This window comes from Lasiosphaeria miniovina (genome assembly GCF_030549165.1).
Source record: "Lasiosphaeria miniovina strain SMH2392-1A chromosome Unknown B0T26scaffold_8, whole genome shotgun sequence".
Classification (NCBI taxonomy): domain Eukaryota; kingdom Fungi; phylum Ascomycota; class Sordariomycetes; order Sordariales; family Lasiosphaeriaceae; genus Lasiosphaeria; species Lasiosphaeria miniovina.
Genome location: NW_026848227.1, coordinates 3,978,345 through 4,222,760, shown reverse-complemented (window position 1 = coordinate 4,222,760; position 244,416 = coordinate 3,978,345). Strand labels below are relative to the sequence as shown.

The window sequence follows — 244,416 nt, the reverse complement described above, 5'->3', positions numbered from 1 at the left end:
AAAACCTAAACCCTAACCCTAACCCTAACCCTAACCCTAACCCTAACCCTAACCCTAACCCTAACCCTAACCCTAACCCTAACCCTAACCCTAACCCTACATTTCTATCTTCAAATCCACCATCACACTAACCACCACCACCACCCTCACCCTCACCTTCACACTCACACTCACCCTCAACACCACCACCACCACCAACCCTCACCCTCACAACCACCCTCTCCCTCACCACAACCACTACCCCTCACCTTCACCCTCACCCTCACACCCACCCTCTCCCTCACCCTCACCACAACCACTACCCCTCACCTTCACAACCACCCTCACACCCACCCTCACACCCACCCTCACACCCACCCTCACCACAACCACCACCCCTCACCTTCACACTCACCCTCACCACTACCCCTAACCCTCACCACCACTTTCACAACCACCCTCACCACCACCTCTCACCCTCACAACCACCCTCACCACCACCCCTAACCCTCAAAACCACCCTCACACTCACCACCACCACCACCCCTCCCCACAACCCTCACCCTCAACACCACCCTCACCACCACCACCAACCCTCACAACCACCCTCACCTTCACCTTCACCCTCACCCTCACACCCACCCTCACCACTACCACCACCACCAACCCTCACCCTCACCACTACCCCTCACCTTCACAACCACCCTCACCACAACCCTCACCACCACCCTCACAACCACCCTCACAACCACCCTTACCACTACCCCTAACCCTCACCACCACCTTCACAACCACCCTCACCATAACCTTTAACCCTCACAACCACCCTCACAACCACCCTCATAACCACCACCACCCCTTACCCTCACCACCACCCTCACCACCACCCAACCCTCACCCTCACCACTACCCCTAACCCTCCCAACCACCTAACCCTCACAACCACCTTAACACCACCCTCAACACCACCCCCATCCTCACCACCACCCCTCACCCTCACAACTACCCTCACCACCACCCCTCACCCTCACCTTCACAACCACCCTCACCACCACCCCTCACAACTACCCCCACCACCACCCTCACCCTCACCACTACCCCTAACCCTCACAACCACCTTAACACCACCCTCAACACCACCCTTACCACCATCCTCACCACCACCCCTCACCCTCACAACTACCTCCACCACCACCCCTCACCCTCACCCTCACAACCACCCTCACCACCACCCCCTCACAACTACCCCCACTACCACCCTCACCCTCACCCTCACCACTACCCCTAACCCTCACAACCACCTTAACACCACCCTTACCACCATCCTCACCAATACCCCTCACCCTCACAACTACCCCCACCATCACCCCTCACCCTCACAACCACCCTCACCACCACCCCTCACAACTACCCCCACTACCACCCCTCACCCTCACCCTCACAACCACCCTCACCACCACCTCTCACAACTACCCCTCACCCTCACCCTCACAACCACCCTCACCACCACCCCTCACAACTACCCCCACTACCACCCCTCACCCTCACCCTCACAACCACCCTCACCACCACCTCTCACAACTACCCCTCACCCTCACCCTCACAACCACCCTCACTACCACCCCTCACAACTACCCCCACCACCACCCTCACCCTCACCCTCACAACCACCCTCACCACCACCTCTCACAACTACCCCTCACCCTCACCCTCACAACCACCCTCACCACCACCCCTCACAACTACCCCCACCACCACCCTCACCCTCACAACCACCCTCACCACCACCTCTCACAACTACCCCTCACCCTCACCCTCACAACCACCCTCACCACCACCCCTCACAACTACCCCCACCACCACCCTCACCCTCACCCTCACAACTACCTTCACCACCACCCTCACCACCACCTTTAACCATCCCACTACCCCTAACCCCCTTTTTCATAACCCTATTAATTTCCCTCAATCCTTTCCCATTCTTCCATTCTCTTCACCCTTCACCTAATCTTTCATTCCTTCACCATTCTTTTTTTCATATCTAACCCCCAACTACTTAATCTCCTTTTCATTCTCTTTCTCACTTTTTTTTTTTTTTTTTCTTCTCCTTTTCATTACTCTTTTCTTTTTTTTCAACTTTTTTATTTCCCTTCTCATCATCTCCTCACCCTCTTTTTCTTTCCTCTCCAACCATATTCTCTCAATTTCTTTTCTTTCACCTTTTTTACTATTTTTCAACTCTCTTTCACTTCTCTTTCCCTCTACCCATCCAACCATTTTCCAACCTTTTTTTTTTTTTTAAATACCTTTTTCAACTCAAATTTCATACCCTTCACATAATCCCTTATCTTTTCACTCTTTTTTTTCACCCCTAACTCTTAACTACTTAACCTCCTTTTCATTCTTTCTTATTTTTCTTTTTTCTTCTTTTCTTCTTATTTTTTTTCTTCCTTTTTATTTTTTTCTCCTTTTTATTTTTTTCTCCTTTTTATTTTTTTCTCCTTTTTATTTTTTTCTCCTTTTTATTTTTTTCTCCTTTTTATTTTTTTCTCCTTTTTATTTTTTTCTCCTTTTTATTTTTTTCTCCTTTTTATTTTTTTCTCCTTTTTATTTTTTTCTCCTTTTTATTTTTTTCTCCTTTTTATTTTTTTCTCCTTTTTATTTTTTTCTCCTTTTTATTTTTTTCTCCTTTTTATTTTTTTCTCCTTTTTATTTTTTTCTCCTTTTTCTTTTTAACCATTTTATTTCCCCAAACTTTTTTTATTTTCTCTTCACACTATTTCTCCAAATTTCTCTCATTTCCCTTTTCACTATTTCCCTAACACCCTTTCATTTCCCTTTTCTTCTCACCATTTTTAATTTTCCCTTCATTTTCCTTCTTTCCATTTCTCAACCTACTTTTCTTTTCTTCAATCCATTTCAATTTTCTTTTCTTAACCCCAATTTTCAACATTTCTCTTTCAACCCACATCACTACCCTTTTCATTAAATCCTTCTTTCCTTTCTTTCTAACTCATTTTTTCTTCTTAAATCTTTTCTATCTCTCTTCCATCTCTAACACTATTTCTTCTCTCTTCTTTCTTACTTCACCTTCACCTCCCTCCCTTTCTCCACCTTTACCTCTCCCTCACCTTCCCTCTCCACCTCCCTCTCCATCTTCCTCTCACCCTCTCTCTCCACCTTCCTCTCACCCTTTCTCTCACCCTCTCTCTTCACCTCTCTCCTTATCTCCCTTTCTATCTCCCTTTCAACCTCTTATCTATCTCTCTCTTAACTCATTAATTCTCTTTATCTCTTTTTTCTTTCTCTCCTTTTTTCTCTTTTCCTAACTTTCTTTTAAATCCTTTTCTTTTCTTAACTTATTTTTTCTCTTCATTTTCTTTTTCAATATCTTCATTCTTTTTTTTCTTTTTTTTTCTTCTTTTTACATCTTCTTTTATTCTTCTCTTTATCTCCTTTCCATCTCCCCTTCATTCTCCTTCATCTTCTCTTCTTCTTCTTCACCTTCTTCTTCTCATCCATTTTTTTTCACTTCTTAAACTCTTCTCTTCAATTTCTTCTCCTCTTTAATTTCTCTTTCACTTCTTCTCTCTTTCAATTCTTCTTTCACCTTCCAAATACTTTCTCTTCATCTTCTTCTCTCTCTTAATCTCTCTTTCACCTCTCAAATACTTTCTCTTCAACTTCTTCCAACACTTTTCAAACACTTTCTTTTTATCTTCTTCTTCTCTTTAATCCCTCTTTCATCTTAAACTCTTCCTCTTCTCTTTCTCTCCCTTAATCCCTCTTTACTTCAACTCTTCCTCTTCTCTTTCTCTCCTTTAATCCCTCTTTACTTCAACTCTTCCTCTTCTCTTTAATCCTCTTCTCCTCAAACTCTTTCTTTTTTACTCTTTTTCCCTTTAATCCTTCTTTTACCTCAAACTCTTTCTCTTCAACTTCTTCTCTTAAATTATTCAACCCTCCAACCCACTCCTTCCCATCTCCTTTTTACCTCTTTCATCATCTTCCTTTACCTTTTATTCTCTTCACCCTTTATTTATCTTTCATTCCTTAACCCATTCTTTTTTTATATTTAACCCTTAACTACTTAACTTTTTTCATTCTTTTTCTTATTTTTCTTTTTTCTCCCTTTTATTTCTCTTTTCTTCTTTTTATTCCTTTAACCTTTTTCCATTTCCTTTCTCACCATTTCCTCACCCCCTTTTCATTTCCCTTCCAACCATATTCCCTTCATTCCCTCTCATTTACCTTTTCTTCTCACCATTTTCTCACTCTCTTTCACTTCTCTTTTTCTCTAACCATTTCCCAATCTTCTTTTCTTTCCTTAAATCCCTTTCAATTTTCTTTTCTCAACTCCATTTTTATACCCTTCACATAATCCTTTATCCTTTAACCTATTTTTTTCACCTTAACTCTCAACTACTTTATCTCCTTTTCATTCTCTTTTATTTTTTTTTCTTCTCTCCTTTTCATTTTTCTTTTTTCCTTTTATTTCCCTTTTCACTATTTATTTTTCTTATTTTCCTTTTAACCATTTCTCTAAACCCCTTTTAATTTCCCTTTTCTTCTCACTATTTCTAATTTTTTCCTTATTTTTTTTCTTCTTCCCATTTCTCAACCTACTTTTCCTTTCTCAAATTCTTTTAATTTTTTTTTCCAAACCCCATTTTTCAACACTTCTCTTTCAACCTATATCACTACCCTTTTCATTAAACCCTTTTTTTTTCTTTTCTTTTTACACTTCCTTTTATTTTTCCTTTTTTCTTCTTCTTTATTTTCTCTTCCCTTCTTCATTTTCTCCCTCTCTTTAACCTTCTTTCACTTCTTAATTTTTTTTCTTCAACTTCTTCTCTTCTATAATCTCTTTTTCACCTTTAACTCTTTCTTAACTTTCTATTTTTTTTTTTTTTCACCTTTAAATACTCTCTCTTCATCTCTCTCTCCTCCTTAATCTCTCTTTCACTTCTCAAATAATTTCTCTTTAACTTTTTCCTTAACATCTCTCAAACACTCTCTTTTCACCTTCTTCTCTTCTTTAATTTCTCTTCACCTCAAACCCTTCTTCTTCTCTTTCTTCTCTTTATTCCATCTTCATCTTAAACTCTCACTCTTCTCTTTCTCCCCTTCAATCCCTCTTTAACCTTAAACTCTTTCTCTTTAACTTCTTCTCCCTTTTAATTCTTCTTTCACCTTCTCAATACTTTCTCTTCATTTTCCTCTCTCTTTTAATCTTTCTTTTACCTCTCAAATACTTTCTCTTCAACTTCTTCTCTTCCACTTCCCTCACCACCCTCATCCCCATCCTCACCACCACTCTCACCACCACCCTCACCACCACCCTCACCACCACCCTCACCACCACCACCCTCACCCTCACCCTTACCCTCACCCTCACCACCACCCCTAACTCTCACCACCCTCACCCTCACCACCACCCCTAACCTCACCACTACTCTCACCTTCACCCTCATCACTACCTTAACCACCATCCTTACCCTCACCACCTCTTTCACAACCACCACCACCACCCCTAACCCTCACCACCCTCACCCTCACTACCACCCTCACTACCACCACCTTCACCCACCCTCACCCTCACCCTCACCCCCACCCCTAACCTCACCACCCCTTACCCTCACCCTCATCTTCACCCTCACCCTCCTCACTACCTCTCACCCTCACCACCACCTCTCACCCTCACCTTCTTAACCTCTATCTCAATCTCTTAAACAACTTCCCAAACAAACCCCTCTCCATTTCTCACTCAACCTCCCTCTCAACCCCCCTCTCCATCTCCTCTCAACCTCCCTCTCTACCCTCTTCTCTATCTCCCATTCAACCCCCCTCTCAACTTAACCCACTTCCCAAACCACCTCTAACTACCCCCAACAACTCCCTACCAACTCCTATCTTCAACTTCAACCTAATTCCTTTCATCTTCGTTCTTTCCCCTTCTTTAATCTCTCTATCCCTAACTTCATCTTTCCAACTCCTTTTATTCTTTTTCTCTTCCCTTTACCTTTTCTCAATTTCTTCAACCTATCCTTCAAATTCTTTTCATTATTATCCATTTTTCCAATTTTCATTTTCTTTTATTTTCATTCTCTTTTCTTTTTCTTTTATTCCCTTCTTCTTTCATTTTTTCCTTTTATTTAATTTCTTTTTAACCCTCCTTTACTTAACTTCCCACTAATTCCCCTTATCCTTTTTTATCTATTCTTTCATAACTTTTTCAAACCTCTTTTTATCTTTCCTTCATCTCTTTTTTATCTTCCTCTCTCTCCTTTTCTCTCTCCTTCTCAATTTCTTTTCATTATTTTCTTTTTCTCCAACTTCTTTTTTTCCTTTATTTTCTTTTCATTACTTCTTTTCTTTTTCTCCTTTTCATATCCTTTTTATTCTTCTATTTAATTTTCTTTTTATCTTCTCTTCTCTTTATTTTTCACTTTCTACTTCTCTTTAATCTTTCTTTTTTCTAACTTCCTTCTCCTTAACTTCTTCTCTCCTTTAATCCCTTTTTCACCTCAAACTCTTCCTCTTCTTCCTCTCTCTTTTAATCTCTCTTTACTTCAAACTCTTCTTTCCTTAATCTCTCTTTCATCTCAAACTCTTCTTCTTTCCATCTCCCCTTTAATCCCTCTTCACCTCAAACTTTTCCTCTTCTCCCCTTCAATCCCTCTTCACCTCAAACTTTTCCTCTTCTCCCCTTCAATCCCTCTTTCACCTCAAACTCTTTCTCTTTAACTTCTCTCACCTCATTCAACTCTCGAACCCAACCCTTTTTATCTTCTCTTTACCTCCTTTACACTTACCTTTCTTATCATAACCCTCATTTCTCTTTCTAACTCACCCTCACCACCACTCCTCACCCTCATAACCACCCTCACCCTCACAACCAACCGCATCCTCACTTCACCACCACCACCCTTCACCCTCACCCCCACCACCACCTTTACCACTACCCTTACCACCACCCTCACCACCACCCCTCACCCTCATCTTCACCTTCACCACCACCACCACCCCTCACCCACACCCTCACCCTCACCCTCACCATCACCCTCATAACTACCCTCACCCTCACAACTACTCCTAACTCTCACAACTACTTTCACTACCACTTTTACTACCACTCTCACCCTCACTCTCACAACTACCCTCACTCTCACTTGCACCTCTAACCACCACCTTCATCTCTTCTACTATTACCTCCTACCTCCCTCTACCTTCAACTTCAACCCAACTCTAAACTTCACTTTCATTACCTCCATCTATTTATAAATTCTTTTTTCTCACTCTCTTTCAATATTTTCAATTTTCTTTTATATTCCCTCTTTACCTCTTTATAATTTTTCTAATTTCTTCAACTTAATACTTCATTTTCTTCTTTTATTATCTATTTTTCTAATTTTCATTTTCTGCTACCTTTCATTCTCTTTTCTTCTTCCCTTCTTCCACTATTTTCTCCTTCCATTTATCTTCTTTTAAACTTTATCTTCAACTTCCTTTTAATTCCTTCCATTTATTTTTCATCTCTCCTTTTCTTCTTTTTTCATCTCTCTTTTTATCTTCTCTCTAACCCTATCTTTATCTTCCTTCATTTCCTTTTCTCTCTATTTCCAACTTTCTTTTCATTATATATTTTGCAACCTCTTTTTATTTCTTTCATTTTCTCTTTTATCTTTTATTTTTATTTTTCATTTTTTTTTACATTTTTCATTCTTCTTTTCATTCTCCCTTTCATACTCTCTTCTCTTTCTTCTTAATTTAATTCCTTCATTCACTTCCTAAACTCTTTCTCTTCAACTTCTTCTCTTTAATCTCTCTTTTTCAAACCCTTTCTCTTTAACTTCTTCTCTCTTTAAATCTTCTTTCACCTTTATAATTTCTCTTCATCTTCCTCTCCCCTTTAATCTTTCTTTCATCTCTCAAATACTCTCTCTTTAACTTCTTCTCTTTCACTTCTCAAACACTTTCTCTTTAACTTTTTCCCTAACACCTCTTAAACACTCTCTCTTCAACTTCTCCAATAACTCTCAAACACTTTCTCTTCAACTTCTTCTCTCACCTTATTTAACACTCTAACCCACCTCTTTTTATCTTCTCTTAACCTCCTTTTTCATTATCTTCCTTAACCTTTCTTATGTTTACTTTTACCATCTTAACTCTTTTCTATTTCCTCTTCACTCCTTTTTCACTCTATCTCTCTTTTCAACTCCCAATCAACCCTTCTCTTTCTTATCTTAACCCTCATCTCTCTTTCAACCTCACCACCACCCCTCACCCTCACCCTCACCCTCACTCTCACCACCACCCTTACCACTACCCTCACTACCACCCCTCACCCCCACCACCACCACCTTCACCACCACCACCCTCACCACCACCCTCACCTTCATAACCACCCTCACAACTACCCTCACCACTATCTCTCACCTTCACCCACTCTTACTCTCATCACCACCACCATCACCCTCACCTTCACCACTACCTCTAACCCTCATCTTCACCCACTCTCACTCTCACCTCTCACCACCACCCCTCACCCTCACCACCACCACCCTCACCACTACCTCTTACCCTCACCACCACCCTCACCCTCATCATCACCTTCACCCTCACTCTCACCCTCACCACCACCCTCACCCTCAACACCACCACCCCTCACTCTCACCACCACCCCTCACCCTAAACCCCACCCACCACTACCCCTAACCCTTACCACCACCACCTTTACCAACACCCCCACCCTCACAACCACTCTCATAACCACTCTCTCCACTACCCGTCACACTCACCTTCACCCACCCTCACCCTAACCCCCACCCCCAACCCTCACCCCCCCTTACCCTCACCCTTACCACCAACCTAAACTCTCACCACCTCTCACCCTCACCCTCTCAACCCTCATCTCAAATCTCTCTCTCAACTTCCCTCTCAACCCCTCTCTCTATCCCCCTCTCAACCTTCCAAACAACTCTCCCTCTATCCCCCTTTCTATCTTCCTCTCAATCCTCTATTCAACCCCCCTCTCAACCCTCCAAATCACCCTCTCTCAACTCCCAACCCACCTCCTAAACCACCCCCAAATACCCTAACCACTCCCTACCTTTAACTTCAATCTAATTCTTTTCATCTTCTTTTCTCTCTTTTTCTCTACTTCTTTATACTTTATAATTCTTAATCCCTTTTTATATCTAACTCCTCAACTACTTATCTCCTTTTTTCATTCTCTTTCTCTTTTCATTTTTTTTTTCTCTTTCTTCATACATTTTTTATTCTCTCTTTATACCTAACTTTATCTTTTTTAACTTTTTTCGTTCTTATTTCCAATTCTGCCACCTTTTTTTCTTCTTTTACTTTCATTTTACTTTTTTATAAACCTCTTTCCACTTTTTTTAACTTTCTCTTTCACTTCTTTTTATTTTCTTTTCGAATTCTCTCTTATCCTTTCTCAACCTTACTCTCTTCACCTCTACCTTTTCATACATCTTTTTATTCTTTTCGTTTCCTTCTATTCTTCCTCCTCCCTTTTAATCTCTTTTTATATTTCCTTCTTAATTCATTTTTCATTTTTTCCCATTTCTTTAACTTCTCTTTCAATTTTGTTTTCTTTTTTTTAATTTTCTTTTTTTATTTCTTTCATCTCTTCTTTCTTTCATCTCCTCTTTTCTTTATTTTTTTCTTCTTTTATTTAATTTCTCTTTAACTCTCCGTACTTAACTTCTTTTTAACTCTCCTTTACGTAACTCCTTTTCCATTCCCTCTTTTACTTTTTTCAATAATTTCTTCCACTTTCCTTTCTTTTTCTTCAACAACCTCTTCTTTATTATTTTTCTCCACCTTTTTTAACTCTTTTTCATCTTCTTTTTAACTTTCTTCATTCTTTTCTTAAAACTCTTTTCAAACTCTCATATCTTTCTTTATCTTTTTTCTCTTCTTTTATCTCTTCAACTTCTTTAACCTAACTCTAATTTCCTTTTTCTTTTTATTTCCTTCAACAATTATTTTATAACCTTGTTTTATTTTCTTTTTTCATCTCAATTATCATATTATTCATTTATTTAACTAAATTCTTATTTCTTCATAATGCAATTTAATTGCTTTTTTTTCTCTCTTTTTTTCATTTTTCTTATTCACTTTTCTTTTCTTCATCCTTTGCCCTTTTACCTTCTTTTCATCTTACTTATAACTCTTTTACTTTTTTTCATTTTCAATTACTCTCTTTTCTACTCTTATACTTCTAAACATTCTTTTTCTTTTTCTTCTCAATCTTTTCACTTTCTTCTCACTTTTTTATAACTATTTTTCTTTCCTTTTAACTTCATCTTTTGTACTCTTTTCATTACTCTTTTTTACCTCTTTTCATTCTCTTTTTTTTCTTCCAAATTTCTCTTTGTTTCTAATATTCTTTTTTTCCTTCCTAAAACCTTCTTATCTTTTTTATTATAACTCTTTCTATTTCATTAAATTTCTTTAAACCCTTTCTTTATTTCTTACTTTCTAATAACCCTCTTACCTCTTTAAATTTCTAACCCGTTTCACTTTCACCTCTATTTTAAATCTTTTTATTTCAATCTCTTCTGAATTTCACTTATATCTTTACCTCATTCTTCTCTCTTTCTTCCACTCTCTCCCTCTCTCTACCTCTTTACCTCCTCTTTACTGGTCATAATATTCTTTAAATCTTTTATTATTCCCTTTTTCTCTTTTCCTTAACTACTTGACTCCTTTCCTATTCTCTTTCTTATTCTATTTCTTTTTTGTTCTTTCCCTTTCTCTTTTCTTATTTTCATTTTCCTTAACTCCTTTTCATTCCCTAACCACTCTTTTCTTTCAAATCTCCTCTTATTTCTCTTTTCGTAATTCTATTTTTCAAAAAAATATTCATTTTTTTTTCCCATCTCCTTTCTTTTCTTCTCCTACTCTTTTTTTAACTTCTTTTGCGAACTTTTCTTAAATTTCTTAACCTTTTTCTACTCTGTCTTTTAATCTCTTCTTATCTTTCTTGAACCCCTTTCCCTTGTTTTTAATTTCTTTTCATTTTCTATCGTTTCTTATTTCTTTATGCCTTTCTATCATTTTACATCCTTTCTTTTTTCAATTTCGTATAACCCTCATCCGCTTCCATTATGCCCTATATATGCCCCTTAATCTCACCCTTGCTTGGCACATTTCGTTACTCTCTACTCCTCCCCACCGCACCTTACGACCCATCTACCTAATTATCTCATCTCTTTCCTTATCCTCGGCCTGTCTTATCCCGCTCTGTTGTAATCTCTCTCGGAAAAAAACCATCGCTTCCTTCCCGTTTGCTTCCCAATCGACACTACTGTCTCAATCAATACTCCGCTGTATTGACATTGCCCGCCCTTCACCCTTTGAAACCCCCCGGTCTCTCCCTTCTTCTCGCACCACTCACATATCTCTTGCGGCAATCCGTAATCAAAACAACACAAATACTTCTCCCACCATATTCTCTGCTTCACCTTTTCACCATCTCTCGAACCCCCTCTGCATTTCTCTCCCTGCATGCTTCCAACACGTGACTACCATAAACCACTTTCTCCTTCCCCATTGCTCGGCACCACGGGCAACCCGTCGCCCATTGCACCAACATCTCTCTTAAATGCTCGACCTCCGATGCCTCTTCTGCCTGCCGCTTCCTCTTGTCCCAACCCTGCCTGCGCGTCTTTGTCCGTCCATGGTATATCTCCATATCTAACCCTGTCATTGCTCTCCCCTGATCTTACTCGCTTTGTACTCTGCTCCCCCCTTGTGGATCTGCTACCTCCCCTTTCGCCGCCTCTTCCGCCGCCTCTTCCGCCGCCTCTTCCGCTTCTTCCGCCTCTTTCTCTTCTTCCGCCTCTTCCTCTTCTTCCGCCCCTTTGCTCCTTCTGCCTCTTCCGTCTCTTCTTTCTCTTCTGTCTCTTCTCTCTCTTCCGCCTCTTCCACCTCTTCTGCCTCTTCTGCCTCTTCTGCCTCTTCCGCCTCTTCTGCTACTATTTCTATTATACCCTCCGCCTCTCCCTCGCCCGTTACCCAACGTGTTTCCCGTGCTTGACACCGGTAACACGCCTCCTCCCCGTCTTCGCAACCTGCCCGCTCTTTCCGCCCCTCTATCTCTCCGTCCAATACCCCCCGGACGCAACTCTGCGTTTCCATAAACTCGCACAAACCCTTCTCTACCCGCTTACCCTCTGTCTGCTCTGCCGTCTCCTTTAACGCTTTGCCACCTCTCCCCTGCTGGCTGCACCCCTCGCAAAATGATTGCCTCGCTTGCCATCTCGCCCTGCCCGCCCGCTCTCCTGCGCATAATCCCGTAACCGCCGCACCAACCCCACGTGTATCACCACTCGGATCGTCGGCGCATCCACCCCCAACCCCAACGCATTGATTGTCACAAATACCTGCTGCTGTCCCTATCGTAACTGCCGTGCAATCCCCTTCTTCTCGTCCTGGCTGCCGACTCCGCGGTGGTAACAAAACCCCCTAACGTTTTCGCATACTGGACTGGCTTCTTTACTGTATTACAATATACGATAATTTTCTCCCGCGTCCCGTACCACCTCTTCTCCGCCACCAATCTTGCTAATACCTCTTCCTCTTCCTCTTCCGTGGAACCAATGTGCCCCGTCTCTGGCAACCCAACCTACTGACTGAATACCTGCTCGTCCGCCGGCCGTAATGTTGCCGTCAAATATACCAATTGCGTCTCCGCCTTGACTAACCCATGCAACCCCAACATCCGGGACCGCCAACTGCCCCCGACCCCCGAATCTAATACGACGTGGCACTCGTCTACCACGATCCGGTCCAACCGTCCCATCGCCCGTTGCCGGTTGACGCCATCGCCCGTTGCCGGTTGACGAAATGCCCAAAACTCTCTCCCACCGCCGACCCCGGCGTTACTAACACGACCAATGCCCACTCGTGTGGCCGCCCGCTGTTCCACTCCACGGCCGAACCAAACATGCAAATCCTATGCCACTCCTGGCTAATCCGCCGGAACCCTAACCGCCTTGCTTCCGTACTGAATAACGACTCGCTGACTGACCGCCCATAAATCCCCTCTCCTATGCGTACCCCGTGTCCGCTCTACCCGTGGAATGGGTCTCCTACATCTCTCGCTCCGTCCTTCTCCTCCCGCCATCCGTCGTATCCGCATTATGGACAATATCCATAATTGACTTATCTTTCATGCACCGCCGGTAAATTAACTTTACCGCATGCCTCTATACCATGATTCATAATTTTTCTCCAATATAACTCAATCCCACCCGCCCAATCTCTCTTCCTACCCGGTCCGTACCAAATCGCTCTACCTACCATAAATGATGATGCTGCTGGCTCATTTGTTATATATCTTTGCCACTTGTCTCTTCCCTGCTCCTTTCTTGCCCCTCTCTTCCCTATCTTCGCCCGTTGTCTCTTCCCTGCTCCTTTCTTGCCCCTCCCGTCGCCATTCTCTTCTCTCTCCTGCCCGGCTCGTACGGTACCCTCGACCCCGGGGTGACCGTTCCCGTATTCTCCTCCTTTTCCCAACCGTACCTTGCGGTCGCCCTGCATCTGTTGGCTTCCTCTTCACCGCCGTGGGGAACGCCCATGCGCTTTCTTTCTGCGGCTCCCATACATACGGGCTGCCCCAATCCGCCGAACCTCGGCTTGCGCCCCTGACCACTACCCTCCAAAACGGAACCGCCAACGACACGTAATACGCCACCAACTCGCCCACCTCCCGCGGTAAATACCGGTGGATCACCTTTCCCTTTGCGCTCATCCCCATCGTCTTGTTGTACATTGTCACGAATACCATCAACCCGTCCTCGACAAATAACCCACGCGTATCCCCGTCCGCCCCGTTCTTATACTGGACCGTAACTAACTCGGTCCCCCGCGCCGGCTGCCCGCCGCTCATGTGCATTAATACCAACAATTGTGCCCGAAACGACTTCATCGCCTCGCTCGCCGTCGACCCTTTTACTACCTCGCCCTCGTCGTCCGTCTCCAACAACAACATTTCCCGCCGTAACTGCCCCCTTGCCGTGTGCAACAACCCGTGTATCATCATCCGCAACGACGACATGCTGATCTGCACATGCCCGTACAACAACTCGTCCCCGTGCTAATCCACCACGCCGTCTGCGTTTGTGTTTGCCCGGATCGCTTTGCCGTATGTCCGCAACCGCAATATCGAATCCATTGGCGACGGCCGGCCATTATATGCTATGATGGTCATGAAACGCTGCACCATCCCCTGGACGCGGTCAAATGGCTCCGCGCCTTACGTCTCGCCTCTTGCTCGCTCTCACCGCTCGCCCGGATCCTGTTCTGGATTTCCTCCTCACGCCCCCGCTTGGCCGTATATAATACCAACATACGGGCCACCGTCACGATTGCCGATAACGTGGGCGTATATATCGACGCGCTCTTCCAACCGTGCCCGACGTGGATCCCCAACACGGCCAACCCGCTATATCATGCGTTCTGATACTCGTTGTTGCCCACATCATGGTCTAATAATGAAATAAAAAAATGCTAATACGCAACGCTCTAACTGTTGCGTATCGTCTTCGTCTTCTTCTTTGTCGCCGTTGCCGTTGCTATCTTCCTCTAACTGTATATGCGCTATTGTCGCTATATACGCGACTTCTTGCAATTGCGTGAACTTGTCTGCTTGGCGTTGCGTTAAATGGTATGCCGGTCGTTTGTTGCGGATCCCCCCTTCCTGGCTGGCGTCTGTGGAACCTGTATTACCATTTTGTCCCCGCGCGTCTATCGCTTCGCCCTCCTCTCCCTCCTCTTCTTCTCTCCCTCGGCCTCTACCTCGGCCTCTCTTTCCTCGGCCACTGCTAAATGCTGCGTCCGCCACACGTACGCCATTATCGATTTCCATGACTCGCTATACCCCTCCATCGTTTGGCCTTTCTGGCCCGAATTGAACGGTTTCTCGTTCGACTGCTCTCCGGCTTCTCGCCTCTCGATGTAATTCACCGTGGCCGACCCGACCATCTCGGCCCGCGATGCTTTTTGGGCCCGCCAAATTACCCTCTCGATGGCCAATAATACCCTGGCCAACGCTTTTTCTCGGGTTGCTTCGTCCCTACCTGCTTCTTCCTGGGTTTCCTCGTCCCCGCCTGCTTCGCCGCCTGCTTCGTCCCCGCCCCCCTCTACACCCCCCTTTTATCATCACCTGCGTTTTGTCCACCGTCTGCGTCTGGCCGCCGCGTCGTTCCCGTTAACCACTCGCGATCAAACCATCGTAAATGCCGGGGCCAACCCGTCCGCCGGATCCAACCCGTCCGCCGGATCCAACCCGTCCGCCGGATCCACATATTGGCTGACAACCTGGGCTGGTCGTGGGTCAATGCCGCCGCTTTCTTGTCCCCTTCCTCTATTGCCTTGGCCAACTCTTCGAACTGCGTCATAATTACCTTGTACTCCGTGGTGCCAACTCGGCTGCTTCCCCTGCCGACCCCGCCCTCCGTATCGGCCGCTGGCACAACCTCAAACAACCGCTGCAATGCCCCTGTTTGCCCGAACCGCTGGCAATACACGCTGTCTACCCACACCTCGCCCATGCCGCCTACTGCTCTCGCCCCGGCTTTCCCGCCCTGCCCCCGCGGGTTGACCCATCCATGCTCGTCTCGGCAATGCTTCTGAATATCTTGCTTGGTTTGCCGGATGTGCCCCCATCGCGTGCACTTCTTGCCATCGCTCCAAACGGGCAACGGCCTAATCGATGGCACAATTCCAGTCGGGAACTGGATCCCATGGACGCCGGCTGCCAACGTGCCACCCTTCTCTAACTTGCCCGCCTCCTCGCGACGCGTTGGCGCACTTTCTTGACTATACGGCGGTATTGCGAATGGACGTGATACGCCATCGATCCTGCCGTTACCGCACTATGATGCTCGCGGCAAATCGCCAAACAGTAATCGGGGGAAAGTATAAACAAGTTATTAAACAACTCCATAATTCCGTTTAAATGCTGAATAACCTGAATTGGTGGGTACGTAGTCGGTTGGTTGGTCGGTTGGTATTGAATTGATTTTCTATTCTGCTTCTGCCTTCCTTTCTTCAAATCTTACCTTTTATTTCCCCGGGGGTGGTTGGTTTTTTTTTCCTTCATTTTCCCCTTCTTTGCTTTTTTGTTCCCCTTCCCTGTATTTTTTTCGAATGGTCAACCACTTGACCCGTGCATTACTGTCGCTGAACCTCCTCGTGCATAACCAACCATATGTCTACGGGCCTTGTCACCTTAAATCAGCTATGTAGTGATAATGAGATTGACAATAGATCTAACGGTGCCCTAAATTACTCGAAATTTTCATATACTATCTGTGACGGCGCCAGCTCACAGCACCCACTACCGCTGCGCTAGAACCCCAAAAGGATGCCAGAATTGCAAGTTGTCGACTTGCAACCTGTAGTGGGTTATAGTGTGCTACGGCCGTTGCGCGCCGTGACACTATCTCTTCTAACCTAATATGATTTTCATTAGAGATAGGAAAGATAACTATTACTTATAGTGGGCGAGGCTTTGCCCGTGGGTAATCCAAGCCTTCGCGGTATTGGCGCTGATGATTCTATCTAAACAACCGGGCACTGGTGCAGGAGCCCTTACAATAGCGTACTCATCTGTCACTGTAGAGACTTCTCCCACGATGGATGTCCACGATTCAGCCCGCGGTACGGCATCGACAGCCGGAAGAGGTTGAAAGACAAGGAACATCCGTACCCCGCTCTTGCTTACTTGTTGCATCGAGCCGTTGCTATCTGGGTATGGCAGCGCGGTATGCTGCTCGAAGAAACGGTATGCCAGTATCTGTGTCAATCGTTCGACCGTCGCAAAAGAACTGCCTTTCTCGTTGAGAGTACTAGAAGCCACGTGGTAGAGTGTCCGGAACGATAGTTTATCTATATGTGTCCGTTTAAACCCGATCTCGGTCTTCTCCCACGTCCAAACGAAAAAGGTATGCATTTTTTTGAAGTAGGACTTATTGCCCTTGATCATGCCGACGTCCCTACCGATTTTCCTGGCCTCTTGTTGTAGCCCCTGCAAACAGAAAGAACGGCCACTAACCGGCGTTGGGGGTTGCTTTTCTTTCTGGCCAAGCAACTTGAGGAACGCCACTTGGCGATAGTTCTGGAGTATGAGGTGGACGCATTTCTCGAGAACAAATTCGGAAATCTCTCTTGGCGTCTGTTTGTCGATGATCTCGAGAAGCTCGTCAAGGAATGACCGGGTTTCCTGGTACTCGACGACAGGCAGATATCTTGTGACAACTTGGAAGCCCGGGAGAGTCACACTATCGATGTACTCCTTGGAGATCTTGAAATCTCTCCAATCGACTATGCCGTGGTGGAAGAACCCGAAGCCAAACCGGTCCATTGTTTCTCGTAATCCGAAGCCGGGCTTCCTAGTCTCAAGGTTGGAACGGCGAAGCGGGTTATTGAGCATCCAGGCTTCACTTGGCGAGAGATGCGAGATGAAGTGTCGTAGACCAAGGATAAGCAGCCCATGCAGTCTTGCAACCTCCAATGGTGTGGCCTGGTTGGGACTATACAGAGCTCTGATGGTGTCGACCACTATGAGATGCTTCTGGATGTTACCCTGCAAGAAGTTCCTGAACTCGTTGGTCCTATAGATGTGGAAAGCATCAGAGGGGAATGTGATGTTATTCACGTCAGCTTGCGCTTGCCCTGAGGAGATAACCCTGGTAGATAGTCCGGAGTTCTGGATTCGCGTCTCCTGGGAAAATTCGCCAAGAAATTTTGCCCAGCATTCGTCTTCTTCCCAAATGACGTGCGCGAGACCGAGGGTCACCCGGAACTCAGTACGCCATCCAAAGTTCTCGGTTCTGGTATGCTTCAGAACTTCCTTGATACGCTTTCTGGATCGGATGTCTGCGCTCTTTGCCTCTGACCGGTTGTTATTTGTCCTTTGGAGAATGTTGATGCTGTTGTGGTCGGCCTCACTATAGCCCAGGTTGGCGATGCCGGGGTGGGAGAAGGGGTAGATCTTCTTTGCGTCCATTCGCTCCTTGAGCGGGCTATACGACTGTAAGTATATCAGCCCGTCGTTGGTGTGGGGGTGGTTGCGCTTGGGCTCGGCCGTAAGTGTTACGGTATCTCTGAGGAGGCCGATGGGGTATTCGGTCACAGTGGCCCTCGGTATGTGGGGTGGCTGAAACGCCGCATCACGAGGCCCTCTAGCCACTGTTATTGCCTGGTCGTCTTCCCCGGCGTCAGAGTCGCTTCCGCTTTCCGACCGACGGCTGCTGGCTCTGCGAGATTCCCTGAGCTGCCCATCTAGTACAAATTTCATTGTGTTGTACACACAGCAGCGTTTGGCGAGCAGCGTCGCGCCTTGCGGATAATTCCCATCGGGGACTGACATGACCTCTGCTGCGACGTCAATGTACTGCCGATTCTGGTTCTCGACAGACAAAACCTCTTTGAAGTGTTCAGCCTGTTCGAATGCAAAGTCTTCGATACATTCCGAGAGGACCCTCTGCCGCTGCGTTTCGAGTTTCAGACCCTTGGCATTGTAAAGAAAGAACATGCCGGTGAACTGGAGGAGGGTGGACTCCCGAGACGCGTGGACGTTGTCGAGTTCCTGCACCATGTGGTTCCAGACCATGGTATCTTTCGATGGGTTAATGGTAATGCCAATCGGACTCCCATGCGCGCCACCGCCCTTGCCGGACTTCTCCAGTTTGGCCCTGGAAGCGTTCTGCGCCGCGATGAAGTTTGGGGGAATATGCTGGGAAGTTTGGGAAACTGCATCACTGGAAAACCTTGCTGACTGTGCCCTATATGAGAGTTGTTCGAGGGCCGGGTGTAGGAGATGGTCATAGAACGTCGCATACATTTTGTCGCTGAGGAAGATTGAACACTCGGGTTCGTACATTGCTGGGAAGAACGCGAAGATTGGGTGAGACCGGGTACCGGTAGTGGCGAACAAGATGTGGGGGATCTTATGAATGGGGACCTTAGTCATCTTCCCTCGACCTCTAATTCGTATTGGAGGTGAATGGAACTTTGCAAGAGTGAGGCAGGCTGTGCAATGATTGGAAGACTGATTGATGCGCGGAAGGAGTTCAGGTCCGAGAAGATGGCGATAGAGCTATCAACGTCCTTGAGCGAGTATTGCAGCGGTGGCTTGCAGGGCGCATCCTTGTGAAGGCATATCTCCTCGCCCTCTTGTAGTGGTCCGGAGAAGAGGGTCTGGAGGCGGCCTGGGCTGGGGAAGGCTAGACGATCCCTATTTAGCCAAAGGCCTGGGATATCTTCGCCGGTGCGATGGATTCCTAGTTGAAGATCCATCTCGGCAGCGCTCATGGGATGGCTCCTGCCTTCGATATCATAGGTGTACCGTAGCCCCCGGTGGCGCCTACATGATCCAAAGTGTTTTGCCTCATCACGAGCGTGGGCCAGAGCCGGACACGGGATTATGCCGACATGAAGTGCGTAAATGATGCGGCGGGCGAGCCGGTGCCGGCCATCCCGGGCGCCTTGAATCCACTCCAGTACGGAGGCAGCTGGTGGAAGCCGTGGTTGCCATCTAACGGGGCCGTTGTTATCATCAAGCCACTCAGAGACATGATCCGGGAATTCCTGCTGTTCGTCATCTGGTGGCTCAGATCTCTGCCGAAGGGAATGGCTGCTCTGCTCAGAATCGCTCGCCGGGCTGCTCTGCTCAGAATCGCTCGCCAGGCTGCTCTGCTCAGGATTGCTCGCCGGGTTGCTCTGCTCAGGATCAAAATGGTTGCCAAAGCCATTGAAATGCTCATTAGGATTCAGGTCCCCGTTCTCGTTGCCGGCCGTGGTGGCCCCGCGATGGCTCTCCCTTGTTCTCTGCTTCTTCGATGCCGGCTCAGGATTGGTAGGTGGAGGGCGCCTTTCCCGGGACCTGGATGGATGCAAAGATAAGTAAGTATATATGTGTTAATAGTTGTATTTTCGGAGAGTAATACCTAGTTACAAGTCCTCGTTGGCTTGCGCCCGGGGATGGGTGCCGAGTTGCACGAGTGCGGCCGGCGGGGTTGTATGTCCGGCCGGGGATGATATCCCCGGTCCCACCAGTGATTGAGGTGGTTAAGGTATCCGCCAAGAGCTCGGAGAAGGCAGGAGTGTCTTCACGTTGTATCGTATTGCGTAGTACGGTGGTTGGAGCGAGGGCGCCGGCTGGCTGTGTTGCGCGGGCGCGGCCGGCGGTTGCGCGGGCGCGGCCAGCAGGGCTATGTGTCCGGCCGGGGATGATATCCCCGATCCCACCAGTGATCGAGGTGGTTAAGGTATCCGCCAAGAGCTCGGAGAAGGCAGGAGTGTCTTCACGTTGTGTCGTATTGCGTAGTACGGTGGTTGGAGCGAGGGTGCCGGCCGGCTGTGTTGCGCGGGCGCGGCCGGCGGTTGCGCGGGCGCGGCTGGCGGTTGCGCGGGCACGGCCGGCAGGGCTATGTGTCCGGCCGGGGATGATATCCCCGATCACACTAGTGATCGAGGTGGTCGAGGTATTCGCCAAGAGCTCGGAGAAGGTAGGAGTGTCTTCACGTTGTATTGTATTGCGTGGTACGGTGGCTAGAGCGAGGGCGCCGGCCGGCTGTGCTATACGGGTGTAGCCAGCGAGGCCGTGTGGCCGACTAGGGATAACAACCTCAATTCTGCTGGTCCTCGAGGTTGTTGAGGTTACTAATGTGGGTTGGGGGAGTCTAGGAGGCTGTGGACGTTGTCTTCGTTCACGAGGCATGGTAGCGTATGTTCGATCTAGGTCGTATTGATTTGCTGAGGTGAAAGCTTCTGCACAAGTATCTGGCCGCTGATATTTGGGAATCTTGTAGTACTGCATAAGAGAATGATTGATATTATGATACTGGGGAGTGTAAACCTAATATAAACCCGAAGGTACAACAGCCGTACATACAGTAGTGAAATGGAATACAACCCGCGAGATACAGTGATATCCGTAGCTCCCTTACAAATTATCCTGGCATCATATGATGCTCAGATCAGGAAGTCTTGTAAACGCTTTTGTGGCAGTGTCACGGCACGGCGGTAGGCGCTGAGGCCCTACGGGTGCGTGACCATGCTATAACCCACTATAGAATTGCAGCCTGACGGCTTGTAATTCTGGCATCCTTTTGGAAGGTGTGGTGCAGCGGTAGTGGGTTGCTAAACGCCGTCACAGGTAGTAAGGTTAACCCTACGGAAAGTCTCCTAGTACTGCCACGGATGCGAAGGGCGAGACGTTCCATTTCCCCGACTCCGTGGATGGAATAACAGTAATCCTAGTCTCACATGATGCTCAGATTCCCTGCCTTGGAAGATCTCCTAGCGCTGCCACGGAGGCGAAGGGCGAGACCTCGCATTTCCTTAGCCCCGGGATGGAATGGCTGTAAATCCAGTCTCATGATGCTCAGATTCCCTGTCTTGGAAGATCTCCTAGCGCTGCCACGGGCGCGAAGGGCGAGACCTCGCATTTCTCCAGGATGGAATGCTGTAAACCCAGTCTCATGATGCTCAGATTCCCTGTCTTGGAAGATCTCCTAGCGCTGCCACGGGCGCGAAGGGCGAGACCTCGCATTTCTCCAGGATGGAATGCTGTAAACCCAGTCTCATGATGCTCAGATTCCCTGTCTTGGAAGATCTCCTAGCGCTGCCACGGGCGCGAAGGGCAATACCTCGCATTTCTCCAGGATGGAATGGCTGTAAACCCAGTCTCATGATGCTCAGATTCCCTGTCTTGGAAGATCTCCTAGCGCTGCCACGGGCGCGAAGGGCAATACCTCGCATTTCTCCAGGATGGAATGGCTGTAAACCCAGTCTCATGATGCTCAGATTCCCTGTCTTGGAAGATCTCCTAGCGCTGCCACGGGCGCGAAGGGCGAGACCTCGCATTTCCTTAGCCCCGAGATGGAATGGCTGTAAACCCAGTCTCATGATGCTCAGATTCCCTGTCTTGGAAGATCTCCTAGCGCTGCCACGGGCGCGAAGGGCGAGACCTCGCATTTCTCCAGGATGGAATGGCTGTAAACCCAGTCTCATGATGCTCGGATTCCCTGCCTTGGAAGATCTCCTACCTGTCACGGCATGGCCCGTGCATGACGTGCACGTGGCCCACAACCACCTATTTCCCCGCGTCCTGCGCGGTCTCTGCCATAGCTTCCTTCTTCATCTTTAGATTCTACGAATTCAGCAATGATTACTGCAGCCCTGTCTCCTTACGTTGACTGAGCCGTGATACTAGCGCTGCCACGGACGCGAAGGGCGAGACCTCGCATTTCCTTGGCTCCGGGATGGAATGGCTGTAAACCCAGTCTCATGACGCTCAGATTCCCTGCCTTGGAAGGCCTCTACTCTGGGCTGCGTTTGTGGCGTTAAGGTCCATTCAGCCCCTCCTAGCGCCGCCACGATACGAATGCGAGACCTCGTATTTCCTTGGCTCCCGGATGGAATGACGTAAACCCAGTCTTACATGGTGCTCAGATTTCCTGGCCTTGGAAGGTCTCCCAGCGCCGCCACGGATGCGAAGGGCGAGACCTGTCACGGCACAGCACAGGTGGGTTCATTGACGCTGGCCGTGTGATGTCACCATTCCCAAAAGCCCAATTAGGCTTAGCGTGTGGGTCACACGCAAACTTCGCCCACAAACCTTTTGGCACCGGTCGCAATTCTCGTGATCCTTCTTTCTTTTTCTTCCCTAGCTTAGTTTTACACTAATTGTGAGGGCCTGGTCCTCCAGGCCTCCCAGACGCTCTGACTAATCAGACGCCAGTTGGGTGGATCCACCCGACCAGCCAGAGCCCCACCTTGAGACGTCCTGGAAGAATCTCGCGAGGGGAGGCTTTTGAGCTTCTTTTCCCTTTTCCCTTTAGTTTAGAATCTTCGTCTATAGCGCCCAATAGAGGAGTTCTGCCCTCATTCCAAGCCGGCCGTGACACTAATTAAATATGGCATATTAATGGCATTTGTCCGTTAAATCCTATTACCCGTGACAAGAACTCGCATTTCGGCTCCATAGATAGAATAAGCGCTAAGGCAACGCTCATATCTCTGCGACTCAAATCTCCCGGCTAGGATTCTCCACTCTCATCCGCGTCTGTGGCGTTAAAGTCATTTCCCAGCCCCCGGCCCCGCTACGGATACGAAGGGCGAGACGTTGCATTTCCCGACTCCGCAGATGGAATGACCGCACTCCCAGTCTCACATGATGCTCAGATCCCCGGCCTTGCAAGGTCCCCGGCCTTGGAAGGTCCCCGGTCTTGGAGGGTCCCCGGCCTTGGAAGGCCTCTACTCTAGGCTGCGTTTATGGCGTTAAGGTTTGTTCAGCCCCTCCTAGCGCCGCCACGATGCAAAGGCGAGACCTCGGATTTCTGCCACTCCCGATGGAATGGCTCCCAGTCTCATGATGCTTCAAATGAATAATTACCCCAGTAATATCCTCTCGGCACCCTCCGGGTGGTCTCTAATCTGAATCAGAGAAGAGGTTTCCCTCCTCAGCTCCGCCCCCATTATCAGCCTCCGATCCATCCTCGTCTTGTAATTCGGTGACCCTTGGATTAGGGTTCGTATTAGCTCCATTCGTCACCAACTCCCATACACCCTTGGAATGGAACGTTGACATCTCCCCCGCGTTTAGAAGTGCGAGGCCCAAAGTTGGCGGCAGGTCCCCCTGTTCAAGGATAGGCTCTACCAAGTTGCCTAGTGCCTCAGAGCAGAGGTCGGAGATACCAGGAAACTCCTGCTTCATCCTTGTAATGATTGTGGAAAGCCCTTGCTCTTCTTCTTTTGCTGCTGCTACGGTACGTACCCGACGGAAGCGTACAAGCAGGCTGCTCCGAGGTACGAATGCCAACACTCCTTCTCCAAAATGCCGAACCAAGGTGAGAAGGGGTTTGTAGCGAGAGGCAGTGATGGTGAATTTCTTATTGGTAATGCCCAATTGGTGTGCAACGAACGAGGTTAGTTGTGACTGGCGCGTGCTGCCCCGTTTACCCATGAGGTTCTTGTCGATGAGGAATTTCTGGAAGATATCAGAACAGCGAAGGACTCTGAGCTCGTCTAACCGGTTCGCGTCCTGTAAGTTAATGGATTCCCAAATTCGGACCAGCTCAAGGTGGGCCTTGAGGTGTCGCAAGTCTGTGCACTTTGGACCTCCAGCCTCTTCTACTTTTATGTCGCTCCATAATGTTACAAACCGGAATAATGTCGTACAACCCAGCTCCCGGAGCTTGGAAGTAATGGTTGTCGATATCGTCAATGCGGTTTTGTGCTCCTTGCGCCTCATGTAGTACTCTTTGTACAGTGACCGGCAGTGGTTCCACCCATTCTGGCCAAATATATGGCTGAGTAGTTTGAGGACTGCTAAAATCTCGTCTTCTCGGTCGGCCATCTCGGGCTGCTCCAGAACCTTATCGCTAACGGTCTGGACGGCAGAGCAGGGCCGATAGCACTTCTGGTGGATGATAAGGGGATCCTGGGCTTGAAGATTCTCGACAAGCTGGCTAAGTGTGGACACCTCGGCTTTCTTCTGCCGTTTGGCTTTCGGCTTGATACTGGATATAGCAGTTCTCTTGCGACCGCTGCTTGTACCAAGTTCTTCCTCGTTATTATCATCACTATCGTTAGTGTTGATGTCGTCCTCTGATGCTGCGATGCTGCCGTGTGGAGATGCTGCGATGCTGCCGTGTCGAGATGCTGCGACGCTGCCGTGTCGAGATGCTGCGACGCTGCCTTGTCGAGATGCTGCGACGCTGCCGTGTCGAGATGCTGCGACGCTGCCTTGTCGAGATGCTGCGACGCTGCCGTGTTGAGATGCTGCGACGCTGCCGTGTCGAGATGCTGCGACGCTGCCGTGTCGAGATGCTGCGACGCTGCCGTGTCGAGATGCTGCGACGCTGTCGTGTCGAGATGCTGCGACGCTGTCGTGTTGAGAGGGTTCGTTATGCTGGGTACCGTCCCCACGATCGTCGTACTGGGTACCGTCCTGGGATCCTGGAAAGAACCTGTTATTTTGTGATAGCTAGAAACTAATTTAAAATATACATACCGTTATGAGATTCCCCAATTCCTGATTTCCGCGCGCTTCGTAGGAATATATCAATTTCGCGGAGTGCGGTGGAACGATGTTCGGGCTGTAGCGATTTGTAAACGTGGACAAAAAGACGCTTCAACTCTGAGTTGAACTGTTTGAGAGTATATTGGGGTATTTCGCCTCCACCACTCGTTTGCGTCGTTTGGGTTGCTGGATCCATAGTAGGAGTGGTGGTAATGATGGGTAGGATTATGGTTATGGAATAAAATAAAGAAGAGGAAAAGAATCCGCTTGGTAGTTTATGGCGTCGCTCTGAAATGGTAAGGAATGCGCCAAAATATTTAGTGGCTTCAGTGGCTTTAGTGGCTTCCGTCACTACTGCTTGGCCTTGGTTGTCTTAGAAATAACCCCGCCTTTCTTGGTTCTCTCGATGAAAATTGTCGATTTGACCAAGGAGAAAACCCATTTTCCAAACTCCTTTTCGCTCAGAAGTAACCCCGCACCGTTAAAGAACGCGGCGCGGCGACTGTCCTATTCGCGCGGGAAGCCAGGACCGGGAAGCCAGGACCGGGAAGCCAGGACCTGGAAGGGCAGCATCCCCAACACGGGCCCCCGACCCGCATAAAACGCGTTTACGAGAGGGGCGGGCTTGGCGCTGGTTTGCGAGTCTATCGTGACTACGTAGTGCCCTGTGCCTCCGCGCCTCGCTGTCGACGCAAGCGCTCGCTCCATGACCCATGTAGGAGAGCCGCCGCCGACAAGCAACTGGATGCGCATGGTAGGATTAGCCGGCAGTCTGGATCTCAGAGTCTAGGCTAGCCGACGCTGGTGAAGCTGACAGATACGTTTGTCAAGGTGCCGCTGTTGCTGGATCCCCAGTATTTGGAGTGCCAAGACGGCACTTTGGGGAATGGCAGCCTCCGCCACAAGCACTGGGCACCAGCTGCGGCTGCCATTAAAATACGAATTTCTAGCCCACGTCGACCTCTCTCTCCTTGGCCTCGTAGAACTTGTCGACATCCTCCACAACCTTGCGACCGGCAAACTTGGCCATGAGGTCTCGTTCTTCAAGCGCAGGCGCGTCGAATACCAATGCGGCAGGGCGCCCAACAGGGGCAGGGCGTTGGCCATGGTGGGCAGCAGGAGCTGGCCCGAGGTGCCCGAGAGGACTTGGCGCACGATGGCGTCGGCGACGGTCTGGGGCTCGAGCGCCGGCATCAGCCACGGGCTGTCGTTCTGGTAGCCCGTGAACAGCGGCGTGCGCGTGTAGCCCTAGTTGACGACCACGGTGCGCACGCGCGGCGCGCCGTACCGCGTCTTGAGCTCGGCCGCGAGCCCCTCGTAGAAGCTCTGCGACGCAGCGACCGACGCAGCGACCGACGCTACGGTGACCACCATGCCGTAGTCCGCCTTAATTAGTGAGGGCAAAATTCGCGCACGATCTAGTAGTACGTGAACGTGTTGACGTCAAAGGTGAAGCGGATGTCGCGCTCGCTCGTGTCAAGCAGCGTTCGCCCCTGCACCACCCCGGCGTTATTGATGACGGTCGGCGCGCACACCTCGGCGCGAATCGACTACGCTACGGCCGCGATGGTCTTGGGCGACGTGATGTCGTACTTATAGTAGTGGACCGTAGGTCCTACTTAGTGCATATGTCATGAGTACTTATATATACATTATTATTGTAGAAGGACGTAGATTTGGAATAACGTTGTGGTAATGTTCTGGCATTTTGTAAGGCGATAGGGGTAACGGGGTCTCGGGAAAAACACATCACACCGATATGCAGATGCTTTCTCGTAACTGCAATAACAATAACTACATACGTACAGCTAAAATTTAGACTGCAGAATAAGAGCATTCAGGGCTTTCTAATTTAAAGGAGTACGTTCAATTTAATAAACTCATAGAGTTATAAATGAACATTAAAATCGGGTGTGTTCCTTATAATAGGAGCAATAACGTCAAAGACCACATCAACAAATTTAATTACATATAACACAACAAGCATCGCATACGCGTAGATGTCATTTTGGATTAATATAGAAGCTTTGTAGGCCCATTTAAATTTGTAGAGTGTATATCAACCGACCAAGAATTCGTCAAGATCTAGAGATATAGTATGACCACGCTTTTCCTTCCCACTGGCCGACGTATTTGTCGCCGTGGAAAGCCTACCTTGGGTTTGAAGGCCCCCGAAAGATGCGTTATAATCTTCAGAAAAAGACCTATCTTATGATCATTTTTTCATCTTGTGGTTATTCAATTCTGATTTTTGAGAGCTGAAGGGAATACTTTATGTCAGCTTTCTTAATTCTTCAAGTTTCAAAAATTGATGTTATGTATTTCCAGACCAAGTGGCTTGAAAATTTGAAACAAGGTAAGTCCTACGCCCTGTAAGCCGTCTGTAAAGTTTGAATGCATTCTGATCATAATGGCGTCGTTGATGGTGATGCCGGCGTATCCCAAATGCCGGCCCGAACTCCGGGTGTACTGTTACGATCCTGGTTCAGGGTGCATGAGGCGCCCTGCTTCCTCCTTGTGATTGGGTGACGTGGTGGAGACGGACAGACCCCACCCCGTGTAGGTGCGGCCAACCAGGGAGCGCTCTGCCTGATTAGCTGCCAAGACCAGCAGAGCGGACGGAGCGGGCGCTCTGTGGGGCCCCTGCGCTCTGCGAGCAGAGCGCCCTGGACCCACGGAGCGCAGACACCAAGGACTCTGATTGGTCCGCCTTAGATAGATATATACGACGACCGTAGCCACGGTCTTAGATAGTTCTTGCTTGGTTCTTCAAGCAAGCAATACACATTCACTGCACTCATACACTTTGAGTGGCATTCCGATTTGACTGTATTACCCGTGCGATAGGAGCTTGCCCTTTGTTCTATCTTCATAATTACCAACCCAGCATTCTGTGGAGCCCGTGCTCCCTTACAGACAGACGACCCTGACAGTCGAGTGGTTTGTAATATGTACCTCCGAGCAACTTGCTGGCTAAGATGCTTCGGGCCTAAGCTAATCACAATACCGACGCCAACCACTGGTCTACGCCTTTAGAGACTTCAACGTTCAGACCTTTTTCTCGATTTACTTTCAATCTACCATATAGCCTTCCTACATCCACGTAAGAAGCGAAATAAAGTACCATTCGAAAGCCCTGAAATACGGCTTTCCAACGATACTACCCGCGCTGTTTCTAGTCAAAGATTAGCCACGATGCAGGGCAAAGTGTACCGCCTTCTTATAGTACCTGTTACGATCCTGCTCAAGAGTGCAGGAGGTGCCGCGAGTCTGCTGCAGATTGGCTGGAGCGATCAGGGGAGCGGGGCTCCCCCCAGGGTTGGTGCGGCCAATCAGGAAGCGCTCTGGTCGCTCTGTCGCCCTGACAGAGCGCACAGTGTTACGATCCTGGCTCGTGCAGGAGGCGCCCCGGGACTGGGTGCGGATTGGCGGGTGCCGAGAAGTGGGGTGACCCCACTTCGCAGCCCCGCGGCCAATCCGGGCGGTGCTCAGTCCGCCTGCGCCGCCAAGACAGAAAAGAGCCACTGAGCAGGATGCGGCCAATCGGGAGGGCGCTCAGTTACCACTGCGAGCTCAGTCGGCCTTGGCAGGCTGAGCGTGCTGTGGAGCACTGAGCACTGCGGACGTAGCCAATTGGGGGGATGCTCAGTTAGCATCGAGAGCTCAGTTGGCCTTGGCAGACTGAGCACATAGACCAAGCACTAGCGTAGGGGCGCTGCACTACTTCCTTCTTTGATTATAGAGAAAATGCGTTCCGATTACGTTCTGTGACGGCTCGTATGGGGAGTCAAAGATTAAATGCAGTAACGAATGTGGATTTAAAGCCAAGGAAGGAAAGAGGAAGCTATCGCACGTAGGGCGCAGGGAAATGGGTGGTGGTACGAGCCGAAGGCTGAGCACGTGGGTTACGCACAGAGCACACTCAAAAAACAATGCAGCCAATAGAATCAATCCTGTTAAATGAGCCCCAGTGGCGACCGTGACACGGTGGGTCCTGAAAAATTCGGTATAATAACGCGTACGCGCCGCCTTTTAAAAACAATAACCCTCTCCAACTCCATCACAACTCTTTTTTGATCGCGATCGTATTCGTATACTCGCGTATAAACCTACGCACTTCAACTCAATGAGTATCATTTAATCAGGACGAGAAAATACGTGAAGATAAGTACTTTTAACTTACATATCTTTCTTTACCCAAGTCGTGGATCTCAGCATCTCTTGAAGCCGAGATCGTGGTGGTGCGAGCGCTGCAGCATTTCAGCATCTCTTGAGGCCGAGATCATGGTGGTGCGAGCGCTGCAGCATTTCAGCATCTTGTGAAGCCGAGATTGTGGTGGCGCGAGCACTGCAGCATTTCAGCATCTTGAGGCCGAGATTGTGGTGGCGCGAGCGCTGCAGCATTTCAGCATCTCGAGGCCGAGATTGTGGTGGCGCGAGCACTGCAGCATTTCAGCATCTTGAGGCCGAGATTGTGGTGGCGCGAGCGCTGCAGCATTTCAGCATCTCGAGGCCGAGATTGTGGTGGCGCGAGCGCTGCAGCATTTCAGCATCTTGTGAAGCCGAGATCATGGTGGCGCGGGCGCTGAAGCATTTCAGCATCTCTTGAGGCCGAGATTGTGGTAGCGCGAGCGCTGCAGCATTTCAGCATCTCTTGAAGCCGAGATCGTGGTGGCGCGAGCGCTGCAGCATTTCAGCATCTTGTGAAGCTGAGATCGTGGTGGCCCAAGCGCTTGATCATTTCAGCATCTTGTGAAGCTGAGATCGTGGTGGCCCAAGCGCTTGATCATTTCAGCATCTTGTGAAGCTGAGATCGTGGTGGCCCGAGCGCTTGATCATTTCAGCATCTTGTGAAGCCGAGATCGTGGTGGCCCGAGCGCTTGAGCATTTTAGCATCTTGTGAAGCTGAGATCGTGGTGGCCCGAGCGCTTGAGCATTTCAGCATCTTGTGAAGCTGAGATCGTGGTGGCCCGAGCGCTTGAGCATTTCAGCATCTTGAGGCCGAGATTGTGGTGGCGCGAGCGCTGCAGCATTTCAGCATCTCGAGGCCGAGATTGTGGTGGCGCGAGCACTGCAGCATTTCAGCATCTTGAGGCCGAGATTGTGGTGGCGCGAGCGCTGCAGCATTTCAGCATCTCTTGAGGCCGAGATCGTGGTTCTGCTGCGAGCGCTGCAGCATTTCAGCATCTTGTGAAGCTGAGATTGTGGTAGCGCAAGCGCTGCAGCATTTCAGCATCTCTTGAGGCCGAGATCGTGGTTCTGCTGCGAGCGCTGCAGCATTTCAGCATCTTGTGAAGCCGAGATTGTGGTAGCGCAAGCGCTGCAGCATTTCAGCATCTCTTGAGGCCGAGATCGTGGTTCTGCTGCGAGCGCTGCAGCATTTCAGCATCTTCTGAAGCCGAGATCGTAGTAGCCTGAGCGCTTGAGCATTTCAGCATCTTGTAAAGCCGAGATTGTAATAGTCTGAACGTTCAAAGATCTTAATAAAAGGATATATCTTATACGCGATTATATATGGGATTTTTAAATTTAATATTTATAAATTTTAATAAAAAGTGTCATATATATAGGATCCATTTAATATTATAATTTTTTCCTTCGAAAATCTTTAAACCTAACCCTAAAGCACCAATATACTTCACCATTCTTTTTTCATATCCAACCCCCAACTACTTAATCTCCTTTTCATTCTCTCTCTTATTTTTCTTCTTTTTTCCCCTTTTTATTTCTCTCTTTTCTCACCATTTCTTCATCCTCTTTTTATTTCTCTTCCAACCATACTCCCTTAATTCCCTCTCATTTATCTTTTTTCTCACCATTTTCTCACTTTCTTTCACTTCTCTTTTCCTCTAACCATTCCCCAATTTTCTTTTCTTCCTTAAATCCCTTTCAATTTTTATTTCTAAACTCCATTTTTAACCTCTTCTATAATCCTTTATCTTTTAACCCATTTTTTTCATCCTAACTCTCAACTACTTATCTTCCTTTTCATTTTTTTTATTTTTCTTTTTCTTCTCTTTTTTTTATTTTTCTTTTCTTCATTCAATATTTTCTTTCCTTTTTATTTCCATTTTCTCCTTTTTATTTCCATTTTCCCTTTTTCATTTCCCTAAACTTCTTTTTTTTCTCCTTCAACTATTTCCCTAAATCTCCCTTCTTTCCCTTCTAACCATTTCCCTACCCCCTTTTCATTTCCCTTTTCTTCTCATTATTTTTAATTTTCCCTTTCTTTCTATTTTCTTCCTCCCATTTCTCAATCTACTTTTCTTAAATCCATTTTAATTTTCTTTTCTTAACCCCATATTTCATCATTTCTCTTTCAACCTACATCAAATCCTTCTTTCTTTTTTTTCTAACTCATTTTTTCTTACATCTTTTCCATCTCCCTACCATCTTTAACACTATTTCTTCTCTCTTCTTTCTTACTCCACCTTCACCTCCCTCCCTCTCTCCACCTCCACCTTTCCCTCACCTTCCCTCTCAACCTCCTTATCTCTCTCTCAATCCCTTCTTTAACCTTTTATTTCATATCCCTCTTAACTCATTAATTCCCTTCCTCTCTTTTTCATCTCTCCTTTTATTTCTTTTTCATTTCTCTTTTATATCTTCTTATCTCCTTTTTCATTCTCCTCTCTCTCCTTTTTTCTTTTTCTAACTTTCTTTTAAATTCTTTTCTTTTTTTAACTCATTTTTTCTCTTCATTTTCTCTTTCAATCTTCATCCTTTTTTTTTCCTTTTTTTTCTTTTTACTTCCTCTTCTATTCTTCTCTTCATCTCCTTTCTATCTTCCTTTCATTTTCCTTTTATCTTCTCTTCTTCTTCCTTTCTTCTTCTCTTCAATCTTTTTTTCACTTCCTAAAATCTTCTCTTCAACTTCTTCTCTTCATTAATTTCTCTTTAACTTCCTCTTTCTATTTATTCTTATTTCACCTAAATACTTTCTCTTCTTCTCTCTTAATCTCTCTTTCACCTCTCAAATACTTTCTCTTCAACTTCTTCTAACACTTCTCAAACACTTTCTCTTTACCTTCTTCTCCTCTTTAATCCCTCTTTCACCTTAAACTCTTCCTCTTCTCTTTCTCTCCTTTAATCTCACTTTACTTCAAACTCTTCCTCTTCTCCTTCTTCTCTTTAATCTCTCTTCACCTTAAACTTTTTTTTTTTCCTTTCAATCTCTTTTTCATCCTAAACTCTTTCTCTTCAACTTCTTCTCCTAAATTATTCAACTCTCCAATCCACCTCTTTTTATCTTCCTTTTACCTCCTCTTTCACCATCTTCTTAACATTTCTTATCTTTACTTTAACCATCTTAACTCTTTTCAATTTTCTCTTCATCTTTTTTTTAATCCATTCCCCTTTTTAACTTCTTCCCAATCAACCCTTATCTCTCTTATCTTAATTCTCATCTCTCTTTTAAACCCACCCTCACCACCACCCCTCACCCTCACCATCATCCTCATCCCCCACCACCACCTTCACCACCACCCTCACCACCACCACCTTCACCACCACCCTCACCACCACCTTCACAACCACCCTCACCCTCACACTCACTACCACCCCTAACCCTCACCTTCACCCCCACCCTCACCACTCTCTACCACCACCTCTCACCCTCACCACCACCACCACCTTTACCACCACCCCTCACCACCCTCAATCTCACCTTCACAACCACCCTCACTCTCAACACCACCCCAAACCATCCCTCACTACCCCTTACCACTCTCTCTCTTCAACTTCAACTAAACTCCAAACTTCACTTTAATTACCTCCATCTATTTATAAATTCTTTTTTCTCACTCTCTTCCAATTTTTTCCATCCTTTTTCCATTTCCTCTTTACCTCTTTTATTTTTTTCAATTTCTTCAACTTATCCTTCATTTTTTTTTCATTATCCATTTTCTCATTTTTATTTTCTCTTACCTTTTACTTTTATTTTCTTTTTTCTTCTTTCATTTTCTACTTCTTCCATTTATCTTCTTTTAACCTTCTTTTTTTTACCTTACTTTCAATTCCCTTTATTCCTTTTTCATATCTTTTATATCTCTTTTTCATTTCACTTTTTATCTCTTCTTTATTCTTTTTTTATCTTCTTTCCTCTTCTTTCTCTTTTTCCAACTTTCTTTTTATTATATATTTTTTCTCAACTCTTTTTATTCTTTTCATTTTCTCTTTTATTTTTATTTTTATTTTTATTTTTATTTTTATTTTTATTTTTATTTTTATTTTTATTTTTATTTTTATTTTTTCTTCCTTTTATATCCCCTTTTATTTTCCTTTTTTTCTCCTTCTTTATCTTCTCTTCCCCTTCTTCATTTTCTCTTTCCCTTTAATCCTTCTTTCACTTCTTAAATTTCTTTCTTCAACTTCTTTTCCTATATAATCTCTTTTTACTTTAAACTCTTTCTTCTTAACTTCCTATTTTCTTTTATTTTTTTCACCTTCTAAATACTTTCTCTTCTTCTCTCTCTCCTTTTTAATCTCTCTTTCACTTCTCAAATATTTTCTCTTTAACTTTTTCCTCAATCTCTCTCAAACACTCTCTTTTCACCTTCTTCTCTTCTTTAATTTCTCTCCACCTCAAACTCTTCCTCTTCTCCTTCTTCTCTTTATTCCTTCTTCATCTTAAACTCTTACTCTTCTCTTCCTCCCCTTTAATCTCTCATTAACTTCTCTCTTTCATTTCTTCTTTCACCTTCTCAATATTTTCTCTTCATTTTCCTCTCTTCTTTAATCTCTCTTTCACCTCTCAAATACTTTCTCTTCAACTTCTTCTCTTCCACTTCCCTCACTACCCTTATCTCCATCCTCACCACCACCACCCTCACCCTCATCACCACCACCCTCACCCTCACCACTACCCTCATCACCACCCTCACCCTCATCCTCACCACCAACCCTAACCCTCACCACCCCTTACCCCCACCCTCACCTTCACCCTCACCCTCCCCACTACCTCTCACCCTCACCACCACCTCTCACCCTCACCCTCTCAACCTCTATTTCAATCTCCTAAACAACTTCCCAAACAAACCCCTCTCCATTTCTCACTCAACCTCCCTCTCAACCCCCCTCTTTATCTCCTCTCAACCTTCCTCTCTACCTTCCTCTCTATCTCCCATTCAACCCCCCTCTCAACTTAACCCACTTCCCAAACCACCTCTAACTACCCCCAACAACTCTCCACCAACCCCTTTCTTCAACTTCAACCTAATTCTTTTCATCTTCTTTTTTTACCCTTCTTTAATCTCTCCTTATCCTTAACTTCATCTTTTCCCACTCCTTTTATTCTTTTTCTCTTCCCCTTACCTTTTCTCAATTCCTTCAACCTATCTTTTAATTTCATTTTTTTATTATCCATTATTCCAAATTTCATTTTCTTTTATTTTAATTCTCTTTTCTTTTTCTTTCATTTCCTTCTTCTTTCATTTCTCCTTTTTATTTAATTTCTTTTTAACCCTCATTTACTTAACTTCCTACCAATTCCTCTTACTTTTTTTTATCTATTCTTTCATCTTCTTTTTCAAATTTCTTTTCATCTCTTCATCTCTTTTTTATCTCCCCCTCTTTCTTTTTCTCTCTTCTCAATTTCTTTTCATTATCTTCCTTTTCCCTAACTTCTTTTTTTCCTTTATTTTCTTTTTTATTACTTCTTTTCTTTTCTCCTTTTTATATCCTTTTTATTCTTCTATTCATCCTTCTTTTTATCTTCTCTTCTCTTTCTTTTTCACTTTCTTCTTCTCTTTTATCTTTTTTTTTTCTAACCTCTTTCTCCTTAACTTCTTCTCTCCTTTAATCCCTTTTTACCTCAAACCCTTCCTCTTCTAATTTCTCTTTACTTCAAACTCTTCCTCTTCTCTTTCTTCTTTCCTTTAATCTCTCTTTCATCTCAAACTCTTCTTCTTTTCCTTCTCCCCTTTAATCCCTCTTCACCTCAAACTCTTCCTCTTCTCTTTCTTCTCCCCTTCAATCCCTCTTTCACCTCAAACTCTTTCTCTTTAACTTCTTCTCTCACCTTATTCAACTCTCCAACCCAACCCTTTTTATCTTCTCTTTATCTCCTTTACACTTATCTTTCTTATCATAACCCTCATCTCTCTTTCAAACTCACCCTCACCACCACTCCTCACTCTCATAACCACCCTCACCCTCACAACCACCCTCACCCTCACAACCACCCTCACCCTCACCTTCACCACCACCACCCTTCACCCTCAACCCCACCACCACCCTTACCACTACCCTTACCACCAACCTCACCCTCTCCACCACCCCTCACCCTCATCTTCACCTTCACCACCACCGCCCCTCACCCACATCCTCACCCTCACCATCACCCCTCACCCTACCCTCACAACTACTCCTAACTCTCACAACTACTTTCACTACTGCTTTTACTACCACTCTCACCCTCACTCTCACAACTACCCTCACTACCACCCTCACCCTCACTCTCACTTGCACCTCTAACCACCACCTCCACCTCTCTCACTATTATCTTCTACCTCCCTCTAACTTCAACTTCAACCCAACTCTAAAATTCCTTTAATTACCTCCATCTATTTATAAATTCTTTTTTCTCACTTTCTTTCAATATTTTCAATTTTTTCATATTCCCTCTTTACCTCTTTTCAATTTTTCTAATTTCTTCAACTTAATACTTCATTTTTTTCTTTTATTATCTATTTTTCTAATTTTCATTTTCTGCTACCTTTCTTGCTCTTTTCTTCTTTCCTTCTTCTAATATTTTCTCCTATTTATCTTCTTTTAAATCTTACCTTCTTTAACTGCCTTTTAATTCCTTCTATTTCTTTTTCATCTCTCTTTTTATCTTTTTTTCATCTCTCTTTTTATCTTTTCTCTAACTCTTTTTTAATCTTCCTTCATTTTCTTTTCTCTCTTTTTCCAACTTTCTTTCATTATATATTTTTTCCAAACTCTTTTTATTTCTTTCATTTTCTCTCTTATCTTTCATTTTTATTTTTTATTCTTTTTTTTTATATTTTTCATCCTTCTTTTTATCTTCTCCTTCACACTCTCTTTTCTTTCTTCTCAATTTAAATCCTTCGTTCACTTCTTTAACTTGTTCTCTTCAACTTCTTCTCTTTAATCCCTCCTTTCAAACCTATTCTCTTTAACTTCTTCTTACTTTTAATTCTTGCACCTTTATACTTTCTCTTCATCTTCCTCTCCCCTTTAATCTCTCTTTCACCTCTCAAATACTATCTCTTTAACCTCTTCTCTTTCACTTCTCTTTCACTTTCTCTTTAACTTTTTCCCTACACTCTTAAACACTCTTTCTTGAACTTCTTCTCCAATAACTCTCAAACACTTTCTCTTCAACTTCTTCTCCCACCTTATTTAACACTCTAACCCACCCCTTTTTATCTTCTCTTTACCTCCTTTTTCATCATCTTCCTTAACCTTTCTTATCTTTACTTTCACCATCTTAACTCTTTTCAATTTCCGCTTCACTCCTTTTTCACTCTATCCCTCTTTTTAACTCCCAATTATCCCTTCCCTTTCTTATCCCAACCCCTCTCTCTTTCAACCTCACCACCACCCTCACTACGACCCACCACCACCACCTTCACCACCACCCTCATAACTACCCTCACCACTATCTCTCACCTTCACCCCCACTCTTACTCTCATCACCACCACAATCACCCTCACCGTCACCACTACCTCTAACCCTCACCTTCACCCACTCTCACTCTCACCTCTCACCACCACCTCTCACCCTCACCCCCACCCTCACCCTCACCATCACCTTCACCCTCACTCTCACCCTCACCACCACCCTCACTCTCAACACCACCACCCCTCACTCTCACCACCACCCCTCACCCTAACCCCCACCCGCCACTACCCCTAACCCTTACCACCACCACCTTTACCAACACCCCCAACCTCAAAACCACTCTCACAACCACTCTCACCACTATCCGTCACACTCACCTTCACCCACCCTCACCCTAACCCCCACCCCCAACCCTCACCCCTCTCAACCTTCCAAACAACTCTCTCTCCATCCCCCTTTCTATCTTCCTCTCAATCCTCTATTCAACCCCCTTCTCAACCCTCTAAATCACCCTCTCTCAACTCCCAACCCACCTCCCAAACCACCCCTAACTACCTTAACCACTCCCTACCTTTAACTTCAATCTAATTCTTTTCATCTTCTTTTCTCTCTTTTTCTCTACTTCTTTATACTTTATAATTCTTAATCCCTTTTATCTCCAACTCCTCAACTACTTATCTCTTTTTTTCATTCTCTTTCTCTTTTTAATTTTCTTTTTCTCTTTCTTCATCTATTTTTCATTCTCTTTTACTCTTTTTTATTTTTTTTATTTCTTTTTACTATTTCTCTTCCTTCTTCCATCTCATTCTACTTAATTATTTTCTTCTTACTCTTCTTTCATTTCTTTTTATTTTTTTCTTTACTCTTTTTAATTTCTCTTTATATCTAACTTTATCTTTTCTAACTTTTTTTCGTTCTTTTTTCTAATTCTCCCACCTTCTTTTTTTCTTCTTTTACTTTCATTTTACTTTTTTATAAACCTCTTTCTACTTTTATTTAACTTTCTCTTTCACTTCTTTTTATTTTCTTTTCACATTCTCCCTTATCCTTTCTCAACCTTACTCTCTTCACCTCTATCTTTTTATACATCTTTTCATTCTTTTCTTTTCTTCCTTTTTCTTCTTTTCTTCCTCCTCACTTTTAATCTCTTTTTATATTTCCTTAATTCATTTTTTAGTTTTTCCTATTTCTTTAACTTCTCTTTTAATTTTGTTTTCTTTTTTTAATTTTCATTTATTTCTTTCATATCTTCTTTCTTTTATCTCTTCTTTTCTTTATTTTTTCTTTTTTTCTTTAATTTCTCTTGAACTCTCTGTTACTTAACTTCTTTTTAACTGTCCTTTTCTTAACTCCTTTTCCATTCCCTCTTTTACTTTTTTCAATAATTTCTTCAACTTTCTTTTCTTTTTCTTTAAAAACCTCCTCTTCATCATTCTTTTGTATCTTTTTTAACTCTTTTTTATCTTCTTTTTAACTTTCTTCATCCTTTTCTTAAAACTCTTTTCAAACTCTCATATCTTTCTTTATCTTTTTTAATCTTCTTTTATCTTTTCAACTTCTTTAACCTAACTCTAATTTTCTTTTTCTTTTTATTTCCTTCAACAATTATTTTATAACCTTGTTGTATTTTCCTTTTTTATCTCAATTATCATATTATTCATTTACTTACCTCACTCCTTATTTCTTCATAATTAACTTTAATTGCCTTTTTTTTTCTCTCTTTTTTTTATTCTTCTTATTCAACTTTTCTTTTCTTCATCATCCTTTTACCCTTTTACCCCCTTTTCATCTTACTTATAACTCTTTTTACTTTTTTTTCATTTTCAATTACTTCCTTATCTTTTCTACCCTTATACTTCTAAACCTTCCTTTTCTTTTTCTACTTAATCTTTTCACCTTCTTCTCACTTTTTTTATAACTTTTTTCTTTGTTTTTAACTTCATCTTTTGTACTCTTTTCATTACTCTTTTTTATCTCTTTTTTATCTCTTTTTTTCTTCTAAATTTCTCTTTGTTTCTAATCTTCTTTTTTTCCTTCCTAAAACCTTTTTATCTTTTTTATCATAACTCTTTTTATTTTCATTGAATTTCTTTAAACCCTTTCTTTATTTCTTACTCTCTAATAACCCTTTTACCCCTTTAAATTTCTAACCCGTTCTACTTTCACCTCTATTTTAAATCTTTTTTTTTCAATCTCTTCTGAATTTCCTTTACGTCTTCACCTCATTCTTCTCTCTTCCATTCTCTCCTTTTCTCTACCTCTTTACCTCCTCTTCACTCTTCATAATATTCTTTAAATCTTTTATTATTCTCTTTTTCTCTTTTCTTTAACTACTTAACTCCTTTCCTATTCTCTTTCTTATTTTATTCCTTTTTTGTTTTTTCCCTTTCTCTTGTTTTCATTTCCCTTAAATCCTTTTCATTTTCTAACCACTTTTTTTTTTCAAATCTCCTTTTATTTCTCTTTTCGTAATTTTATTTTTTAAAAAAATATCCATCTTTTTTATCTCATCTTATTTTTCTTCTCTCTTTATTCTTTGTTTTTCATTAATTTCTAATTTTCTTTTTCTCCTTTTTTAAACCACTTTTTCCCTTTTCTTCATCTTCTTTTTAATCCCTTTCAACTTCCATTCTAACTCTTTCTCTAACTTTTCATGTTCTATATAACCTTTCATTTCTTTTTAATCCCTTCTCAATTATTTTTATTAACTATTTATTAATTTCTTTTTCTCTTTTTCTTCTTTATAATTTTTTCATTTTCCTTTTTTTCTTTTTGATTTTATATTTAATATCTTTATTCTTTCTTCTTCTAAATCTCTATAACCTTTACCTAATTTCTTCTTCTAATAACCCTTTAACCTTTTCGAACCTTACCTCTCTTCTACTCTTCTCTCAAACCCTAATCTTTCTTTTTCACCCCCAACTTCTTTCTTAAATTTTCCTTCAACCTTTTCCTCAATTTTTCTTTTCTCTTTTCATTTCCTTTTCTGATTTCTTTTTATTCATTTTGTAATTTTTTTAATGATCTTTCTTATTTTCATTACCTCTCTATCTCTTCAAACTTTCTTCTAATTCCTTATACTTACTCATTCATTTCTCTTTTTTTATTTTTTATAACTTTTTGAATTATCTTTCTTATTTTTTTTCTCTTTCACTCCTTGGGTCTTCTTTTTAATTCTTCATTTCAATTTTTTTCTTTTTTTCTTTTTTATACTTTTCATAACTTCTTTCTCAACTGTCCTTAATCCTATTTTTAATTGTCTCATTTTCACTTCCCCCCTTTTAAATTTCTATTCTGTTTTTCTCCCTTTTTTATAATTTTCATTTTTATTTTCATTTCTCTTTCCCTTTTTCTTATCTTCAACTTTTCCCTTGTTTTTAATTTCTTTTCATTTTCTATCCTTTCTTACCTCTTTATGCCTTTCTATCATCTTATATCTTTTCTCTTTTCAATTTCTTATAAACCTCATCCGCTTCATTATGCCCTATATATGCCCCTTAATCCCACCCTTGCTTGGCACATTTCGTTACTCTCTACCCCTCCCCACCGCACCTTATGACCTATCCACCTAATTATCTCATCTCTTTCCTTATCCTCTGCCCGTCTTTTCCCGCTCTGTTGTAATCTCTCTCGGAAAAAAACCATCGCTTCTTTCCCGTTTGCTTCCCAATCAACACTACTGTCTCAATCAATACTCCGCTGTATTGACATTGCCCGCCCTTCACCCTTTGAAACCCCCCGGTCTCTCCCTTCTTCTCGTACCACTCACATATCTCTTGCGGCAATCCGTAATCAAAACAACACAAATACTTCTCCCACCGTATTCTCTGCCTAACCTTTTCACCATCTCTCGAACCCCCTCTGCATTTCTCTCCCTGCATGCTTCCAACACGTGGCTACCATAAACCACTTTCTCCTTCCCCATTGCTCGGCACCACGGGCAACCCGTCGCCCATTGCACCAACATCTCTCTTAAATGCTCGACCTCCGATGCCTCTTCTGCCTGCCGCTTCCTCTTGTCCCAACCCTGCCTGCGCGTCTTTGTCCGTCCATGGTATATCTCCATATCTACCCCTGTCATTGCTCTCCCCTGATCTTACTCGCTTTGTACTCTGCTCCCCCCTTGTGGATCTGCTACCTCCCCTTTCGCCGCCTCTTCCGCCGCCTCTTCCGCCGCCTCTTCCGCTTCTTCCGCCTCTTTCTCTTCTTTCGCCTCTTCCTCTTCTTCCGCCCCTTTGCTCCTTCTGCCTCTTCCGTCTCTTCTTTCTCTTCTGTCTCTTCTCTCTCTTCCGCCTCTTTCACCTCTTCTGCCTCTTCTGCCTCTTCTGCCTCTTCTGCCTCTTCTGCTACTATTTCTATTATACCCTCCGCCTCTCCCTCGCCCGTTACCCAACGTGTTTCCCGTGCTTGACACCGGTAACACGCCTCCTCCCCGTCTTCGCAACCTGCCCGCTCTTTCCGCCCCTCTATCTCTCGGTCCAATACCCCCCGGACGCAACTCTGCGTTTCCATAAACTCCCACAAACCCTTCTCTACCCGCTTACCCTCTGTCTGCTCTGCCGTCTCCTTTAACGCTTTGCCACCTCTCCCCTGCTGGCTGCACCCCTCGCAATATGATTGCCTCGCTTGCCTTGCCATCTCGCCCTGCCCGCCCGCTCTCCTGCGCATAATCCCGTAACCGCCGCACCAACCCCACGTGTATCACTACTCGGATCGTCGGCGCATCCACCCCCAACCCCAACGCGTTGGTTACCACAAATACCTGCTGCTGTCCCTCTCATAACTGCTGTACAATCCCCTTCTTCTCGTCCTGGCTGCCGACTCCGCGGTGGTAACACAACCCCCTCAACCTTTTCGCATACCGGACCGTCTTCTTCACCGTATCACAATATACGATAATCTTCTCCCGCGTCCCGTACCGCCTCTTCTTCTCCGCCACCAACCTTGCTAATACCTCTTCCTCTTCATCCTCCACCGCCTTGAACCGTTGTCTTTGGTACTGTACGTTCTTCCGCGTTGTCGCGGCTCGGAACCAATGTACCCCGTCTCTGGCAACCCAACCAACTGACCGAATACCTGCTGTCCGCCGGCCGTAATGTTGCCGTCAAATATACCAATTGCGTCTTGGCCTTAACTAACTCACGCAACCCCAATATGCGGGGCCGCCAACCGCCCCCGGCCCCCGAATCTAATACGACGTGGCACTCGTCTACCACGATCCGGTCCAACCGTCCCATCGCTCGTTGCTGGTTGACGAAATGCCCATAACTCTCTCCCACCGCCGACTCCGGCGTTACTAACACGACCAATACCCACTCGTGTGGCCGCCCGCTGTTCCACTCCACGTACTCGATCCCCAACTCGTCGCAACGGTCCTTGATGTCGCCCCTCAACGATACCAACGGTACTATCACCACTGTCAAACCGCTTGAACAACCCGCCGGCAATATGGACAACATGCTCTTGCTGCCTCCTGTACCCATCACCACCACCACCGGACTCTCTTGTCGCATGATCGCCCGCAATGCCCCTTCTTGTACGCCCCTGAATCTCGCCCCTTTCCCCAACATCTTCTCCAACTGCCCCTGAATGTCCACCTGCCTCATTGCCCTCCATCGCTTGTCCTCTTCCTCTGTCGCCTGCCCGCCTGTCTCCCGTATCTGCCGCCTCCTCCCGCCTCCCTCTCTTATGGCCGAATCGAACATGCAAAACCTATGCCACTCCTGGCTAACCCGCCGGAACCCTAACCGCCTTGCTTCCGTACTAAACAACGACTCGCTGATTGACCGCCCATAAATCCCCTCTCCTATGCGTGCCCCGTGCCCGCTCTGCCCGTGGAATGCGTCTCCTACATCTCCCGCGCCGTCTTTCTCCTCCCCGCCATCCGTCGCCCCGCCATCTGCCGTGTCTGCGTTGTTGACAATATCCATAATCGACTTATCTTTGATGAACCGCCGGTAAATCGCCTTTACCGCATGCCTCCATACCATGATTCCTAATTTTTCTCCAATATAACTCAATCCCACCCGTGCAATCTCTCTTCCTACCCGGTCCGTACCCCATCGCTCTGCCTGCCATAAATGATGATGCTGCTGGCTCATTTGCTGTATATCGTCGCCCGTTGTCTCTTCCCTGCTCCTTTCTTGCCCCTCTCGTCGCCATTCTCGCCCCTCTCGTCGCCATTCTCGCCCCTCTCGTCGCCATTCTCGCCCCTCTCGTCGCCATTCTCGCCCCTCTCGTCGCCATTCTCGCTCCTCTCCTGCCCGGCTCGTACAATACCCTCGGCCCCGGGTTGACCGCTCCCCTATTCTCCTCCTTTTCCCAACCGTACCTTGCGGTCGCCCTGCATCTGTTCGCTTCCTCTTCACCGCCATCGGGAACGCCCATGCGCTTTCTTTCTGCGGCTCCCATATGTACGGGCTGCCCCAATCCGACGACCCGCGGCTTGCGCCCCTGACCACTACCCTCCAAAACGGAACCGCCAACCACACGTAATACGCCACCAACTCGCCCACCTCCCGCGGTAAATACCGGTGGATCACCTTCGCCTTTGCGCTCATCCCCATCGTCTTGTTGTACATCGTCACGAATACCATCAACCCGTCCTCGACAAACAACCCACGCGTGTCCCCGTCCGCCCCGTTCTTATACTGGACCGTAACTAACTCGGTCCCCCGCGCCGGCTGCCCGCCGCTCATGTGCATCAATACCAACAACTGTGCCCGGAATGACTTCATCGCCTCGCCGTATTCTTGCACCCGGTCCATCTTCCACCGGATGCCCATCCCCGACCCTGTCCGTTCCGCTTCTCCCCCCCGTCGCTCGCCTTCCTCCCGTCGCTCGCCTTCCTCCCGTCGCTCGCCTTCCTCCCGTCGCTCGCCTTCCTCCCGTCGCTCGCTGTCATCGATAAACTGGCCGCGTAACCGCTCCTCGCTCGCCACCCGCTTGGCCAACCACACCTTGCCGTCAATTCCGCCGAATGCCGCCGCGTTCCGCGCGTCCTCTATAAAACTCCAACCCGCCCTCGTCTCGGCCGCGTTGTCCACTAACCGGTCCCATTCGATTATCGGTATCGCCGTCGACTCTTTTACCACCTCGCCCTCGTCGTCCGTCTCCAACAACAACACTTCCCGCCGTAACTGTGCCCTTGCCGTGTGCAACAACCCGTGTATCATCATCCGCAACGACGACATGCTGATCTGCACATGCCCGTATAACAACTCGTCCCCGTGCCAATCCACCACGCCGTCTGCGTTTGTGTTTGCCCGGATCGCTTTGCCGTACGCCCGCAACCGCAATATCGAATCCATTGGCGACGGCCGGCCATTATATGCTATGATGGTCATGAAACGCTGCACCATCCCCTGGACGCGGTCAAAATGGCTCCGCGCCTTGCGCCTCGCCTCTTGCTCGCTCTCGCCGCTCGCCCGGATCCTGTTCTGGATTTCCTCCTCACGCCCCCGCTTGGCCGTATATAATACCAACATACGGGCCACCGTCACGATTGCCGACAACGTGGGCGTATATATCAACGCGCTCTTCCAACCGTGCCCAACGTGGATCCCCAACACGGCCAACCCGCTGTATAATGCGTTCTGGTACTCGTTGTCGCCCACATCATGGTCTAATAATGAAATGAAAAATGCTAATACGCAACGCTCCAACTGTTGCGTATCGTCGCCGTCTTCGTCTTCTTCTTCGTCGCCGTCGCCGTTGCTGTCTTCCTCTAACCGCATATGCGCCATTGTCACTATATACGCGGCTTCTTGCAATTGCGTGAACTTGTCTGCTTGGCGTTGCGTTAAATGGTATGCCGGTCGTTTGTTGCGGATTCCCCCCTCTTGGCTGGCGTCTGTGGAACCTGTATTATCATTTTGTTCCCGCGCGTCTATCGCTTCGCCCTCCCCTCCCTCGGCCTCGCCCTCCTCTCCCTCGGCCTCTCCCTCCTCTCCCTCCTCTCCCTCCTCTCCCTCGTCTCCCTCGTCTCCCTCGTCTCCCTCGTCTCCCTCGTCTCCCTCGTCTCCCTCCTCTCCCTCCTCCCCCTCCTCTCCCTCCTCTCCCTCCTCTCCCTCGGCCTCTCCTTCCTCGGCCACTGCTAAATGCTGCGTCCGCCACACGTACGCCATTATCGATTTCCACGACTCGCTATACCGCTCCATCGTTTGGCCTTTCTGGCCCGAATTGAACGGCTTCTCGTTCGACTGCCCTCCGGCTTCCCGCCTCTCGATGTAATTCACTGCGGCCGACCCGACCACCTCGGCCCGCGATGCTTTTTGTGCCCGCCAAATTACCCTCTCGATGGCCAATAATACCCTGGCCAACGCTTTTTCTCGGGTTGCTTCGTCCCTACCTGCTTCTCCCTGGGTTTCCCCCTCCCCGCCTGCTTCGTCGCCTGCTTCGTCGCCTGCTTCGTCGCCTACTTCATCGCCTGCTTCGTCCCCGCCCCCCTCTACACCCCCCCTTTTGTCGCCGTCTGCGTTTTGTCCACCGTCTGGGTCTGGCCGCCGCGTCGTTCCTGCCAACCACTCGCGATCGAACCCTCGTAAATGCCGGGGCCAACCCGTCCGCCGGATCCACATATTGGCTGACAACCTGGGCTGGTCGTGGATCAATGCTGCCGCTTTCTTGTCCCCTTCCTCTATTGCCTTGGCCAACTCTTCAAACTGCGTCATAATCACCTTATACCCCGTGGTGCCGACTGGGCCGCTTCCCCTGCCGACCCCGCCCTCCGTATCGGCCGCCGGCACAACCTCGAACAAACGCTGCAATGCTCCTGTTTGCCCGAACCGCTGGCAATACACGCCGTCTACCCACACCTCGCCCATGCCGCCTGCTGCTCTCGCCCCGGCTTTCCCGCCCTGCCCCCGCGGGTTGACCCATCCATGCTCGTCTCGGCAATGCTTCTGAATATCTTGCTTGGTCCGCCGGATGTGTCCGCACCGCATGCACTTCTTGCCATCGCTCCAAACGGGCAACGGCCTAATCGCTGGCACAACTCCGGCCGGGAACTGGATCCCATGGACGTCGGCCGCCAACGTGCCACCCTTCTCTAACTCGCCCGCCTCCTCGACGATGCGTTGGCGCACTTTCTTGGCTATATGGCGGTGTTGCGAATGGACGTGATACGCGATCGATCCTGCCGTTACCGCACTACGATGTTCGCGGCAAATCGCCAAACGGTAATCGGGGGAATGTATAAACAAGTTATTAAACAACTCCATAATTCCGTTTAAATGCCGAATAACCTGAATTGGTGGGTACGTGGTCGGTTGGTTGGTATTGAATTGATTTTCTATTTTCCTTTTACCTTCCTTTCTTGAAATCTCACCTTTTATTTCGCCGGGGGGTGGTTGGTTGTTTTGGGGGGTTTTTTTCCCTTCATTTCCCCTTTCTTTGCTTTTTTTCCCGCTTCCCTGTATGTTTTCAAATGGTCAACTACTTGGCTCGTGCATTACTGTCGCTGAACCTACTCGTGCATAACCAACCATATGTCTACGGGGCCAATGAACCATGTGTTTAACATCGCGGCCTTGGGTTCGACCGGTCTACCTACGCGCAGCGGGTTTTAACCATTATCTCCCTTCCTGACAACTCAAACTAATTGACAGCCGGATGCTCGAGCAGTTGGACTTGACTTGGTCCGTGCACCTCGAATCAACCGACCAATCAGCGGCGGCCCATCAAGCAGTTCGACTCGAACTGCTTGGGGCACCGAGTTCGACTCGGATCGACTTCTTGTCGGCCGCTTGGCCCGTGCGTCACCGTCGCCAGAAACACACCTTCTGACCTTGAATCGTCGATGCACGACCAACCGTATGTCTACGGGGAAAATGGACGGTGGATTTGATATTGCCGCACTCGTTTTGGTCAATCTACGTGCGCGCAGCGACTTTTGCCCATCGTTTTCCCTATCAAAAAGTCGAACTGATTGACGGGCTCAATCCTCCACCAGTTCGACCAATCAGCGGCGGCCCATCAAGCAGTTCGACTCGAACTGCTTGGGGCACCAAGTTTGACTGGGGTCGACTTCTTATCAGCCGCTTGGCCCGTGTATCACCATCACCAAAAACACACCTTCTGACCTTTGAATCGTCGATGCACAACCAACCGTACGTCTACGGGGCAAATGGACAGCAGATTCGATATTGCCACACTCGATTTGGTCAATCTACGTGCGCGTAGCCACTTTTGCTCATCGTTTTCCCTATCAAAAAGTCGAACTGATTGACGGGCTCAATCCTCACCCAATTCGACCAATCAGCGGTGGCCCATCAAGCAGTTCGACTCGAACTGCTTGGGGCACCGAGTCCGACTCGGGTCAGCTTCTTGTCGGCCGCTTGGCCCGTGCATCACTATCACCAAAAACACACCTTCTGACCTTTGAATCGTCGATGCACAACCAACCGTACGTCTACGGGGCAAATGGACGGCGGATTCGATATTGCCGCACTCGATTTAGTCAATCTACATGCACGCAGCCACTTTTGCCCATCGTTTTCCCTATCAAAAAGTCGAACTGATTGACGGGCTCAATCCTCCACCAGTTCGACCAATCAGCGGCGGCCCATCAAGCAGTTCGACTCGAACTGGTTGGGGTACCGAGTTCGACTCGGATTGACTCCTTGTCGGCCGCTTAGCCCGTGCGTCACCGTCGTCAAAAACACACCTTCTGACCTTGAATCGTCAATGCACAACCAACCATACGTCTACGGGGCAAATGGACGGCGGATTCGATATTGCCGCACTCGATTTGGTCAATCTACGTGCGCGCAGCCACTTTTGCCTATCGTTTTCCCTTTCAAAAAGTCGAACTGATTGACGGGCTCAATCCTCCACCAGTTTGACCAATCAGCGACGGCCCATGAAGCAGTTCGACTCGAACTGCTTGGGGCACCAAGTTCGACTCGGATCGACTTCTTGTCGGCCGCTTGGCCCGTGCGTCACCGTCGCCCAAAAACACACCTTCTGACCTAAATCGTCAATGCACGACCAACCATACATCTACGGGGCAAATGGACGGCGGATTCGAGATCGGCATGCTTGGTTTAGTCATTCTACGTGCGTGCAGCGGATTTTGCCCGTCGTTTTTCCGGTGAAAAAGTCGAACTGGTTGACCAGCAAATCTTGAACCAGTTCGACTCAAATTCGTCCGTGCACGGGTTTGGGGCGACCAATCAGCGGGCGCGCATCAAGCAGTTCGACTCGAACTGGGTGTGGCATAACAGCCAGAGAAGGCAGGTACGCCTGATCAAGGTGGTCACAATAGATTGACAATAGAGAGATAGAAGAGATTGACAATAGGTTTTGAAGAGAGAAGAGAGAAGAAGAAGGAAGAGAAGCCACCATGGCCACCGCCACCAGAAGGCAGAGTAAATTGCTTCTATTCTTCCGTTCCAGTCTTTCCACAAAAGACTCTCTCGTATACCTCCTTATGTGGCAATTACATGACGAATTCCAGTGGCGAAGATTACGCATCGTAGGTTCCAGCACCTTCTAGGCCATTCCATCTGACACAAACTCGCCTCCGTCACATCATATGTGACGTCAAGAGAATTGAACCTGTTGATCTTGCCTTCTTAAAGAAAACTACGTGAGTCATCTGATATCAATGGAAAACGATAGAATTTCTATAGTTTCTATAAAGCAACCCATCCTCCCGGACCCTTCTGGTGTCAAGCTAGGAAAAAGAAATAAAGAGGATGAAGTAGAGATAGCTAAAAGGTACTGTACTAAACATCTTGTGAAAAGCCAATTGTAAAGACTTGTCCAGATGAACAGCCGATAGACATCATCCGCCCGTGGACGGCAGAACAAACCGGGCGGTATTCTGGTGATAGCCATATTACATTCCGGCCATTACAATTAATCCAAGTTTGGTCGTGCCCCCAACTATATCTATTACTCGCTAGATTATCTTCCGAGAGAGCGAATGACCGAAATAAGTCGCTGTGGCATTCTAGCGTTCGCAGGCATTGCCCTGAGGCTGGATCCCAGATCTTGATGGTATGGTCGCCTGAACCCGATGCGAGCTGCTGGCCATCTGGTGAGAAGGCAACTGAATTAACCCAGTTGCTGTGGCCTCCTAGCGTTTGCAGGCATTGCCCTGAGGCGGGATCCCAGATCTTGATGGTTCGGTCGCGTGAACCCGATGCGAGCTGCTGGCCATCTGGTGAGAAGGCAACTGAATTAACCCAGTCGCTGTGGCCTCCTAGCGTTTGCAGGCATTGCCCTGAGGCGGGATCCCAGATCTTGATGGTTCGGTATGAACCCGATGCGAGCTGCTGGCCATCTGGTGAGAAGGCAACTGACCGAACCCAGTCCCTGTGGCCTTCTAGCGTTTGCAGGCATTGCCCTGAGGCGGGATCCCAGATCTTGATGGTTTTGTCGTGTGAACCCGATGCGAGCTGCTGGCCATCTGGTGAGAAGGCAACTGAATTAACCCAGTCCCTGTGGCCTTCTAGCGTTTGCAGGCATTGCCCTGAGGCGGGATCCCAGATCTTGATGGTATTGTCGTGTGAACCCGATGCGAGCTGCCGGCTATCTGGTGAGAAGGCAACTGACTGAACTGAATTTCTGTGGCCTTCTAGCGTTTGCAGGCATTGCCCTGAGGCGGGATCCCAGATCTTGATGGTTTTGTATGAACCCGATGCGAGCTGCTGGCCATCTGGTGAGAAGGCAACTGAATTAACCCAGTCCCTGTGGCCTTCTAGCGTTTGCAGGCATTGCCCTGAGGCGGGATCCCAGATCTTGATGGTATTGTCGTGTGAACCCGATGCAAGCTGCCGGCTATCTGGTGAGAAGGCAACTGACTGAACTGAATTTCTGTGGCCTTCTAGCGTTTGCAGGCATTGCCCTGAGGCGGGATCCCAGATCTTGATGGTTTTGTATGAACCCGATGCGAGCTGCTGGCCATCTGGTGAGAAGGCAACTGACTGAACTGAATTTCTGTGGCCTTCTAGCGTTTGCAGGCATTGCCCTGAGGCGGGATCCCAGATCTTGATGGTTTTGTCGTGTGAACCCGATGCGAGCTGCCGGCTATCTGGTGAGAAGGCAACTGACTGAACCCAGTCCCTGTGGCCTTCTAGCGTTTGCAGGCATTGCCCTGAGGCGGGATCCCAGATCTTGATGGTTCGGTATGAACCCGATGCGAGCTGCTGGCCATCTGGTGAGAAGGCAACTGAATAAACCCAGTCGCTGTGACCTTCTAGCGTTTGCAGGCATTGCCCTGAGGCGGGATCCCAGATCTTGATGGTTTTGTCGTCTGAACCCGATGCGAGCTGCTGGCCATCTGGTGAGAAGGCAACTGACTGAACTGAATTTCTGTGGCCTTCTAGCGTTTGCAGGCATGCATTCCAGTCCGCTTCTACTATTGGCTTCGTACTGACCCAGCTAGGTTCTACCGCCTTAAATTTCTTTTTCACTAGACTGGAAGCTGGTGCAAATATGAGGGCTGATATGTACGCTTGGAGAGGAGCTTGCTCGATTATCCATCTGTTGGAGAGAGCGAACCGATGTGCATCTCGAACAAAAGCCGTTAGCTGCCTCTGATCAGCATGTTCCTGCATCTCTATTAGTATAGTTCTCTGACGGTAGTAAGTTATACATACGAGTAGGAGCTTAAGCTGTCTTATGGCAATGACACCCTCCGACATAGCTTGGAGTAAGCTAAGAGCTTCGAGCCAGTAAAGGTACTTCTGCTCAAGGAAGGTCTGGATTGCATCCAGTATGTCGTTTTGCGGCACATCCTTATCGGAAATTGAGTTGTAGAAATGGTCAACCCAGAAAACGCACGAGTACCGTACTGTAGCCAGTGGGTCTGGAGATGGCGTTTGAACCCCGTCGATTAGAAACCCCGGTTCCTTCAAGCCGTATATATCGCGCTTCAAGACCGCAGACATCGCATTGAGCGATCGTGAGAAGATGATTTGGTTGACATGTTCTATCCCATGAGGGAAGACCCAGTTGAATGCCTTTCGAGATGCCTCCTTATTAGGCCTGCCGAGTAGAAAATCCTGGGCAGATTGGTGGACAAAATAGATGATCCCTTCTCGAAGGGTCAAGAATGAACCGCAGAGCCTGATAATCGTTTTTAACGGCTCTAAATCATCTACAACGTAGTCTGGTATTTCGTTCAGGATAGACTCCAGATCATCAGAACCGTCGTCCGGCATCTCGATGAGAGTAGAGTCCAGAACATCCGAACTGTCAACCGGCATCTCGGTAAAAGCAGTGAGTTCCTGAAGGCTGATGGGACGGCGAACAATCGTGATGATGGCCAGAATCTGTTTGCAGAGGTCTGCATCTTGGGAGGAACGAATTTGTTCTATCATCCGCGCATAGAGAGCATCCAAACTCGAGGGAAATGAGCGTAATTTTGTCAAGGTATGCCACTTCTTAACCTTCGGGTCGGCAAGTTCTTGGCAGACCAACGCCACCCAGAGGAATGTACCGTTCGCATGAGAAGAAAGATGTGCATGCACAAGCCTTTTTGTTTTCTTGTCGTAGTGTTTCTTATCCGATAGGTCTCGGACTTTGTAGCGGATATATGCGCTGACGGCAGTATTAAGGGACTCGGCGTTCAGCTCGAGGCTGAGCTTGTAATTTTGAGCGACGCCAACTAATTGCTCCTCAATATGAGGTAAGTTGCGACTAGAGACAACCCATTTGACGCGGGAAGATGATATCTGGGTGACTAGTTTGAGAAGTTCCGGCAAGCCAGTGGCGCACTCGTCAAGTGCGTCAATGACTAGGTAAGTTTGCTTCAAGTTCGGGTCTTGTAACAGCTGCCGGAAAACCTTCGATAAAACTACCCATGCCATTGCGTCGTCAGAAGCGTATGTATTCTCTGGCAAATGTAAGAGGAACCGGGGTTGCCGCCGAGCAAGGAGGTAAATCAGCCCTCGTAGCACGGCAACTGCGCTATTGATGCGCAAGTCGGTAGCTTGACAGAAGAAATATGCCAAGTTGCCACCGTTAGTAGTGATGGGTTGCTCTAGCTCGTTGATGATGCCACAGAGCAACATGGTCTTGCCTTTGCCAGGGTCGCCCTTGATCCAGAGCAGGCGGGACTCTGGAGAGTCGCGCCATCGGTTAAAGTCGGAATTGTCGAAGACCCAGCGGTAAGCGTCAACCAGCAGGCCACCTTTTTCTAACTCAATGCGCTCCTTCTCGTCACGCGGGTCCCGCGGGTCTGTGGGCCATAACTTTGCCAAGCAGAGGTAATCCTCATTGATCTTGTCTCGTAGCCGCTTCAGTGCCTTCTGCAATCCTTCGCCGTAGATAACCGGTATGTGTACGTCAAAGATGCCGAATAAAGCGTACACCTTATCTTCCTCATACTTTGTGTCTCGCTTGTCCATCCACGCCATTCGTTCAGGGACACTGAAATCAGACAGAGGGCTTCCCTGGAGAGCTTTCAGAGGGATCCCAGTTATGGCGTGTAGTTCTTCTTCTAATGACTTCTTGTCTCCCAGGCGCTCGCGCTCCTTAGAGTAGAACTCAATGATGGTTGGAGCAATAAGCTCTTGCAGTGTCCATCCACGGGTGAACCATCTGCATTTCTGAAAAGCCAGTTCCAAGCTACCGTTACTGTTGGCACTATGCTCTTTGGCTGGGACGTCCGCGAGATAGACATAGCATTTGGCTGCTTCACGGTACCAGCGAAACATGGAGTTGAGAGCGTGCTCAAGCTCGACTTTGTCGGACTTGTTGATGCAGCACGTGTCAACCCAAAAGTATTTGAGCCCATCGAGCCAAGCTTGATCTCCGCAGAACTGCATCTTAGCATAGCCTGCTTTTTTCTTGGCTGTACCGTCCGCCATGTCTTCGAAGGAGACCTCCTCGTCGCCCCATGTGTGTGAAAGGATCGCGTAACGGGGGATCTCGGGGATCGCGTCATTCGGAATCGGGTTCGTTAAGTGGAGCTCGCCGGTATCGCCTCTTTCCAGGAGCCGCATCTTGCAAGGTTATCGGTTTCGGCTCGCAGCATGTATTTGTACGGTGCTCAAAGGATACGCAAACGGAAGGCTTCAAGGTCGTGGATCTATAGGTACAACGCATCAGTAGCTCAGCTTTATTCATCCTAAAGGCAAGAAATACCACCTACCATTGGCAGCCAAGGCGCGCAGTATACATCACAGTGGTCCCGATCGTACTTTGGCCCGTGATGTGATTGTTGTGGCCGACGTTGGGCTCGACGCGTTTCGCTGTCACTGCCTGTCAGAATCCCCAACCCCGCATGTCAGGCATTTTGGTGGCGTTTGCGCCTGACGGCTGGCGCCAACTGCGCGTGTCAAAGCATCGTGATTGGTATCTGTTTTGCTGGTGGGCTTAGCCACCTCCCTCCTCAAGATGAATGACAATGTGAAAAATGCCCTTTGAGGGCGATTGAGAAAAAGGAGACACGAAGGCAAACTGTACTTGGCAATGGGAAATACTAAGTTTGCAAGTAGCTGATGGATTAGCCACGTACCTGTCTGCGTCGTTGTACTGTGGAGAAGGTCAGGTAATCACCGCCCAGCGGTACTTTGAGGTACTTGCTTGGCGGAATGTCAGCTTGCAAAAGCGGGGAAGTGTTGGCTGTACTGGCATCACGATGTACCTGAATGTCTCCGAAGTATATGCGGTCCGTGCCCAAACACCTCAAAGAGTGTAAGACTGGACGCCGATTTCGATCCAAGCTGTATAAATATAGGTTTCTCTTTGTAAAGAAAGAGCACCCCAAAGGACATGCATAAATCAACACGGACGCCCACCACCTGTCGCCAACTGGCCAGACTACTGCCAGTTGGTATGAGCCACTCGGCCACACCCCCTGGGCGCTCTACACTCACAAAGCACCCTAACCGTAATTCCCCTTTGCAGTGAAGTACACTGCAATGAAAATGGGAGGAAGCTCGACACACATTTTCAGACAGGGGGTTCACTGCAATGAAATCTTTACGAGTACACTGCAATGAACTTTTCGGGGTGATGCACGAAAAGTGTAAATAGCTTCATTACGTGGAGCGCTACATCTAGACGTGGCGACCCAACAAAGAAATCGCCCCACAACGAAATTGGCCCACGCCATGCCCACACCCACTCCACGGGCGCAAATTATCCATTTCTACACAAAATAACTAGCAAAAAAATACTCAATCCTCTTCTTCGGCCTGTCTATATTGTTCGAGCCCACGGGCGATTATTTCCCGGGCTTCTTCGACTGCATGTGGCTGGCTTTCTGCCCGAGCCGTTTTTTTCCGCTTTGGGGGTATTTGACTAGCTTTTTGTGCCTTGGCGATGTCCTCTATACGTGCAAATCGCTCATTTCCATCTTCATATACCCTCTTACGCGTGCGAGGCTTTGAAGCCTCTAATTCGGTTGTGAGATGCGTAATTTGTGCCTTCAAAGACGCGATCTCTGTATTCTTCAGATCCAGGGACCTCCCGACCTTAGTAAACAAGGCCCGCACACGCCGCTGAGCCGGACTGAGGGCATTCCGAATACTGTCCTGGTACTTCTTGATGTCCTGACTGCCGTGCGGTGTTTTGAAGAGCCTGTCATCGTCGTTCGGGGCCGTCGGCGGCGGTGTTGAAGGCCGGGCCGGGAGTGCCTCATTGTCCTTGACCGCCTCAGGGTCATCAAGTAAACAAGCCGGGTTGAAGGGCCAAATCCCGGTTTTACTGAAGCCCGACATGATGTTACGGGCACTCATGCCTTTACCCGAGGCATCTCTGTAGCAGTAAAGGAACCGAACCTTGTTGACAGGAGCTGACGATGTGAAGCTCGCGAGGGCCTTGGTATTTTCCCTAAAATAGGTCTTTAAAGGTGAAAAGACCGAGCGATCGAGAGGCTGAGACTTGTGCAATGTATGAGAAGGTAAATAGACGAACTGGACCTTATTTTGGAAGGCCGCTAACATGAATTTTTCGTTCATATGGCTCGAATGTTCGTCAAGGATCAGTATACGCCATTCGCCCGGCCTTTGGGGCTTTGTTTGGATCAGGTAGACCTCTTTGAGCCATTTCAGCGCAATACTGGCGTTGCTCCAGCCTGTAATTGAGTAATCGTACTTCCATTCCCGGAATTCCTTCGTCAGGTTGAAGTTATCAGGAAAGTGTTGTCCTTGAAGACTGGCCCCGGTAAATATGATCACGGGCTTCAAACGAACGCCCTCAGCAGTGCCGCATTCGATAACTGAAACCCAGGTTGTTGCATCAGAGCTTTTCACGTAGGTTCGGTTCGTCAGGGAGCTTCCTATGACCTTTCCGGCCCGGGTCTCGAGCTCCTGCATGCCGTGCTCATCCATGTTAGCGATGTTGGCCGGGATGACCTTTTTATCCTTGATTTGGAAGGCCAGGCGCTTGAAGAAAGCTTCATAAGCTTCACGAGTAAATCCGTAGACTCGAGAGGATTCCAACAAGGTTGAATTCTTCATCTTTACCGCCGGGTTGCGGCGTAGGAAGCGGTCCACATATCGCTCCCCAATGGTCTTTTTCGTGCCGGCCTCATTGAGTATAGCTTGAGCGAATCTCTGCACCTGACGACGGCTAGGAGCCCTGCCTGCAGCCTCCTCATTGAGGCACCAGTCGGCTAGGAAGCTTTCCTGCGCATTGGAGAGGTTTCTTTCGGCTTGTTTACTTTGTGCTCGATTTTCTGCCCCGTGGATGCGTTTGCAGAGGGTAGAAGGAGGGATCCCGAAGTCATGCGCGGCCTGCTTCTGCGATGCGCCCTGTTCAACTGCAAGTATTGCAGATTGAATTAACTGCTCTCGACGGTTCGACATGATGTATTTTGAAGCTATTCAAGCCTGAATTGATGAAGTTGTGTTGTGTTGAAGTTGAAGGGCGGGAAATTAGATGACAGGGGCAGAGATTTCGTTGTGGGGCGATTTCTTTGTTGGGTCGCCACGTCTAGCACGTGATATAGCGAGGTCTAGACTAGGGATTTCCAACCTCAGGGAAATCCGCCGCGCCAACCTAGCCTTAGAAAAATCATTCGGTATTACCGCTTCAAATGGTAGCAGCGACGCAAGAAAGAGTGATCCTACCACACCACAACTTACTCACGCAATTTGAGGCAGTAGTTTCCTATACAACCTCAACTTTTCGCGAGCCCGCAGCACCGCGCGCGTGCAAGTGGCCTGTCAAGCATCTCCCGGTCAGAGGCCTAGCGAAACATCGCATAGCCTTCGATCACCCCCGCTACAGCACAAACCTGCACGCCCGGACTTGGATTGATTCAATCTGTTGGAACAACGCGCATTCCAGCCACATAGAGGTGGGTGTAGCAACGCATTCCAGCGCTGCCGTCAGATCAATCAGATCAAATATAGGGTGCCCATCTGATCTGAAAGGGAATTCGGGCCCGAAATCTGATTGATTGACTGTTTAGTTGATATGTCTGGTAGTGTCTGATATCAGGACCCCTGCTGACCGCCGTGAGGCTATTCCAGCCACCGAAATAGCATCGCGACCCCGATTCTTGGTGTTCTGGGCTTACCACATCCCAACGGCTGCTATTCTTCCTGCAGCTGCTGCAGCTGCTGCTGGCCGCGGCTTTCGTCTTCATACAACCAGTTCTTCAGCAGCTGACAATACTCAATAGCCTCGCTGCTCAGGCTGTGCCTCTGAGACGTCACGGTCAGCTTCGCGATGCTGAATGCTCTCTCACAATCATCGGCCATAGCTGGGATGGCTAGTAGGTCCAACGCAAGGCAGCTAAGACGAGGGTAGGTAGCCTGGTGGTCCCTCCACCACTGAATCGGATCTTCCGTGTTCTCTCGAGGCGTCCTGAAGTAGACCTCAAGCTCCGAAGCCGTCTGAGAGAGCTGGGGACACCTCTGGGCAATCCACTGCCTTGCCTCTTCCAATTCGACCTTCCGTTTCTTCGGAGGGCCCTGTCCAACTGGTTCCGGCTCTGCAGAGGGCGAGCGGCTCCCCTGCTCGTTGGCTTCAGGGTAGTAGGCCTCGAGGTCAGCCTTGAGAGCCCTTTTAGCATCGCTAATCCAGATAACCTGCTCTGGAGCGGTCCAGACGTTCTCGAGCCACCCAAGCCCGAGCCCGGGATGTAGAATGACGGCTGATGTAAATAAGGATGACTCTCCAATCGATGTATAGTAGTGGTTGAGCTTTAGCCATGCGTTGTTGATCCCACTTCGAAGGAAGGACCGTTGCTGGGCTCCAAGGCTATCGAAGTTGCCTGCTGCCCGAGCAGCAGCAAGATTAGTATAAACCAGCCTCGTGTGGCCCGGGAGGGCTTCTTCGTTAAAGCGGGAAGTAAACCCAGGTTCGATGGCTGCTCTGTTACGTTGCAAAGGCCGGCTGCGGGTTGGTGCCGAACCGGTTCTTTGCTACTGCCGGATTGAGAGATTCATCAATATATAGCTGCTTCCACCGCAAGCTTATCAAGGACGTATTCCATGCCCGTGAGGACCTCGTGAAGCTGACCCTGGCCTTGGGTATCATCGTGAGCCTGTAGAAGGGCGTCAGGATCTCCTGAACCTCTGCAAGGAGCCGCCAGTCCTCTAAGGAAAGACGATCTTCAGCAGAGACCTTGTTAGTTGCGGTCCGGTCGAGGTCGAGGTCCGTTAGGTAGTTCTCGATAGTATTCCGTAATAGACATGCCCTCTCAATCATCAGGAAGGTCGAATTCCACCTCGTAGCATTATTCTGCTTCAGCTCCAGCTCTTTGGTTGTTGCTTCGGCCAGCAAGAAGCTCCCTTGGATCGACCGGTCATCCCGTTCGGTCTTCCTGAAAGCCTCGCTTCGTTGGGGAGACGCTCGGATGAATCTGACGATGTTGTGGAGCTTTCCAATGGGTCCCCTAGTGCGCCAGTGGGTGGCATCTAGCTCGTCTACTTCTAGGGCCTCGAGGGTTTCAGCCTGTTGTTCGAATTCATCTGCCCGATCGCCAAAGAGGAAGGCATTAGCTGCTAGGTTGAGGATGTGACCGAAGCAGCGCATTCTTCGACTCCGAATAGCATCGCGATCCCAATGGGGGAACAACCGGCTGTAGAGGGATTGTAAACAGGTATCGTTGTTCGTGGCGTTATCACAGATCGCTACACCCAACCGCTCTCCAAAGCCCCAATCTTGGATGACCCCAATCAACGTCTCAGCGAGATTCAGGCCGGCATGGGTTCCTGACTGCTGCTTGAAGGCAATCATCCGCTTCGCAGGCTGATAGGTCCGTCAAGGTAGTGGACGATGATGGCGATGAAGGCTAGTCGATTTGGAGACGTCCAGAGATCGAAGCTGAAGTGTATAGCCGTCCTAGCATTCAGGATCGCCTTCCGGACCACCTGTTTGCGTGCTAGGAAGAGAGCCTCGATCTCGTTCCTAATTGCAGTCCGACCAAATGGCACTTGCTGTTGCAAAGCTGGGTTGAATTGAACGAGCAGGTCTTGTAGATAGGGGTCCTCGAATATCGCGAAGGGAAGGCTCGAGTTAATGACGAAGTAGGCACACAGCTCCTTCAGCCGGTCAATCCTTGTTCGAGGAATAGCAAGGGCAGAGGCAGGCCTTCGCCGGGCGGCTGTTGATTGCATCTTGAGGACGTTGGGGCCCTGCTGTTGCTGCTGTTCTGACTGTTCCGGATCGACGATGGAGTGTTTCTTGAAGAGATGTTCGATGGAGGAAGATGTAGATGAAGCAACGAAGAACTGAGGCTGGCCCCGGGCGTCACAAGTCCCACAGCACCACACGGTTTGCTTCAGTCGGTTATCTGGCTCGAGCTCGGTCATGAAGAAGCCGTAATCTGCTATCCAGCTGCGTCTGCCGCGGGATTTCTGGGTGTGGATGACTCCGGTCGGGATGAAACGTCGATTCTTCCAGGAAATCTTGACTAGATCAGAGACAGAGGCATCGTCAGCAGGAATCGTACTTGACGCTGCAGCAAATTGCTTGGAGATGGAAGGAGGCCGGGCCTGTATAGCCGCGAAGGCAGAGATGGGAGCAGATGACATAAGGAGGGTCGGAGAGTCGGAATAGCTTCGTTCGGGCAGTCAGGATGCTTGGAATAGCATCGTCTGGGCAGTCAGGATGTTTGGAACAGCTTCCGTCGGGTCCGGAAGAACAGAATTTGCTGACCCTGGCTTGGTTCAGCAGGCCAGGGATGACCGGTCAGGGGTCCTGAACCCCGGTCCAAAACACCAACGGCGCCGGAAAAACGTCTAAATCCGGGCTCTGAACAGCCTTAGATATCTGTTATATCTGTCAAATAAGCCCGGCCGATATCTGATTTGTTTGATCTGACAGTTCCAAAAATCCCGATTGTTTGTTTGAATTGATTGGTAAATTGATCTGATAATCTGGTCTGACGGCAGCGCTGCTGGAAAAGCTGGAATTTGTGACTTTTTCGGTGGAAAGTAGATCCAAAGCTGGCGCCACAGGCAAAGCCACACTGGAAGTGGGCTGAGAACCGGTTGGAAAAGTCTGTACAGGGTTAGAAATGAGCCTCAACATTGACTTTATATGTAATTCGTACCAACCAAGAATGCTTGAAGCATAACGACGATGTGGGATACTTTCCAAGCCAGCCGTGACTTCAGCATTGCCGCCGTTTTGGCGATTCTGCACCCTCGGCTCAGGCTCAACCACCAACCAAGCCAGCAAGGCACTCAACTTGGCCTACGCGAAGTTATACACCCCGGTGGCCCTCGATTTGCGCGCCGGTTGGCCAATTGCCTTCTCAATGGCGCAGACACTCGGTTCAAGGACCTCTTTCGCATGAATAAGCCTACTTTCCATGCCCTCGTACGATGGCTGCGGACCAACGAAGGACTCAAAGGCAGCCGGTATCAACTGGCTGAGCAGAAGGTTATGGTGGTCCTATATATCCTGGCACACGCAGCCACACAGCGAAACGTGGCCCATTTCTTCCAAATTACCCAAAGCTCCGTGGCGAGGACGATAGATACAGTCTTGCCAATGCTGGTGTCTTTACATAAACACGTTGTACGCCTTCCAGAGGACGATTGGCTTGATCCGACGGTCGAGCTGAACCCGAAGTTGAACGCCTTCAACGGTTGTATCGGTGCTATCGACGGCACTCACATTGCCGCCCACATTCCTACTCGTGATCAAGCCCGCTGGCGTGATAGAAAGGGAGGAGTCTCTCAGAACGTATTTGCCGCAGTCAGAAGCGATTATTCGTTCAGTTACGTACTCGCTGGTGCCGAAGGCTCGATTAACGACGCGATGTTGTGTGCCCAGGCCTTTGGAAGGAGGTTTCGTGTACCAGAGAACCGGTTTTATGTGGCAGACGCTGGCTTCGGGGCTCGCCAAGGCATCGTAATTCCTTTTCCGAATATTAGATACCACCTACAAGACTGGAGAGATGCTCAAAACCCGCCAGAGACACAGAAAGAGCTCTATAACTTAAGGCACGCCCGTATCCGAGTCGTCGTCGAGCAGGCTTTCGGTATCATAAAGAGGATGTGGAGAATTATTCGGAACGCCCCAATCGAGTACAGCTTTGAGAAGCAAGTATTTATCGTATACGCTGTGACTGCGTTACATAACTTCCTTCTTCAGTATAATCACGAGGACGTACTTGGACCAGAACAGCGGCAATTGATATCGCTTGCGGCAGCCAGAGCTGGGCGGACGGTCGGAACGCGGCATCCAGATTGGGTTCGCCATACCGCTGCAGACGCAATGTGGGCTCAGTATAGTAGATACCGTCAATCAAGAGGATAGAAATGGTGATATTTAACGGCCAAAACCTTGGTGTTGAGGGGTTATAAGGTGGGGCGAAAGGGTGGCTTTAGCCGAGGTTGGATTTTGGATTTCTATGGTAATTGGCTGGCGAAGCTGAATATTGAATACAATCTTGACTCCCATCAAATCCACCACTTCAACTTCATACTTTCCACTCGTCAACCATCTCTCTCTTTGACTCTGGATTCAACGCGTTCCACACTATTACGGCCAGAGGGTTGTTTTGAAGGTATTTCCGGCAATTTATCCTCTCCTGACGGCTGAGATCCTGCGAAAACAGAGCCTCCAAGCTTACAATAGCCTCGGTGAGATCGGTGGCGCCTTGGGTCCTCGGAGCGGCCATAATCGAGGCCGCTTTACAAAGAGTGCTATACAAGGCTGTATCAGAAGCATCAGGAGTCTTGCTTTGCTGGGAGGCTTGCGAAACGGCAATTGTATCCTCAGAGACCGACAAACCGCTAGTACGGCGGTGGTTGGAGTCAGGGTCAGTATCACGACGGTGTTGCTGTGCCGGTGTCAACTTCCTTGCAGGCGTAACTGGTAGTATTCGTAATGCTTTTGCTCTGCCAGCCTCTTCGCTACCGCTAGGTTCAGCCTCATCGTTCTCGGACTCTTCGCCGTCATCGAGAATCTGGTCAAAGGACTGGGAAGGTATATCTTCAGCTTCCATTATATGGTTGCCTGTCGCTTTTTCCCGCCAAAAGACTGCTGAGTAGACCTCTGGATCCCCCAGAGGTGTGTGCTGAAGCCAGGTATGGTTCCTGGTGGGAGTGTTATGCCGTAAGAAGAAAGCCTCCCATACTGACTCGGCCGCTTCGGGTAGTTGGCTTTCCTCGTTGAAAGAGACCCCAGAATACTCCAACAGAGCCTTCCATACGCGATATCGAGAGCGCTCGGTATTGTATTTCGTCGAGATAACAGCAGGGGTCCATGGATACTGCGGCCAGGCCTCTTTGCAGCGAGTACAGACGTCCTGCCAGACTTGCGCGTAATCCTTCTTCTTGCTGCTATTGAACAGGCCCTCGGACTTGCACTCTTGGAACCAGAGCATCAATTGCTCCGTCATATGCGGCTTGAATACCACCTTCTTCAGCTGCAATGCCCTTCTTGATGAGCTTGACTGGTCGTCGGTTGTATCGGTTAAATCAACCAACTGCTTGCCGCGCCGCTTATTGGTAGACTCCTTCTTCGGGGCCGGGCGCTTTCGTGATGCACCGGCATTAGGGGGCGCCGTGGACGCAAGGGGGGACTCGCTGGACGACTCTGCCGCCAAAATACTATTGGAAGCCGTCGACCGTCGGCCTGGGTCGTCGACTATGGCTACTATAGTGCCTGGGCTTGGAAACCGCAGCGGCGACTCTGCTGGCAAGTCGGAAAGGCGGGGCTCTGGAAGGGGGTTGTCAAGCCAGTCGCTGGCCGACTCAGGGGCTTCGGGGGCTCCCGGTGCGCCAGTAAGATCAATCACTGGCTCGAGGTCCAATTGGCTGTCGCTCGAAGATGCCATTGTACGTCGTTTTGGCTGCAAAAAAGGACTTCTCGGGCATCGCACTCGGACATGGCCAGGATCAACTTCAGTGGCCAAAGGCGGTGAGAATACCGCTCTGACCGCCTTACTGTTACGGTATAGTGTGGCTGACTGGCACTAATGCACTACTTCTTGGTAGATCCACTTTGACGAAGCCACTGGAAGTCCTTTTTTCGAAGAGTTGGCAACTTGCCGAGTTTGAGAAGATCAGGCCCTTAACGAGACCGGGTAGCGTGCGCAGCCAAATGCGATAAGAAATTGATAAGATCACTAACAATTTACTAACATCTTTTTGCTTGTGCCCCACCAAATCTCGTTAAGGTGGCCAACTCGCTTATCATGGCTAACTCGCATATTATGAACGTTACATAATAATACGTTACATAGGGAAATGGGAATTAATTTGGATACGGTATGCTGGGTCCCAGAATGAGGTCTTGAAGGCGATCCAAAATTAAGGATAAAGGCCTAAATCCGGGATCACAATCCTTCAACTTCTCTGGGTAGAGGCGGGGTTTGTATCTGTTGCCGACGGCCGCCTAATAGCTAAACGATGATAGAATAGCTTAATTTATGAGCTTTGATGTACGCAACCACCGTTTTTTTCGTCGCACCTACCTGGGCATATTGGCAGCTGTTGACAGTTGAGATACTCAGAGCCTATTTTAGGCCGGTAAAATCGCGAAATACCATTTGGCCCCCCATATGCCTACCATGCAACCCGGCAGCCCGGGTCAACGGCGTTGAAGCCGTCAAAACCTTCAAAAGCCCTGAAAACGCGTTTACCGTGGTGTTTCCATTTTGACGATTTCTTCGTTGTTGAGTCAGCCTCGAAATAAAGGCAACTTGCAAATGGTAACTTTGAGGCCCGGATTTGTACGTAAATTAGCCAAATGTCATGGCATGCGCCCAGCTACCCGAGCAATGCGTTGAATCCTGATTTGTTGACATAGTGATGTAATTCCTTGGTGTTGAGTCTAGCAATCTAGTCTAATGACAACCTAGTTTGTTGATATGGTGATGTATTCCTTGGATTTGAGCCCGTCAATCTAGCAACTTAGTTACCGAAGAAGTCCGCCTTACTAGGAAAAGGGTCATCTTCATCCCCGGAATCGAAGAAGGCGTCTTCTTCGTGGTCTTTTTTTTCTTCCCTTTCTTTCTCTGTTGCGTTGTTGCCTTTCTCTTTGGCCCTGCGCTGACGACGATGCAGTCCGAGTCAATCTCCATGTCTTCTTCATCCTGTTCATCCTGTTCATTCTGTTCGTCCCGCTCTTCTAGGCTCGGCCCGGCTACCTCGAACATATGCATACAAAGGCCTGCAAAGGCCACCTGGCCGCTACAGACCTTAAAACACCAAGTGCGCGCAAAAAGCCCGGCATGTGAAGGCGCAAGTAGTGTCATTTTTACTTTACCGAGCTTCCTTAGTGCCCGGTAGGGCGTTGGGTGGCTGCCATGCAATACGGCATTTTACCATATAAAAAGCGGTCCCTGCGTTGCCAACTGCCAATATGCCCAGGTAAGTGCGACGAAAAAAGTGGTGGGTGCGTACATCAAAGCTCTAATTTATAGGCATGTGCAAAGTGACTGAAGCAGCTGAAAAAACAATACAATTTTAGGATGTGAGACTAGATGTTCAGAGGACCTCTGGGTCTTGGAAGGAAGATTGTATTGAGTGAAGATATCACAGCAGTAGTGGTAGTCGCAACAGGAAGCTGCTTCACCTCGTCTCCTTGTTCCGTCGTTCGGATTTCCGTAGTTCCGTGGATCATCATTTCTTATCTTATGGCTCCGTGGTTATGCACGGTTTACCGTTCGGTGGTTCCGTGGTTGCGCACGGTTGTCCTCTTACACGAGATGCTAGATAGGTTTTCGCTTTGCAAATATTTTCAATCTATTATCGCAAGCGTATAGCGGATTGTCCAACAATATCTTGGGATTTCTGAAGAACACGGGGCAAATATCGCTCTATTACAATTGTTTAACTCTAATGGCAACACCTCTTCTTTTGACACGCTATCTATAGCAAGGGGCCAAACTTGCCTTTTTAGAGACAGTTCGGACGTTAAAGTTATAAACTTTTGTTTTGCATCTATGATATACCTCTTATAAGTCTATTTGGTTATATATTTTTATTATCTCATCGATATCGTCAGGCTTTGTAATTAAACGCTTTTCATTAAGAACCGTACTAGCAGCCAGCTGTTGCCTACTTTCTCGTAACTCATCCAGTGCTACACTTAGAGTATTTGTGAACTGCCTCATAATCTCGTTCTGTTGATGGGAATTCCGTAAATAACTAGCGTTTTGTTGTTGTAAGAGCGTTATGAAATAGTCTTGCTCTGTTTCGTGTCTTTTTTGATCAATTATATAGCGACGCAGCTCTTCGTTCTCTCGTTATAATTTATTGATCTGTTCTTCAGGAGTCGGTGTTCTATAAGGTTTCCAAGCCGGTGTAGGTCGAGCACTACTCAGAAGAAATTTTCGCTTTGCTAAAGGTGAAGGTGGCTCAAGATTGCCACCTCTATTTGATAATGAAGTGAGTGTCCTGCTTTGACTAATGATTTCCTAAGACTAGGAAGGAGAAAATTCGCTTTTACTTTTCCACTATATCAGTTCAGATGATAGTCTGCTAAGATTGATAGCCGTAAGGATCATATCAATGCATTAGCAAGGTGATCTATTTGGTTAATCTAGTCACTGTGAAGTGTTGTAGAGTGGCTGCTGGTGGTGATTAAAATATGAAGATAGAAGATCTGCTTTATCTGTAGTTCCTTAATTAGGGTTCGAAAATCAAGTTGCTTAAGCGAAGGAAAGGTTCGCCTTAGTTGAACGACTATAACAGGGTAAGTTAACTATATATAAGGTTAGTACGGACAAGAGGGCTTGGCTAAATTCATTCATCTAGGCTCCCCCCTCCGCCAGCGCACTACGAGACCATATTCCGGGTTGCCGTCACAGCGCGAGGCGGGGTGAAGGAAGAAAACAGGTTCCACCCCGACGGGTACAAGATCCGCGAGGTCGGGCTGGCGCGGCTGGTCGGGAAGGGGGAGAGCGAGATGGATGAGATTGAGCAGAGCGTGAGAGCGAGTAGGGGGATGTGTCCAGTTGCAACTTGATAGTCTGGTGGGATTGTTCTAGATGGATTTCCAGGCCGGGAAGGCAGTCACTGACCTTGACGTAGACAGCTGCTGTCGGCTGGCTGAGCCTGAACCCGAACGGCAGGGACCTCAAGCACCTGGCCCCGTACGACCGCCTAATGTCCTGAAGCAGCGCGCCGTCATTCCGGGCACCATCCACCTCAGGCTCTTCAAGGACCTGCGAGTAGCGCTTCATCTTGACGCACATGTTGAAATACTCCTTCAGCCGGCTGTCGTCGGGTTTCGTGTCTACCGTGATGTTGAACGCCGTCTCGGTCTCCTCCTCGGCGACAAAACGTGCCGGCCGGGCCGTCCAGCCCACGAGCCAAGACTCCGTATGCCGCACATGCGCCCCGGACAGCGCGTGCACATGCGAACCTCGGGGGGGTGCTTGCGCTCTGCCCCGGCGTCGCGGTCCTGCTTTGGCCTTGGCACTGCAGCTTCTCGGAGAATGCGTTGAGCGAGCCGGGCCGCGCTTCTCTGAAGTCGGCATACAGCTCTTTGCCGCAGCTCTGGAGCACTCGTCAGCCTCGCTTTTTGTATCACTAATTGGGTGTTAGGTAGGCAATCATCGACGTCGACTTACGCACACCCACTTGATCCGTCCAACGAACCTCAGAAGCCTCGGATAGAAAGACAAGGGGGCGTCGACCCGTGAGGCTTGATTAGGATCAGCACCGGCGTTGCTTGAGGGTTCCGTCGGAATTTCAGGCGAATCTTCCAGAAACCATGTCCTCCCACTCGCGCGTCAGTCTTTCGTCACTCGCGCCTTCCAGCTCCGTGCTTGCAACCAAGGGCTGTTTACCCGGCACGGCTTCGAGAGCCCTGCCAGGAAAATAGTCCTCGACGAGCTCGCCATGGCTGGAGAAGGCATAGGTTCCTAAGTAGATGTCGTTGTCCGAGTCCGAGTCCGATCGAAAGGCATGATTGCGCCAATTAGTCAAATAATTACGGATACACGATATTTTTTTGCTCCACCGCTCAAGTTGTCGTCAATGGCTGTCGACAGAGACACTGGAGCCACCCAAAAAATTCACTAGTGTGGGGGAATTGAGACATGGGGGAGTCGAAGCGTTATGAATATGCGCCAAGGCCCGGGGAAGGCTGTGCAAGGCGCTAGCTGCCTCGAGCCTAGACCCTGGGGAGAAGGTTGAGTAGCTAACAGCGGCGTATAAAGTTCTATTGCATTGAAGCATGCTGCAAGGCTTTTCCATATAGGTAACCTTATATGTGCCGCAGTCTGGACTGCTGTTTTTGGCGGGCGCGTGGCCTCAAATTTCAGCAGTCAAGGCCGCCTCAATAAGTACATATATAATTATCGGGCGGGCACATAGGACCCGCACAGTACTGAACTCCTAGCACACACGCAAGCGGCACACCTCTAATCCTCAGCGAGTTGGCGGGAAGCCGAACTTATGGCGACTTATACTTACGGCGATGAAGACTACGAGCCTAGCTTAAAAGCTACCATGCCTACACGCTCTATCATTTTTTATTATGAACAGCTTTTCGGTGCTCGCTAATTCTAACTATTGCATCCAAGTCACGGAGGAGCGTATGTTTCCGCAAAGCCACATCACCTCAGACCAGCCTTAAAGTTCTCATCGCAAGAATATCTACCGCAAGCCCACTAGAAACTAATCTACCCCTCTATACAGTCCGCCAACAGAGACCCAGCCTACCGCTTCGCCCCGCTCCTGCCAGCTCAAAAACCTACAGCAGCTACGCTGCCGAGAGGAGGAGGGGGGGATGGCAGAGAGAGGTTTGGTGGTAGGCCTGGGGTCTACTCGCCGGGCATTTTCACTGCTTACGTGTCTTGTGTCTTGGTGTTCTAGTGTGGGCGCTGGTCATCGGAAAGGTCGACGCCGGAGACCTTGACGACGGCCTGCCACGCGGCTTCCTGGTTGGCGCGATCGTGAAAGTGTGGGTGGCGCATCGCCTCGATTGGGCCGGTAAGCTTCTTGGGCGCCGAGGCGAAGAATTGCCCTGAGACGTCGGTTCCGAACTCCGATGCCTGGAGGTACCGACGGGCGGCGGTCTCAGGAGTCATCGTCATGCCGGGGATGATCTTCAGCAGCGGAATCATCACCCACTTCACGGCCAGGCCAGCGTTACGCGGCGCCTTGGTGTCGGGCGCGCTGCCGGGCGCCACGGCGTATACGGCCATGCCGGAGGGTAGCCGGCGTGCCAGTGCCGCGACCCACCAAGTGATGATGAGCTTCGCATCGGCATACGCCCGGTTGGGCACGTACTTCACGTTCGGCCCGTTGCGCAACAGGGCTTCAACAGCGGCGGTTCGGTCACCCTGGTGGTGTTTGGCCGCGAAGTCCGCCACGTCTGTCAAGCTGAACAGGGCCATGTCCCCTCGGGCAGGTTCCGCGCCGGAGATAACAATCCGCGCGTTGGGACTCAGCAGGTTGGCTCGGAGCAACCCGACAGTCAGTTGATGATGGCCGATTAGCGGGGCCTGGGATAGCTCGACGCCGGCCGTAGTGAGCACGCGCTTGTTCCCTGGGAGCAACCCTGCATTGAGCAGTAGGAAATCGATAGGCCGACCTCGCTTGACGAGCTCGGCGAGGGCGGACTGAACACTGGACGGCTTGTCTAGATCTAGCTCCAGCGGCGTGAAGACCTGCCTCCCGGACCTCGCCGCGAGCTGAGCGGCCGTTTCCTGGACCCGAGTCAGGCTGCGCCCGGTGACGATGATCTCGCGCCAGCCGTCTCCGGCAAGAGCGCGGGCTGCCGCATGACCGAGCCCTGAGGTGGCGCCGGTGACGAGCCCGATCGAATGTTCCATGTGTATTCTTCTAGCGATGCCTTGCTGGTAATACTGGAAGTAGTGGACGTCTGCTGCTAGGTGGTTGCTGCCGTAAATGTTTCTAGCTTGTGTCAAGAAAAGGCTACGCTCTCCAAAGAGTAGCAGCCTGGCCGTTTATATAGAGCGAGCAAAATTGGGCTACGGTGGACGCCGCCGTACCGTGCGCACAGATGCGGCTGCTTGGCTTTTGAACACGGCACGCACGGGTTAGATATTGGTGCGAACTCGTCCGAGCTCTGACGAATATCTGTATGAGTAGACGAAGCGACACTCGCCTCGATGCCGAAAAAAGGGCGAGGCGCACAAGCCCTTGAGCCCCACTTTCGTGCGAGCTCGGCCGAACTGATGCGCTCCGAGCTCGTGCGAGCCCGTAACGACACCCCATCCCTACCCCTAGGCGCGCCTTCTTCTCAGACCCTCGCAGCCGCCAAGCCGGTACAGTCAAACGACATCACCATGCCTGACAGCGTTTACCCGAAACCAATGCGCTTGGGCACGCGAAGCTGTGCCGAGTGCCGGAGGCGGAAAGTCCGATGCGTCTTTCCGGTCGCACATCCGCCATGCCAGCAGTGTGGCTTGCGCGGCATCCCGTGCACTGCTCAGCAGCCAGCAAGGCAGGATATCGGGTCGTTGGGGGGCCTGTCGTCCCTGGGAGAAGAGCGGTTGAAGCAACGGCTCGCCGATATTGAAATCAGCGTGCGCGACATCTGGGCTAGCCTGAGTCTGACGGGCGCTTCTCCGTCGCTCACGGGGCTGTTTCCAGGGGCTCCATCCACGACGCCTAGCGTGGAAGACCATGTTGGTGTCGAGCTGGAGTCGATGCTCGACGTCGAGAACGCGACCCACGCTACCATGCCCGACGAGTCCGACATGGCGGATAACGGCTTTAGCTTCCGAGACGCGCCGCTGCTCGCCCTGGTCAAGGCGGCCAGCATGACGGAAGAACTGCAGTTTTCTTCCTCCGAGCCGTCGACCAACGGCAACAAGGCCAGTGACGCTGTCTATCTGCCCGAATTTCCGATGCTGCAGGACGACGATCTATTGACGGTCCTTGCGGCGACGGTGCAATACTGGCCCATTTGGCCACCCTGGCAGTATGGCACCCTGCCTCCGGCCATGCGCACTCTCCAGACCGGCGGGGTCGAATTTGCCGCTCGGTTTCTGTCTCACATGGTGAAGTCCAGCAGCCCTTGCATCGCGGCCAAGGCATTGCTCTGGCTGTCACTGTGTATTCAACAGGCGCCAAAGACGCTGCAGCTGTCACGGTGTGAATTATCACGGGAAGCTCTTCTCGCCTCGTACATGCAAACAGCCGACAGCCTGCTGACGTCGGCCGGCACGGGCGAGACGCTACACGGGATCGAGGCCCGGCTCATCCAGCAGAAGCTCTACATGGACATGGGCTGGCCGCGCCAGGCCTGGCTTAGCGTCCGCCGCGCCGCCGATGGGGCGCTGCTCCTGCGTCTCCATCGCACTCCAAACCAAAAAGGAGGAGGAGGAGGAGGAGGAGGAGGCCGCGAGGCAGCCATCTGGACCGAGATCTGGCATCTCGAGACTAGCTTCGCGCTGATCCTAGGCCTGCCGAGCACCATCTCCACCCCCACCCCCAGCCCCGGCCCGCCGCCGCAGCGCGACCACGACGACGGCAGCAGCGGCTGCGAAAGCCCGCTCCGCACGCTCCAGCACAGAATGTGCAACCTCGCCGCGTCCGTCGTGGCCAGGAACCAGAGCCCGCAGCCGAGCTACCTCGCTACCGTGCAAATCGCCCACGAACTCGACGGGTGCCGGGCCCTCATGTCCGACAGCTGGTGGCACGAGCCGCCGCCGCCGGACCAGCCGTTTGCGCAGCTGTACGCCCAACAGGCGACAAAGGTGCAGTACTTTCTCATCGCCAAGCTGCTGCACCTGCCTTTTATGCTCAGCGCCGACCCCAGGTACGAGTTCAGCCGCGCATCGGCCGTCGCCGCGTCGCGGGGCCTGATAGCTGCCTATCTCGGCCTGAGGAGCTGCGCCACGGGCCTGTTTGTCGTGTGCGAGTCGCTCGAGTTTCAGGCCTTTAGCGCCGGCATCACGCTACTGATTCGCCTGCTGTCGCCTGCGTCCGGGGGAAGGCCAGGCGACGATGACAACAGCGGCGAGGACTGGCCGCTCATTGAGGCGCTGACCATGAGCCTGCGGCGCACGGCGAGCCTGATGCGGTGCAACGTCGCCAGCCAGGCCGCCGACGTGCTGGGCCTCCTCACGCAGGCGGCGCGTGGCGCCTACGCCGGCCCGGACAGGTACGACGTCGTCCTGCCGTACTTTGGCAAGATCACCATTGCCCTGTCGCGGGGCCGGAAGACGGCCGATCTGGAAGGATGGGACGAGTGCTGCCAGCAGCAGCAGCAGCAGCAGCCAGCGCCTTCTCCCTTTGGCACGGTCGAGTTTAGCGCGAACCCCTTCGACCTCGTCCACTTTTCTGGAAGCCTGGAGGGAGAGCTCGGCGGCGATTGGTCGTCCATGGCCGACGTCGACATCGGCTTTAACTGGACGCAAACCTTTACCTTTGACAACAACAACAACAACAACCTATTATAATGTCCCATATTTGTGTAACCCTAGACCTCGGGGGAAGAAAAGTGCATATATTAGTTTACGCAGCCAACAAAAAGTAGGGTACCAGTACATGCGGACAGTGACGGCATTAATCAAAAGGCCCTCCCTGCCTTCCACCTCTAGCCAAACGGCCAGTAGCTCGCGTCGGCGTCCTACGACTGTACAATCAAGCTCTGGGACGCCACCACAGGCGGTTGTCTACAAACAATACAAGTTATGGTTGCTGGTTGAGGTTGCCTGTTACTTGAGGAACTATATAGGGACTTGCTTTTACAGTCATACAGTCACAACGGAGCAACTCTCCACTGCCAATTCATTAGAATGATTAGTAATCTGACCCGTGGCCTACTCAGTGAACAGACTCGGGGCTCGGAGACTTTATGGCTTATAAAGCAGAGGGCACTCTTTTGTTCCCGAGGACCAGTTTCGGGAACCACGACTCAAGACCAAATATGGGTCACCCGATCAGTCACCTAGATGACCCAAGGTTACTTCGCTCGCAAAACCGGCCTTCTGAGAAGGTAGAATGTCCCAGAGTCACTATCGGCGTCCAAACCAAGGCCTTGCAACTACCCTCGAGATTTCACCGGTTTTAACTCTTCCCACGACCTTCTAGACAACACATAGCTATTTGAAGGACTTAAATAACAGAGCCCGCGATACCCATTTTGCCTTCCACTCTATCGTACCTAGCTACTCCCCCAACTCCATGATCAGGCGCCTACGTCTACGCGGCTCGCCATCACCGGTTGGATCGCAAGCGATCCCAATTCTCGTCCACTAACCGAAAAGTTAGTTCGCTATACTACCTCGTGAATTATTCCCAAGAAGGCGAAAAAGCCTAGATCGCATTCCACCATATTACTCTCTATGCAATAGCCTAGGAGGACGTTAAAGAACAGCCCAAGCTAAACAGCAACCTCAGCTACAACATCATCCGCCTGATCCAGTGCCAGCGCGCAGACTGGCACGAGCGTACGCAGGACAACACGGGCGCCGTTTCTAAGCAGAATATCACCGTTATTACGGCGGGTGACATTAGCGAGACCGACTTCAACCACCTCACGGCCGAGCTCAGACTGGTGACGGGTGGTGCCTCCAAGTTCTCCATCTAGGTAATCCACCTAACTGAGAACATAGCCAGCGCCTGGACGACTCAAACCAGGGTATGGCTGACATATACGACTACACACCCATTGGTCTCAGCCAGTTCTTAGGCAAGTTCCTATCAGGCTACGTATCGCCAAGATATTGTTCTGCGAGCATCAGGCAATCGACGACATCCAAGCATCAAATAAGATAAGCTTCTACGGCAACATGGATTGCGTGAGGCCGGGAAATAGGGTCGAACTTCCTGGGTAGAGCACTTTAAGGAACGTGTCTTGGAAATAGCCGGACCAATTACGACGGCGGCGTCTGCGTCCAGGCCCCTGTTAGCTTTCCCTTACGCTTCCATGACGAAGACATGAGCTGGGGTGGAATCACCGCGAAGCCTTGAGTTACAGTGGAACCAATACGGACTTCGGGACAAGATTGTCGGTTTATTCGCAGAACCTCGCTAAACGTCTCTGCGAAGTGGTATGGGCAAGGGATCTGGAGAATCTAGTCGTACGGGCGAGCAAGGAGTCACCACGGGTTTGGGAAAGCCTTCGCTCTTGGGGACTGTGGTAGATTTGCTTTGCATGTTGGATAGTTGAGCATTAACTGAACTTGAAGTGTCCTGCGATCATAACTACGGGTAAGGAATCTACGAGCGGGATCATAGCCTCGTCAAAAACTCCTTCTACTAGTGTAGAACTACTAATAAAATATCCGAGAGATGTTTGGTGAGCTTGCTTTAGGAACTCGGAGTTAATAGCAACAGCCCTTACTACAGGCCGATAATTCGCTTCATCTTCTCAGACTTTGTCGTGAGCCTCCAGTCGCGAACTCAACGACTATTCTCTAGTACATTTATTAAACTGCCATGACCGAGAACAAAGCTCCTATCTGTCACGGCGCGCAACGGCCGTAGCACACTATAACCCACTACAGGTTGCAAGTCGTCGACTTGCAATTCTGGCATCCTTTTGGGGGTTCTAGCGCAGTGGTAGTGGGTGCTGTGAGCTGGCGCCGTCACACTATCGCACTAAACTTAATGTAGTACTAGATATCCCTCTTGTCACGGCACGGCGGTAGGCGCTGAGGCCCTACGGGTGCGTGACCATACTATAACCCACTATAGAATTTCAGCCTGACGGCTTGTAATTCTGGCATTCTTTTGGAAGGTGTGGTGCAGCGGTAGTGGGTGTTGCTAAACGCCGTCACAATTACAAGCCGCCCTACGGCTGCGGGTCCGAGCCCTGCAGTTGCAAATGAGTCCTTTTGTGAATAAAGGTAGTTTGGGGATCCCTATAGTATGCCCTAGCCCGCGTAGAGCTCCCGAACCGTAGTGCTCGAGGTTCCGGGGTAGTCAGACCTCTACGCGCCCCGCGGGGCCGAGGGGGGGGTGATGTCACGGCACGGCGGTAGGCGCTGAGGCCCTACGGGTGCGTGACCATACTATAACCCACTATAGAATTTCAGCCTGACGGCTTGTAATTCTGGCATCCTTTTGGAAGGTGTGGTGCAGCGGTAGTGGGTGTTGCTAAACGCCGTCACACCTCTCGTATATCATGGAGACTATTGCAAAGGTCGTCACTGAAGACTCATAAGAAAGGGGGCCCTAGACTAGACAAAATTCCACGGAAGACGGACGAATGGGGGACGAGTGCCATCAAACACGGCCTAGCCCAAGTCGACCTGCCCAATATAAGCGTGAAAGGTATAGTCCTCCTAACTAAGCTTAAGCGCGTATAAGAATAATAATAACCTACTATAGTCACTACGTTACAAAGGTGTTGAGTTTGAGTAGACTTTATTGGCCGTTAGACAGATAATACAGGGGATTCAGCGGTCACTGTAAGTCACTGAGGCGCTAATCTACAGTGGAATCACTTAGATCACAATCACTGGGACTCTAGTGTTGCGGGAGCAGTTGTGATTTTCTACCACCTGTATGCTACTCGACCTCTGGCTAGAGATTGGCCTATAGTTTTGACCAAGATAGATTAAATGGTACAGGCTTTGCGAGCAGCCCCCAAAGTCGAAATCTCCTCGTACTGAAGAGCGGTTGAAACGTTACGCTACGATCCCTTTCAGATCACTCGGCCACGGAAACACAACTTCCTCCCTGTGTACCCCCCTGAAGAAACACATGCCAGGAAGCCATCGTATGATTCTCAGTGTTGGTACCAGCCGGTTTTGGCCCTGGACCTTTCCCTCCATAGCGACCTCGAATGAGACGTGCCGATCCAGGTCATTGAGATCAAATTTATCAGAGCTAGCATCCTCAGGACGTGAAGCTGTGAACGCAAAGGCTTCGCCGTCGTTGTCATACCCACCTCTATCGTCGCAAATGAACACGGCCATGTAGGGGCTGTATCTCTCAGGGCTGCTAGTGTCCCAAAGACAGCCTAGAGCCAGCGAGTCGCCCCTTTCGATAACGTCAGCGACTCCACGGCCATTGCGTGCATGTACCGCTCCGTGAATGACATTTGACCTTCTGAGACCCCAGCGAGCTTAGTATCGCGGCTGAGATAATCGCGGATGCTATCAGCAAGACTTCCATAACGTTCTCCCTCCAACCACTTCGCCATATAGGTGAGTCGCTTGCGTTGGATTAGTTCAAGTTTCCCGTGAGGGACGTCCACCCATGCGTCCTGAACTGGCCAGTTGCAGGTGTCGATGACCTTTCTGAGCTTCCAGATGTGTCCATGGGTGTGAATCCCGGATTCGGAGAAGCTGGTGTCAATAAAGCGACAGCTTTTGTTGAGTATGAGGTTATATTTGGGGGTATTTCGGTAAAACCCGGAAAAGAGGGCTCGTTCCAGGTATTTTGGGACAGTAAGGTCGGCTGCCTTAGGAATTGGCGGGCGTCCGTTATGGCGTCCGTTATGCAGGACTTCTCCATTCAGTAAGCACTGAGCGAGGATGGAGAGGCTCAAGCTCGCCTCGCTCCTTTTTAGTTTCTCCGCGTTGAAGCGAATGGCGTACCCGCAGCTATTAGCTACAATGGCCAGCATATCCCAAGGCTTTGTGATACTTTTCTGGTCGATATCAGAGATAATGCGTAGCGTCATGGGTTGCGAGCATGTGAGGAGATACTGGTATCTTCCAGCTTGGTGAAGAATCCGATGGAGCACCTTCATCTTCGTCTTCTTGGTCTTCTTCATCTTCTTCAAAGTCCGTTGGGAGACAGGGGAGCCTTGATGCTCGTCAATCCACCTCAAATACGCCAAACACAAGCGTGTCGCCTCCTTAAAGAACTGGACAGACAGGATGCAGAGCTCGCCGTCCACGTCTCCAAATACCCGGTGCCGGGAACGTTTCAGGGCTTCAAGCTTCTCAGGGTGCTTGATGAGCAGCTTCATGTCGGTACCCCCTTTGTAATTCTCCTGAAAGATCCATCCTCGACGCCACCAATCATCGCTAGTAATTCGACGCAGCAGATCGACTGCCCTCCAGACCTTCCATAGCTCTAGCTTCGGTGATAGTTGGACGTTGGACTTGTCCCCCATCGTAAGGTTGCCTTGGAGGATATCTGAGAGCAGGTTCATCTCCCACCTTGATTTAATTAGTCTTTCCAGCAGTCCGATGGGATGATTGCTGAGCTTATAGACAAGGTCCATAACAGTGAATCCCTCTCGCCTCTTGATGCACGCTGGATGCTGAACGCAAATAGGATCATCGCAACTGCCGGTCTCGTAGACGATGCTGTGTTGGTCGATCCAGAGATGGTTGACATTGATGGCCAGCATGTAGTGGAAGATGCGGTCGAGGGCGCAGTTTCGGACTTCAGAAGGTTTGAACTCTTCGCTGTCCCGCTCTTGAACGTGATACGACCCCTTTTCCTTGCTCTCGTGCTTTGAGGGGCTCCATGTGTATGACAAAGCCAGATACTGGGAATTCCGAGTAGCATCAATGGTCTCTCGTAACACTTCGACTCGTCCGGCGGTCGCTTTTATATCACCACGTGAGTATTGAGGAAGTTGTAGACATTCGAGATTTTGGAGGAATCCCAAGGTTCTTTTCCCCGCTGTCCCGGCTTTGTTCTCGATGTCAACTAGAAGAGAGACAACCGGCCGCCCTTGTTGATGTGCAATGCCGGAGAGAGAGTTGCCTCTGTCACTATTCGTTTTCATGGCGAGTCAGTCAAACCCAGTTCCCAGGGATCCAAACTTCGGATGGCTTAATTGCAGTGACGGGAAGTAGAGTAAGATGAAAATTTTTGGTTGCAGCACCTCCGAGGTCGTCGGTTAGGCTCGTGTTAGGCACCCATGGCATGGTGTGACGAGTGCGCCGCAGCCTTCCGTCGTCGCAGATTCCCCACTCCCCGCGATTACCCCTCTTCCATCTGACTTGATGGGGTCATCTGCAGCCCAGCGTGCTCTCTTCTCACTCAGGCATCAAGTTGCGAGGGCAGCACAGCCCGCGTCGAAGCATCACCGGCGTCCAGTGCTTCGGTGAGCACACGGTGTATGCTTTTCCGACCGAAAGAAAAGGGCGACTGTAATCGTTGATAACCACCACTTCTCGAAACGTCGTCGGCCAAGATGTGTCTGCCAATGCGCTTTTGTTTTCGAGATGCTCCTCCCGCTGATCCTGAGCGTCGAATCCAAACAACTAGAGAGAACACCGATGTGTCGCCTGCAGAAGAGGCGGTGCGGAAGGAGGACTCAACCCGTGAGATCGCACTGGGTGTCCAACCTATTAGATATTACTCTGTCTTGGCAGAGACGCTCCGCGAGAGAGTAGGGGGCTCCCACAGAGCAACGCTCTGTGATCTGCCAAGAGCTACCTGCAGAGCAGCAGAGTAAGGTACAAGTTACCTCAAATAGAGTAGTATGGCGATATTAAGTCTCCCAGCCAGCTTCAATATATTTCTGGCACCCTCATTGCCATTGCCCAATCGCAGGCTGGATCTCGCCGAAGCTGGGGGTATCGCGAGAGATATATACACGCTGTGAGATATTTGCAAGAGGCTTCCAACATTCGCGTTCGTTAGCCAATGTATTTTCCCTACTCCAGGTTTGTGTCTTTTAGCTAACTACCCTAATAGCGAGAATATTACCCTTTATAGAACCCGTGTTTCTCGCGCTTTCCTCTCCAAGTTCGGCTTTCTATTCTAGATGTTCTTCTCGAGGTCGCCCAGACCCTACCGGTCATGTCGGAATCTTTAATAATTCGGCATAAGATTATCTCGTATGAGCTGCTCTTGACGCTCCAGTAGCGCCTGCTCGGCGCTGTAGGCGACGTTAACCTCTGGGCACCCGATATGTTGTCGGTTAATTTCGTCGTGGAATTAGGCCAAACAGATCGTCTGGGGTTTGCACGTTTGCAGGGAGCAACATGTGGCCCACACAGGCCACTCGGTGTCGAGGGGTACCTAGCGGTCGCGGGTCTCGCAACTCGGGCAGATATTGATAGTATGGGTGCCGAAGAAAGGGCAAAAGAAGCTTGCGATAAAAATTGCAATGGTAATAAGGACGATAAGGTTAGAGAGTCATCTCTCTTGCGGCTCCGAGGCGGGCTCTCTGGTGGAAAGCCTGACCGTAGAGGAGTGGTTGACGGCAGCCATATTAGCTCGAAGAGCGGTTGTGAGCTTTGCTGTCACGGCGCGCAATGGCCGTAGCAGTACTATATAGCTTACTACAGGTTGCAAGTTGTCAACTTGCAATTCTGGCATCCTTTTGGGGGTTCTAGCGCAGTGGTAGTGAGTGCTGCAGGCTGGCGCCGTCACATTTGCACCTAGATGGGCGGTAAAAATGTGTCGGGGAGAAAGTCGTTGGATAAGTTAGGGGCGGTAGGGACGAGTGGGCGACTATCTATAATAAATTCAAGACCGGGGCTGAATGCCTGTCTCGAGAATACGTGAGCCAAAACACCCACCTATAGCGCCCCCTATCGTGCTGCATCTCGTGTATGTGGCTTGACTGCCGTACCAAAAACTTCGCCTCAATCTAGAAATTAAAAAACGTCAATATTGCTTCAATACTCACCGGATCATGCTAGAAATACTTGTTAGTCATTCCTTTTTCCAATGATGCCTTAGTATACTGAATCTGAGGCTGTATTCGTCTTGAAACTTGTCGAAAACGGCAAGTCAATTAATTCGGCTTCGGAGAAATGTGGATTGGATCCCGTTCAGCTACTGGGCTGTTTCCCTGCTTGTTTCACCTGCCCTTATGAGCATCTCTCTCTCTTCCAGAGACGGTCTCCCGCATGTGATACAGCTTTCTTTGCTGGAGGCTTTGTGGTAGATTCGGAAGATGAGGATGAGGAGCAGCTTCTCCGGCGTAATTAAGGGGCAGGAGCGAAGCAAATTAACATGTATGATGTACTTATTCAGGAAGCGGGTCTCATCTGTTCAAGTGGAGAACGTCTGTAGTAATAAATATTTTATAACGTTTCTCGACTTCTCTCTCGACCTCCGTTTGATGGCCTTAGACTTCTATGTAATTACGACAAGGACGGAGTAATACGTGGCCCAGTGAAAGCTGAAGAAGAAGGCTACTTGCCAACGAAACAGACAAGATCGTTCTTGAACGATTCGGCAACGACTATACCATGCCGTATCTTCACGTCGCTTTGGTATTCCTCTATCGTTTGACCTTTGTCCCGGAGGTCATGGCTGTCGTAGTGGCAGGTTTCCCCTGGGAGCCGCTAGCGTTGATGCTGAATACGTTACTTTATAACTATAAGTGTTATAGCCGCATCGAAGACGAAGGTTTCCCTGCATCAGACACGGCTGGATTGCTGAGGAAGCCTTTACCGGAAGACTACGCCATGAGGGGCTTAATTTGGGCTGGCCCGTACTTCCCCGATGAATGGTTTTCGTCGCATGACATCGACGACGATGAGAAGTATTTTGAGCTACCCTCCATGAGCGAGGATAGGAAGAACGTGCTCTATATCTTGGTTGTCGGATTGCGGCCAGTAACAGCAAATGGCTCTGCTACTCGAAGGAGATGCATCAGTTCAGCGCTAGTCCGCAGGACGACATAGACCTGGGCACTGTCCGCTATGCGCCGGTCGAGAGCTTCGATCGTTCCGACGTCTCAATAATAGCAATAGTCCTCGACTTTTCTCGGAGGGATGGTTTTGAATAGTATTCTAGGGGCGGCCCCATGAGCTCTTCTTTGATTCAGGAGAACGCCTAAAGTCCAAACTCGGAAATGGGAAGAAAGAATCTACAAGCTTGAGTTGAAACCGGGTCCTCCGCGTTGCCCTGTAGTGTGAGGAACGTTTAGCCTTGTGGCGGCATTCGAGAATTTACGTTCGGGTGAGAGGCGCTGCGGGGGTGGGATGCCGTGTTGGAGAAAATCAATAAGACAATCCCACTTATCATCAACATTTGGAGAAGTCTCTAACTACCATAAAATATTTGTGTATATGCAGTCCACGCTATACACCAATATGGGCTTGATCTAGGCCTTAACCGACTTCCGGGGTCCTGCCTCTACTAACCTCACAGCTGGGCTACCGACGCCCGCCTAAACCAGTCCACAAACCCCGTTCGCGAGTCCCGATGCACCCCGCCGCCGTACACCAGCCCGCTGCGGTCGCAATGTAGCCTAGCTAGGCTCCCAATGACGGCATCATGGCTTTCGAAAAAGCCGTGTACCCTAACATCGCTCGGCGCCGCTCTAACTATTTAACGGTTCGACCAGGCCGTGGCCGAGCGTGACGCCCTATGCACCGCCGACCATAATAGCGTGCGCGCCCGGGTTCGTGTCCGTTTGCAATACGACCAAGTATATGAAGCCGGTCTACCGGACCAACCGCCGGCGCGCGACATCAGCAGGGAATGTCCAGCCATTAGGCACGCCTTGGCGGGGCAACGAGATGGGATGACACGGCGTGACCAAGCGTTCGCTGCCGCTACTGCTACTATCGCCGCTTGTTTTAAGTTAGTTTGGCGCATGAAATGGGGACCGGTCCTGGTTTTTAATGACCCAAACCCCAATTCCATCGTCCATAGCCATCACAGGCTCGGTGAGGGCTAAGAGAAAGTCCCTACCGACTTCAAGCCGGGTACCTGGTTTGCCGGGCTCTGCCGCGTCGTTTCTCCTAGGCGTCTGACTCTGTTCTCTTTAGCTCAGATCCTCCTGTTTGACATCCAGAGTCTTGTTCTTCTCTTCGCCCTTTTCCTTTTCCTTCCCCTTCCCCTTCGCACTACTCATCCAAGGCGCTTGTTTCAACGCCTCCGCCTGCACGGCAAACACGGGCTCCGCCAACCTCAACAACTCACTTCCGAATTCCTTCAGCACAGCCTCTGCCTCCATCGCCGAGCCCTCTATCCCTCCAAGAACCTCCCATTCCCTCTCATTCATCACCTCATTTTCAAACGTCGCAAGCTTCCACTGCACCTTCCACCTCTCAACGGCCTGGACAGCAGCCTCCCGCCCTGGCTTGACACCTTTGACGATGAGATAGAACGAGGACCGCATCTTGTATTCGAGAAGCAACTCAGTGTGTAGATCAGACAGACAGAGGGCCACTTGTCGGCTCCGTGTAAAAGAATCATCATAGTCCCTCCTGATCGGATGCGTTGAAGCGCGAGGACGAGTTGGGATGTGAGCAGGCGGAGGGCTTCGTCTTCTTGGCGGTCTGGCGGATGTTAGTTGCATGTTACTAGCAAAGGGGGACGGGATAGGGGGGTTAAGAAACTGGAAGACTTACGCTTTCCACGCTCGTGCGTCCTCAAAACCTGCCCGTCGCAAAAGACGAGGTCAAATTTCCGTCCTAAATACGGTCGATAGGACGAAAACAAATCCCTATCAGGATGCGAGGCGGGGATTTTAGACAGCGGAACACCCATCTCCTCCGCAAGCAGTGTGATGTCGCGATAGTCCACAAACTTAGTTGCAGTGGTATTATCCTCGGATGAAACATTGCGCAGATGAACTTTGTGACCACCTTGCTCAGGGGGTAGGCTGATACCGCGGACGATAGTAGACCAGCCGTTTCGCTGCAAGGCAGCGAGAGAGAAGCCACCCGGCGCCAGGCAGAGGTCGAGAATGGCTGGCCGAGGCTTGCCGCGGCGTTGAATTGTCAGAGCCGATGTGGCCTTGTCGAGTTCGAGGCCTATGGTGCGCATGAGGCTAAAGAAGCCTTTTTGGACCTCGGCAATGGCGTGGTCGGCTCGGCTGCGCTGTTTCTGGAAATACGCTTCGCATTCTTCGTTTTCTTGGCACTGGGATCGTTGGCCTGCGGAACAAGACATCAGGAGGGGGAGGGTTGCTATCTGGTACTTACGGCCTCTCGGACTTCACAAAGTTCTCGGTAGACCGCCAGGTGTTGTCGTAGGTAGGATTGGATGAGCGCCTTGGCCGACTCTGTTTGCTTGGTTTCTTCACTGGGAGAATTCGGGAGCGACTCTAGTCTTAGATGCTGGATGGGCTGCAAAGTGCCCCTCATTATGTAGGCGTTAAAAAGATAGATTAGATGAGGCAGGTGCTTCGGGATCTGGTACTCCGAAATGTTGTTGGGCGAGAATTCACGCAGTTTATCAGAAGTCAGCAGCGAAGGTGCGTGAGTTTTGGACAGGCACAAGCAGATCTATATGATGAGTGTGCTATGCTGCAGTGTGATGCGTTGGCTTTGGAGTTACCCAATCGGGTTGTGTGATTGTGAGGGGCGTCAATTTTGCTGTTATGTGGTGGTAGGCCTCCTAGTTGAGGCCCACCGATGAGGCAAACTGCAGATTGCTGCCTCAATGAATCCGTTGTGTAACACAAAAAACCTGCATGCAAACAGTGTGCTATGGGCCGATTATCCAGGTCGATGATTTCAAGGATGCCACGTGTTGGATTTAGTCAGTTGCACGATTGGATAGGTTCAATTGTGTGTATTCTTGTCTGTCCCCTCAATTCCTGGCTCTCGCCCGTTCTTCTAGAAGTCTTTGTTGTGGCGCACCAGCCACCCCCTGCGGTGGATCGGCGCTACGACCGGGGTCAACCACGTAACTTGGCACGTGGCTAATCTGACACGTCTGTTTGTCGATCTCTAGAAGCTCGTCGAGGAAGGACCGGGTTTCCTGGTACTCGACGACAGGCAGATATCTTGTGACAACTTAGAAGCCCGGGAGAGTCACACTATCGATGTACTCCTTGGAGATCTTGAACTCTCTCCAATCGACTATACCGTGGTGGAAGAACCCGAAGCCAAACCGGTCCATTGTCTCTCGTAATCCGAAGCCGGGCTTCCTAGTCTCAAGGTTGGAACGGCGTAGCGGGTTATTGAGCATCCAGTCTTCACTTGGCGAGAAATGCGAGACGAAGTGGCGTAGACCAAGGATAAGCAGCCCATGCAGTCTTGCAACCTCCAATGGTGTGGCCTGGTTGGGACTATACAGAGCTCTGATGGTGTCGACCACTATGAGATGCTTCTGAATGTTACCCTGCAAGAAGTTCCTGAACTCGTTGGTCCTATAGATGTGGAAAGCATCCGAGGGGAATGTGATGTTATTCACGTCAGCCTGCGCTTGCCCTGAGGAGATAACCCTAGTAGATAGTCCGGAGTTCTAGATTCGCGTCTCCTGGGAAAATTCGCCAAGAAATTTTGCCCAGCATTCGTCTTCTTCCCAAATGACGTGCGCGAGACCGAGGGTCACCCGGAACTCAGTACGCCATCCAAAGTTCTCGGTTCTGGTATGCTGCAGAACTTCCTTGATACGCTTTCTGGATCGGGTGTCTGCGCTCTTTGCCTCTGACCGGTTATTATTTGTCCTTTGGAGGATGTTGATGCTGTTGTGGTCGGCCCCACTATAGCCCAGGTTGGCGATGCCGGGGTGGGAGAAGGGGTAGATCTTCTTTGCGTCCATTCGCTCCTTGAGCGGGCTATACGACTATAAGTATATCAGCCCGTCGTTGGTGTGGGGGTGGTTGCGCTTGGGCTCGGCCGTAAGTGTTACGGTATCCCTGAGGAGGCCGATAGGGTATTCGGTCACAGTGGCCCTCGGTATGTGGGGTGGTTGAAACGCCGCATCACGAGGCCCCCTAGCCGCTGTTATTGCCTGGTCGTCTTCCCCGGCGTCAGAGTCGCTTCCGCTTTCCGACCGACGGCTGCTGGCTCTGCGAGATTCCCTGAGCTGCCCGTCTAGTACAAATTTCATTGTGTTGTACACACAGCAGCGTTTGGCGAGCAGCGTCGCGCCTTGCGGATAATTCCCATCGGGGACTGACATGACCTCTGCTGCGACGTCAATATATACTGCCGATTCTGGTTCTCGATAGACAAAACCTCGTTGAAACGTTCAGCCTGTTCGAATGCAAAGTCTTCGATACATCCCGAGAGGACCCTCTGCCGCTGCGTTTCGAGTTTCAGACCCTTGGCATTGTAAAGAAAGAACATGCCAGTGAACTGGAAGAGGGTGGACTCCCGAGACGCGTGGACGTTGTCGAGTTCCTGCACCACGTGGTTCCAGACCATGGTATCTTTCGATGAGTTAATGGCAAGGCCAATCGGACTCCCATGCGCGCCACCGCCCTTGCCAGACTTCTCCAGTTTGGCCATGGAAGCGTTCTGCGCCGCGATGAAGTTTGGGGGGATATGCTGGGAAGTTTGGGAATCTGCATCGCCGGAAAACCTTGCTGACTGTGCCCTATATGAGAGTTGTTCGAGGGCGGGGTTTAGGAGATGGTCATAGAACGTCGCATACATTTTGTCGCTGAGGAAGATGGAACACTTGGGTTCGTACATTGCTGGGAAGAACGCGAAGATTGGGTGAGACCGGGTACCGGTAGTGGCAAACAAGATGTGGGGGATCTCATGAATGGGGACCTCAGTCATCTTCCCCTCGACCTCTAATTCGTATTGGAGGTGAATGGAACTTTGCAAGAGTGAGGCAAGCTGTGCAATGATTAGAAGACTGATTGACGCGCGGAAGGAGTTCAGGTCCGAGAAGATGGCGATAGAGCTATCAACGTCCTTGAGCGAGTATTGCAGCGGTGGCTTGCAGGGCGCATCCTTGTGAAGGCATATCTCCTCGCCCTCTTGTAGTGGTCCGGAGAAGAGGGTCTAGAGGCGGCCTGGGCTGGGGAAGGCTAGACGATCCCTATTTAGCCAAAGGCCTGGGATGTCTTCGCCTGTGCGATGGATTCCTAGTTGAAGATCCATCTCGGCAGCGCTCTTGGGGAGGCTCCTGCCTTCGATATCATAGGTATAACGTAGCCCCCGGTGGCGCCTACATGATCCAAAGTGTTTCGCCTCATCACGAGCGTGGGCCGGAGCCGGACACGGGATTATGCCGACATGAAGTGCGTAAATGATGCGGCGGGCGAGCCGGCGCCGGCCATCCCGGGCGCCTTGAATCCACTCCAGTACGGAGGCAGCTGGTGGAAGCCGTGGTTGCCATCTAACGGGGCCGTTGTTATCATCAAGCCACTCAGAGACATGATCCGGGAATTCCTGCTGTTCGTCATCTAGTGGCTCAGATCTCTGCCGAAGGGAATGGCTGCTCTGCTCAGAATCGCTCGCCAGGCTGCTCTGCTCAGGATCGCTCGCCGGGTTGCTCTGCTCAGGATCGCCCGCCGGGTTGCTCTGCTCAGGATCAAAATGGTTGCCAAAGCCATTGAAATGCTCATCAGGATTTGGGTCCCCGTTCTCGTTGCCGGCCGTGGTGGCCCCGCGATGGCCCTCCCTTGTTCTCTGCTTCTTCGATGCCGGCTCAGGATTAGTAGGTGGAGGGCGCCTTTCCCGGGACCTGGATGGATGCAAAGATAAGTAAGTATATATGTGTTAATAGTTGTATTTTCGGAGAGTAATACCTAGTTACAAGTCCTCGTTGGCTTTCACCCGGTGATGGGTGCCGAGTTGCACGAATGCGGCCGGCGGGGTTGTATGTCCGGCCGGGGATGATATCCCCGATCCCACCAGTGATTGAGGTGGTTAAGGTATCCGCCAAGAGCTCGGAGAAGGCAGGAGTGTCTTCACGTTGTGTCGTATTGCGTAGTACAGTGGTTGGAGCGAGGGTGCCAGCCGGCTGTGTTGCGCGGGCGCGGCCGGCGGTTGCGCGGGCGCGGCCGGTGTGACGGCGTTCGGCAACACCCACTACCGCTGCACCACACCTTCCAAAAGGATGCCAGAATTACAAGCCGTCAGGCTGCAATTCTATAGTAGGTTATAGTATGGTCACGCGCCCGTAGGGCCTCAGCGCCTACCGCCGTGCCGTGACAGTTGTCCCAGCCGTGTGTCGTACGACAATGCTCCCGCATAACCCGACCGAGTCGTACTATATATGGGCACCGATCGCACTTTAACCCGTCAAGATACGGCCCGGCTAGCTCTGGAATAACTGGAACCGGATCTGCTGGTAACGTAAAGAACTTGAGCGAGTCTTGGTTGTGGAATAAGCTGGGGAGTCGTCCGACGGCCTTTTGGATGTTTGCTCTCTGCTGGGCGCTGAGGTGCCAATGCTTCGTACGTAGGTAGCTTGTGACTTCTTGTATAAGATAAGCATATTAGCAAGATAAACATATAAGAACGCCGTATGGCCGTAAGACTTTGAACGGATCCATAATAGTACTATTATTATCTTTCAATTTATCAAGTATATTGACGCGTAAGCTATTAAGAGCCGACACCGCGCGACGCGAAAAGACCCCCGTTTGATACTTGCTTTTTCCTCTCAAAAGATTCGAGGCACGCTCACCTTGACCAGCTGTCCAAACCCTTCCGCCTTCTGCCGACCGCCGGATTGGCCAGCCCCACGCACAAGCCAACCCCATCGTCCTCAATTGCGCAAACCGACACCCCCTAAAATATCACGATATTTTGGTCTTACAATGCTAGAAATTAGTATTGGGATGCGCCAGATTGAGCGCCTTCTATGCATACAACTTTCAGCAGTTTTGACCCCGAAAAGTTCATTGCAGTGTACTCGCAAAGATTTCATTGCATTGAACCCCCTGTCCGAAAATGTGGGTCAAGCTCCCTCACCCATTTTCATTGCAGTGTACTTCACTGCAAAGGGGAATTATGGTTAGGGGTTCGTAATATCAAAGTCGCCTTAATCCGAGTCGTAGTATCCGCCTTCGTCATCTGAATCTTGCTTGCCAGGACCGCTTTCAGAGCTGTCTTCGTCCGGATATTCATCTCCAGCCTCAGAGTTAGAGTCATTCCCGAAAGGAAGGTCTCCGGTAAAAGGAAGCTCTCCCTCATCTCCCTCATACCCCTGGAAAGGGAGATCTAGGGGCGCATCCGCCACTTCCCGAGAATTTGGCTCCTCTGCGGGAACATCCCCGGCCTGGCTACCCTCTTCCGGCTGATTATCAACGTGTAAGCTCTCCATCCCAGCAATCAGCTCCCCATCCACGTCCCCTTCACCATCCGCGGCTATATCTTTACTCCCTTGCCTCTCCCCCTCCCTATCCTCTTCGTCGTGATGACTATCTTCGCGAGCCGCTCCGCTAACGCTAGCATTCTCCCCCTCCTCCTCAGCCCTCTTCTTCGCCTCCGCAGCCATAGCCTCCTTCCTTCCCGTTCTCTCAGCCTCGATAATCCTCCTCGCCGCGCCGCCCCCGGCGTCAGCGGCCTTCTTCAGCTCCCTCAGCACGACCAGCGCGCGCGCCAGCAGCAGGCTCACACACTCTTCGCTACCCTCGGCGGCCGCCACCTCCAGCGCGGTGCCGAGGTGGGGGCTGACGACCATGACGTCCGCCCCATACTCCAACAGCACGCGCACGCATTCGTCGTCGCCAGACGCGGCGGCCGCCATGAGCGGCGTGGCGCCGTCGGCGTCGGCCACGTCGACGCGCGCACCGGCCGCTAGCAGCGCCCGCACCGACTCTTCCGGCAGCAGTGACGCCGCGTGGTGCAGCGGCGACGCCCGGCGCGGGCCTGAGTCAGGCGGGTTTACTTCAATGCCAGGCGCCTGGAGGAGCAGCTTCAGGATCTCGGGCTCCGCCTGCATCGTCGCCGCGAGCACCGGCAGCTCGTTCTCGCCGCTGCCGAGGTTCACGTCGGCGCCGCGAGAGATCAGTAGGGACACGATCTCCGCGTACCCGTAGTCGCACGCCGCTTGCAGCGCCGTGCCCGAGCTGTGGTGCGGCGAGACGTGGTCGATCTGCGCCCCTGCGTCAAGTAGCTGTGCCACGACCTCACCGTGCCCCTGCGCCGCGGCCGCCTGCAGCGCGAAGCCCGCGGACGAGGTCACGGCTGCCCCCGCCGAGAGCAGCGCCGCGACGATGGCTGACGTGCCGTCATTAGCGGCTGCCGTCAGGGCGTTGCCGTATCTAATCACGTTGGTCAGCAGTCGTAATTACTACACAATCATTGGCGTGTGAAGAGTATGAAGGTTGGGGACGCACTCGTCTCCCGGCGCGTCCGGGCTGGCGCCCATGGCCAGCAGCGCCTTAACCGTGTCCTCCTTCTCGCTGTCCGCGGCGGCATACAGGCACTCGTCGAGCAGCGGCTGCGCGACGCCGTGGTGCGTGTGCTCCCACACGGCCTGCAGCACGCTCTCTAGGCTCTCGGCGTCGGTGGCGGCGGTCTCGAACAGGTCGTCGCAGTCTAGTGGCTGTGGTGCGCTGCGCAGCAGCACCTTGGCCACGTCCCAGTTGCTCTCGGCGTGCGCCGCCTCCAGCGCGTCCTGGAACGACGCCTCGCTGGGGTTAAACTGTAGCAGCCGGCCTACGACTTCGACGCGCCCCGACACGGCCGCCGCCACTAGCGCCTTGTCGTACTCGTCGCCCCCCAGCGACTGCGCCCCGGCCTCGAGGATCGTGTCGAACATGGTCAAGTCCGAGTACTCGGCGGCCAGCGCCAGCGGGGGCGACCATTCCCTCTCATTCTCGTCGTCACTACCGTCGTCGTCATCGTAGTTCAGCCGCGCGCCCTTGTCGATTAACATCTTGGCGGCGTCCGTGTTGCCCGACAGGATGGCGGCGTTGACCACGGGGCCCATTTCGGCGTCGACGGCGTCCGGGTTCGCCTTCCAGCTCATCAGTTTGGCCATGACGGCCGTGCAACCGCTCAGCGCCGCCATGCTCAGCGGCGTGCACGACGTGCCGTCCTCGCCCGCGTCGTCGATGGCCGCGCCCTTCATGAGCAGCTGCTCGACGATCTCGGTCTTGCCAAACGAGGCGGCTAGGTGCAACTGGTTATTGTGGTGGGGCCGTCATTAGCTGTTGATAAAGATACCCAAATATTCGGGTGAGATTTAAGGGGTCGTGGGGGGAAGAGAAAGAGATCGTACCGGCGAGTTGGACAACGAGTCATACTCGCGCACCTCGTGCTCGTACCCGGCCTTGATCAGCGTCTCGACGAGGTGGGGGAACCCGATGGCCGCGGCGACGTGCAACGCCTTGAGGCTGTCGACGTCAAAGTCTTCGAACGCGCCCGTCAGCCGCTCGTACTCGGCCAGCCATAGGCGGCGGATCTTGGAGTCGGCGTCCCAAAAGGTCTTTTCGAGGCTGAGCCGCTGCGCAATGTCCAGCGTCGCCTCGCTTGCGTGGCGCAGCCAGTACTTGGTTGCGTATCGCAGGGCGAGCAGAGGAGGGGGTTGTTGTTGTTGTTGTTTCCCCGATCCTGGCTCCGGCGCGTCGTTGGCGTGGTTGGGGAGGTGGTCGTCGGAGTCGGAGTCGGAGTCGGAGTCGAATTCTTCGTCGAACTCTTCGTCGAAATCATCCGAGTCCGAGCCCGAGTCGGCGTCGTCATCTCCTCCGTCGCCGGAATCCTTCGCTGCTGGTTCGGCGGCATCGTCCGCGGCGTCCTTGGCTGGCCGGGTCTCGGCTGGCTGCGGCTGCTCTTCCTTGGACGTGTTCTGAAGCGCTGCCGTGAGGCGGTCCACGACATGCGAGAAACACCGCAGAGCGAGGATGCCGTGCTGCAGCTTGATGGCGTCCTCTTCGAGACCCAGAAGCTTCTTCGAGTTGCGGTGCAAGTGCTTCTTAACGTCGGCGTTCACGAAGCTGATCTCGGCCTCATCGCCAGATTTGCGCAGCGTCAGCAGCGGCCGGCACTTGTCTATCATCTTGCGCAGCGATTCCTTGGCGCCCGCGTCCTCGGACGACAGCCCCGCGAGAACCAGCAGCTCGCTCTCTGTCGGGTCTTGGTAGGCGAGGACCAAGGCCCGGAGCAGCTCCTTGATGGTGTCCATGTCGTCGTCAGTCGGCTTCAAGATCTGGCCGTCGTCTCGGTTAGTCGCGTCCGCTTCTGCTCAGGAAGGCCTTTACTTTTACGTACCGCAATCCAGGCATTATCTAGCAGGGCCGCAAAGTCCTGCGGCACCCTCTCCAACATCCTCCTGACCCTGATATCGTTCGCCTTGGCCGGCAGGGCCGCCAGCTGCACGATAGCGACGTCTATCCACTTTGTGCTCTCGGCGCGGCTCCCGATGACGCTGCCGGCAAAGTAGGCCATGGCCTTGTTGTAGCCCTTCTGGCGCTGCAGGTCGTCGACCTTGGCCCACGCGTGCCGCTGCAGCTCGAGCTTGACCTTGTCACCGTACTTTGCGTCGTCGAGGTCGATCCCGCGCACGGGCGGGCTAGCCCCCAGCACCCTGCGGATGGAGAGGCGGTCCCTGCTGGCGAACAGCCACTTGGTGCGGACACGCTTCCCGCTGCTGCTCTCTACAGCTGCCGAGCCCCCCTCCTGGATGGCCGCTTGGATGAACGAGAGGAGCTTGCGCGTCGAGTCGTCCTCCTCGGGCAGCTCGTGCAGGTTGCAGATTACGAAATAGACGGTCCCGATAGAGCCCTCAGTTAGCATGTCCTTGAGGCTCTGCCAAAGATTCTCGATGCCCAGGGCCGACGAGTCGCCTTTGGATTTACCGCCGGCTTCGTCCTTTGTCTTTGAGGCGCCGGGCCCGTCCTCCGCGTTCGCGCCGTCTTTAGGCTCGTCCTTGGCCGACGACTTAGTAGCCGTCTTGGACTTGCCTGTGAACTGCTTGGCGTAGGTGGCCAGGACGTCCTGCTGCTTGCAGAGCTGGAGGAGGAGAGACTTGACCACGTCTTCGGCCGTGCAGTAGTCGGGAGCCTGGTCGCAGAAGAAGTATGCGAGGAGAGTCGGGAACTGGTCGGCGCGATTCAGTTCGTCCTCGCTGATGCGCGACTCGATCTCCCTGATAACGGCCGTGACAGCCGTGGTCTTGCCTTTGCCCTCCGGGCCGTAGATCCAGAGATACTGGTCCCGCCTTCCCTCGCTCTGCAGCCAGTCCAGGTACTCTGGCTCCTTGACGATCCAGGACTCGGACGCCAGCCGCTGCGACAGGGCCCTAAACTTCTTCTGTATGTCGGCTCCTTCTAGCGCGTTGATAACTGAGGCGAGGGTGGCGCTATCAATGGTCGACTGGCGAGTGAAGTTGAAGCGGGCCTTGGCATTAAGCGGCGCGCTATTGATGATTCGCTTCAGGGGCGCTCTGACAAGCTGGTACTGCGTGTCTTTGAAGCCCTCGAAGCGCACCAGGTCTCTGTGGGTCCGCGCCAGGCCGGTCTCCAGGACTCCGGGAAGGGTGGCTGAGTCTCTAGAGACGAAGTCGCGATACTCCTAGACATACGACTCGTCGTCAAGCTACTGCCGCAACGCTCGACCAAATCAGCCATGACTAACCTTGAGTTTGAGTTTGCTCAAGCTTTGGGAGGGAAAATCCGTGCTGGCGAGCTTGGAGATGATGGGCTCCCAATGCGTCTGCAGCTCCTCGTAGAAGCAGTGGATTTCGACTTTCTGGCCGAGCTTCCCGGCAGAACGCACAAACTCGTGCTTTAGCTCCCGCAAGCTCTCGTTCCCGGGCGTCAAGAGGTCGAGAAGCTTGGAGCTGATGGCCGTGCCCAGCGCTTCGTTGATTTTGGTCCACTCGGTAGCGATGTCAGCGACGGGGGCGCCGTCAAACGGCGTGCCGAATGTCAGGCAAGCCACGATGCTCTCGTACATGTCGGGGTAGATGTCACGGCGCTGCTCGGCGAGCAAGAGGACCTTTGCGGCCACCAGCCCTCCCATGCTGTGACCGATCAACACGATCGGCCGACGGGGGCATTTCTGTTTTATGAGCTTGTCAGCGGAGAACCAGAGAATAAGACGACGGCACACGTGCCTCTCTGCGAAGCTGCAAGGCGTCGAGCATGACCTTGGCAATGTTGGTCATGTACTGCTTGATCTTGAAGGAGCCGCGATATGCAGAGGCGTAATAATAGAGCAGGACACGGGCCTTGGGGAAGTCCTTCTTGAGGCCATCGCTGCTCGAGAGCCAGTTGAAGCTGTTTTCTTCCTTCTCATTCCACATCCAACTCTTTGCAGGGTTGGCGCCGAGGCCGGGAATGGCCAGGATACTGCGCGCAGTCAGTGGAAATCCCACTTAGTGTGGCAGTGCTCGATTTGCACTTACTCCACGGTAGCATCGGGGGGATCGAGGACGATGTCCACGCCTTCCTTGATCGGCTTTGTGGCCATCGTGCAACAATCGTCGAGGGTGTAGAGGTATCTTAACTAAACCTCCGATGAGATGACGAGACACGCGGCTGGAAGCTCGTGGTGCTTTAATTAAGTGGAATCAATCGGAAATGGGACTAAATAGGAGCTCGGTGGTTACCCTCTAGCGGTATAGCTCCCTGTCACGTATAGCGGCACGTAGGTAGTAAGCAAAAAGGGTGCTTGTATTGCCTAGAAAAAACAGAGGTGGGCATGGCTTAGATACCCTTCTTAATATCTCCTTAGGGACCAACCTCGGCATCGGTCAAACTACCTTGTCAGCTAGGAATTTTTGATCCAATAGTTGCTTAGGAATCTAGGAAGAGTACAGGCGTAAGGAATTGTCAATTTTTATACCTATTATTCGGTGTACTACTTGTACCAGTACTTATCTAAGTTATAGACTACTACTTTTACTAAAGTGTGTTATTTTCGTTTAATAATTATTATATTTAATCTTTAGCTTCTTATACGAGCTATTACACGACATATTAAAAAGGTTATTATAATATTAATTTTAGTAGTTACGGTAGTTTTTCTTATAAAAGTGAGATATAATAAAGCAGTTCAACTAATACCGAAGTTAGTCCCTAAGGAGATGCTTACTCAGGTTCATCTTTAAACTATACTACAGGACTTATATAGAGCCTCGACTTCTTCCGACACTCCCAAACACCCGCAATAGCCCTGAGATGTTATGGAGCTCCTTGCCTGACTGCTCCTCCAAATTTTCGCGCCGTCGTTTCCTATTAGAACAACGAACTTCCTGACACACCCTTACCTCACTAGCTGTGAGCCGCTCGTGGCGTTTTCCGGAGGGTGTGCTGGTGTGCGGGCAGGTACCTAAGACGTTTAGGTGTCATTCGAAGCAAGTGCGCTGGCTTGGGCGAGATAAGCGCTATGGATTTGATTTGTAGGAATCGGCGAATGAAACCGGGCTTCCCCTCAGCCGTACGTAATGGTGGTGTTTTCTGCGCTGATTTCCGATTGCCAGAACGCACTTCGTGCAGAGATGGTGGTACTGCATAATTATTGCCCACCATCCTGAGTTTGTTCATTGGGCGTACGGTTTAAATATGCTCTTTCACGATAGCGTCTCCGGTAATTGCCATCCTAGCACAGAGCCCAGGTAGTTAGGTAGCAATGAGGCCGTGCTGAAGGAGGGTCACATTCGTGACTCACGAATCGTGAGTGGTCAGCCGGCTGCGTTAGGGAGTACCGAATTGGGCGAGCAGCGTCAATCAGAACGGGCTTCGGTAACCTCCAGGATGTACGATGAGGAGCTGTACGGTAACTTGCACACTGTGCCGAAATCAACAAGCAACCCCGGAGCCTCACGGTTGTTATTTCGCTCGCGTGCTGAACTATCGGGACAGTAGAAGTTCGGTTGGCAGATGGGAGAGAGGCCAGATGACGTATATATTCCACAACCGCTCTTCAATCCAAGGTGTAAATAAGATCACCAGCATGACCTGCCCTGCCATCAAGCAACAGATCTGTGACCGTCCTCGCCCCTCGCCCTCTTATCACTCCAAGTCCGTCCCAAAACCCTAGCCCGGTGCCTCTCAAACTGCCTCGTACGCGCAGAATTGTATATCCATAAGAACGCCGAGAATAGGACGAGCAACAAGAACATAGCGATTGGTACTAGGATAGAAAACACCGAGAACCCGTACGATGCCGCCTGGAAGCTGGCATCGTCGGCGAGCCGGTCCGTCGATAGACCAACCTGCATGGCCGAGAGCACGACGACGATGTAGGCTGTCGCGGCGATGATCCAAGCCGAGTTGTCGCGCAGGAAGCTGCCGTACGTGCGCCACGTAGGCATGAAGCCGGCAGACAGCGGGCCGCGCAGGGCGAACAGGATGATGTTGAGCCGGTTGAGGCGCAGCTCACCGTAGATGAAGCGCGGGGCCACGGCACCGGCGTCGCCGTACAAGCCGTTTGCGCTGCCGCCGCCGGCCAGGATCTGCCGCACAAACGTCCGCCACCGCGGCCAGGTGACCTCTTCCGGGATTAGGCGTCTGTCCTTGGCGATGGCGAAGTCGCTCTCGTGTACCACTAGCGCGACGTACGAGAGCAGGAACCCCAGGGCGCACTGGCGGAGGTGCCGATGCTGCTGGCAGCAGGGTATCGCGTTGTTAGTATTATTGCAGGGAGCCGTGATAGTAGTAGCTGTAGTAGTAGCCGCAGCTGCCCCTCCAGCTGACGCAGCCGCGACACCCGGTTCTTCGCCATCTCGTCCTCCGGGCGCGATGCACGGGTCGCAGGATAGGTGGAGCGCCCAGAAGCGCGGGTTGAGGAGGTAGCGCGGGATGGGCTTGACGAAGATGTGTCCCGAGCCCCAGACCAGGTGAGTCTCCATGAGCTCGCGCACGACGATGTCGCGGCCGACGGACAGCTGGTAGTGTAGCGGGCGGGGCGGCACGGGGCGGCCGGCGAGCCATAGCAGGTGCACGATGTCGTGCAGCCGTCTGACGTCGAGCTCGCGCAGGATCAGGCCGGCGTTGGGCACCGTCGGCGCGTGCAGGTCGTCGCCGTCGCTGCGGTACGACGCGGGAAACTGGTCCATCAGGAGCTCGTCTTGGTGGGATTTCAGTTGGCGTTTGGCTTGGCCGCGCGCGTTTCTATTGTTGTAGCCGCCGCCGTCGTCAACGTCGTCGCCATCGCAATCATCATTTGGGATCAAGATGTTAACCGAGAACGGTGCCGGCGGTCGTGCTGCCGATAACGCGATATTGGCGTGGTACTCTTCATTCACCTTGTCTTCCCAAGGCTTTTGGTCTGTCATGGTGGCCAAGCTAGTACTCGGGTCGATCAAATGCCGCTCAGTCAAAAAAAAAAGAAGAGTATTCCGATCTGCAGTCGCGGTGTACTTCAAACGACAAGTTTTACGAACTTGGTTACGTTGGTAAATCTTGTTTCTCGCGTGGTTCGCTTCTGCGAGGGTTCGGGCTGAACTAACCTAGGGTCCCTAGCAGCATAACGTGCGGGAAAAACTCTTGTCACTGTCCAGCCCGAGGGTGGTCACACGGTCGACGCTGCAAGAAGCGCGATTGGCAGAGGGAGCGCAATTGGCAGAGGGAGCGCAATTGGCAGAGGGAGCGCAATTGGCAGAGGGAGCGCAATTGGCAGAGGGATTTATCTCTAACCATCCTAGTTCTCGCGAGTCCCCGCTAGAGTCAGGCATCAAGAATCTAACTAAAAGGGGTAGCCATAGCACCTCTTGAGACATGCTTACTGCACTCTCCGTAACTGCACGGCGCCAAGCCGCCTATAAGCCGCCCGCTATATAAAATACCCAAGGTAATTAATGGGGACACGCCTTGTGATATGGGACTGGGTGCTAGAGCTTGTCTCTGTACTTCACGGCGAGGATGCGTGTATTGGGAGAGAACGGAAGCTATATTAGGGCATTTGCTTTCAGAGAACTAGTTTTTGACGCATAGTAGTTGCAATCGCAGCTCTGGGTTTCCAATCATTTAAAGTATGGTAATGAAATGGGTAGGTAGGTTATATAACTAGGGTAGTTTGACTTAGAGACGTTAAACCGCCTGATAAAACTAAACACAGCCACCTAGGCCACCGAAGCGAGTTTGCCCTTCTCATGTACAATTCCCCTTGATGTTTCTCGGCTACGGAGGGATTAGCCAGCACAAAACCTAGAGATGGGGATAAGCGGATAAACTTTCAAGCTCTGGAATACTCCATACCGCTTTGAGAAAAAAACGGCTTAACGCGCCAGCGGCGATGTCCTCGTAGGCAAACTTGAGGCTATTCCCTAACTGCACGGCCAGGTGGCGGCGGATCTCCTCGCGGGCGGACGCGGGCGTGGCCGACGGCACGTAGAAGTAGTCGTGCAGGTTGACGCCGCCCTGCCCGCGGCTAGAGCTCTCGGCGCTGGCCGCCGTCACGGCCCAGGTGAACACGGTGCCGTCGTGCAGCGTCAGCTGCACCGGCGAGCTCTGAGTCCCGCTGGCGAAGACGGGCATGAAGGTTTGCCGTGCCACCTGCACCGGCAGGTACGACGTCGCCGGCAGGCTGCCCCAGCCCAGGACGTAATTCTACGTGATGATGACGTAGCCGTCCGACTCGGTGTCGTTCTGAAACCACTGCTGCGGGTTCCCTTGATCCTGATTGCGAGGGGTGAGCTGTTTCCCTTGGAAGCAACAATGATAAAAAATAAAGAAGATGAAAAGATTAAACGAAATAGAGGAAAGGGGGAAGGGAGGGGGGAAGAGAAAAGAGCCTTCAGGCACATACCAGTCGGCTCGGGGAAGCCTGTGCGGCGTACAAGAAATACCAGGCCAGGAAGCTGGTCACATTCAAGAGCGTGGGCGAGACGTCGGCGACGAGCTCGACCTCGATGACCGCAGGGTTGCCGGATGACTCGGCAAGGATGCCCTTCCAGTACTGGTCGGCGGCATCAAACTGCGGCGCGACGACGTTCAGTGTGCCCTAGGCGCCGAGGGCCTCCTTGGTGGTGAAGAGCGCGTGGCGGGCCTCGGCGAGCTCGAATCCAGAGAGGCTGGGCTAAGACGGCGGGCCGAGACCAGCCTCACGCCGAGGGCGGCGGCTTCGATGCCGCGGATGCTGCCGAGGCAGGGTGCAGCAGGAGCGGGAGAAGCACCGCTGACAGGGCGTAGAGGAACATCATGCTGAGAGAACGAGTTGGGTCTTGAGCGTAGGGGGGGGTTGGAGGGAGTGGGGGGAAGGTTGCTGGTGCGGTTAGATGAATATCGATCTACTAAAGTGACGAAACAAAACCGGCAAACAAAGACGTATTAGTCTAGGGAAATTATATGCAAAGCATTTGCTTACCTCCGCGTAGCGTGAGAAGACCCCAAGGAAAACGACCCGACCTAAACGGGACACGTGTTTTCAAGGATTAATTAGAGGCTCATCGTAAGTGCCGGGGGCTGGAGCGAATGGTAGTGATCGGTGGCCGGTAATTAGGCTGTAGACCGGGACATATCACCTTGAAGAATAGGGCTAGTGTGCAGCCATATGCTTAGCCGGGACCGAGTTATGGACACCGTGTGCGTACCCAGGTGCTTGGTCGCTCTTAAATACCAGGTGCACTTGCCCTCCCGGCTGAAATTTACGACATCGGGGCTGGCTTCGCGATAACTTTTTAGGACACTGTTGCTCACCATGAAGACCGCGCTTTCCGCCACACTTTCTTTAATCCTGGCCAGGCCCGCTCTAGGAGCCATCAATTGGGATGTTTTCGAACATGGCGTGGTCGACAGCTTCAAGTGGTCACGCCCTTTCCCAGACGACGGATCGGATCCCGGAGGGTTTCACGTGAACTGCAGGGTTGAGCGCGAGTTCCATGCCAAGATATACAAGCTCACAGATCTTCCGGAGAAACCTCCAACTGGCTTGGCTCCCTGGCAAGAGGCCATTGAGTATTTCCTTGCCCAGAGGGCCTTTGTGGGTAGTTGGGACGGTGTCGACCACAAGGGCAAAGACCGCGAGATTGTCGTCATGGAGTACAGCGCAGTTCCAGGCTACGTCAGGCACTGGATCGAGGCTCAGCAGCAAGACATCAGCGTGACAAATGATAATAAATGGCTGTATGGCGTCTTTGAGAAGCCAAAGGAGGAGGGCGACAAAATACTCGCCACAGTGAAGCCACAACCAGCATCTCCTGTAGCCGACCACACAGCCGTGGCGGAAGGGGTCCCCGTCATCGAGGATAAGGATAAGATTGTGGTGTTTCCGGCTGGAGCAATATACGAGATATTGCCCCTATGGGTAGCTGAGGGAAGCCGATGCGAACGCAAGTTAAATCCCCGCACCTCACTCAAGCACGCTTTCATTACAAGCTAACTCCATTTTCCTCCAGGTGAGTTCAATAATCTCGACAAATACAGGCCGCAGGCCGTAGACCACTCCATTCTTGCATGGCCAGTGGACCATACAAAACCGCAACGGGATCTCGGGAAGCGCGACATTACTTTCAAAATTGAAGCAATGGCTGTGACGGAGACCGAAGATGGCAAGAGGGCGCGTCTAATGTGGGAGCGGTTGCATCGTACCGTGAGGAGAAATGAGCGACGACTCCAGAAGGAAGAGAGACTAAAGGCAAAAAAGGAAATCGAGGATGGGCACATCAAAGACGAACTCTGACCAGCGGTGGTGATATTGAGATTTTGCGTGCGAGCAACATATATACCAAGTCTAAATGAAATGCGGAAACTACTAAATTCGAAGCCCCTAGTTATCGTCCCCCGGCTTGGTGAGACACTCCTCTGGTGTTGAATCCGCCTCGGCCTTGGGAATTCTAATTGTGCTAAATATTAATAACGCCACCACGGCGCATGCTATTGCAAACATAAAGGCAATCCTGGGACTGTCCTTGATGCTTCGCTTCTCGCTCTCGGACACCGCCAGGTCTGCGAGACCTAGGAAGAAGCTTATTCCCAGAAACAAAACGCTGTATATTAGTGCCCCAGCAAGGCCTTGCCTATGTCTCGGCACGTTGGCAGTGATGAAAATGTTGGATACGAGAAAGGTGATGTCAACGCCCACGGTCGCCCCGACCATGGCTGGAAACACGAATGCCCAGTAGTTGGCGCCTTCGGGGATCAGGGCAAAGAGAAGGACACTGGCAACGCTACCAACACCAGATATGATGAGCAAAATCCGGCCTGGAAGTAGATGTAATGTGAATCCTCCAATCGTCGCTAGGATAATTCCGCCGGCTGCCATTGGAGCAAACCAAACGGCGGTCACAAGCTCCGAGGCTCCCATTACATTAGCAATGCTTGAAACGCGGCACAATTTCGTTAGCAACATGACAAGTAGCCCGCCAAGTTGGGATCTCGATATAGGACGACTTACTGCAGACTGGCGTAAAACAAGTAGATGCCGAACACCCCGTAGGCAAAGAAGAGCGACACTGCCAATCTTTTCATGTACTTTGGCTTGAATAAGTCAAATGGGAGAAGGGGCTGCGACGCAACCCATCCCTCCACATAGACGGCGCCGCCAAGAAATAATATGCCCAAGACAAAGATAACGATTATGTACGGAGTGGCCCAACCATTTGGTGCGTGGCTGCCGTCGGTGATTGCAAATGTCAATAAGACCAGCGCGGGTACAATCATTGCGACGCCCCAGTAGTCCATTTTGACGTTCTCGTTTTCGAGTTGTAGCTCCGCTCTGTCATTGGGGACGGCAATGAAAGAAATCAGAGAGGCGAGGAACAAGACGATAGATCCCAGCCAGAAATACCAGCGCCAGGAGAGAAACTGGCCGGTCAAGCCGCCCGTAATGATGCCAAGAAAGAAACCAATAGGTGCAAAGGCGCTGTACAGGCCAAATACGAGGTTCTTCCTCGGACCGGGGCAGTAAGTCTTGCTAATCAGCATGACGCTGGCGGGAAGAAAGGCGGCTGGGCCAAGTCCACCCAGCGCTCTTGCCACGATGAGCATGGTGTAGGTATGGCTAAAACCGGTAATGAGACACCAGAGACAGAACCAAGCCATTCCCAACGTGAAGACAATATAGGCGCCGTAGATATCTGCCAGCCGCCCAAACGGGAGGAGAAATGATCCCGTGACGAGAGAAAACACGCTTGCCGGCCATGTCTGAGAGCCTTTGGGGATAGAAAGAGCAGTAACAATTTCCGGTAAGACGATATTGAACCCGGAGATGAAATATTCCTTCACAAATTGTCAGCGACTGCGGTGCAGTTCTGTCCAATAGACAGGGAAGATGTTTTACACGAACCGCCATCAGCATAGAGATTAGCAGCGAACTGCAAAACATAATTTCGCACATTAGATTCGGGAATGCCGGTTGCCTGTGTTGCCCGAGCCGTTCAAGATCGAGAGTCTTGACGTCCCCAGGTCTTGGCGAGCCTCCCGAGTTCTCGGACTTGTCCATGACGAGAGGCTGAGGAGGTGACTGGCGATCAGGGTGACATGAGGTGGTTATGAGGCGGTTGACAACTAGCAATTCCAACCCAATCTGAAAGGCGGCAAGCAATGAAGACAAAGTGCCTTGGTGTGGGGGGAGGCTAATGATGCTGGTGGATTTCGACCACTTTGGCAAATGTTTGACACAAGGGAGTGAATTATTATATAAAACAAGGGAAGCGGTAGCAGTTAGGCATATGCCTAGTTGATGGCTTGCTAGCTCACCGATGACATGCTATCCATCCCTGCTCTCGGTGCGTCTCCACATAGCTTTTGGGATTTCCTTTTGTTTCCGGGACACTCTTAGACGGGCTGATGACTCAACGATGGCAAATACTAATACTATGTATCGGAAGTCACAGTGTCTTATGAGAATTTGGTGCCTATTGCGTATCTAGTGGATCAGCGATGCAGCATGTGCGGCTCGGCTTCCCGATCTGGTATGGTGTGGCTTGGGCGGAAAGGCTCTTTATTGTGTGGTCCCGATAGATTCTAGAACTTATCTTCTTGATAGCGTTCTCCTTTTTAGCGGCTTCCAAGATTTGTCAGCCTCCCGTGTCAGCCGGCTCACCGTCCAAGACCAACTCTAGGCACTTCTCGGTTGCTGATTGGACAAGAATCGTTCACTCCATAACAAGCGGGCCAGGTGAGCTCAGGGGCTTGGCTGGCTTGATGCAAGACGTGTTGAATTGCTTCCGTCTTGGGTTTAGCCCCAGAGCTCCACTCGTCGGGGCGGGTGGCGCCCACCCATGCTACACTAGTGTGTCTGTCGGGTCCCATCCCAGAGTCCAGTGCCCCTCCACCGCATCCTCACCAAAGGTTGGGCGCTAGAGCAGTACGTTGCCGGGTCTTGTCAACATTAAGAACTCGGATCGCGAGGACTACTGGATAAGGCGGCCCCAACATATGGAAATAGCGACCACCCTTCAAGTCGTTCGATGTAGACTCGCGGCCGTTTTCACACTCCAAAGCACCCTTCCGCGGACCGGCGAATTAGCGTTACAGTGCCGACTCCAAATCTGGCATGACGAAGACGAAACCGGGCCGGGCCCGGGACGAGCCCACCACGGCAGACCGGTGTTATAACTGCCGACGTCGACGGCTCCGCTGCGACCGGTCGTATCCGTCATGTCATAAATGCACCATCAATGGTGAGCAATGTCTTGGCTATGGTCTAGTCCTGCGCTGGGCCAACGGCCCTGCTACACGAGGCAAGCTTGCCCCTGGCATCCAGCCGCCCGTCTCCCCCCCGGGTTCCGGACAAGAAGCCATGGTACAAATTGCGGGTGCCTCGGTGCCTGCGCCGACTTCCATATGTCTGTCTCTCGTCGACCCTCTCCTAAATCACCTCCACAGAGAGTCAAGGCACTACATCAACCACTGTACGTCTCTTTCATGTCGCGCAGTGTCCTCTTCGGTTTCTCCCGTTCCAAATAAATTCCCCGGTCTTGCACAATGCATCTAGGTGGCTATTAACGGCAACACAGTTGCGACCACGGTCTGCCGAGACTTGGTCTCGATCGACCAAGATGGCAGAAATCCCTTTCGGGCAATGATACCTCTGATAGGGACATTTGACTTCCTCGAGGCCGTCGTGATTGCCACGTCAGCAATGCATCTGGCGACTCTCCATCGATACCGGGGTGTACCTGCTGGTGTCGAGCTGTTAGACTCCCTCGTTGCCAAGGACAGGGCCATTAGGCTTCTTGGCTCGGCCATTGGTCGGGCGTCTCCTCTCAACCAAGCCATGGTGCTAGCCGCCATTGTGTTCTTTGTCAATCTTGACCTTATCGACTCGGGTAAAGGAGGTTGGAAAGCGCATATTGAAGCCGCCGGAACCTTAATATCCTCCCTCCAGCGTGGCGGCCAGAGACTGGGCTCTTCAATAACATACCTTGCAGACGCCATGGCCGCTGACTGCCTCACCTACCGCATCCTCGGTTCGACAATCAGCAGCGTCGGATTCATGGCCGATTCAATACAAGATGGCGTGGACGTATTGGCCGTTCTCCAGCGAGCCGAGGCCCACAGTTACCACTGCTGCCCACCCCCCATTCTTCAAATCATCCTGTCCACGAGCCGGCTGTGCACTCGTGGTGCCACCGGAATCGAGGCAGGCACGGACAGGATCGAGATTGCTCTCTCTCTCTTGCATCAGGCTCGCGCACTGGATGTGCGAGGATGGGTGCATGCAATTCGTGGCCTCTCGGCCCACGACGAGCTTGAGGTCCGTGTCAAGTTGGCTGCCGCGCATCGAGCTGCTGCTTGCCTTTATATCCTCCTTGCAGTTCCCGAGGCACAGTCAGCACAGTCAACACCGCCATTCTCAGAGTTGGAGAGCGTGGTTGGCGAGATACTGGACAGCCTGTCATCCGTCCCAGTCGGTCACGTCCTCCTCAAGGGGACCGTGTGGCCTACCTTCATGGCGGGCGCACAGACAAATGATATTTTGCGCCGAGCGTGGTGCGCCGACCGGCTTTATACCGTTTGGACGGAAAGTCCCTGGGTTTGCCCCTGGGGCTATGTCCAAACAGCCATGCAGATGCTACAAGACATCTGGGCGGCCAGGGATCACGTTTCTTCGAATCATTCAGAACTCGGGACAACAAACTGGCTGCAGGGGCTTCGAGACATCAGAAGTAACTGCCTGATTGTTTAACTAGTAGAGATGCAGAGATTTTTCTTGATCATTAATACACTTCTTGCGATACCTCGAGAACTTTCCAGGCGAGCTACGTGCTCTTCAAAGAGGAATCCCGATGATTTAATGGCAGCTAACTAGGTAGGTAGGTAATCAGTGCAGTTCCTGTAGTAGGGGCCAACATTCACCGAGGTACTCCGCCGAGGTTCTCCATGATATCAATAAGCAAGGAGTGGCCTAGAATTCACAGCTCGGAAGCCTCGTATTAAATGGCGGGGCTCAATGATCCCGAAGACTTGCCAATCGCAACACAGGACGCATCTGCAAACCTTCGAGCTTGCAGCTGCAGTTGCAGGACACCTTAGTTCCAACATATTGTTCCAGTCACGGCTTACCCCGCATCGTCGAGAGAGCAAGTTCATCGAGGGTATTACACCAATACACCGAGGGGGCCCAAGAGAACATGATTTGATCAGCTGCTATGGCAATTAAACCTCGCGCCCATGGGTCATTCCTTCTCTTTGTATATCGGGATCGTCCATCTTCCTTCCCAAAGTCTAATGAGCCAATACGCAGCTAAGAGGATGCTCCATTCATCAGTGAAGCCAAGCCTTCCCGGAACCGGAGATTCCTGCCAGGTATATTTGGACAGTACTGTGGACACAATAGCTGCTCACTCATGAGAAATAATCTGCCGACATGCAGAAATGCAGAAATGCAGAAATGCAGAAGTGCAGAAATGCTAGCCAGCACGGCTCAGCCACAGGTATTTGACCTTGCCCCGTACATGAAAGGATTGCAGCCGCAGTGGTTTAATTGGCATGTCCTGATGAATGGACTCGCTTCTAGTTCTTTCCGTCACCACACAACGGCCGTGACTTGTCTTCCACATTACCCGACCCTGCGCAATGCCTGCAATGCACCCCCCGCAGCCCCAGATGCAGTCTTTGGCTTATCTTGGGCTAGCAGAGAGAGACAATCCCTGGTGACTCTACCCTTTTAGTGCATCATCCCGAATAATTTGTGCGACAGAGCGTCCCCGGTCAATCAGAACATTTACGTCGGCACACGCGAGTCTTTTGCAAACCCCCCATTCCTCATTACTGCGCTAGATGCGCCCGATTCCAGGCAGGATAGCGCACTTCCCCCTCTTCCTTTCTGCTTCTTTTCACCGAATAGTACGTTGTTGGTCGCTTGCATTTATCCATTACCCACGACTCTCGCCATTTTCTTTCCTCAATATTATCACCACGGCGATGGTTGCTCTACTGTTAGGCCGATTCTTCTGGACCCTTTAGGCGCTTTGCTCCAACACCACTCTTTTGCAACTGCTACATCTCGTAATAATACTCGACAAAACCCTTCAGTCTGTTAAAATGTACATACCATTCGTCTCTGAAAGTCCCCGGGCGTTGCCCCTTGAGAAGCCTAATACGGACAAGCCCGCTTCTCATCTCTTTTCTCTCTTCCACATCTCACAATCTTCAAGCCCCAATCACCTGCACAGGTTTGAACAAGACGCCTCGCGCCAGCACGAACAAAGTATATCCTTCTTCAAACAAGTCGCTGCCCGACTTTTTTCGCCCCGGGGAACATGTCCCCCAACAACTAGCTCCACATCCGTGTCGGGGCTGCATATTCGAAACCCAGGAATGATAATTACGCGAGACACGCCGATGCAAACCCAAAACGCAACCATCGGTGCTGTTGTCGGAGTCTCGCTGACTGTTTTCCTCGCCGTCTTGTTTTACTTCGTCTACCGCTATCACGCCTCGATCAGACTCGCCAACAAGAAACGGAGACGAAGCCATAGCTCACGGTCAGGCACCTCGAGGGACTCGCGGTCTGCTTCGGACAACGGGGCAGTCCCTCCAACAACCCCGTGACTTGTTGGGCCACAAAGCACCATATTTGATGTACACACCTCAGGTGCCTATGATTCGTTCCTCAGAAATTAATGTTGGGGACGATAATGCTGTTGCAAGGTGGTGCTCCGGTGCAGTCGGGGGTGTTAATGAATCTAGGCTGTTTCTAATAATCTCAAGCCACGATGGGAAATAGGGATTTAGGTTAAACTACGGTTGCTATCTTCTAGGAGTGTTTAGCCCCGTCTTCGCCCCGTCGTTCAAGAGACATGGTTTCGTTTAATATTGAGTATCATATCGTAGAATTGGTCAAAAAGGCAGGCTCATCGACCTCTCAACCTCCGAGATAACTAAATCGCAGCAGCTTTCACGTAGTCCCAGTCCTTCCTGCTAGCTGATGCTATTATTAACATGGATATGGCGTCGTAGCTCGCATATCGTACTAACAACATCCGCCGCAGCCCAGCCCGGTTCATGACGGCCGACGTCGACGATGGTGGTTCGGGATGTGACTCCTTGGCTCTTCATTCTGCCTCTGTCCTTCGTCGAACCTCGTCCTTTCCCGCCGTCTACCTTTGTGGGGAGGATTCGGCGGCCGGTTCAAGTTGGGGTGAAGGTTCATCATATTGTTGGCGCTAGTTTGGATATTCGCGAGAGATGCTTGGAGCCGGTCAGCGTCGGAGATCAGTGCCTCTTGGACTGCGCACTCCCGGTGGGAAGGGGCCGAGTACGCCAACCGTCGTATCGATTCCGAGGCATTTTGCACCTCCTTAGTGAGTGAATCAATGGCAGTGGAAAGCTCTGGGTCGGCAGCGGATCTTAGTGCGCGCCGTTGTTGTTGGTCCGGTTGTCGATGATTGCTTGGGCCTTTTGGTCTCTGCGGTGTTCTCGCCGTCGCTGCCGCCTCTCTCTTAGCTTCCCGGCGGCGATGCATGTAGTGCCGAATTCCAAAAGCCAAAACACCCACAGCAACCTGGCTCACGAGGTTGTGCAATTCGCCGCTATCGCTCCTGGCGCTCGGCCCGCGGCTGCTTTCCTCCCGGGCGCCAGTCTCATCGGGCATGTCTTTTCTTCGACCAGGCGGTTGGCGAGATGAATGCGTATCCCTCCTCTTATCTCGAGTGCGCTCGCTAATCTTTCTAAGCGAATATGCAAGAACAGCACGGCCAAGTTGATGAAGCACTTCGGGCGACTCTCGTGCTTTTCCGGTAGGCGAGCGATCCCTGTTTGAGGATTTACTCCGCGATTTGGGTGGGGGGGGATTTCGGGCACGCATGGTCTCGCTGTCCTGGGCCTAATTATAAGTTTCACCGGTCTCTCAAGTCGAGTTGTCAATGATTGCGCAGATCGGTAGCTAGGTGGTAAGTAGATAAGGGAGGTAAAGAGAGCTGGGAGACACAGTATCCAGTATTAATTAATGATACTAGGATAAATTGAGACGAAGATCAGCCACGGCCCTGTACATCTCGAAGAGCTTGTTTTTGTCTAGAAAGGGGTGTCGCGCTTCGGAGATTTGCCTTTCACTTCCTTTTGTGCATGGGGTTCGGAATGTGATGCTTGTGATTGTTGGAGTCAGTTGTGGGGGGCCGCGTGATTGCCGCGACCGAGACACGAAACCCACCATGCGCGACACGTGCGATGACTGCCAGTACCTGAACAGCCAAGGGAAAAGTCACGTGGAGGTTTCCCAGGGCAGCTTGTGAGTCGGAAGTCATGGTGGGAATATTGCTGGGTAGGTGGCCAGAAATAGGCGCCAGGTGATAAGAGTTCGTGTTGACGGTGTTGGTCACAAGCCACTAGCAAAGCAACTTGGGTACAGTGCGTATCTATGAACCAGATGCTCCTGGGCAAGACGGACTAGGAAGGGAGTCAATTTTTGTCTCGTTCAAAAGCAAACGCATCTACCTAGCCATCTGTAGATGAGGTAGGTGGTGGACAGGTAAAAATGTATTGATGAATACAAATCCATACGGACTTTTACCACTGCCATCGTGGCAACGAAGTGATCAAACATTTGAGTTGTTTCAAGGGTAGGTCCATGGCTATGTCCTTTTTGTGTGGGGAAAGCGCAAGTCTCTGTCTTTGCCTGCATATCCCCTGGTACTGTAATTTCTGCCAGATCGACTTCCAAGGACTCGCTTGCCGCGTAGCCCTCAAATCCGAACCATGGCGCTGGCCTTTTGAAGGCGGCACGGCACTACCCGGTTCCCAGCAACTAGATATCCATAAAGATACAAGCCCGGTCGGATCCCAGGCCTGCCCCGAGTGAGGTAACGCGGGACATTGCTTTGCTTCCGCCCTCCCCATGACCAAACGGCAACCACCAGCCTGGGCAGATTGCCCTCTGGTGAAGCCTCCTAGGCCGCTGCAATATTCTCAGGCATGCGCCCAACCGATTTATTTGGCTCTTGCCCCTTTTATGACTCTTGATCCACGGTGGGTGTGGCGGGGGCTTCGGCGGATGCTTCAGTGGCAGCAGCAGCGGCGGCAGCAGCAGCAGCAGCAGCAGCCTCTGACTTTTCCTTTGCTAGACGACCCAGTTTCAAGGCTGCAGCGTTTAGGCTCTGGGCGTCCGCGCCCCGGATGATTGCAGAGCCGTTGACAGCGACGCGCTTGCTGTCTTTGAAGAACAGGAACGAGGGCATGGCAGAGATGCCGTATTCTTGGGCAACTGGCTGTACTGCGTCGACGTCGATCTTGGCGAAGGCAAGATAGCTGGGGATGGAGAGTTGTCGGGCAAGCTGGGCGTACATTGGCGCAATGACCTTGCAAGGCCCGCACCAATCGGCGTAAAAGTCGGCGACGACATATCGCGTGGATGACAGGAGGGAGTCAAATTCGGCCTTGGTCGAGATGTGCTTCAGCGCGTCTTCGCTCATGGTGGGCAAGAGGCGAAGGAAAGGAAGGACCTGAGAGATCTGGCTGCCGCGCTAGTGGGTTGCTGTTCGTTGTTAACTGCTGGCTGGCTTCTGGGGGTCGGTGAGGGAGCTGTGGGAATATTACACGCACGAGTTCGAGTTGCTTGCAACGGCGTCACAGAGGTTGGCCCGAGGTGGTAAATGCTGCTGCGTGGTAAATGCTTCGCAGCAGCGAGGCAACCGTGACCGCGCCGAAAACCGGGGTCGTGGTGGGGCAAACCAGCCCACAAATTAGTAATCCCAGTAACCAGGTCGGCCCAAGTGGAGAGGCTTCCAGAAGCATCCCGCGGCAGACTGTCCTTCGTAATTTCATTACGCACTCGTAATTAATTAGTTCTAATTTACACTACTCTACATATTACCGAGTACTTTGGGTAGCACGAGCGCGGTTCAATGGCATTCCATGTCAAGAGAAAAACGAAGAAAAAGAATACTCCACTACTTGTTTACTTCCAGGTTTGTGTTAGTTAATGCTAATGCCCAGCCGGATCATTACCCCTTGTAAACGATGAATCGCCCAAGTTAGAATTGCACGCGCGTTTCCAGTTGCTAGGGGTAAACTTGTCGACAGTGGACTTGAATGCTGACTAGCAATTTACGGAACAGCACGTAAGTGGGCGGTGCTACGATTATGCAGGCGCTCTGGGAGGGCTTACCAACGCGCAAAGACTTTCATCTCTATCAAAATGCTTCTCTTCTGCTCGACATCTGGGTATGGTCATGGTGCGGCCATTGTATATGACTCTTATAAAGCATCCGTCAAGTTCGTGTACTTCCTCCGTCGTGGGCTTCTTGACTGATTGACGCCTGTATCTCGCTACCCGGCCGTCTCTCTTCAATCATTGATTGAAGTCGAGGTGGTTGAAGGTGTAGTGGTAGAACTATTCCATGCCCACCGCTGACCACCTTGGTCGATGCTTGAGAAAGGCGTCCGTCTCTTGCGAAGGAGTTCAAAGATTATGTGACTGGTGAACGGCGGCCACCGTTCGTTGCTATCGAGACAGCCAAGGCTTGCTAACACCACACCGATGGTGCGATCATGGCAACCTAGGAGTGACAGCTTGGGTGGGGCGCTTGGCTGTACGGTACTATTAGTATGCATGCATGTCTCCGTGTCCACTCTGCTTGGTCGGCCATCTTCAGGACCATCTCTCCCATCAGCTGGCCTATCCTAAGCATTCGTAGCTCGCGAGACACGCCATAGCCGCGAAGCATCTCCTCTACTACGATGCCGGCGATGACTTTGCGTACTCGATCTTCGTAGAATTCGTCGGGGAGACGAGTGTCGGGTCCTATGGGCGAGTGTCGATGATGAGTCATGATAGCGACAAAGGAGGCCGCGAGCCTAGGGTCAAGGCTTTGTTGCCAGGCATCCATTCGCCCAGCTTTTCAGACAAGTAGCTCATATTGTCGCTTCCGTTCCACGTTTCAGCAGCTCTTTGAGAAAATGTTCTGGTAAGCTCTGCGAGTCTAGCACACGATCCGAGCTTGGCACAAGCGTCTCCTCGGGCCGTGAGCGCATCGCAATGTCCCAGGGGGACAACGTCCGGTTCGTGCCCAAAGGATAAAGGCCATGTAACATGTGCTGCACCGACTGGACGACCCGTGACACCTCGGTTGTCTGGACATGGAGTATTGTGCCATCTGATCGATGCTTTGGCAACTTCTGGGCGTCAGTTGGGTCACTGGGTGGCAGGCTCCGGCTGGAACGTACGTATTAGGCCTAAGCGGTCGACGTAATGCCCACGCAACCATTTGCCAAAGGCAAGGGACGTTTATCGTCCTCTGTCGGTGAGCTCTCTGGGCATGCTATAGAATTCTGTCAGGAATATTCGCATCAGAACCGCGCCGGCGAGCCTCACATACCAGATACCACTGGTCTCGCCGCCCGGTCCCTGTGCAAGAATCGTTCGCCATGACGAACAAGCTAGTTCCTCAAGGCAATTAAAATATTGATGCTGAGCGCGACACATTCGAGAGACTTTTCAGAGGGTTAAAACAAGCTGAACTTGCTCGATATTCAGCCCGCCTGGATACTCAGGAGCTGCTATCGTATCAGTAATTAATAGACGCCATGCGGATGATCTGGAGGTAAATAGTTCGTTCGACGGTTTGATGAACTGAATAGAGTGACGCAGAGTGTTTTCGGGGTTTTCTTTCATTAGATATCTGTGCGGGGAATTAGAATCCCCCATTTGACGAACCAGAATAATTCTTCCGTAGCAGGGGTTTAATTCCAATGCCTCGGCGCTCGTCTTCGCTCCCACCCAATTCGTAACCATGGTATTCGGTATATAGCGTAACTATTTAATGAAGTAGTGCCAATGTCACGGAATGATGTTAGTTCACTGCTTGAAGATTGGCGGGGCGGTTCATCCTAGAGACCAAGTGTTATGGCTCAGGTTTCTGGTGATTGATATGCAAGTACTCCAAGTCGTCCGTTCATTCTTTAATATAATCTACTCTTATAGTGGGAGGAGTGGCCTGTCATTGAACAGAAGGCTAGAGACCTGGAGGAACGTGCTGGGCTTTGGTTAATTAATTGGGGAGAAAGTAAATAGTCAATTTCACCTAGGCTTGAGCGCGCACCAACGACTGCCCCACAACATGTTACATGCCTACCCACCTGGCCTCAGTGAATCAAATAGGATAGCTAGAGGCTTTAATCTTGCCCTCTATTGTAGTCTGAATTATTCGGCTTTATCTATTATTACGTCCTGTGCCTAGTATCGTCTTCAGCCAGCCCGCTTCCTTTTGCCCAAACGAGGGCCGCCCAGTGGACCTCAAACACGGAAACTGATTCGACCGGGGCAAGTGGCTAATTCTTTCATCTGCATGCAAATAAGCAGTCATATCTAATGGCGTACGGTCTCAGTTGTTCCCACCGTCCCATCGAAATACATTTGTTGGGACAAGAGCTCCGACTTCGGACGCGGCGCGTCCCTCTGCTCCCCAGCCAGCGTTCCTAGGACTCGGAGCTTTCCCGGCAGACGGTTGACCGCATATTAGCTGCCGTGGATCAAGATTAGCAGCCGCTGTGTGACTGCATCTCCACTCTTACCAAGTCCAGATTCGTAACCGGTGCCTCACATGACGCCAAAATTACATCATCCTGATTCCTGGCCAACAGCCGGGTAGGAGTGACATGAGACATGAGACATTGATATTTTCACAACTCGTTATACGTATCCACCAAGCTAGGCATGAATAACGTACCTTGAAGACATGCCATAACGTTCCTTGAAGACATGCCATAACGTACCTTGAAGACATGCCATAACGTACCTTGAAGACATGCCAGCTGAGGATGGGATCGTATCTCGTTGGAACTGGGACGAGGCTCGACCCCTATATCTTACCGCAAATCCACAAGGCCAATAATAAACAAGGAAGATCTTCAAAGGGGGTTTCCACGGCTTAAACACTGCAAAGCGGTAGCTGCAGCAACGGGTAGGTGCTAAGTGGTCAGGAGGGAAGACACGATTGCAAGTGAAAAGAGTGTCAAAGCTTTCGATCAAAAATCACACCACAAATGCTAGTAAAACACCCTAAACACGCCTCCCCTCCAAGATTCCGTAAAGTATTAGTTCTAGCGAAAGAGCTTCGGCTAAATATCCAAACGCCATTCCGGTTCCAGAGACAGATCTACGGCACGCCCATTCCCTCCCTCCCCCCCGGTTGCAATACCCGATCGAATCATTAGTTCTACAGGGTAGGTACCTCCTTGCCCTCCCAAAAGAGGTCGACGGCTTTTCCGTCGAGCCACTTCTCTATCTCCCCATACATGCGGTCCCACAAGTCCAAGTCTCGGGCCGTCGGCAAGCGCAGGTCGATCTCGTACCCCAATCTCGCCTGCGCGGCGCCGAGGTAGCGGTAGCCCTCGGGGTACGGCGCCAGCTCATCGCTGGTGAAGCGTGGTGCCGTGTAACCGTCTGCGGGTACGACCTTGTCCTTCTCGTAGAACAGTTTGACATAGCGCGCCTTCCACACACTGGTGCTGCCGTCGCCCTGGGGAACCTTTTCGCAGAAGAAGATGAAACGGCAGTCGCAGTCGACGTCGAACTGGGAGCCCTCGCTGCCGTCCCGCTTGCCATCTGACGGCGAGACGGTGAAGCGGTGCGTGATGGTGGCCTTCATCTTCCCAACGGCTCGGCCATGCTCGGCACTAAGCTCTGCGAGCGTGCCGCACTCACGGTGCATGATGAAGACGCCTTGCTCCTTGCCCGCCTTGGAGATGGAGATGAAGTCGTCGACATGCCGGGGCCCACTCCACGCTGCCGTCATGGTGACAAGTGTCAGCCGGGGCAAAAACAGAGACGCTGTGGAGGAGCCAAGGGTGTGATGTTCGTGACACGACTCGGAAACCGCACGGCACGTCGTGCCACCTCACCTCACGAGACACCTGAAAGAGAATGGGGGCTACCTACTCGTCCAGACCGTGGCATCGTCGGTGAAGAGAGAGCGGTAGTTTTTCCACTCGGAGGCATCACGGTACACGGGCCAGCCTTTGCAGAGCTCAGTGACGGTGAGACGGTCGAGCAGCTCAGACATGGAACCGTTGACGTGTGAGTAGCTCTTGGAGTGGGGGTCCCTCGGTGAAGTCATGGTTGCTGGGACGGTGAGGGATGGCGACTGGGAGGATGATGGCCCCGGGGAGATGGCAGAAGGTGGCGTGGTGCGGGACGGTTGTGTGGTGAAGTCGAGGCGAGGCGAGTCTGGCAGGTGGTCCGCCGCGGAGCATGTCTCCTTTATATCAGAGTCGTTGATGACCATGACGGCGGTGGATGCAGGAGAAGCTGAGAAGACTCAGCTAGGGATTAGTGGCTCGGCTCTGCAGCTCCGGTGCTAGCGGCAATTCGCCAGGAGCAAGGCGACGAGAGAAATCAGGCGACTTTTGTGCAGTGTTTGTGGAGACTTGAAGGACTCGGGACGACGCGGTGAGAGCTGAGAGGACTAATTGGCATCGTCGGCCACGCAGGCTTGGAGAAGGAATAAGTGCGATTTGTAGCCCAGGGCACAAACAAGGGAAAAGGAAGCGGATCGGTCGGATGCAACCACGTCATCGCCGGTTCGGAGGTAAGAGGGTGCTTGCCAAAGACCCCAGGGGCCATGTGGGACGACGGGCCGCAACCGTGCATGCCCGAGAGCAAACACGGGTTGCCATCACTTTCTCGCTGCCGGTTCGGCCCCCCACCATCCCACCTCCTTTCTTCATCAAATCTTCTTTTTCTTCTTCGCATTCACTCACCCCTACCCGCACCCCTTCACTGTCGGACGGACCTTATCATCTGCTTCTTATTTAGTCTCGTGTGGACAACATGCCGAGTGCAAGAAGGGTTGAGTCACAAAGGCATTGGCATTGGCATTGGCTCTGGTCCCGGCACCGGACTAACACAGTGAGTGGTAGCCTGTGCGCACTTGCCCGCAAATGGGTCCGTGGCTTAGCCGAGCGGGTGCGACGAGCGGGAGAGTAGTAGGAGTCTGGCAGCCAGCATCCCAAGGCACGCATGCCCTAGTTCGCCGTCGCTGGCCGCCGACCCACTGCGGTGAGCAGAGCCTCGTTCCATAGGTTGGGCTTGGGCTGCAGCGTACTCCCAGTTGACACCTGCGGGCCATGCAGGTACCCTTGTCGCCGTTGTCGGTTTGACGGCACGAGGCGACTGCGCTGGCGGGCTGACCGCTCCCAATTGCTCCACAGCGACGGGCTTCGGAGCGGTTTTGGGCAAACAATTGGAAGGAGATGCGTTGGTGACGGCTGGCCGGTCGGTCTGGGAAATTGGGAAGCGTGGGCGCCGAAAGAGGAGGCGCGCATTCCTTTTCCTCTTCCTCTTCATTTTCCTTTTCCTTTCTTATTTCCTTCCTTTCTTATTTCCTTCCTTTCTTTTCTCCCGCGCGTGCAAGCCTGTCAGACCGTCCCAATCCCCCAACCAAGGACGAGGACTGCATGTACGTAAGCTAGGTGCCTTATATCCTTACATACTAGGTACTACATACATAGCAGTAGGTATGTTACAATACAGACTGTATGGGGGTAATGGTGCCGCCAAGATGCCCAGGAAAAACCGCAGTGGTTGGTTGATCTTGGCGATGGGGAAACGCCCGCCCTTCCTCCGCCATTTCTCTCAGCCGTTCCAGCTTTTCTCAGTGCTCAGGTGCTGCATGACCTAAGTAACACGTCAAAAATACGGCCGCCGTTCGGAATACCCCAAGCAGAGATGCGTGGCACGTCAAGTTCCTACCAATCCAAGGCATCAAAGGCTAGGTACAGTGCTGTACCCACGCTATGCACCTACCTTGGTTATGTGCATACGTGCCTACCGTAGTTGCCCAAGGTAGTTGCCCTACGCCCGCCTCCTTGTCTGTGCCCGGGCTTGCAAGTTTTGGTCTCATGGAAGTTGGAGTGCTACCTACCTGTAATTGTCACGGTGAATTGAGCACATCTTCGCGACGTCCAGGTCAAACGTGCAGACACACCGCGGCCGACTGACCGCCAGTCTCCCGGGGCTCCCCGCCTGCTGTTTGGTGCTGTTAATATCCCCCAGCAACCCGCCGGCACGGTCACGGTCACACGGTGACTCCCGAGCTGCAGGTGATCCTGCACGACACCCATCCTCGTTCATGGCAGTGGGCCCCAAAAGAATCGCAGCGTGCTATTTCCGACCCAGGGGAAGATCGGTTCTGTTATTATTAGGCACTGTAATGCAAGGTACCCAACGTGAGTCTACGTGCACGCTGCTGCATCTGCACTAAATATCAGGAATATACACTACCGTACCGTATCTTGCCGAGCCAAGTCACCAACCACTTCTCACTGCCTGTGCCTCCCTTTCGGAGATCGGAGAGCCAAGCCTGGCAGGGATGGCTTGAGGACTGCGAGTCCCGAATGCTTGGGCGCGCCACATTGTCGCATAATTACACTGCGCAGTCAACACTCGGCCCCATTAGTGATTCACCGCTCGCTGCCTGAAGACAACACTCATCATCGTAGTCATCCTCATGGTTGTGCTGACTGTATCCCAAACGCTAATTGTGGTTAACCTGAATGACCTCCCTAAACAAGGCATCCGGCCCACCCGCAAAATCCGTTGCGCAAACCAACGACACCCGCCCCCACTAACACCGCCGTCAGCCTCATCATATGTCATCCATCAACGTGTATCCTTCAGTCATAGCCGTCGTCGTGACTACCTAGTTCCTTCGGGATACGCTTCTTATCCGCCATGGCCCTTTTTTTTTCTTCCTTTTCTTTTCTTCCTTTTTCCTTCACCTCCGTCGACATGTAATTCTCGCCCACGCCCACACCCTTTAGGCATGCCGCACAACGTCAGACCCGACCCCCGCGGCTAGCTCTGAAAGAATAATAATTGATTACCGGCCCCCCAATGCTCGTAGCTTCACAAACTGTACCGCACTCGGCAATGCCAATTGCTTGGGAATGTTGGATGCGGTCAGCTCATTCCTTGGGTTCTAGATTGCGAGGTAGTTTCATTACCTTGAAACTTTTACTTCCGATTAAACATATGATGATTTAACTAACAGTTCCCTTTAAGAGCAATGTGTACTGAAGCTGGCAGCTCTGGCCCGTAGCTCAAGCATGCTTTAGAGCTCAGCCCTATCCCCGGGTCCTCGTAATAGTTGCACAGGGCTTCTTCAGCGGAGCTCTCAATACAATATATAATTAGACTCATATGGTGAATTCAGGGCAGCTTGCACAGCAGGGCGATTGTTGTCGTTCTGCGCCCAGGGCGCACTGGTACGGCATATGTCTTCATGATCTAGATTTCGCGGTGAGCTTCGTCTGAACCGCCTGCGATGGATCGGAACGTATCGCTTGTGCCAGTTGGGCCGCGTCAAGTATATGGTTGTGGTTGATTTGATGGATTTGGTTGATCTGGTGGATCTGGGTGAGGACTGGGAGGTGTGTGCAAGTAAGACCCTTTCGTCAATTGCAGTATTCTTGTTCTATTTTTACTCGTGCCGGCCGATTGAGTTTGACACCACGGCACGGCGTGAGTCTTCTCGGTGTTCATGTCATCAGGTAGCAAACCCATGGTGAATTCAGACTGTCCCTGTGGCCTGCCTAATCTATATTCACTTCAGGCTCCGTCTTCTCCTTATTCGTCACAGTGTACCCATCAACCTCGATAGTGATCCAGTAGTTTTTTGATGCCCAGTTTCGCAGCCCGGGTACTCGCAGTACTTGTCTCGCTGCCACCATTATTGATATGGCTGAATCCACAAGCTTTAATTATTAGCATCGTGTCTCAGACCAAGTCGCGTGGTAGTCTGGTTACAACAGTTGTCCCCACGCAATATTACATGCCGCTGCCATCGTAAAAACGGCATTCGTAGCCGGAATAGCTGCTTCTCCAGCCACGCACAGCCCCCGTGATCGTCCTCTTCGTGCTCGCGAAGAGGATGGATCTTGGAGAACCGTGAGTGTAGGGTTATGCATGCACCCACCTATTTGGCGAGCCTTAGAGTGGCAGAATGCCTACCCAACCAGTGACATCTTGGTTTTGTATCGATTCATCGTCTATATTGGCCTTGTCTCTGTAATTTTCTGCCCTAGACAATGGGGCTCTCAGCAGAGGCACAACCGTCTTTGCGCGGGCTCTCCACGCGGAGTCGGGCTTGTTATAACCGATTCAGCTCAGGTAGCAATGCTCATACATAGCCAGTACGCCTCCGGTCTCCAAGTCTGTGGGCTCGATTCCACGATTCCCATATAACGCGCCACTAGATGCATCGCTCCTAACTGTGATGTCACACGTCAATGCCGTATATAATGGCAATTGGAAGACCCAAGTTGGACATGTATTTTACGACTAGGACCGTGCTCGTCTGGTGGCTTTCGGGAATAATAGTACCTGCCCATATAGATGCTGTCTGACCGTGATGTATAGGCTGCCAAATGATGGTTGTTTCGTCGTACTCTGGTGGCCGAGCATCTGTAATCTGCATGTTATTCTATAGCGACATCGCCACGAATCACGTACCCAAGGTGAAAGTTTATAGCGACAATAAAAATGAGTATGTAAATATCTTGGTATAAACTGGTATCTTTTATTTTCTCTTGGTAACTAATTAAATGAAATGTGAGGCGTAGTAAGAAAATTGCGGTAGGTCGAGGTGGCAGTGACACGCTTGTCACTGGACCCATGAACACGAGGTGCATCCTACCTTAGGCTTGGAATTGGAATGCAGCCGGAGTCTAAAAAGAACTTTGTATGCTAGCAGGTGCGGGTGCCGAAGACTTTGTAAAGGGCCTTGGTCATCAGCCATCTTTCTTTTCTATGTCCTCATTTCTTTCCACGCCATCGTTAGCATGAATAAAAAATATACGCTAGCTTTTTTATTCTCTTGATTTCTTTGCGTTCGGTTCTCGTTTATGCTATTATTCATCGTACTTCTATCTAAACATGACAAGCTACGTGTCCCAGCCCGTGTCTAATATCGTTAACTACCTTACATTGTGTGCCCGTGCATTCCCTATCCCTTGCCTGCGTCTATCTCTTTTTGACCCAATGTAGACTGTCCTAAGATTTTTTTCTAATCCGAACCAGAAAGTAAAATGCAAGTCGAAGTAATAGAGAGAAGATTGGTATCGGACGGGCAGGCAACTGAGGCATAGGTTGCAAGTGTGGCGTGGTGAGGGACAATACCGGACAATATGAGAGACGGGGGAATCGAAAGGAGACAGGATTAGCCAACCAGGGTACAGAAGAAAATATAACATGATGTGTAGAGTAAACAAATATAAAACAGCAATCCATATTCTCGGTATAATATCCCCCACGATTTCCAGTCCTATTATGCTCCTCCCAAGCCCGCCCTAGCCGTCAAATCAAGGGGGGGGAGTGTCAACTGTCTGATGTGGCCACAAGGGTGTTGAAGAATCCATGCTTGGCCGTCACCCCCGTACGCTGAACGTGTCGAGAGCAGTTAACTCTCGTCAGAGTCAGCCTGTGAGACAAGAGAAGCCGCCGATGACCCGGGGGTCGAACTCGTGCTATTGAATCGATAGCCGCGTTTGTGCAAATCACACTTTCGGACGAGTTGCCTGTCGGTAGCATCCTCGTTAGTCCGGACGCCTCAAATGCACGCTGCAATCTGGAGCATGACTGACACTGCCCCCCTGTCACCCGGATTCCGCACAGCTACGAGCTGCTTGTCCCGCTTGCTGGCATCCTTGTCCTTTTTTTGTGGCGACGAGGTGCGTGATCGGCTGGCCCTGCGAGAACCCGCGGCCAACTGTTCGACGCGCTGCTGGAGGTCAATGACATGGCCTGTGGCAGAATCGTAAGACATTGTCACGGTGTCAAGGTTGCGTTGCAATGTGTCGAGTTGTTGCCGTGTTGCACCCAGTTGTGCTGATAATGACGAGTTACTGTCGGTCATGGCCGTCAGTTCATCCATGCGGCGCGTGATTTCCTCTCCCTTGGCTTCGAGCTCAGCTTTCAGTGCTGCGACCGCCGCGTCGGGATCCCGGTCAACCTCTGCCTGGAGCCCAGCGACCTTGGCCTGCAGTTCGGCAACCCTGCTTTCGAGATCAGACTTGGCCGCTTCGAGGGTAGGAAGCTTGTCGGCCTCGTCCTGGAGCTCAGCAATCCTTGCCTCGAGTTCGGCAGCCTTTCCCTCAAGCCCGGCGACCTCGGTCTCGGTCTTCTCCTTCTCACCGAGCAGACTTGGGATCCGGTCGGCCTCATTTTGGAGATCCGAAATCTTCGTCTCCAAGTCAGAGATCGTTGATTCCAGCTCCGCGACTTTGCCAACAAGTTCAGTCTCCGCGCTCTCTAGGCCAGCAATTTTGCCTGCTTCGGTCGCCAGGACGGTCTTCTCGGCGGCGAGCTTCTCGATCTCTGCTCTAGCGGCGTCCAAGGCTTCTTGTGTCTCGGCCATGTCACCCGCCAGGTCAAGTTTCTGCGTTGCCAGCGACACGTTGGCGGCCTTGGACCCTGCGAGATCAGTGTTGAGTGTGTCGAGCAGTGCTTGTTTGTCTGTCTTCTCGGCCTCGAGCTCTTCTATTTGCTTCTGAAGCCCTGCCTTGTCGGATTCAAGGACTTCAATCTGCATCTTGAGGTCGTTGGCCTCGCTTCTTGTTGTCGTCAGTTGCTCTTCTAAACTGGCGATCTTGGCGTTGAGGTCGGACGAAAGCGACTCGAGCTCTTCGGCCCGTGACCTAAGAATGCTGATCTCGCCTACACCTGCCTCGGCCCTCCCCTGCAGTTCTGCATTTTCCTCCCTGACTGCCGCCTCAGCTGCAATCAGGTCATCCTTCTCTTTCACAAGCTCGCTGACACGGGTTTCCAGGGCGCGTTGTCCTTCTTCAGCCTCCGCCACAAGTTTTTGCTTCTCGTCGTCAATGTCGCTCATGATCCTCTTCTGCTCCTCCGCTGCCGCTTCCTTCTCTTCACTAAGCGTTGCCACCTTGGCCACAAGGTCCCCCAACTCCGATCCCAGGTTGTCGCGGTCGAGAATCAAGTCGGCAATTTCCTGGGCCCTGTTGCCGTGCTGCCCTTCTAGTGCGTCCCTCGTGATCTGCAGTGCGGTGATTCGCTGAAGGAGCACGGTCTCGTGCGCATCTCGATCATCCTGCAGCCTCTTGAAGTCCTTCTCCAGCATCATATACTTGTCTTCAAAGCTGTCCCTGGCCTCCAGAATCTCGTCACGCTCTTTCTCTGCCTCGATGAGCATGACTTTCTGGAGCTCAAAGGTGCATCTGAAATCATCGAGGACTTTCTTGGTGGCAACAAGTTCAGATTGCAACTCTGTCTTGTGGGCACGTTCAGAATCTCGCTCCTTCTCGAGCTCGTCGAGCATGCCCTTTTGCAGGTCGGTGTTGCTGCGAAGCTCGTCGAGAACGGCGCCTTGCTCCTGCAGTATGGCCAGGGCCTGATCCTTGCTGCTCCGCTCAACGTCGCGCTCCCTCTCGGCAGCGCCCTTCTCCAGGGTCGAAGACGAGAGCCGAGACGAGCTGTCGTCAAGCTGTCTGGCCAATTTGGCATGGCTGTCGCGAAGCTCTCTCGTCTCGGCCTCGAGCCGCTCGATTTTGTGCAGCAAGTCTCGTTCTAGGTCTTTCTGGCTCTGATCAACTTCCCTGCGGCATACAGACTCCTCCGAGCCCACGCTTGATGGAAGAAGTTTGGCATTCATAGTCCGGATGCCGCTCTTGGCCAGTGTGCGATCTGCCTCTGATGGGGGCCTTGCTCGGGTGCCTAGCCGCGGCTTGACCTTGCGACCGGAAGCTGGCAAGCTAGCCACACTGGAGCCAGAGCCGACGACACTGGGGGTGAAGCGAACGGACGGCGTCGACTTGGCGTTGGCTTCTGTTGGTGTCACATCGCTGGCAGCGTCGTAGTTAGATGAGACAGAGGCCACGGTTGTTGCTTGAGTCGTAGTTGACAGATCTGACGATTCGGAGACAGACTCAAGCTCTGGGTCCTGGTTCTGGTAGTCGTGGCGGTCATGGCGGTCATGCGCCTCACGGCGGCCGTGGCGGTCCACGGGCCTGCTTTCGGGCATGTAGTGGGGAGCAAGCACGGTCCGTACCGGAGGCACGTGGTAGCTGGACGGGATACTGGATGTAGACGCACGGGACGACCGCAAGTTGATGACGCCTTGGCGTTCGGCCGGGACACCTTGAAACTTTGCCTTGAAGACTCTCCTGGGGAGAGTAGTTGCCGAGGCGGACGGGGGGGGCGGCGAGGGTGGTAAGGGTGTCTGGGGTGGCAGAGGCGGTAAAGGAGACAAGTTCAAGCGAGGTGAAGGGCGACCCAGCTCCGAGTCGCTCCCCACGGCAGGCGTGTTTGACGAGGTGATGGACGTGTCCGAGTTGCGCCGGGGCCGGGTGGCTGGCCGCACCGGCTTCCGTAAGATAGACTTGATAGGCTGCTCACGCTCACGGTCCCTCTCTCTTTCCCTCTCCCTCGGTCGAAACTCGAGGTCCCGCAGCTCTCTATCCCGCTCCCGTTCGGGCCACTCAGACGCTCGGCTGATGCTGTACATGTCGTCCGAAATGGAGGTGATTCCTGTTCCTCCCATCCTCGTTCGGAGGTACTGACGGTCTCTGTCCATGGCCCTGCTCCTTTGCTAATCTGCTGCGCTGGTATGGGAAGGCTCCGCAGGGTAATTAGGTATGGAAGATGGGTAAGGTATGCAGTGCACTGGAGGCGGTTGGTGATTGTCGATGACTGCGTGAAGTAGTCTGTGGGGCGTGGTCAAGTAGGTTGTTTACAAATGCAAATCCTCAGGTTGCCGGAGCTGGATCTCGATCGTGGTTTGAGCTGGAGGTCGTTCTGTCACGGGCGAGCATGGCGGGAGGACTTCTCGGTCTTGGGAGACGAGAATCGTGCTGATCGTGCGCGCGAGACAGAACGGTTGGGCGTGATGCGAATTGAGCGAGGCAGATGAGGAGGACCAGGCAGGCTCAAGCAGGCAAGCACGGGGATGGGGCCGGTTTTGAAGGGGGCCTCCTCGGATGCCAGGACTGCCTTGGCCTTGGGCTCATAGGTAGGTAGGCAAGGAGTACTTTTTTTATTTTCTTTTTCTCTTTCGGTTTTATTTTTATTTTTTCTTCCTTCGCGTTCCAGGTCGCACTCTCTCACTGACCCGGGCAGCTGCGGCTAGTGCATTCGGTGCGGCGCGCAGGTCGGTACTGTACATACTGTATGCAGGTATGTATGTACATACATACCTACCTCCCTCACGCCTTACAGGCCGCCGCGCTCAACGCCCACCATGGAAAAGGCATGACTCACGCTGGATATGGCTAGTCAGCCTCGTGGGGTGCTCAATCGGGTAAGTACATGGGGATGGGGCAGTAAATTGGATGGCTAGCATTGGGCATGGACACGGTGACGTCGTCAAATCGGGTCAGGGGAAGGAGCGCCTCTAAGTGTTGATGGGCGTTGATGGGCTGGCTTGTTTGTTGGCTTGAGGCGGGAATGGAAGGCAGCCTACAGAACGCACCTTCAAGGACGGCAGCAGAGAGTCGGGCAGAGACTGGCCAGCTTCCTTCCTTCCCTGAGAGACAGGCAAGTCAATTTGCTGGCCGCACTGCCTCCGCTGCTCGCCACCCCATTGCCAAATCACCAGAGACAGCGGCGCCCACAGCGAAAAACCCGCTCTCTGCTGGCCTGAGGAGATGTCTCGCGTTGTCCCGTGTTCTGTTGGGAGCGGCGATTTGCGCTGCCCGAATGAATGACGAAGCCGTAGAAACTGACGGAAGGCGTTCAGCCACCCTTGTTTTTCCAAGAAAGAGACGGCAAACGAGACATCAGAGACAAAAAGTAGAAATGTAAATTGCTGCACTGCATGAAGCAGACCACCCCCCGGCCCGGGCTTCGGAGGCGCGATGCAACTTCCGCCGGCTGACCCAGTCAATCAGAGACGGCAATGAGACGTCAGCGGCTCCGCGCATCAGGACCTGAACCACTGAACAAGCTCGGGGCCGCCAATCGCGGGGCTCTCTTGCGCAAAACCACGCTGTTGGGCATCGTTGGGCCACGACACGCCCGACGTGGTCCTGCGCGATTTGGGGCTTCCCCCTTTCTGCCCCTCACAAGAGCCACCCGCCCCCCGGCTGTGCTGTCGCCATTTGCTGCAGCCGTCTTTTGCGAAAATCTGCATCGACGCCATTCGAGCCTACGCGAGCCAGCCCGGCCATAAACACGACATGTACGCTGTGTGTACACATACGCGTATAGCAGCATTCCATCAACCTTGGCTGTTACATGGCTAGATTGCGGATTGGATGCCCAACCCCAATGCCATCGTAACCCAATGGGCGAGCCGCCTGCCTCCCGGCTCAGCAGCACGCCGTTTGACCCCAGACAAGACTGTTGGCTGCCGAGTCCTAGGCCAAATTGGTAGGATGAGGGACTGTTTTCTGTCGCCCTGGTCACCATGGGGTCGCGCTGTCCTTGCAGGCCTCTTCCCCCCCGGTATCGTTCGACCTGAGGAAGGCACGGGCTGGGCTGGGCTGGGCTGGGCTCTCTCACCCCGACACAGGCTTGGGCACACGGTGAGGGACAAGTCAGAGACGGGTTTCCTCGGCTGCTGCTTTGGGCATCTTCACACATTGCGTAGTGCGCCTGCAACAATGAAGTTGCATACAGCCGCCAGTCGCGGCTGCCTCCAAACTCTTTTGGCTTGCCTCCCTCTGTCACGCTGTGTGACCGCAATGTGGGCAATCTAGCCTTGGTGTGACCACGGTTGCGGCCTGAGCATGGAGATCCCCCTCCTCTTTCAAGCTCTGGATGATTGAGAGATCGTCGTACACCCTGTCCCTATTCTTTGCTGTCTCTCTCGTCGGCCGGTCATCCCCATGCCTCTCAAGTCTCGGTGAGATGTATGGGTCAAAACGGAGCCGAGCCCAAGTACCAACAATGAAGCCATGCGAAGCTGCCTGCCTAAGCATGCTGTGCGTGCTCTAATGCCGTCGTCTGGTCCACTACCTTCTCCCGGATCCACTGACGTGTGGTCTGGGCGCCTCTTTGAGGTCTACGTATCGATACGTAGAGGAAAGAGTCCACGCCTAGACCCATCCCTCCCCCACCTAGATTCATCGTAGTTGACGTGCCATCTAAATCGGCTGACCCCACCACAAACCCCACAAAGACGGCGGCGAGACGCATTCCCGGATTCGTCGGATTAGCCTTCACCCAATACTTGATGGTGGTGCTGAATTGACATTGACACGCAAACCCCTTTAGCTGTAAGAGATCGAAGTAATAATCTTAACAGAGCACGCCATCGCCGTTGTGACACGGCAGTGCGTTGTGACACGGCAGTGCGTTGTGACAAGAGACGGCCGTATCCTACAAAACACATGTTCAACGGCCCATATCATCACTACTCCGTCGAGCAAGTCGAATCATGACTCAGTGCAAAGTGGAAGCCGACCAACTACCCGAGTTCCGACTTCCGGGACTTGCATCGGTCCGTGTCCGCGACTAGGTAAGGAATCAAGCCACAGAATTGTCTTTTCTTCTTTATGGAGCACACTCGCAGTCTTCCGCTTCGAGATCTACCCGATATCTGGGCCACTCGGGAGATGACAGCCCGCGCACATTGCCCGCATTGCTAGAAGTATTGATCCGACGACGTGTATCATTCCGATATATAGCGGACTTTGGGTGGCAAATTGCCAACTGCCATGCAAGGCATGAATGGGAGATTGAATCAATGAATGCAATAGTGATAGGCCAGATTGGGACGCCTCTCTGGAGCGAAAGTGGCGGTGACGGGCGTTTCCTGAAGTAATAGCCACTACAACGTCTGATAAATGGCCAGCAAATAAGAGCACAAACGTATCATGCTTGAATGGGCTTCCGGCATCGGCTCGTCAACTGAAATCACCATATTTTACTGGAAAACATTCGTCTATCCATTCTGCTCTGTTTCCCTGTGCATTGCCACAAAATCACGCTGGCCCTGCGTCTACTGCTCAAGATAGCATCCGGAGATTTAGAACTCCAGTCCCGATGCACGAACAGTGGGTATGCCAGCACATAAGCTTGTAATCACAAGAGTCGTGAATACCAAAGCTTCGGTCTCCATGCTTCGTGACTCACGTACTGCAAATACCTCACACCGGACGTTGCTTCTTCTCCCGCGATCAACCACGCCCTCAGTAAAAACCAATGCGTTTGATATGACGTGGAGCACTTAGAGTGGGACGGAACTTGTGTGATCTTAGGGACCTCATTCAACTTCCTCCGCTTGGGCGTGCATTTCAGGGACTTTAAGTTGTATGGTCACCAGTACCGTTGTTGATTATCAAATTTATAGCGATCTTCAAGATACAGCGCGGCAATTCACCCAAAAGGATATGTAAACCCCCCCTAAAAGAAGCTGAAAATAGCTACAGGTACAACGCACATGGCATATAGTTGCTGTCTTCGGTTACACTTATATAATAATCAATTTTCAACGTTTTAGTTAACTGCCAGTTCGGAGTATACCCAGTACCTTTCAGGCGTATAACTTGATTCGGAAGAGGTTTCCATAATTAAAACCCAAACACACAATACAAATTCAGTATTATAATTCAGTTGGGTAATAGCTACGTAATTAGGCATTGCAGAGGAAGATGGAGAAAGCTTGACTAATATAGGTAGTTAGCTAACTTCCACGAAATAGAGACTAAGTTTGCTAGGAGGAAATGTTAATGTCTACGGTACTCTTTAAGTAATTAGCTTTTTGCCAAGAATAATGTAATTGCTAAAAGTCCTTGTCTAGACTTCACTATAGTGTTGAAAGGAGTTTTATTATCTTTACCAAAGCTACCACCAGATCACCAACTTAGCTAACTTAGCTAATCTAGAATTAGATCCCCGGCCAGGGTACAGTGCGGTTGAATTACAGTCATGTTTAGTGACCGAGCCTCAGGTCAGGACTCAGGAGCAGAAACCGAAGGCACAAACAGGGCAGGTAATCATTCATTGCTGTCAGCAAGGGTTCCCGGCCACAACCTTCAGCTCCCTCAACTAAGGATGGCCAGCTAGAGCACAATATATATTTACCAAAATGATTGCACGAGGCGACCATATTATCACTGCATCCACATTCGCTAATATCAGTTGTGATTCCAACGCCATCCACCATACCCAGCCCGTCAAGATCCCGAGGATATCACGGCCATCCGCCATTCTCAAGACAATTCCGCTGGACCGAGGCTGCATAGGCATAATGCAAAGCAATTCCCCATCAAATAACGAAGCACACGCTAGGTCAACCACCTTAATGAGGCCTACAACGCGGCAATATGAAGTGCAAACGAACTTGGGGCTAGCTTACTACTCGTGGTTGTGTAAATGCTAGAACGCCTTGTGACATGCCTAATAAAGCATGTGATTGATGCATGACTGAGCAGACCAATATTCTCAAACTCCCATACGCCAAGCCATGCAAATGCGTCGTGATAACAAGAACTAACAAATACAGATACTGAAGTGCCTGTTGTGACCACAGGTCTTGCATCGGGGTTCAAAGTTTGCGAGAGAAAAAACCAGAAACCATGCCAGATAACTAATTCTGGGGAGGGTAAGATGGTACAGGCCGTCCCAGGGGTTGCCCATAATGTGGTCGCCCTTGATCGGGATTTGGGAGCAACTGCGGTATTGGCTGGTATGGGGTTGGCGTGGTTGCGTGATGCTCTCCACCTCCAAACCCGCCGTGATGCCCCGCACTGGCCATCGCGAACTCAGGGACAATTCCAGTACGGAACTCGTGTCGCCTTCCAAGAGGTTGGTAGTGCATTTGAGCCGGAGGTACCGTGTTGGGGAAGTGGTACTGCTGAAGAAATGCAGATGACGGAGGATATAGTAAAGTGTTGACATGCCGGACAGGCCTGTAGGGACTGTTCCGCTGCTGTAGGTAAACGGACGGAGAATGGGATATTGGCGTATGGACGCCACTTGTACTGCCGACATTGACCATAGACGCGGCGGAGTGGGGGAAGGAGTCCGTCAGAGGCGACGAGCCAGGGTAGTGTGCGGTTGGAGTTAGTGTGCTGCGAGGCGAAAGCCGCTTCGTCGGGGTGCCATACTTGACAGGAGGATACGACATGGTTGGCGTTGCGGATGTGATGGCGGAAGGAACACTGGGACCGCTGGTCGCCGAGTCTTGAGACACAAACGCGGCTGGCGAAGTAGGAAACACTGTCGCCATTGTGCGGACGCCGGCGGCCAGAGGAGGCAATGAGAGAGGAGATGCCTGGGACGGAGCATATGTACCAGGAGCGGGAAAAGCTTGTGCCGAAGCTGTCGCGGCGTGGCTCGTGTTCAGAGTTAGGTTCGGCACAGACAAGCGTGCTTGGTCGAGCAATCCAGACGGCCGTTGCGAAGGAAGCTGGGCATGCAGAGGCACGGCCTGGGGAGGCAGTTGCGATCCATGTTGCCCGTGCGAGGGGAGCACCCGGCTCTGACGTTTGGCAGGGGGCTCGGTCGGGTCATTGTCCGGAAAACTCCGTTTCCTGCTCGAGTACGGCTCGGGCTTCAACGCTAGAGGCGAGATGGCACTGCTGATCGTGGCAGATGATGGCGGCCACCCATGAGCACCGCTATAGGCGGCATATACCGTTGGGCTGGGTGCGTACGCGTTGAGCGAGAGTGTGCCCGTCGGTGACGGCAGAGGAGAGGCAAAACCGCGGTGTGTCGGAGACGGGATGAGAAGTGGCGATGGCGATGCTGAACGCTGTGATCGCTCGAGGAACGCGCAGAACCGGGATAATTTCACCAGCCACTCCTCCCACTGCGCTTTGGAAGCGAGAAGACTATATCGCATGTTGCTGAGGAATTCCACCTCCATCACGTGGATATCGCCGACCAAGATTCCCGAAACATCGGCCCACGTCTTGTTGGTATACGTGTTATCATCCAGGAATTTGTTGCCTAGCATCAGCGCTACTGTGAGCAGCCGGTATTCACTACCTGTGCGGCCTCTCACCATCGGGTTGGCCACCTTAAGCCGGTAAATAAACAGAAGCGCAAGTAGAATCACGTTCTGCGTCACCTGTGTCGTTGACAGGACAGTCTGCACCCACTTCTTGAAATCATGGCTCGCGATGGCGCTTTCCGCTATTCGTGGCACACTTGCGTAGGGATCTTGGCCGCTTTCTGCCGTCTCGAGAACGGTGATGGACTCGAACCAGAAAAGGGCCGTCAACTCGGCCACAAAGTCCGACAAACTTCCTCCTCTTGAACTGATGCATTGAGGGATCTGTAAGCTATGCAGCACCATAGCTGATTCCCTCGCCGACAGCTCCCGGTCTGCCATGGTACCTCCCGAGCCCGGCGTTGACGGCCGCGTAGGCTGTCGCGAGTGGGGCCGTTGTGGCGGAGGTCGTGATGCCGCCGTCGGTGCAGGTGCCAACGAACTAAGCGTGACGGAACTGGCGGCCGAAGACGTAGAAACATTCGAGTCAACGGAAAGGCGAGGCTGTGGGAGCGTCGGGGCCTGTTGGTGGTTATGTGTCGTCTGCGTCGGGCATCGTGAGGTCAGATGAAAGACGTGCTCGTTCGGAACCGTCCGTTCGTTCAAAGCCGGCCTCCCACGGTCTGATGCAGCAAGGGTCGATGTGTATGAGGAGTGGTGGACCATATGGTGGTTTTCGTAGGACGCCATGTTGGGCACCTGGTATGTTGTCCCCATGTTATCGTCGACTGGCGGCGTGCGAAGACCACTCAATGTGAGAGCGCCCTCGTCTGCCCGAACGGAGCACCGAGTCTGTTGAAGCTTGAGCGGTGGCAGCCGCGGCTGGCTGCCCTGGTTACACCCCGTAGAGTATGCAGGGGAGGGGAGAAAGGAAGAGCGGAGGGCTGGGTTCGATGGAGCCGCAGTCGAATGCATGGAGGAGATGCGGTGTATCTGCCACGGAGAAGAGGGACTAATCCCAATTTTTGACGAAATTAGGTTGTCGTGGAAGGCGAATCTGTAAGTTGCGCGAGGCGCACAACGACCGAAAATGACGAGACAGAATCTAACCAGTCCGTGGCGCTTTCCTAGTCCTCTCGTTCCTGCCAAATATGTATCGGGCTCAAGGTACCTGCCGAGCTTCTCTTGTGTCTGTGTCTAAGTGGTGTAATTTTGAGTTCGCGCTGCTTGTGACACCTCGTTCCTGCTCAACATGTCCAGCCCATATCATCCACGTCTTTTATTGTGGGCTCGCGCTCTTGTCGCCTTGGAGAGGGAGCCAGGGGAGGAACGCCAAAAGTTGCGCTTGGGAGCTCGTGTTAGGAAATTGTCGGATGACCCGAGGCTGTTGCCGTCCCGCGGAAGTCTAGACTCGCAACGCGAGCTGGATTTTTAAAAGCGGCGTCGTATACACATCAGGGGTGCAACTTTTAAAAGCAGAATGTGGGCAGGCCGAGATGCAATTCGGGATCCAGCCAGCTCGACCAGTGGACGGTTTAAAACCAAGCTCGGCTGGGCCCAGGATGCGGAGGGCACCCAGCGTCCCAATCCGAGTCTATCGAGGTCGGTCAATGCAAGGAGATGCCCCTTGGTGATGGGCTCGGTGGTCGATCCGGCTACAGTTCCGAGAAACAATGACACTTTATGAAGCCGATTCAAGGTGTTTCTACTTCGAGTGGAATTTTGTCGGGTCAATGCGGAGAGGGCTGGAAGCTCGATTCGTTGGGTTGGCCTCCGCTTGATCGGGAGGTGATGCACCAAGGATGGCCACGAAGCCCGACACACGGGGGAGGGAGGATAATGGTGAGACGGCGCCGTCACCTTGTCAGGCGGAGTGGCTTCAGCACGAGATCGACGAGGACGAGGTTCGGGGCGCGGGCTCGGTCGGGGGGATTGAAGAGAGGCAGCAGCAAGTGTTGCGGCAACCGGAGGCGAGGAGGAGGAAGATCCCCACGAGGTGAAAACATCCATACCGTCACCAATCCATGTGAGGTGGTTGCGTAGTTGCGAGTTAAACCTGGTCGCCGCAAATGCTGCTAATTTACTTTGTCCCTTGTGGATGTCGTTGTCTGGTGCCGTGCAAGTGGGTGCTGTGCCGCCGCGGTCGCTGTGCGCAGTGTGCAGCGAACTGGCTTGGCCGCTTGCGAGACAGGTACGGGGGTACCTGGCTCCCACATGCACAAACTGCCCCACTGGGCCGGGGGGGGGGAAGTCCACCCGCTGATTCCTCGCTTAGCCACTAAAATTCGTCCCCAGGGGCGTCGGTGCGGACCCGTGAGGCCATCTTTGGGTTTAGCGCTATGTCCTTTTATCCATTTCCGGCCGGGAAGGGGGTTCTTTTTTATTTTCGTCCCAGTCTCCCCCACCCTTCTCCATTCCCCTTCTTCCATATCCTGGCGCCAGAGAGCTGGGAAAGAGGAGACAGTGCAACACACACAGTCTGGCCCTTGCGATACGGTACCATTCCATTTCCAATTTGCTCCGTGAGTGCCACCCGCCGTAGACGTGCACTCCATTCTCATCAACACGCGTCCTCCACACACACCCACACTCCCCGCAGACGCTATGTATTTATTGTATTGTTGTATTATACAGTGTACGGCGTGCACACAGGAGACGTGATGGGTTCAGCAGCGCCCCCTGCCGTCAGGCTACTCGGCAACATCTCTCAAGCTTCCCTGAGCAGCATCTTGTCAGCCTCTACCCGAGCGCACAGTGCACTAGGTGTGGGTGGGAGGTGGGAGGAAGGCGGCTTTAAGCTAGAAGGCCCTCCTTGCTTGTCCGTACTTTTCTCCCTCCTGCCAACGTTAACAAATCTGGCCAAATGAAGCTTTCCACATGCTGACCTTTTTTCGCTTTTTCTCCTGTTGCGGTCGGACGTGAACATATCAATCGCTCCCAAAAATAGGTGGGGCACGCCAACACCGAGCTTTCCCATTTACCGAGTAGTGTGAAAATGGAAAGGGGGTACCGGAATGCCTGCCGTCAAGACAACTTGACAATGAGAACCCCGGAAGCGGGAGACTAGCAACAAAAGAGGCCCGGGTGGCAACGGCATGGATCGTGGGCCCCGTCGCAAGGCTGCAAATAGCCCCAGCAACCATGCAAACCGCTCCATCTCTGCCTGTGCAACTCTGCCCTTGCCTAGGACTGACTCTCAGAAAAGATGTAAAGATAGCGGGCCTAGTTAGTGCCACCCTTCTTTTATTTCTCATGTTGTGTTGTCGTGGGGTTTGCAAGTTCGCTTTGGCAAACCTCTGCGGGCTGCTTTCGCCAACACTTCATCTACCGTACGGAGTGTGTACTGTATCTACGCAGTAGGCAGTATGCTACAGGCAGTATATTCCGTCCAAACTACGGAGGAATGTACTTTTTTCCTTGTCAGGGTTGCGACAAGACATCCCAGGGCACTGAATACGTACCTACCTGGGTAGGCAGGCATCTACGGAGTACGGATACATTATACTTGTTGCCCGTGTTGTATTTTATTTTACTAATTTCTTATACTGGAGGCATGTATCATTAAATCGGCATGGAAATCTGCGTGGAACTCTGCGGGCGGGGGTGATTGTTTCGAGAGCCTTGGGGGGCTATTGTTAGAGGTTAATAGGCTTCTGACGCGCACACAAACGCACGCACACGCATACCCACCTTGGTTGTCTATTGCTTGTGAGCAATTGTGAGATATCAACCTTACTGTTGCGCTGAGACCGCCGGCCAAATGGAGTTGTGCTCCTGGGAAGAGGCGTTCAGTGCCAAGTCCGCGAGAATAGACCGAGCCGGACTGGGCTCAAGGGTTTATGGTTAATGAAGCCCGTACGGTTTGCTAATCCACTAACTTAGTGCAGGGCAATAGGTATTCCGTACCGACTGAGTTATTTATCTTACTGGGCACGCATAGGCACTTACGGTATTTTGTTGCCGAGCCTGCTAGACGGCTTAAGCTGATCATGCAATGCCCCTGAAGTGAGGTGAAATCGGCGTGTTGATGACTAATTCCCCACGGGGCGGGAGTCCGTATGTACCTAGGCAGGTACTTGGGTTATCGTTACGCTGAATTTTATCCATTTACGGAGAATTACATGGTAATAGTTGCTTCTCCCTCAGACTCCGTACTCGATGACAGCTTTGGATGCCACGCAGTCGCACAGTGTAGCAGTGTAGCAACTCAACTCCATCGAGTGAGATCGTACTCAAGGTACTACTAACCCAAGTCAGTCATGTTAAGTAGAAAAATCCGGTTGACCCAAGAAGATGCATTACGCCTAGCTATCCTGTGCCAAGAGCAAACCCCGCGACAAGGATACGACACCGAGGTATGTACTCCGCTAGGTAGTTCTCTTCGCTATCCCGCACAAGAAGGTTTTTAGGGTGAAAGGACCAGCAGGCCGATTGCCATCATCTCGAAGAAAGCTAACAAGCTTTCTGTCCTACGAATACTGGTACTCCGTAATATTTACGTAGTGGCATAGGCAACTACCTTAGGCACCCAGTATGCAGCGGCGGGAATGCTGCTGTAGTGTACTTGATGAGTGACGAGTCCGGGGGATGGCGGTGGGAGACGTTCGGTTACGGCCTCCTGCGCAGATAATGAAACAGCCAATGATGTGGGAGCATAGGGACTAGGTCTTCTGGGCTTGCGTGCAGGTTGAGGCCTGAAAGGCTCAAATTGACTGACTCTTGCTATCTTCGAATGGTTGGGCAAGAGAATGCAAAACTCATGAGACTTGTTCAAGAACATGGACGGCTCGGGTTGGCCGCACCTGCCGCGGCAGATTGGCTTTCGCCCTGGAGTACCCGTAGCTTTAGCTCAAGGTTGCTGGCTTTTCGTCGCGACCTAGGCAATGGGCCTAAGCTGCCTGGCGCCCCTGCCATGCTGGTCGGGTCCTTTGTTGGAGACTGAAGTTATATGCGTGAGCAACGGGCTGTGAGCAACAGGCAATGTTTCGGCCAGACCAAGCGGGCCGTCAGCTCAGCTCGACGCAAAGCAGCCAAGCGACGACCAGGTAACCTGTGTAATTCATGGGAGTTACGGTAAAGTATTGTACAGTACTTTACAGTATATGCTCTGTCGGCACTGTGCTGATCTGCGTTTCGAGTCTGTGCCCTTGCAACCACTGCACCTTCTGAAGGCTTCAGTTCAACCCAATAGCAATAACCCTTGATTAAGCAAGAGATTAAGGCTGACACCGCAGCATGTCATGACTTTCTGCTGCCAACTACGAAGCACGGAAAAATACAAATCCTGTATCGCCAGTGGAGCCTTGGAGCTATTTAAGTGCCCCCACCCCTACATAGTAGAAACGGTTTGTATTTTGCATTTGCTTTGATGCATCAAGCCTCCTCTCACCTCCAAGAAAGACTTTGTCCAACATACATCCAACACCAACCGCACGTCCATGCAGGTATCTGAGGTGGTTACCACTCAAGCAGCACTATACCCAAGTATGTACAGTGGTAGTAGCTCGAGTTTGCTCGTCGCTATAGCTTGATAAGTGGCCGCAAGCTCCTGGGGAGAAGGTGTGACAACCCAAAGGGAAGGGGGGTGGAGGCGTCCAGTGGAGACGTGCGCCTGAGGGATGGGGAGGCGCTACTGAAGCGGAATGGCTTCAGACTTCCGAGCTCAGTAGCTTTGGTTTCTCCGGTCGACTCTATCGTGATGTGTCTTAGTTTCTTACTTTTTCTCTCCTCTCCTCCCTTGGCGGGAATTGGGAGTGGAGGGAGTATGGGTGAAGAGTTCGTAAGTGCGAAATGGCTGGAACTTGCAACCTAATTACGAATATCTATTGAGTATCCGTATCCGTACAACTTGGTCTTCTCTGCAGGTATCGACTGTAGGCTGCCGTCATTCCACAAAATTTTGACTCGCAAATCAGACCGACTCTGGTATTTCTTTTTCGTTCGAATATGGGAAAGGGGCGGGTGTAAGGGCGGCCGCGTCAAGGCGTCAAGCCACGGACAGAACTTCCCCGACCCGGCGTGGCCAAACAGCCTGCGCCACGAAAGAAGAGTCAGCGGGGAAGGCGGATCCAGGTCCCAAGCCGTACCTACCCTACACTACCTGACTTATCGTGGCCCTGAGCTGCGCCTCCCTCCAATAATGGTGCGCATTTCAGACTGACTTCATCTTGACCAGCCAGGCTGTTGCATGGATACGAAAAAGTATAAGTTAATATTGCAAGAAAACGGGATGCTAAGCCTTGTATTACACCATGGGCCCTCTATTGCCTGCGAGGATGTGGTATTGCCTCGTGCTCGGTATTCCGGAGTTATGCGCATCACGTTAGATATAGGTACCTTTTGATAGGGTTGGCTGTCGCCCCTCTTCTCGAGGCGCGTTCGCAGTATTCCGTATTAAGTATCCGTGCCGATACGGATATCGAATTGTTCACCATTTCTCATCCCGTACAATACGGTAGCGCGAAAACCGCCCCTTGTTCTTGACGCGGCCCTCATCCCTGTCCGCGTTAATTGGCTTTTGGTTTCTGAACGAGCCATGCATTCAAGGTTTGAGCCTTTTTCTTGACTGAGGTATCCAATTGGACATTGAGCGTAATTGTGGGCCTGACGTCCTAGGTATGAAGTCTCTGGGATCTGTTTGTTTTTCCGCACCCGTAGGGTGAGAATCGCTCCCAACACTTTTTCTGAATTTCTGTGTCAAGGCGCCAGCCGGCCCGTCTGTAGGCCGGCCCTTTCTACCTTTGCATGCCGATCAAGTCACCGTTTAAGCCCTAGGTTCAGTGTCCGAGATAAGGAACAGACAATGAATTGCCGGCACCAGGTCCTTAGAGAATTCGATGCTTTCGATCATTTCATTGCACGTCAACCCTCGGGAGACTGAGAAGGAGCCGACAGAACGCTTCAAGCATATTTTAAATGTGGCCAGAAGAGGGTGGTTCGACCGGCTTCGGGCGGGGTTGACAGGAGGTCGCGCCCATACCAAACCTTCCGCGAGGGCCTTACTGAGTACCTGATACCCTCTCGCCGCAACAGACGGGCAAGACAAAAAATCCCTGACCACCAATCTCTGCCTTCCGTGGTTGCGTTAGAATACCCATCGTAACAAAGAACCGATTGACATGTTCTGCAAAAGACCTCACGTTGTTCAGAGCCTTGCGAGCGATGCAGGGTTCGATTCCCGCAGCTACACGACCTTCCTTGGTTACGGAGTAAGTACTCCGTACCGTACTATACGTACGTTCGTATGCTAGTACGTGCAATACGGAATATTCCGTCCAGATCAAAGCTTGACATGGAAGAGAGGTGAGCGAGACCCACAACGAGACAGCCAAAAAAATCCATCGGCCTTGACAAGGAGGTTAGGTCGTGACCAACCCCCAAAATGCCGGCAAGAGTCAAGAGTCAGACAAAATCGTAGCAAGGTTGGATTTTGCGCGGCAGAGAAAGCTGTGTTTGGCCCACCGGTGGGTAATTCGCTCTTCGTCCTGATGGTTCGATGCATCCCCTCCTTCCTACCGTGGACGCCTTCTCCTCCTACCATTTCTCGGCGTCAGCTACCAGCAAACGCCCCAAGCTATCTTGGGGGAGACAAAATTGCCAACTAATTCGATCATCGGTATGGGTAATTCTCACTCCATTCTAGCCTCCGAGTCTGCGCAGGTTTTCATGGCCCAGCCTTGGCAATCACCGCGCCTGCTTGTCTACGGACAAGCCAATATCTGCAGTCATTTGCAGGAACGGGTCGATAACTGCCCTGCAGGGGGCAGATCACGGGAAGTTGTTGCTCTCTTGCTCTCTAATCCCTCCTCTGTAGTTTCCTGCACCAATATGCACAAGTCCAGCTGCAGCGTCTGCAAATCCACCAAGCCTCCACCAAGCCCTTCCTTGAGCTCGAGTGGCTCGCCAACTCTCGCGTGAAGCTTGCAGCACGAAGTATGCAAGGTAGGATCTGTATGGTAGACTTTGCCTGCCAATGAGGGATGGAAGTCAATCGTCAACCCATCACTGCAGCGCCGCGCCTGTCAGCCCAGACTGTCACTACCAGCTATTACCTAGGCTTCGGTCTGCACCACAAATTCGCTTTGACCTCGTTGTCTCTGGTTAATAAGACTGGAGTGAGTGGGTGATGGCGACTGGATATATATGCATGGGAAGGCACCGAACTTCCCTACATGCCTACCTAGTACATACATACCTCCTCCGGACCTGTCTTGGTGATCACTTTCACACCTAGCTCACGTTCGTTCCGTATCTGGTCTGGGACTTTGCAGGGAGGAAGCATCGGCACTGACCTCACACTTCGTCAGCGATTCCATGAAACTGCCTGGAACCCGGGGCTTGCAGGGCATGCCGAAGGTCTATTAATCATTAATCGAGACATGCGAAAATAACGAGGCATTCCTACCGTCGCATCTTGGTCAGCAGTCAGCAAGGCTCTCAAAATCAGGCCATGACTTTCAGGTCATGTCCTCCTCCGTCATCCGTCCGGCGGCCAGCTGCATGTTAGCCTTCCAGGTTATGCTGTTGGTGCACCGTTCGCGACAGAACTCTTTTCTCGTTGCTCATCAGCACTGTTTAGTGTAGCCTGGCGCTGGCTCGTTTGGTTTGGCTCTGTTTCGGAGCGGCGAGCGTCGACCTGTCGCGTCACAGGACACCCGCCTGGCTTGTTTGCCGGAGCGCGCACTGCGCAGAAAAATACCTACGGCGGCCATTGTTAGGCTAGAGCGCAAGATATGGACATTGTCACTTGTGAGTAGGGCCCTCGATTGGGAAGGGGATAGATGCATTCCCGCCTGGAAACTCGTAACGGGTTGCACGAACGGATTTTTGGATTTTTTCCCCCCTTCAGGTTTCGGAACTAGGAATGCTGCCGACTTTTCCAATGTGGCATCGCCACAGGTGGGGGCTTCAGGTCTTCTCAAGCGCTGTGGAAAAGGAGCCGAACCTAGGGCGCGACCTGTCGGCCAGGGCAGTCTTTTTCCATCTTCAGGTTCTGTTGTTGGCCCACCCACACCCACCAACACTCCCCATCCCCCGCCCAGCTTGCCGCCATCCGCCCCGGGATAGGGGCTTATGCCACAGAACCACGATTGGCAAAGGGCTTTGAGCAACCCAGCCACAGCCAAGGTTCTGCTGCGCCATTGCCCGTCTCGCCCTCCCTCGAAAAGCATCTGATGACTTCCATGTCCCTCTGGCCTATGCCATGGCCGGAAACACTTCCCAGATTACCGCCGGCGTCAATCACACACCGACCATCCTCCCAATGAGGCCGCGATGGTTCCGTTTCGCATGTCAGCCGCCACACAGACCGGTCAAACGACCATGGCTTGCCTGATTCATAGAAAGGGCAAGAGCGAATCACTATGACGGCCTTCTGAAGAGCATGAGTTACATGCACACGGGGATGCGAGATGAACGTATTACGTTTCGTCGATGGCTGTGGTAAACCGTGATCGGAGCAGCATGTAGACCTTGACATTTGCATGTCTTGTGCAGATCAGGTATCGTATGCATCCTGGCCCCCTTGCCATAGGGAGTAATCACGTTGCTTCTTCTCGGTTACGGTTGATTCTCGAGGGTGCGTCGATAGGCCCTAAAAAGGGTTGAACGAGCGGAAGTGGCTAGCGCGATGGGAGGATGGACAATCGACTCCTCGATCTGGGGCCCAGACGGATGGCAATTGGCAATTACGGATACGTAGGTGGGTACCCAGGTATCTATCCGTATCCATACAGGGAATCGTAAGTATACCGTACATCTCTGAGCAACAGAGGGTTTAAAGGGAAGAAGAGGCGTCATATCAGCCGAGGCCGATGGCCAGTACGATCTCGGCATTGGTACATTTATAATAAAGCGAAGCAACCATGCCCAAGACGAAAACCGAAGTACGAAGTAAGGCAACAGAGATAAAGAATAACGCCGCGAATTCCGCAAGGGTCGTCCTCGACCGGCATGTCCCGGCATCCCTGGCTCAGGCCGTCTCTTCCGCCTCCAGGGCGCAGCTATAGTGCGAAACAGTGTTACGGCCGGGAAGGAGCACTGTCGTTGGCAGGCAACCCGATAGACGGGAGGATCAGTTCCAGTGATGAGGTAAGTAAAGGTAAGCTCCTGCAATAAACTCGGTGCGACGCCCTGCGTGTGCTAGGTCCCTACGCAGAGCTATGTATGTACGGCACCAACGATTCGATGGCCTCCGGTCCACGAGCAACACCTACCTAAACGGCTCTTTGTTCAATCACTCCGCCGAGCAGCATTTCGCCGAGCAGCGGGCTCGTTTCCTTCCAACCACGCAGTAGGTACATGTATCTTCTTTAGGTAGCCCCTCCTTCTGTTGTCCTCGTAGCACCACCACCCGGGCTCCCGCTAACTCCCAGACCCTAGGCCGGTGGCTTGGTGTCCAATTCATAAACACTGTGTGCGCCACGCTGCAGTTGACCCCCTCCTCGGTTTCTCGGCGGTGCTGGTTTTCTCCATGCACGCCCCGCGGTGCAATTCGACAATTCGACATGGACACAAGGGCCTCGTTTCGGACACGATTCCGCCGCGGACACAGCACAGTGCCGCCGTCTCCCGAGGCCCCTTCAAGCAGTGGATCTCCTCCAGGCGAGGCCCAGGCGCACCTAGGGCGCCTAGGCTCGGGCTAGCACGTATGTACATGTATGTAGGTACCTTGCTGTACTGTATGTACTGTACATGTACATACTCCGTACTAGGTAAGGTACCCTACCAACTCGATCTCAAAGGAGAGCCGCGCTGCCTTTGCACCTAACCTTGCTCTCGGCTGCCAACCTCCCAACAAGTCGGGGTTGATGAGGACTCAACCATCTGACCATTTGGGATACCTTGTGTTTCCTGATTCGTTTTGTCTGTTTGCTCCTTTCGACAGACAGGCGACGGAGCCGAGTCTGTGGCTACCATGCAGGCTCGATCATGAACGTGACCACAGGGCTAGCGTGTAGGTAGACTGCCTTGGTGTATTGTGTATTACATACGTATAGTATGTCGTATGTGCTTCTCGTCCCCTTTTGTCGCTCCAACTCTGGACAGGCCATCCCCATGGCTTAACAGGCCCGGGCAACGTCGGCAAGTTGCCTTCTATGTATTTGGCCCTCGCCATCGGTTTTCGGTACAGCCTTCAAGTAGAGTGGTGACACACGGAAAAGGCGCGGCCTGTTTCTTTGATCTTCCTGGTTGCCGAATGCTGAATAGCAACGCAGCGCAACATTGAGACACGGACCTAGAAACCGTAATCGGTACTGGAATCCGTACAGTGCAGGAGCTGGGCTCACTGTGTGTGCTTGTGCGGGAGGCGATGCGGCCCTTTGCAAAATTTTCCCCGTATTGCGGAAGTCACAAAAATGGACCGGCCTGCGCAGTAATATGATGAAAGCTGATCAGCCGGCTGGTCACGTCCAGAATTACGCTGGGTGCATCGGCAGTCGGCCAGACGCTTGGTCTCTACAGCGAAGCCTTCTGATTCATGCGTGCGTCATGGCTTCATCACGGGCGGGACGAGACCGACGTGTCTGTGGCCGTAGGTGTGTACTGTATGTACTGAATACTGTATAGGTAGGTATACGGAATACCGTGAGGTTGTTGGTGTTTGTGAGCGCTTCAACTTCTGGGGTGCGAGTCTGAGGAAGCCGAGGCTGAGTGTGTCGAAGAAAACCACTGGGCAAAAAGCCGCGAATTGAACCCCAGTCTCCCAACCCGCTGGATCCAGCACGCGGCAGAGACGAACAGAGAGGGCGCCGCGCGTGCGGTGCGGGCGCGCTGGCATTGGGAAAGGGCCAAGGAATTCCCAGTTCTGCGAACAGTTCTCCGTGCCTACCATCCATCGGGCTGCCACAGTGCTAGCCAGCCCAAGGTATGTGCAGTACATGCATACATACTAATAAGGGTACGAGTCGGCAGGCTTCCAAGTTCCAACCTTCCGTCCTGCAGATTCAGATCGGCTCGCTCACACAACCATTCAGGCGGCCGCATCAGCCTGCCCGCCCCGAACTCTCAACTTTCCAAGCCTGCCCGAGCCCGGCCCGTGTCAGTTCTGGTCAGACAAATTATTTCCAGACAGGCAGGCGCCTTAGCACATTAGTGCTGGCATCAACCCGAAAGCCCCCTTTCTGTTCCCATCATGTCTTTGGAGCATTACCTAGTGCTCATAGCCCCCACATTTACTTTTTAAAAGTTGGCCAATACCTGCTACTCGCACACTTGAACTGAGCGCCTAATAAGGTAGTAATTACTTCGTACTTCGCTGAATTCCTTCGCGGTGATTGGTGGATGGGCCTTGACATGAGGTCTAATACGGCATCACATTCGAAACATGCACCATCCCGAGCATCATTCGTAGTCCATACTAAGGTAAGGTACTTACCTCACTAGTCTGGTTGACTTCGCCACCTTGTTCCTGAGCCTCGTTTCCATCTCTCGCCTTCGTCTTGGTCACACTGTTGCGTAACTCTAAGGCCCTCGAGCCCGATCACAAGTCGTGCGCCATCATGGCTGGCAAGCAAATTGCAACCATCTCATTTCCTGTCGAATGGCGGATTTACTACACCGGCAGTAGTCCTGGTACGCCGGAAGTCAGTTGCTCCTGGATTCGGCACTCTATATTCAATATCTGACTTTCTAAAGCTTCCCGGACGCTCACCCAAAGACCATTCTACCAAAACGCAGCTGTCCCATAACCTCGCTAGTAGGTGAAAAAATTAGCGACGATAACCTTGGCTTCCTTACCATCCGTGCCGCTTGATTATTGATAGCTCGATAAATCCAAGGTACATCTTGTAATTCCTCAGGTGACTACGTCTGGCAAATTCTCGCTTCTGTTGTTGTTGCTGGCAGCAATAGACAGGAATTCCTCAAGTATAAAGTTGTGCACCAGTTCTTTTTAGCTGCCTCGGCCGTTTCTCCCTTCTAGATTCCTCGGCGATGCATGCCACTTTTCTTTCCAGGCTGTTGTTATGAACATGTCTTAAATACATAGTGCGGCATAATTACCCATCTCGTCATTCCCCCCTGCGTCTTGCCCCTCTACCGCTATTTCTCTCCATTATGAGGCAAATAGTCAGGCGATATCCAACGGTGAACGTGAAGTTGACGAACCAAATCAGTAAAATGAGCTTCATTACCACCCCAAAGCCCATATATCGGGTGTTGATTGCAGAGGTATTTATATTTATAACCAATGATTTTGTATTTTTAAGCTCTTGTCATAATTAATGTAAGTGAAGGCAGGTGCGCCTGATCAAGGTGGTCACAATGAAGGTAATAGATAGAGTGAGCAATGACTGGTATTGGTGTGAGACTCCAACCTGGCCCTCGCAAAGGAAGGGGACGAGGGCCACTGCTTATATACACGACAGAGTGCTTGGGCCAGCGGGTGAAAGATCAGGACAAAGGAGTGAGGCCTTGGCCCGCTGGGTACGCGTGCAAGCTGGTCGGTGTGTAGGGGTTCTTTCCTTACAATTAACTAGTATCCATAGCTTTGCGAGTTGGCTTCGCTCTCGTGTCCCTGTATCTTGATACCTTTTTGTAACGATGAAGGTAGGCCTGTGGTTAATTCAGTTATATCCGAAACATGAGAGTTGCTTTTAAATCGATGGCTTCAGATATTCTTTACAACGGATGGCTTGATAGGCTCCATGGCATGGGAGCACCTTTCATTGTTCCCTAGCACATAGTGCACATCTTATGAACCAAGCAAACGCTCCCAGTCAGAGCTGACTGAAATAACGAATACTTGAACCTCGCTGGTACCCACAGCGTACCTAATTAACCTTTGCCACCTACTCAATTAGAAGTATCTAGTTAATACAAAGATACCGTTGGTAAGGAGGAACCTTGGTGATATAAATCGAGTCTCTGTATCCTACGATTGATCGGGGGGTTTGTACGGCTCAGTCACACATGTCTTTAACCTTACTATTACGAGAAGCGTAGAAAAAGCCATAATCTTAAGTGCATTCGAGTTGCTTCGGTTATCCCGTTATCCCGTTCAAGTAACCAACTGAATGCATGGTTTACTTGTTTTCCGCGTGGATTCACTGAGTTTACATCATTACCTAATGGTGAATATCAAGAAAGAGACAAATCTAGGTAGAGATTTAATTAGTTTCCGAAACATCCTAGGTTGGATAGCGGCCTGAAAATGGCACAATATTGATCGTCCACACTTGCTCACGCTGCGAATTTGTTTCATATGCCCAGAATATGCTAGCGAAGCAGCTATATAACATGTATCGCGCTAGCTTGAGAGACGTGAGAGACACTTTGTATTAGTTTAATAATGCCGGCAGGGAATTTAATACACGTGTTACCTGTAGACTGTGTTCGTATTTGCATGTGTGCCAGCAATATCAAGCAATACTGGTTCTAGATATCCTGTCTGATACCCGCCTTCTAGATTATTGCTTGATGATAGTTTTAAGGAGCTATTCTTAACGAGGTCCATTTTTCTCAGCCAACGGCAGCGGGCTCAGTTGGTGGCAATAGCTTGCTCGATTCTTGTGTCTTACGGCGGAAAGAGCACCCTGTGGTAGAATATGTTTCTTTAAGTAGGTAGCTTGAATGAACCCACCACCTATAAGAATAGAAAAGATGGGCACACTGGGCCTGTACATATTCAAGCCCGATCCGCGTAACTCCATGTCCGTCTTAGAGAACATATTAGGCATCATAAAGAAGCCCCTCAATTTATTCTAAAACATGCGTAACAAAAACCGGAGGAGGTAGCTGCCGGGATCAAGATAATGTAGGAAAGGTAGTGCTACAACAGACTGAAAGGAAGAGTTTCAACCTTGGGTTTTTTCACTCAATATCTAGATTATGGGAGTTAATATCTCAATGGCAATGTCTCGTCCCCATTGTAAGCATACAAGTCTATTTGTGATTGGAGGAATCAAGGAGGGCGTTCCGTTTAGGGAATTAAAGAAGTCACATGCCCAAGCCAACATCCAAAGGACTGTTGGAGGAAAGACAGGAAAATAAAAACAAAACACTTGATCCTCTACATGCTGGCTGAATGGTCTAGCCGGTCCCGTGGACATGGATGGGATTGTGACGCAAACAGACACCCGCCTCGGCAGAATGGTGTCTCACCCCTCTTTCGGTAAGCGCAGGTCCCATAGGCTGGGTTCAGCCGTGCTGGCCGGCCGGCTGATGATGCATGTGAGGCCGTTGATGCGGATCTGTTCACTGTCAGGGATTAAACAGTACAGCGCTGGCCGGGCATTTTAGCCGGTTCGGTTATCGTTGTCGTTGGTTAGTTTGAGAGAGGTAAAGGAAGCAACGAAGCGCAAAAACAGGAGACGGCAGTCTCTCGCGGAGTTGGGAAACGAGCTACTAATCGAGGCTAGGAACTAAAGCGCATGCATTTGCTCGATATATTCTTGTCTTTGACTAGGTAGGTACTCTGTACCGTAGCACGAACATGGCGTGCCAAAATCTGGAAGCTACGAGATGGGCTGTAGTTCAGGTATGGTGGTTCTTGCCGACTGCGCCTCGAGATATGGGGACAACATGGTGGCAATGAAGACTAAGGATAGTAAATGGGTAGAAATTAAATATAAATATCCGGTGCTTGCTTTTGGATCTAGTCTTAAATTTGGAACTGTCAGACCGAGCTAGGCCCGAGACCCCAACGGTCCACTAAGGCGGGTTTGGGGAAAACAGCCCGCGGGAGTTTGTTCCAGGGGCGTGGACTCGGTGGGCCGGTGCTCTTGGCAGGGTCTAATCCACTCCACATGGATTTATTCAGCGGTCAAGGCCCACCTTCGACTCAACGTGAAACGCCGAGTCAGGCCTCGTAGAATCCATTACGTAGGTGGTAGGCGCCGGAGAAAGCTTTTGATTTTATGGTGGATTTCCATTCTAACGATGCCAGGCGAGCGAGAAGCTTGTAGATGCGCGCGGAGTACGGGATACGGACACTACGTCTCTGCAACTATGCGCCGCAATCTCAGCGCAGATAACAACCCAGGCCTGGCTTGCAACACCTCCCGACTTGTCGCAAATAGCAGATGCAGACGTCGGCTGGAAGCGCAGGCGGCACCTGCAGCAGAGGCTCCTTCTGACTTGGCAAAGATGATCGGCAGGGTCGGACGTGGCGACCGTTAGATCGGAGCATCGAACCGTACTTCTGGTCCGCGAAGGGACAAAGCGGACAGCGTCCGCGCTATCTCCGGGGAAGCCGGCGCAACTCCCAGCGAGAATAAAGTTCCGACGGTGGACAGACAAGTGCTGAGCAGCAGGCGGCAGGGTCCTAATCTTTTTCTTCTCCATCCAGATTTCTATAGGGGCTTACACAGCCCTGCATAGCTGAGTGGCATTGACTACAAAGAAGAAAGACGTAGCTGCTCCTGACTCGAGCACATCAGCAAGATTAGACCATCGAATCTTGTCTTGACCGATTACCTTGTCAAAAAAAGTAGGCGGAACGACCTGCATATTGTCGATGACGTATGGCAGTTGCCATTATCAGTGGCTTGGTCCTCCGAGACTGCCGGCTCGGCAGTTTCCGACCTCAGTGTAACCAACCACGTTTGGCGATTTGCCCGGGCTACATAGGGAGTACGCATACGCTTTCCATTGTCATACGTGGCCTGGATTTCGAACATCGGGTGATGCGGTTCGGGGTTGGGGCGAAAGGTCAACAAGGGGATCTCATCTGGATGGCAGCGCGCAACTCCGCCACGGCATTATCGACATGTGGCTGATGAGCACTCTGACACATTGGACCAACATCTACGGGGAACATCTTGAGTAACTAGGAAGGAGAGGCTTATTCTGCAGCGACGACTTCAAGAATGGGATGGCCCATCCCCCAGCTGGCGGTCACGCCGAGCTTCTGCTTGCCTGCCAGGACCAACAAAACAGAACAAGGCCACCCGGCGGTCGGAAGTTGAAACGGACAAGGGATATTTGACGTGCTGCGCCTGAACGTCTGGCGCCGGCGAGGAAGCGCGGGACCCAATGGTGGCTACCAAGTGAGAGCTGTGCCTTGATGTTGGCGTCAACCAAGTCCTGCCCGGCTGTTTGACGGTTGTGGCGCTCGCCGCCCTGATTTGCGGCCGCCCAGCGACAAAAAAAGTCGCAAAACTAGGTACTGATACGGTCCAGTACCTAACCAACTTCCCTTACCTCCCTACTTTATCCTGTACGTTGGGCGGCTGGGCAAGCGCTCAAAATCGGGTTAGGCGGCACGCCTGCAATTTTGGTGCTGGGTGAACAGTGTTGAGTTCCTAAGGCAAGGTCCGTCGTCGCCGAGAAGTGCGCGCGCGCTTGCGCTTTGCAGATGGAAGTTGGATATTGGATCCTGAGTATGCAATGAAAGAGAACGTGAATCGAGTTGCGGAGCATGGCGAATCGCGACCCAACAAGGAAGCGGGACTGGCCTGTTGGCCTGCGATTGGCCCCTCCAAGTCCCCGCACCCTCCTCCCCCCAACCCTGTTTCCACTGTCCCTGACAAGCGTGCAGGAGCGGGCAGGGATCCCATCGTCGCAAATACATCATCGCTCGTCCGACTCAGCACCCTCTCTTGTTCAGGCAGGCCCGAGCAGACTTGGATTCTCGCTGTGGCCGACTAAGCTGAGTACCTACGTAAGTTACGGATACCCTACATGTGCTGTGCTGGTGAGCAATATCAACAAACACCAGCTGCTCGTGTTTTTGTCAAGTTGCGTCCCCCGCTAGCAGCAACCAACCGGGTTATAACAGACAACGAGTCAGTCGCCAGTCAAGTCGAGAGTCAGTGCACACTAGCGAGCGAGCGAGCGACTCCCGCACCCGCACACCCGCACCAACCGCACCTCACCCACAATTCGCGAGCGCCCACCCGTTGCACCGTGCATTCCCCCTTCGCTGCATCGCTACCGTGGCGTATGCCCGGCCCTGTGACCAGTTGAGACAGTCTCAACCCAGCGGCCCCGCGGCCACGAACGCGCCGCACGCTTCGCTCAGGTCCCGCCAGGCCTGACCACCACCACCACCACCACGACGCCCCAACCGGCGCATAGCAGGCGACGGCCCAGGAATCGGGGGCGCCCTGTCTTCGCCTGAAATACTGAGCAGCGGGCCACCAAGGGAGCAAGGGCAATCCGGCTGATCCCCCGACTGTGCACTCTGTCTTGCTCGCGAACCACACAGACGGTCGAACGACTGAGGTCCAGTGTGTTGCTGTATCACGCGACGCCGAGTTCCAGAGAGAAGCTGTCCAGTGCATGTTGCCAGCCAGAACTGGCCCGACAAACGACGGAACGGAACCAAGCCCGCGCAAACCCCGGCACCACACCGCACACAACAACACAATAATAACGAGAGTGCTATGATTCAGGTGCAGGTACGTGCTCACTTCCCGCAGCCGTCCACGGGTCTTATCCCTCGCATGTCTATGCCAGCCTCTGCCTGCCATTCCCCTCTCTCCTCCCTCCGCTCCAATGCAATGCCCGGCCCATGCCCATGCCTATGTCTATCATCCAAACCCTCGCCCTCGCCCTCGCCCTCGCCCTCGCCCTCGCCCTCGCCGTCGTAGCTGCCCTCTTCCCGGTCGACCCTCCCCGCCGCCGTGGCAGCTGCTGCCTCCATCATGCCTGTCAGCCATGGCGCTGCATCGAGAATCCCGTCAGCCGGCCCCACTCCTGGGTCATCGGACCCTCGGGATGCCGCCAGTCTCTGTTGCGCCGGCTGTCAGCGCCCTCGACCTTATTTCCCGCCAGCACCGCGCTATCGCCGGCCATACGCTGCATCCCCTCGCTTCGTATAGCATTGCCTCGACCGCGGGCATGTTGGACGCGGGGGACTTCTCTGTCCCCTTCATGCCCGGCTGCTGTGTGTTGAGCGCCCAAGCCCGTTCTCTCCGCCTGCCGCCTTGCCCTGCCCATGTCCTGCACTGCGGGCTTGCCCAGCCAGAACCGCCGCGTATATGTCGTTCCGCTTCGGGCTCTTCTCTAACCGGGGCGCTATGCCTTTTGTAGGTTCCGAACACGACCGACTCCGTCCCCAGCCCTATTTTTCGTCGGCTCACGGCTCCGTCTACTACACCCCCGGGAACCCCGCCGCCGAGCGAAGGCGCCGTTCAATAGCCAGCCCGGGCTTCCCAACGCCGCTGATCCAGCCCCGCCAGCGCCGGCCCCACTCCATTCATATCGTCTCGTACCCCGCTGGCTTCGTTCCCCGCGACCTTCGACCGAGCCCGCCCCAGTCCCCCAAGAGGCCGCCTGGGCGCGAGGAAAAGAAGCGGGAGAAGAAGAGCCGCCAAAAGGAGGAGAAGCTACTAAAAAGGGCCGAGGATAAGGCGCGCCGCGAGAAGGCCGAGAAGACTGAGAAGCGGAGGTTGATACGTTCGCTCCCACCCAGCGGGGAACGTGTCGGTAGGGCGCTCGAAAAGCTGCTGTCTGTTTTTTCCCTGACGCCAAAGCCGTCGTCGGCCGTGTCAACGACGCCCACCCCACGGGGCCAGTCCAGGCCCTCGAGCTTCATTAGCTTCGCTCGACGCCTCTCGCGACTGGAGCCATCAACCGTCGAGGAACCAGTATTTCACGACATCATCCCCCAGGGCCCCGTCCATCAAGAGTCCGTTCCGCAAGACCCCAACCCTCGAGAACCCCCCATCCCGCAAGGCCCTGCTTCCCAAGACTCCGAGACCCAGCCCAACATGACGGCTGCGCCACGGCCCTTCACTAGCGCGGCGATGAGTGCCACAAATAGGAATAGTATTATATCAATACGATCTACCAAGACCATGATGAGCTCGTCCGTTACAGAGGTGCCGAAACCTGTTGCCTCGGGCAGCGGTTTATCGTGTTCGATCATACTAGCGGAGCCTAATGTCTTCCTGACAGGCTTCGACCACGACGGCCACACGCGGCAGGAGAGCCAAAACTCCACAGCCTTGCTGCGAGGGAAGCTACAGCTTAACGTGTCAAAGAATGTCAAGATCAAGTCTGTGACCCTGAAGCTTGTTGGGAAGGCTAGGACCGAATGGCCCGAAGGCATCCCCCCTCTCAAGGTGGAGTTTTTTGAGGAGCAGACATTGCGGGCACAGTCTCTTGTCTTCTTCCACGCCATGCACGAGGGAATGTGGGAGACCGAATACGGCAGCCAGTGCTCCTTTTCGGTCAAGGCTGGCAACACCCACAGCAACAGCCTCAGGAACTCGTTCTACTCGAATACCTCGAATGGGTCCCTGCACGTCCTCAACAAGAACCGAAACACCGGCACGCTCACCGCCAAGGAGCTCAAGCGGCTGTCCTTGCAATCGGTCAATTCGCGCAGTTTTGGCAAGGGTGACTCGCCTCTTGCCAACCAAGTCCAGGCCAAGGGGTACAAGATATTCTACCCCGGCACCTACGAGTACTCGTTTGAGCTGCCAATCGATCATCACCAGTTGGAGACGACGAAGCTGCAGTATGGCTCGGTGCGGTGGGAGCTCGAAACGACGGTTGAACGTGCCGGCGCTTTCAAGCCCAACCTCCACGGTGCCAAGGAAGTTTCGGTTGTCCGCCTCCCGGACCAAATGTCACTCGAAATGTCGGAGCCCATCTCCATCAGCCGGCAATGGGAGGACCAACTGCATTACGACATCATGATCTCGGGCAAAAGCTTTCCCATTGGCACGAGAATACCCATCGCATTCAAGCTCACCCCGCTCGCCAAGGTCCAAGTCCACAAGCTGAAGGTTTTCGTTACCGAGAGTATCGAGTATTGGACCAACGACCGGCGAGTCACTCGGAAAGACACGGGCCGGAAGATTCTCCTCTTGGAGAAGACAGCCGGGCGTCCTCTGGACAAGCAGTTCGAATCAAGCGAAGTGCGTATGCTGTGTGGCGGGGAGCTCGAGCCTGACCGTCGGGCCGAGGCCAGGCAGTCGGCAGCGGCACGGAGGATGATGGAGGCGGCGAGATCGAACACCGCACCCCAGCCTTTACCTGACCCGAGCGAAAACCTCTTGGGTGACTTGGACTTGGGCCTCGAGTCCTTCTGGGGAAGCACGGAAATCGAGATGAATGTCCAGATCCCCACCTGTGATATGATGGCGCGTGACAAGTCATTGCGGTTGCATCCGGACTGCAGTTGGAAAAATGTCAATGTTTTCCACTGGATCAAGGTTTGTGCGCCCTCGACCTTTTAAAGTCGCGTCTGCCCGTCCCCCCCTTGCCTTCTGTTGCTTTCTTCTCATGCGAATATCACAACTGACGAGAGCTCATCAGATCGTCATGCGCATCTCGCGGTCGGACCCCGACGACCCAACTGGAAGGCGTCGGCGCCATTTTGAGATCAGCATCGACAGTCCGTTTACTGTCCTGAACTGCCGTGCTACGCAGGCGAATACTTCGCTGCCGCAGTACAGCGGCCGCAACGGGCCCGCGGTCGGGCAACGGCAGCAAAGGTCATGCGGGTGCTCAGACGCCGAAGTCATTGACAAAAGCCCGTCCAGCTCGGCGGCGCAGCTTCCGCTGGTTGAACAGGATGTCCTGAATCCTGACGGCACTCGACTTCGCCTAGATTGTGTGAACTCGTCCAATCTCCCAAGCCTCCCACAGGCTGCACACATCCAATCCTCGACAAGACTCGGGGGCGCCTCGTCGAGATTGGGAAATTCTTCCAGCCGGAGCCGAGGTCAGATGCTGCCGAGCCCCATTGAACGGGACCGGCCCATCCACCTCCTACGGCAGCCGTCGTTCAACCCGCCAGCATTCGATGCCGACGACCCACCACCCCCCATACCGACTGATCTACTGACGCCGCCACCAAACTACGATGTCATCATAGGAACACCGAGCGTCGATGGCTTGGCGGATTATTTTGCCCGCCTGGCCATGTACGAGGGTCCGAGCCAGGACACCTTACCGAATGATGGTGATACGGCCGTGGGAGGCGGTGAAGTTGACGGGCTCCTTGCCGAAAGCGACCCTTTCGCCAGCCTATATGCCGCGAGCCAGTTAGCTGTTGCAGCCGATGATGATTCCTCGGACAGCGCGGATGAGGACCCAGCCAGACCGCATCGGCGCGGAAGAGTAAACATTGCGAACCCGAGAACGCCTGGAGGTCGGCTCGTCCCGAGTAGGAGTTTGGAGATTGAGCGGCCCGTTGTCAGGCTGGATATGACTGGAGTGGTGAGACGTGGTCAGTAACCTGACCGAACCGGCAAAAGACTGCCTGACCGACCTGCATGAGATACGGATCACAAGATGGCGTTTTCGGATGAGGGATTTTGGGCATTTTGCATGCATTGGTTGCAAGGCTAAGATCAATAAATCTGATATGGGATGGATGGGAAAAGCTGCCGCACTGGCTGGTTACAAGGGACTGCGAGACGTATGATCAAAATAGACCTGGGACGGTTAAACGGCAAACGCATCAACGACTGATTTAGTAGCGAGCACACGAGGCATGGCGGGCGGCAGGCAAACCACATAACTGATAGCGGCATGACTGATAGTTAGGCGGCTTCATGGTAATCACCTTGGATTCTTGGATGGGCGTTTAATGGCGACGGTCAATTGCATAGGGAGGCAAGGATGGCTCCTGACCTAATACCCTTGGCACCTGGAATCATCGTTTCATGTATATTACAACACATCGAGTACATACCGCACCGAATGCTGTAATTTCAATCCGCAATTCCGTGCTGAGCTCTTTGCAGGAGACCTTGCAAGCATGTAAGATGTTACATTCTCCTTCCTGTCAACGTTAACCAGTGGCTAAATGGCCACCATTTTTAACAGGGACCAATGTTACGAAACCCAGGCCCTCGCGCTTCATTGATTCGTTCGTGCCTTGTCAGATACTATGCCTTCTTCTTGATGTCGGCCGCTGCGGCATAGGCAACTTCATCCCTATCCCATAAAGCCCACAGCACCGCGCCCCCGGGTCCAACCACTAGACTGCGCAAAATGGAATTGGATACCGTTACGCATGCCGCAAGGCAAGAGCCCGAGGAGACATACGTCAAGTACGACACCAAAAGTAAAGCTGCACCAGAAGCACAGTATAAATCGTACTGCAGCAAGTTCAGAGAGCCCTCGGCCAGCGCCGCAATGGGCCGCGGCGCCGACACTGGCATCGGAACAAAGGCGGCCTGGAGGTCGACGGGGATAACGCCGGACCGTAGCCACGGGACAGCAACGGCACTAACGATGGCAAGATGCAGGGCAGCCGCGATGCCGAGGATATAAGGAAACACGCGCCGCGAGTACCGCAGTCGCGCCACTGGGGTAGCGCCCGCCGAGTCGTTCACAAGCGCCAGCCGGCTCACAACGGCCCCGAGAACCAACTGCCACGCTGCCACCTGCGCGGGGAAGAACTACCACATGGCAAGGAATAGCTGCTGCGTGCCGAGCGAGACGATAGAGGGCGCCGGAAGCGCAGCCAGCAGCGTCGGTACTACGTACCCTAGTGTCAGGGCGCCCGTAACGGCGCGGACCTTCACCGGGTCCATCGAGAGCTTCTCGGCTTGGCTTGCCACTGTGGTTGAGGCCGACAAAAACGCCAGCGGCGACCGCCAGAGATAGAGCGCGAAGTACAGGGGCAATACCACCCCAAATGGAATGGTCTGGTAGATGGTTCCCCAGACGGCGGAGCTGATATAATTTCCCATGCACCGTCAGCAGTCAGCAGGTTGGCATCCTTGGCGGCAGTGAAGCCAAATGCAGGCTGGGGTGGCGGGAAAACGGACAAGGCAAACACGGTGCCCGCATTGGCGGCGCGGAGCCCCTCGAGCACGACGACAGAGTGCAGCGGCAGCACCTGCACAGCGGCGAAGGCGCTGAAGAGGCTCAGGGCCGGCAGCTCGCCGGTCACACAGGGCGTGAAGAAGCGAAGCAGCGTCTGCAAGAAGGCGTCGCATGGCGCCAGGCCAGTCAGGCGCGCCGGCGCAACGCCAGCTTCGGCGTCGGCTGCGGCGAGCGCGTCGAGCGTCGCGAAGAAGCCGTTTTGTGCCGCGAGGCCCAAGATCGAGAAGTAGCCGAAGACACCGACGGCAACCAGAGCCGCGGTGGCGAGTGTACGGCTCGCCATGGTTCTGCGGGTTTCGCGATTGGACGTGATATTTTGGGGAAGCCTGTAGCCGCAGCTTTGTCAATGTGTGTTTGTATATTGTGGCAAGCACAATAACGGCAGGTTATCATTCCCAAAAAGGGGTAGCTGCGTTCGCTCGCAGCATAGGATACCGTCGCGTCTTGGCAGAGCCTTGGCAATGGCAAGACAAAGCCGAAGAACTAGGGTACACTCGCCACTAAATTTGTCGAAGAGGATGGTTTGTCATCTGCATGTTTGTCATGTTTGTTGGAAGCGTCTCAGGGAAGTCAGGTCTGGCTTGCCTGACAGAGCGTGAAGGGATCGCACCAAGATTAGGTTTTTGCGAAGCCTAAAAAAGCCCACCAACGTAGGTAGGCAAGTTCTTGCAACATGGCATTCTTAGGAGTGCCAGCAGCCGTTTTAGCGCACCTGCAGCCGGAGGCGCCACTTTTAATAGGATATAATGGTTTAAGGCATACATGGTTTGTTGGGTAGGCAGTGAGTAACTACGAAACGTCGTGTTGGTTTCGTCGGCTATCTGCTTAGCATTCGCCTGAACATTATTATGATCCCAGAGCGCCAATGGTCCTTTCATTCACCACGTGGAAGCCGAGCTACTATGCTAAATAGACGTGATACAATGATGGATGACATTACGCCGGCTTACGATAACTAATTTGACTGCTTCTTGACACAGGCGGTGCTTTATTGGAGGCAAGTGCCAACTGACTGTGAAGGTGGAATGGTAGATATCAGCAGGTCCGTCTTCTTGAGGACCTAGCCGAGAAAGCGCACGTTAAAAGCATGTGAGGCAAAAAGGCAAAACCACGAGCTGCATGTGCCCCGTAGAGGCCACTTACATTGACACCATTGCTATTCACAGATTCACGTCCCTAGATGTACTGCTGCTTAAATTTACTACGGTGTGATAAAAAAAACCAACGTGAGATCGTTCCTCTCCTTTATGGTACCTCTAGGCTATACTAGAATACATGGAAAAGCAGTGCTGCGTATTATGAAAGCCTTGAGGTCTGAGAGTGACGATTATGTGGGAAAAAACGAAATATGTTAAACATCAGATGAATCCAAAAAGAGGCGATCGGCAGGCCCGGTAGAAGTGACGTCAGCGTTGTGGTGCGGATTTGGACACTGTCCCACTACGCCGAGAGATTAGGCCGGATGATGGATCTGGCAATAAAGACAATCCAACCTGGCTAAGTTGGTTTATCGTCCCTAAAGCTAAAGATGCACCACGGTAGTGCATTGGCGGAGCCCCATTTGCAAAAGCGGACCATGTCAATTCACGAGGCCGGCCCAAGCGCCGAGCCTGACGACCCTTCACGACAGCGACTCGGAATCCATTTCGGGGTCGTCGGCCCGTCGTGCGGCGACCAGCCCTGGCTTCTTGAGCGGAAGACAGACCGGTGTCTCAAGAGCTGGCTCATGACGGCAGATGGGATATCCGCCCTGGCGGATGCTCGCGTGCTCCGTCTGGAGTTGTGCGAGGAGTTCTTCTTCGATACGTATGGAGAAAACAACCAACACGGCCTGGCTAGATCTGCTGCAGGGCAGCACCGGGACGTTCCCGTATCACCGGCGCAGCTCATGGCAGGGATACGATCTATCCTCGTCGCACTGAAAAAGCAGTTTGACGTCGTCGAGATCGTCGTCAACTCTCTGGGCGAGCGCAGCTGTATGTCGGACTACTTTCCAGACGAGCTGGACGACGGACCGGGCGTCCTACGTCCCACGGACAAGGTGTACCGAGACTTCATGGGCGAGTTTACCCGACTTGGCAAGGGCGTCGTGAAGGAGGTGCACCTAAGCGGGGTGTTTCCAGACGACTGGGTCGGCCTGATCGAGGCTAGGATGGGGAGTCGAGTCTCGAAGGACTTGTCGGTTTTCGCCGACGAGATCGGCATTTTGACGGATCCCAAGATTGACTGCGAGGGCGTCATGGACCACTATGGCCCTGCAGGGCCGACAGCAGGCTGGGAGAGGCGGATGAGAAGATGCCACGGCCGGGCCAAGACGAGAATGGTCAGGGGCGCCAGTGGACGAGAGACTGGGGATGACGCCCAGCTCGAATTTGACCCGGGCTATGTTTCCGAGAGTTGAGGTACATGGTGCACGGAAGGCTTCCGGGGATAGCGAGTGGCCACCCTACGTGCAGGGCAAGAAACCTAGTTTCATAGGTAGTTGGATATCATCGCCATTGTTTATCTCCATCGTGTTCGCTGCTGCTGAAAGACTCCTGATTTCCGGCGATTGGCAGCTGCGAGTGCGGAGGTAGCAGGCAACCATTGACAGAAGGGGCGTGCCGACTGCTCCGTGGGCGTCAAGCTCAAACCAACCCGAGCCTCACGCTAGCAAAGAAACTGGTGAAGTCACGGCAATCTAGTGTCTAGTGTTGATAGTTACTCCGTCCAAATCGGTAGGTTTGGAAATGTTTGCATCGGGTTCTGCAAGGGGCTTGCTTCTAGGGTGGTCAGAAACCTCCACGAGTGTACGGGGGTTGCCGAGCCAATGGGGGGCAGGAGGTACCCGAACAGGCTAATTTGGCGAGACGCTCTTGATGCCGAGAGCGCTGGGCGCAGCAAGGGAGTGGGGCTGCTCTGGGCCCTGGGGTTCTTTTCCACAGCAACGCTGTCGTCTTCGTCTGCCCCGAGCCTCTCACGTCACAAGTTCACAGCCAACAGCGGAGCAACCAAATGCAGGGCTGGGACGTCAAGCACAACAGGGCCATGACGAGCTTCCCGCCTCGACACATTCGTTGATGCATTCTTCTTTCGTTTTGTCCTGACTCTCGCTCAGTATATACGTATATCCCTTTCTGAATTTTCTTCCTCCTACGAGGCCCGCCATCGATTCACGCATCTGTTTCAATTGGCAATTAGTGCGGATACGCGCGACTGCGACCCGACGGCAATCAACGTTATACGAGACATTGCATCCTGCTCGCATTCCTCGCCGCCACAACAACCACTCTCTCCCCTCGTATTCCGCTAGCAGGCCGACCACCTACTCCCACCTTTGCGCGCCCGGGTGCCGACCTCATATCGTTGCGCGCTCGGCAGTTCCATCGGTTGATCGCATCGCCTCCGCCGACCCCGTCTCTCGCCGTTTCTGCCCCCCCCACGCCCCCGGCTCCCCACGATACCCAAAAGTACCATTCATCGGCGGTCTCGGCGGCGTGAACTCGTCGCCTTCTCCCCCCAACACCTCCCATCAAAATGGGCGCCTTTGGGGACTTCACCGGCTTGTGCCATATGGCGCCGTTGCCGCTATGCTCGTCGATAGGCCCCATAACGTCGATTGCGAGCGGCGTTGGTATCGAGCCTGACTGCTTCGCCCGGAACATCGAGCTGGCCAATACCCTCATCTTCCAGGGCGCCGCCAGCTTTATGCACATTATCGCCCTGGTCATGACGGTCACTATGATATTACACGTGCGGGGGAAGTTTACGGCAGTGGGTAAGACAACCTTCCCACGACTTGGAGGCGGCAATGGTTTTTGCTAACTGACGCTCCCTGCCCGCTGACAGGACGGAAGGAAATCACAACCTTCTTCTACCTCTATATGCTCCTCACTTTCTTATCCCTTATCATCGACGCCGGAGTCATCCCTGCGGGCTCGACGCCATACCCGTACTTTGTCGCGATCCAAGCAGGACTTTCGTCGGCCCTCGTCACCTGCTTGCTGATCAACGGCTTTGTAGGGTTCCAGCTCTACGAAGACGGCACACCGCTCTCGCTGTGGATGATGAGGCTCTGCTCTGCTGCCGCTTTTGTCATCACGTTCCTTGTCGCGCTCGCCACCTTCAAGACGTGGGCCGGACTCGGCCCCACTAATACGGTCGGCCTCTTTGTGGTCTTGTACCTGCTCAATGCTATCCAGCTGTTCATATACGTTGCCATGCAGATTGTCCTTGTCACCCGCACGCTGCAGGACAGGTGGCCTCTGGGCGACATAGCCTTTGGCTCTTTTTTCTTCGTTGTCGGCCAGATCATTCTCTACGCTCTCAGCTCGCCCATCTGCAGCGCCGTCAGCCACTATCTGGACGGCTTGTTCTTTGCCACGACGTGCAACCTGCTGGCCGTCATGATGGTCTACAAGTACTGGGACTCAATCACTAAGGAGGATCTGGAGTTCTCGGTTGGCACGAGGATGAACAACTGGGAAGTGAAGGAGCTGCTGCCCGAGGAGGACCGCCGCGCGACCGTGTATAACGACGAGCCTTATAACAACTCGAGCGCTTTTGACAGCTCCTTCTCTCCAAACTCCAACAGACACTCCCGGTACTGAATTAGAGGGACAGATTCTGCATTGAAGGTCTAGCATTGCAACAATTTTTTTGAGGGGGGGGGGGGGGTGCGGACCTGGCTTCACGAGGACAGAATGAAGTTTAGTCAGGGCCACAAAAGTTTTTCACTTTGCGGAACTACCTCTCAATCTCTTTCTTTGTGTTTGGGGAGGCCTCAATGAAATGACCTCTTCTGTATCAGCATCAGCGTTTTGGCTTATAATATTTGTTCTTTCCTGTTTCATCTTTAGTCTAGGTTTGGCGTCATGTTGGCTGTCAGCGAGGAAGCGCTTGGAATCATTGGCATGTCTTAAAACAAGTTGACCTACGTCGATGGGAGGTGGGGATTTTGCTGGGCTTGCACAATGTTTGGAAACAGTGTTAAACTCGTATCCCTACGACATAGCCGTATATAATTAGTTCTGTTTAGGTATTTGACCTTGGCGACTAAAACTTTGAAGTATCTTTTACAGAGAGAGTTTCCGGGCCTTTGAAGCATTCCTCCCTTCAATATTGAAAGCATAAGTGCATAGGTATGTAACAAGGGCTTCGCCGAGGTCAGTCAAAGATCACATCTAGAAACTCCGCAACTTCTGTCGTTGCGCCTGCAAAGTCCTTTGTTTTTGAAGTATGTACGAATTGGAAACAGGGACATCCAGTATTTCGACTACTCACGTGGATAAGTGGTTGATAACTTTCACGTTGGCAACCGAAAGGTAGGTGCCTACGATGCTTGTTATTATACTCCGTGAGGGTACTCCGTTGAGGCTCGGAATGTGTTGTGGTGTGATCAGATGTTTGACGCTCGAGCTACCTGCCCGCAGCAATTCGCCCCCTACTATGTAATGAAATCCATGGCAACCCCTCCCCCCATGGGTGGTGCATCCCACGTAAGTTGGTCACTTTCTTATGCAGCTGCGACCGCTTTCGGGGCTATCAATTCCCTATTTTGTGACGGACGTTTTTGGAAATGTGGTCCGGGGCTATCGCGTATTACCTACCTCTCTGTATTCCCTTGTAAGTTTGCGACCCCCTGACTGAATGCCTTCCCACAGCGTACTGTACAATACGTACCTTACCTAAACCTTGGGTACCTAGGTGTTTAGTTAATCTGACTTACTAGAAGGTTCGCGTCAATTAGCACATGGAAAGGCATGCACAGTACCTAGAGCATATACTTAAGGTATATATAAGTTAAGTCGGGTATATATTATACGGAGTAGTGGACATATCTGCTGAACAACCTAGAACACGACGCGAAAGTTAATAGAGGTACCAAGTTCCGTATCAGTACGAATCAGCCCATGACCAAATGAGTCGCTTGGCCGTTGGATAATAAGCACAGCGACTGTGCCAAGTTTCCAAACGGATTAAGGTCGTCGCATCGGCACAGGAGCTAAGGAGTGTCCGTAATCAGCGCGATAACTAAACTATTTCCCCTGTGCGCCAAGAGTTTTTCGAGTTGAGTGGCTATTCAGAAGTTTCGCAAGCTTTCAACACCCGCTAGCACAGATCCCCAGAAGAAGAATTGGTTGTTACGGAGTATTACTAGTCGATTCCACCTCTAGCTTAGTTCGCCGTCCCTGTTAAGCCACTTCCTCCCTCGGGGCATTGTTGAGGCGCAGGTTGGTCTTTTGAGTTTTCGAATGATCCCGTACCATATTCCGTTAAGGCACCTTACCTATTCACATATTCCGCGGTCTTTATTACATCAGACCTAATAGTAGCCGCTGGAATACATTTCTCTGTCCTTATGACCGACCTTCCACTTACCTCCACGCCCTGTCCGTCATGAGTTCCGGCCATCCTGAGTGCCCCACTTGCCGGGGTTGTCCTCACTAAGGACCCGACCTAGTGGACCCAGACCCAGCGGCGCTGTAGCCAATGCTGACGCTGGGCCGCGGTGGTGACTGCCAGTGCCGCAGGCGCTCCAGAGCCTCTAGCCCTCGCTGGCTGCACCCGTCCGCGCGGGTTCTCGGCTTCACGGCAGGGCAATCAATGGATGGGTCGCAAGCGAACGTCAAGTGTTGTTCGATAGTGTGTCGACCTGACCCGAGTCATCTATCGGCGAGTCTAAAGTTTAAGCGAATTACTCGGTACCTCTGTACCACCTTACCTAACTTACTAGTACGAATACTCCATACCACCGCGCCTTCCGATCCCAGTTCATGTCGTCCTTTTCCTCCTGGTATTTTTTTGCGTTGCTGCGAGCATTGGCATTACTTATTACACCGTGACTATTTCCCACCAGCCCCACCCCTGCTTCCCATACGGTGCGGACTGCGTGGCAACCTTGGCCTGTCTTTTTCCTGACCATCTCGACTAAGCGTCAAAATTATAATGCCCTATTGGTGACTGGCCCCCCGCGCTAACTTTCGCATTATTGCAGGCTGATCTGAGCTGACGGGTGGATCAAGCGGCGACCGACGCAACCTGGCGAAGCAGCACCTGGAAAAGGGAAACCTCGATGGGCCAGCTGCTGGCTTCTTATCTTAACTCTTGCACCGCCGAGTAAGTCGTGAGACAGCTGAGGGCGCGCGACGACCCGAAGGCACGCACGGGCTCAACCACGGACCGGACGACACGCTCCCATTTCGCCTCGTTTCGACTTTTGGCCTGCATCGCATCGCGTCTATCGCGTCTCTCCAATTCTCCCCATTCTCCTGTTTCTCTCCCGCCTGCATTCCCAATTGGGCCAGTCGGGCAAGTTCCAGGTTGGTCCCGTCGCCCGCGTTGAACTTCTAATCCTCTTGCGGCGCCCGCGCGCGCACACGCTACGCACGCTGGCCACTCGGTGCCCCATCAGCCATGGCCATGGCGGCGGCGGCGGTGGCCAACGACGACAATCGCCAGGACTCTGAACCGGCCCACGCCCATAACTACCCCCAAAATGAGTCTCACACCCACACCCACACCCACGCTCAGGCTCACGCTCAAGCCCACGCTCACGCTCCCGCCGATGCTCCCGCGGACGCTCCCGCCCACCCCCAGGAGCCAAACCACGAACTTTGGAGCGAGATCCAGGCCAAGTATTGGAGTTCAACCAAGGTCTTCCGGGCCCAGGAGGAACGCACTCTCCAGGAAACCCACCGGCGGCAGACCGAGCACCTCAACCGCAAGCTCTTGGACCTGTTCAGCGAGCGCGCTAAAATCTTGCAGCGGGTTGAAGAGTTGGATAAGCAGAGTCGCCACACCCAAGACCAAGTCCAAGACCTCGACCTCGACCTACAGGCGAAGCGCGCTGCCCAGGCCGAATCGTGGGCACGTGACGACGACGACAAGCGCCGGTGGTTCAAGAAATATGGCCCTGGCGGCTCTGCCTATCAGGAGAGCGAGGCCCAAAAGAATGAACACGATGTCGGCGCCGTGGTCATGCAGGACTCGCCAGGTGCCCAGCTCGTGCATGAAAATGCTGCCAATGGAGTCGTCACCGTTGGAGATGAGAACAAGCTGCCTGAGCGGGAGGCCCAGGTGACTTCGGAACTTACGTCGCCGCAGTCTACGCCGCTGTCGGAAACGTATCAATCGCCGATTCCCGATGCGCCACCACCAGAACAGACCGCAGATGCCGTTCACGCTCACCGAGCAGCTCCTCCAGTACAGCTGGGTGAGCCGGCGGATCAAGTAGCGCACATAGTGCGGCCGGTGGGACCTGCCACCCCAGAGGACCGGTCCTTTGTCCCGGTTACCGTGACAGATACTTCAGGCGTCATCATCGGGCAGGTCCGTCCAATCACCCTCGACAACCACTGGGTGAGCCATGTCAGGCAGCTGCTCATCAAGCGCAGCGTTCAGATCCGTCCTGGTAGGAGGTTCAACGCGGAAACTTTGGAGTCGATTTATGAGCCTAGCGACAACAAAGGCGCCAAGTGGCTTAGCTGCTATATTCAGGCCGCGGGGGAAATCCAGGAGCACCCCTGCCAAACCTGCACAAAGGGCGCTGGCCCTTATAGCTTGTGTGTCCTCTTGGGGGGTGATGATTTTCCCCGCTGCGGCAACTGCGAGTGGAACCGACAAGGCTGCCACGGCGCTGCTGCACGGTCGCTCTCAAAACAACACCCCGGTGTTTCTGGAGAGCCGCCTGCTTCGGGTGGGCTTATCTGGAAGCAGTCTGCTGATAATAGCTTGGTTATGAACGGATTTACGGCCGTCAACAGTATGTTAGCCAGCCAAGCCGCCAGGAACACGTCTCCAGTCGCCAAAGACAACGATGGGAAAGATGGCAGCGACTCGAAGCCAGGTGGCCGAAAGCTTCTCCCCACCACGCGCATGGCCCCCTCCCAGGTTGACACGCCTGCCGCCTCGTCGACTCCTATGACAGTCACGCCGGAGATGGAAGCTCGTGAACCCTCGCAAGACCTTCCGGAGATCAACAAGAGCGTTCTCAGCCTTCACCACAATGGCTTTGTTTTTACCGAGCCGCCCATCATGCGGGGTGTTCCTCTCGTCAAGGTTTCTCCCGACCATCCATATTGGGAGAGCGATTGGACCCCGCTCGAATCTTTTGTTGAGCCTCAGCTACAGAAATGGAAGGAGAAGTATGACCATCACCACCAAACAAACTCTTCGCAATCAAGCAAATTTTTAGCAAATCGACAAATCAACCGCGGGAATGCCATCCTCAAATTTCTCAAGGACGGCGAGCTACATCCTTACCAGATTGTTGGCAAAGAGTTTATCAACAAAACGCTTGTTAATTATGATGTTTTGTTCCGGATGGTGCAGGTTCTAGAGGAGCTGCCCAAGTTCAACATAGACATCACTCCATCGCAGTGGCTGCGTCAGCGCCTCCACGAGGTCCTTGTCGAGCAGGGTGAGAATTTTAGTCTTTCCAAAACCATCCATGATCTCTACCACGATCCGAAGGTTATTGCCCTTCGGACGAAGAGCGGATTTGGCAACATTGGCCGGCCGTCGGGCTACCGAATGGAAAAGGGTGCACCGGACAGCGGAGGACCTAAACGGGCCGTACGAACCCTAAAGCGCAAGGAGCCTCATGAAACTCCCCAGACTACTCCGACCCATGGACCCTCCAGAGAGCAGCCACTTCGACCATACCCTCCAGAACTAGTCCGGCCAGCACAACAAATCCAAGTCCAGGCAATAGCACCAGCCCCACCTGCGGAGATAGTTCGGCCAGCAGAGCCACCGCGCCGAGTGGAAGCTATCCTTGCAGCAGAGCCAGTTCAGCGGACGGAAGATGTCCGTCCGGCGGAGCTGGTCAAGCTCGCAAAGGCGGCACAGCCGGTACATCCAGTACAGCCAGAGCAGCCACCAGAGCCAACGCAACCGCCACAGCTAGCGCAACCGCCACAGCTAGCGCAATCGCCACAGCCAGCGCAACCGCCACAGCCAGCGCAACCGCCACAGCCGGAACAGCCAACGCAGTCTTCCCAGCCGGAAAAGACAGTCCGAGCAGCAACGCCAGTAGCGGCATTAGATTTAACGCCGAAGGCAACGTCAAAGGGTAAGTCCACTGAGGCCGCCCAGCTGGCAAAGGAGACAGCACAAGCTGAGCCTGCGCACTTGCTAGCGCGTCCGCGTTCTTCACACCACAAAACCGCTGGCCCGCTTGCTGGGGGCTCGTCAAGGCATAGCACTCGGTCGGAGAAGGGGACACTACGTTCGCGTTCGCCGCCTCCGCCTCCCCCGCCGCCGCCTAAGCATGAGGGCAGGGAGACCAGGGAGTCTAAGGAGATGAAGAGGCGTCGTCTCAGCACGGTTTCTGCAGCCAGCTCAGTTACAAGTGACGAGCTCGAGTATGCTGGATACACGTCGTCGGACTCCTTCAGTGCGGACCATGTGATGCAAGTTGACTGGCGAGTGTACCAGGTCAAGCACAGCCTAACATCAACCAACACGTTGGTGACGCAGTACTGGCACTGGGTCGACAAGGCCGATGGTGGAAACGAAGATAATATGTTCGAGCATCAGGTACTCAAAGATGTCCTGCCCAATAAAGTGACGTGGGGCGTCTACAAGGACCCCATCGACTTCCATCTTCGTCTGGCTGAGCTCACCGAGATCACGTACGCTGGGTCGAGCCAGAAGGTCATCATTGGCACCAAGGAGATCAAGGGCGTAACGTGGCGAGGCGACATGCTCGCACACTTTAAGCGTGAGCGTACTAAACGCCGCTTCTTGATCTTTATGAAGAGACTTGGAGTCAAGTTGGTCAAGACGACTAGGTATTTGAAACCCCATACCCCTGATATTGCGCTACCGAAGACACGTATTAACTTGATCGTTCCTTTTTAGCGAGTATGTCGAGGAAGAATGGAAGAAGATGGACACGGAGGTCTTGCCTCACTATGATTCAGAGTAGAATTCTAGGATGATACGTTGCATCAGCCCTCGTGCCCCAGCCGGGAAGCCAGCAGCTGCGATTGCAGATTCGAGTTGCAGTGCTTGACACGGCTCGTCCGAAGACACCGATCCCTTTTTGCTCTCTAGGTCCAGTCTTGGTAGTTCTTGTATTCTTTTTTTTCCACTTTTTTCTTTCTACCCTTCTTTTGTTTGTCTTTCCGAGGGGACGGAAAACGTCGGTCTTAGCGGATTCCCTATTTCCTCTATATCAGTATAACTTGTGCCCGGTTTTTTTTTCCTTTTCACGGGGCAAGGCTATGGGGGATGGGGTCGGAGTTGGTTCGTTCTAGGTGCTACCAGCCACCCCTTTGCGGAATGCTTGTTTTCTCGTGACGGGAATTTTTCTCGCTTGCTCTGGCTCGGAACGGGTTGTTCGGAACACGGCTTGGGAGAATGGAAGGGACGGCGCACCAAGTCTGAGATTGCTGTAGATACCTAATGTGAGTCCCGGTCGCGGTCCAACACCACCTTTGGCCGCGGACGGATAGTCAGGGACGCCTCGTTTACGAGTCTGGGGCTGGCTATCTTGTACGATTGATTCTATTATAGGCCGCACATAATTGCGGAAACCCTGTTCAGCGAGCAAAATTTCCATATGTTTTATAGTGATACATCTAGAATGTGATGTTTCGAGTTTCGACTACAATCCCTGCCAAAAAGTCTGTGTGCATTGACCACCCCACCATCAAATCTCACGACGCGTCAAAAACACCCTCTTTCTTGAACCACCCATAACTTTCTACAATGGTGCTCAATTCCAGAGCTTTTGGCACAGAAATAAGCGGAAATCGCGGCCCTAACCAGGAGCTATCGAAAGAATCGCGTTCTTCCATTGTCACGGCAGTTCTGGCCGGTATAACTAAGGCCCAGGTTGCGCGCGACCATCGCGTCCACCTCAACACTATTGACAGGGCCTCGGAACGTTTACTAGACCACAAAACCTTGGATTCGCTCCCTAGAAGTGGCTGCCCCATGAAGTTCAGTGCTGCGGATAAGCGTTAAGTGCTTCGTTACGTTCGAAAGGATCCCAAAATCAAGTGGAAAACTCTCCGCCGTCTTTTAGGCCAAGATGGCGTCTCTATCTCTATCAACGCACTCCGACTCATTATCGACGCGTCCAGCATAGGGCACTGGCGTTCCCCAGAGAGGCCAAAGCTTACAGAAAACGATGCACGTCGCAGATTTGGCCATTGCCGCTTCTGGCTCCCGCGAGAGACCGAGCTTATAGAGGCAATTTATACCGACGAATGCTCGATCCAGAACGACCCAGATAAAGGTTCTGGGTGGGTTTTTCGTTATAACTACGAGAAATTTGATAGGCGCATGGTCCAGAAGACCCAACAAGCTGCCTCTTTTGGCTTTATGGTGTGGGCAGCGATCTGGATGACTGGAAAAACCGAGCTTATCTTTATGGAGAGGGATCCAGACCCCCCCGAGGAGGATATAGCTCTATGAGCTATATTTGGGCGCTGGAAGAAGGTCTGCTTCCTCACCTGCAGTCCGGCGAGGCTGAGGGAAGGTTATTTCAGCAAGATAATGCTTCCATCCACACTTCTCGCGATTCCAAGGCGTACCTCGCAGGGCACGGTATCGAGCTGATCGACTGGCCACCTCACAGCCCAGATTTGAACCCAATCGAGCATGTTTGGAAGCGTTTGAAGGACCTGGTGTATGAAATGTACCCTGAATTTGAGGACCTGAAGGATAACGAGGCTGACAGAGCTCTTGCAATTATGTGGATTAAGGAGGCGTGGGTAGCTATAGATCAGGAGTTTATTCGGGCGCTCTTGGAGTCTGTGCCTCGCCGGCGCCTTGCAGTGCGCCGGGCCAGGGGCTAGTATACCAAATATTGAAGATCTGTCTTTAGGCTTCATTTTGATATTGTTTTTATCTCGGTAGCTAGTAAGTTGAGTAAGAAATAGATGGTTGAAGAATGAAGTGTCAGATCGTGGAAGTTAGTGGGGTGGCCTATGCACACAGACTTTTTGGATGGGGGTGTATAAAGACGCCTGTCTACCTTTGGGCAGGTAGGTACATTGGGGACAGCACCGTACGGTACATACCTTACCTTACGTATTCGGCCATGCGTGGAAGTCGAATGCTAGTCGCTATAAGCCTTAAAAATTATAGTGCCCTCAGGCAGGCGCGCGTTGAACGAGTAACAGTGGAGGCAGGAATCAAAAGCGGTGAAGCGGCAAAATCTCGGCCCCCAAACCATGTCTGACTGGCGCGCTGCGCCTGCCAGGGCAGTCTAGAACAGCAGTCCCGTGTACAGCAGCATCTTCGGGCAACGGCAATACAGGGCGCTCGCGCACGACCGCCGTCAAGTTCGAGCAAGATGTTGTATGAAGTTATTGGCATGGTAAGTCGGCCCCAGTCTAATTGTCCGAGCAGCACCAAACTGTCAGGCGGCACTGACTGACGATTGGAAAAAACAGGTCCGCCAGGGCAACCTCAACGAGGTCAAAGAGTATGTCCCCGCCTCCCCCATCCACGACACGCTCCCTGACGACGAGCCATTTTGCCGTTGCAATTCTACGGGCTCCCCATCTCATCGGGGCGACAACCGAGAAGCGAGGCAGAGGATAAACAGCCAGACGGATCAACGGCCAACCGAGGGAGCGATGCAACATACGAGACCAGGCTGCTAACACGATGGGGCGCAGACTCGTCTTGATAGCCGGCAAGACGGTTCTCCAGCAAGGCGGCGTCATCCGCGACATCAAGAATTGGGGCACCTTCATGCTGCCGAGTTCCGCCAGCTTGAACCAGGTCCGCCACACCCGCGCTCACTATTTTCTCATGCGCTACGACGCCAGCACCAAAACCCACAGAGAAGTGTACAGGGAGCTCGCTCGTGACCCGCGCGTCATCCGCGCCACCGGCGTCACCCTCGGAAACAACAAGCTCGAGACCCTGAGCAAGTTTGGCCCCATGAACTGGCGCCGCATGGATTAAGAGCTCGTAGGAGGACAAGACACGATTCCCACCGCGCAGGTGGCCCGTTACAGAAAATCGATGGCTTAGGTTTGGGACAAATGCTGCTGCGGCTGTGGTAGGCCAACAGCAGGCATACATATCTACATGAAGAAACGAGTGGAGGGAGTGTTCTGGAGGCATCCTCGCCACGGACCCATTCCAAGAAACAACGCAGATAGGCGAAGAAATGTGGAAGGGCGGTGGGGGGCATGATAGCCCTCACCTGTTAGCCCGCAAAACTCTTGGAGCCGGAAAGAGAGAAGACGCCGAGGGAAGCATCAATCAATGTACAATACGGCATGTACTATACGATATCAAAGTTTTTCTCTATTGTGGCACTACAAGAAATACAATAAGATTGCATGTCCCAGCGGGTGTTTGGTAGGCTGCGCATACGTACTAGTGTGTTTCGTTCTACTTTCGCTTCTATTTCAGTTTGGGAGACGTGGCACTGGACTGCGCTGCAAGGGGAAAGCAACAGATTTACGTCTCATGGTTGGCTGCTTGCTTGTGGTCCAAGCGATGGCGGTGGTGGCTGAAGACGATCCTGTCTCCAAAACTGAGGAGTTGCTGAGGCACAACTAGGTATGTTTGTGCAACGAAGCAAAGAGCGATAGTGCACCGTCGCATTTCGAACAGGCTTGGTTTCAACCGTAAGGCTGCAGACGAAGGTATCATCATCTGCTTGCTCGTTTGATAGCACTGTCTGGCCAACCGCTTATCGCCATGCCCATTAATGTACCCAGCCAGCCATGGAAGGGAATACAGATGCTGTAATATGCAGACAACCTGTCGTTTTACAACATATACGATTGCTTTTGCGATTGTGGAGAGTGGGCTCTCTGTTATCCAACTATTGTTACTCAATAGTCAGCTGCACATGGTTACAAATCTCCAAGTCCAAAAGAGAGAAAAGCATCATCCCACGCCAAGCAATGACATGACAGACCACGACCACTAGAGATACACGCCTGTTACTTGGCCCGGACCGAGCCCGGCCTATTGCCCATCTCGGGCACCTTATAACTCGACATTTTCTGACAGGATGGCTGGATGGAATGTCATGCATGCAGGGAACTTGGTGAGGATGAGGAAGAGCGGGGCAGGCCTAACAACAGCATACACGGTAGCGTTAATGACAGCTGACAATCGCCATGGCAATTGCTACATATACACCGTGATTGCCAATGACTTCCCGAGGTGATGTCGTCTTGGGAAAGCTCCTTATATCTAGTGCCACCTGGGTATTTCACTGCCCCTTGGCCAAGTAACGAACACATAGAGCAATGTATGGGTTTTCCAAACTCCGACAAGACAGCATGACCTTGAACTCAGATGGCGGGACCACTGCCTCAAAGAGCACACGTTATTTCTCGCTCATTCTGAATCCAGACGCCAATGCCGCACACCTGACAGGCCCTCCGCCGCTGACATGGAGGAAAAGCCACCGGAAAGGGCGGGGGGGGGGGGGGGGTTTATTAATAAGGTAACGTGGTATTATATCTCCATCTAAATGGAACAGCCGAAAACGCCGATTCAAGCAAGACTACAGAGCCTGAACGGGGTAAGTGCCGCGCGCAGTGGAGGACCTCCCGAGGCGATCTTGCATTGATCGGAAATTACTCAGAATCTTCAGCCATAATGTTCAGGTATAATTCTGTCTTGGCTCGTATCGGCTTGCCACAAATTTATGGTACTGGTGATTGTCCTGGGCACCTGATCCCGCTACCCAGGCCGAATAGCAAAGGCTATGCAAATTTCGTTCATCATTTCTCTTCCGATTACCTCATCTTCATGAACAAGGTAACTGACCCCGAGAGTCGGACCGCCTTTACCTTCGATCCAAACAATCACTGGCCCCCGTCAACCTCCATCCCGTCTTTCTAAGTTGCGACGAAGCCACCCCGCTGGCACCACGCAACAAAATCGTCGATTATACCGGGCCATGCCTGGTCTTCAGACCAGAAGCTCAAAGTCTCGTCCGCCATCGTCTTGTTGGCGAACTCGAGGGTCTGGTTCCACATATCTTTATTGACGCCCCGTTTGTACTTTCCTTCCTCGATCTCCCAGACTTCGTCGATGAATGTCTTCCATAATCTGAGCCAGTCGATATTTCGTGTTTTCCAATGGTGCAATTCCGGGCCCAACAGCATCTCCCAGAAGACAAAGGCAACCAGCGTGTCCATGGCTTTGACTTGGGGCTCCTTCCCAACGAAAAACACGCGTTGGTATACTTGCTTGAAGTAGGAAGGGTCATGGGGTAGCTTCCCAATGCAGGATTGCACATATCGCTTGTGAGCTGAAATGTCAACTGGAACCCTTAGACTCCGGTCGGTTTCTAGGGCGAGTTTACTCCAGCCTTCAACGAAACCGTCGCGCGAGATCTGGCCCAAGCCTTCGGCTTTCACGATTTCGAACACGACAAAAGCCTCGTGGTTCAAGTGATTTGCGCCTAGGGTGTTGATATAGCTCTCGATTGACTCTGCTCCCATCACGTTCTTGTCGGCCACTTTATCTTGGTCTAAGTGGACAAGGTTAGGTTGGACAAAAAAGGGTATAAAGCAACGGCAAAACATACTACTGAGAAAGCCATCGAACATTTGGCCCAACTTGTTCTCGACGGTCGTTTTGTATTCGGCGGCCCGAGACTCCTCGGTCTCGACCTCGCCTCTGGCAAAGTACCTGTAACTCGATCGCCGATTAGCCTTTGATACCAAGTGTAAAGGTCAATTCCAGATGTCACGCATAAAGACGAGGACCGACTTGGGCTTCGACTTGACGGCCGACTTGAGCTTGCGAAACTTTGACTCGTCTGCATTATGTGACTTTGGAAGAGATTCGGGATCTGGGGGCCTGTCTGTTCCAGACTGGGAGGAGATCTTGGCGCGATTTCTAGGTTGCGACGGGGTTTGTAACGACTGAATGTTGGTATCTTCGCTTTCCGTCTCAACCGCTCCATCGCCTTGTCCGAGCGACTTGGATTGTGTTCGATCTGGCCTCTTTTGGAAGCACGACGTGAAAATTTGCAGAACCATGACACGAGAATCCATCGAGTCCGAAGATGCCATAGTTGTAGCGCAATGTGTCGGGACGGACAGAGGCTCATGTATGGGGTGGGGGTCAACTGCCGTCCGATCCAGAAGGCTCCACTGGGAACCGTGGATGGACCACAGCGAGATCTAGCTTCAGCTTTTTGGCTGGGGAAGCTTCCTCCCGGCCGAGAGTGGAGTAGGGAATTGGTGAGGCATGTGTGAGGAAATAATGCAGCGTAGGAAAGCTAAGGAGAGATGGGGCAATTTTTTTTTTCTTGCTGTGTCGCAACGAAAAGATTATGAGACACGGTGTCGCAGTGCCGATCGCTTCCAGAGCCCGTCTGCATGGAGGAATTAGGGGCCCTTTCCGGAGCGGGCCCGAGGCAAGGAGAGGGGGGGGAAGAGGAGGGGGGAGGCAATACGCTGTTCCGGCGATTGTTCCACGAGCGGGCATCAAGCCAAGATAGGGCAGATGGGCAGAACGGCGTATCGCCGAGACGGAGCAGACTCACTGGTTTACCGCTGTATCGAGATCGTAGTTGGCGCTCTTTAGAAACTGCAATGTTTGTCCCAAAGTCAGCACCGATCAGGAAGAGCAAGGATGGAAGGGCCGTCGGTATCGGGCCGAAAGAGAGACAGCGCGGTAGGGCGGGACGACAGTTGACCTACAGCCTGCGCGCTCTCCCTGCTCGCATTTGTAAATGCCACAAACTGAGAGGCGAGTTTCCGCTGCACCGTGGTTGACGGCATTTTGACGGCTGCTCGAAACGCGTGTCGCGGGAGAGGCACGAGGCAGGCAGGCGACGAGCCGGACACGACAGACACGGGCACGGGCACGGAGGGACGCGCGGGCGGGTGGACACAGGACGAGACAAGATATCAATCGGGACGTGGAACCAGCACGGCAAGAAGCAAGCTGGATGTCGTCGCAGCAGTTGTCAAGTGCCCGAATGGAATCCGTATAGGTAGCTGGGATGCAGATTCGGTCGCAGGGTCATTCACGGCGGGGTTCCCCACTGCAAGCGTTCCTTCGATGTGTGTTGGGTCCAGGCGGGCAGCGGCGCGCTCTCTCCTAGAACTAATCGAGCAGTCGAGAGGGGCGGCGCGCGCGAATGTCACTCGCTCGCTCGCTGCACGGACAGGCAGACGGGGCCCAATACGCTCACGCTTGCTGCTTGCTGGGCTAGTCAGTGGCGCTGCGAGGGGGATCGTTGAGGCTGGGAGCGACGGAGTGGTCTCGCGCTTGTGGATTTGAATGTCGCCAGTTAGCTTGCATAACACTGCGCCTGAGAATCCGCGACGGGGGAAAAAGTCAGACTCCGGGGCAGAAAAGCAAGCGAGGCTGAGAACGTCATGGCGGGGGTGCAGCTTCCTCATATGGTGGCGGTGGATAAGGAAGTAAGGCTGCCGTGGAGAGTCTTGGCAGCCGCTCGGTACCTCCAACTCCACCAGTTTACCGACGAGTTTAACGTACCGAATTTTTATTTCCCATAGGCATTTTACCTCTTGCTCGCCGCGACCAGGGCACGCAGCCAAAACTGAGCATCTTATCCCACGTAGTAGGCTATCGCTTCGAATAAAAGTACTTGCTTAGCTGTCAATGTATGACTCAAGTAAGACAGTCAATGAGAAGATCAAACAACCATTCATGTCCTTTCCAAGGTCTGGTGCGGTACGAGGCGTCAAACAAAGGAGCCAAATCCCAAAAGAAGGGTAGAGGCCTTCCTCCCTGCCTACCTTACCAACCTTGGGTAGTTATATATGTAACCCCAAGTCATGTTCATGTACCTGGACAACAATAGAACGATCTCCAAATGCTATCTATGGCTAAGAAGCATAGGTAGTCAGGTAAGCCCCTATGTGCAATGTTGGGGGTTGCGCAAAAGCTAACAAATACAAGAGAAAGACAAAAACGTCGACCAGAGGGTATCGCAAAGGTATGCCAGCTGTCCCTGCTGCGAATATACGCAGCCCTTACACACGCCAAGGAGGAAAAGAGAACACATAGGTGGCCTGGAGAGCCACATCGGGCTTGACATAGCCTAGGACATGCCGCCGACCCCCTCAAATCTAACAAAACTAGACCCGCCACCTCGTCGCCTATCTGGAATCTCGACCGTCGGGCTTTCCTCGACGCCTTCGTCAGCTTCGTCAATGTTGTCTCTTGTCAGCCAAGAGAACCCAAATGAGCTGACTGTGCTTCGCTCTCTCGCTCCCCCAGAAACAGCTTCTTGGCTCATGCTCACTCTGGAGCTATTCAAATTATATGGGTTATCAGCCCTCTCCACGGACCGCTTCTGCATCTGTATAACCTGGTCTGTTGCCCTCTCGGCGCAGCTCCGCCTCTTGGTACCGCCATCTCGAGAAGGCACCTAGTCACCGAGCGGCATGCCCTCCAGGTCGTCGAGCAAACGCCGCCAATTATCGGCAAGCATCTCCGAATACTTGACGCGCTCCTGGGCCCAATCCTGGTTCCAACGTGAAACATTGTACTGAGTATGCTGGAAATATGTAAGCTCGTCGCGAAGACATTCCTTCACAAAAACGGACCGGTTGTGCTGATTGACAATTGACTCCTTGTCCTGCATCGATAGATTCGTCAGTTACTCGCAGTTACGTATCGTTAACGTGTACAATGGTCGAGAAGGAGGGTTTGCTAAAGAAAACAAGGGACGCACCTTGATAATCGCTTCAACGACCTTCTCTATTTCACCTGGCTTCACAAGACCGTCAGACTTCGCACGGAGCGCAGAAAGCTTCGACTCGTTTGTTGCAATGCGCCGTTCCAGATATGGAATATTATCTTTGTCGAGTCTTTCCCTGCGCTCGAAGAGGTCCCTTAGGCTAACCAAGGCGTCACGCTGACGCTTCAGGTCTTCCAGGACCCCTTCGTCCCATGCGCGCGCCTCATCCTCCATCAGAGTCTGCGATGTGCGCAAATGCTTGCTCATCGCCTGGAGACCATCATTAAGGAGCGGTACATCATTTGTATCCGTCGAGTAGGTGTCGGCACTGGCTTCCGTAAGAGAGGTCAGAGACATGGCAATACGGGCATGATCTGCAGCCACACCCTCGGAACGCTTCACCAGCCGGTCCATAATGTTGCAGATGCTGATGTACAGCTCGGAGCTACGACGGACACCTGCACGCGTGCGATTAAAGAGCTCTTCAAGGGCCGGGGACAATGAGTCTTCAAGCCCCGGGGGCAAAGACCTGTCTGTGAATTCGTCTTGGACTGAAATGGTGGCTTGCTTCCGCCATACAGAGAGTTCCTGGCTCCGGTCAGCAATGCGATCAACAATGGGCAAAAATAATGCTAGGAAGCGGCACACTTACTGTTGGCACAGTTAGGAACATAATTACCAGCTGCTCCAAGCCGAGAATAGGATGCCGAACAAGAGCATTTAGGAACCTAGCCAGGCCGCGACGCCGCTTCTCGATAAAGGCGCCATCATTGGAAAGGTGATTACCGTTGACTGGTTATGATCAGCAACAAAGCTCAAGAACCGCGTGAAGATCTACCTACCAGCAACTCTCTTCGGCGGCAATAGCGGCAACACTCTAAACGGATATCTTTTGTGTAAACAGTCCAACAGCCAGACAAAATCGCTGTAACGCCGAACTACTTTACTGGCTCTCCTCGAACTGGTGACTTCGTAGTTGTGATGCTGGAACAGGAAAAGGCCCTCCTTCTCTGGCATCAAGGTCACCAAGATGGTCTCTTCAACCACGTTCCCAGTCCGCCCACCACTCCCAATGGTCCGGGTAGGAGCTGGAACGGGCGGCTGGTTCCCGGTTGGTTCCCGAGGGGCCCCTGCGACAACGAATGGATTTGATATTGGGTTGCTTGACGGGTCAACGAAGCTGCTAGTCGATGCCGGATTGTTGCCGTCAAAATACCCCCACGCGCCCGTGTTGCCAATGGAGCCAGGAGCGACTTGGGGAACGGGATCGGCGCCGCCGGACGCCACGGTGCTGGTAGTGAAGGTTGAAGTCGTTCGGCTTGGTAATATCGCTTGGGGGCTGGTGCCATACAGTCCATTCCCGTTGACGCTCGCATCCGAAGTCGAGCTCGGTATTCTGATGCCATTCGATGCGGCGGGCTCAGGCCCGTGGTTGTGGCCCTTGTGCACGTCGGGCGTGTTCCAGGGGTCGTCAGGATAGTCCATTGCGGACTTTCTGACAGCGCGTGACTGTTTCGACGGGGTGGACTTGGGAGCTGCGGGTGGGGTTACAGGTCGCTGGGGCGGTTTCGCCGCGAGCTCAGCAAATGGCGGCAATGCGGGAGCACTGTCAACGAGACCGGGGAGCTTTGGGAGAGGGAGATCTTGTGGTTGACGTAGCGAGGTTAGCTTGCGTAGGTGACTGAGATAGAATCCACTCTAGCTTGACGCCCAGTTTCCAGTGGGCGACGGCAATCTTGGGGCGAAGCATCCGAGGTAAATGACCACGAGATTGGGCACGATAAGATAAACTGGGCGGTGGTATGCGATGGGAGCAAATCGGCAAATGCCAGCACTCACTTCGTCGGCGCTCGTCCACACTATCCAGACTGACGGTCTCGCCCTCCTGCGCAAGGCCAATCAGGGCAAGAAGAACATTGAACTCGTTTCTCCCCAGAGAAGGATCGCCGTCACCCCCACCAGACGAAATGATGCTCATGATCCGTGCCTGCTCGTCGGCGCTAAGCTTTCCAGCCGCGAGGGTGCGAGCGATTCCGCCAGAGGTGACATGGCCTTCATTGCCATTTTCCCGAACAATATTCTCAAAAACCTCAATGTAGCTGTCGGGCGCATCGGAGGGCGGGAGCAGATTGCGGAGGAGGTCGGCGCGCGTCGGTTGTTTGCGTGGGGTCGGCATGTGGTCCCATGGAGAAGCGGCTCGGCTTTCGTCGTCATCGGCGAAGAGCGCTGTCGTTGTCGACTTGGTCATTGGAGCCTCGTCTTCAAAGAGAGACGAGCGGCTGTTCGCGAAGCTTGCGGCCGCCATAACGGGCGAGCCATTGGGTGGTGAGCTGCCAAATAGAGACATGACAAGAAAATTGCGGGTTAAGAAGTTAAGTCGATTAAGAAGATGTTACCGACGGGTAAACTAAGGTTATGATGGATGCTATTAAAGTCGAATAACAAGGACGCCGAGTCGCGTTGACAACTAGCGTCGTCATGCAACTCGTAATGCGGGACGCAGAGGCGTAAGTTGATGAAGTGGATCAATGACGAAGACGGAAGTGCATTCTCGGGAAAGTAGAAATAGGTGGACGTGAGGACTGTTGCGCGTCCTGGGATGCAGCTGTAATTGAAGCAGTGGTCGCCCGACGAGCACAACCGAAGATTACCTGGGAAGTTAGGATCCAGGTTGCAGGCGGATGAACTGAGCTGAAGCAGTCAGCGGAACAGCTCTAGTCCAAGGAGAGACGGGGGTAGCTCGCGATTTGGAAGGCGCTGGTGGCGTCGCTTGGCCAATAATGTCCGACTACGGAATCCTCCCGTAATACGGAATACAGTACGGATACAGTCCAATCCCTACGGTTAGCGCGGTATTGCCCGCTCTTCGACACGCGTCTGGGTTTTGGCGACCAAATCGACCGCGAAAAGCCATATATTTGCCAGGCAAACAAAATTATAGAGAAACAGGGCCTTTAATTCCATTACCGATAGGGTTTTCCCAAATAGCTACCTAGGTAATGGCTCGTAAGTACCTTGGCGGTTCCTCAATGAGAAGCTTGTAGGGTTGCCTCAAGAAAGTAATGTAGTTTAGGCCTGTCGGTTCCAAGTGTAGAGGGCTCGCGATGCCTCACGATATTGGCACTCTGGCACTAGCCACAAGCACGCTGGTCCTCAGCTGGGCTGAATTATTCAGAAATTCGACATTTACTCAACATAACGAGCCGCACATTAAAGCGAGATGCTTGCTGGATCGTGGGTTAGGGGGCAGAGTTCACTTGGTGTAGTAGTATGGGAGTATCTATCAAGACACGAGACGACGTGAGTTTGATAAAAAAGGTTGCCAGAGAACAACCACCAGTATTTCCCCCTCCCCCCATTAGTTAACTTGTACATTTTATATAGACTCTGCGTCGCCCAAATGAACCTTACAGTTTGTACGGTAGTCTAAAAGAGCTTCACATCCAACTCTGCCGCCCCCTCATCCTTAACCTTGCTCTTGTAGATTGTCTTCTTCTCTCCAGGCACCTTGAAGTACAAACTGGGCGACTCGCCCGGCTTGAGTTGATGGCTCAAATAACCCCGGTGCGCCGGATCCCGATAGTATTCGATGTCCCAGCGACCTGTCGGGTCAGGCAGGCGGTAATAATGTTTCTGGGTAGCTCTCGAGTCTTCCAACACCGCATCGACATGTTCCGGCCCGAATGGTAGAGGCTTGTCTGTACTAATACTGTCGCCGTACACCAGCCGCTTGAGGGACTCCTTTGTGTAGTATCTTGTCACAATCTTGCCACCAACAGACTCAATTGAAGTGATGGCGGCGGCGGAAGCCCGTGACACCATGATATCAATGGGGGTCTGAAGTGTATCCTTGCCGCGCGCGAGAAGCTTGATTCCGTCCTTCAGGTTCTTGCCCACACAGCCAGACAGAATGAGCTCCCTAGGGGTGATTCTTTTCGTTGGGTCGAGTCGGCCAGCGTTGATGAATGCTTGGACGCGGTCGAGGTTAAGTTCGGCCATCTCTGGAGCGCGACTAGAGGCCGTTAGTTCTCAGGTAACACGCAGGTAGCTCATAACTTGGAGCGTGCAAGTGGCGGCGGCGGCAACAATAAGGCAGGGAACGGCGTCTGGGAAAGCGTACTGGTTCACGAAGCCTTTCTGGCCATGGCTAAAGATCAAAGGTGTCTGGCCACCCTGGAACCACGGGTTCACTTTGCCCTTCTGCTTTTGTCCATTATGACCGCGGCCGGATGTTTTGCCTTTGCCTGATGAAGGTCCGCGACCCTTGCGAATGCGCTTGTGGTATGCCTCCTTCAAGTCGGAGAGGCTCCCGAGGATCGAGGCGCTTCGCGTCTGCACCGAAAGCGCGGCGAAAAGGGAGACAACCGAGGTCGAGCTCGTGGGTGCTTGAATCAATGCCCGGCAGCACCGCGCCGCCTGCGCAAGCGGTAATCTCGGGGGCATCGCTGGCTTCGTCGTGGCAATTGCGGTGCAGGGTTTCGGAACTCGCAGGGCGATGGAAATTCGCAGTGCCAGCATTCGAGATTGGCGCTAGCAATGGTGGGCCATGCACTAGAAAGGCACCTTGGTGGTGACTAAGCACCCGCACCCGAGTTGCGTGCTCCGTAACTCCGTATTATGTCCTGCATCCGTATATACGTAGTACAGTACACAGTTCCTTAGGTACGGGTGTTCTGCCCTGGCCGAAGCACAACAAAGCCAGACATCGAAACCCCTATACGTATATAACAAATCGTATTGGTTTGGATAACATGCGAGGAATAAATGGCGGCGAGTTTGGGGAGATGACCAAAATCACACAAATGACTTACGGGGTACAAGCGGGGGATATCCATACGGTGCTTTCTTTCCATGGAACAATAACCCTGAAATGACCAATTCCACCGATAAACATTAGCCGGGGATTAGGTACGCAACTCACGCGGCCTTGATAATATTGTCTGTTTTATCTCTGCCTATATGTGGTCTTCAACCTGAACATTTGTCCTTCGGTGGCTCCTCAGCAAAACCCTCGCTTTACCACGAAACTTTGGCACCAAGCCAAAGAATAACCCACCACCATGCTTTCGTCGGAGTCGATTGTCATCTTCACTCGGGCTCAGATCGGCCACCTCCAAAGCCGTTCTGTACCTTCGAAACCCCTTTCCACCATTTTCACCCACTAAGGACGCAGTGGTGCCTTTGAGCATACTCTGTTCCCAAAGGCTCTCGGATATGGGCTCTGGGACAGTAATAGCTTCTTGATTCACATCTGCGCCAGCATCGAGGAGCTCGCGAATACACCACTGATTCCCCGACCAGGTCGCCGCAGCCAGAGCACTGCAGAAGTATCCAGTGCAAAGCTGCAAATTAACGTCGGCGCCAGCACTGGTTAGGTAGCTTGTCATCTCAAAAGCCTTGCTGCAAGCAGCTGCCGCAGCGAGGCAGCGTCCAAAGTCTCCGGATTCGATGGACATGTTGACATCGGCACCCGAGGAGATGAGTTCACTGATGCACTCGATCCCCGCGTCTCCCCTCGAAGCAGCCGCCACGAGAGCACTGCCGTAATACCCGACCGAAGCCGTCTGTTGACGTCTGCACCGGCTTCTTTTAGAACACGCAAACAAAACAGTCTTGAATTCCAAGCAGCGGCAGCTAGAGCACTGCCGAACTTCTCGGCATCTGACGGCCATTGGGGCAGGTCAGGCTGAGCGCCGTTGCTGAGCAGGAGCTGTAAACACAAGGAATGGCCTTGGAGGGCAGCTGCGACCAGGGCACTGCTACCAAACTGCTGAGGCGGGAAGACTTGGTTGACGTTGGCGCCGCGCTCGATAAGCATTCTGGCGCACTCCAGCTCGCCGCTTGTTACGGCAGCTGTAAACGGGCTCCCGAATTTACATTTCTCAAGCTCAGACAATGGCGACTGGTTGACGTCGGCGCCCGCCACAATCAGAGCAAGCAGACAACCCAGATTCCTGCTTGACGCTGCGTCCGCTAACGCGCTCCCGGAATAATCAGGCTTCTTGGGACCCTCGAGCCGTTGGTTGATCTCCGCTCCGGCTTCGACCAGGGCTCGCACGCAATCTGCATGCCCTCGTGCGGCAGCAGCAGCAATAGCACTGCCAAACCTACCCGAAGGTGGGCTGTAGTTGACATCGGCACCTGCAGCAAGCAGGACCTGAAGACAGTGAATATGCCCGCCTTCCGCTGCTTCGGCCAGCTCAGTGTCGAGCCAGCCTCTCCCGTAAATCGCGCGATTAGGTCCTCGAATGTTGACATCGCCACCACGCTCAATAAGGATTTTGAGGATATCCATGCTCCCTCCAGATGCAAATGCAGCCAGAGCCGACGCAAAGTTACCTGTATCGAGAACCTGGTTGATGTTGGCCCCTGCTCAGAGAAGCAGCTCGACGATTTCTTGGTTGCCACGGTGAGCTGCAGCGGCCAGAACGCTGCCGTACATCTCAGAAAATCCTTGTTCGTTGACCACGGCCCCGTCTTGGATAAGCAACCTGACAATATCGATGTGGCTGTGGTAGACTGCGGCTGCCAGCGGACTCTGAAACTGATGTGATCGAGTATACCTATGCGGGCTGCCCCAGCCCGCCCCCTGGGACTGCAAAAAGCGAAACCATTCTATGTCCCCCATTGTTGCCGCTTGTGTGAGAGCAGATCCATAATCTTCACTGCCCTGCTCTTGGCTTGTAAGTGGCCGAGCTCAATAAGCCTACGGCCTGTCGCAATGCTCTCAGGTCTATCCCCGGAAACGACTTCAAGTAGAGTCTAGTGTTTGCTGTTGACCGAAAACATGACCACATCATGCTACTAGTCCTTGAGGAGGCCGAAGAGGCCGAAGTGACGCATTGTGAATAGCGATTGCCTCCCAGGCGCGATAAAGTCGATTGTGGAACGATCAAATGGGGAGCTCGGGGGACATTTTCCAAACTCTCCATCATGAAAGAGATCCTTGTACCACGTCTGGTACTGCGCGCTACTGTTCGACGGGGAGCCCAGAAACTCTTTCAACAAAGCAACAAGACTTGAGTTTGTCGAATCTGCCGCACCGTTTTCTTGTGTCTGGACGTGTGTTATATAGTTGTACCGCAAATATAGTTGTAATGGTCGGTCCGTCTTTAAGAGATCTAGTGCATCTGGCCTCACGCTTGACGCAGAGGCATCTTGTTTGTAAGCTTCAAGCAGCAGCCTTAGACACATCTTTGCAGCATAGCAGTGCGCATCTCTTGTGCTCCAACGTATTGACGGATGGCTTGAGAAATAATGGCCAACAGAGGCGTGCGACAGACACCAAACCACTCCATGCTCCGGATCAGTGTCAGTAGTTAAAACATCCGGCCATAGGCCCATCAAATAGGTCTCGTCAATAGACTCCCTTACATCAAAGACGTCTGATTCGGGGTCGACAATTCGGAGCGCAGGGAGTTCCTCGCTGGAAAACAGCCGCCTTTCGCTAGACACTAGTAGGAGAGCCTGCCTTGCGAGCGCTTTTCGGTCTTCCGGCCATTCCTCGTAATCGGTGTAGGCTTTCTAGTAAACGTATCCTAGTTCTTTATAGACTAGTGATACTAGCTCTTCGCGTAGTCGGCTGGCTTCGGCTATAGTAACGAGATAGCTAAAGTGGTTTAATGTTGATGATGCCCATAGAAACCTATTGCGGTATCAGCATATTGCAAACGGTGGCTGAGTCTTCTTGGGTATACTCACGATCCTTCACTGAGACGCACAATTTCGTTCCGGACCTCCCGGAATTCAGACAAGTTTCCGCCGAATTTGTCCTCAATTTCCGAAAATCTTGTCTCAACAAACTACCTCATGTCGAAGATGGTTTGGGGTAACCCGTAATCTCGCCGAGAGGCATTAATCTCGCTCGCTCAGTGTTGAAGCGATATTTGGCAGTTAACAGAAGACCCTAGTGTAACGAAGCGCCGAATCTCAACGTTTTCTCGGCTGGAAACCAACACTCCTAGCGGCTTCCTCGAAAGCGCCAGTAAAGATTGCAGTGCGCTGATAAGAGAGTCGAGAGAGTCAAGCTCCAGTTCGCTCAGGCCATCTAGAACCAACGTCACTCTGGAGTATGTCTGAACGACCTCCACAAGCCACTCTTGATACGTCCGCAATGTTGGCTATGGATCATTAGGCCCGTCTGCGTACAAAGGCCAAGAAGTCAACAAACTTACAATCTTCTCCGATAGCCGGGGTGAAGAGATAAGCAGCTGTTGGACGAGACTTCTAATGACTGGCTGGGGAACTCCTAGCTGCCAGTCGGACGCGCTGGCGTGTCCGCAGTAGAAGAAGACAACCCCTTCGGAGCCTACAGAGCCTGTAGCTTTATTTCGCATGTGATCCACAACCCTGGATGCAAGGAATGTTTTGCTAGTGCCAACTAGACACGGACAGTTAGCATAGAGCCTAAGGAGCAATTTCACTAAAGCATATGTACGTACCTGAGCCCTGCAGCTAGAGGATTGCAGACTCTTTGCTTAATTCTCAGCTAGCAAACTCACTGCGCCGTAGTAGCTACTCGCAGGCCTGGGGTCCTGAAGGCCGTTATATCGTCGTGCTGACTCTCGTAGGGTACATTGGAGATCCACCCGAGGCGCTCCTCGTCGATGTCGACGTCTCCCGAGTTACTATTAATGCTGCTAGAGCCGTCACGATCATGCCTAATTCGCCGGACCTCGGGCATCTCTTGCATCAACTCAACAACCTCATCATCGATGTCCGTCGTCTTGGTCCTTTTACAAAGACGTGCAGCATCTTCGAGCTGGCTTGCGAGCGAGTACAACCTCCCTAGAGACGCAGTGGTGGTGTTCAGATTCGCCAGCTTTCGAGACGTTTGGGTGGTTGTGGGTGCCAAATCAGCTAGCTTTGCAGGCAAGGTGACGTCGATCACGCTGATCATCAACTCCGGATACTCGAATAGAGTCTCACGGAGACGTCATGAAGTTCAATAATCGCTTCGTCAGGAGTTTTATCGAGGGTATAGGTGAGATTATACACCCGACCACGGTTGACAGCGCGAAGGGCTAACTGTAATAATTTGGGATTGTTGTTCTGCTTCTGGTTGTCCGGTTCAGAGTCCGGAGAGAGAGAAACGACCAACTCAGTGATCAGTCATAGTGTCACTACCTAGGCAGTAGGTAAGTTAGATATCGCCAACGGACAGGAGTCGGTTGTCTCACCTTCATATAGCCAGAACTGCAGCCCACGGGAGGTTTGTCTGGGGTGCCAGGAATATAGACTCGTCGTCTCCAATTCTTTGCAAAGAGTTTGCGATGTCGTCCGCATGTTCGCGCTCAACTACGTCCGATGGGCCGCTGAATCTGTCTTGGATTTTCCAGGACAGCTTGAGTAGATTATCAAGCTGTTCGGAGAGGGAGCGCATGCTAATGTCATCCGCGTCGATGATGGCCAGCAAGGCCTCTGCCGTCGGGGTTTCTTCAGGAAAACCAGGTGAGTCTTTTCGGATTCCCGAAGCATCGTTCCAAAAATCGTGGTCTCGTCTGCTCGCCTGAAATACGTACTCTTCTATAGCCTCGAGATCGTGAGTCATGTTAGTTTTGAGTTAGTCTATCTACGTTGCCTCGACGACTTCGCCTAAAACCAAATCGGCCAAGTTCCCCCGAATACGCCCAAGAAGAAAACATCTTTCTTTCTGAGAGCCTGAAACCTGAGAGTTCTCAGCCCAACGTATAGCCTTAGCAGCGACTCTCCTAAGCTGCGAGAGATCTGTAATAGTCAGTCCCCACTGATACCACCTCCCACCGGTATGTTGGTCGAGCGACTGATCGGCTAGGTTGTCGATATCTTTCAAGATATTTTCAAATACTCTCAAGTCGAACTCAGAGTCGTCCGGCTCGGAGCCATTGATGGAGTCGCCTGTCCCTGGCATATAAGGCGCATCGTCGGAACCGTCGGAACCGCCTGCTGCCTTCACATCCGAAGCACTTTCCCGGTCAGGTTCCCATGGTAGAGCGCGAAGCGAGAAATCATGGATGTGACTGGCAACGTGCTCGTCGGATTCGAGATCAAAAACATTTGGGTTACGAAGACACAAAGGACATGAGGTTTGGGGAATGATGGAATTTTCACACAGTCCTACCAACAAAAGCAATTCTTGGGGCAGAAATGAATCCCTGTGGTGCTCGATCATGTGGCTGTTACAGTCCAGCTCATTGCTAAAAGTGAAATCTTCGTCCATGTTGTTGGGCTCGAGAGAGCAATAGAAGCAGAACCAATTAGTGACGCCGTGATTGGTTTTCATGTGCTTCAATCGCTGTGGCCGTTTGTATGTCTGAGCCTTGGCTAGTATGTAGCACAGGACGCGTTGGGGGTACCAGTGCGGGAGACCCTCCGGCGGCCGTATGGCTGGCCTCACTTTGGAATCTTGGGCTAAGAGTTTGCGTGTTGATAGCTGGCTGGGGTAGGGGGGTTGATTCTGAGGGTCTGGAGCCCGCAGTAGGCCTTTTACCCCCGATGACGGTATACGCCCGAAGTCAACAAAAATCGGGATTGACGATGTTCCATCTTTGGAAGCGCTGGGTAATGGGCGAAGACTACCGCAACACTTATTGATTAGATATACCTAATAAGGTCACGATTACTAGACGGATACCAAAACGGACTCTATATTAAGCTTAGCTTAGTACTCGCCGCTTTGTTTTCAGAAACTACATTTATTACCTCGCGCGCCCCGCTGTAAGTGGGATACACCTAATAAAAGATACATAGAATATGCCGTAGAATACTTCTTATTTTGAGAGGTTGGGGGTATGCTCGTTACCTATATACTAGAAAGCGGGTCAAGCGATAGTTCTGCCGCTAGGTTATCGGCTCCTAACTAATCGCTCCGAAACCTATCATTCTACCTAGAAGAAGTCTACTAAGACTGGTATAACCGTCTTTTCGATTAATTATATCTCTCTATCTACCTAATAAAGACCACCTCGTCCGACCGAGCCTCCTGGCAACTATTTCATTATTAGGTTTATTGACCCGTCTATCGATGTTAGCTTGATCGCTCGGTCGGCCCTTAGAGAGTTGGAAAAAAAGCTCGAGTAATAAGAAAATAGCCTTGGTCAATCGCAGCAGGACCTCGGCCGACGGGAATCCGGCCTGACGGCCTAGCTAGAAGACTTCAACCTATAGTTAGTCTAGTCAACCTCTACGATCCGAACACCCCCAATTTCGCTCGTAGTAACCAGACCCAACTCACCCGAAATGGTGGAGCATATACCCTACTCGCTGCTAGTTAAAAAAACGAGGCGGAGGAAGCAAAATGTTGAGAGAGCTCCAAGCTAAGTAAAGAAGGCCCTTTCAGGTAAAAGAATTATGGATTTCACTATTAACAATATCAATATTACGCTACGGGCCATCCTTGGCGGAAAGGTCGATGTAGATGCCGTTGGTTAGTTTCTCGTGTCTTGTCTCTATTATGCGGCTTGGAAATTTCATACTAGAATGACGAAGATTTGGGGTAGTGAAAGAGCGGAAAAAAACGAGACTAGAGATGTCAAATCAGCTATGTTACGAATCCCTGTGGAAATGCACGACGGTGGGACACGCTCGGTTTGGTATGGACCAATTAGGGGCGTCCCATAGAGTGGACTAATCAGGAGTGTCCCAGGGTCCCGAGGTTCGGGACCCCCTGAGATCGGGGACACGGGACAGTGGGCCCATTATTATTAGTCCCACAGTTAAATATATTATCACGGCTCAGTCAACGTAAAGAGACAGGGCTGCAGTAATCATCGCTGAATTCGTAGAATCTAAAGATGAAGAAGGAAGCTATGACGGGGACCGCGCAGGGCGCGGGGAAATGGGTAGTTGTGGGCCACGTGATACGTCAGGCACAGACCACACTCTAAACAGGAGCCTGTCCAGGCCATGCCGTGACACTACCCCCCCGGCGGGAAAGCTTCGCCCCGAAGCTTACGTAATTTTCATGATCCATCAATCTATTCCGTAGTTGAAGACAGTCAGTTGGCCAGGGCTGTCAAGGGAGGCTGACAGTCCTGCATAGACTGCATGTGTTGTTATTGTACAGAGCTGTCAGAGCGCGTAGTGGCCTGACAGGGTGTTGTGACAGGACCGATATCTGATTACTCAGATAGGTCGTTGATGAATTCGCGATCCATACGGTCCTTCAGCTCGCGTAATTCAGCTAAAGTAAGGTATTCGCGACCAGGAACTGGCTTGGCAATGCCGTCAATAGGCTTGACTGCAAGGTCGAGAGAAGCAAGTTCGCCGATATCCATCGGGGTTGCATGGTTGTTCGATTGACCACCGTTGGAATGGCTGTTGTACGAGCCTGAGCCAGGGTTTCCAAGCTTCTGAAGTAACTTGACGAAGTCATCGTAGTTCTTGGGGACAATGACCTGGGTATCAAGCCGGGTACGTGTGACCTTGTTGAGTCCCTTGCGTAGTAGGGAGATCTTTGTGTTGTCAGGCCACGTGTTGGCTTTGGCCTTGTACATCAAGCGTTCGAAGCGCATAAGGAATGCCGCGACGCCTTCATTGTCTTGCTGTCGGCAGCTATGGAACTTGTCCTCTGCGTTCTGGACTTTGTTGGGATCGTCATGGAGTCGCTTGAGCTGATCGATCAAGGTCTGGGGATCGTAATCATCGTTGTCTTCAGCTTCGGTAAGCTGAGGCATTACGAGAGCCTGGACCTTGGTGTCAAGACGACCGTAGACGTAAAAGAATTGAGCCTCATGGTTGCCAATTGCTGCTCCATCGATACGAAGCTTTGCTTTGATTGACGGGAACCAAGTGTCCCAGTTGGTATCGGAGCCAGAGAACTTTTCGGTATCAGGAATGCTAGGCTTCGGGCGACTGTTCCGGCCCGATAGAATCTCTGTAAGCATCGTGATGTTGGTCTCCAGAGTCGTCAGTCTGGTCGTGAGGTTCTCGAGGGTCGCGTTGTGACCGTTGACGATGTGTTGCAATTGAGCGATCTGATCAGCCGGGGTCACGGCCATCGTGAGGATCAGGGTAATCGGCTGGCTTTGAAGAAAGGTCCGATTGCTAGGAAGGAAAAGGATGTCGAATAGAGGGTCCGGCGGTCCGCTGCCTGGCCTTGGATTCTACTCTCTTGCCGCTGCCTTGAACACACGTAGCTAGAAGCTCCCCAAAGGTGTAGCAGGGAAGATTTCGGTCATTACCAGTAACCTTGGCACTCAGGGCGTTAGGTCGAAGGTGGAGGTGGAAAAAAGCGGCGGATTCCGCTACGCGCGACCGTGGTCGTGCGAGCCACAAAGAAAACGCGGGTTCTTTCGGTCGATTGAAGAAGAAGGAGAATAGGATCCAGGCTTCGGTAAGGAAGGCCGTAGAAACGATCTTTAGATTATCACGGCTCAGTCAACGTAAAGAGACAGGGCTGCAGTAATCATCGCTGAATTCGTAGAATCTAAAGATGAAGAAGGAAGCTATGACGGGGACCGCGCAGGGCGCGGGGAAATGGGTAGTTGTGGGCCACGTGATACGTCAGGCACAGACCACACTCTAAACAGGAGCCTGTCCAGGCCATGCCGTGACATATATACGATAACCGTAGCCACGGTCCTAGATATTTCTTGCTTGGTTCTTCAAGCAAGTAATATACATTCACTATACTTATATACTTTGAGTAGTATTCCGATTTGACTATATTACCCGTACGATAGGAGCTTGCCATTTGTTCTATCTTCATAATTACCAACCCCAGTGTCACGGCAAGTGCAGACAACTCTGGAATAGTGGGCCCGACCCGGACCCCACTAGACTAGATGGCCCGTGCACCCCACGTCCTATTTCCCTGCGCCCTGCCCAAGCTTTAGAAACTTCCTTTCTTCTTTCTTTCCTTAGCTTTAGATTCTACGAATACAGCGACCATATTGCAGCCTTGTCTCATGCAGTTGACTGTGCGGTGATACCCAGCATTCTGTAGAGCCCGTGCTCCCTTACAGACAGACGACCCAAACAGTGGACTCTGGGTTAGAGAACACTAGAACTCTCACTTCAATACTTTTTCGTGGATGCCCATTAGGTCGAACGATGGGATCTCTGAAGGAGGCATGTGGGGCGTCTAGTTACATAAGCATATCAGTTAGCATTGACGAGCCGCGGCTAGGAATCAATGAGCTCCCTGAACGAATGTCATACATGGGAAAACATCCTTCTTAGAGTCGAAGTTCTTAAAAATAAGAACCTCGTCATCTCTTTGACCTCCGAGATAGTAGAACTTGTGCCTCGAGCTGTGCATCATATACATGGTGGGCCCGGTATATTTGCGTTGAACGTGATCCGTCTCGACGAGATCAGTGACATGATGCACAGTGCTCCCATCGCACAAAGCAAGTGGCCAGTCACCGATTTCTCTAACAGGTGGGCGCCAAACACTATCTGGCATTAGCGAAGAGCCCGGTAAGTTCGGAGAGAATTGAGAGTGGAACTGTACTTCACAACTCGAACGCGTCCTCGAAGTAGTTGATCTGCTTCATCCTTGAACTGCAACTTGATCCGGTTTAAAACGGACGTGGGACTCTGGTCTGTGGGGTTGCTAATCAGCTCTTGACTTGCATAGGTTGAAAAGAGCTGTCAGCCAAGTTTACCGATGTGTAATTGCGTGGCTGGCCAGCGAAAGTCCGTGGGGTCATTTATATCAATCTGACCAGGGAGTTCGGGCTCCGTGTTTCACAACTACTCAAATATTAGGTCTAATTCTGCAGTTGATGACTCTTGTCGTATTGGAATGGCGGAGCGCCTTGGGCGCCTTACGCGCCAGTTAAAGACAAAACATTGATCAACGCCGTCTAGGCTAGCGCGAAGAATTTCTTCAACCTCGGGAAGATATATTTCTTCTACAATCTTGCGGCTAAGTTGACCATGCCTATTTTGGCCTAGCCCACTTTTGGTCCATGCACAAGCCACCATGCACTTACACTACATGTGATCGATCCTTTTTCTTCAACACACCGCAACTTCCTCAACACAACACCAAATTCCTTCAATTCTACTACATTCGAGAGCCCTTTCACTAATATTTCCAACGATGCCTCAATATAACGAATTGGAAATGCTGCAGGCTATGCAAAAAGTCCGGGAAGGCGTTCCGTTGCGGCACGCTGCGGAAGAATGTGGCGTTCCAAGGACTACCCTTCGCAACCGTATGGCCGGCCACAAATCCCGCCATATTGCATTCGAACACATGCAGGTTCTTCCGCATACAACGGAAGCCCGGCTCGCCGAATGGATCACCCTTCAGGGCGCTCTCGGCATACCTCCAACGCATGCAACGGTCCGGGAATTTGCCCGCCGGCTGGCCGTGGACGGAGGCAAGCCGGAATACGTAGGACCGAAGTGGTTGCGCGGCTTCATGGCCCGGAACCCGTCAATTCGGACCCAGCGGGCACAAAGCATGGATGCGGCCCGGCTCAACGGCGCCACGGTCCCGGTAATCACGGCTTGGTTCAACTACCTGGCCCCCCCGGCTATCAAGCTGATCAAGCCGGAGAACCGTTAGAATAAAGACGAGACTAGCCTTCTTGAAGGCCAGGGTGACAACGGCATGGTTCTTGGATCTGAGGAAAGGGCCAACAACAAGAAGCTAAAGAAAAAGCAGTCAGGATCACGGAATTGGACCATGTTCGTGGAATGCATCTCTGCAACGGGCAGTTCAATACCTCCTTTGGTGATCATGAAGGGAAAAACCTTACAACAACAACACTACCCAAGCAAAATGGGTCCCTTCAAAGGTTGGAAGTTCCATACGCAAGAAAAAGGCTGGATTGACGATGAGGGTGCGTTAAAATGGCTTCAGGAAGTCTTTCTTCCTAACACCCGTACGGCCAACAACGAACGCCGGCTCCTCCTTGTTGACGGCCACGGTAGTCATACAACTGATGATTATATGTGGACCTGCTTCCAAAACAACATTCAGCTTCTTTACTTACCGGCACACTCATCACACGTGCTTCAGCCACTTGATTTGACGGTTTTCTCGGTCCTGAAACGGGCATACCGGAAGAGGTTTAACTCCTTACCCCGGTGCTCCGATTCAACGGCCGGCGCACTATGTTGATCTGTCACCGGGCTGCCCGGGAAGAAGCATTCAAGGAAGAAAACTGCAAGGCAGGGTGGTATGCTACCGGCTTGTGGCCGGTAAACAAGCTCAAGCCACTCACGAGCCCTCAAGTGCTAGGAAATAGCAACAAAGCCGGTAAAAGTACGGCTGTAGCTACTCTCGAGGAAGAGAGGGATACGGCTCATCAACAACAACAGTTGCTTGACGATTACGGTACTTGGAAGACTCCCAATAAGGTTACGGACCTTACGATTGCTTTGGCCAAAGTAAACATCAGCTCCCCGGCCCGCAGGGCATGTCATCAGCTATTCAGGAAGGTCAGGAAGGCATTCACCCTCAGGGACTTTGAGCTGGCTAAGCTCAGGCACGAAAATGAGGCTCTGAAAGCTGAGCTTGAGAACAAAAAGGGAACCAAGAGGAAGAAAGTGGAATTAAGCCCAAATTCGAAGTTTGCCTCGATAAAAGACATTCGGCGCGCGCAGAGGGCAGTGGGGCGCGATATTGACAGCTCTGACGAATCAGAAAGCTCGGAAGAAGAGGAAGAAGTCAAAGGTTGTATAGAGATTAGTTGATTTGGCGATATTTTACATGCTTCTATGTGGGGTGTCATTCATGTAAGTGGGCGGCTCAGCACGGGCCAGAAATGGGCTGGGCCAAAATAGGCATGGTCAACTTAGTGAATTCGGTCACTGTTGTCTTGTGGTTCAGGACCATGAAGCCGTGGGTATCGACTGAGAATTTATCGAGGCCTCCACGAATATCTGTCACGTCGACTTGATGCTTCTCGAAGACGAGGTTGCTCACTCGCCGATCCGTGGCATTGAGAGGTAGGTCAATAAAAAGCTGGAGGCCTCTCCTTTTCGTAAAGCTTTTGCCATTGAAGGTACTTGAGCTCCGCCGTGACAGTGTTTATGATGATTGTGGCGCAGCCGTCTTTTGCGGAAAGACCACTCAATGGAGTCTGGATTTTCGGATGGAAGTTAGACGGGGAGGGTGGGGGTTCGAGGAAGGAGGACAGAGGGACAGAGGGACGGAGCCGAATTCATGTGGACGTGACCGAGCAGAGATGGCGCGGCCTCCTCCTCATCCCACAACCCTTAAATGCAAGAATCGGGTCAGAAGATACACATAAGCTTGGCATTTATCACAAAGTTGCACAACCGGGGTCTATCGGGTGTTAATCGCGGGTATGGAAGAGTGTGTCACACAGGACACCCCTTCCAGAATCATTCAACCTATAAGAAGGCCGCGATAACCTGACATGAGGGTGGCAGAGGAATTAGTACTCACGACAGCTGAGCAGAGCGCATGAAGCACAGTGCGAAAATGTATCCAATCATAGATTGTGGCTTGTCCTAACCGGGCCAACAGAGCAGGCCCCTACGTTCCAGGCCCAGTCCTCCTCTAGGCATGAATAGGCCTTGCTCTTCCCAATGGGATTGAGAGAAAGTAAGGACCTTGAGACCAAAGTAGATTATTGCGTACCAGCACTTCGTTCCAGGCCTTCTTGCCCTAAGAGGTCAGGCGGGTGTTGATCACGGGCATGGAAGGGGGTTCGATTCTCGACAGACCACCTAGGTACTTAGATACAGACATTGGGAATGGGGGGCAAAGATAGCATTCTGTTTCGAGCGAGCCTTCCAAGGCCCACTTTCCAATACAACAGGCACCAGCAGCAGCGATCCTTTGACGCGATCAGCTATCCAGCCTGAGATCCTTAGCCATTAGCCTGCACATCATAGTCACAGAACCTGATAGTCTCCCCGCCGGCATGTTTGTTTTCCACATGCACAATCTCCTCGTCCTCAAAGATGCAGTCAACTTGGTTGCCAAACACCATCTTCCAGGGGCGGATTCGAGCGTCCTTCTGCTCCATCTCCTCGACCTTTTGAACCCAACTGTCGGGGTGCGAAGCCATGCTCTTTACCTCCATTGAGACTGGTCACCTCAGGAGCCGGTTGTGGAACAGGCTAAAGAATGAAGAGGAAATTGGCTCATGAGATACTAGTAGTGATTAGAGGTGAGATGCTGGCAGGATGACATACCTCGTGCAATTCTGGGTTGTGCTTTTTGACCTCTGCGGTTCTAGTCGCTTGCAGTCTTCTGCGATGGCAGTCAAGTTGCATGGCAAAGCGGGCTGTTGTCAGGCAGCAACTGTCCTGGCTAACCTTGGTACCTATATATACCTGAAATTGAGATCAAGCTGGTGCGATCGCGACCTCTTATTGCAAACAGATCTCACCGGACCAAGGTTCTTATCAAGACACGGCAGCCCTCGATAGGCTCTGCGTCGCTTTGGAGATTGGCCTTGTCACGCAATCGCGTTGGGTTGCATCTGAGAGACGACGAGAGTCCAATAGTTAGTAGAGACGCAACATCTAGTCCGCCCTAATTTGCGTGTGGTATGTTTCACAAGACGGAAGCGCATGGGTAACAGGTTAGGAATCCACGGGATGATGTTGTTGGAACAACGCGCTAGTCAACCACAGATGTGGCGGTGGAGGCGCAGGGGCGCAGGGCCGCCGAACCTAAATAAGTGGCCGTAGGCCACTTCCACCTTCCTTCTTAGATCTATATAGACATCAACGAAATCCAACACTTGAACCACCAATATACGGCGCGCAGCGCGCCCTGTTGATTCCAGTACCGGTACCTGGTGATTCCAACAGATGCCCTGCAAGGTGGGGAAAAGACTCGAAAAGGGAATGCGGTGAGTGAATAGTTATCGCCAAGACCTTCTGGCCGCATTCACACCAATTGCAAATGTGAGAACCTTGTACATGTGGTGGCACAATCAGAGTCTCACACTCATTCCTGGCATTCTCAGTGACATGGGCTTGACCACCTGATTATGGAAGTGGGCGTTTTGTGCCCAGTCATACCAGTTGTTCCCCCACTTTAGTCATTTCTAAAATCGCATTTGTTACGAGGCGGGCAGTGTCCTCCCCGCCTTCAACCTTCGCATGTATAGTCTTTCCCCTGATAGTTTTCCTCATCCCATCCTTGGCAAGGTTCTCGAATCAATATTAGAAACCCGATGCAATTTCCCCTCCGCTGGTGTTTGCGTCTGCGAATACCGTCTCGCTTCGTTTCCAAAAGAGCCATAACACCTTCAGCTTCCTATACCCGTACAGGCACTAGTGCCACTTACTATCCCTCACGAGCAATGTTCGTCTCACAGTTGACCGTTGCGTCGACACCGCCGTTTGTCGTGGCAGTCACGGGAGGAGGCGTACGCAACACTGTTCATCCCCCATTTGCAAAATATGATGGCTGACTTTAGTTTCATCCCAGCTTTACAACTCAGGTCTCGATTACAACTCGGCCGCCGTACTGAAAGATGTGCTTCCCGATTCGTTCTCACGTGCTGGGAAGGCCCCAATTGTCGTCCTTAAGGCGGCCGAAAACCTGCCCGCTCAGTACGGTCCCTCGCGGTAGCTTATTCAAGGGCTTTGGGCTGGCAATCGTTCTGTTGATGTGACGTGTCTGTATCTCACCGGAAGTGCCTCTCGGGCCGCTTTCCCAGCTGCCTCGATATCAAGATCGGGCCGCAACTGCTCCGGAAGGCCGTAGAAGTACCCGCCTTCGTCGTAGTCCTTGGGGCTCGGCAAATCACTACAATTGTCCGGGTGGACGTATCCGTCCCTACGGGCGACCGTCTCGAAGCAGTAGTTGGGCTCGCTGGTGCGAATTCTCATGTGCACCACGAGCCAGACTTCAGGCACCCCCGGCCCGGGTGCGGGGCTGTAGTTACCAGGCGCCGAAGCAAGCGGCCTGCATGTGGGGGCATGTACACAGTACGCTGTACATGCAGAGGTCGAGTGATTGTGTAAAACCTTCCGCAGTTCCACTCCATGGGAGGTCGGGTTTTCCCCCTCAATTCCTCTCGGCAACCAGAGAGGCGCACAACAGGCGCACAAGACACGCCGCCGCCATTAGGGAACACCAACTCACCCCCTCCACCCCCTTCACCCCCTTTTGCCATAGCCTCGACCCCCAAGCACGGAGAAAAGTAGTAGTGACCATTTCATCTGTCTAGGCTAGGCATCCCCGCAAGGCGTACTCATCTCTGTGCCAGCCGCCTCACGTCTTGCAACGTGCAGCGATATTATTTTACCGAGGTAAGAAAGCCCCCTCCCTCACTGCGCTGGCCCCCGTCTTCAGATTTCCTTTTTTTGGGCCTTTGCTGTTCAAAAATACACCCTCCGCCCTCCGTGAACCGTGTTTTTTTTTCTTTCGCCGCGGTCGCGCATTTCGCACAGCCCTTATCTTTCAGAATGTCGGCCCTCTTGTGGCAGGAGTCGTTGGGGCGGCACAAGAACCGTCTGGGAAGCTAGTACACAGTGATCGCGCGAACTATGGAGTATGGATCGTTCATGGCCGAGTTTGATAAGCTGGTCAGTTCGAACAGCAAATGCAAGGTCCAGCGATCCATCAAGAAGCTGCGTGGCGTCTTTGACACCCTCCAGACGTTTACGCTCGTCATATCGACAATGGTCCAGGCTAACCCTGTCATTGCCGCAATAGTTTGGGGTTCAGTACTCGCCATTTTACAAGTAGGACAGCCTGAAAATGTTTTCTGGAATGACATGCATGTCTAACAATGCTAACGCTTGTCCGTATATATAGCTCGCATCACGTCTGACCACCGCCCTTGACAAAGTGATGGACATCTTCTCTGAAATAACGAACACACTTCCGACCTTCGACCGTTACCTGAGCTTGTTTCCGGGAAAGCGACAAGTTGAAAACTGTCACCCAAGAGCTGTACGACTCGTATGTCGACTTCCTTCTAGACATGAGGGAATTCCTGCTCCAGCATCCGATTAGTAGGTGAACTCGCTCTGATAATCCATATGAGTTTAACTTGAGAGCACGCGATTAATATCTCTTTTTATCTAGTGACTGTGCTGCGCTATCTTTGGCCCGCGAATCATCTAGACAAGAAGATTGCTGCGGCCGAACAGAAGATGGCGAAGAATGCAAATCGATTCAAAGAGGAAGTCTAGGTGGAAATAGTCGAAAGCACTGTATCTGCAAGTCGAGCATTGATCGCGGCCCCGATACCTCGGCAATCCGAACCACCACTGTTACTCTTCCACGGAATGATCGGTTCTTTGGTCGAGATAACCTTCTCCAGAAACTGCATGGGTATATTGGCAACCCTAAAGCTAACCGCCCATGCCGGCAGCAATCATGCGTGTTGCACGGAATCGGTGGAAGCGGTAAAACCTCCCTAGCGCTAGAGTACACATACCGATTCCGAACGTCGTTCAAGCATACATTCTAGGTCCATTCCGAACATGCTGATGAGTTGGCCGTGTCGTACGCCAGAATCGCGGCAAATGTTTTCCCAAGTCATGCTTCCCACACGCAGCAGAACCTCATTACGGAATCACGGAACTGGCTTTCCGGAACAGGTAAGTTTTATCCACACTGCCCATAGTACGGTATTTTCGTGAAGCCCTAACACTCGTTGATCAGATGATACCTGGCTCTTGGTCTTCGATAACTTGACAGACTACGAGATGGTCCAGCGATACATGCCATGTAGCCAACACGGTTCCATCATAGTCACCTCTCAGCTCTCAGATATGAGGGACGTGACGACATGCAGCATTCTAATCGGCGGAATTTCCAGTCAAGAAGAAGCTTTGGATCTCTTAATTCACTACCTCCGGAACAAGGCCGTGGATAGGGATGAGGGCAAAGCAGTCATCAACGTGATCGGAAGTCTGCCGATAGCCATCGCCCATGCCGCAGGAGTTATTAATCAGACCTGCTGCTCGCTACCTGATTTCGCCAAGTCCTTCAAGGAGAGAAGCGATCCAACAACGGTCTGGTTAGGTGACAAGCCATTAACGATATCTCAGTATGAGCGGTCGTTCGCAGCGGTCTTTGACTGGGCATTAGCCACGTTGGATCCGCCCGTGCGCGGTATCTTGGAGTGTCTAGCCTTTTTGGATCCGAAGGGCATCCCGGAAGACATGATTTTCGCGCCTCAGCGTCCCGAGATCTTGGAATTTCTGTACACAAGCCAAGGGCCAGGGTGAGTAATTGATCAATGCTTTAATTGCTACAAATCTACCTATTATGTTCAGGATTCGCGGCAAGTTAACTGGCCTCATTTGTCAACAGCCCACTTAAAGTCAAGAAGCAGCTCATTTCACGCCACCTAGTTGAAAGCCAGGCGGCTGACCCCGAATCTATCTCGAATGGTTCCGCTCCGCAGGCCACTTCGCCCATCTACCCAGCTCTGCTCGTCCATCGTTCTGTGCAGCAAATGCTGCTGTTCAAACTGGATCAGAATCCAGGCACACGCGAGCTTCGCTTTCGCCAGACTTTTGACCTGTTGAGGATGGCGGTTCCCAAGCAATCGCCCTACAGAGCACCAATAAATCACCTGTGGCCTGTCTACGAGAAGTACGTCCCGAGCGTTCGGAGTCTGTATCACAACATCATCAACCCTGCCACACCGTTCAAGCCGTTCCTTGAACTCGTTGAGCTGTTGTCCGACATAGGCAACTATTTTTGGGAACGGAATATCACCAACGGGTCGATGGAGATGCTTCAGACAGCAGAGAACATATGCACTGAAGTTCTCGACCCAGACGATCCACATCCTGTTTTAAGCGGACTCCTGGTAGTTATCGCGTCGTTCGAGCTCAACGCTGGGCCTGATAGCCGCGCAAGCTGCTAGACCTACATGGAACGCGTTCTTCACATTCGTGACCGGTACTTGAACAGTTTGCCGCCTGGAGACGCAAAGGTGGAAGACGGCCTGCTGCTCGGCAGTGCTTACAACAACTTAGCTTGGGCCGCCATGACGTGTGACCAGTTTGTCCGCGCCGAGCCACTGCTCGTAAAGTCTTACCAAGTCAAGAAACAATGGGCTACAGAAGCGACGGCCCCATTTCCATTTGCAGAGTGCTACAAGAATCTGGCTCATGTGGCACTGTACCACGGAAATGCAACCGAGGCCATTGAACTTATGATTCAAGCCCGCAGTATGATGGAACAGTGGCGCGGCTCTGATGCTCCTGCCACGATGCTTTTCTCTTTCATCCTCGGCAATATGTACTTCTGCGTCGGTGATCGGGATCAAGCCCTCATGGAACACCTAAGGACGCTCGTACTAAGGAAGATGTCGTCTGGAATTGACCCATTTTTCATGGAATTGGACAGGGCCTGGTTGACATGCCTCTGAGCTTCCTTCATTCTTTGTTATTTCCTTCATTCTTGACTCGGAATGTCCTCATTTCATTCGGAATGCCCTCTTTCGGGCTGATTACAACGCCTCCCTTGCCCTCTCTCCATGAGTATAAGGAAGCGTTCTTTTCTGTACTTTTAGACCTATTGAGCAGACAATTCAATGCGCTGTCAACTTCGATCGCGTGCAACAGAAGAAGAACCTGGGGGAGACGGACCCATACACGCTGGACAGTTACTATGCTGTTGGCGTTCTATATCACGAGCTTCGCCAACTTGATCCGGCCACGTGAGTTGACTGTCTTATCCCCCATGTCCAACGAGATCTAAAAACTTGACGATTCACGTTATTAACATTGAATGCAGACATCATTTGGAGTCAGCTCTCAAAGAGCGGCTGTCTTGGTATCCCATGAACGTTGCGCGATCGCTCTATCGCCTTTCTCTGGTGCAAAGAGACAGGGGAAAGGTCCAAGAAGCCACAACGAGCCGCAATGAAGCCCGAGCCTTACGCGACTCGCTAGCTATCCTCAAATCTCCAAGTCCCGACCTAGAGCATCTCAATCTAAATACTGAAGGGGGAGAGGTAGCATTCTTCGACCACCTCGTGCCGCTAGCCTCAGGTAGAATGTTTGGTGTGATGAATCTTGAATGGCGAAAGGGCGGGCGGGATCCGAAGTCTAGGATTTGAAGACCTTTTGCTAGTTGCTGTAGAGAGCTTGGCCATTCTTGGGGGTGCTGCTATGCTGACGCTATGACATGGACAAAGAATGCAAACGCTACTAAAGAGCACGCGAAAGAATAGACAGTTATATGCAAATAGTCATCTGCACTTACTAAGAAGTCACGTCGTTCATTTCAGTCATCTATTGTGAGGCATGTACCTAAGACAAAGTAAGGGTATCGTTTATCGTTCCCAACCGGCTGATGCAAACCGCCAAAACGCCCGTACCCACGAGAAAGTCAGGTATATGGAGTAGAAAAATGAAGATAGCTAGCAGAGCGCTAAATCTTGGCTTCATTTCGGTGAAGTAGTACCCAAGATCAACTGGCGGTGCGCTCGTCCGGTACCTCCAAATCACCAAGCAACTGTTTGACCTTGTCTAGCTTCACCGGCTTGGTTAGGAAGAGGTTCGCACCACTGGCAAGGGCTTCATTGCGGCTCAAGTCGCTGCTGAGGCCTGTCAGCGCTACGATCTTGCAGCCCCCGGTCACGCCCGCCTTCTTCTCGAGCTGCCGGAGCTGCCGCGTCGCTTCGAAGCCGTCCATGACTGGCATGGATATGTCCATAAAGACCATGTCAAACCGAGAACCCTCTTCTAGGGACTTCTGGTACATTTGGACGGCTTCCAGTCCGTTGCACGCCGTCATAAAGGTGTGTTTCAGTTTGCGCACAAGCGTCATGAGCAGCTTGATATTGATGGGATTATCATCCACTAGAAGTAGATGGCGCGGCTTTTGCTCCCGGGTGCTCAGCGCTGCCGCCACAGCTGGAGCGGCCGACGATACGCTGGACACTTGCGGGCGACCAGGAGACTGGCGTTCATCGGTTTGGGCTTGAGGCTGGGGGACCTGTGGGCCGTCTCTCAGACGCACCGGCAGATTTAAAGGTGGCAAGGGAGAGTCGCGCGACTCGGGGACGGTCGATGCCACTCCCTGGTAGACGGACCGGTGGTTTTCATGGCCGGAATTCTGGAGGCCCTCGGGCTTCAAAGCCGAGTATAGAGCGGCGGCAAGCTTTCTTGGCCCTATGGGGTCATGCAGATGGATGCCATTGCTCGGTAGTTGCTGCTTCAAGCAGGAGCGTGATCGGGCTCCAGAGCAGAGCAGGACTACAGGCGCATCCTGTAAAGGCGGGGTGGGCGCAAGGAGCTTGGCTCGTATTTCACCACAGGCGTTGTCATCGAGGAAATACACATCGGCGTCGGGGAGTGAATTGTCAGACGTTCCGACAATGACTTTCATCCCAAGAGCGCCGCCAGCAGTGACCCTGAGAGCTCGTTCTACCGTTCCCATTCGACTTCGCATCTCGTTGGTGATTTCAAGGTCGGCCTTGGTCATGGTTGCATATACGTCTGGGGTTATGAGACACGCAGTCCGCCCATGGAGCCAGTCACGATGGTCATCGTATGATTGCCGCTCTTGCTCATCCAAGATTTGAGCGCCAGGGACCGGGTCGGGCGTGTCGCGGTGTAGGGGAACCGAGACCTCGACCGAGGTCCCTATGCCCACAGAGCTTTTAACGTCAATGGTGCCGCCGAGGCCGCGGACTAGCTGTCGAACGATGCTGAGGCCTAGTCCCACTCCGGGTGAGTGTGCGTTCTCCTGTGTAAAGGGAGTAAAGACTTGATATTTGAGGAAATCCGAGGTCATCCCCATTCCCGAGTCTTCGACGGAAAAGGCGATATGATCATGCGCCTTGCCGGCGCTGTCCACCTTCTGCATCACTTTGAGACACACGTGAATGTAGCCAGAGCACGTGTACTTCAAGGCATTGCCAAAGAGGTTCATGATGATGCGTTTCCAGGCACCAATGTCGAGGACGAGCTTCCAGGCGGCGTTCGTCTCAATGTTTATCGCCACGAGAAGCTGGCGAGGGGGCGGGTCTATCCCAACCCCCGAGGACTCGGTTGAATAGACGCCATGGCGATGCATGGATAACTGGAACGCATTCTCGGATAGATGGCTGAAATTGACGGCTTCGATAACGTCCTCGACAAGTCTTCCCAGATCCGAGATTTGCAAGTTGGCTAGGGGTTTCCCGGGCTTGCCGTCGTTGACTACAATGGCGTGGTCGAGCAAGTTGTTCAAAGTATCGAGCAAGGTCGTGCCGCAAGAGTCGAGCATGTCGAGTTTCCATAGTAGCGAGGGGTCGGTAATGTTCTCGCGGAGCAGTTCACTGCTCGCAAGGATCCCATGCAGCGGGCTTCGCAATTCGTGACTGATGGACGAGACGAAAGTCGACTTGGCACGACTCGATGCCAGGGCCTCCAGGCGCGACACCTGAGCCATGATGGTATTTCCAAAGGCCGACACCAAGCTGATGTCGCCCATGTCTAGCGCCCTGGTAGGGTTGGCGACCCAGCCGAGAGCGGCAGCGTACCAGCACTCTCGCTGGAAGTGCCAGAGGGGGAGGAAGATGATGTATCTCGCACCCGGCGCAACGCCAAAGAGTGTGGCTACGTCTCTTTTGTAACTCCGGCTGTCTTTGTCGGCCCTGGAACCAACGGGGAATGGTTTTCCGATTCCGTAGCTCCCGTCGTCAATCGGGCCGAACTCGTCGGCGGAGAAGACATGGCCTCGAGGAAATTTCCAAATAAACCTTTGCAGAACGGCCTCCGGAAGGCGAGTGTGCGGGGTCTCCGGGGACTTGACGCCTGAGTGATCGGAGGTAGACTGGACGATGGCTGCGCAGAATGGCCCTGCAGTCTCGTCCTGCGGGACCTCTCCAGGGAGATCGGGGACCAGCTGATCGGGGACCAGCTGATCGGGCGCGTCGTTGTATGCGCTTGGAACAGCATCAACAAACATCAGGCCGTCCATGTCCATGGCTGCTCGTATGGTGGCCGCGGCTCGGAAGAAGGTGGATTTTATATTTGCAGAACTGATGAAGCCGTTGGAATGCAGCTCCGGGGTATCAGACGACAACAACAACGGAGAGTCGGGTTGATGTACTTCTTCTGCGACGACATGCAGTTCCATCGGGTCTACATCCGTGTCGTCTTGGAGCGTTGTCGGAGGTGTCTCGAGAGATCTCAGATTAGAAGGGGTGAAGGGCGAGATGGAGGACTGGATGGAAGACGACGAGGGCAGCTGTAGTGTTTGCGGGCGCGAGTCTTCGGGATCCAATGGGTTCTCAGACGAGTCGACGGATCTACCCCGTCGGTCTGGATCGATTGACACACGCTCGTCGGCGGGCTGCTCGGTGGTTTCGTGGTGGGGGGTATCGCCTGGAGCGTAATTCGGCTCGGACTGGTCGTGCTTGATGAACTGGCTCAAGCCTTCGACGAGCTGTTCGGAGCGCTGGCGGTTCTTCTTCAGCCTCATAAGATCCAGATGGGCCATAATGGCGTCTGCGATCTCGTTCATGATGCCCACAGTTTCGTCGCTATCGTAGTCGTTGAGCTTGTTGTCGACGACGCAGTAGCTTCCGAGGAGATATCCGAGGGAGGAAACCAGGGGGACTTCTAGATACGACACGAACCACGGAAAGGCCGTTACGTATGGCCTATCCTGGTAGCCGGGCTCGGTTCGGAAGTCGTTCACAATGTAGCGACTCCTGTTGCAGATGACATTCGGCCCTGTCTGAACCCACGCGCCTGTTTCGTCCATGAAGGCCTTCATTGTTGTGGGACAGACGCCCCAACAGGCATCCAACCTGGAGACGCCGAGCCAGACGGGGTCTTCGGGAGCCGAGCGGACTTGGACGAGAGACTGTGATCGTGTCATCTCCGAGAGTACCCACTGGTACTGGCGGTCGATGAGGGAGAGAAAGGAACGGTCGCAGCCGAGACGCAGAGCGCCCAGTTGGACGAGAGCGTTCAGTGTGGCATCTTCGTTGAGGTAGACCTTCTCGCGAGGGCCCGAGTAGTCGAGGTCTAGGGGGAAGGAGGCAGCCGCGAGATATCTAATGGACGCAGCAGCGGAAGGCCGAAGCACCGGTCAGCGCGCAACTTGAATAGGGTACCTAAGGTAGGTAATGTAGGTAGGTAAGGCAAGGAAGCTGCTTCTGGAGAGCTGGGCGAGGAGGGTGTCACCTACGCTGCTATTTCGCGTTGGCGCGCGCGCTCAAAGTTGTCAACCTCGACGGCATCGGCCTTGGCGTCTTCGACGGCAGCTAGAGGAGCATCAGCAGGCAGTTCCGAGGGCGGCTCCGAGGGCGGCAGGGCGCATTCGGCGCTGTCTAGCAACATCGTGATGACTTTGCCAGCGGAGGCCGGCGTGCGTGCGAATGGCGGGGCCTCGACATTTTTGGCGCACGTCGGAGAGGGGCAGAAGTCTTGCGGACCGCCATCTTAGGGTGGGATTCCCTGCGGCCAGAACCTTGGCGGTTCTGGGCCGTCCCGATCGCCTAGGCGTATGCTGAGATCCATGGATGCGGGCAAGTGTCTTTCCATCTTAAGCGATTGGATCCAAGGTCCAATGATGATGGTTACTTTCCTCCAGCGGGCGTGTTCAACGCACCTGCTAGATTGTGGGGTTCCAGAAACAGGTTTTTGGCCCCGCCTGCCTTTTGGGTGGCTTGGGTGGCTGCCAGCCCCACCTCGCTCCCGCACGCACTCCCTCTACGGTATGCCATTTGGAGATTTCGACAAGAATCGCCATCAGCAATGTGAAACCGAGGTCTTCAGCGCTGCCGTAGCGTTTAGGCGAATTTTTAGAGGATCGCAGGTGGGTGGGTCCCTTGCCGGAACCACCAAGGGACCACCAATATCGGCATCACCTATCACATATTCTTCTTCAGACTGTTGTCGCTTGTAAATGCTGATCAATAATGTTTGTTAAAGCGGCTACTAACCAAGTGGGGAATACGGGAAGGGAGACCGTCTTGGCGACTGAAGCCATCCAGCCGAGAATAATCTTGGGTCATTGAGGAATTCCAGTCAGTACCTACCTGACTTGGGTTCCCTTCGGCACTTAAATCGGTAATCTTGAACGTGAACAAACCCCTTTCCACTCCCCCCTTTCAGCTAACCTGGAAAAGTATTTGAATCCGACTAATTTACGCGCTCTACATGTGCCCTACGGTAATTCCGATCCGCGCCATACGTAATTCACAACCAGAAACTCAGCTGCATCCTTGCACCACTTGTCTGCATATCGCAGAGCAACCCCCTATCCTGATGCCTGCACCGAAGACGCATCTACTACCTCGCCTAAGTACCTCTCGAACTCGTCAAGCACCCGCTCAACCCTCTGCTCAGGGAAGAGCTGCTCGTCGAACCGCACATGCACCTCCATGCCGCCATCGTCGTGCAAAGACACCTCGACGCACAGCGCCGACCCGGGCCCGCTCCCCTCCCACGGGACCTTGCGGACCGTGCGATGCAAATCCAGACGCGGGACACCGGTCGCCGCAGTGACAGCTGTGGCAGCAGCGGGGTGAGGTCCGCCGCCGGCACCAAACGCGGCGGCCAGCGTCTTGGGCGCGGGGAGGATGTTGATCTGCAGCGCCTTACGCATGACGTCTTCCGTGACGGCAGGGCCCGCGCGCCTGAGACACACCTGCGCGAGGTGCTCGTAGGGGAAGTGCGCGACGACCTCGTCCTGGACCGCCGCCGTCAGCGCCGCGACCGACTGGCCGGGCGGCATTGGGATTGCTAGCAGCATGTGCGTCATCAGCGGCGCCGCTAACCGCTCTGTGCCTAGCCCCGCCACCAGCGCGCCGCGGCCCATGGACGTGATGCCCAGCGCGACTGTGCGATCTGCGTCGTCATCGGCTGGCGTGGTATTGGTGGCGCGGAAAGGGCTGAAGCCAGATCCGCGCATAACCATGGCCCACGCCGCGTAGATCATGTTGGTGACCGTGGCACCCGGGAGGGATGCCGATGACAGTGACGAGGAAGAAGAAGACGAAGAAGAGACAAGCAGATTCTTGTTGCGGACGAGTCGTTTCGCCAGTCGCCGCTCGGCGGGGATGTACGATGGCGATGGCATGTCCTCTTTGGCCCACAGCGGGAAGCACGTCTCCAGGCGCCGGAAGCGGGCCAGCGCAAAGTCGTACGCCGCGGTCTTGTCTACCCTCAGCACGCTCTCCTGGATGAAACGTGGGTAACTTGGCTCAGGCTCGGGTTCCGGGTCCTGCTCGAGGCGAAGCCTGAGCGAAGTGAGGCTATTCCTGTCGGCGCTGCGTGCTGCCGCCACGAGCGCTCCATATATGTCGTCGAGGGCGTTTAGGACCAGCGAGCGGGTCCACGAGTCGTACACGGCGTGGTTCGCCGTCCATACAAAGTAGGCGGCCTCGTCATGCGTACTGGTGCTGGCCGGCACGACAAGCACGCACTGCCGGGTGAGCGGGTCGCCCAGGCTGAAGGTCTGCTTGAAGACCTGCCTGAGGTATTGGTGGAGAGTCGTGGTTTCCTCCTTCCCTTCAGCGTCCCAGTGCACGGCGCACTTGCTGCTAGCGATGACTTGGAAGAACTTGGGCTTCTCCCCAGGCGTAGCAATGACGCGGGTGCGTAGAATGGAATGCTGGCGCACCACTGCCTCCCAAGCCGTCTTGAACAGGTCAAGGTCGACGTGTGAAGGTAACGGAAAGATGAAGGGATCTTCGCGCCCGTCGGGTTTATTGCTCTTCGACTTCATGAAGAGAGCGGGCAGCGGCGGAGTGGGATACATGTCGACAATGAGTGACTTGTCAAGGTGGCACTTGGATGCAGCGACGTCCAAAATGTGCGGTGCCGCATCGCCGAGAAGCTCAAATGGCTGGATCCTGGGCATGTCCGGGGCCGCACCAGAGAGGCTGGTGCCAGGAAGGACTGTTGTTGTGCTAGCCATGTCGGACAGAACGGGGTGACTTAGAATGGCCTTGACGCTGAGACCGAGACCTGCCCGCCTTGCTTCGGCAACAAGGTGCATGGCCGCGATAGAGTCACCACCGAGTCTAATGAAACTGTCGGCAGCGCTGTTGACGGGGACGTTCAGCACCGCCTCCCAGAGACGAGCCATCTTGTTCTCGGCCGTCGTGGTCAGGGGATGCTGCGGTTGGGACTGTGATTCCTGAACTGTCGGGGCAGTGCCGGAATAATGAAGGAGCGTTCTGCGTGGCAGTTCGCTGGCTAGATCCTTCAGTGTCCGCCTGTCAACTTTGAACGAGACATTGCGGGGCATCGTCGACAACGGAATAGCAACTTCTGGCGTCATGTACTTGGGCAGAATTGATGCCAGCCCTTCCTGTAGGGTCGTTAAGAGGTTTCTGGAGGCGTCCAGGGCAGCCTCACCGGCCAAGATTCTGCAGTCGCCAGCGCCTCCAGCATCGCCGCTGTCGCCGAGGTTCTCGGGTTGGAAGAAGACGGCAAGGGTCCTTCGCGATGCTTCCTTTGGAATGATGACGTCGACGGCCATGCTCAGGTCAGGCTGCTGCAGAATCCCCTTGATATAGTGCTCAACGTCGCCCAGCTCGATGCGCAAACCGCCGTGAACCTTGGCCTGCGTATCTCTGCGGCCGAGAATTCCCAAGGTCCCATCGTCGTGGTATCGGACCAAGTCTCCCGTCTTAAAGAGCCTAGTCGACGCACAACCATTGTCCTGCCCCTGGTCTTCGTTGCATCTCTCGACGGCACAGTGGTCTCTCGGCAGCCATGAAGGGGGGTCGATGAACGCCGCTCTCGTCAGCTCGGCATTGTTCAGGTAGCCACATGCCACGGTTGGGCCTTCGATGACAAGCTCGCCGACTGCGCCGACTGGTGCGAGCTTGTCGTGGTCTTTGGGGTCGACTACCCACGCCCTGCAGCTGTCTTGGAACGCTCTTCCCACGTTGAATGGCGCATCGTCCGGCGTCAGGTCGACCATGGCGGTGCAGCAGATGGCGCATTCTGACGGGCCGTAGCCCTGGCAGAGACGCATCTCCGGGTTCGCCGTCCACTTGTGCACCAGCTCACGGCTGATGGGCTCGCCGCCGACGCTCAGGCGTGTCAGCCCTGGCACCAGACACGGGTCCAGGCTCTCAGCAACCGTGTTGGTAAGGGCCGCCTGGTTTACGCCGAGCTCGTTGATGACGTTGGGTAGCCTGTTGATACGGTCGCCGTCGGTCGGGATGCAGACACAGCCGCCGAACAACAGTGTGGTAAAGACTTCGTAATAACAAATGTCAAAGACGTGGGCGGCAAATTGCAACATTCGAGTCGTCGAGTCGACATGCTGCGCCTTGCCGTGGGCAACAATGCTGGTGGCCATGCACAGGTGGTCCAGGCAGATGGCTTTTGGCGTGCCTGTGCTCCCAGAGGTGAACATGATGAAGGCCAAGTCCGATGGCAATACCGTTTCCGGCTCCACGGCAGCTGCATTGATGCCTTGCTTGAGGCATGTTTCCGAAATGGAATCCGCAGATACCTGGACTATTTGGACCGAAGGGGCCAGCGGCGCAAACCTGTGCGCGCTGGCGGGAGATGTGAGAAGAATCGTCGCGCTCGCCGCCTCGGCTACCGTCTGGTTCCTGGCAATGGGGTGTGACACCTCTAGGGGCACACACACAGCCCCGGCCTTGAGCACAGCTAGCATGGCAACCACATTCCACATGGACTTTTCGAACCCGACAAGCACTCTACTTCCTCGCCCAACCCCGCGTAATTGAATGAGGTCTTGAGCCAGAGCACTAGAATACACGTCGAGCTCTATGTACGTGAGGTCTCCGTCCCAGGCATGGATGGCTGGGCCCTCTGGCAGATCATCGACCTTGCTGGTGAACAGGTCTGGAATGGTACTCGAGAGCGCTCGAGGCGGCGTGGCATTCCATCCTAGTATCTCGTCCCTGTCCTGGGTCGTCAGGCTCTTCATGTCGCTCAGCTTGCCACCCCGTCCCTCGCCTCCGCCAAGCAAGTTGAAGATATGGAAAAACTGCTCCCGCAGCCGTTGTAGCTGCTTGGGATAAGCAACGTGTGGGCCACAGAGGAAGTCAACTGCAAAGGCACTGGGATCTGTTGCGCGCTTCGTTGCCGCGAATTTTATTGTCTGGCCCGATCTGTCTAGAGACCAGCCGTCGGTGGCCCTGTGGAGGAGACTCGTGAACGGCGTGGTCATCTGCAATTGCCATTCAGATCCTACGGTGAATTCTACACGGCGGGGGTCATGTGTAAGCTAACATCCATAATCTCGCAAGGGGGCGATAGGATAGATTTGCGGACCATCAAGACCAAGCTGGCTAGCAACCGACAACACAAACGCGTCTATCTCGACATCTTGGTCTTCGAACGACATGGTAAGATTGACAGTTTTCAACATTTGGGCGTGGCCGCCCTGCAGGTCTGAGGTGAGCCTGACTGCAACCGAAATTTTATCTTCGTTCAGGTACTTCGCAACGAGAATCGCCCATGCTGCTGCCACCCGCGAAACCTCGCAGGGGCGCACCTCATTATTCGATGCAGTGTTGGCGGTATTTGCATTGTTGTCGACCCCGACGGTCACCGCTATGTTTAGGGACGCGGAGTGGTCAATCGAGGGTATGGATGCATTGCCATGATCAGAGTCACGTTGCTTCAGGAGTCGGAGCGTTGATCGTAGCATTGGGATTGGAACACAAGGGGGGGGAGTAAGAGTAAGGCAGGCAAACTTCTGACTGTGAGTTCAGCCTTCATATAGATAACGGAACACGGTCGCCCCTAGGGGTGCAAGCGCACTTATGTATGCACGACGGGAATCCGGGAACTCGCTGCTGCGTCTTTGCCAAGGCCCATATCGAGACCCGTGGGGCCCCATGCCTGAAGGATCGAGGCCCGGCCCGCATCTGCGCCGTCCCAGAATAGTTTATTATTTAGTTTTGACACATGCGGGTCGGCCAAGACCCTGTGGGATTGAAACCAAACACGGTCGGCGAGGGCCGGTGGCCTCCGCCCTATCTCTGGAGGAAATGGCCATTTTCTCGACCAAGCTAAATAGCTTGGCTCATTGCGGAAGAATCGAGAGTCGGGACACATTCCTCACAGTTCACACTTGGTTCTTTTACGACAACATAGGGTTGATATCCACAGAATAACACTGTTAATCAAGGTGCGTAGTCAGCTTTCGATCCTTCTGATCCTCGCCAACAGCCAGCAGGCCGGACTCGGCCTGGCTCACACAATTTGGGCAGACAAGCTTTTCTACTGTGCCGCGGACCTCGCACTTTGCAAAACACGGACCCCCAAACCACCAGCCCGGCTTACCCAACAGTCAACCCACATCCAGACATGCAGACCTGCTAGGTCTGGAATTAGTCGGCCTCGATCGCAGCCTTCCAGGCCACGAGGCAGTGTCCGTTTTCCAAGCCCCTCCCAACCCCGATGCACCAATCAGTAGCGGAATGCCAAACAGGGAAATCGAGGCTCAAGAACAAGGGCCGGCCATGGTCACCCATAGTTGCGGCCGATATTTCAAGACACCTCGTGCTGTTCCCAGCAGACGAGACCCTCCAGAGCTCAACTTCCTTCCAATCGCCTGGACAACCGTCTTGTAAACGCGTTCAAGTCATGCAAGCAGTGCACAGGAAATTGATTCTCTTCAGTAAAACCTGTCAAAAGAAATTCTATTGGACTACTCACAAAAGTCTCTCTAGTCAGTTGCATGTGTTATCTTGATTAGAAACCAATATTGTGCCTAATTACCTGTTCAAGCAGCTCCAATTCACAGATGCAACCCTGGCATAGCTGTATCAAGGGCAAGCAATAATTCATACTAGGCCGGGTCTCCGCACTCGGACTCAGCCTCAACCTGCTCACTTCTAGCTCCGAACATTTCTGAGCACTCAGTCCCTCGAGCTGTCCAAACATTCTGCCACATCTCCCGACATTGCCATAGCTAAGGTGGTCATGGAGATCGGCGATTTTGACGTCATTGGCGCCTTTTCATTCTGGTGTTTGGCTGAACTGAAGAGGAGGCTGCACTGGCAAGCCGGTTGGCTGCAGGCAAGGTGGGAACTGGGCACACAAATGCCTCACTTCGCACCACGAATGCCGGAATCAAGCAGTCGAAGCACGCTCAGAATGGCCCCCTCTCCCCAAAAGAGTCCTGGATCTTTCAAGATTTCCGGACTCGAAAGTCGTGGACGGAGCTAGTTTGCATGGGCCTTACATCACGCTCAGCTACCGCCGGCCACAGCCACCAGAGCAGCCCGTCTGTTTGAATCGGGACAACTTGCCTCAGTTCCATACGGCCGTCGAACTCGCAGCACTATCAGACGCGATCGAGACGGCTTGCAAGCTCACCAACGCTTTAGGCGTCAAGTTCCTATGGGTTGATGCTTTGGTGAGTGCCTAACCCGCCTAGTTCGAATCAACATCGTCACTCTCACTTGAGTGCGTTGGACTATTTCGCGCCTAAAGCTAAATATATATCTCCGGATAGTGCATCGTCCAAGGGGCGGTGACTGGAACGAGCAGGCGCCCAACATGTCAACCATCTACCGAAACGTGTCAACCATCTACCGGAACGCGCTCCTGACCATCGCCGTCGTCGACAACGTGTCGGCCGACGAGGTGCTACAGCAACCTTTGATCCCTGTCAACCTCGATCTGCGCGAGCAGGAGAACCGCACATACCTCTGCGCTAGCCGCAAGAGCGACTATCGCGCGCAGGGCGACCTGGACACGCGCGGCTGGACGCTGCAGGAGCGCAGCCTATGTCGGCGCGTCGTTAGCCTCACTAGTGCAGGACTATACTAGGGCGATGGGCTTGTCAAGGTGCCGCTAATCTGCAACGTGTACAGGCAGCCGGGCGATTGGACGCAGGACGAGGACGAGGACGAGGACGAGGACGAGGGCGAGGGGTGGGACTGGGTGGACGATTTTGCCGCCACAAAATGTCTACTGATGTTCCAGTCTGAGCGGCCGACCGGGTCCGGGACGCAGTATTGCATGGTACTCAGACCGACGGGCCGGGGAGCGAACGAGTACGTCCGCTTGGGCCTGTGCGAGTTCAAGTGGAAGTCGGGCGCGTCGTTAGAGCCACTGCATGTCTGCTTGGAGAGCAAAGAGACGTGCCCAGATCTAACTGCACATCGGGGCGACTGCATGGGGGACTACGAGACGGTTTTGATCGTGTGACCCATCATTTTGGCACCAGATACTGTGACTCAGTCCGCAGTATTATATTATAAGCAAAGGCATTATCCGAAATAACTACTTGTTACCGCATGCAGATTTTGTATAATTGTTTCCAAGACCAATAACTACATGGTTGAACATTGCTTTAGCCTGGAAGTCCTCCTAAAAAGTTTGCCCCCAAATCTCAACCCAAAGCAGGGAGCTTGGTACCTCATTCAAATAGCAGCTCGGGTCCGGGTCGAGAAGCAGGTTAAGATGTCACGACGAAGAACAACGCAGAAATTTGAAGCAGGAGAAAAGAGCCGAATCGCCCACAGGTCACACCTGTGGATGCGAAGGATCTCAAAGAGCTACCAAGGGGCTTGGTAGCGACGGTACCTAGCCCGAATTTTGGGGATGCAATTTGGTGCAAAGAGTGGGTAGATAGGTACCTAGTCAAATTTGCCCATTGAAGAAAGAGGTCAATGCTTCGACATGGAGAAAAGAAAGGATTAATAAGACTCCCATCAAGTTTTCATTGCAATGAACAACGAGTCGGCTATGGCAGAGTATCAAGGTCCTTTCCCCTTCCTTCATTCTTTGCCATACTCAAGTAATGTTCGGCGCCTTTGGATGTCTGTTGTGATTTAGTGATTATTCTGACTGTTCTGCCCTGATTCTGGGGTTCTGGACACGCACCCAATTACTCATGAGCGGAACACTGTTTAATTAATGTCTTGCTGCTGCTTCCTTGTCAAGGTGATACAAACATGATCAACTCCTAAAGGGCAAAATATTTTCAGTCTTATGACCGAGCTAGGCGCAAACCCACTGCATATCTGTACCTAATTATGTAAAGTGTCTCAGCTCCTCGCCATTTGCCCTGCTTGCTGAGACCAGTTAGACTGCAATCCTTTTAGGTTAAGAACCACTGAGCGGTGCAACTACAACTAATTACCTCAGTGTCGGAGTGTTTAAGCTCCACACCGCCTTCAAAATGCTCTGGTGCCGGATGGCGGAAGCGGGATGTAGTTGGATGAGATCAAGGGAAGGCGCGACCCGAATGTCTCACCCTAAGACCCGCATTTTTCTCTGCAATTCCCCCTAAATAGGACTGGGCTACGTTTTGTGCTAGTGACTAACGGCAGTGAGGCGCCTTGGCCTTTTTGTTGAGAACATGGCTGGCTGAAGTGCCAAAAGAGGTTCTTCGCAAGACAGAACCCGCATCAGACGTCTCCTCATTACTGACCAGGAGAACGAGACTATTCCAAGTATGCTAGCTTCTGCTGTATTCGGAGAGCCGTTGACTATTGCAGTACCTTTTCCCTTTTCTAATGCACTCAGTTGATTGCAAATTCTCTATTTAATATTTGACAGTTGCGTGACCATCTGCGAGCCACCTGATAGGCCCAATTCGCGTTGGATCGCCCGTTCTGTTCGCCGGGAATTATTTCCCAAGAACAACTTTACCTATATTGATGTTAAGGCAGGAGTTGATGAATATCAGAGCTCCTCATGCTCTGTTACCCGGGGCTGATCGCTTGTTCCAACGTCGTTGATCCTCGATCATGTTCCATCACCAATAACTCAACCCTCTGCCATCGCCGTCATGTCCTCTGACCCTCTGGTGAAGCACCGTTTTGGGGCTAACTGGCCGCCGATCGTGTCATGGTCCAGAGCTGGTTGCGCCAAAAAATCATAGACGCCAAGATAGAGCGCGTCAACGGCCCGGCTCTTGTGCAGCCGACTGTTGTGGCACTTGCTGCCTTCGTCGAGACTACTCCGGCAGTGCGCATGCTCTTCAACCTAGCGCTCGGGCAAATCCCCGATGTTCCCCCGTACGATCAAGACCCGACTGGGAAGAGTGAGAATACGGACTGTGGCCGAACTGATGCTGATCAGGGTTCACGAGGCCAGGCAACAAGGGGGTTGTTTACACCCTTACCTAAAATAATCTAGTGTACTTTTTTCTTTTTTTCTTGGCCTACCCACCTCGTATAAGGTGGGTAGCCCGCCCCCCCTCACATCAGAGGGAGGGCATCGATCTTCCCCCGGGGCCATTGTCTTTTAGGAAGAAATCACGTCTTTTTACCATGAATTGAGATCCCCAGACCAGTGCACGCGGTAGTGCCTTTTTCTTTGTTTGCGTTGACTTCCCCGACTATGGGACTCTGCGCCTTTACTCTGCTTCAAATTCACCAACCCATCGAGCCTACAGCTCGATCGCTTCCATTGATCCTGCTGTTGTTGTTGGGGTCGTCGTCGCTGCCGACCGAGCGGACCCCATCGACAAAAGATCGCGTCATGAAAGCGCCGTACGAGCCGTACCCATAGGCCGGCTTGGATGGGTCGCATGCGAATATGTCGTCAAACGTCAACTTATTTGTTGACTGTGGCTCGGCAACTTTGACGATGGCCCTAAGGGCAATCTCGTTCAGCCAGCCGCTGGAACTCGTATTGAGGACGCTGGCTGACAGAGACGTCGTTGAGAACTCCCCGTAGGCGTTGAGCATGTCCCATAGATATCGGTTGACATCTGACCGCAGAAAGAGTGAGATGCCAACGTTGGTGGCCATGAGCTATTCTTGCGCAAGCAAAGGTTTTGCATTAGCCCCATTACCATATACGGTTTAAAGTCTAGAAAAATGTGGCATTTTAATACAAGCGCGGTATTGAGAGGGAAGGCAATAAAACTCTGCTGTCCCTCGGCGTTGTAGAGCCACTCGGGACTTTGGCCCAGCACAGTGTCAAAGACGAGCATTGAAGCGGTGAAAAGACACCACAACACTAAAAACAACGTCATCGTGAACTGCTGTGAACCGACGTCATCGTGAACTGCTGTGCACCGGCGCCACTCAACAACCTGAGCTGATCGTCCGTGGCGCTGCAGCAGGAATTCTGGGTCAAAGGACAGCCTTGTAGCCTCGTCGAAATCATGGGCGGCTCGCTAGAGGATGCAGCGCCTTTGCGGGCGGGACGCTATACCAGGCCTTCCTGTCGAGCCTCAGCTACCACTGCTGGCACGCCCCCACCGGCGGTACTGTCAAGAAAATAACCGACATTGAGGGCTCCTATTATGTCGAGAACTACTTTCAGGGGTTTGAGTCGGGAAGTCCAGACCCGGACGGGGCTTGCGACTCGCAGTTCTATATCTGCCAGGTGGCCACTCGTAGCGTCATGCTACTCGAGAACGACAACCCTGCCATCGGGGCCATGGCTGTTGTTCCGGTCGGCATGGCCGAGGTGTCGAGATGCGACTGGAAGGCCAAGGAAGGCGATCGTGTTACTCAGGGCCAGCGCGAGTGTCTTATTGAGAAAAGAAAAACCGATACTCCGTATTGTTGACGTTATTAGTCCCCATTTATCTAAAGTCAACCTGCTGTATTTCTGTGTCATTTGGGTTCCGCACGTGAATTCGACTTACATGACGTCCATCACATCGTCTACAATAATCTAGGGTAAAAGATTTCAGGATGGGTTCTTTTTGTTTATTTTCTTCCTGCCCCTTTACAACAACTTTAAGTTTCCTTCTCTGCTTTATTGACTGTGTAGTGCGATATGATTGTTGCCTGCTTTGTGTAATTAGGTCGGTTTTGTGGAAGACGGTGGCTACATCGCTTCACTAGAAGTCGGAGCTATTATTTCCTCAACGCTTTGACAATCAGGTAGTAGAGACGTTGTCCATGGTGGGTAAACCGTAAAGGTTAACAAAGCCAAAGTCAGGCCGTCATGGCTCAAGGGCCGCCGAAAACGAGGAAAGAAATTGATTTGTCATTAAAGCACGTGACCAAAAATTTAGCAGTCTCAATTTCGGGTCCTCGGCTTCTCCACCACACTAGGCGTGCGTGGTCTGCGCCTGCCTCCACGAGTATAAAAGTGATTGGATTTAACCTACCTACCTAGATAATTAATTTTGCCATTCATTCTTCTATTTTTTCCACGAAATTGCCAGGAACGTGGAGCAGGATCATATCAAAAACCGCCAAGTTTTAGTTTGGGCTGCATGTGATCATGGACGAGCAAAGCAGCCATGGCCCTCCGACCAAAGGCCCCAACCTGTCGTGCTTCGGGTGCCGGAATAAAAAGTCGAGATGCGACCGCGCCTGGCCTCGCTGCGGCCGTTGTCTCCGGCTGGGCGAACTGTGCGTATTTCCCGCCTCGAGACAGAGCCAGGTCGGCAAGCGAAAAAAGGTTCGGGATCTTGAGGCCAAGGTCGACCAGCTTGAAGGCCAACTCAAAAGCCTGAAGAGCGCCGAGGCACAACAATCACAACAGTGCCAGCCTGGGGGCGATGCAGCCTTGCCCGAGCGGGCCGAGCTGGCCCGGCCCATGCCAGATACGAATCAACCCCCACCATTTGGACTAGAACTAGACTTGGGTGTTGATAGCAATTCTCTCGAACCGAGGCCGCATGTCGGCGGGTCTGACTCGCTTGCAAACGAGGTTATCGGCTTGGGACTGTTTGAACAGCTCCCTTCTGCTCAGCTCATTCGAGAACTGTAGGCTCTGTCTGTCATTTCCACGTGTCAGGCAGGCTTTACTAACACTCGGATGGCAGGACAGATATCTACTTTGATCGGCTTCACTACGCTACACCAATGCTACACCGATCTCGCTACACGGCATCGCTATACCTGCCGCCTCACATGCGTCCACCCATGTGTCTCCAGTATGCCGTCATGGCCTTAGCGACCACTACCGATGACACCCATCGCCATCTAACTACTCCATTTTATCTGCGTGCTAGGGCGTATGCCGAGGCAGACGAGATGAGGGTGAGCTTCGGGCCACTGCCCCTGACCAAAGTTATGTCCCTGACAATAAACTGCAGGGCCGTGGCGAACATGTAACGCTGGCTCACGCTCAGTGCTGGAATCTCGTAGCCAATTTCGAAGCCCAGCATCTCAATTTCCCTCGATCCTCAACAAGCCTATCCCTCAGTATCCGGATCGCCCAAATGCTAAACTTGCACCGAATCGACAACAAGGGCCAACCGACACGTCAGACTATCATGCCGGCCAAGGACTGGTCCGAGTTGGAAGAGAGACGCCGGACATGGTGGGTGTTGTTTTGTGCGGATCGCCTGGCTTCGGGAGTCACGGGATGGCCGGTACTGATCAACGAAAGAGACGTAGGCGGTGTCGCTTCTATGCTCGAACGACGAAAAATTCCAATTCTGACTTCTTTCTTAGATCTTCACTTTGCTCCCGGCCTCTGAGGAGGCCTTCATGAACAATCTAGAGGAGCGGACAAGCTCGTTGACAAGCTCGTTGCGCCAGCAGGACCCCGAGTATTCTTCACTTGCTGGAAGAGTGTTGGCCTCGTGCCTGTTCCATCGCACCCTCGAGCTTACTTCTGAGAGCTTCACACAGGAAGCTTCACAAGACATCCAGGCCAGCCCATACTGGAAACGCCAAACGGCAATTGACAACGATCTTGTCACCATGCTCATGTTCTTGCCATCAAGTCTACAGCTTCCCAGAAATGTCCGGTCCTTAAATGCCGTCTTCGTCAACGTCATCGCTCATACCGCCGTCATATGCCTCCACAGAGCAGGTTTAGGGAAATCACGGGCTGGCCACTTGAAGCTACCAGACTATGCTATTCGCCAAAGCCAAGACCGTCTTCTACCTGCGGCCGAAGAGGTGCTCAACATTGTACGCATGATTACCGACATCAGGGTGGCGTTCAAAAACCCACTGATGGTCTTCTCGGTTTACATGGCCGCTCTTGTTTTCTTGGACGACTTTGCGACCGAGCACGGCTCTCAGAGTGAAAGTAATCTGGAATTCCTGCTCAAAATTATGGCTACTTTGGGCACCACCAACCCAATTACGAGGTCTTTGGCGATTCAGCTTGCCATGGATATGGAGAAGAGCGGCTTTGACTCTTCCGTCATGGAGAGGGTATATATATCCACTCCCAGCCTCTGAATACCACTGCGCCCACGCCATAGCGTTCATGCACCCGTGCTAACGTATCAACAGGTTAGAGAACTCACCTTGACACCAGCTATGGTCCCTCTCCTGGCCAAAACCATTGCAGATTCGTCGAACATGCTATTCTGTTCCCTGAAGACATACAACACAGAAACAACCAGCACCACGATGCCCTTCACTGATCAGCTCTTTGCTGGCTCTGCACCAGAGCCAACCGCGGATAACACCTCAACCTTCGCTGTCCCCGTTCCTATCCCGGGCTGTGACGGCCTGGGAATGGAAACATGCGCGCAAGGGACGTTGCAGGCTTTCCCCGAAAACATGTTCGAATGACCCGACGAAAAGTCCTGCCGTGCTTGATCACATGGAGCTACGCCGATCCATTCCCCCACCCCCTCATACCCCTAAACCCGGCTGCCTATTTGGTCATGTGCAGCGTCATGGTTATTGCGACAGGGCAGCCATCGAACCCAACAGCGTTTCGAGCTTCCGATTTCTCATAAAATCCTCCCAAGTCTCGGGCTTGATTTCGGGATATTTACCGTTGTCCACGCCAGGGCCAATTAAGGTTGATCCGTTCAGGAGGTAGTATATATAGAATCTGTCGATTGTCAGCGAATGCTGCGCTACCTCGGCCATGTTGAGATTCGCCAATGCACTCACAGGAACATGTAGCTGTAGATAGCGGCAGGGCTTTCGGCACGCAGATCATGCATGCGCTTTTTGAGGTCGTCGAGGGATCCAAGGCGCTCAAGATTCGGCTTCACGCCATACACCTTTTCGAACGATGCAGCAATGTCCTTGATTGATTTCCGATCGCCGAGGACTAGTTGATTTTCACCCGGGCTGTCAGCACGCACGTTGGGGGACCGACTTTGGGTGGTCCCTCCACTCCAACCAGAGCAACTCACACTTTTGGATCCCGACAGCAGACGGATCAACCGCCACTTTCGCCGTGTACTTGGCCGCATCCGCGTACGTTGTCCCTTCGACGAGCTCGGTGCCTTCCCCCCAATACCGAAACGTATTGGTCTTCGGATCTAGCGTGCCTGACATGGGGCCTAAGATGACCTCCATAAACACTCCGACCAAGATATGGACGCCCTTGACAGCTTCCTTGGTCTCGAGGTAGGCCTTGACGTGCTTCATGGGGTCCTTGGGGAACAGGTCGCCAAGCTGGAGGCGTGTGTAGTCGAGGGACCAGTCGCTCGCGATGTAGCGAGGGACTCGGGCTGCCTCGCACGCGTCGATCAGCTTCTTCTGCCCCTCGACCATCAGCTTGTCATCTCCAAGGTACGCGCAGATGACCACGTCGCAGCCCGAGACAAAGGGCTGGATTGCGGCGCCGTCCAAGGCTCCGCCAGCGAAGAGCTGCGTACGAGGCAATGCCGAAATGGACGAAACGACCTTGCTGGGGTCTCGGGCATAACCGCGCAGGGCAACGTCTGGGTTCTTGAGGAGGTTGGCAGCAAGCAAGCGGCCAAACCTTCCGGTGATGCCGGCGAGACCGACGGTAATGGTCATGTTGATGTTTGGGGTTTTGCTCCAAGGTAGGGGGATGCAACGAGATGATGGATGGTTGGAAGGATAAAGTCACAGGCAGAAGTGGGCCGAAGCCGATGTTTAAGTACGCACAGTTGCCTATAGCACTAAATTAGGTACCCGCCACAAAACCAGATTCCTTGACTCGCTCCCCGTCGTTGTACGTGATGTGATTACAAACCTCTCGGGACCGGAAACAACGCCAAGACATGGGGCTACTCAATACATGGGGCTACCCAATAGCTCCGCTCCCACCGGTCTTCTTCGGACACCGGGCCCACATGTACGACAACGACGAACCATGGGGCTTCCACACCAGATTGGTAGCCTGGCGGCCCGGTTTGTAGATCGGTATATCCGTAGCTTGGTCGAAAAGTAACCATCCTCCCCGGCTGGTTTGGGTTTGAAGTTTGAACGCGGCTCAAAATTCCATTCAATTGTGCGTTTCTTCCTGTCGGATTCCTGGACAGCTTAGCAAGATTTGTACTGGTGGGAGCCTCCAACCGGCCTTCCAGTCAAATGCAGACATACAGGGCCAGGCAGGCTAGGTTTGGTACACGCCAGGATATCAACGTGCCCGGTAATTAGTTTACCGGCGTAGCCCTTCCCAGGCATCGCAGGCCCAAACTTCTAGAATGATTGGTAATTGTCCATACATATTTATCTTTTTGGTAATCAGCTTCCTTTTCTTCATACTCTTGTTTAAATACCCGAAGCCGATTCTTTGCTAGGTGCGTGTTGCGCTCGATAAACAAACACACTGGGCCAATTTGCCTTTCTCGCTCCCGACGTCCTCGCTTGTTAACAATTACACGGCATCATCATGTCGCGTGCACTCGTTATATGCGGTGCGACTGGCAAACAAGGCGGCGCCGTGATCAAGCATCTTCTCCAGCAGAACAACGCGAACGACTTTGAGATTCTCGCCGTCACGCGCAATGCTGCCTCGGCTTCTGCCCAGCGACTCCTCTCCACGGCGCCCGCCAGGATCAAGCTCCTGCAAGGCGACCTCCTTAGCCCGGCCGCGCTCTTCCAGACTGCCAAGCAGCTCACCAAGTCGCCGATCTGGGGTGTCTTCGGCGTCCAAGTCGCTATCGGCTCCGGCTCCGAGGTTGCGGAGGGCAAAGGCCTCGTCGACGCCGCACTGGCCGCCGGGGTGAGCCTGTTTGTCTACACGTCGGTCGACCGCCACGGTGAGAGTGACTCGTTCACCAACCCAACGCCCATCCCCCACTTTGCCGCCAAGCACGCTATCGAGCACCACCTCGTCGACAAGGCGCCCTCCAAGAACATGGCCTGGACCATCCTGCGCCCCGTCGCATTCATGGAGAACTTGACCGACAACTACTTTGGCCGCGTCTTCATCAAGTGCTGGGACATGGCCGTCCGCGACAAGCCGCTGCAGCTCGTCGCCGTCAGCGACATTGGCTTCTTTGCCGGCGAGGCTTTCCTCAAGCCGGACGAGTACAAAGGCCGCGCCATCTCGCTGGCCGGCGACGAGCTGACCCTCACCCAGGCGAGCGAAGTGTTCGCTGCCAAGACGGGCGGCGCCACGCTGCCTACGACGAATGGGGTTTTCCCCTGGCTGTTGATGAAGCTCATGAAGGACCTTGGCGTCATGTTCCGGTGGTTCTACGACCAGGGATATGCTGTCGATATCCCGGCACTGAGAAAGGTGAATCCCGGCCTCAAGGACTTTGGCACCTGGCTCGAGACTGAGAGCGACTTTGCCGACAAGATCAAGGGAGCTGCGAAGCGATAAGGCATTTCCGGTGTGATTGACTGCCGCTGGCAACAAAGGTTGAAGCTGTTTTTGGTTCCAAATTGTGTAATAATTAATATGATGTGGCGGTTTAGGAATTACTAGTTACCCGCCCTTCTATTTAGTTGCGTGGCTTTTCTAAAGAATCAAGAAGCTTCTTTTCTCGTCGGCGGTTTCTTTGACACCCGGGCTCTCAGTTTTGAGCATTTTCCCCGAGTTGCCACGCACTGGAGCCGGGGTGCCTCGACTTAGAATCCGCACCCACGTCGTCCGGACCGCTTCACACAACACGAAGTCGAACTCATTGAACCCTGAAGCTTTGCCTGCCTGCTTGCCTGCCTACCTGCCTGCCTGCCTGCCTCCCTGCCTGCCTGCCTGCCTGCCTGCCTGCCTGCCTGCCTGCCTGCCTGCCCGTTTGTCTCTTACTCCATTCGGACTCTGGCTGAGAAGCGCTGAGACGGGGATTGAAACCGCTTTTTGTCACCGGCAGTCCAGGACCAGCCCTCTGGGCATGGTTAAATACTTCCAAAGTCGCCCAATCCCACAAATCTCAAATGGGGGCTCGGGGACTTGGGGGCTCGGGGGCTTGGGGGCTCGGGGGCTCGGGGGCTCGGGGGCCGTGAAGGCTCAGAGTGAGTACGATGTTGGACATGCCACACGCCCCCTAACCAAATGCAGGCTAGGATAATGGGATAAGGGCGTAATGAAGAGAGTGCCGCAATGAATAGATACCTATCTTGCATACATGAGCATTGTTCTTGTGCTGGACTGAGCTCGATCGAGAGTACACGGTAGTGTCATATTCACTGTTTTGTATGTACAAGTACATAATTAGGTACATGTCTCGCCTGGAGATACTCGACACAAGCGAAATACGGCATCCACAGGCTCTCGCCCGACTTTCTTGAACTAGTCGCCTGGTCTCAAAGGGACATGCAATCGCCGCAGCTGCGAGAGTGAGCCTCGTTTGGCTGCTCTACTTCTTTGCCGCCTCGGCCTCTTCCATCCTGGCCAGAGAGCGCTTGAGCCCGGGCTCGGCCATAAGGCGGTCGACATAGGCCCAGAGTTTGGGGAAGCTGTCACGGACCTTACCTCTGCCGCCACCCATGTCGAGGTCGGCGAAGGCGCCGCGGGCGCGCGACAACGGGTAACCCAGCATTATGTCAGCGGCCGTCAGATGGGCGCCGCACAGGTAGGGCCCGCCGTCGGGCGCTGTGGCCAGCTGGCTCTCGAGGAAGGCCAGGTGCCGGAACACATTGGGGTAAACGAATCCCCACAGGATTTTGTCAGCCACAAACCCGGTCACGGGCCGGACAAAGAAGGGCACCTTGGGGCTCTTGAAGACTGGCAGGCTGTGAGCATGTGCAGACAGGAGAGGGCTGGGTCACGTACTGCCCAAGACTAGAGCCAGGGTCAGCGGCGACATCAAGCTGCCTTCGACATAATTCATGAAGTAGCGGTACCGCATCCACGACTCGGTCTCGCTCCCCACGGCGGCGGGGGTGCCCGCAGTGATGCCGGGGTGGTAGCGCGGGGGCGCGAGATGGCTGGCGGCGCCGAAGTGCTCGACGAGATACTCGGCGATGAAGGCGCTCTCGGCGAGCACGATTGGCGCGGCAGGGCCATTGGCGGACGCGGGGGTGACGGTGACGACGGGGGCTTTGCCGAGGGGGTGGATTCGCTCTAGCTCGGGCGGGGCCATGTTCGTCTCGCTGTTGCGATGGAAGATCTCGACCGAGTAGGTCAAGCCGAGCTCCTCGAGCAACCAGACGGCGCGCTCGGCGCGCGAATCATTCAGCCTGCGAAAGTCAGCTGGAGGCTGTGTTTTGTTGTCTAGGGCGCCCGGCCAAAGTCCAAGCCCAGGGGGGGCAACAACCGCAGTTCAATCAGTTCAGTCGCGGAACGGGGCGGGAATACCAGCATACCAGTAGACTTTGATCTCGGGCTGCTTCGCCTGGGATGCATCATTGTTGGGTGCCATGGCGTGAAGGGCGTGTCAGGTAATCGTCTGGTGGTGAAAGGGATGGATGTTGGGGAAAGGAATTGGAGGCGGCGGCAAGGCCCAAGTTGGCGCAGCCCGGGGTGGCAAGAAAGGCGCAGGCTGCAGTTGGCGCTGCGGGGCAGTGGACCCCGCCTTTATTCCGGATCCCAGTCCGGGCTCTCTTCCAGGTTTCTTGGCGCAGCGCAGTACTACCTTTACACACTACTGTACAGTACGTTCCTGCAACGCACCTCAGAGGGCAAGGTACCTTGCCTCTTCTTCACTAGAAGAGTGCTAGAGGGATTCCAGAGGGGTTGGGGCAAATATGGGAGAATAAACCCCGCAATGGCCTATTTCCGAGACAACCTCGGCTAGCGTGCACTTGAAACCTGCAACAAGTTGGGACGGATGTGGCGCCAAGGTTATGGTTCGTCATCCCTTTGGCTGCGCCCTGCCCGGGAGACATGCAAGAACAACATCCCTAACATCGCAATAATTAACTGTTGCAGCTAAATTAGGTAACTAATAACAACTATTCACGCCGTAGGGAGAACCAAGATCCCGAATCCCGCATCGCACGCAGCCACGAAGTCTGAGAGTCCCAACTGGGTTTCGACTCTCATTTGTTAGTCCCGAAGTCCCAAAGTCCCAAAATCTCGGCTATTATATTCGCCGCTCTCTTCACCCCATCAGAGCCTCAGAGAACCACCAGGCTGGGGGCCTGCCCTGCTTGGCCTCCGTGTTAGTGATTGTCTCGTATCACCTTGAGCCAACGCCAACGCCAGCACTATTACCCTAAAATGCTCCCAATAATAAGAGAACAGCCAACGTTAGCTGGGTCCACTTGAGGTGAAGCAACAGGACACCTTATTCAGTCGCGCCGCATCAAAACCGGCCGCCTGGGTTGCCGCGCCCCCTGTGTGTTGACTTGGGCACGTTGGCTCTGGGAATTAACCCGGAGATCATCAATTTGCTCGTCAGTTGGCCATCTTTTCCGATTATAAGAGCAGAAGTGAAGAGCAAACTCGTCAAGTTAGAAGTGAGAACTGTAATACGGTATTTCAATCTTTCAGTCGTCTTGTGTTTTCCAAACCATTATCTACCAAATCTGGTAATACTGTCTCATCAAATATCTAATTATCGTATTCATTACTTTATAACTTTCCCCCGCCCCTACTAGGAGCCGTGAGCCATGGATAAAGTTGGAAAAAACATTTGAGAAGCCTGAACCTGAGACCAAAACCCAGTTCCAGGAGTTTCTCGAATTTGCGAAAAAGTCGAACGGCGAGTCTGACACTGGTCGGGTCCAGTTCGAAAGGCGAAATAACAACAACTCGTGGAAGCCGTGTTTGGAAATTACTGCAGATAGCCTCCCAATGTCGGACAACCTCCCAGATATCCGGAGCATTTTATTTGTACCGCCTGAACCCAACCGAAAAATACATTTGACAATCAGCAAGATACATTTGACAATCAGCAAGATTCTATTGTCTAATAATACGGAGAAAATAAGCAGCCATGGTGGGTTTGAGACCAAGATATACATCAGAGAAATCGATACTAGACATAGGAGCGAACCCCATATGAAGTTTAAAATTCCCATCCAAGGCTCATTTGGCGGCATGATCAAGGCCCTAAACGAGGCTAGTCCATGCCGTTTGCATTTTTTTCGAAGACAACTCGCGACGAGGGCGCCCAGTCGTGGATCCTCGATCTGCTGGACTTCTTTTGCTCGAAGCGGGAATTCACAGGCACCCTAGTTTGCCTTGCCAGTGCTTAAGTGGCAAAGGCCCTACTTTACTGCTAGTTTAGATATCAGAAACGTACACATCTCTTGTCCAGACCTATTGATGATCCCAAGGCCATCCTAAAAGAACCATATTTATCCTTGCGCACTACGACGACCAAAAGTCCCCGCAGAGAGTAAGCCATTGGAACCTAACCTGGAAGCGACCTTCAGGGAATTTGAAGCTGAAGGTCATACGGAAAGAGACACGGCGGGAAACTCGAGGAAGGCAAAACCCAAGAGGTTAACAAGCCAGGAAATAAGGAGAAGCGCCCAGAGAAGCCCGAGGAGCCAAAGAAAGACAGCAGAGACAAGGAGTGGCAGCCATCCGAGGCATTATGATTGAAGCCGAGGGAACGTGTTGGAAATTGGGTCCGAAGCCCCATCAAGTGTGTGCAAAATTCAACGCCCTTCTAATACCATCAATCGAGACGGCACATTGTAAAGTGCGGGTCACCGGAAGCAGCAGCAAAAGGCCTGGAATGGGCTCTGAACGCGCTGATCTTCATCCAGTTAGTGTAGGCTTAGGGGGATTGGTATTTCTAAATTTCCTAGATCGTAACTTTTCAACAACGACACAGCTGCGTGACCCTTGACAAGCATAGACAAAGAAAATACACCGGGGGAGTCTTTGTAATTGTTAGTATCCCCAATAGTTACGGAACCTGATGAACAACCTTGGTCGCATATAGAATGCGCCTTTCTCGGCTCCCGTCAGATTGAGTTGCTTTCTTATTTCTTCTACACCCTTTGTGTGCCCACTATTGAGTTCGTTAATAATATGTTGCGAGAAATTGGCGCGAAAAGCAGCGTTTGGGTTGTTTAGTAGTTCGGCCGCTCCAAGGAACCAGGGCCGCTGCCCGTCTTGTCCGCATTCGTATCTGAAATAGTTGGCGTTGTACAGGTCTTGGAACACACGCCCGATGGTGCAGTCGCGAGTGGCTAGCGGACAGAACCTGAAGAAGCCATCTGCACCTGGCCCATGCGGAACGAGAGTGACGATGAATTGGACTTTGCGCCATCCTCCCTGGGCCGAAGTTCCGGTTGCTGTCGTTTTGCTGACAACAGGTTCGATCTGGAGATAGCCGCCGCTGAATTCGACGCAGAGAAAGTATTTAGACTGATTCTCTGTAGTTCGGATAACTGCCATGTCGGTGACTTTCTTTTTGAATGTAGTGGTCCATCCGCTTTCTATTTGTTTTTTGGTTTGGTTTGGGACAGCCACCACATATTTACCTCCCATCCATTTCTCAGGTGTCTGAAATACGATCCACGCAAAGCCGTCCTCCCACAAGTTTTTAAGAGAAGCGATTTTAGTCACTTGCTCTTGTGCCACAGGTTTATAGGTTGAACTCGCGGTTGAACTTGCGGTTCCGTGTTTTTCAATTTTGCTTCCCATGGTCTCTGTGTATGGACAGCAAAGAATGCATAAGTTCTGATTGATCTTGGCTAATCGAGATCCTGGGAGAGGGTGTAGAAAGGGGAAATGGTTTTAGGGGAGGATGTATGTGGTTCATTGCGAAAAGATTGGATGAATCAGAAGTTGATAACTCTCGGCCTGTTTGCCCTTTTCAGTTTCTCGGGGTGTGTGCATGGATTTCCTGACTGATCGAGGCCAGGTGGCCGTTTGATGTTCAAGGAGTCGATTCTCACTTTCGTCGCCACTCTGAAACGCGGGGGCTGGCCTCTCAACTGGCCTGTGGCACGGTTTGATTCAAACGGCCTGTCAGTCAGCCGAGTGGGCCGAAACTTGAAGAAATGGCCTTCCCACGCAAAGACCCACGTGATCGCATAGCAATGACACGCACGACTTCACCAGATACTAGACACAAATTAGACGCGAGGGTGATTTTCTCCGTGTTGCATGACGTATATGAAGATGAACTTATAAACAACAGCAAGCCCATTTCGCCAGCCAGCTCTTCGTTGTCTTGGCCATTGCCGAAACAGGTCTATCAAGATAAAGCCCTTCGGAAAATGGAATGTTGTTATCGGGATTCAGCTGAGTTTTGTTGCTGGTCCAGCCCAGCAGAATGTCCTCGACCAAGTCAACATCGGACTTGCTCCTGAACAGGGGGCGCTTGCAATCAAGCAGCAGTCTGACTTGATCTCTCAGCCATCTGCGGCAATCTTGGTTGGGGCCGGGGGCACATTGATATCGGAAGCTGCCGTTATCGACCAGAGTTTTGAAGAAATTTTCAACGGAGACATAGGTGCGATGTCGGTAAATGCTCAAGGTCTTAACACAGTCGTACTGGTTGATATTTTCCGGCAAGAGTAGATCCTCCGGCTCGAGAGTGACAACAAACTGGACCTTTACCCACCCATCGCCCTCAGAGACGAATCTAGTTGCTGGTGTACTGGTTGGCTTGGGCTCGATTGTGATGTACAGGCCATTGACACGAAGGGCCAATAGCCATCTCATGCGATGGTCCCCGGCACGGTGTAGAATGTGAGCGTCGACGACAGCTTTGCGGAATGTATTCTGCCACTCTGACAAGAGGTCCTCGTCTGACATTTTCTGTATCGTTATTTCGTCGTTCTTATCCCTCGTGTAGAATTTCCTTGGCCGCTGAAAATCAATCCATGAAAATCCCTCCTCCTGCAATGACGAGAACAGTGGCAGCAGTGGGTTTCCATCAAGCGGAACAGCCGTAAATTTCTTCCCGGGGCCGGGTTTTTCGATTTTATCTCCTGACATGGTTGGCGCATTTGACCCAAAGCTGGCGTCGCTACTGGCGCGCGGTGGGCGCTTCAATGGAGGTCTGCCAGCCATGTCTTGTTGATTTTGGATGGCTGTGGCGAGTGGTGTTGTTCAATTGCACTTCAAGTTTGCTTGCTTCTCTGAGGCTCACGGCGCAGGGCGAGTGACTTGTGAAGTGCTTTTTAATGCAGGTATCTTGGAGCGTGGACTGCGGGATGGGGTCCTCTTGAGATATAACCCGAACGAAGGAATCAAAGACCGATGCACCAAGACAAAAGGCAGCTTTTGAGGGGTGGGTTAATGACATTGATCACTTTTTCTTGCAACGATGAAACGGTGAAAGGATGGCCTCAGACTCTCAGTGAGTAAAGACATCAGTGAGTAAAGAAACCTGGAATACGCTTTTCCATTTATTCTGTGGCCTGGAAGTCCGAATCGTCCGATAATATTGCACCATAGACGCTGGTTCAAAACACGACCAGTCTGAGCTCAAACTCTTGGGTGTAAAGTGATACCTACAAATTGCGGTCTGGCAGTCATGTGGAAAAAGCATCCAGTAAGACATGGCAATTTTTGGGCGTTGAAGGAGCGCGAGGAATTGCGGAGAGGTGGGTTACGTAGGCCGAAGGAAGGAATTCTGGAACAACGGGACATGAGTCGGTCATTAGATTGTTTTGTTTGAAACATGGCGTCGGTTGTGTGGTGGGCCCCGAGGCCCTAGCCGTGTTGTATCATGAGTTAGGATCACGGGGGCTGAGGCGGGTCGTGGTCGAGGCCGAGGGGCACAGCCCTTGTTCAAATTTCCAGACTCAGGGCGGGCTGGGAAGGGGGCGAGTGAATGGCGAAATACGGGTCTAAACACCATTACAGCCGTTCTCATTTCATCTGCTCGAAAACATCAGTCGAGGGCTTTCTGAAATTGCTCAGAAGCACCATTCAGGACTTTTTGGCCGTAATTCTTTTCGAAATCAGAGTGGGTGCCTTTGGAGAATTGGCCGTAGTCCGTTTCGCTCCTATGGGGCGGCCGCGTTTCAGACCGCTAACTCGCAGCTAACCACCCGGCCTCAGCTATGGCCACAGGTCAAGGATCAATAAAGCGTACACGCTAATGCCGGTTTGGACCTTGATAGGCGGAAAATTGAAAAGCATTGAGAAATCGTATTCTGGATGGATATTTATCTGACTTTGAACTCGTGCTCGGGTCCAGTTTGTCCCTAAACAATTTCCTATAATTAGCTGCCCGGGCCAGGTACTATACTGTGGTTAGTTAGTTAGGTAGATAAGTTGTGGCCAGTGAGCTGAAGCATTCGTGGGACTGAAGATCCGGGGTAGCTAATCGGCCACTTGTGTTAGCTTCCGTAGTAGGTCGTGTTAATAACATAACTATCCCCCTTATAGTCATTTGCAGAATTCCCCCGTATCTTGCTGCCACTGGCCCAAGCTAACCCTTCATGCTGCACCAAAAGAAAATCCCCACCCCTAGATTGGCTTAGCTCTCAACCTTGTTGGACCAACTTTTAAATAGTCCATGGTTGGGGCACCGATGGTGGTGTAGCAGGGAGACGGAAAGAAGACGAGGGAGGTACTTCAAACCGCACCAGCAGGGATTCCTCAGACTTGGACTCCGGCCACATGGCCAGGACGTGATGCAAAGGGAAGAGAGGGCCAACTGTGTGGCGTTGAATACCACGCAATAATGTAAATGACGATTATAAATACTGGTGGGTTGAGGGTGCAATCTCAAACGAAATGTCCCATCCTCATCACACGACATCGAGCTACTTCTTGAACATCGCTAGGTATTCTCCAAGCCCGCTGCCGTCTTCTTTCAGTACCAATATATAAGCAAACTACCATCCACAACCTCCAGCAATGATCAGCAAAAACAGCAACTAGGGCCCAGAAACCTTAAAACCCGTGCGACAGCAACAGCTGGCAGCAGATGCACGGGTTTGGGATGCAAAGAGCATTTTGGAAGAAACCCTCAAAAGCTTTCTGGGTAGGCAGGCTGTCATGAAAACCATCGACATTCGAAAGGCCGCTGCTGCACGAAGCGCTGTTAAAAAGACGCCGCTGCTGCAAAGCTCGCCGCTGCTGCAAAGCTCACCGCTACTGCAAAGCTCACCGCTACTGCAAAGAGCGTCGCTGCTGCAAAGAGCGTCGCTGCTGCGGCTGCTGTTGAGGCTGAAGGCGGGAAAGAAGCAAGTACTTTAAAGGCCACCGCTGCAGAGGTTAAACTTCGCAAAAAACCGAGTACTACACCAGAAAGTCTCAACCGGTGTGGTATTTCTTCGTCAACTTGACGGCGCGCGATGAAAACTTGGATCAGCTCTCTGCGGAGCGGCTGAGAAAGTTGTGCGCCAAAAAAGTCGCGTCTTTGAAGATCATAACCAACACAGCGCCCCCCAAGAATGGCCTGCCAAACTGTTGGTCGCTTTTCTTTATTATGGCTGCGATAGAGGACCACGATGGAGATGTCATGCGCGTTGGGATAGAGGGAACAGATGTCCTACACAGCTTCGACAGGGAGGGGCAAACGATCCACGGCCTCATGGCGAGGCTTTGCTTCCAGTAAATCCCGCGAAAAAGAATGGTTAACATCAGACCCTTGCACGAAATCGGTATCAATGTCAACAGCAGCGGGCTGCTTGGCGAAATGATCCCTGTCCGTTCTGCCGCAAATCCATCTCATCTGTGCTACGCGCCCGACGGCAACAAACAGGGCAGCCAGAAATGGATACTCGACGCGTTTTACACCTCCGGGTTCGAGAAAGAGAGAGACCCAAAAGCCGGGGAACCTACAAGAGACGCAATCACCAACAAGCTCACCGATAAAATGGTCTGTGTAGAATCAAAACACAAAGCTTACTTTTAGACTAGCCCATGGCCGGGGCACTACGTTGATGCAAGGACACTGCTAGAAATAGAGGCGTATATGGTAGAACAGTTAAAACACTCCAATTGATTCGTTAATTTGGCTGTTTAAAGAAGGAAAAAACGAAAGAAAGTCCGAAAGCCATCCCGTCTTAAATGGTAAAGTAGAAACGATGCACATGCGAGCGAAATGTTTTCTCAAAGTCAAGGAAATAGATATCTTCGAATTCACGAGATAATGAGCCCCAATTGTAAGATACATGATGTGCATGTCCCTACACGGCAACGGGCACGGGGGTGGTGGCCGAGTGGTCGACGGGTGTGAGGTAAACATTAAGGGGCAGCTTGTCCCAGAGTCCATACGTCTTTTGCCGCTCAATCCAGAGCTTGCTGTCATCGGCCAGGCGCAGGTCAAAGTCGAAGATGATGCGGGCGAGGATGAGGCGCATTTCGGCGTAGGCGAGGCTGTTTATATCACGGTCAGTCTGCAGTCGCTCCTCTCAAGTCTCATCACTGCGCCACTCTGCAGCCTCTAGGGTCTAGCAGTTGCACGAAATGGAGAGGAGGAGAACAGAACTCACTTGCGCCCAATGCAGTTGCGTGGCCCGTAGCTAAACGGCTGCAGCGCCTCGAACATGTCTCTTGCCTCGCCCTCGGTCCCGTCGGCCGTGGACTCGTCGACGAGGAAGCGCTCGGGCTTGAAGGCCCAGGGTTCACGCCAGTACTCGTCGTCGTGGTACATGGCCCACTGGCTGCTCTCGACCATGGTGCGCTCGGGCACGGCGTGGCCGGCGATAACCGCGCCGCCCGGCGCCACGTCGCGCACCAGGTTGATGGGCGCCGGCGGGTAGTGCCGCAGCGCCTCGTTGAGGCACGCTAGCATGTACTGCAGCTTCCCTGCCGACGCGAACGTGATCTCGTCGGCCCGTTTGAACGTCGACCGCACCTCGTGCTTCAGCTTCTCCATCGCTTCAGGGTTTGACAGCAGGAGGTATGTCACGCCGCTGAGGAGCGTGGCAGTCGTCTCGGACCCAGCCACCACGATGATGACGGCATTGGATTGCAGGCTTTTCATCTCCAGGTTCTGAGGTGTTTGAGTTAGTGTTGTTCTGGTTGGGGCTGGTTGAAGGGGGATTCAAGGGGCGGCCACTTGCCCAATCCTTGCGATGCTTCATCAGACCCTCGAAAAGGTCATCGCGCTCGACGGGATTCTCAAGGCGCTTCTTTAGCTTGACGTGCATGCCCTCGATCAGCTCCAGAAAAGGCCTCTGGAAAGAGCTGATAACCATCATGAAGTTTGCGACAAAGTCCAAGTTCAAATAGCCGGTGAAGACCCTGATGCCGCCCACAGCGATGGTCTTGATGATCATGTGCACAAAGGGGTGATAGCGCTGCTCCTCCAGGCAGCCAAACGACTCGGCGAATACGAGGTCTCCGATGATGTCAAACGTTGTCCAATTGTACCAGGGTACCATGTTGAGCGGCTTCTCGCCATCGCTGCAGTTCTCGTGCAGGCGCTTCACCAGCAGGTCGACGTAGCGCTTGATCAGCACTTCCTGGTTGCGAATGGACTTGTCGCTGAAGCCGTGCGACATGGCGCGGCGAAGCAGGGTGTGCTCGCTACGGTCGGCGTTGATGATGTGTTTGGCTACGTTGGGGATGCTGCGGTAGAAGACGGTGCTCTTGGCATGCTCGGGCGTCTGCGAGTGTTGGGCTCCCGTCCGGTGGCCGTAGATGTCCTTCCAGGACTGGACGTCGGTGAAGGACAGGTGGTTCGGCCCGACGCGTACCACACGTCCGTACTTTTGATGCATGTCGTACATATGCCGGGCATTATTGCCTCGAATCGCGTCCCATGCGAACGGAAGGCGGGAAGCTCGGTGCCAGAACGGGCCGGGGAAGGACCGCAGCGGATGGAAGAAGATGTTGTAGGCCATGTTGAAGAGTGTCGTAGCACCAATCTGACATGCATCACTCCGTTAGTCTTGGCACATGGCGTGGCGCAAAAACAACAGTATAGAAAAAAGGGGGTATGGGTCAAAGCTTATTGCTTACCAGAGCCAAGACGCCATACGCCAGGGTCCAACGGTCAACATTTGCCATCGTTGGATACATGGTTGTAAAATTCACACCCACCCACAGGAGCGGAAGAAATGCAGCGAATTTGGGATTTAGTGCGTGATTTTCAGTGCCTAGTTCTCCAAGCACAAATACCCGGACACTGTTGCTAGCTTTCAGCGCTTGGGGGTAGTGAAAAGGAGGAAGTGGACCAACCCTAAAAGCGGCATCGAAACAAACACCTCGACAGGGAAAGCCAGAAGCGCAGACAATTTATATATCAGAGCAAATTGACCCTCAAGTCACTCGCGACTCATAGCAGATGCGTCAATTCGAGAAGAATGCGAAGATGAGATGGTCTGATTCACATGAACGGACATTGCCCGCGCCCGAGACCCCGATGCATGCTCCCGTGCTGAACGAGCTACAATTCCGGCCAGCTTCAAGGTACCCGGTAGATAAGCAACTTGGCAGCAGCAATGTTCCGCGCGGAGAGGGAGGTGCATGTAGGTACTGTACATACCGTATTTGGATAAGGTATTGGAAATGATGATGTGGCCGGGGGCTGGCGGGGAATGTACCGGCCATGCATGAGTTGTGCAGCCCGGTGTTGCAATGACCGACTTGGAGGACGAGGTCGCAGCAGCTTGGACATGTTTTGTTTGATGTGGGATTCACTCCACGGTGCGATTGTAAGTGGCCATGACTCGGCCATTCGAGGAGCTCCGTGTCCAAGTTTCAAGCTGCCGTCTCCCTACTGATTGGTTAGAAGCGCTTTGGGGGTCCCTATAGGCCTCGGGAAAAGAGCCACTGCGGCAAATCCCTGGCTGCAAGCTCAACCGTCCGCTGTGTAGCATTCGGGCTGCTAGCAAGCCCCCGTCCCCGCAAATTTCGTCTCAAGGCAGAGTGATTTCTCATGTATTTGCCCCGCATTGCAACGTGGGAATCTGAGGTTGCTGGAGTACAGATTGGCTGTGGGGGGTGCCTACGACTGGCAGCAAGTATCCGTTCAAACATGTGAGTGGCATCACGGGATTAAACGATGCCGTGATCAAGAGGGGGTGGGGGGGCTGCTAACAGTCTAGGTGGTCGAAATGCTGGGCCCGATTAAAAAAGGATTGACTGGGCAAACCTTTCTGCAAACGTCTGCGTGTTCTGATTGTCGTGATATTGGCATACACAATGTTGGAACATGTGAAGGAAAACGCTCAATATTGCGGATATAGATTACTTACCTGCTTGTGACTAGTGTCCATTACTTACCTAGGCAACCGAAATACCCCTATTATACCCTACCCCACCTATCGCATGTCGGAGGGCACGAATTCCGAATCCCGGTCCGGAATGGCGGCGCCCCGGCTCCCGTCTGCTAGCCGTTTCTAACTTTTTCGATCCTTCCGCATCTTGCAAACCTTCACCAAATGAAGTACGTACCGTTGCAGCCGAGCCTGGGGATATTGGCCACGTTGCCTGTATTGTTTGGAAGCAACAGATACCAGTGTCAGGTCATGTCAATTTGCCAGCTTCCCAGCAAAACCGTTTCTGGATTCTGGAACCTTGCGCCTTTCCCTCTACGCATTTCCGTCGCGGTTGTTGTGGCAAACCGCATGCAAAGTACAGGTGAGACGGGAACGGCAACGCCACATTTATGCATCGAGCAAATGAAAGCTGACAGAAAGAATCCTAGCTTCGGAATCACCCGTCAGAGCTTAGTTGTGGGGAAATGACGTGAAGGGTTGCATTCAATATCCGGGCAACAATGGACGCTTATTACCACATTTGGTTCCCGGCTTGGCAACACTATTTGATGGCAACCGCAGTTCCCCTGATTCTGCGGCGTGCTTACTGCATCACTTCATGGAGTTTATCAACTTCGAGAGGTGGATATTTAATTACAATCTTTGCCGCATAGTAATCCAGTGATAAGGGGTTTGTGTCTATCAGCCCTTTGGCCTTGGTGTTGAGCAGTATTTGAAGGTTTTGCGTAAAACCGAAAAGGAGCGAAGGAGCGTGCATTACGGCTTCTTAAACAGACTAATCTCTCCGTAATTAATCGAGCCTTAGCCGTAGGGGTTTCTATAGTCTGTTTTCAGTAGCATAAGACTCGAACGCGAACTTGGAAATAATTCGCACAGATACGCCATGTCATTTCATCGGTATTGATATTCTAAACCAACACTATTTCCAAGGCTCCAATTCGACGCTGGGTTCAAGGTGCTGGCTTGCCTTCGGGTACTTGCCATCCAATAGAACCTCCGTTGTCCCTTACCACCCCTAGACACCGTGGTGATCGGATCCGCTACATAACGAAAGCGGCCGTAAATACCATGCCCTCCAGTTAACATGATAGCGAGTGCATCGCTAAATGTGCCCGACATGTCCGCCTCGATGGTGTGTGCCGCTGCTACTTGGTACCCAGCCCAACTCTCTGGGTTTTTGGTGCCCCGGGTAACATCGAGCGCGTGGAAGGTCACCTTAGCCAAGAAACCGTTGACCTGTGTGCCACCCTAGTTCTTTTAAATGATCTTGGTGTCAGTCCTGTCCAGCCCTAATCGTACCTTTCTTTGTATTGTGGTTTTCTCTCTTGTCGTCGAGCTCTTCTTTTCTAAATCGTAAGCAACACTGAAGAAGAGGGCCTAATTATTTGGGTAACCCGGTCCCTTTGGTGTAGGGCCGAGCATCATCATATCCGTAACTCTGAGCCTGAAAATAATGTCTTCTGTCCAGATTGCATCTTGTTCTTTGTCCTGGATGTCGAATTCAAACCATACGGGATTCATATATTTGACCATATCGGCTGCTTTTCTCGCTGCCGGCAAATCGGGGAAGCCTTGAGCCTCATTTTCCTTCGCATTTGCCTCCTTGAACCTCTTGCCGGCCTTCAGCGTGGCTTGCTTGCAGGCCTCGTTGGCGGTTTCGAACTCGTGAAAAGGCCCGTAACAAGAGTAATTGCAGTATTGGCGCTCATGGTGAGGCTCCCCTCTTCATGTGGGAAAGGTGAGGTGAGGGCATAGATGCTAAAGAGTCTGGTGGGACGAGCAAACCAAGGGCAGACTGTGAAGTTGCGTACATTCGACGAGGTGACAGTGGTGTTGCTTCTGTCGGGATATGAGGATGCTCGATTGATGAGGTCGGTCCATCTAAATGATTATATACAACTATTAGTTACATAAAAACTATTAGTTACATAAAAACTACAAGGTGCCGGTGTAAAGAAATAATGCACCAGGGGGCTCGCTTTGTGTCTTAATTGGCCTCCTCCGCTTCCCGTCGCAAGGCTCAGTCACTTTGGAAACCCGGCATCAGTCTGGGGCTTGCAACATTGTTTCGCCCTATTGGCATGGTCACGCCGTCACAGCGTCATAGCATGGCTGACGAGGTCGAGGGAATGTGTGTGGGGTTGTTTTGGCAAGGAAGGACTGCACTCGCCACGGGTTGAACGGACTTGACAGAGTGGTTAGGTAGGTAATTACGCCTCCGATCCTCCAATGCCGGGCACCTTGCCCCCCCGCCATATTGATAGATGGACACCATAGTCGGTTTCGCAGCCTTTGCCTCTGAGAGGCCTGGGTTTCGGCCGATCAAGGTTTGAGATCGTTGGTGGCATCCGTGGGATGGCACGTTGTCCGAAAGGTATCTGTCAGAAAAAAGGGGGGGTTCTAGAAGGTGCTGGAATCATGGATTTGTCACTATCAGAAAGAAGGGAGATTCTAGAAGGTGCTAGAATCATGAATTTGTCACTATTAGCCACAGACGCGCAATAACCTCGCCACCTGGCCATGGCTATAAGAAATGCTCTCTGGCAGAGCCAGAGAGCCTAGAATTGAGGGCAATACAATCAAGCAATTGCAACCCCATCAATTCCACAAGATCCAGTGTGCAGTGTTTCTGACAGTATCTATTGTGCCGCCGAGCTTCGGGTTTCGGAGCCGCCTTGGATGGATGGGGCTGCCTGTGAGTTGTCTGAGAGGGATCCACTGGTGCCGCCGAGTTTCCGAGCCTCATTGAATGGAACAATCCAGGTGAATCCCGCTTCGGGCGATTGTTACAGCGGCACGAGGCTTTAGCGCCAACAACTTGCTGCTACCTACAAAGTAAAACCTAGTAATCGGGCTCCTAGTTTCGGGCGAGGTAACTCCAAAGGGCCAGGGGCTGGGACGATTTCCTAGGCTAGTCCCAATCCATTACCCATGCCTCGCCAGCACCTGAGAAATCGAAGTAGGGTTATCCGACTCGGACCAGCGAGTAAGCATCCTTCTCTCGGCATCCTCCTCCTAGCAGGAAACGATCATTGCAGGTCCCATTTGATGTCGGTAGGAAGAATACCAGATACCTGCCAACCGATTTCCGGTTCTCCCTTTCGACGCGTGGGCAAAGGCAACGACTAGACAACAACTCGGTTAGATCCTGCCAGTCCCGCAGACCCACGCTTCCCAGCACAAGCGCTGCTGCTCAGCAAAAGCCATGCGCCGATAATTTCACATCAAACGACCACGCTAGTGCGAGTAGGTCCTTGCAACCCGCACAGGGTGCGCGACCACGGTGGCCGGCAGCACGACCGCGGGCCTGGCCATTCTCCAGACAGCCCTCCCGGCACGCCATTGCCGCGTCCCTGCAACCTTGGCCCCGGCGATCGGGGGCACCGAGGCGACGGGTCTAGGCTCTGGCGGCGGCCGCATTGGGCTCTCGCAGCCTGGGTTTTTGGCCGCATCGGGCTCAAGTCCCCAGTCCACGACGGTCCAGCCGTAACCGCGCATCTGCGCGCGCAGGGGCTCCCACCAGCGGTCGCTCGCGTGGCTCACCCGGCCCTTGCGCCAGGGCACGACGAGCATGTCCTCGTTTAGGGAGATAGTGACTTTGTCGAGCAGGGGGAACCGGGCGTGGAGGGCGGCGTTGAAGACGGCGAGGACGCGGCTGGCGACGGGCGAGTCCATGTAGGCGCAGAGGTGGTTCTCAAAGGCCACGCTGGACAGGGCGTGGAACTCGAGCGACTGGAGGTTTGGGCAGCGGCTGTACAGGGTGGGCAGCAGGCTAGTGCGTTGGGCGACGTCTTTGCTCGTGTGGAAGCTGGCCTTGCCGAACGTGATGCACTCCACGGGGGTGACGGTGAAGGGCAGGCGAATGTGTCTAAGCAAGGCGCCGTTTCGGGGGCCAATGCAGTCGAGGAAATAACGCAGCAAGAGCAGCGTCTCGACAGGCGCGTGCAACCGCACTCGTCGGCAGGGATCCACGACGGGCGGGATGGTGAAGCAGTTTTGCGAGAAGAAGACAGAGCTGGCCTCGGCGTGCATCTGGCGACTGGCCAGAAAGAGGCCAAGAAGCCTGAGAGACAGGGGCCACTGGCTGTCAGCGTCCAGCTCGTCGTGCGAGTAGGCGTTGGCGGGAGCGTCGAGCACCATGTCCCTCCTGTAAATGGATATGGGCTGCGAGACGATGAGGAGGTCCTCGTAGATGCGATTGCGCAATTCCCCTGGCAGACGGAAAAAGAAAGCGAGGCCGGTCGTCATCTTGGCTCCTTCCATTATTTGTTGGCTACTTAATAAGTCAGGTAAGGTCGGCAGTGAATTTGGGCGGTGGCGCTAATAAGTCGCACGTGTGGTTGGAATGGTATTTGGATTGCTCAGTCTCCGATGGTCGTGGAATGGCCGTCGTCAAATTCGGGGGCAGAGTCTCGTGACGTTTTCGATCACCAGGGCTCTGGCCAATCAAGCCCCTGGTATGTACCGTACGAGTACGAGGGGACCTCTCGCACGTCGCGGCTTCCCAACCTGGGGCTGCCGGAGTCGCGTCCCTGCCACAAACACATTTCACATTATTGGATCTAATCATGCCTTCTGCACTGAGAGATAATCGCCCCTCGAATTCCATCAGCGCCTTACCATTTCTCCACGAATATCTCCGAATGAGGCTCCGTTGAACCGTCGACAATTGGCCTGCTCGTGGGTATGAACCAGGCTAGGTGCAGAAGGTCTGGGGGGGAAAAAAGGCCTTTGCTGTAGCGCGGAAGCAAAACACAAAAGGCGCACAGGTTGCGGCACAAACAAAAAACACGGTACCAGATATTCCAGCGAGTGTCATTATTGGCCTTGACTGCAAATCTCAATGGCAAAACCTGGGCTGACTGGAACTGCCTGAACTAGGCTGCATTGGGAGTCTGGGACGCTTTTGGCCGTGGAGAGACGGAATGGTTGCACAGCCCGAAATGGATGCCAATGCCAATGCCAATGCCAATGCCAATGCCAATGCCAATGTCAATGCCAGTTCTGAGATTGAGGGGATTGCCGATGCCACCGCCATCCGCAATCTCCGCCACTACACGATAGCATCAAGTGCCAAAGACGGCCATGGAAACGGCCGGCGAGCTCAACCCTTCCCGCAACGAAATCCGACTGCTCCACCTCGACCCGTGCACCAACCTCGATAGGCCTGCGATCTAGCAGGCCTGTCAGATCACGACGCACGCGGCACTGACTACATGATGAACTGCGCCAGAGACCGGGCCTTTTTCGTCACGCTCAACCAGCTGATCGGCATGAGGGTGGCGGGGGGTGGCGCGTCGAAGCCGGCGACCATGTCTTCGCCGCTGCCGGCGCAAGTCACCCGCTGCTGCTGCGGCCATCGCGGCAGTATGAAGACACGTGGACGGCCGTCGGCGAGTGCTATCTCCACGGGTTCATGCACGGGGCGGGCGTGGTGAACATTAAGCTGTGCAACAGGTTCGAGGAGATTGTGAGCGCCGATCCGGCTGTGTAGGCGATGAAAGGCACGGACAGGAATCCACGGTGGGACGAAATTGGACAGGAGGTGCTCGAGGAGGGGTCGAAGTGGATTCCGATGGAGTGATGTAGCGCAGCTGGGTACTGGAAACTGAGCATCGCTGTCAAGTACGCTGCGTATAATCTCGTACTTTCTATTAGAAGTTGTATTAGACCCTTACTAAAAGCCGCTCGATCTGAGCTCAAAGACGATAGGAAAGAATAGAATGTCCAATTGAAGCCAACGCATCCAGGATCCTGCAAGGTCTGAGGGATTTGTTACTCAGCCAAAGCCTCTTTGTTCTCTATTAACGATGATCCTTGAGGAATTAATGGAAGTCTGGTCTTATCACTTCTCGCCCTCTATTTGCAGTTCTGGGGTCAAGGGAAAGGCGAATACAAGCAGCGTGCCTGTATCTATATTACATATACACCACAAGAGGAAAGACCACTCTACCAGCAGTGTTAGTTAATGAACCACCCCACTCCCTCAAGCACCCATAATATACTAGCTGGCGGGTATGGAAACAAATAAACCCTTGCCGAACCTCACATCCCATCATCTCATGATTGGGCGGTGAGAAAGGCCCCAAAGAACTCGCCCAGCGACGAGGCGTCTTCAAGGCGCACAATCTTGGCCACATCTGCAGAACAAATGGTGTCAGTCCGCATCCTCATGGCTGGGGCTTGTGCTAGGGCTTGTGCTGGGAGCCCGTGACTCACAGTGATCTGGCCGCACCACGACAATAGCGCCCCTTTGGGAGGCGATGCCGTATGCCTCGTAGGCGTGTCCGTGGCCGGAGTTGTAGCTCTCGTCGTCGGCAAAGACTTTGGTCAAGTCTGGCAGCAGCTGTGTCAACATGCAGTCTTTGTAAGAATTCAGGGTGTAGGCGACATACTCTTCATCTTCCACTTGCCCGTGGCAGGCGTGAAGAAGGCAGGAATCTCTCCCTGCTCGACCTTCTTTCTGTCCCCCGCGAGAACAAGGACGCGGTCGATGACCGTATCCGGGTCCGCACCCGGCGGCGTGAAGCGATGCACCACCTGCTCGAGAGCTCCGGATACCTGCGGCCATAGAGTGTCAGCTCAATGGGTAGATGCCGCCGTCATACGCCGACAAGGTAAATGCTTGGAAAGGAAACAACAGCAAACCTGTTCTAGGCGTCCTGCACTCTCCGCCTGAGACACATTCCCGGCAAAAACGACGAGGTACCATGCGCCAGTGGCTGGCAGCGCGTTGACGAGCTGCATGGCCTTGGCGTCGCAGAAGCGCACGACCTGCGCGGTCGGGAACCTCATGCCGACGGGCGCCCTGGGCGCGAGGTCCTGCCCGCCGCCCGCTGCGTCCGTGATGGCCGAGTCGTCGTAATGGATGGCCTGGCCGGCCGTGTAGCGGCCGGCCTTGACGAACTGCTGGGCGAAGAACTTGGTGCTGATGCCGTTGTCGTGGCGGTACTTTGTGTTGAACAGGCGCGTGAAGCCGCGGTCGAACTCGATCAGCTCGGTGGCGGTGCGCTCGCGTTCGATCATGTACGACTCGAGCAGCGGCGCCGAAGCGGCCAGGCCGCGCAGGATCATGCCCAGCTTCCAGCCAATGTTGTGGCCGTCCTGCAGGCTGACGTTCATGCCCTGGCCTGCCTTGGGCGAGTGCGTGTGGCAGGCGTCGCCGGTGAGGAAGACGCGATGGGCCTGGTGGAAGAAGTCGGCGCGGCGCTGGCCGATAGCGTAGGCGGACCACCACGCCGTCTCGGCCACGTCCATGGCGTAGGGTGCGAAGATGAGGCGCGCACGCGCCTGCAGGTCGGCCAGCGTCACGTCGGCCACGCGCGTGCCCGCCGGCAGCTCGATGTAGAAGCGCACCATGGCGTCGCCCTCGCGCGGGATGACCAGCAGGTTGCCGGCCCTCGAGTTGAGCACCGCCTTCTTGCGGATGTCGGGGAAGTCGGTCAGCGGGTAGACGTCCATGACGCCCCACACGGCCTCGGTGCTGTCGCCCAGCATCCTGAACCCGAGCGACCTGCGCACGATGCTGTGGGCCCCATCGCACCCCAGCACGTACTTGGCCCGGTAGCTCTTCTCGACGCCGCCCTCGACCGTGTCGACCGTGACGCAGTACGCGGCGGGGTCTGCCGCTGCTGCCGCCTCGTCCACCTCGACGTTTTTGACCTCGCAGTCGTACTCGATGGGGGCCGGCACGCCGCCCTCCTCCAGGTCGCCGATCATGAGGGCGTTCAGGCGGGCCTGGTTGAGGATGACATGTGGCTGGTGGCTGACTTCGGTCTCCTTGTCGGGCGCATAGCGCCACCTCCGGATGCCCTCCTTGACGTCTGCGCCCGCGCCGTCCGCTGTCACGGCGGCCCAAAAGGCAATCTCGAGCACGTGGTACGACTCCTTCAGCAGGGCCTCGGCAATGCCGAAGCTATCAAAGATCTCGACGGTGCGCGTCTGCACGCCGTCGGCCTGGCCCACCTTCAATGGCCCGTCGCGCTGCTCGAGGATCTTATAGTTGATGCCAAAGCGAGACAGCCACATGGCCGCGCACAGGCCGGCTGAGCCGCTGCCGCAGATGAGCACGTCCGTCTGCTCGGCATTGGCAGCCATGGTGTTGGGCAGTAATTTGGATTTTTTTTTATGTCTGTTTGTGACGATTAAAAGGGGCGGATCAGACAGGCAGTAGGGGGTGGGGTCACAAGGTCAAAGCGCAATGCAAAGTGCAGTCAAAGTCGGAGTGACGTCAACACTGAGCAGAATTGAGATCAAACATGTTCAATGTAGGCTCGCAAGGTGCAACTGTTCAACAAGATGTCGCAGTATATATCCCCTACCTCAGATGGCGGAGGATCTTGCGGCTGCAGCTGACGATGGGCGAGGCCGGGGTTGCAAGCAATGGGGCCACAAGATGTTCAAACTTCCAGTCCCAGGAACTCGGTCGTCGGCGTCGTTGGCCTCTGAATTGCGGGGCCCCAGGCCACAAGACTCGCCTTTCCCCAGGCTGGCCTCCTCAAACTTCCCCGCAGCCGGCAAGTCTCGGCTCCAAACACGGAAGCGCTGGGCTTTCTTAATTCCGCCACTATCCACCGTGGCTCCATGTGCAATTCTAAACTAGCGCCTTCAAGTCAGCTGAACTGAGCTGAGGCCATCGTCCCTCACACTCGTGACTCAAACTAACTTCCCGTAGTTTGTATAAGTCGGGATGAGTGGGTTTTGTAGCCAAGATTGAACACTGGCAATATTCTGAGTGTAGGGCGGACAACGGCCATTATCCAGCAGCGAGCTGAGTCCCGCTCATCCTACATTCCTCTCGTAATACACGGTATGGACTGCTGGGGAGATACTGCCACCAGTTCGAGGCTCCTGGATTCGACAATGACCCAGTCAATCACCACATTAGATGGGCCATCCTTCGTGAGCTACAAGCTCGAATTCTATTTTTTTTTCTGCGTTTTACCCATCGTCCCTGCTTGTGGGGCGCATGGCCGTGGTAAGGGTGGCCATCTAAACACCACCACAAACAAAGACTTAGGACTGCAACTGACATCCATTCTAATTAGTCGCGTGCAGAGTTACACGTTCCAACTGGAACCAGACCTTCCGGCGAGTTTTATCCTACGTATTCGACTATATCTTCGGCACCTTAGGGGCGGTTTCAATGCGCATGAAGAAACGAGCAAGGCGTAGGATACGAACTTTGGTAAATCTCTTGACAGTCTAACCATCTGTAGTGAGATGAAGTGGTTGGAAGATGCTGTCTGATTGTCTTGGTTCTAACTGAAAGAAGGCCGGGTTTATATAAACCTTTGACGGCCTGAAGACTGGGTCCCAGGTGGGCACCCAGGGCAGGGCGATGAGGGTCTAGGTTGCGAGCCAGGAGGGCCTATGTTGCGAGCCAGGATGGCCAGCTGTATGGCTTGACATCGCCACATTCATGCCACACAATCTTGGTTCCTAGATTATCGAGATAACTGGTATTGCCCACCAATGCTAAGAGTCGATAATTTTTATTGGCGCACAGCGAGCAGAAACTAGTCCTGGTTACGGTTGTACTGTTTGTTGTCGCTATATCCCCGGAGCTATATCCCCGGCGTTGGAGGAAGCTATCCAACACCTGGGAAGCTGGCAATGTACTCAATTTCACTCTCACGAGACGTCTAATTTGCACTGGCATCGGCTCGCAGTACTAGATTCCGGGTCCCGAGCGGAAAATAGCACGCCTCGGATGGAGCCGGCCAACCGTGTTGCCGAATTGGGCGATTCTAGACGACAGGCCCCGGCATTAGCCAGATTGCCCCCCCGCCAGCAACAACTCCAAGACTAGCACGCCTTGTCCTTTGCGGAATTTAGGCTGCACCCTCGCCCAATATCTTTCAAAGTTTGCGACGGAGGCGCCAAGACCTATATATACTGCCCGTGTCGGCGCAATTGCAACTAAAGTTGCCCAGACTGACTGGGGTGAAGTGGTAGTGACACAGAGAGATTGAGGGGGGAATATCGTCTCGCCGTACCGCCTGGGCAACCTACCTGATAATATTTTCTCAACTCTGCTCTGCTCTGTCCTCGCTTCCTTATTCCACGCTGCTTTCTTCGTTCTCTTCTTCCCCTCACCCAGGCTCGCCCACCCACCATGATTCAGCTTCCAGCCCTCTTCGGGGCGGCCCTACCCCTCTTCGCGTCTCTCACGAGCGCGGCGGCCATTGAGCCGCGGCAGACGGCAGCACAAGTGGTCCGGCTCAGCTCCATCGAGAACATCGCGGTCCGGTCCAATGGGCAGGTTCTGGCGACCAACATGAACAGCGCCAATCTGTACGCCATTGACCCCGTGGCCAAGACGTCGTCGACGGCCATTTCGGTGACGGGGGCTTCGGGGCTCAGCGGCATCGGCGAGTACGCCCCCGACGTCTTTGCCGTCATCGGCGGCAAGGGCATCTACAAGGTCGACTTTTCCGGCGGCACGCCCAAGTCGTCACTCATCAAGACCATCACCGAGGCCAACAACCTCAACGGGCTGGCCGTGTTCGACAACAGCACCGTGCTGGTGGCCGACGCCGGCAAGGGCAGCGTGTACCGCTTCAGCGTGGTGACGGGCGAGTACTCGGTGGTGCTGACGGACGCGACCATGGCGCCCTCGGGCGGCATTCCGTTCGGTATCGACGGCATCAAGTATAAGGACGGTACCGTGTGGTACACCAACATCTTCAAGAACAGCTTCCACAAGGTCGCCGTCGACGAGGTCACGGCCAAGGCCAAGGGCGCCTTCACCACGCTGTGGACCAATCTCATGGGCGACGACCTGTGCTTCGGCCCCAACGGCAAGATCTACGTCGCCACCAACTCGCGCAACTCGCTCGTCGAGGTCGACCCCACGGCCGCCAAGCCCGCACCCGTCTCCGTCGGCAGCGTCACCGGCTCCACCTCGTGCGCCTTTGGCCGCACCGAAAAGGACAAGAATGTCGCCTACGTAGGAGCCGGCGCCGGTGTGTTTGCCGTTACCGTTAAGATCTGAGGCTGTCTGTCGCCGCGGTAATCGCCATAAGACCAAAAGAAGAGACTTTGGAGAGATTTTGATAGCAAAACAGGAAATACAGAATTAAATGATCTAGGGGTGCGTTGATCGATCTCTGTGAAAGTGAATCAAAGATGTGGTTCACATGTCGTATAGGTGTTTTCGTTCTCCTAGTAGCTCATGTTGTGAATTTTAGAATGAGACCATACGGTTCAAGGCAACCAACCAATCGTGCCACAATATTTTCCACATAAACGATTAGAAGACTCCATTTAGTGCAAATACACCTGGTAAAAGATAATAGATATCTGCTGAAGATTTGAACGGACTCCAGCTGCTGATATCTAAGTAAAATGGTTCTAGAAAGAAGACTTGAGGTGGCCTGCCGTCCAGAATCATTTTACCCTATAGTATAATCTCGATACCGACCAGGCCTCCAAGACAAAGAAGATAAGAAAAAAGAGGAAAAAGAGTATGACCAGCCAAAAAAAGCCAAGCCAATCATGGATAGGTATGGAAAAAAGATGAAGAGCTCCGGAACTGGAATCCTCGTTGCAAATCTGGACGAGCTGGGAATCGAACCCAGGACCTTTCGCAGGACATAAGCCGGGCGACGTCTCTGCCGAGACACAACCCAGCGAAGCTGCTAAGCGAACGCTCTACCAACTGAGCCACAGGCCCTATTCTGTTATTGATGGAGGACATTTTGCGGTAATTCCTCTCAAGGCTCCATCCTGTGTGCGGCATTTGGGAAATTCCCTTTCCTGTGCGGTGGAGTCTTATGGAGTAATTCTACACTGTTTTCAGGGGTAACCGAGATAAGAGACACCACCGTACTCCACTCCGCCAGATAAACCGAACAAACATGATTGAGATGTCCATATCCAAGAGGCACGCTCGCAAGAATTAGGCTGACGGTGTCTAGCTGCAAAAACAGCCTCTTGAAACAGTTTGGCGCGGGAATCTAATAGCCGCCCACGAAACCTGCTCACATGTCCGAAGGATGCGGCTCTGGCGGTGGTTGCTCAGTCCGAGCCGAGTCGCGAGTCTGCCTGGCCGTCGTCTGATGTCCCGAGACCGAAGACGTCGGTCCGTAGTCCGAGTTCATCCCTTATCTCCTTTAGCGACCGGGCCGCGCCGGTGGAAAATCCGGCAGCCTGCCCGACTCTGCCACTGCGTGCACAATCAGCCTGATCCTGTTTTGTTTTATTGAAACTCGTTCGTACTTGAAGATGCATTTCTAGGCCGATGTTGTCTCGTCTGAACGCCCTGATTTCTGTCATTATCCAAAATCCACGCCATGGAGATTCCGGCTGCGTCTCCCACCAAGCTCACCTCGCAAAAGCAAGGAGCCACTTGGTTGACACTTGTAGGGCATTTTTGCTGCTTGGAGGGCTGCATTTTGCATCTGTCCGACAACCAAGTCCGCGCTCCGTCCTCATCCGAGAATCGCAAAAAACGCCTCCTTGATATCGCCGACCCCGATCGCTGATCGGCGTTTAATCTATGCTATTAAATTTACTCTATAGTCGGGAGACGGCGGCGAGGTGCAGTGTAACCGACCCTACCAGCTCAAGTGTGCTGCTAGCTTCTGTTCCTGACGGCCCTGTGTCAAATTGCGCAGTTGGTTCGGTTCGTCACACTCTGTTGCCAACACACTTGCCTTGCCATATCCTCGCAGCTGGTTAATTTCCGACACGGATTCTTGTTATTGACTGTTGGTGGCGTGCGTCCTGTCGTGTGACGGAAGAAACAAGTACCTTACGTCGTTCCACTAATCCGGGATTCGGGAGCCGGTGAGCACCAACTTCTGCGACCCCGGGTAAGGTAACATCAGCGAACTCCCCGGAAATGGGAAATGGCAGCCCCAACGCGCCCAACATGCTCACAAACCCCCCCCCCCCCCCCCCAGATTCCAAGTTCAGCCACGAGCAAATTGTAGGTCTACAACGTGGAAGTCCGTTCAAATTGCTTGCAGCAGCACATGTGAGTGCGAAACAGCCCGACGCCCTGCAGCCACCCGCCATCCTATCTCATGCACATCTGCATTCGGTCGGTTATTGGTCGTTGGCTCTGGGGTGATAAAGGGGACAAATACGAGTTGGGGGCATTGCAGAACAGTCTGTCTCGAAACTTGGAGCTCACTTGGGAAAATGCAGTCTTCCATCCATATAATTAATGTGAGGTGCTGGCTGTGAAACCTGGCTAGGGCGTGGGAATGTGGCCAACCCGCAGCAGTGTGGCTGAAAAGGGCAACTCTCTCGGCCTGCTCCTGCTTGGCCCGGGTTTGGGGGGGGGGGGGGGGGTGCCCTGTCCAATAAGGGAAATCCGAGCCCAGTGACTTGATTCCGGGCTGCCAGGCGGGTGCGGCGCGGGGCTGCTGGCCACTTTGAAGGCCGTGAAGAGGGAAATAAATGGGGATCGGGTCTTGCGGAAATCCGCGGGACCCCGGCAAGTTGCGCGGGACCTCTCGGTACTGAGGTTCTCACCGGGGCACGTACCGAGTTTTTGCTGAAAGCAGGTACCTAAGGTAGGGTAAGGTCGGTTAAAGTACGTATGAGCCTTGCGCGATTGGTCAGCTCCTCCGTACTGGAGTACGGAATACGTGCGGACCCGCGGGAAGGAGCGCTGGGTCGCTCACATGACTTCCAGGCTGTGAAGTGCATGAATCAGTCCATTCCATTCCGAGGTGTGGGAGGTGTGGGTGGCTACGCGCAATCGCCGCTTCTTGGTCAGCCTTTTCAGACCGCCTATGTGTGTCGGTGCCCTCGGCGTCGACGGCAAAGCAAACACACACCACCACCCTGGAAGTTGGTGATGGCATCCGGCAATCCCGGAGCGGGAGTCCCTGAAGCACCCTGTAGCTCCTCCGCCACTGATGCGGAGATGCCCTGTAAATTTGTGCTGTAACTAGAGATCGCCGGGGCTCCTAGGGCCCAACAAGCCGTGATTACCGCGGCTAGTACCCTAATAAGCGCCGAGGTGACAGGGTCCGCGGTGCCAACGCCCAACGGTCGTCCCATCCAGTCGTTTGTGTTTACTAGAACCAGACTACCAGTTCCCTCAAGAGAGATGAGCAACCAACACACCCGCCACCTATACAGCGGGTAATATGCTGCGGATGCAGCCTAGCGTTAGCCCTTCTAGTGTCGCTTGGAAGTTAGAGGAGCTAGGTTTTCCCGTTCATCCACGTATCCATATGTACCAACGCCGACTGACTGCCTCGGGGCTTGGACTTGTTACGTCGGCGATAACGGCGCTTATCCCACAATCCACGAAAAATACGTCCAAAACAGCGCTAATTTGCTGACATTGCTGGCAAGTGGCGGCTGGTCAGAGTTTCAAGACGCGATGGTGCGTGCAGTACCCACGCCCACAAGCGCCACATGGTAGTTTGTTAGTAATGTTACGGAGCTATTACACGTTGGTGCGTGAGCGCTTTTTCTCCCTCGCCATCGTCGGGCCATTGCGAGAGTGGGTTTTGAGGCGGAAACCCATCAATTCCCTCCAAGAAGCGCGAAGGATCGCGCTCCAGGGTTGATCGATTCGGCGCCAGACAAGCGCTCCTGAATGTTGTTGGTGAGGTCGGCCCGTTGATTCGCTTGTCCGCGTCTCTCCTTTTGTTGCTGGCATCCTTCCCCTGCCAAAAAGCTAAAGTGAGTAAGCGGCACCGGCTTGCTGCGGCCGGTTGATGGGGGTGAGGATGAAAGGCAAGGGAAAGAGAAAATCTTGGTGTCAACCCCAAAAAACGAACGACAAAGTGAACGTCCGGACGTAAAACCCGGTGGCTTTAAGATGCACAACTGCGGCGCCTGCCCCCCCGGCTGCGACCTCGAAAATAGAAGTGAAACCGCGTTACCGCAACAGAACACTGGAGTGCATGATGCGCGGATTGCCCGGCGGCCCACCCATCAACTGGGGCACCTCACAACGTGGCGCTCGCCTCTGAAACAGGGAACGCTTACGGTTTGCGAGGCACGAACCTTCAATTGCAACGACTGCGGCTTCCATGCATCCTGCAAGGGGGGGGAGCTTCTCCATTACAGTGGGTGCGGCCCACCCCACCCATCCTCCCCCCTCACCATCCGCATTCGCCACAGTGCATTCCCGCCGCCAGTACCATCGTCTGTTCAGTGCTGTCGTCCGCAGGGCCGTCGTCCGATCCGTTTGAGAGAGCATGGTTCGGTTCGGCAGGTGGATGGGGTTAAGAGCTTAGGTAATTCCCAACTTCGCAGGTGCCCTCTCGGCAGGCGGCAGGCACGCTGGTGGCTGTGTCGTGTTCGACTGTGCGTCAAAACGGGAAAGTGGGTCTGGCCTCAACGACGTCATCCACGGACACTTTTTTTCTTTTTGGCGTGCTCGACACCACACCTTTCTTTGACCTACTTGCCGACGAGAGAAGAAGGATGTGGTTTAACACCAACAGCATGCGCACGGGTAGTTTCTTGTTATGCATAATCATGCGTACGGGGTGGTTTGAGCGTTTGAGGAAAAGAGACATGGGTTTGGTGATTTGGAAGAATTCGTGGGCTTGGGGCCTTGGCCGCCCGAGTATTCGTGAGAAATTGCACCATAAGCGACAAGGAACTTGCAATTGATCGAACGAAGAATACAAATAAATAGTGTCTGCGAAATCACCATGGGAAGACAAAATAAAAGGAAAAAAAGAAGATCTATGTGCACCTGTCCAAATGCTTTCCGTCCCTCCCGATGTAAATGTGAGCCCTTGTCTATCCTGTTCCCCGCTATCCTGCAATGCTGCCCGTGTGTTGAGTTTCAAGTATGTATCTGGAAACGAATTGTCGTGTATCTCGCCGAATCGAGCCGTGAAAAGAAGGTATGTCGTTTGCCGCTCTTGCGCCCTGATAATGCACCACCCTCCCGATGCCTAAGTCCTTGGGCATCTGAGGAAACGGAAACCCAAAGTCTCCGCCCATGATATTCCCGCCGTCTGAAAAATGGAATGAAAGAGAGAAACCCAATGCCCCCGCCTTTGCTCCGTGCGCCCATGCGTCCTTTTCCATGCCCATGTACCTATGCCCATGCTTCCCAGCGCTCCATCGAGCTTAGGAGAAAAGAAAAAGAAAGAAAATGATGGCTGGCGCCGAGTGATGAGTTGTCGTCTATCGGATGCAAGTGATTGAGCGAGTTCGTCTTAGTCGTAACGGCCAACATCAGAAAGGAGTGCCTTTGCAGCAGATGGTCTGGACTCCGTCCATGTGAACATGACTTTTGGCGAAGAAAGAAGATGCAGGAAAGGATGGCGTGGCCAATTATGGTGATGGTGGTGGTGGTGGTGGTGTTGAAGTGCTCGGTTGCCAGAGAGATCGAAAGAGCTGCGGCTTGGACGAAAATGGTGGTTTCGGCGTGCGCGCGCTCAGAAGTTGACGAATTCAAAGAGCCGGCTGCAGTCGGAGCAGTCCTTGTAGTCAATGACGGGAATCACGCGGTCATATTGGCGGCTGTAGACGCATTCGCCATATATGTGCCGAGTGTAAACGGCGCACGAGTAAGCCTGGCGGCGGAGCTTGCTCTTGTGCCCGCAGGCATATGTGGTTTGCTCCCAGGTGCACATGTTGGATGCTTGGTGGTGATGGCTTGCTTCAGTTCGATCCTGTGGAGACTGCGAGCGGGCGGTGACGAAGCTGTTGATGGCCGTGAATGAAGAATGTGTGGCCGCGGGGCTCGGGCAGGTTTTATGGTGTTGGATACGGGAGATCTTCTGTTGGCCGTGAAGGATCGTGGGAGGTGTGGTGTTGTTGCAGGGAGGCGACACGCGATGGATGTAACGAGCCGTCACGGGATGGATGTAACGAGCCGTCACGAGCCGGGAAGGAGTCAGGGGAGATACGAGGGAATCTGAGGAAGGTGGTCGAGGAAGATATACAAGCCGAGACGAGACAATGTCTGCTGGGTTTGACTGGATGCTATCGAGTGTCGAGCTTGGAGGTCAACTTATACCTCTTTTGGACGGCATCCAGGCCGGGCATGTTTCTTATATACGTGCGGGACGATGGGCGGCCGCGCGTGCCTTGCGGACCATGATGCCAGGCCGCCCCCCTTTTTTGAGTTCAGAGTTGACGAAGGGAAGGAAGCAAGCGGCGGCGGCGGCGGCGGCGGCGGCGGACGAGCCGGGTCGGTACGCAGGTGAGTGACGTCCTAGTGTTCAGCTTGCAGTTTGCAGTTTGGAGTTTTCAGGGTGCAGAGCGCAGAGCGCAGGGTGAGAGTGCAGTGGTGTGCTTGCGCCGGAGCGGTTGCTGCTCGTCACCGCATAACATACGCCGTCGAGCTACCTTGCCTTGGCGAGGGTACCTTGGTGGAGGTACCCGACCTTAGCTTCCATGCCATGGCCACTTGCCTTGCCCTGGGTTGGTCCTTCCTCGGCTGCAAGCTTGTGGGGTGCCTACGGCGGGATCCCAGCCAAGCCCGAGCCAGTGGGTTGGATTAAATCCAAGTGGGAAGACCAAGGAAAACCGTGCCCGCGGTTGTTGGGTCCGACAAGCAGCCATCACGGACACTG

General features: G+C 52.4%; 56 protein-coding genes and 1 non-coding gene across 57 annotated transcripts; 22 read left to right on the top strand and 35 right to left on the bottom strand.

Annotated features, from left to right (window-relative positions):
• Positions 1–16,419: 16,419 nt before the first annotated feature.
• On the bottom strand, positions 16,420–18,988 carry B0T26DRAFT_681696 (uncharacterized protein; the record flags this gene model as incomplete). The annotated part of the gene is made up of 4 exons (XM_060440672.1): positions 16,420–16,467; positions 16,739–16,862; positions 16,923–18,297; positions 18,328–18,988. 4 exons carry the CDS (start codon positions 18,986–18,988, stop codon positions 16,420–16,422), a joined length of 2,208 nt encoding a protein of 735 aa, XP_060290947.1.
• A 231-nt stretch (positions 18,989–19,219) lies between these two features.
• B0T26DRAFT_523182 (uncharacterized protein) lies at positions 19,220–20,849 on the top strand. Its single transcript, XM_060435490.1, has 2 exons — positions 19,220–19,908; positions 19,965–20,849. Exons 1-2 carry the CDS (start codon positions 19,450–19,452, stop codon positions 20,607–20,609), a joined length of 1,104 nt encoding a protein of 367 aa, XP_060290946.1. The 5' UTR covers positions 19,220–19,449; the 3' UTR covers positions 20,610–20,849.
• Positions 20,850–25,739: 4,890 nt separating this feature from the next.
• Positions 25,740–26,661, bottom strand: B0T26DRAFT_794873 (uncharacterized protein). Its single transcript, XM_060446898.1, has one exon. The coding sequence runs from the start codon at positions 26,237–26,239 to the stop codon at positions 25,832–25,834; it is 408 nt and encodes a 135-aa protein (XP_060290945.1). The 5' UTR covers positions 26,240–26,661; the 3' UTR covers positions 25,740–25,831.
• Positions 26,662–51,525: 24,864 nt separating this feature from the next.
• On the bottom strand, positions 51,526–52,725 carry B0T26DRAFT_794851 (uncharacterized protein; the record flags this gene model as incomplete). Its single annotated transcript, XM_060446897.1, has 2 exons — positions 51,604–52,725; positions 51,526–51,551 (listed from the first exon to the last, which is right to left on the bottom strand). Exons 1-2 carry the CDS (start codon positions 52,586–52,588, stop codon positions 51,526–51,528), a joined length of 1,011 nt encoding a protein of 336 aa, XP_060290944.1. The 5' UTR covers positions 52,589–52,725.
• Positions 52,726–64,681: 11,956 nt separating this feature from the next.
• On the bottom strand, positions 64,682–65,856 carry B0T26DRAFT_681691 (uncharacterized protein; the record flags this gene model as incomplete). The annotated part of the gene is made up of 3 exons (XM_060440671.1): positions 64,682–64,693; positions 65,032–65,542; positions 65,789–65,856. The coding sequence occupies 3 exons, from the start codon at positions 65,854–65,856 to the stop codon at positions 64,682–64,684; spliced, it is 591 nt and encodes a 196-aa protein (XP_060290943.1).
• Positions 65,857–66,486: 630 nt separating this feature from the next.
• Positions 66,487–68,060, bottom strand: B0T26DRAFT_733861 (short-chain dehydrogenase/reductase SDR). Its single transcript, XM_060443167.1, has one exon. The coding sequence runs from the start codon at positions 67,792–67,794 to the stop codon at positions 66,829–66,831; it is 966 nt and encodes a 321-aa protein (XP_060290942.1). The 5' UTR covers positions 67,795–68,060; the 3' UTR covers positions 66,487–66,828.
• Positions 68,061–69,284: 1,224 nt separating this feature from the next.
• B0T26DRAFT_733859 (uncharacterized protein) lies at positions 69,285–70,719 on the top strand. The gene has a single exon (XM_060443166.1). The coding sequence runs from the start codon at positions 69,505–69,507 to the stop codon at positions 70,390–70,392; it is 888 nt and encodes a 295-aa protein (XP_060290941.1). The 5' UTR covers positions 69,285–69,504; the 3' UTR covers positions 70,393–70,719.
• Positions 70,720–73,419: 2,700 nt separating this feature from the next.
• Positions 73,420–74,664, bottom strand: B0T26DRAFT_733858 (uncharacterized protein; the record flags this gene model as incomplete). Its single annotated transcript, XM_060443165.1, has 2 exons — positions 73,420–73,943; positions 73,991–74,664. Coding segments are annotated over 2 exons (1,048 nt in total), but the record flags the coding sequence as incomplete, so codon positions are not given.
• A 3,393-nt stretch (positions 74,665–78,057) lies between these two features.
• B0T26DRAFT_681686 (uncharacterized protein) lies at positions 78,058–78,599 on the top strand (the record flags this gene model as incomplete). The annotated part of the gene is made up of 3 exons (XM_060440670.1): positions 78,058–78,158; positions 78,201–78,426; positions 78,468–78,599. The coding sequence occupies 3 exons, from the start codon at positions 78,058–78,060 to the stop codon at positions 78,597–78,599; spliced, it is 459 nt and encodes a 152-aa protein (XP_060290939.1).
• A 984-nt stretch (positions 78,600–79,583) lies between these two features.
• On the bottom strand, positions 79,584–81,397 carry B0T26DRAFT_807478 (uncharacterized protein; the record flags this gene model as incomplete). The annotated part of the gene is made up of 4 exons (XM_060447226.1): positions 80,749–81,397; positions 80,173–80,686; positions 79,982–80,100; positions 79,584–79,940 (listed from the first exon to the last, which is right to left on the bottom strand). The coding sequence occupies exons 1-4, from the start codon at positions 80,908–80,910 to the stop codon at positions 79,584–79,586; spliced, it is 1,152 nt and encodes a 383-aa protein (XP_060290938.1). The 5' UTR covers positions 80,911–81,397.
• A 168-nt stretch (positions 81,398–81,565) lies between these two features.
• B0T26DRAFT_757565 (uncharacterized protein) lies at positions 81,566–83,283 on the bottom strand (the record flags this gene model as incomplete). Its single annotated transcript, XM_060446262.1, has 4 exons — positions 81,566–81,970; positions 82,085–82,339; positions 82,406–82,590; positions 82,677–83,283. 4 exons carry the CDS (start codon positions 83,281–83,283, stop codon positions 81,566–81,568), a joined length of 1,452 nt encoding a protein of 483 aa, XP_060290937.1.
• Positions 83,284–85,501: 2,218 nt separating this feature from the next.
• On the bottom strand, positions 85,502–90,879 carry B0T26DRAFT_681683 (uncharacterized protein; the record flags this gene model as incomplete). Its single annotated transcript, XM_060440669.1, has 7 exons — positions 85,502–86,726; positions 86,802–87,589; positions 87,689–88,615; positions 88,678–89,979; positions 90,043–90,468; positions 90,518–90,758; positions 90,815–90,879. 7 exons carry the CDS (start codon positions 90,877–90,879, stop codon positions 85,502–85,504), a joined length of 4,974 nt encoding a protein of 1,657 aa, XP_060290936.1.
• Positions 90,880–92,380: 1,501 nt separating this feature from the next.
• On the bottom strand, positions 92,381–94,011 carry B0T26DRAFT_865314 (uncharacterized protein; the record flags this gene model as incomplete). The annotated part of the gene is made up of 2 exons (XM_060447799.1): positions 93,863–94,011; positions 92,381–93,795 (listed from the first exon to the last, which is right to left on the bottom strand). Exons 1-2 carry the CDS (start codon positions 93,879–93,881, stop codon positions 92,381–92,383), a joined length of 1,434 nt encoding a protein of 477 aa, XP_060290935.1. The 5' UTR covers positions 93,882–94,011.
• Positions 94,012–94,559: 548 nt separating this feature from the next.
• B0T26DRAFT_681681 (uncharacterized protein) lies at positions 94,560–95,554 on the bottom strand (the record flags this gene model as incomplete). Its single annotated transcript, XM_060440668.1, has 5 exons — positions 94,560–94,907; positions 94,977–95,048; positions 95,161–95,328; positions 95,460–95,490; positions 95,535–95,554. The coding sequence occupies 5 exons, from the start codon at positions 95,552–95,554 to the stop codon at positions 94,560–94,562; spliced, it is 639 nt and encodes a 212-aa protein (XP_060290934.1).
• A 497-nt stretch (positions 95,555–96,051) lies between these two features.
• B0T26DRAFT_744645 (uncharacterized protein) lies at positions 96,052–97,032 on the top strand (the record flags this gene model as incomplete). Its single annotated transcript, XM_060444442.1, has 2 exons — positions 96,052–96,682; positions 96,749–97,032. 2 exons carry the CDS (start codon positions 96,052–96,054, stop codon positions 97,030–97,032), a joined length of 915 nt encoding a protein of 304 aa, XP_060290933.1.
• An 87-nt stretch (positions 97,033–97,119) lies between these two features.
• Positions 97,120–98,793, bottom strand: B0T26DRAFT_658885 (major facilitator superfamily domain-containing protein; the record flags this gene model as incomplete). Its single annotated transcript, XM_060438907.1, has 3 exons — positions 97,120–97,669; positions 97,747–98,570; positions 98,638–98,793. The coding sequence occupies 3 exons, from the start codon at positions 98,791–98,793 to the stop codon at positions 97,120–97,122; spliced, it is 1,530 nt and encodes a 509-aa protein (XP_060290932.1).
• An 841-nt stretch (positions 98,794–99,634) lies between these two features.
• On the top strand, positions 99,635–101,626 carry B0T26DRAFT_865306 (fungal-specific transcription factor domain-containing protein). The gene is made up of 2 exons (XM_060447798.1): positions 99,635–100,207; positions 100,313–101,626. The coding sequence occupies exons 1-2, from the start codon at positions 99,850–99,852 to the stop codon at positions 101,482–101,484; spliced, it is 1,530 nt and encodes a 509-aa protein (XP_060290931.1). The 5' UTR covers positions 99,635–99,849; the 3' UTR covers positions 101,485–101,626.
• Positions 101,627–102,637: 1,011 nt separating this feature from the next.
• On the top strand, positions 102,638–103,578 carry B0T26DRAFT_522891 (uncharacterized protein). Its single transcript, XM_060435489.1, has one exon. The coding sequence runs from the start codon at positions 102,843–102,845 to the stop codon at positions 103,350–103,352; it is 510 nt and encodes a 169-aa protein (XP_060290930.1). The 5' UTR covers positions 102,638–102,842; the 3' UTR covers positions 103,353–103,578.
• B0T26DRAFT_522879 (uncharacterized protein) lies at positions 103,578–104,883 on the bottom strand. Its single transcript, XM_060435488.1, has one exon. It carries the CDS (start codon positions 104,605–104,607, stop codon positions 103,804–103,806), a length of 804 nt encoding a protein of 267 aa, XP_060290929.1. The 5' UTR covers positions 104,608–104,883; the 3' UTR covers positions 103,578–103,803.
• Positions 104,884–105,674: 791 nt separating this feature from the next.
• Positions 105,675–106,502, bottom strand: B0T26DRAFT_522849 (thioredoxin-like protein). The gene is made up of 2 exons (XM_060435486.1): positions 106,339–106,502; positions 105,675–106,272 (listed from the first exon to the last, which is right to left on the bottom strand). Exon 2 carries the CDS (start codon positions 106,208–106,210, stop codon positions 105,749–105,751), a length of 462 nt encoding a protein of 153 aa, XP_060290928.1. The 5' UTR covers positions 106,211–106,272; positions 106,339–106,502; the 3' UTR covers positions 105,675–105,748.
• A 3,452-nt stretch (positions 106,503–109,954) lies between these two features.
• On the bottom strand, positions 109,955–110,854 carry B0T26DRAFT_681676 (uncharacterized protein; the record flags this gene model as incomplete). Its single annotated transcript, XM_060440667.1, has 2 exons — positions 109,955–110,523; positions 110,677–110,854. 2 exons carry the CDS (start codon positions 110,852–110,854, stop codon positions 109,955–109,957), a joined length of 747 nt encoding a protein of 248 aa, XP_060290927.1.
• Positions 110,855–111,583: 729 nt separating this feature from the next.
• On the top strand, positions 111,584–112,460 carry B0T26DRAFT_522781 (uncharacterized protein). The gene is made up of 2 exons (XM_060435485.1): positions 111,584–111,795; positions 111,870–112,460. The coding sequence occupies exons 1-2, from the start codon at positions 111,678–111,680 to the stop codon at positions 112,415–112,417; spliced, it is 666 nt and encodes a 221-aa protein (XP_060290926.1). The 5' UTR covers positions 111,584–111,677; the 3' UTR covers positions 112,418–112,460.
• Positions 112,461–116,344: 3,884 nt separating this feature from the next.
• B0T26DRAFT_757556 (uncharacterized protein) lies at positions 116,345–119,326 on the bottom strand (the record flags this gene model as incomplete). Its single annotated transcript, XM_060446261.1, has 1 exon — positions 116,345–119,326. One exon carries the CDS (start codon positions 119,324–119,326, stop codon positions 116,345–116,347), a length of 2,982 nt encoding a protein of 993 aa, XP_060290925.1.
• A 4,956-nt stretch (positions 119,327–124,282) lies between these two features.
• B0T26DRAFT_744639 (uncharacterized protein) lies at positions 124,283–126,406 on the bottom strand (the record flags this gene model as incomplete). Its single annotated transcript, XM_060444441.1, has 2 exons — positions 124,283–124,410; positions 124,444–126,406. The coding sequence occupies 2 exons, from the start codon at positions 126,404–126,406 to the stop codon at positions 124,283–124,285; spliced, it is 2,091 nt and encodes a 696-aa protein (XP_060290924.1).
• Positions 126,407–133,852: 7,446 nt separating this feature from the next.
• On the bottom strand, positions 133,853–134,993 carry B0T26DRAFT_522578 (uncharacterized protein). The gene is made up of 2 exons (XM_060435484.1): positions 134,034–134,993; positions 133,853–133,915 (listed from the first exon to the last, which is right to left on the bottom strand). Exon 1 carries the CDS (start codon positions 134,797–134,799, stop codon positions 134,194–134,196), a length of 606 nt encoding a protein of 201 aa, XP_060290923.1. The 5' UTR covers positions 134,800–134,993; the 3' UTR covers positions 133,853–133,915; positions 134,034–134,193.
• A 9,304-nt stretch (positions 134,994–144,297) lies between these two features.
• Positions 144,298–148,111, top strand: B0T26DRAFT_522402 (uncharacterized protein). The gene is made up of 2 exons (XM_060435483.1): positions 144,298–146,736; positions 146,840–148,111. Exons 1-2 carry the CDS (start codon positions 144,553–144,555, stop codon positions 147,761–147,763), a joined length of 3,108 nt encoding a protein of 1,035 aa, XP_060290922.1. The 5' UTR covers positions 144,298–144,552; the 3' UTR covers positions 147,764–148,111.
• A 308-nt stretch (positions 148,112–148,419) lies between these two features.
• Positions 148,420–149,648, bottom strand: B0T26DRAFT_681671 (uncharacterized protein; the record flags this gene model as incomplete). The annotated part of the gene is made up of 4 exons (XM_060440666.1): positions 148,420–148,516; positions 148,580–148,935; positions 149,017–149,212; positions 149,308–149,648. 4 exons carry the CDS (start codon positions 149,646–149,648, stop codon positions 148,420–148,422), a joined length of 990 nt encoding a protein of 329 aa, XP_060290921.1.
• Positions 149,649–150,893: 1,245 nt separating this feature from the next.
• Positions 150,894–151,766, top strand: B0T26DRAFT_681670 (uncharacterized protein; the record flags this gene model as incomplete). Its single annotated transcript, XM_060440665.1, has 1 exon — positions 150,894–151,766. The coding sequence occupies one exon, from the start codon at positions 150,894–150,896 to the stop codon at positions 151,764–151,766; it is 873 nt and encodes a 290-aa protein (XP_060290920.1).
• A 981-nt stretch (positions 151,767–152,747) lies between these two features.
• B0T26DRAFT_522340 (chitin biosynthesis protein) lies at positions 152,748–154,116 on the top strand. The gene is made up of 2 exons (XM_060435482.1): positions 152,748–153,122; positions 153,194–154,116. Exons 1-2 carry the CDS (start codon positions 152,882–152,884, stop codon positions 153,952–153,954), a joined length of 1,002 nt encoding a protein of 333 aa, XP_060290919.1. The 5' UTR covers positions 152,748–152,881; the 3' UTR covers positions 153,955–154,116.
• A 2,845-nt stretch (positions 154,117–156,961) lies between these two features.
• B0T26DRAFT_617434 (uncharacterized protein) lies at positions 156,962–160,150 on the top strand (the record flags this gene model as incomplete). The annotated part of the gene is made up of 3 exons (XM_060436011.1): positions 156,962–157,375; positions 157,418–159,109; positions 159,650–160,150. Coding segments are annotated over 3 exons (2,607 nt in total), but the record flags the coding sequence as incomplete, so codon positions are not given.
• A 2,207-nt stretch (positions 160,151–162,357) lies between these two features.
• B0T26DRAFT_522158 (uncharacterized protein) lies at positions 162,358–163,549 on the top strand. Its single transcript, XM_060435481.1, has 3 exons — positions 162,358–162,680; positions 162,757–162,788; positions 162,985–163,549. Exons 1-3 carry the CDS (start codon positions 162,657–162,659, stop codon positions 163,274–163,276), a joined length of 348 nt encoding a protein of 115 aa, XP_060290917.1. The 5' UTR covers positions 162,358–162,656; the 3' UTR covers positions 163,277–163,549.
• A 1,631-nt stretch (positions 163,550–165,180) lies between these two features.
• B0T26DRAFT_681666 (Cullin binding-domain-containing protein) lies at positions 165,181–166,365 on the bottom strand (the record flags this gene model as incomplete). The annotated part of the gene is made up of 3 exons (XM_060440664.1): positions 165,181–165,818; positions 165,876–166,002; positions 166,051–166,365. The coding sequence occupies 3 exons, from the start codon at positions 166,363–166,365 to the stop codon at positions 165,181–165,183; spliced, it is 1,080 nt and encodes a 359-aa protein (XP_060290916.1).
• A 2,336-nt stretch (positions 166,366–168,701) lies between these two features.
• On the bottom strand, positions 168,702–171,360 carry B0T26DRAFT_658888 (uncharacterized protein; the record flags this gene model as incomplete). The annotated part of the gene is made up of 5 exons (XM_060438909.1): positions 168,702–168,911; positions 169,008–169,601; positions 169,666–169,805; positions 169,856–170,656; positions 170,853–171,360. 5 exons carry the CDS (start codon positions 171,358–171,360, stop codon positions 168,702–168,704), a joined length of 2,253 nt encoding a protein of 750 aa, XP_060290915.1.
• Positions 171,361–172,439: 1,079 nt separating this feature from the next.
• On the bottom strand, positions 172,440–173,456 carry B0T26DRAFT_657917 (ribosomal protein L18e/L15P; the record flags this gene model as incomplete). Its single annotated transcript, XM_060438826.1, has 2 exons — positions 172,440–173,025; positions 173,134–173,456. The coding sequence occupies 2 exons, from the start codon at positions 173,454–173,456 to the stop codon at positions 172,440–172,442; spliced, it is 909 nt and encodes a 302-aa protein (XP_060290914.1).
• Positions 173,457–174,101: 645 nt separating this feature from the next.
• On the bottom strand, positions 174,102–175,641 carry B0T26DRAFT_681663 (ankyrin repeat-containing domain protein; the record flags this gene model as incomplete). The annotated part of the gene is made up of 5 exons (XM_060440663.1): positions 174,102–174,143; positions 174,176–174,587; positions 174,623–175,076; positions 175,125–175,382; positions 175,422–175,641. The coding sequence occupies 5 exons, from the start codon at positions 175,639–175,641 to the stop codon at positions 174,102–174,104; spliced, it is 1,386 nt and encodes a 461-aa protein (XP_060290913.1).
• A 1,431-nt stretch (positions 175,642–177,072) lies between these two features.
• B0T26DRAFT_681662 (uncharacterized protein) lies at positions 177,073–179,211 on the bottom strand (the record flags this gene model as incomplete). Its single annotated transcript, XM_060440662.1, has 7 exons — positions 177,073–177,153; positions 177,188–177,393; positions 177,455–177,467; positions 177,532–177,924; positions 178,210–178,448; positions 178,776–178,941; positions 179,113–179,211. The coding sequence occupies 7 exons, from the start codon at positions 179,209–179,211 to the stop codon at positions 177,073–177,075; spliced, it is 1,197 nt and encodes a 398-aa protein (XP_060290912.1).
• Positions 179,212–186,626: 7,415 nt separating this feature from the next.
• Positions 186,627–187,526, top strand: B0T26DRAFT_733751 (uncharacterized protein). Its single transcript, XM_060443164.1, has 2 exons — positions 186,627–187,043; positions 187,119–187,526. The coding sequence occupies exons 1-2, from the start codon at positions 186,990–186,992 to the stop codon at positions 187,353–187,355; spliced, it is 291 nt and encodes a 96-aa protein (XP_060290911.1). The 5' UTR covers positions 186,627–186,989; the 3' UTR covers positions 187,356–187,526.
• Positions 187,527–188,433: 907 nt separating this feature from the next.
• Positions 188,434–189,009, bottom strand: B0T26DRAFT_681661 (uncharacterized protein; the record flags this gene model as incomplete). The annotated part of the gene is made up of 3 exons (XM_060440661.1): positions 188,434–188,481; positions 188,571–188,847; positions 188,981–189,009. The coding sequence occupies 3 exons, from the start codon at positions 189,007–189,009 to the stop codon at positions 188,434–188,436; spliced, it is 354 nt and encodes a 117-aa protein (XP_060290910.1).
• A 1,441-nt stretch (positions 189,010–190,450) lies between these two features.
• On the top strand, positions 190,451–192,022 carry B0T26DRAFT_521671 (uncharacterized protein). The gene is made up of 3 exons (XM_060435480.1): positions 190,451–190,493; positions 190,558–191,122; positions 191,212–192,022. The coding sequence occupies exons 2-3, from the start codon at positions 190,602–190,604 to the stop codon at positions 191,771–191,773; spliced, it is 1,083 nt and encodes a 360-aa protein (XP_060290909.1). The 5' UTR covers positions 190,451–190,493; positions 190,558–190,601; the 3' UTR covers positions 191,774–192,022.
• A 1,343-nt stretch (positions 192,023–193,365) lies between these two features.
• B0T26DRAFT_599086 (uncharacterized protein) lies at positions 193,366–197,093 on the bottom strand (the record flags this gene model as incomplete). The annotated part of the gene is made up of 2 exons (XM_060435683.1): positions 193,366–196,909; positions 197,044–197,093. Coding segments are annotated over 2 exons (3,594 nt in total), but the record flags the coding sequence as incomplete, so codon positions are not given.
• Positions 197,094–199,770: 2,677 nt separating this feature from the next.
• On the bottom strand, positions 199,771–202,020 carry B0T26DRAFT_658985 (uncharacterized protein; the record flags this gene model as incomplete). The annotated part of the gene is made up of 1 exon (XM_060438920.1): positions 199,771–202,020. A coding segment is annotated over one exon (2,250 nt), but the record flags the coding sequence as incomplete, so codon positions are not given.
• Positions 202,021–204,084: 2,064 nt separating this feature from the next.
• On the top strand, positions 204,085–205,040 carry B0T26DRAFT_876873 (uncharacterized protein). Its single transcript, XM_060448118.1, has 3 exons — positions 204,085–204,219; positions 204,319–204,605; positions 204,684–205,040. Exons 2-3 carry the CDS (start codon positions 204,363–204,365, stop codon positions 205,014–205,016), a joined length of 576 nt encoding a protein of 191 aa, XP_060290906.1. The 5' UTR covers positions 204,085–204,219; positions 204,319–204,362; the 3' UTR covers positions 205,017–205,040.
• Positions 205,041–206,755: 1,715 nt separating this feature from the next.
• B0T26DRAFT_521618 (uncharacterized protein) lies at positions 206,756–207,032 on the top strand. The gene has a single exon (XM_060435479.1). It carries the CDS (start codon positions 206,790–206,792, stop codon positions 206,952–206,954), a length of 165 nt encoding a protein of 54 aa, XP_060290905.1. The 5' UTR covers positions 206,756–206,789; the 3' UTR covers positions 206,955–207,032.
• A 158-nt stretch (positions 207,033–207,190) lies between these two features.
• On the bottom strand, positions 207,191–207,756 carry B0T26DRAFT_757534 (Phophatidylserine decarboxylase-domain-containing protein; the record flags this gene model as incomplete). The annotated part of the gene is made up of 2 exons (XM_060446260.1): positions 207,191–207,574; positions 207,658–207,756. The coding sequence occupies 2 exons, from the start codon at positions 207,754–207,756 to the stop codon at positions 207,191–207,193; spliced, it is 483 nt and encodes a 160-aa protein (XP_060290904.1).
• A 1,250-nt stretch (positions 207,757–209,006) lies between these two features.
• On the top strand, positions 209,007–210,928 carry B0T26DRAFT_658509 (uncharacterized protein; the record flags this gene model as incomplete). Its single annotated transcript, XM_060438877.1, has 4 exons — positions 209,007–209,494; positions 209,554–209,770; positions 209,827–210,135; positions 210,188–210,928. The coding sequence occupies 4 exons, from the start codon at positions 209,007–209,009 to the stop codon at positions 210,926–210,928; spliced, it is 1,755 nt and encodes a 584-aa protein (XP_060290903.1).
• Positions 210,929–211,378: 450 nt separating this feature from the next.
• On the bottom strand, positions 211,379–212,458 carry B0T26DRAFT_658561 (uncharacterized protein; the record flags this gene model as incomplete). Its single annotated transcript, XM_060438885.1, has 3 exons — positions 211,379–211,535; positions 211,598–211,760; positions 211,846–212,458. 3 exons carry the CDS (start codon positions 212,456–212,458, stop codon positions 211,379–211,381), a joined length of 933 nt encoding a protein of 310 aa, XP_060290902.1.
• A 408-nt stretch (positions 212,459–212,866) lies between these two features.
• B0T26DRAFT_733735 (nucleoside-diphosphate-sugar epimerase family protein) lies at positions 212,867–214,389 on the top strand. Its single transcript, XM_060443163.1, has one exon. It carries the CDS (start codon positions 213,300–213,302, stop codon positions 214,236–214,238), a length of 939 nt encoding a protein of 312 aa, XP_060290901.1. The 5' UTR covers positions 212,867–213,299; the 3' UTR covers positions 214,239–214,389.
• Positions 214,390–214,864: 475 nt separating this feature from the next.
• Positions 214,865–216,321, bottom strand: B0T26DRAFT_733734 (glutathione S-transferase). The gene is made up of 3 exons (XM_060443162.1): positions 216,164–216,321; positions 215,631–216,037; positions 214,865–215,582 (listed from the first exon to the last, which is right to left on the bottom strand). Exons 1-3 carry the CDS (start codon positions 216,217–216,219, stop codon positions 215,215–215,217), a joined length of 831 nt encoding a protein of 276 aa, XP_060290900.1. The 5' UTR covers positions 216,220–216,321; the 3' UTR covers positions 214,865–215,214.
• A 3,796-nt stretch (positions 216,322–220,117) lies between these two features.
• Positions 220,118–220,781, bottom strand: B0T26DRAFT_794725 (uncharacterized protein; the record flags this gene model as incomplete). The annotated part of the gene is made up of 2 exons (XM_060446896.1): positions 220,118–220,170; positions 220,253–220,781. The coding sequence occupies 2 exons, from the start codon at positions 220,779–220,781 to the stop codon at positions 220,118–220,120; spliced, it is 582 nt and encodes a 193-aa protein (XP_060290899.1).
• A 2,817-nt stretch (positions 220,782–223,598) lies between these two features.
• B0T26DRAFT_794719 (cytochrome P450) lies at positions 223,599–225,698 on the bottom strand (the record flags this gene model as incomplete). The annotated part of the gene is made up of 4 exons (XM_060446895.1): positions 223,599–224,048; positions 224,165–224,702; positions 224,734–225,544; positions 225,639–225,698. 4 exons carry the CDS (start codon positions 225,696–225,698, stop codon positions 223,859–223,861), a joined length of 1,599 nt encoding a protein of 532 aa, XP_060290898.1. The 3' UTR covers positions 223,599–223,858.
• A 4,193-nt stretch (positions 225,699–229,891) lies between these two features.
• On the bottom strand, positions 229,892–231,494 carry B0T26DRAFT_521465 (uncharacterized protein). The gene has a single exon (XM_060435478.1). The coding sequence runs from the start codon at positions 231,161–231,163 to the stop codon at positions 230,138–230,140; it is 1,026 nt and encodes a 341-aa protein (XP_060290897.1). The 5' UTR covers positions 231,164–231,494; the 3' UTR covers positions 229,892–230,137.
• A 349-nt stretch (positions 231,495–231,843) lies between these two features.
• On the top strand, positions 231,844–232,394 carry B0T26DRAFT_681648 (uncharacterized protein; the record flags this gene model as incomplete). Its single annotated transcript, XM_060440660.1, has 2 exons — positions 231,844–232,047; positions 232,134–232,394. 2 exons carry the CDS (start codon positions 231,844–231,846, stop codon positions 232,392–232,394), a joined length of 465 nt encoding a protein of 154 aa, XP_060290896.1.
• Positions 232,395–232,960: 566 nt separating this feature from the next.
• Positions 232,961–234,997, bottom strand: B0T26DRAFT_681647 (FAD binding domain-containing protein; the record flags this gene model as incomplete). The annotated part of the gene is made up of 4 exons (XM_060440659.1): positions 232,961–233,040; positions 233,120–233,236; positions 233,296–233,461; positions 233,549–234,997. The coding sequence occupies 4 exons, from the start codon at positions 234,995–234,997 to the stop codon at positions 232,961–232,963; spliced, it is 1,812 nt and encodes a 603-aa protein (XP_060290895.1).
• Positions 234,998–235,441: 444 nt separating this feature from the next.
• B0T26DRAFT_733718 (uncharacterized protein) lies at positions 235,442–236,685 on the top strand. The gene is made up of 2 exons (XM_060443161.1): positions 235,442–235,877; positions 235,948–236,685. Exons 1-2 carry the CDS (start codon positions 235,712–235,714, stop codon positions 236,106–236,108), a joined length of 327 nt encoding a protein of 108 aa, XP_060290894.1. The 5' UTR covers positions 235,442–235,711; the 3' UTR covers positions 236,109–236,685.
• Positions 236,686–237,017: 332 nt separating this feature from the next.
• Positions 237,018–237,896, top strand: B0T26DRAFT_657491 (uncharacterized protein; the record flags this gene model as incomplete). Its single annotated transcript, XM_060438790.1, has 1 exon — positions 237,018–237,896. The coding sequence occupies one exon, from the start codon at positions 237,018–237,020 to the stop codon at positions 237,894–237,896; it is 879 nt and encodes a 292-aa protein (XP_060290893.1).
• A 561-nt stretch (positions 237,897–238,457) lies between these two features.
• B0T26DRAFT_t258 lies at positions 238,458–238,577 on the bottom strand. The gene has a single exon. It is a non-coding gene; the product is annotated as a tRNA-Ala (tRNA).
• A 4,413-nt stretch (positions 238,578–242,990) lies between these two features.
• B0T26DRAFT_521402 (uncharacterized protein) lies at positions 242,991–243,680 on the top strand. Its single transcript, XM_060435477.1, has one exon. It carries the CDS (start codon positions 243,145–243,147, stop codon positions 243,559–243,561), a length of 417 nt encoding a protein of 138 aa, XP_060290892.1. The 5' UTR covers positions 242,991–243,144; the 3' UTR covers positions 243,562–243,680.
• Positions 243,681–244,416: the final 736 nt, after the last annotated feature.

Excerpts from the sequence above, each read along its gene's own strand:
- B0T26DRAFT_522402 (XM_060435483.1), top strand. The coding sequence starts at position 144,553 with ATGTCGTTCCGCTTCGGGCTCTTCTCTAACCGGGGCGCTATGCCTTTT. Across the intron at positions 146,737-146,839 it reads ATGTTTTCCACTGGATCAAG|ATCGTCATGCGCATCTCGCG; the intron begins GTTTGTGCGCCC and ends AGAGCTCATCAG.
- B0T26DRAFT_522340 (XM_060435482.1), top strand. The coding sequence starts at position 152,882 with ATGGGCGCCTTTGGGGACTTCACCGGCTTGTGCCATATGGCGCCGTTG. Across the intron at positions 153,123-153,193 it reads GGGGAAGTTTACGGCAGTGG|GACGGAAGGAAATCACAACC; the intron begins GTAAGACAACCT and ends GCCCGCTGACAG.
- B0T26DRAFT_733734 (XM_060443162.1), bottom strand. The coding sequence starts at position 216,219 with ATGGCACCCAACAATGATGCATCCCAGGCGAAGCAGCCCGAGATCAAA. Across the intron at positions 216,038-216,163 it reads CCCGAGATCAAAGTCTACTG|GCTGAATGATTCGCGCGCCG; the intron begins GTATGCTGGTAT and ends TGACTTTCGCAG. Across the intron at positions 215,583-215,630 it reads CCTGGCTCTAGTCTTGGGCA|TCTTCAAGAGCCCCAAGGTG; the intron begins GTACGTGACCCA and ends ACAGCCTGCCAG.
- B0T26DRAFT_522158 (XM_060435481.1), top strand. The coding sequence starts at position 162,657 with ATGTTGTATGAAGTTATTGGCATG. Across the intron at positions 162,681-162,756 it reads TGTATGAAGTTATTGGCATG|GTCCGCCAGGGCAACCTCAA; the intron begins GTAAGTCGGCCC and ends TGGAAAAAACAG. Across the intron at positions 162,789-162,984 it reads AACCTCAACGAGGTCAAAGA|ACTCGTCTTGATAGCCGGCA; the intron begins GTATGTCCCCGC and ends GATGGGGCGCAG.
- B0T26DRAFT_522578 (XM_060435484.1), bottom strand. The coding sequence starts at position 134,799 with ATGCTTTTCGAGGGAGGGCGAGACGGGCAATGGCGCAGCAGAACCTTG.
- B0T26DRAFT_522849 (XM_060435486.1), bottom strand. The coding sequence starts at position 106,210 with ATGAGCGAAGACGCGCTGAAGCACATCTCGACCAAGGCCGAATTTGAC.
- B0T26DRAFT_523182 (XM_060435490.1), top strand. The coding sequence starts at position 19,450 with ATGAAGTGCGTAAATGATGCGGCGGGCGAGCCGGTGCCGGCCATCCCG. Across the intron at positions 19,909-19,964 it reads CTTTCCCGGGACCTGGATGG|CTAGTTACAAGTCCTCGTTG; the intron begins ATGCAAAGATAA and ends GGAGAGTAATAC.
- B0T26DRAFT_733718 (XM_060443161.1), top strand. The coding sequence starts at position 235,712 with ATGGACTGCTGGGGAGATACTGCCACCAGTTCGAGGCTCCTGGATTCG. Across the intron at positions 235,878-235,947 it reads TTGTGGGGCGCATGGCCGTG|TCGCGTGCAGAGTTACACGT; the intron begins GTAAGGGTGGCC and ends CATTCTAATTAG.
- B0T26DRAFT_733735 (XM_060443163.1), top strand. The coding sequence starts at position 213,300 with ATGTCGCGTGCACTCGTTATATGCGGTGCGACTGGCAAACAAGGCGGC.
- B0T26DRAFT_522879 (XM_060435488.1), bottom strand. The coding sequence starts at position 104,607 with ATGCGTGCCCGAAATCCCCCCCCACCCAAATCGCGGAGTAAATCCTCA.
- B0T26DRAFT_522781 (XM_060435485.1), top strand. The coding sequence starts at position 111,678 with ATGGGTCCGTGGCTTAGCCGAGCGGGTGCGACGAGCGGGAGAGTAGTA. Across the intron at positions 111,796-111,869 it reads CTGGCCGCCGACCCACTGCG|GTACCCTTGTCGCCGTTGTC; the intron begins GTGAGCAGAGCC and ends CGGGCCATGCAG.
- B0T26DRAFT_522891 (XM_060435489.1), top strand. The coding sequence starts at position 102,843 with ATGTACATACCATTCGTCTCTGAAAGTCCCCGGGCGTTGCCCCTTGAG.
- B0T26DRAFT_733861 (XM_060443167.1), bottom strand. The coding sequence starts at position 67,794 with ATGGAACATTCGATCGGGCTCGTCACCGGCGCCACCTCAGGGCTCGGT.
- B0T26DRAFT_733751 (XM_060443164.1), top strand. The coding sequence starts at position 186,990 with ATGCTCTTTACCTCCATTGAGACTGGTCACCTCAGGAGCCGGTTGTGG. Across the intron at positions 187,044-187,118 it reads GGAGCCGGTTGTGGAACAGG|CTCGTGCAATTCTGGGTTGT; the intron begins CTAAAGAATGAA and ends AGGATGACATAC.
- B0T26DRAFT_733859 (XM_060443166.1), top strand. The coding sequence starts at position 69,505 with ATGTGCAACCTCGCCGCGTCCGTCGTGGCCAGGAACCAGAGCCCGCAG.
- B0T26DRAFT_521465 (XM_060435478.1), bottom strand. The coding sequence starts at position 231,163 with ATGGAAGGAGCCAAGATGACGACCGGCCTCGCTTTCTTTTTCCGTCTG.
- B0T26DRAFT_521671 (XM_060435480.1), top strand. The coding sequence starts at position 190,602 with ATGGTCCAGCGATACATGCCATGTAGCCAACACGGTTCCATCATAGTC. Across the intron at positions 191,123-191,211 it reads TACACAAGCCAAGGGCCAGG|CCCACTTAAAGTCAAGAAGC; the intron begins GTGAGTAATTGA and ends ATTTGTCAACAG.
- B0T26DRAFT_794873 (XM_060446898.1), bottom strand. The coding sequence starts at position 26,239 with ATGCCGGCGCTCGAGCCCCAGACCGTCGCCGACGCCATCGTGCGCCAA.
- B0T26DRAFT_521618 (XM_060435479.1), top strand. The coding sequence starts at position 206,790 with ATGCTCTTCAACCTAGCGCTCGGGCAAATCCCCGATGTTCCCCCGTAC.
- B0T26DRAFT_521402 (XM_060435477.1), top strand. The coding sequence starts at position 243,145 with ATGCAGGAAAGGATGGCGTGGCCAATTATGGTGATGGTGGTGGTGGTG.
- B0T26DRAFT_865306 (XM_060447798.1), top strand. The coding sequence starts at position 99,850 with ATGACGAAGACGAAACCGGGCCGGGCCCGGGACGAGCCCACCACGGCA. Across the intron at positions 100,208-100,312 it reads AAGGCACTACATCAACCACT|TTGCGACCACGGTCTGCCGA; the intron begins GTACGTCTCTTT and ends ACGGCAACACAG.
- B0T26DRAFT_876873 (XM_060448118.1), top strand. The coding sequence starts at position 204,363 with ATGTCAACCATCTACCGAAACGTGTCAACCATCTACCGGAACGCGCTC. Across the intron at positions 204,606-204,683 it reads GCAGCCTATGTCGGCGCGTC|CCGGGCGATTGGACGCAGGA; the intron begins GTTAGCCTCACT and ends GTGTACAGGCAG.